Genomic DNA, 288,358 nt, shown 5'->3' with positions numbered 1-288,358 from the left:
ATGTATTTAGTGTGACATACCTTTTTATAGTCTCTCATTTTATGGAGTAGTGTAAAAACTACCCTGATTAAAGTAAAAGGGTATATATTTGTACCTGATCTTTTTAAAGGCAGCAGAAACATCTTTGTTCCGATTGCATGACATTTTTTTATTATTCATTTCCCTACCAAACAGCTACCAAAGATGCCTCCACCTGCATCTACTTAATTCACTAGAAATATAACTTCATTAGTGGCTAAAAATACTAAGAACATCTTCCAGTATTCTTTCTCACAAGGACCTTCAAGAGTGATAGAGACTGTCTCTAAAGAGCATAGCACAGTTCTAGCCTTTGGCAACAAACCTGAAAGATTAGATTGTCAAATAAAATAAATGCACAAAAACGTTGCGGGGGGGGAGGGGGGGAAGTGTTGCTGTTGTTACTACTGACCTGATAGATCCCATGCCTTGGGAAACCAGCTTCGCTCACCTGCTGAACCAAAAGGTTTTTGAAACCCACTAAGGTGAAGGACAAACTCTTTAAAACTTCCCAGCAGAATGTTTGTTCATTCCAAGGCACATAGAGCAGAACAGTCATTAAAAGCAGGATACCTGCTTTTATTCAGATTCATCACATGGAAATCCATGTATCTCAAAACCAAAGTTGGACAAGTACATTTATAAACTAGAGCTTTGCATTAGTGAGGATCAGGACCTAGAAGTTTAGAGTACAAGTCAACATTTAGATTCTGATTTGAAAGAAGGGTAACAGGCTTGCTTGATTCCAAGGAATATTCTGACTTGGCTATCTAGAAGCTCTTCCAGACTAGGAAAATTAAGCAAAACAGGCAATCAAAGCATGTACATACAACGAAGACCACTAGAGCTACATGTGAGACTCTCAGCAGCCTACTGAAGAACATCATCATCTGAATATAATCATGTCACTCATCCAGATTGCATAGCTTTTAAGCATGGAGTAGTTAACCAAGAGCTACCTTTTGGATAGCTATAACATAATACAGCATCCTCAATTTACATTAATAGTGTAGCACACGCATAAAATAAAGATACATTTAAGGAGTAAAAGCCCTGCCTCGTTTCATGTCAGCACAAGAGTAAAGCTTTTATTGTTTAAAGAAGCTATGAAAATACAAAGGAACCAATATAATTACATTACTGTACAGAAGGCACTAAAATTAGCTGAGTCATAATTCAGTATCTGGATTATTTGATCATTGAATCACATGGGGGAATGACAAAAAGTGTAGTTGGAAATCTGAATGAAAATGAAAGAAAATAGGGCTTAAAATAAGCAATGCTAAAATGAAATAGCAGACAATAAACCATTAAAAATTTAGGACCAGAATATCCAGCATATGAATATGTCACTTGGTTGAGATATCTGGGAGGATTTATGGCAGCTAGAGTATACGAAATGGAAGAAAACCAAGGTGGGTCAGTACATCAGAATGCCTGATACTTTTCCCTAGAGATAGTTTGCAGCTCTAAATAATGATTAAAAAAAGCCCTGCAGTTGTACAAAGTCTTTTAAAAGTGTGCTATTTTATGCAAATTCAATGCCCAAATACGTGCTAAGAACAAATAAACTCTCTAAGTACTGAGATTAATTTTGAAGCTATTAAGGATGAGTGTAAGGGAAGAGGAGTAATAAGAAAATGCAGAAAAGCAACATAATCCTGGTTATCTGCAGTGACTGCTACAGGCTTAGTGTCTCTTGCAAGTTCCATCTCATGCTGTCCAGCTTTGTGGCCAAGCAAGGGGGGAAACAAAGGTTTAATACAAAAAATGTCTAAAAGTTTTGAATGTGAATTGTAAACAAATGCAAAACACAGCTTCAACAGAAAAGAGGGATATGCCATATAGGCACCCAGGGTTTTCTGGTCAATACAGCCTAGGAATGAAGAAGGAAAGCATCTTATACTCAATAGGGCAGGACTCCAAAACAATTACAGCTTATTATTTGTACATTTTTCGGACTTCAGGATGTTAAGTACTCCTCATCAATAATAAAACAAGTGCAACCACCTCAGACAAAAGCTTAGGTGGTCTAAGAGACCTCTCATCTTTGTAACTCTACAAACAACACTGTTATCCGTGCCACATTCAGCACAGTAATGACCCAGAGCCATTCCAAAAAAATAGATTTAACTAACTTTTCTCCCAAACCTGAGAATTTCTGGTTTTGTTCAATATGACTCGTGTGTTTAGCAGTTTTCTGCTAAATGCAACTTGCAGAAGCTGATGCTGAAGTGATTAGCACATCGCGATTTCTGGCCTTGCAAATATTTTGCAGAAACTTTTGGCTTTCATTCACATAAAAAACTGCTTATAAGCAAATTCCAATACATGGAGTCCCCAGATGTCAAAGATCAAAGACTCATTAAAATATATTAAATTACAGCTATTAGAATGCTATTTGTGTATGCACAGTGCTGGAAAATGAAGAACACTTTAATGTATCATCTTTCTGATTCTCATTCAGTGAACTCAGCATTTATAAAGCCAAAGAATTCCACATTATCAAAAACCATTAAAGTTCTACCAGGTCTGCCTTAAGGTTAAAAATACACTTGGGGTCACCTACTATGGATCTAAATTGTGGTTTCATGTAATGAACTTTATTTGACTTTGCTACTTTTGCTTATAAAAAGCACTGAAAATGCCAACACTAATTCCCAGTTCTTCTCTCACAGAAAATGTTCTTTTCCTTAAACAGCCAAGCCTCATCTGATCAACTGTTAATTTTCTCCTGATTCACACAAATCATTAATTTCTTATTTACAGTATGAGTAAATTAAAAAATTAAAAGTCCCACTGAACAACATTTCCAGTTGGTGAAAGGTCAAATATAACAGCCATGGCAGTATACCTAATATCCATTTTAAAATGCCATTTTTCAGTCTTACAAAGAACACTGTTTGGATTTCAAAGTGCACATTTGGAAGGAATATATCTGCCCATCTTTTCAGACCCTCAATAAGAACATACATGTTGAACTTAAAAGTCCAGTACAACTTTTCTTATAAAACTAGTGTTAAATATACACGTAAAAGTCTAAATTAATGTCAACAGATCTGCCAAGATGTCATAGGTTTAGGATGGCTTGATAAAATTAAAGAGGTAGGACCCAGGTTTATTGACCAGTAGATGGTCACATAAAATGCAATAAGTTTCATGCTGGTTCCTTCAGTCTCCTTCCATCATCATCTCTCATAAAGGTGTTGCAGGGCAAATCAGGCTCTCAGTTAAGCTTGGAAGTTTGTAATAGCCCTAGATAAGATATTTAGACTTCAAAATAAATGGGCAACCTTGAGCAGCAGATGAGGCAAGAGACAGGAAAATTGTTATAACTGAATAATTCTATTTTGTGTGTTATCATTAGAGGGGTTTGCTTGAGATTTACCATGTGAGGTCAGAAAGTAAAAAACAGCTACATTCAGGACAAGCCCTTAATGGAAAAGCCCTGATTTCATTCCTACCCTAACTTATGGCTCCTTCATATCAGAGACACCTCTTTTGCCCAGTACTCTTGAGATTCAGCCACCAGTGCCTCTTGTCCTTCATCTACATATTCTGGTTTCTGCCTTTTCCCCTACGTTCTGTCTTTCCATCCCACCTTCTAGCTAGAGCTCTTCTCATGTTATCTCTGGCCCTTGTCTTATCCAATAAGTTCTTAAGGATATGTTTCTATTTACTTTCTTTGACTTTGTCTTATATACATTATTTACTAAATCTGGTGAAATACTGGTATAGTAAGTTGCTTTCTTCATGAAAACTTGAAAGCTCTGTGCTTACAGGAGGTAGAGAAAATGGAGATGAAAAATTATTATTACAATATCAGTATGCCCCAGAGGATGCTATGGTTAGCAATAACTCCATCTTCCAACATATTTTATTAACAGGATTTGCAAGGCAAGTAGCAGCGCAGTTCCCACTGCTTCAGAAACCAGGCAGGCCAGCAATGGCTTCCAGCGTTAACTAGCTTTCCAACTGGAGAAATGAAATGCATGTTATTCAATTCTCTTCACCAGTATCTTGGTGAACATTAATTAATATTTTAAGTCTGTTATCACAGCCTGTGCACAATACATGCATTTTCACCTCCACATGTACCTATCTTTCCTTTCAAGGAATATTCCACAATAATGGTATGCTTTGAGTTAGAAACTGGTTTTGTCATTAGTGGCATAGGTCAGTGTGCCACCTGCTCAATGAATATTATTTTGGTTGCCACAAAGTGACTGTCTGCTGCTTAAGCTCTATCACTGTGATAGCCATTTTTCACTGAGTAACTAAGCCTTTGTCTCCAAGCTACTGTAAACTGCTTTCTGATTCAGAAAAAGTGGCTTAAATTATGCTGTGTCCACACAAAATGCACTGTGGCTCATTCAAAACTGGAAACCAGTATTTAAGCTCTTGCTCACTAAAAATACCAGGCCAACGCCTAAAAACAAAACCTTAACACTTCAGATCGCAGATGTAAAAACCAGCAAGGTCTCAAGTACTAATCATGCCTTGCTCATGTAAAAATCAGTCAGGAAAATAGATGCTGTCATTCTATTTCTCACTGACAGACATTATACTGTTTGTAAATGGCAGTCCCCCTGACCCCACAGTCCCACCCTTCCCAGCCTTCTGCTGCATGGATCAGCACAAGCACTGATTTACAATTCTTATACACACTTCCCAAAATCATTCTTCACAACTGGTTCTTCAGACACAGGTAGATAAGTAAAATCACAGAAATAGCACAACTTCACAGCAGTTTCAGAGTACTTTTAAAGGGACCTGTTAGTTTTAAACATTTATATAACTAATACATGTTCAAGGACTGTCAGGCAGGTTTGTCACTAATTTATGGGAGAGACAACAGAAGGATAGAAAAAATATTATTAATATTAGCTTACTATTTCCATCAGGACATGCTAACAAAGAGCAAGACAAAAAAAATTAGCACAGATTACTAAAGCCTGATCCCAGAATCCTGTTCCAGAATCTAAAGGTACATCCACACAGCCAAAAAGGTCTTGAAAACCCTTGAACCTGCCCCCAGAAGTATCTGAAAACACTGATTGCCAACTCCTGAGTAGCTACTTCTCATTTGCACTAACAACAGAGAATGTTGAGTTTATTTCCTTCTATGACAAGGTGGCCCACTTCATGGATGAGTGAAAGGCCGTGGATGTCGTTTACCTGGAATACAGTGTAAGGGTTCAAAATCAAAAAAAGGGGTGTTCAAGCGGTTACCCCCTTCCCCTTTGGCCTTACTTGATATCTGTCAAAGCCCCTTCCCCTCCCCCCAGGTAGTACGCACTCCTGCTCAAAAAGGGAATGAGGCGTAACTCTTACATACAGTAAATCCTTTAATATGATTTCCCACAGCATTCTCTTGGAGAAACTGGCTATTGATGGCTTCGACAGGCATACTCCTTGCTGGGTAAAAACCTGGCTGGAGTTGTGTTTAATGGAGTTAAACCCATCTGCGAGCTCGTCACAAGTGGTGTTCCCCAGGGTTCAGTGTTGAGGCCAGTTCTCTTTAATATCTTTATCAATGATCTGGGCAAGGGGATTGAGTGCACCCTCAGCGAGGTATCTGATTGTTTTGGAAACATATTGGAACACAGCCATATATATGAGGACAGTTGTTGGAGAAATTTAATGGACAAAAGGAAGAAAATTAAACATTATTCAGGAAAAACAAAAACTTCTGAAGGAAAGACATGCAAATGAACAGCATCTGAGCTTCTTTGTGATTATTGTCCCATTCCTCTAAAGGAAATATTCAGGTATTAAAATATAAAGCTGCGCATTGTAAGTATACTTACAGATTAATGTCTAGAAGGTATATTGATGATAAGACACACAGCATAGCTGCTAATTATTTAGTACAACATAAAATTCATCTTTCTGAAAAACTGGATCAACTGATAGAAGTGACTTTAAAAGCAGAAATGTTCATGGATGACACAAAAAAAATGATTGGAAGAAAATGAGTTCTTTCATCAGAGCTTAGCCATTTTGGTCTAAGAGATGCAATTCCAGCTCATGAATCAATCCTGTAAAAATTTGTGGTCTATGATATTGAATTCTACACTGGTTCTGAAAAAAAATTTGAAAGTGTCAATAAGAATGGAGTAGAAATAAATCATAGCTTAGAAGTAAAAACCCTTCAGTATTCTTAAGAACTCCTTACTGTTACATGAAGTCTGAAAAAGTGCAAATAGAGTTATGTTCCATTCAATTTGTTATCAGGCTTACTAGCTTTGAAAAAATATGGAATATTCATGATTGGCTAAGAACCCAACAGAAACTGCATTTTTTTAATGTTTATTACAGTCAACCATGACGGAAAAGACAAAAGTGTCAAATTATGCTCTCTGTGTTTTTAAATTAAAAATTAAATCCAAAAAATTAAGGTGACACTGGGATGGAACACTGGATTGAAACCTTGCAAATGCAAGAAAACAGACAATATCAATTTTACAAATACAGCCAAAAGAGTGTCTTCTTCACACATTTAAAAGAACTTACATAGACTCTGTCTGAATGGATGGGGAGCAAAACCTTAAGGAATACACTAGGCACTATGGAAACTACTCCTGATGAGTGTACCAACATATCTGAAAACAGAAGAGCTGGTTTTGAGCTTATAATAAAGCAGAGGAAGTAATAAATACATCTACAAGGAAATATGATAGGGTAAATCACTATTAATACAAGTTTGCAGCTCTTAAAAACAGGACAGTCAGACAAGTCCCCAAGTAAGCCAGTTCCACTGCATCACTGCTTCCTCATTATTCCCTTCTGTCCTAGTGAACTAATATGAGTAAACAGGGCTCTGGCGTTTTTGACTTGGTGTGAATTTTCCCTGGGTTTTAATCAAGCAAAGAAACAAAGGGAGGTTTTGGAGGTTCTTCTATTTCCTTTAAACCAATAGGCTTGAGAGAGCAAAGTTGTTGGCAGTTACAGCAATAGAGGAAGTGTGACTGAACAGAGACTGAGGCAAAGAAGACAAACTTAGAGAAAGCTGGGAAAAGAATATGAGAAAAGCAGGCTGAGGAACCCCTACAGGGATAACTGGAGTTAGCTACTGAGAAAAACAAAACCAAACCAAACCAAACAAAACAAAACAAAAAAATACTAAAAGCAAAGCTGTGGGCAAAGCACTGGGTCAGCAAACAAGATTAGCTGTAGAAAGAATCTGGGGCTGCTGTCAGGAGAAGAGATGAAATCAAGGATGTAGAAAAGACAGCATTAGCTTAAGTATGCTAAGCAGTCTTGTGCTCAGGAAGCCTGGAGCATGAGAGCAGTAAGACTTGGTGCGGAAGAGAAGGGCTAAACCAATCTCCCCTCCTTGATGGAAACAGATTAGGAGTCCATCTTCTCTAGTGCTCATTCCATTCCCAAACTTGAAGAGAATTTCAAATTCCTGAACTTCACAATTTCTTTGTGGAAATAGTACATTTCTCAGTCTATCCAGTGTGCAGTTTTGCAGCAAATTACAACCTAGTTCTGAGGACCTATCCTAGTGTGATAGCTGTTTAGTAATAATTTAGTAGATTATACAGAACCAACATACTAAATGGACACTCTGCTGCAGAAATTGGAGTACACCACCTAAATTTTCTCTGCCTTCCCATACTCAAAGAACAGACCCCAAGAATTATTATCCACATATTGGCCTATGTCACTGCATATAAAAGTGAAATTAACAGCTAGTTACTACTTAGCTTCATGCCCCCCGATTCAAAATATTGAATTTGTGCCCTTCATACAACCCTTGCTCTGAAATCGGAGTAATTAATTTTTATTTTTATCTGGAACTATAATCATTATTGCACTTGAGCTTCTCACAAATATTAATATTTAAAATACTTGTGAGAGCTAATTAGGTGGATATATTGCAGTTTTACAGTTTGGAAACTGAGGCTAGGAGAGTCAAAATCATGCACTCATTTTTCACTTTTTAAATCATCTTGTGCACACCTTCAGTTCACCTACTTTGGAGGAAATACTATGCACCATTCTAATTTAGAACAAAGCAGACTTGAGAGGAATTCTGTAGAATGCATTTTCATAAATTCTTAGGCAGAATAGAACAAAGTTTTTCAGCCTCTCTGTCTTTACATTACATTCAAGTGATAGAGTGTGAAGATTATGTCACAGAGGTTAGCAAAGGAAGATACAGCAAAGTGCAAGGTGCCACATTTGGCACGTCAAGATAGACTCAGAAAGAAGGATTTTATTGCTTTATGGGCCAGTATAAGGAACAAAGGAAAGAGGAACAGGCAGCAATTCTGCTTCAGCCTTTTTTAACCTTGTCAGAAGCAAATACGTTTCAGGTGAAGATTTGTACACAACAGAACAATAATCCATTAATTCTCTCTGTCTCCTTCAGTAGGATTTTGAACAGGAGCCCAACTCTGCAGGTTTTAAAAAACATCCCTACTTCAAGGGAATTAAAAATATACCACAAACAATTCTATTTCCAAGTCAAAAACAGAACAGTAGGAATCAACAATCCTGTAGAAGCAGACTAGACCTAAATTGAAAAGATAAATTTAAAAAATTGAGGCAGACTTCCATTTATTTCAACAAGCTTTGGGTTTAGATCTTTAAAAACTAGACAATCAAAACTGAAAAAAATAAGTAAAAATTGAGGAACTAAATTCTCAATTTAGGAAGCAAATCTGTGATCATTCTAACTTAGAGCTTAGGTTGAATTATTTTCCACAATGTGTACAAACTGCTTTTATCTGAGTATCTGGTACATTTTGTCAGTGTGTAGATTGAGCATATAATTATTGATTACCCTGCCAGAAAAGTCAATATAATGAAAATTAAAATTATCATATACCAGGCCCATCCAAATTAACGTGTAATGAGCCCAAACATCAAGATCACGGTCTGTAAAAGTCAGAAACTTCCCTTGGAAGTGTCATAAAACAAGTAGCTGCACAGTATAACTCCTGTTCTCTTTTTGAGGTAGAAGTCAAAGGCCAATACTAAAAGACAACAGACATATCTTGAATTCACTTCACTCAGGAACAAGTGCTTAAAAAGCGATGCTATGTGATCCTTTGAGGCAAAAGGTTTATTAACTAGAGAAGATGGCTCCTCTTTTTGTGGCTGAGGTTGAAGAAGTGTCTCTCTCAAGGGTTCCAAATAAAGTGTCAAATCATTATTTCCTTGAAAAAATTCTTTCTGGTAATCAACTCACTATAAAAAATAAACTATCAAAGAAAAATTACTATTTACTTACTTTGAGATGCAGAGAACTACAAAGAACAAATAAAAAGTACATCACTGCTCCCCCTCCCTTTGCAATTATCACTGAATCCAGCAATCATAGTTGTTAGACAGACCAAGACATTTAATTCAGAGAGGAACCAAAGACATATTTGCTGATACATTGTGATAAAAAAAAAAGCAACCCACAGTCATAAAGGGAAAATAAAAATAAGTAAAACACAAAAAATCATCATTTTTTTAATTAACATGATATGCCACCTCTTTGAATCATAGTCACATTTATGCCTCATTGAATAAAGTCTTAATTACTGCCAAATACCAAAATTCTATTAACATGAACATAAGCTGTATCTGGTGCATAATATACAGGGATTTATTGAGATGGTCTCACTCAAAATTTTGCATTTATATTTTTATACTTCTTTTTCATCACGGGTTGAAAAGTAGAAATAAGTATCTTTCCATATAATTTTTATTATTAATCCAAATATTGTAAACTCCTGTGTGAATTAGTTCAGATCTGTAGCAGGAGTGATTTTCAGGGCAATTCTAGTGTTAAGCTGAAAAACTGTGCTGATAAAAGGGACAATAGTATTTTCTTCATTATAACCCAATCTGATAAAACAAAGCCACAGCAAAGTAAAACAAGGTCTTTCCAGGAAGACATTGCAAGAAACATCAATGTTCACATCTTAAAAGCAGTGGGACTGCAGCTTTTACAGCCACAAACTTTCTGTACATCCATACTCACCACATGAGCAAATAACAAAAAATGTATTGTCTAAAAAGGAAAAATGCCTTGGCATGATTAACATTTAATTATTGTACAGCTATTTTGAGTAACTACTTTGTAGTCTGCATAGCTATCTGTGCAGGCATTTGTGGTGACCAAATGTTTTTCAGTATCAGTAACTACTTCTGTATGTGATTACAACACCTTTATAGGCAACAGTGTAGAATAAAGACATAAAAATATAATGAAATCTAGGTTTGGAAGCATTACTGAAGTTTGATATTATCATTAGGGCCTTTTAGCTGTTCAGTCCTTAAAGTTAAAAAGGGAAAAATAAAACTCCACTATTTCCTTTCCTCAGTCAGAAATACTGGTTGCTCACAGCATTTGAGGCACATCTAAATATTCCAGGGCATTTAGCAAACAAGAAAAGTTAATCAATCTAAATTTTGTATTATAGTCAATTGTTTAATCATGGCTAGGGAAGAGTATGAAAATTAGAAGGGTACGTACAGATCTGTCACTATTTATAAGAGATATTGTCACTACTTGGTAACTTGAAGTTATATAAAGTATTATCCAAGTCAGTTCAAAGAGACAGAGATTTTTAACTGCAACATCTGTTGTCTGTATGTAACTTTATTTAATCAGACCTGTAATTAACAAATATAAACTGATAAACAATTGCCCATTTAGGCTAACTGAAATATAACAAATAACAGTTGTAAAGAAAGATTAATGAAGGGAATGTAAATGTTTATCCATGCCACTTATGCACCACAGACACTTTTCATTCAAATATATGTATCTAGTGTCAGATATGGACACAACACGTTTACAGAAGGATGTAATGACCACTTGCATAATAAAATTGTGGATATAGCCCCACAGAAGTCAAGAGCAAATATATCATTGGACCAGAGGGATTTGTCCTTCTGATGGATAGTACCATACTCTGCTGTTAGCAATTCATTTCTAAGCAACTATACACTTAAATAAAAATATAGAATAGAGTACAACAAAATAATTTAGAGAATAAGGCAGGAAATTAGCACTCTGCCAATTACATGAATATACAGACAAGTATATTTCCCCTTACCATTAACCCTTCTATTTTCTTGGGCTTGTATTTCATAAAAGAAGTACATATTTCAAAAAGCAAGATCATCAAATTCTGAAAGTATATATTGGTTATGACTATATACTACTCATTAAAATATCTACTGAAGGTATGTAGAGGGTCACTAATCAAGCTGTTTTCATGATTGGAAGTTTTCCATTCCAGTGCAACCTATCAATTACCCACAGCAACACAATGAAAGGCCTCTTATGTAAGTGCAAGCCCCAGACATTTTTTCCCATATTACAAGTGGATTGATCCATCACAAACTTGAGGAAGGCCATCCATGGGTTTTATACTAAGGCCACCTAAAAGTGCAACTGAAGCCTCGAGGGAAATGTCTTTTCCTTCTCTTCATACATATACTCCTGATTCTAAATGCTATCTTTTTATTTATGCTTTTTTATTTTTTTACTGCATTGTCATTGATGTTATTTTGTTTTAATGCTAAGGAGAAGGCCTACGCTAAATATCAACCATCTTTAACTCCAGAAACCTCCCTTGGGATTGCCACTGATGAAGTCCTTGCACTTCAGAGGTTCTTCAGTAGAATCTTTAGACAACAGCTAAGGCAACAATTGCACATCTTGCTTGGCAGCTGCTTGTTTTCATTATGACAGAACCAATATCCAGTTTGCCACTGGATTTGAAATGAAGAAAATTTGTTGTTGTTCTGGACCTTAAAGAGTTCTAAATAAATCAATAAGTAAATAAATACTTAAAATTTCTAGGCAACATCATTCTTTCTGCAGAGCCTTGCATACTTACAGCAGAGCTCATTAGTGTTCATTCCTGAACAATCTCTCCAGAAGATTGCCACCAACAGGGAGAGGGCTCAAAGTGATAGGTCAAATAAACACCTCAAGAAGCTTCCTGGCTGTACAGCAGGTCAAAGTCCATAAGTACATACTCTTACAGCATAACAGTAAACCTAAGGGCTAAGCTGCACTTTCTAAAGGAATATTCAGAAATGGGAATAGCAGATAAGGGAGAATATAGGTAAAACTGGAGTTCAAACAAATTACTATTAAAATAAATTCCTGTAATGTCTAAGTAATCACTTCAATATGTCTTTTTAAGACTCCATTAAATACACAATGAGAAAATTTTGAAGTTTAATCTTAGCACTGGCTACATTCTTCATCTCCATTTTAAGAATAAACAGAGAAGTACCAAATGAAAATGGGATTAAATTGTTCAAAAATATTTAGGTCCAGACTTTTGAACATTTGGGAACTTTAATGAGCCCTAAAAAATCCAGTGTCTCTGATATCAGTGGGAGAATAGGCTACTTCCTGTATTTCAGTTTGGAATCACAAGGATTTATCAAATGGAATGCAAAGTCACAATTTTATACATCTCATCTAAGCTACACAGTGTGCCTGTATCAGCACATTGCCTCTGTACACCATTATTTATGATTACTTATGCATTGACATATGCCATGTCATTAACCAGACTCAGGCACCATGTCAGCACACAGGGAGACTGACTCAGTATTAACTCAGAAGGGCACATTTCCATCTACCAAATCACCAAAGATCCATTTGCTTGCAAAAGTATAATGACTGCTAGACCGAACTGCTAGTAGAAAGTGGAGATATGTGCTGTTAACACAGTCAGCTATTGATTATTCCAGAAATGCTGCTGGAAAAAAGAAAAGAAATATAAGGAGAAAAAAAAAATAAACAAAACAAACAAACAAAAAAGAAAATTAAAAAAATGTTTTTAGAAGTGACTGAAGTTATAATATGTTTTTATTTAAACTATTGAACTGGAAAATAATGTGATATTTTTCTTCCACCAATAATAGTTTTACTGCCCTTACTACCATACCCATGTCATATATATTTATCATGGCAATGCCATTACAATGACTTACACATAAAAGAGACAAATATATTTTTTCACTCCAGAAAATTATAACTCCTTAAATTATATTTCTCCATATAAATTTACAAAATTAATATGGACTCCTTGACATAAGTATAAAAACTCTGAGGTTACATAGCTTATAGTGTTGCCAACATTTAGCTAATAATTCTTGAAGCACCACTATGCCACCATGTAGTCATTACAGTTTTGTTGGGTTTTTTAAATTATACCTGTATTCAAATAATTTTGTTGCTACATTATTTCTAATGGAATTGGTGTTTTCTCTGTGACCAGGATCTTTAATTTGAGGACACAAGCATCACAGTTCTCCAGGTGAAGCAGGTGTTAATGCTCTTTCTCTTACAGCTTTCAGAGTTCACAATAGTACTATTTTCTTTACATGTAGCTTCCTGTTTCTCTTTTCAAAGAAAAGGTGCCTGACTACCTGAAAAAAAAATAATTTATCTGTGGCTTTTCTTCTTGTGCAGGATGCTTGTCCCTCAATTTTTCCTCACCTTTACTTTCTGCCATCACCTCTAATGAATTCCCTTGGACCAAACAAGAGCAAATAAACTCATGTCTATTCACCTCTGCACTGAACTCCACTCATTACAATTGCCTCTTATCTGCCGCCAGACCCTCTTCTCAACTTGAAGCTGCTGTAGCTTCCTTCACATTTCCTTTCTGCCTCTGGCCTTAGCATCTCCTGCTCCCTTTATGATTTCCTTATTAAAAAAATGACTCAAACAACAGCAGAAGTCATGTAGAAAATGGAAGATGAAAAAGAAATGTCTGGTAGCTGAAGTAAGGTCAGTAGTAATTGCTTTTCTAGTATTTTAATTGGTTCATCCCCCAGCAGACACAAGTCCTCAGTCCTTATCAACACAACAAACAACTGAACTATATGAAAAGGTTTTCTTGGTTTTATCTGTGAAATATTTTAGCTCTCTAAATTACATTTCTGGCTCCTCAGTCTACATCCTGCTTCTCTTACAATAAAACTTGGTACATTGACAACACTAGCACCAGAGCTAGCTGTCAAGATCATTAATGTATGAAGGTAGTTTTACCCCCATTCCTTTGTTGCAGTTGTGTTCTGTGTACTGTTTTTAAAAGCTGTTCCAGGACATAGCATACAAGTGCAAGCACTTGAATAAGCTGTAAAGATGTGTAGATTCATAAATTCCAATTATTTCCTGTAAAATCTGATCTTATGCAGCCACCCTCTGTACCCTGCAAGGCTTCAGTGTGAGGTTTGAATGTCATCCTCTGTTGATTATTTCTATACACATTTCACGTCATAACTTTTAAGCACATTATACAACTATGTGTTCTTCTATAATCCCATAATTAGGGTTAGGTTGGTTTGGGTACAAAAATTACCTTTTCCATTTTAATGATTGCATAAGTCCAAAAAATATCCTGGTTGGGAATTATACCATTTCACACAAAGAGAAATGTATAAGAATATTTATTCTTCTGATTTTTTACCTTAAACAATGAATAATGTGAAATCCACTGTTATCATTTGTTTTGCTATGTGTTTTCTTTAGTCTGCTACACTAAGCCACCACCATATGATGTATATGCAAAAATAAATGCGGTTATTGGAACATGAAAATAAAACATAAATGAAACATAAATTTGCTTTTGCACATACAGTATAGAAGCTATGCAAACTACACAAGCACAGAGCAGGTAAAGAACTACAAAAGAGAAGCCACTGCAGAAACTACTTCAAACTTTGTTCACTTTGTTGTCTCAGTCATACATACCCCAGCTTTCCACATAAGATGAACACAACTAATTAAAACATTGTCTGGTGTAATATTGCTACTAATTTTGGGTTTTGATGATAACTTGACTTCTGTAAAGGTGTAGGTAGGGTCAGTTCCTATTTTGTCTGGAACTACTTGTACTCAGTTGCCAGGCTAAGACACTGATTTTTTTTCTCTTTTGTAGTTTTGAAAACTTATGTTGCCTCAGGAAAAAAAAAGCTACGGGGCCCTGAGTGTCATGGTTGCTCACTTCACTTAACTAACAGCTTGATAAAGCTGCTCTCTCTTCAGGCTTTGTTGTTGCTGTTGCTGAATTCTGCTCCATCGGAATTGCTGAAGTTATGGTCTTCATGTACTTTTTAAAATTCAGAACTTAACTGAAGATTAATTTTTATACCACATCACTGAAACTCTGCATCACTTTTTTGCCTATTTGAAAGGTTCTGAAATCTTCCTTAGCATCACTAACTCTCACTTTATATTTTCAGATTGCAAGAACAAATTTTCTCAACCCCCTCAACTCTTCTACTTTCAAATGAGATTAAACACTACAAATGGTAACATTTTGCCCTTGAATGAACCTGTGATTAATAACACTTATTTCACATGGATGCTCCCAAAGTTAAAATTGCATAGGTTAGATTAAACCTGAAATGGATGTGAAAGGGCAGTACCAGCTTCTTTTGGCATTTTTTTCTAAGTACAGCCAAACCCAGTACTAAGACTCCAGTTCAGTGTTTTGATTAAAGAAGAATGTATGTTTAGGAGCTTAGTGTTTTTTTGTTTGGTTGGTTTTGGTTTTTTTCTTTTTCTGCATTCTTTCTGGTTCTTTCAACTGCAAGCACAAGCACTGTGCAGAGACTTTGACTACAGCCATCACAAAGAGGTATTACTATTACTTTCTTATTAACAAGACAAGAGTACTTAACAGTACTACAGCAACCATTATGGTCACCATGAATTTGTTCTGACTACACGTCCTGTCACCAGAAAAACTACCACTATCACTTCACTTTCACCTCAAAAATAACTCTATTCTATTCCTGTTCTTGTTCCTTTTCCTCTCCTTTTCTTACTACTTTTTTTTTTTTTTTTTTTTTAACGGGAGAAAGGTAGTAGCTTTGTATTGCTTGGTATTTGAGGAAGGTGAAAGACTCTCTCACCTAAAAACAGTACTTCCCTTTCAAAGATGTGATCATCTCTACCACTGGTGCTCTCTTTCCTTTTTTGCTCACTCTGTCCTCATAAAATCAACTTTGCTCCCCACAGACATAATTAACTCTCAGCTATCTCTCAGAACTCACAAAAATCAACACAATGTGCACTGCAAATGTTTCCCAGTTCCTATAACACTACACTCTCAGAAGAATACAACATGAAGTAGTGAATGATCTTTTGCTGTTTGGAACAAAAAAGAAAAGCTTACAGTTATCCAAATATAGTAACTTTTCCCCCGTTCTCTTCTATGATTGCAGATTTTTAGAAGATGAAAATCTTCATTCAAGGCTAAAGTCACTTAAGATTCACCACCATCACACTGATTTTAAATGGACTTCTCAGAAATTATTAGATTTTTCAAAGTGGCTAAGCAAATCAGCTCCATATTAATATTGCTTTTCACTGCTCAAGCGATGGCACCAGATTCAGCTAAAAATGAAAGTTTGTGGAAGAAAGAACTTTTATGTTATCTAACACTCAACTCTTCATTATGTTGACTCCCTCAAAAAGCGAGAGATACTTAAAGGAGTCCATTGATTTAGTCTTTAAACTGTTTGACTTTTCTGTACAAGGATGATGCTTTTCCTGCCACACCTAATTGCACAGAAGAGAACAAGAATATCTATATGCTCTGCATGATCAACAGAAGTCAGTCTTCCTCCTGCATGCGCTGAACTGTAAAACTCAAAGCATCAGTGATATTACCATTACTTTAAAAAGAGATTTCAGTAACAGAACTACAGATTTCAGCATCTCCTAAGGAGAAGAAAAAATATAAAAAACAAACCAAACTTTGAAGTGCTTTGCGAGTAACGAAAACCTTCAGAAGATGATAGAGCAAGGATTCCCCCTAATGGAGAAAAGGTAGACTTGCCACAGACTCCTGTTTTGGCTTTAAACGCAAATCAGTATGATGATGGAATGCTAGTGATACATATTGTGAATAGTTGTGGTCTTAGTGGTCTTGTTAAGGTCTGCTGGAAATAGTAATTACTAAACTCAATGTGGAGTGACTAGAGAGAAAATAAAGCAGAAAAAATAGAATGCTTTAGTTGTCAGAAAGTAAGGCAGAAAAATTAAAAGATGTGGTGTTAAATGAAGAATTGTCCATGGCTAAGTGTTAGACCTCTCTTGGTCTCGTACTTACTTACTGTTACAGTCAGTGGAGAACTTGGTCAAGACCCACTGAAGATGACTTTAGATTTCTTAACCCTTCACTGAGCAAGGTGAGGACTAGTTCACACAGGCAGCATGTTCCGCCATGCAACTTGTTCAGTTTGCTACCATAATTCTATTACCCCTAGTTCTAACTAGCAATCTAGAACCAAGATAAGATCTCTAGAGGTTAAATTCTATATATTATCAAATCTCAAAACTCCTAATTTCTGTGCTTTAATTTCATACTCTGCTTACCTGTGGTTGGGTTTTTTATATCTCTTCTTAGTAACATTGTTGAAAATTTATAGCTAAACCACTGATTGCTTTGAAGTAAAGAACATTTTACACATCATGTTGACAAGCCATTTGCTAAGGTACTTACATAAAATACGTTGTAGATTTTATATGAAAGTTTTTAGCTACATAGACTTTTTTGGAAATAATTCTACCTGCAGAATAATTGCCATTAGTCATATCAGGTTATCCTGCTTCACTGTATACGGTCAAGTCAGATGAGAATGCTAAAAGAACTGCACCTGTCAAGATTGTTAAATTATCACCAGAAGAAAAGTATTTGAGACTTACTACCGTAAATAAAACTGCAAATTTTATGCACTGTTCATCTTTGTCTATCATCTAACACAATCACAGTCCATTAAGATATTGCAAACATTTTTATGAAGAAAAACATTGTCCCAAATATGAAAAAAAAAAAAAGTATTATTGGAGTTAGTAAGGCACCCTTTTTTTTATCTTTATAAGGAAATGACATTTACTAGGCATAGTTGTGTTTTGGGGGTTTTTGTGCCTGTATATGGGGAAAAAAAAAATAAAGTGTGTTTTAATTAAAACCTGTTACTTGAAGGGACTTCTTTTCTTCTCATGAATGAGAAACTTGATTCCTTCAAGTAAGAGAATAAGGGCAATGGAAAGCCAGCTGATGTAATGGCCACATGAGACCCTGTTGGATTCATACTTTATTCAAAAGCACATAAAAGCAATAAAAAAGCTAAGCCTTACTGACCTAAATTTAAAATCTGTAGTTTTAATATCCAGTTACACTGCAAATAAGAAGCTTAATCCTTAAAATGTGATGACTTGACTTTAAGATATGTCTTTTCCGTAGCCATTCCAATTTTAAAATATAAAATAAATGTAAGCTAAATTTTCAAAGGTTCTTATACTTTGCAGTAACATGCTACCCAAGTTGTGTCCTTTCCCAGAATGTAAAAGGCATTTCAAAAGAGTACATACAAATGAACGAAACTCTTAAGTCTATATAACTACAGAAGGACCTGTTTAGTCAGAGATTCTAGGATACACGAATTTATTTGCCTTATTCCCCAGGCACTTGCCTTTGATGCCAAGCCTGGCAGGCAACAGCAGCTATTGAATCCCCCTGACTTTTCCTTATTAACTGTTTCTGAAGAAAACCATACTTTGACATTGCTTCTTCCCAGATCAGTTACAGGGATTTATGTAAATTGCAAAGCCAAACAGGTGCTGCTGCAGTAAAGGCCACTCAGACAAATCACAGTTAGAGGGATAGTCTGATGGACTCCACAGATTTACATTTCACATGCAAAACTCAAACATCTGCAAGCAGATATGTGGAAATGTATCAATAAAGCTCCAAGGAAAAGATAAGATAGTATGAGAAAAAATTACTTTGAAATTTTTAACTCAAGCAGACCTGTAATCTGAAGAATATTTTCATTTGGATTCTGATTCATGGTATGGGCCCAGTTATGATACTATTTTCTTCACAAATTATTATGGAAGGAATGTCTTCTTCTGTTGTTTCCTCTCACTGCAAAAAGTAAGAATCTGATAAACTTTATGTTAAATGGGGAATCTATAAAATTATCAGAAACAAATTTCTATGGTCCTTAAGCTTCTCAATAGTAGGACATGTGGAGGAAGACAAAAATAAACTATCTTTGTCAGCTTCTGATTCTTGGTCATCAAGACTTTTCTTAAAGAATACTTACAAAATAACTTAGCAAAAGCATAAAGAAGAAATGATGCTAAGTGTCTATGCAAGGACAAAGCAGCATTAGAGATACACCAGAAATATCAGAGGAAAATTATTATGCTGTGTTGTTTTGTTCTAATGTCAAAAACTATGCTTAGTAAATTCATTTACTCACCAAAGTGGCGAAGATCATAACATTTGCATCCTTTTCTCATTTAGCCTTGTTATTTTGCAGATAAAGAAGGTTGAAATATTAGAATATTGGAAAGTCAACTTTCTCTGTAAACATGAATTCATCATCCAGCATTATGCTATGGGTTATTATTCAGCTATGTGATTCAAGGCTAAAGTTGATATCAGTTTTCCTTATTACACACTACATAACTTTATTCTGGAAAACTAATTTACCTGAAATTGACTCATTTAATTTGAGGCAAAACAAAAAAGATGAGATCCCTCTGTTGACCTTTGGAGTCCATACTCACAGCATGAGATTGTAGAGGTTAGGGATCAGTTGCATAATCTGGACATCCATAAATCGATGGGTCCGGATGAAATGCATCCAAGGGTGCTGAGGGAGCTGGCGGAGGTCATTGCTAGTCCACTCTCCATCATCTTCGGTAAGTCATGGGTAACAGGAGAGGTGCCTGAGGACTGGAGGATAGCAAATGTCACTCCAGTCTACAAGAAGGGCAAGAAGGAGGACCCGGGTAACTATAGACCGGTCAGCCTCACCTCCATCCCTGGAAAGGTAATGGAACAACTTGTCCTTGGCACTATCTCTAGGCATATCAAGGAGATGGGGGTCATCAAGAGCAGTCAACATGGTTTTACCAAGGGTAAGTCATGTTTGACTAACCTCATAGCCTTCTATGAGGAAATTACTAGGTGGATAGATGATGGTAGAGCGGTAGATGTGGTCTATCTTGATTTCAGTAAAGCATTTGACACCGTCTCCCACAGCATCCTTGTAGATAAGTTGATCAAGTATGGGTTTGATGATCAGGCAGTGAGGTGGATCAAGAACTGGTTGAAAGGAAGAAGTCAGAGAGTTGTAGTCAATGGGGCAGAATCTAGTTGGAGGCCTGTGACTAGTGGAGTCCCTCAGGGGTCGGTACTGGGACCGGTGTTGTTCAATATCTTCATCAACGACCTGGATGAGGGCACAGAATGTACCCTCAGCAAGTTTGCTGATGACACCAAGCTGGGAGGAGTGGCTGACACACCAGAAGGCTGTGCTGCCATTCAGAGAGACTTAGACAGGCTGGAGACTTGGGCGGGGAAAAACCTGATGAAGTTTAACAAGAGCAAGTGTAGAGTTTTGCATTTGGGGAAGAAAAACGCCATGCACCAGTACAGGTTGGGGGCTGACCTGCTGGAGAGCAGTGTAGGTGAAAGGGACCTGGGGGTCATGGTAGACAGGAGGATGACCATGAGTCAGCAGTGTGCCCTTGTGGCTAAGAAGGCCAATGGCATCCTGGGGTGTATTAGAAAGGGTGTGGTTAGTAGGTCAAGAGAGGTTCTCCTCCCCCTCTATTCTGCATTGGTGAGGCCACATCTGGAATATTGTGTCCAGTTCTGGGCCCCTCAGTTCAAGAAGGACAGGGAAGTGCTTGAAAGAGTCCAGCGCAGAGCCACAAGGATGATTAAGGGAGTGGAACATCTCCCTTATGAGGAAAGGCTGAGGGAGCTGGGTCTCTTTAGTTTGGAGAAAAGGAGACTGAGGGGGGACCTCATCAATGTTTACAAATATGTAAAGGGTGAGTGTCAAGACGATGGAGTTAAGCTTTTTTCAGTGAAGACCAGTGATAGGACAAGGAGTAATGGATACAAGTTGGAGCATAGGAGGTTTAAGATGAATATCAGGAAAAATTTTTTTACTGTGAGAGTGACAGAGCACTGGAACAGGCTGCCCAGAAAGGTTGTGGAGTCTCCTTCGCTGGAGACATTCAAAACCCGCCTGGACGCCTTCCTGTGTGATGTACTCTAGGTGACCCTGCTCTGGCAGGGGGGTTGGACTAGATGATCTTTCGAGGTCCCTTCCAACCCCTATGATTCTATGATTCTATGATTCTATGATTCTATGATTCTATGATATCCCACCTGATCTGGCAAGGTGGCCAGAAAAAGCGTTTGCCTCTGTAGCAGTTGATGCTCAAACTCTGAGGCCTTCAGTGTTGTTCTTCTGCTGGTCTCACCTTTTAGTCTTTGAGGTGCTTTTTTTACCCTTTCACATCACTATGATCTGTGGCCTTTTGTACTCTCTCATTCTATCCAGGCTGACTGTTCAGTATTCCTGGTGAGTCAGTTCCAAAACCAATGCAGAAATAACTGCTCCCTTTGTGGTTGCTCTGCAGCCATCTTAACTGCAGTATTGCCACATTATTTACCTTATGGCCTGCTAAACATTAAATCAGCAATTTGCTAAATACACTTATGCTAAATCCATATAACCATAAGGCAGTAATCGAAATACTGATTTAGCAATTCATCTAGTCTTTGTCTTGCCACTAGGAATGCTGAATATATCTGCACAAGGCTACTAATTCAAGCAATTTGTCTCAGCTCAAGAGTCCTTAGCACAGGCACATGACCCCTGCTGCCTTCAGATTTTCCCTTACAAATGCAGAACTTCACAGATATTGAGAACCTGAACCAGAGGCTATCTGAGCATGGCCTCTGTTTGAAGTACTTTCTTGTTCTGTGTGTTTTTTTCCTAACTTATATTTCATAAGAACAGAAACCTGGAAGCCAACACAGACATATGAAGACAGTCAACTTTGCACTGAAGGAGTTTAAATGTTTCTTTCTCACATCCAGTATATACAAGACCACATGCTACATGTACATGCAGTCATTTAAATTCTTCTATATATGAACACAAAAGAAATGGGCAGCTGGTAGGAAGACGTAGAGAAGGAACAGAGCAGGAGCATATTGGGGCAGAGACATCTCAAGTACTACTGCCTGCAGGCAACCAATGCCCAAACAGCTGAAAATGGTTAAGAAGCAAGGATGAGTGGAGGAAAATAAGATGAAAGGAGCACAAGAAAGAAATCATTATATTCACCACAGCATTCTTCAGGGCTCATCACTTCACCAAAGAGATTGGGAAAGACAAAGTGTTAAGTGCTGTGAAAATAAGGAGAGCTGAGAGACTATGAAGGAGAACAAGAGGGGTTAGGCTGACATTGAGTCTGGGAAAGGTGGAGGAAAGATGTTTTCTTAAGTCTTAACTCAGTTGCTTACATCTATTCTTTTTCCTCAATACCTGACTCAGTAATTAGAAGTTTGTGTTAACCGGAAATGAATAAATTAAATAAAATTCCCAAGTCAATACTGCTTTTGCCTGCAACAAGGAGTCAAAGATTTTTTGTGGGGAACACTTCATCTAATGAGGAGAAGCATAATGTCAGAAGTACTTAGAAATTCTAATCACTTAGCTGGCTTCCCCATTCTGAAGTAGACCTTCCTGCCACAATAGCAGCATCAGCTGATTTTCTTTAACTGTTCCATCTGTGGTTTTCCATCTGCACAAGCCTATCATATTTTTCCCCTTCTGTTCTCTTTGGCCTCACATTCCACTGTGGCACTTGAACCTCATTAACAGTTTCAGGTTTGAATTGCCAGTATTATCCACTGCATAAAGTTCCTCCATTGCCTTTACTTATGCTCTGGAGTATATTATTGATATATCAAAATCAGCAACCAGCCCATTAGGTCTTACTTCGCTAATGAACAATTATTTATATTTTTTAATCTACTTTCTACATATGTATTAAAATTGACTGAAATTTTGTGTGCATTCCAATAACTCCTTTTCTGTAGGTCTAAAAAGGCAAAGTACTGAGGCAACACAAAATATTACAGCTAAATATACATTTTAAAATTCTTCTTAGTATAAAGGCAAAATTGATGTAATGTTTGTTGCTTCACAAGCAAGCCCACCATTTAAAATACAATTATATATCCAACAACTGAAGTAATACTATGAAAATAATAATCTCCTGCTATGGACTCCCATTTCTGAGAATATCTGTCGTACCTGCCACTGCAGTAAAAATAGCAAAGACACAGAAATTGTTGAGTATCAGCTGAACTCAACTGGTTGTAAACACCAGCTAGTCTGGCATTCATGGACACTAAGTAAAACAGGTAAGCTTACTGGCAGTCTTGTCCCTGTTTGATAAAAGATATTGTAACATCATGCACTTAACACTTTTTACTTTACTCTGTGTTCCTCAATGTTTCAAATACATTCATTTTAAAAAATACTTTAAAGATTAGAAAAATCTGACCAGACTGACAAAGCAGTGACATATTCGGGTTATGTTTTGTGCTCCTTTTGTAAACAAGTGTTTTGTTTTATCTGGCAATCTGTATTTCAAGCAGTAGAGGGAGTCTTTTATTCACAGGAACCATGTTTTATTACATTCATTTGCTCTCAATCTTGATGTCTGGGAGATAATTGATTTAAAGGTCACGGCCAGCAAACCAAAAAAGGATACCAAGCAGAATGTTTTCTCTTTCTTTTTATTCGAGAGTGATGGAGAGCTAAGATCTTTTGCCGTCTAATTGTCAGTAATGTTTTCTTCCAAAAAAGAAGAAAAATGTTAATCCACTCTTATCTTTCCTAATCTCAGCATTGGTTTGCAAAGGCCTTGAATGTTTTCAACAAGAGGTAGTAATGATTTGGCTGCAGAAGACAGGATTTTTTTTTTTTCAGGACATGAAACAGCAAGTCTTGCAAATAATGGCCATTTCCCCCCAACTCTTTGCACTGTTGCCTGTATCTATGTACTGTTGCCATTAGTATTGAGAGAGCCATTGTTCATTGTAAGAAAATATAAAAGAACATCATTATAAGTTCAGATTTCTACAGTGGCTTTCTGGAGAGGTTTTGATCAATGTAGATGGACTGCCTGAAAAGAGAAACATTTTCCAAGAGAGTGTATTACACAGAAAGAGAATGCCCTGACACTGAAAGAAACTGGGAAAAAAACGTACCTACCAGTAGGGTAGACAAAGGCCACAGGTCAAGGCCTTTTCTTTGAAAGCACTGATTAATGTGAGGTCCTGTTACCTGCTATAATCATCGTTTTGTTCTGAGTGAAAGGTTTCCTACATTCCTAATTTGTCTTAGGGATGGTAAAAGAGAAAAAACTGTCTATGTCAATCCAAGGGTGAGACAGTTTCATTTTGCATCCAGTTCAAAGTGAGGGATACAAAGGATACAGGTTATTGTACAAATGCTAATTGAGTGATTCCCTGGAAAAGCCACCCCTGCAGCTCAAATCTCTCAACTATTTATCTTGACAAGAAGGTGTATTTAGATTGTTTCTTAAATAAAATATTACTGTAGCAAATTCAGCAAGAACTGTAAAATCCTAATAGAGAAAAATCTCAATTTATATGCACATGTGTACTCTTGTATTCAGGAGAGACAGATGCTTGTGCAAATTAAGTCTTTGTGCTTTTTTTTGCTGTGAAATTTAAAACATGCTGGCAATCTCTGCTTCCTTAAAACTGGTAATCTAGGTATATAGGTGTCCTGATGCTGTTTTCACTGAAGCCCATATAAGATGTCCAGTTGATTAAAATGGGACTTAGACATTGGGGAGGGGAAGCAGGGTTGGGGGAGGGGAGCAGAGCAGAGTTCAGCATCTTTCTTTAATGGTGGAATAGCAAATGGGAGCCCTGGACAGACAGGCATCTAGGACTCAGTTAAATGCCTGAACTGATGTAGAATAAATACAGGTTAAGAGTCAGAGGAAAGTAAATTATAGCAAAATACTCCACTAGCTACAACTGTAGACAGAGTAAAATCCATATACATATTTTGCCCATTACAATAGCAAAAAGGAACAGTTAACTACATCTAATACATGGAGTCACTGATACTAAGAATGTGTTCTCTCTAGGGAAACTTCGGAGCTAACACCAACAACATAAAAACATTCCCCATAATCAGCAAACATTCTGCCCCATACTTCAATTTGGTTCAATGAAAGTGTTACGTCCCATGCCACATAATCTTCTAGTTTCTGAGGACCTGGCCCAAAAATGGGAGCTTCGCTCTTTCTATTCTGTCAGAATATTTTACCAACCAACTAAATGCTCTAATTCAGAGATGGCATGAAGTAATTGACTAATTGACTTCTGTGCTGTAGTGATGCATGGAAATGTTATTACTCACAAAGCACGTTCACCATCTACCATCTGATGTAAGCATACAACAAAACCACTACTTTTCTAAAACTTTGGTTTGTGTTTTTCTGCATTTCACATTTGTGATCTCATGTCAGAATATTGCAATTGAATTACTCTTTTTAAAATTAGCTACAGATTTAGAACAGAACTGCAATACGCTAGATGAAGATCGCCTGTGGAAACTGCCATTGCTGACACACATAGGAAATACGATATTTTACTTGATGCATCCTCTGAATTATATATTTTCTGCATTGATTTTAAGTTTGTACATGAATTTTTTATTTGATCAAATACAGCATTTTCTAGTAAGCGCATATGCTACTTCTGGGTAAACCAATTTAAATTTTTTATTTGTATTAATTTGCAATGTGGTATGACATAGAAAAACAGCTATAAATCCCACAAATTACTGTGTCTGTTTTATCCTTGACTAGCCCTGATGTAAGACATTTCCTCAAGATGTGTAGACAGCTCCAGACATTCAAGGGGAAGACACCCTTCAACAAGGCAAGATCGAGTCACAAGAATGTAACTACAGCTATCTGCAAACCTAAATGCCATTTTCTATCCTTTCATTTTCACTGAAGCTTTGAAGTAAATACGAAAGGAGCCAGAACTGAGCAAATTACCCGAGGACTGAAACATTTTTGACATAAGTCTCGAATGCAGTTCAAGTCTTTTATACTTCTTCTTCGTTGTTCTAGTTTTGTTTCATCTCAAAATATGAGTGATGGTAGTGATGATGGAAAGATTGGACAGCTGGCCTCAGTTCCCTATGTTGGATACAGACAGAAACACTGTGAGATGCCCTCTTTCAGGAGCCTCAGAGCCTGTGCAGCAGAAACATTTAACTATTTCTTGCTGAAGGAACTGTGCAACAGGAAGGATCCATTTCATATCCACTACTTCAGCAGGTCCTGTATGCTAAAAGATTTCCTCTTTAAGTAGAAAGGCTGTAATTTCAAACCCATTTGCAGCTAATGTGCTGAATACTGTGCCAGCATGAAAAATTCTCCAATCTCCTTACTGCTATAAGGCCCAGTAAGAAGCTGCTGAGCAATGCTCCACTAAACATGGGAAGAAAGTGTCTAAGTGTTCAAATATAATCAAGTCTAGGACAACAAAATCCACATGAAATCTGACTTAGAAATCAAAGCAGTTGCTTACTCCAAGTATCATCCTCCAGAAGACAGTTTTTAACTAATTCTGTCCCCATGCATAGGCATAATACGGGAAGTACACAAGTTTTAAAGCATATAGGTTTCTAATGGAGGGCTTGTATGCTGAAAAATTTTCATACATTTTTCAAAAAGCTTTGACTCATATACTTATAAGTATATAGTTATATCATATACTCATATCACAGCTTTAAAGTTTTTTTATATCATCTATAAAATGTTAGCAAATATGCAACATTTGAGGGATAGAGGAGTGATTCTACAACACTTTTTCATTAGATGTCCTTCTGGAGTAATAAGATATAATTATTAGATACATTATTGTTCGTCATGATAGACATAGCAAGAATGCAGCCATCCCACAAGGTAAGATCTCCAGAGGTGACACCATGAGAAAGCAGGGCAGTGTCTTCACAGGCAGGGCACATGATCCCAGGACCTGAGCAGGGCAGAGGCAGTAATTGTCAAATACAGGCAAGATGAAAATCACATCTGAGGTCAACCCAAAAAATCCAATCAGGACCAGCAGGGATAGGATAAGACATAGATCTGCCCACAGCTCTGCTCAGGCAAGGGTTGAAGCCCAAGTTCACCTTGAACCCCAGGCCCAGGTTGGGGCTGAGCAGTGCAATTAAGGGCTGTCCCCCCAAAACACCAGTGATGCCAGTTAGAGCACTGTCGGCACTAATACGTAATGCTTCACAGAAGGCCAGAAAAAATCACAGATGGAAATCAAACACAGATAGGAAGACATGTAAAGGTTACTTTAAAAGAAAACAACAAAACATAATAGACTGACAAAATTTTTAAAAAGGACTGTAGGACTATCAAGCCACTACACAGAAGAGACCATAGACACAATGTTAAGTGCAGTCTCCTCCTCCTTTTCTCATTCAAATAATAGTGGATAATAAGACCTCTCCCCCAAAAAAATACATCAGCTGTAATTTACTATGATTCAGACAGAAATGTTAGTAAGTCGTTGTGACATCTTTTTCATCTGCCTCACTTTTCTAATGTTGCTTCTGAAGCCAAAAGGGCAGGCGAATTGTATTCAGCCCCATAGTGTGCTAGCAAAACAAGATGCAAAGCATATGAACAGATACTGTAAGTCAGCATTGACAGACAGTAACTTAAAAGGAGACGGGATAAAAATCATTACTACTCACAGAGGCCTTTTGCACAGTTGGCATCTACAAGCCAGACTCATATGCTTTGATAGAGTGAAGAAAGCAACCTGAATTCTTTCATTTCTCTGTAATGCCAACACCTGACATGGCAGGCTTTCTAAGATTCTGATCAGCTCTTTTCCCCTAGCAGAGTATTAATCATACTTCAAAAAAAAGGTGTGAGTTTTTTTTTAAAAAAAACACATATGCGGGTAATTGAAGACTTACACTCTGATGCAAAATATCAGAAACTTTATGTGGGAAGAATGTATATGCATTGTGTTCTTATTTATTTTGAAATACCATCACATCTGTGAGTTCCTAGAAACCTTTATAACAGCAACAATACAAAAGCAGAAAATTGATAAGCCATGCTCTAAGAAATGTATTGTCTCCAGAAGAGAGTAGGCACAATGGCTGACAGCAGACAGGTAAAGTGCCAGGTTAGAGGACTTCTTTACCCCAGGAACTGAGAGATTTTTATCACTTGGAGAATCACACTAGGAGAGATATAAAGACAGGAAAGGTTACTAACCATATTGGATACCCTGTGACATCTGACTTGCATTATGGGATCTCACTTCTGGTTTACTACTGTAAATCATAACTTTCATTCCATTACAATATTTTCTTAGTCTGTCATTTCTAACTGGTGATTTCATTGCAAAACACCAAAGGATATGATCCATTACCGGCTTTTATTTTCATTTGTAGCTACATAAAATGTCAGAGAACTTTACTGAATTAAGCTTAGTTTACCTGTGAAATCTGAAGCATACAAAGGTTAAATAATTTCCTGCATGTTATACAGTGGACATTAGAAATCAGATTGTCTAATTTAGATATCCTAGGCTTTCACAGTTCAAAAAGAAAGCAACAGACAGAATTTGAAAAAAATTAATAGGACAAATAACTTAAGGTCTCCTGGAGTTTGGACTGAGAATATTGTTCAGGAGACAATATTGGATGCTATTGTCTCCATAGTGGTCACAAAGAATCATGGACAGATATCATGCATTATTTAGTTAGTTATATTTAAAAAAAAAAAAAAAAAAAGTCCTTTTGATTATAATTTTCCATATTTCTTGTAGCAAACAGGGAAAAAAATGTCATATATTCAAGATTACTATTGATGCCTCCATTTCCCACACATTGCATCTCCTTTTCATGTTAAATTTTCAGCAGAAAAGGCAACAGAATCATATCAGATCAAGTTGACTAGAGTAAAATTAACTTTCTAAAAGTGCATGGAAAAATAATCACACAAAAAACCTTTCCAAATACATGAGGGTCTCAGCCACTGGGGGCTAATTTTAATCAATAAATTCCTCTCAAAACCAGGTAGGAATAATATGTTTACAAGAAGCCATACAGGACAGAGGAAAAAGAAAAGGAAGGAAAAGAAAGGACAGAGACTCACTGGTTGTGGGAAGCAGAAATGCTTTGTTGATTTCAGAAAGGCAGGGGGTCAGATTTGGCTAAGTTTGCATTTTTAACTCAAGAATTTTGTTTCATCATTAGATGCCTGGTACACAATGGCTTGTTTTAGAGAGGCACACAAGCAGAAAAGAATGGGTAGTGATTCCCTGACAAGTGCTTTTTGTCACTGTTCAGGATGGAGGGCAAATAAATAACTTAAAAGGGTATAAACAAAGATCTCTTTCCCTTCCATCACCTCCTCCAATGGCTTTGTACCTTCCTGCAAATGCAAACACTCCTACTAAAGAGCACAAAACACCAGTAACAACTGATCCTTTATGGCTTTGCCGTATCTTCTCCATGTCACTGTCTAGGCTCAGAAGAAAGTCACATGAAGACCATAACCCAGGCTCAAAGACAGAAGGAGGAGAAACAAAATACTGTGTATACTTGCTACAGTAGGGCATACATTTAAGACTTTCATAAGAAACTTAAAATAGAAGCTAAACATTGTCATAAGAGTTCCTTTCCATTGTTCACTGGGACAGGTTGCCTTCCCCTGTCCCCTGAGTATGACTGGCTTGGCTGCTTGAAGGCTGCTGCAAACTGTCACTGGGACCCTGGACTCAGGTACGTCCCATCTGCTGTGAGTCCAGTTTGGGACCTTTCTGGTCTGGAAGTAATTCTCAGCTCAGGAGTGTGGATTCCTGGCTCAGAAGATGGTCATGGTCACAACATGGCCAAAAGCCACTGTGAGAAAGAATGTGGGAACTCATACCGAGCTCCCTTGCAAACGTGGTCATGCAGGTTTCCGACTGCAGCAAATGTCTGAGCCTGCCATTTGTACTGGAGGGAGCCAGTCACTGCCTGTGTGTGGTGTGATCAAATAAACAATCTGCTCAGGCACATGGCTGAACTGAGGGAGGAGGTAGAAAGGTTAAGAAGCATCAGAGAATGCGAGAGTGAAATGGATTGGTGGAGCCACGTCCTGAGGCAAAGGCAGCAGGTAGAGTCTGTACAAGAAGTGGAGGATCCCGTCCCCTCCTGTCACCAAGCAGGAGGTGGGGACCTAAGGGACAGGGGGGAATGGAGATAGGTCCCTCCTTGGAGAGGCAAGCAAAACCCCTCCCAGCTCCCCTCACCTTCCCAGTTGCCCTTGCACAATAGATATGGAGCTTTGGAACTTGAGAGCCAGGTGAATGAGGATGGAGATGAAAATCCATCCAGTGAGTTCCCTAGGACTAGTAAGTCACCCTCATACCTCAGGACTTCTTCAACTAAGAAAAAAAGGAGGGCAATTGTAGTAGGTGGCTCCCTTCTGAGGGGAACAGAGGGCCCCATTTGTCAACCTGTCCCATCCCACAGAGAAGTCTGCTGCCTCCCTGGGGCTCAGGTTAGAGATGTTAAAAGGAAGCTCTGGTATGGTGCAGGCCTCTGAATATTACCCTCTGTTGGTTATTCAGGTTGGCAAGGACAAAGTTGCAGAGAGAAGTCCAAAGGCAATTAAAGAGGACTTCAAGGCATTGGGGTGACTGGCTGAAGATCCTGGCTGTGGATGTTGTCTACCTGGACTTTTATAAAGCCTTTGACACTGTCTCCCACAGCATTCTGATAAAGAAAATCGCTGCTCATGGCTTGGATGGCCATATGCTCTGCTGGGTAAGACACTGGCTGGATGGCTGGGTCCAGAGAGTGGTGGTGAATGGATTTAAATCCAGCTGGTGGCCAGTCACAAGTGGGGTTCTTCAGGGCTCAGTGTTGAGACCACTTCTTTTTAACATCTTTATCAATGCTCTTGAGGAGGAGATAGAGTGCACCCTCAGTAAGTTTGCAGATGACACCAAGTTAGGAGGGAATGTTGATCTGCCTGAGGGTAGGGAGGCTCTACAGAGAGACTTGGACATACTAGATCAGTGGGGCAAGGTCAATTCAACAAGGCCAAATGCCGAGTCCTGCACTTGGGCCACAGCAACCCCATGCAAGACTACAGGCTTGGGGAAGAGTGGCTGGAAAGCTGTCCAGCAGAAAGGGACCTGGGGTTTCTGCTCAACAGGTGGCTGAATATGAGCCAGCAGTGTGCACAGGTGACCGAGAAGTCCAATGGCATCCTGGCCTGAATTAGAAATCCTGTGGCCAGCACAACCAGGGAGGTGATTGTCTCTCTGTATTCAGCATTGGTGAGGCCACATCCCAAATACTGTGTCCTGTTTTGGGCACTTCAATACAGGAGGACATCGAGGTGCTGGAGCATGTCAAAAGAAGGGCAGTGAAGCTGGTGAAAGGCCTTAGAACAAGTTTTATCAGAAGCAGCTGAGGGAACTGGGGCTATTTAATCTGAAGAAACAGAGGATGAAGGGAGACCTCGTTGCCCTCTGCAACTTCCTGAAAGGACACTGTAAAGAGGTAGGCACTGGTCTCTTCTCACAAGTAACTGGTGAACATGCTGCCCAGGGAGGTGGTTGAGTCACCATCCTCATTTAGATGTGGAGCTTGGGAATACAGCTTAGTGCTGGACTTGGTAGAGTAGGGTCAATGGTTGGAATTGATGATGAGGTATTTTCCTACCTGAGTGATTCTATGATTCTATTATATTTATATAGAATTCTGTGTAATTCACCACTATTATTATTATTATTATTATTATTATTATTATTATTATTATTATTACTATTACTATTACTATTACTATTACTATTACTATTTATTATTTCATTAAGAAAACCTGTTCTTTTTTTTTTTTTTCCAATCCTAATCCTCTCTCCCTTATTTCCCTTTTTATCTTCCACTAGGAGGGTAGTAGGAGATAACAAAGAGCATCTGTCACCTTGTTATTGGCTAAAACTATGACAGTTACCAAATAGTTTAATGATGGCTTGCAGTAGACGATCACAGAAAATACAGGTTGGCCTTTATTCACTCATTAACAACTCAGAATTTCCTATGGAAGTTATGCCAAATATATAATAGAATCAAAGAATGGTTTGAGTTGGAAGGGACATTAAAGATAATTTCGTTCCAACACCCCTGCATGGGCAGGGGCACCTCCCTCTAGATCAGGTTGCTCAGGGCCCCATCCAACCTGGTCTTGAACACTTCCAGGGATGGGGCTTCCACAACTTCCCCAGGCAACCTGTTCCAGTGTCTTACCACACTCACACTAAGGAATTTCTTCCTAATGTCTAACCTAAATCTCTCCTCCTCCAGTTTTAATCCATTGCCCCTTGTCCTCTCACTGCAAGCCCTTGTAAAAAGTCTCTCCCCAGCTTTCTTGCAGGCCCCCTTCAGACACTGGAAGGCTGCTGTGAGGTCTCCCTGGAAACAAATGGCTAATGATAACTACAAATAAAATTAAAAAAAAAAATAGCAGAGAGAATAGGTTTTTCTCCAAGTTCTCAGTGAATTCTCATTTTTCTCCTCATGCCATAACACTTCTGTTTGTATAGTCCAGCAGACTGTTAAACTGTTGAAGATGGTAGCAGAATAATGTCAAACAATTGTGGCATTTTAGACTGTCAGGAAGTAGTACAATGTACATGATATACTCTGTGTAATCCTTACATTCCTAATTGTATAAGCTGCAACAGAAAAGCTCTATATGATGATGACCACCTAGTTAAGCATGAAATTGGACATAATGCAGGACTAGTGTTCCTCTTTTCTTCCCTCCATAATAATATCCCTTTTTTGAAACTTGATGTTTACTGAATTAACCTTGCAACAATAACAAAAAATAGGTTTCAAACATCCTCTAACTGCAAGTAGGAGGTAACTGGCATGTGAAACTTCAAGCAGGGAGAAGAGCAGGACAGCTAATTTCATTTGAAACCTGAAACAATGTGCCAGCTAAAGCCATATCTCAAGATCCAGATGTACGTGTAAGATTTTAACATCAAGATTAAGCCAATCTTAAGTGCTGACCTCTAAAATTAAGTTACATCCTACCATTTTACACCCATGTCCTGTTGCTTATTGAAACATATTTGGTAATCAGAATTAAAATCTAACTTGGATGATAGCTATTAAAAATTAGCAATGGATTTCCTTAAAAGTGCGAATTAAACTCTTTCCAAAAAATTATGCTTAAATTTAAAATATATAGAAACAAAGCAAGAAAGTATCAGGCTTCTAATGGTTCCTAAAGAAAAAAAATCCAATTTACTTCACTAGCATAAATCATCCTGGTTTTGTCAGGATTTCAACTGTACAACCAGATAAACTATATTCCTTCTTCCACTTTGTTATTTCATGACAACTGACCTCATTCTCTTGTCCTTAAAGTGTGCTGACATTGCTGTTGGTTTCATATACATATGGAACAGGTAGATCACCTACTAACTGCTCCCTTTTGCTTCAACACTTTAATAGGAAGGTGAAATATCAGCTTTTGTCCTTCATGAGGCACCCTAACTCAGCATTTAGACTACTCTAACACTTGGATTAACTCTAAGTAATCTTTAAGGCAGGGGAATTGTAAGTTTTTCAGGTGGAAAAGCTGAAGTCTCTCATTCTCTGTTTCTTTTGTCTTGTTTTGTAGGGTACAGCAGTTATCTGTGTTGCTAAGATAGCAGCTTGGATTACCTGGTCACCAAACAGCACAGTGTAACAGGCAAAAGCATGAAGGGTTCAAACTTAATTCTAGTTAAACAAATACTACTTAAATTTACAATGCCAGCATTACTGAGGATATTTTAGCAGTATTTTTTCCCTTTGCTTCAGTAAAAATGATAATGAAGTCCAGCACATGAAAGAATCTGTCTGAGAAATCAACTGCTATATGTGCAAATAGAACAAAACTGTCAAACTTATAGTCACAAATACATAGGTGTATCTAATAAGGTAAAAAATTTGACTTGTAAATATTATATTTGATAGTCTATAAAGTAAGCTGTAGAAGTACAAAAAATGCTATTGCAGAAGACTAATTTACAGAATTGAAACTTTCACTGAAAGTCTATATGTAGATAAATTAGAACATAGAAAATCCACTGGATAGAAAATGTCTTCTGTTTTGATAAATTCCAAAAGAATGAGAATTTAAAGGTTAAGAGAAGGCAGAAAAAATATCAATGCAATCAGATAAATATCTTTAATACAGTATTGAAAGAAAACAAAAATGCAGTTTATCTGTAAAGTTCTGGCTTTAAATGCTGGAGAGAATTATTTTGTCTTTATGTTGCAACTATTTAGCATTTTGTTAATTTAAGAACTGATTTAACATTGCAGGGAACTATTAACCACTAAAGAGGGATTGAATGTATCTAATAGGTTCATTAAATTTGAAGTGTTGAGACTTGCTATTTCAAAGAATCAACAAAGCAAGGTTCTGAGAAGGAAATTTTGCCAGTAACTGGCCAAACAACACTGCCTGGCATGACAGGAAATCAGCACGTGGCAACAGGCCAACTTCTAAAGCTTTCATCAGCTGTTTTAATCACCAAAGATTATTATTCCAACTTTAAGAAGCTTATGTGATTTATCTTCATGGGTTTGACAAAAGAAAGTCAGCAGTCATTCCGATAGAGGCATTGCTGTTGTGCTCTGTGATATTTTAGACTGTCAGGAAGGAGTACAATGTACATGATACACTCTGTGTAATCCTTACATTCCTGATTGTATAAGCTACAGCAGAAAAGCTCTATATGATGATGACCACCTAGTTAAGTGTGAAATTGGACAAAATGCAGGGCTAGTGTTCCTCTTTTCTTTCCTCCATAATATAATTACATGTTATGAAAATGCAAAAGAATCTACAACTGAAAGTAAAAGATTAATTCTTCCTCTTACGTTACAAGAAAGCCATGCTTTCTCAGTAGAATGTGTATTTTGAAAGGGTTGATGCAAAGAAGAAATTACTTCAGACATTTGTTACACAGAAATAATTGACAGACTTTTGGTACAAAATACATTAGATTTTGTAAAATATATTTATCATGATAGAGACACCACATGTCAACACAGAATAGGTGCTGCACATATCTAAAAATACAGGGTGAACACAGTTCCCTAAATAACTGGATCTAACCCTGCCCTGACAGGCACTCCCAGTTCCATCCTGTGGGGTTCCCAGAGGGATGGGACAGACTTCTCCCGAGGTAGCAAGGCTCCTCCTTGCCCCAGTGAATTGGTACTAAACACAGTGATAAAGCCACTGACTCACAGGACCATGGGAGTAGCCTTTACTTGCTATCACTTCTTTTCTCAAAGCAAGTGGTGATCTCTCAAGTCTATTAGATAATAAATTCCTCAGGAGAGTAAATTTTCCATCATATGCATACTACATTTTCCAAAGTCCAAAGAAGGGAAAAGAAAGTGCCACTTAAAGCCTAATATCCTTATCAGATTCATAGTCTGATAGCACTGAACTTCGTGAAAAAAAAGATCTGTATCAATTTCATGGCAGTCCAGAATTCTCCCTAGAAGATCTCTTTGGGATTCTCTTTCTGAGCTATTAAACCTAACCCCTTAACTTCCAGCAATCTATAGGGTGAACTTGTCCCAGTTCATATGCAAACAATACTATGGATTTAAGAGTGTGGTCTGATGGAGGTTTCAGAGAAACACACTGACCTTGAATAGGACCGTTTCAAGACTTAAGTTCTGGAAAGACTTTTGGGATCCTTGGTAAGATCCTTGGTCTATATCAATGCTAAATACTAGCATAAAAATAATTCTAATGTTGTGGGGTTTTTTAAATAATGGAGTATTTAACACCATCTGATATCTGGTTTGACTTGAAATTTGGAATCATTGCATTCACATTCAAACTGATCCAAGATCTTAAGAAAAAAGAGTGGACAAAATAAGCACTCTTATTCAAGAAGACGCCTTGGCCTTCCATCCTGCTGCCATAAGCTTACTTTTCTTACAGGTATTTTCTGCTATTCTTTAAGTTTCCAGTTTCACACATACAAAAAGAAAGATACCAGGCACAGACCAGTTCTATAAAATAATAAGTTTTATAAAAGAGCCTTTTTCTATCTCTCATTAGACCACAACTGTATTTCTTGTCTGAGTTTACATGCAGACAGCACTGATAATTTTATGCTCAGGACAAGATATATAGATTCTAATGAGACATTTTTTTGAAGTAACAAAGGGTAAAGCCTGAAGAAGCACCATACCGCAGAGTAAAGTTGGTATGGAAATAAGTCTAGAAGAGAGTCTTATGGTCTTTCTGTCCTTTCTCCCTTTTTATAGAATGCATTTTGATAAATGTATGGAACAAAAAACACAGATGCAACTTTCAGGTACTTTGTAAATGTAACTCAGTGACCGTGCAAAGCCATCTGGCCATTCCCACATCCTTTCAGGCCTACCAATAAAAGACTTCAGAAGTAACCTCCCTTAAGATCAAGATCTACCAGCACTGGGAACCCTCCATTCTCCTTCATTGCCCAGAAAACTGACAATTTCTGCATCATGCTCTGCCAGATCAAATAGCCAACTGAACATCAGAGCAAGAGGACCGCACACAAAGATCAGCCTGTCAACATCTTGTTCCTTTTAACCTGAAGTGTCTGTAGATAAAACTCCTCCATCACTCATAACTGAGGAAACAGAAAACAGTAAAAATAATAAATAAATTTTAAAATCACATCAGACCATTGAGACTCAGGCTATTTAAGGGTAACAGCAGGAACAGCTTAACTGGAACTACATACTAGTCAGAGGATGATCTGCAGTCTGGACTGGACTTTCACTCCCACCCCTCCCCCTCTTTAACCATCTCTTGTTTTCAAACTCACTCCACATCTTTTCATCTTCTCCTTTCCTATGCTGTTTCCTTCTATTCCACATTCATTTTTTCCCATTTATTTTACTTCATTACAGTGCTTCTTACCCTCCACAAAAAAAAATTGTGATGCCAAGCTGATGTTTCCTACCCTTGTACTATTCCTTCTGTTCATCCATTACCATGCTTTCTACCTGAGTCTTAAAACTGCATAAATCTCAACAATCTATTTTACAATTTTCTTGAAATTGAGATTGCTTCTACTGTTTTACTTTTGTCAGGTGCCTGTCAGAAAAAGTACAGAAACAATACTAAAACCAGGGCATTATGGACTTACAATTAGTAACAAGCTTTATCTTCAAGAATTACAAAATAAATGTGACAAAACAGTGAGAAAACAGAAAATCTAACACTAAAACACTGGCTTCAAAAATTGATTATTATATGGACCAAAGTATTTTGAGATGCTTCTGTTTCTCAGGTAATAAAGAGGCCTGGTAGCACACAGTGTATATGCCAAGACTCATCCAAGGCATCTGCAAGCACCAATGGCCTGTTCCTGACTGTCTGCCATTGTTGTTACTGGCTTTTTTGGCCATTTTTGGGTGATAATGTTTTGAATTCTGTACATACCACCATTGAGATTGATGGTGACATTATTATACATGCTGCAATTCAAGGATATATCCCACAGGCAATTCATGAAGAAATGTAAATAAATATATATAAAATATAAGTATTCAGAATTACTGTATGCTAAAATAACTGCTACATTTAAAAATTCATAATTGAGGTTCTTCAGTACCTAGACATTTTGCATAGCATGCAACAGGACATTTTGTGGCTCTTACAATTATTTTTTGCATGCAAATATTTATTAGATCTCTCACTAGGGGGGAAAAAAAGGAATGGATTACACTCCCTGCTCTTAAGGAACTGACAACATGGGACTATTGTTACTTAGAAGAAATTATGAAGCATAAAGGATTGTTGAGGGAAACTGTAAGACACTCACATAGTTTTGCAGTAAATATCATCATCATTATTCAATCTGAAACTATAGCATAGTGAGAGCAGGTGGGAACAACATGGATTTAAAATGTTTGAATTTGAAGAACACTGCTGCAATTCATGTAATTTCAGTTCATACCGATTTGCTTTTGTTTGCCTGCCTTTGGGACTGTTGAAATATTTCTTTTCCTCTGTCCATTCTCTCCTCTGATTTAATCCCCTTTCATAAGGTGTTGCAACACTGCTTATACACAAGAAGCCCAGCTCTGTAATGACAGCTGCAAAACTGATAGCTCTTCCATGTTCCACCTGTTTTATACACATGAAAACAACTCCCTTTGCAATAATTGCAGCTAAAATTAATTAGTGTGTAAAAATGTGACCACAACAGGCAGGAACTGAGAAGGTGAGTGTGACAGTTTATTCCAACTTCTTTTTTCAAATTGTTGGCAAGGGTATTGTGAATATTAAAGTCACCTATCGCAGAATCTCTACATATACATCTTAGAAAACATGAAAAAAGAGAACGCAGATTTGTGAATTCTATTTCTAAAACTCTTTGGGTTCAGCCAGTGAAAGAAAAAGCTTTTAATGAGGAGGCACATGCTACTCACAGTTTAATCTGTGTAAATTGCATAAAACCACTGACTTAAATTGTTAAGAATTTACAGAATCTATCATAATCAGCTTTTATTAATTTCCCTGAAAAATCTTCCTGCAGGTTCAAACCAGCTTCAGTTTACAATCAAAAACTGCTGGGAAAAAAATATGTAACTGAGCAAGAATAACCCTTAGTATTTTTCACAGTCATTATAGTTACCATAAAGTTGCAAGACTCATCGACATAGGCAGAGCAAAAAAATGGCAAACCTCCCTACATCGGTGGTGAAAGGCAGGTGCAAAAGGCTTCTGTCTTTGAACTCTTCTAGTATTGCAATTTAGTGTCTAGTTGTTATTCACCATCTCTTTATGTCACCTTGTTCCACTACAAGTGTCTTATTTTTAAATTTTATAAGGTCTAGAAATAAGGAATTAAAATTTGCTAACATGCTGTTAATATCTTCTGTTCAGTAGAATTTACTTGTGATAGTTTGAGCTGAAAAAGCGCAAATTCCCATACAAACAGAATTATCATTAACATTTTTAGTATATTAAAACTTGAAAAGTTTTCTCATATACACCAATGTATGACACATTGTTTTCTCTACTTTTGCATCTGATCTTTAACAACCATAATCATCTAGGATTACCATTAAATATGTACATGTTTTTAAAGGAGGGTAATCTTATTTCATGTTGAAGTAGATAGGGTTAGACATTAAAGTCTGCATGAATAGTCCATTTCCTATTAGGACTCATGCAAGCTACCTCTCCTCTGAGGCTCTGATTTTGCAGCTGTCATCTTTCCCAGCATTTGGGCAATGAAGGAATCTTTTGTTCTGCTGAAAAGTGGTGCATTGTTCCCTGCTCAGGTGTCCAGAACAAAACGTATAAGGCAATACAATGAGCTTCTCTCCAGGCTGGCTTAAGGGGTTTTTGTCTTTATGGAAGATTTTTTACTGAATGAAACCTTCCCTGTGCAGGCTAATAAAAATTGCAACTTTGCATTTCAGATCTTGAGATACCCGTTAAAGATTTCAAAATATTTTTTAATAGCATTCGGTGTCTAAGCCAAATCTAGTCTCTTTACAAACGTAGTTATAACAGTAAATTGAATGGTTTTCTTTTGCTTGAGCTATCTGCATACTTTGTTTATTTTAGCAATAATATCCAGGTTATTTCCAGACATTTCCAAAACACTGTTCAGCTGCTTTTACTTATTCTACTTGCTAATGAGAAATCCTGTGAGCTTCCGTTAGCTTGATCCCACTGAACTGCTAAAGGAAAGTTCTTCAGAGTTATTTTTGCCATTTAATACGCTTTTTTAATCTACGACATTACAGAAAGGAGCTTTCTCATTATCTCTAACTTACACAAAGTTCATAAAACCAAGAAGAATTACAAAGGTTAGTCAATTGGCTATGGAAGAAATTTCCTGTGAAACATTGCACATTGTCTGCTTATTTTTTTATATATTCTCAGATATATATTCAGCTGTCTACAAGATTTCACAAGTTAAGCAGAACCATCTACAAAGAGACAGAGATTTCTCTGCTCCAAGGAGGTACTTTCTTCACTCTCAAGGGAAAGAAAGTGTCAAAGCCTAGGTGTAGTAGGTGAATAAATGAGAGTAAGAGGAAGCAAGAAGCTGTAACTCATGCAAAAACTGATACTGAGTCTGCATTCAAATTTTGTTTGGATTGGGAATGCACAAATCTCCTAATACTGCTCAGTTAACACACTTTCATTTGCACCACAAAGTTGTCCCAGACCACACAAAACTGATCCCTTTAGATGAAACAGGAGCTCAAGATGTGCACCTTGTTAACGCCAATATAAACCTGGGTCAGGATACTGCAGCCACTAATTGGCATGCAGGCCAGTGGACCAGACTAGAGCTAGTCTGAAATAAAATCTCGAAAAAATGCACACATGGGTTCTGGGTCCTCAGAATCAATTTATTTTCTTTGCAGATGTTTACATTCTGGTTCGCTATTTGTCAATAGAGAAACAGACAACAAATAGGCCTTATTAGATCCAGGGAACTCACTGGGCAACAAACAGTGCTGCACAGCATTTGATGGAACTGAAATGCCACCAAACTGACAGAAGCAAAAACTCATCACCTGTCAAAAATAGAGTTATCAGGAGAAGAGTTAAGGATAAGGCACCTTATCACTATATACAGCTGTACTATATACAGCTGTCCCTTTCTACTGAAAGAATCAGCTACTGTTGTCCTCATTTTAACAAAAATTTGCTCCTCTAAAGAGAACTCCGAGGCTTTTAAAATCAGGAACTTGCTATAAAGCAAGGATCTATGCACGCCCACCTCAAAGTCCTGTCTGACCACAAGTCTAATTGCACAAGCATCACTGTGAGGTTGCTGTATCAGCCTGAAACAGGTCTCTTAAAGTCGAGATACATCCATGCTGGATGAATGAAGGCTGAAGGAAAACACAGCAGACAAATGAGAGGTACACCAAGTATGAGCCACTTCAGGTGTTTTTGTAGTCAGACTTCCATTTTGTTGGAACCACATGAGCTAGAAACAGCTTATGATATGACAGTGGAATCAAGCTCTTTATGTCATTTACACCCTACTGAGCTCCCCCACATGCAGGTATGTAGGCTCTGAATTAAAAGGGCATAGCATGCAAAAGCACTTGTGATGTAAATTCTGGTTAAATATAACCCATCAATTGGGGTGAAATAAATCATGTTTAGTTAATATATTCTGAATATAATATTAATCCCTTTATTGGGAGAATACAATGAGATGTTCTTAAAGTTTATTGTATGCATTTCTTAGCTGATCATAAGGTCCTGACCATCACTGCTTTGCCCATTTTGTACCAGAAGATGGTATAATGCATGGTTTGTAAAGCTAGCAGTTTAGAACAGCAGTGTACTCCCCTTGACGTCAATTACATGAAAAACAGAAGGGCAGGTGCACGTCATTAGGTAGTTAAGCCCAGAAGTTACTGCTAGCAGCATTTAGTGTTCAATATATGTTTATCCTGACAAGCTTGACAGGCTATAAAATGTGGTTACCATTAATACAGTTTTGAAAGATGCTTTCTGAATTTATGATAATTAATATTATTGGCCAGCAAACATTCATAAAACTGCAGTTCTGTGAAGCGATAAATGGTTCTTGCATCTGCTATATTGATAAAAATGCTTAGAAAGGCAGTAGTTACTCAAACCCTGATAAGGAGTCCTCTGTGGTACATTTCAATAACATAGAGGCTCAGTGAAGAACCTTCCTGTGTTACCCTACTCTTATCATGCAGTTAGAGGTTTTTCGCTTGCAGGATATCTCTTTTCCATCCTCTTCCTATACTTTTCTACAAAAAAAAAAAAAAAATTACCTGTGCAAACTACTGTATATTTTTCCTCTTTGGCTGCTTGCTCTTTTGCCTCAGCTTGAAAACTGCTACTGTTGGATTCCCACACTTCTGATGTCTGGCCTGCAGGTGCTCAGAAGGTGTGATATATCTATTTATCTTTTAACTCATGCAGTAGTAACATTAACTAACCTTTCCAATCAATTCCTACATTACATATTTCAGCTTATTAGTTTAGTAAGGTTTATTAAAATACTGGAAACATAGATCTTGAAAGATCAGCCACTGTTACACATGGGGACAGCAGGTGGAAAAAATTCTCTTCCAGTTTTGCAAAAACCTGGTCATCTGTTAATAGAATTTAGGAAGAAACTTCCAGGAAGCACAAGTTTTTCCATAATCCTGCTTTGATAGTATTTCGTCATCTACAGTCTGAATGGATGAAACAGCTCTTAATGGAAGAAGTGTCTTTCTCTTTGTACTTGACTGTTACATATCTGCAAAGTGAGAAGCATGCTGCTTAGACTGTCAGTTCTGGAGCACGGTACTTTCACTACAAGTCAGTGAATAAGGTGTAAAAAGATAAATTTGCCTTCTGCTGATTGGGAGCAGCCAGCTTACATCTATGCTCTGAAGACTGCTGAACAAATCAATTCTGTCATGTGAGCTATGAGAAAAGCAATCTTTTTTGTTGTCATTTTGGCTATCACTGAGCACAGTTTCAAACTAGGTGAAATTCAACCTAATGGTCACCAAAGGCAACATCTCTGGTCCTCATTTCTGCTTCCACTTGTGTGCTCTAGTCTGTTTATTTGTATTAACGACTGTGTGGCTTCACAGAGGGTTTCAGCTCAACTGACTGATCTGATAGAAAACTGAACAACCAGAGAAAAAAAAAAATTTGTTTTTTCATCATATTAGCAAACTGAACCAATTCATCCCATGAATACATTACTCCAATAAATTTATTAGTACTAATACAGCCAGCAAACTTCAAAGTTGTGCACTTTTGAAACTTGCAAAGAATGAGGTGGGAACATGTAGCTAGCAATAAGGAAAAGAGAGAAACATTCTGTTTGGAGGATTAGCAGATAATAAATTGACATTGGGAATTATTCAGTGAAAAATTATCATTACAATGAATTTATTCTCTCAATCTGCAAAAAAAAAAAAAAGTAAATAAACCTTCAGCATCTTTATATAGTTGCTTAGATATTGAATTTCAGAATAAATAGCAAGGCAATATAAAAAAAATATTTTCAAACTCCTTGTACTTCAATCAGTGCTGGTTACAACAATTGCTCTTGTAATTTCCTAGGTTGCTTGTAATGTATTTGAATAAGTAAGGCACTGTTGCTTGCAATGTTTGAAAGAAAGCTCTGCTCATCAAACCCATTAATTATTCCATGAAATTTAATGAGTGCACCATACACACAGAAAAGTAGCTGATGTAAAGTTCAGGAAATTACCGCAGTTTATTGTTACAGTGAATGAGGGTGGGTATCTCTTTATTTCTTTCCAACAACTGAATTATCCAAAACAGATTCAACACTTTGCACTTGTAAAACAGAGATGCATTTCCAAACAATTTTTTTTAGTCTGATTTTTATCTCAACATATTGCAATTGCTTTTCAGTGCCATACATTAGTTATTAGTTATTTGCACTAATATTTTGGGGTAAGGATTGAGACATTGCTTTAAATTTAATTCACAATAAGAGAAACTGCTGTTTGTTTGTCTAGCCCCAAAGTACTTTAGCTCTTGTTGTGCAGAGGTTTGTATTTCTAGCATGTGAATAGCTTTGTTCAGGTAGACAGAAATATCAGCTTGCAGTATGAAATCAAGTACAATGGGAATGAGATTATAATTATATAACACATACCAAATCTATATTTAAATTAGTTCTTTTGCCACTAAATTATTGAAAGACAGCTTTTCAAGGACAATTAGTACTCTTTAAGAACACTCATTAGCAAAAGGACCATCACTAGAGCATTTACTAGACTAATTTACTTATTTTAGTGACATACTTCTTAAGCTCACGGATTTCCCACAGAAATGTATTCTTGCCCACTAACATCTGCAAGTCCCACCAGTTCTGGCACTCAGTAACCATTAGATACAGATGTCTATGCAAACATTCATCTACTCAGCTATTTCTCTGCAGTAGTCAAATACATTGGAAAAGTTGCTCTTGTGACAGTCTAGGCAACTGCATTGCTAAAGTCTGTATTTCTTTTAAAAAGCAAACAGATAACAAGAAATGCAAACAGATTAAATGGATTCTCTTTATAACACACAATATGCCGGGAACTAGGCAGCAAGTCAGCCATAAAATTTGTTCCATTACACACATCACAAGCTCCAAACATATTTCCATTATGGCTTGTTCTTCCTTCACCCATCACACTAAAACTCAACATGATGTAATGGAGATTTTAAGCACTCTGAAACTGTGTTTGTGATATCAGTCATTTCAAAATAGTATTTATACAGTCAAAAATGTAAGAGTCTTACTGTTATCTTGATTTTTAACTCACATCTTTTTTGCTTTGCAGAGCACTTTTTCCAGTAACACCCTTTTGTGATTCATCCTTATAGCCTAACATGGCATTCAATGACATTTGATAAGAGAGTTATCAAACACTTAAAGGTCAGGGCTAGGTACTTCACATTATTAACTTCCACTAGAAAATATGCCTATTTTTAGTATTAAAATACATTTTTTTCAACGATTGTTTCTCTCTACTGAGGAAAAATATTTTTAATATATTTATTTATAAAGAAACATAAATCCAAATTTCCACAGAAGTTAGAGCAAATGTCATAATAGGAATACAATTCTATGAATAATCCCCCTGGGGAGGCAGTCACAATTTTAGCTTGCATTATTTTGCCTACAAAGTTCAAACTCATGAAAATCATGATATTTGAACTTGGTTATGTACGCCCTGCAAGAATGCCACTTCCATTAGATTACTGTTATATCCTTAGAATTTCTTAGTTAAAGAATGATCAGGAAAGATATTTATTAGTATGACATTAGTTTAGGGAACTCAAATGTCACATTTCAGCCCAAAAAAGAAGTAAAAGTGAGAGAAAGGCTGGCTTCTGGCTATTTGTATCCTGATAACACTTTCAGTCTTTTATCTCTGATGGTTCATGCTACATCTGTAATTTGAGCATATTCCTGGTTAGAACACCAGTCAAAAGCATGTTCTACTCATCTCTGGCACAGCCACATGAACATTATTCTGTATTTTGCAGTCTTCAGGTGATGCTGTCTGGCCTCCTAGGCCAAAAGGCTCAGGAACCTTCAGAGCTGCATGTCTGTCAGTCTCTGCACCCTGAACTACAGCAAAAGGGGCATTTGCACACTCCATACAGAGAGGACACAAAATACACTGACTGCTTAGCTTCTTCTATTCATTCTATTAACAAACTGAGCTTTTAAATCACATACAATCTTCTGGACTAACCATTCACCTTATTTGTCTCTTCAACTTGCATGAACAATTGCTATTCTACAAGAAGCAGCTTACAAAAAAAGGAAATACTACTGAAATGGTTTTCATTTGGCTAAGCCTTAGGCCACCTTGGTGGGGGTGCCTTCCTGTGAAAAGAAATACACGTAAATCTATTGAAAATTTACAATTGTCAGTGGGAGAGTTTTGAGATTAAGTTTTTCTGTAACCCTATCAACTTGTAATTTGCCAGCATTTCAAATGCTGGCAGGTAAATGTTGTGCATCTCAATAGTTTTGCACCACCAGGGCTTTAGCTTAAGCTGCTGTATTTTCTATCTGGCTAACAGGTCTTCTTTGATCTCTGTGAGGCCCTGTCAGGTAGAAGTTCTGTTAAATCCTTGGGTTTCTTTGGGCTCTGTTTGGCTTCAAAATAACACCCCCAGTAACTGTGCCCATCTATCCCCTACATACTTATATTTTCAGATAAATACTCGGGGAGTTAAAGGTCAAATGTGTGTAGGTAAAAAGGTAACAAAAGAGATAGCATAACCCTACTGTGTAATTTAACACCTGCCACAACAACAAAAAAAAGTTGTCTCATAAAATACAAAGACACAAAAACTGCCTTCACTCACAAACACTTTTTAAAATAGTATCACTTTTATTACTCCAATAATAATATAAAGAGAGAAGGTTTGCTTTATTTTTCTAAGCTTGGGCAAATCTACCAGAGGAACCAACTAAAGTAATCCATTATACTATTTTGGAGATTGTCAGCCTAAGATCCCTTCCTCATTTATTAACCTTAAGATTACAGTTTACAATCTACTGTATTATTGCCATTGAAAACAAACTTTCTCCCCAACCTGTGCAAGCCTTTCTCACTCTCTCCGGGGTTTGGCGATATTTTTACACATGCTATTGCCACATGGATAAGTAGTTTTAGTGAGGTTTATGCAGTATATTTCTGCTTAGCTGGAGATCTTTGCATCATTTTTCCTTTTGTAGTGTCAATGTGGTTTAGTGTTTTCTCACTTTTCCATTAAGCTTCTCCAAGTTCACACAACTTATTGAACAACACTATACAGTAATAGAATCATACAGGGCAGAACGGAGATAGCAGTGTCATCTCTGATTAATTTGAAGATATTTCTCTGCAGTTCTGCTTTCAAAAGACATGGCCACACTGGATCAAACCAGATGAACTATCTAGTCCATGATCCTTTCTAAAAGTGACCAGTGACAGCTGCTTAACAAGAGTACAAGAGTGGACAGTTATACAACAACTTGTGCAGAGAAAATTTCCTCAGCATGACCATAAATATATATTGAAATCTACCTGGAGAAGTCTCTCGTTTACAAATTACCTAATACTGTAGTTTAAAAATAACAGAAAATCTTTTTTCCAGCATCTCAGAGACTTGGCTTCATGTGAATCAACAATACTGTCAGTAACGCTCAAACATAAAATAAAATTACTGTCTGATACATAATTTGTGATCACTCTAGATAGAAGAGTATTTAATTAAGCAGGATCACCTGTTACTTCAAGTTCTACCTTCCATTCTCAATTGCTACATTACAAATACAAAAGCGTCTGTGGATTTGAAATAATTCTCCAGACATCTATGAACACTCCAATTATTTTTTCTGTCTTTCCAAACGTGTCCATAAGGAGTATTTATTGCTTCTTAGCAGATTTTTAATTGTGCAAGACAGGATTTATATAGGAAGTTGAGTCCATCTACAATTGAATTTTCCCTAGGGACTTGGCTGAGGGGTGTACCCTGACTGGCTAGGATGTTAGTTCTCTACATAGGAGCCCATGCAGTGCCATGTTTTTATTGACTATTGTTTCCCACCAAGGATATATTCTGATCATTCAGATCTCTATTAGCTTCAGTTTGCAGCTTGAGGTTTATGAAAAAGACATCATTAAGGGAGTAGACACAAAAATACTACTTCGCCATCAAAGTACATGACTGAGCACAGTTCAGTTAACTTATTCTGACCCCTGATGAAGATATTCCATAAAAGGCAGTGGAAGATAATGCTGATATCCTTGTGAGCTTGAGCTGTCATGCTTTGACAATGGATATTGGCGTATGGTCAAATTTAAAAAAAAAAAAATCGCAATATTAATGCTGCAATAAAAAGAAAAGCTGATTTTTATCAACTAATGGTATTTCTACAGATTTAACATTACAACTTTGTTTTTCTATCTCAGAGAAGCATTCATTAACATAAAACATACAAGAAATGGCTCCAAACTAATTGTCTACATTCAGAGCTGAAATCCAATGCTCATTCAAACAAATTTATTCTGCATTTTCTCCACTCTTGAACCTTATGGACATCTTCACTAATGTTCCCTGCCTAGTTTAGTTCAAAGTACTGGGTTTTATGTGAAATGTTTAACTTCCCCTTCATTTCCTTTGGTTTGCAAATTTGTACAAATTATTTTTTTTAAAAACTGCCTTCGTATTTCACTTACCAAAATCCATGGGAGCTTTCACATAAAAAGGTTGAAGTGAATTGTGATTAATCCATTTCCTGGGCTGATCCTTCATTTCATTAGGAAATTACTAGGGCTTACACAACCTAACAAAAGACAGGTAATGACTGTTATTCCTGTTTAAAGACACAAGGTTTACATTCATTTCCTTTGTTAGTAAAATGATTCGTGCTACTCTGCTATTTTACTGGTATTTACATATAAGCTTTACACACTTAAATGACCATAGTCTCTCTAATAATTGCAAGTTAGAAACTGTTTTGCAAGTTAAGGCTTTAATTGCTCATACAGTGAACACACTCCCTGCCCTTCTCCAGCCCACACTCAGCAGCCAGAGAGCTGAAGGCCACAGAGCTGCTGGTAACCCAGAAGACAGGCAAGTGAGACTCATACCTGCATGCAGCTCTCCTGCTTGTTTAGCTCACTGGGGAGCTGGAGCCAGCTCTGTTAGCACAAACACGTCCAGGGACAGGGGATCTGGGGCCCCTCATGGCACCCGGCTGGCTGGGCAGGACCTCACAGACCCTCAGTGGGACCAAGCCTATCTTGCTGCCCCAGGCAGGAGCAGGGCAGCTGGGGACAAGCCGAGGCCTGGCTGGGATTTCTGCCCACAGTTGCGTCCAACTGAGCAAGGTCCATGGATGGGCAGGACCGGCTGTGGGGAGCTGGAGACAGGGCCCTGACAAAACTGAGACGCTGAAGATCACAGAATCACAAAATCATTCTGATTGGAAAAGACCTTTAAGATCATCGAGTCCAACCATAACGTAATTCCACCAACAGTTAGCCTGACTCTACCAAGTCCAAAGATGTGCTTCTTCACCAAATCCAAATGGCAAAGGAAATTTCCGTGGTACAAAGTTGCAAATCATAGAAGGAAATCCTTGGAAGAGAAGGAGGCCAGCCCAGGCCACCGGGTGTACACACATGGTCGCTCAGGGTGTGCACTGCCTCTGCAGCCAAACCAGAGGGGAGCTGGTATTGAGCCCTCCCTGTGCTCTATCCAGCTAGGAGGGAGCTCTTCCAGCCTGCTGAAGTCAGTTGTTACAGTAAGACAGTAAAATGTTTTCACTTAACAGGGCCTTTTTAAGCTGTTAATCGTATGTATTTCTATTGATTTATCTTAGTGATCCCTCTGCCCAGACCTGACACAAAGGCAGCCTTTGAGGAATTTCCATTCTGTTGAGAGATCCAACTTAGCACTTCATTTGTACCAATATTAATATTTATACATATATTAATTATTTTTTCTAATTTGTCAGTGTGATATGGTCTCATATGTTTCTTTTAGTTACTTAGGGGAAAATGAATACTGAAGAGTTGTCAAAAATACTACATTTTATTCAGTAGTTTCTGTTTGACAGCAAGGGACATTAAATCAATGGCATACCATTCAGTTTTAAAAAGAGTATGGGGACCATGTCAACTGAGTAAACACTGTGTTTAACAGAAGAATAAAATAGAATTATACTTTGTTTCTCTTCAGACAAGCATCATTTGTACTGACTCTATCCCATAGTGTATATTTGACACAGTTTCCTTTTACCAGAGACTGAGCAGCTTCTTCAAGGGTTTTTTTTTTCTTTTGGCAGTCATTCATGTACATAAAATTTAATCCCATCTACAAAAGTAGATTTGTGGCAGCAGTTGATATTTTTATTTTAAAAATGGATTAAACAGTATCTCAGTAAAGAGTTCAGTTATTACAAAGATATAATTAATACAACAGAAGCTGTTTAGTGATTTTTCACAAGCTGTCAGTTACCTCTTGTAAGAAAAATGCTGCAATTCTTTCTATGTCCTCCAGGTGTAGCATTACCACAGTTCATTAGCAGTATCTGGCTGTCACCACTGATCCCTATGCACAAAACTACATATAGTTCAAGATCCGTGCTAACTTGCATCCAAACATTTCCAGTGACTTCAAAATATTTGTACAGGGTTTGTATCAATATGGAATCTGGCTCTACGTCTATAAACAAACCACTAATTTCAGGCCAATTATTCTAGAAACATTGAAATAAAGCCTGTTTGTTTGGTGTCTTTAACTTCAGAAAAATTATCTACTAAAGCAACGCCATCAAAGTACATTCATAGAATTTATATTACTCTTGTGAATATATTACAGCTTCTTATTTCTTAAAAGTAATATTGTAGTGGCTTTCTGAATAATTTATTTAATACTGGTTTTCAAATGTGTAGCATATCCTAACTGAAAACCTAAAAATTCTTCCTGAGTTTTCAGATCTTCATTATACAATATCTTAGGAGCCTGAGGAACAGAATAACCTTTTTTTATTCCAGAAAAAGGAAGTGAATCATATAGGTTAAGGATTATATATTTGCCAGGTGTCCTCTAATTCCATGTGACTGGATGTTTGGGTACCCAAATGAGACCCCTACATAATCTTCTGTTCCAGTAAGTGGATACCTATACACAGAGCACTTCGCTAAATCAGACCTAATAATTCTAACATACATCTTTTAACATGCATTGTTTCCACTTGGGGGGGGAGGTGGCACAGAGGGTTAACCCTCTGTTTTTTCCACTGAAACTCTAGATGGGAACATATAAGCTCTCTGACAGATGTAAAGTTGTTTTTCTCAATTTATTTCATGGTTCCCTATGGTGCAGAATCAACAGTTCAAGAGCTGTGTCAAAAACTCAAGCAACACAATATTTAGCTTTTTAAGGGCTAATAATGGCGCTTTTTTTTTGCTTTTTTTTTTTGCTTTTTTTTTTGTCAGTTATTAGAGATGGCAACCATTAAGAAACATTAAGGGTTTTTTTATGTTGGTCAGTGAAATTAGTGAGAACTATTTTTTTTCATTCCTTAATTTAGTGGACTTAGGTGAAAGATCCTCAGGAATAAATTACTCCTAGCCCATGTGTACTATGTAGCAGACCTTGAGAGAATGTTTCTGTGACGTTTTATGCTAAAATATAATTTCACAGGTGACAGGTGAGGTGACTTCTTGCCCACATACTAGCATTCAGATTTCTGTTTCCCTATTGAGTTTGAATGCTTTTTCAGATCAAACCAGCATCCACTGCTTGTATAGTCAGAATGATCCTTTTATCCTAAGATATGTCATGTGTAATCTTTGTATTTGCCCATGAATATAAAAAAGGACAGATAATCCTAATATAATCACTGATAGAGATGAAACAAAGCTGGATCATAACTGAATTGATAAAATATCCTTGGTCAAATTCTCTTTAAGTTACATTCAGATTCATATAAGAGAGACTAGCCAGAGCTTCCCTATGGAGTTCCCTGTGTGGCTCAGGAGAGTGCTACATAAGCATAAATTTGTCCTCCCACTCTGATCACACCAAAGAACAAACATAATATAATCTATTAGGAGAAAACATAGACTTACAAAGTTATAACAGAGTAATTTTATTATCTTTACTTACGTGCTGAGGCATGCTGCTGTTCATCCTGGAGCTATGATTCCACAAATGTCCAGGTCAGCCACTGTTTAGAATATACTGCAGCTCCTGTCAGTGACCATAGTTGTGTTTTCTTTCATTAAATTCAGAAAATAGGTAGTGTATCTCATCTGAAGTTAAGGTGTGACCACTTTTTGCACAAAAACAATAAAAAAATTAAGTTCTTAGAATTTACCACAGATTAATTTCTAATAGAAGGAAATTCCCACTGTAGCTGTTACATAGAATAAATAATATAATGCCTAATCACAGCAAAACCTTAAAACAAAACAAAATATCCACAATTTTATCCAATTTTTAATTCCCTTTATATCACTATATGCAAAGAATTTTGCTGAAGGAGCACATGACAAAATGTTCCTTGAATGAACATGTTTTCAGTTGGTTTTAAAACATACGGAAAGAGAGTATTAGGTTTGGTCTTCAAGAGCATTCACACTAGACAATACAACATGTATAGAAGTTCTATCCAACCAACCAGACTTTGTTTTCCGTGACCATTTTGTCTCATTATAATGTAAATATTAATGATTTTAATGAATAAATTTAACACATGGAAAGTATCACTGGCTTGAACCTAGTATGCTAATGAAAATACCAAGTTAAAGATGATTGATATATGAAATAACAGGGACTAGGTCAAGAAAATTAAATGCTTTCTCTGAGTGGTACTGGTTTCTAAACAGGTTTGTTATAGTATAACTAGAAAAATATCAAAATCAGTTTTATTAAACTAATACACTTCTGTTTTGAGGCAAGGTCTAGTGTTTTTCTTAAATTCTTTCGGGCTTACTAGGCTGTCTTTTTCTTAATGACCTTAGGATCGATCCAAAAACCAGCAGTGCCACATTATACCATCTCTGGTTTACTTAAAGCTTAAACATTGTGCAGATAGCGGCAGTAATGGCTGCCTCAGCTGACCTACCAGTAACCCCTGTTTTGACCTGCAGGAATCACCCCCTCTTTAGAGGGCAAGAAGTTATTTCAATTATGAGTCTTACCGATTAATCTCTTTCAATGGAAAAGTTTTAGGTAGAAAACATTTCCAAGTCTTGCCTGGGTATTTACAAGCTGAGTTTCTCTGAAGTGTTCATAGCGACACTTAAATAAATAAATAAATAAATAAAACTTGAGAATTTATTTTTTCAACTGTCAGAAGTAGAGGGGGATACAACTGCAATGTTTGTCATATATGCTCACAGAGCCCTGGTTGACCAGCTAAGGAATGCTGTAGTCTGCCATTTGCACCACTGTTCACAGTATTCATTGTCACTATATTACTAATGAACATATAAACACAAAAGTCAGCGGATTCCTTACTGTGTCAAGAAGAACATTCCCATTGCTGCAGTGTCTTTTTAATCAAAATAAAGCCACAGCCAACCAAGAACATCAATATTATTAAGGTAAATATAACCTATAAATATACCTTAACAGGTAAAATTACTAAGATACACCAAAAGTTATCATAGCATTTATTTCCTACTGTCTCCAAAAGTAATTATGTTCCTAAGTACATTTATGGATCTGGCACCAATTGTTTTTCAGGACAATGACAAAGTCTGCCATAAAATACAAACATTTTTCTGGTTGGTTGGTTGGTTTTGGTTAGTTGGGTTTTTTTCCCTAAACATTAAATAACTGTATACAATACTGTGTTTTATAGTATTTTAGGTAGCTTATTTTATACTGAGGAGCATATTATGTGTATCAAGGTTAAGGCATTTTTTATATGTTTATTCATCAGCATATAAAGACGATACTGGAATGTGCCCTACTGTTTAGCAGCTCTGAGTGTCTTACCTACTTACAGTAAAAGTAATATCAGAGATTATCTCTGCTATCCATGGAATTATTCTGGTACTGTAACTGATAAAACCAAAACCTTAAGCGCTCAACTGTGTATGATGCCTTTGTTACCTGCTCTCTCCAGTATAGAAAATAAGAGACCCTAGGTAATTTCAAATACTCTTCAGGGAGCATCATTTTATGTTCATTTGTTCTCAAGTCACCAAGTACAGCTTGCTTTTATCTCTCCAGAGGGTGTTTCTGGAAATTTTGTTCCTTTGGTACCTATGCTTCTGTTTTGTAAGAGGTGCTTGTCTACCACGATCACATTGTTCCATCAACCTAACAAGAAATTAGTTCCAGTTTATTACCATACTGCAAAGTCTTTGTATGACACTGCCCAAATCGCATCAATATACATAAAATTCTCAGATAGCAGTTTAATTAATGAATGGATGATCGGGACCTTCACCATTCCAAACTGATGTATCACAAAGCCTGTGAAATTACTCAGGTACATTGTTACATGTGTGGTATACAGAAACAAAATTTAGAAAGTAGCTTGCCTAGTAAAACAAATTATTACTTTTCTTACAAAAAATACCATAGTAGATATGGTTTAATCTTTTCTAATATAAAACTCTTGAGCTTAATCTCTCTTCCTCTCATGGTTCCGTTGCTGCTTCTGTAGTCTTACTTGGATAGGAAGACTCTGGCTAACAGAACATACCATACCGTTTGTGATTTGAGTAGAAAATCAATGCCAATACACATGGAATTTCATCCAGTAAACGTGACATTCCAGAATGTGAATGTGAACAATATAATTAAATTCCTGCTTTGAAGTGAGTGGTAATCTCCAATAGACCTAAACAGGGGCCACGTTTTACCTGATGAGTTCTACAATCTGTCTCTAAATATGGCTGTAAAATCTGAAAGTAAATCATTGACAAGCCAGGTTAAGATGGAGTGAGAATGCAGAGAAGCCACAAGGAGAGAGCATATATAGTTTCATGGTCTGAAAAAAAAGTCATGCCCTTTTAAACAATAGAAAATGCAGTCCTCAGTCAAGGTTAATCCCTCCCAAACAGTTGGGGTGGTTTTTGTATCTAATGAGTTATTACATCATAACTTGTAAATTGTCAAAAAAAGCAAGATATTCACAGCCTTTCTCACATTCTCATTCTTGTCCTACCTCTCTCTCCACCCCTTCCCAGTTCTGCCCCTCCTTCCAAAACACTCAATGATATTTACCTACAAATGCTTATCTCTATTGTCTGCAGTCATTTACATAGCAAAGCAGGCCAACAAACAAATTGGATGATATTTTAATTTCTTTATGTTATAATTTCATGTGGATATGTAAATCTCACGGAAGTGCCACAAAGAAGTCCCAAGGGGTTTTTTGTGCATATAACAAAAGGGCTGCCAAGAATAATCTGAAGTGATCAACCACAAAAACCACTAGTTAGAAATTAACAAAGTTAAATAGCTTAGGCCTCTGCCTTCAGAACTGAAAATACAAGAACATGGATGCTTACTTTATGTAGAATAAAAAACTAACACTGAAAACTTACTGTATTGGGCCCTACAGGTATCCCACAAATTCAGATTTCAAATTACTATTTTCCCATTCTCATAGCTTTTTCCTCTGTATTTTCCTTCAGATGTTTGAGTGCTTACACTCTACCAGCAGAGATTATTCAGAAAATTCACCATTGAGCTTCATAATAACACCAGTTAAGTAAATTAAAGTGATAACAATATCATAAGGTGATTTTAGGCACTTAGCATTATTTGAACTCAGAACAACTGCGCAGTTCATCCTTGGAAAATAAGTGTGAAAATATTATTACAAACTTTGAAATTCACCACGGATTCTGTGTTGATAGTAATGTGAGAGTTTTCTGTGCTCATTCACCAGGTGCTTTTAGCTGTGCTTACATAGCAAATATTATAATTTAGAGTTGTGTCATTATTATAATTATATAAGTAAAAGATACATAATTTTAGTTTTTTACGAGGAGTGCATATGGATATTTTCCACTCTGGAAAACTCTCATGCCTCTGTAAGGAAACAAATAAATGTTACTGAATTGCAGAACTAGGATGAAATTAGCAGCATAAATTATACCCACATAAATTACTTCTCATATATATATATATATCTCAATATCAGATATCTTACAGATACTGTATATTTTTGTGTGTATACGTGTGTGCTACAGGGTAAGGTATATATCTGATCATTTTGGGAATTTATATACTATGTAATTTCATAGTATTTGGTAAAGAAATTAACGTGTTTTGTAATTGCAAGTACATTTAATATATTTACTATCTAGCTATAGGAAATTTATAAGCAGAAACTGATTATTGATTGAAAGTTATTTGTTTAGCTTTGAGGTTTACTATAAAAACTTAAAACTGGAGGCAGTCCTGTACCACAGAAGTAAACAGAAAGACACCAGTTTGGTTTGGGTCAAAACTTCAACATGCTTTAGAAAAATGTACATATTTAAGGACAGAGAGAGTATCTGTTGGACTGAAATATATGAAAATATTTAAAAGTTATAGGAACCAAAAACTTTTATTATATCACATTATGCCAATATGCACAAATAAAAACTTTTTATCTTAAAGTACATTTAAGTTCCTTGAATTGTGCCATCTTAGCTCTTTGGAAGTTTATTTAAAAGTTTAGGATAAAGTCAAAAGAAAATTCTATTAATCTGGGGTCTATTTAGCTGTTTGCTTGTGTCTCATTGTAGGGCAAATATGCTCCAGGTGCTTCTGTTCTGCTCTCTGTCTACTCTCTGTTCCCAGAATGTGACTGAAGTGGGGAGCAGTATTTAAAGTCTTTAACCTTTGGACAGTCCTAAAAGCATTCCACATCCTCCTGAGCATCATATAAGCCAATGTGGTGTTGTATGCACTGGAACCATAGCCACCTCTGATTCCAAACATGCAAACCCTTACTTGAAGGCTTTGATAGACTGTTAGAAATTACAAGGAAAACAATATAAATGCTGCACATATATTAGCAGATCATTATTAGCCCTTTGCACACTAAAAGCTGAAACCTCCTTGATCCTAGACTATAAAAACCCTTCTGAAGCATTTGGAGCTTCTCTTTGATTCTTGGTTTTAATTTTCTCACAGTGCTGAAGCTCTGGGTTTCATTAGGGATATAATCTCGAATTCCTTTGTGCCTCTACTTGTTTGGAAGTGTTACTTCCACCCTCATCTATGCATGCTTCTCCACCTGTGTCAAAAGTTAACTGATGATTTCAAAATGCTTCAAACAATACTTGCTAATGAACATTGTGTATTTTTTGCATCTAATATTATTTGGTTTTAACACTCCCCTGCAATGTAAAAAAGTATCATCACCTATCTCAAAACAATGGATTTGTTACCATCTTGTTCTCAATTTCTTTCCAAGTATTTATATTTTGCTGTATTTTCAGCAAGTCAGGTTATCTGCAACTAAATATTATGTTTTATTTATGTTGAATGTCAACTCATTTTGTGCAATCAAAACCAGGAACACTTGTACCTTGCAACTGTACCTTGCACCTTCTACTCCAAAATATAATGCATTATACTCTTAGCTTTAAATCAGTGTGAATAACTACATTCAGAGAAAGCATGGTTTGAAAACTGTTGTTTAGCTATTTCTTATAACCACATGATAAGCATATAATAACACTACTGTATATTGAGGGAAGGTCAAAAGTGGCCAAACACCAGAAATTCAAATTTTTAAAGCCCCTTCATATTACCAGTAAAATAATTATGCAAATCCTTTTTTTTTTTTTTTTTTTTTTTTTGGCTTTTGCTCATCAGAACATCTATATGTCTATTAATTGACAGATTTCTGGAAGTGCAGTTTCTGATTATTCTACTACTTATCACATCATCTAATCCTAGATCTTAATTTAAATTAATTAATTAATTAAATACAAATTACTTTTAGTGGTGGAAATTACTAAGCATCTATCCAAGATCTAGAAAGAGGCATGAGAGGAGGGAAAGAAAAAGACAAGAACATCTGAGTCAAAAGCAATAATATAGCGGGGAAAATGCCATTTTTATGCCAAATTTTATTTCAAATTCCAAAGGCAGACAGAAGAGAATAATTTATAGTGATCAGAACAATGGGATGAGACATGAAAAGTTCATTATAATTATAATAATAATGAAATTATTACTTTTTTAAGATAACAGTATTATGGATGTGAGGATTTTGGTGCCATTTAAGCTTAGAAACATGTTTTACTTTATACTGAATTTTTTTCTTTAATTCTTTGACTGCAAAGGTTCACAGCAGTTAAACCGGTTAAAATGTAGTGGTTTGCTATGACCAGGACAGCATATGTAATAGAAAAAAAAAAGAATTATTTTTATAGCCTACTAGTGTCACTAAACTGTAATCTGAAGTATTGCTCACTGTTAGGTTTGGATTTGAAGTTATTTTTATCTTCTGTCAGAGTTTCGTTTGTCTTTCTCTGGATAAACTGTTTGAGGAAGATTTCATCTGCAAGAGCAGCACAACATTCTCCAAGAACAAAATTTTGGCACTTATGACTCTTAAAAATCATTACACTGAGAAGCTTCCTTCTTCAAGAAGCAGAAATCTAAAAATTGTTTAGGCAATGGCCCTGTTGTGAGATGCACCATTTTCTGTCTCTGAAAAATTCTCTTTAAAGACTTCTGTTTGCACATGCTCAGTCAAGGTTTCCATGATTCTACCTGCTCTGAGCACACTGTTGCCCAAAGACACGAGGACAAAATAAGGCTTCGTTATGATTGCTCCAGCTAATTATTAAATTATGTGACACAGGACCCTGGAGCTGAAAGCAAAATGTTGGTTTCTGCTATCCTCAAGTACCTTCCAACTGGCTGCCACAAAGTGCAAAAGAAGAGGAAACTACCTCTCTTGACTGCAGAAATTACAGGCCTGGAGGAGCAGGTTGCAAGTTGGAGAGTAATTGCAGAAAGAGAACATCAAAGAGGCAGTTGCAGGGTTAGGAAAATACAGGGACTATAGAAGGGGATATAGTAAACAAATCTGTGGAGCACAGAAACATGCAGAGGAGCCAGTATGCTGGGAAAGATGCACACAGTGAAGGAACATGGGGGAAAACTAATGTATTTTAGAAATCATTAGAAAGTGTGAACTAAAAGAAGTGTGATTTCAGGAAAAGAAGAGGATTGATGAAGTTGAACCAACGCAGGTTTTCTGTGATGCAGTTACACACTCAGTGAGACAGTCCAATGACACATCTAATATTTGTGAGAAATGTGAAAAGTTAGTGAGCACCGCAGTTGTGTACATATCGCTTTCAAAAAACGAGATGTTCTTTAAAAATAATTATTCATGTCTCAGCTTTGGTACCCAAAAAAAGACTCAGTAAATTTGGCCTTAATCTCTTTGCTTGAGTTTCATAACTGCAAAAATACACAAATAATACACTTTCAAAGGGATAACAAAGATAGGTTTAGGAGCAGCCATGAAATAATTAGGTGGTGTGATAAGGGAACTAGAGAAATTCCCAAGAAAAATTCTGCAGATAGTCAAGATTTTGGGTGATGTAACATAAAGAAGGCCTGAGAGTAAACCACATAGTTAACAGGATGAGAAGAAACGTTGGATAACTATTATTCATTCTATAAGTCAGAGATCTCCTGGAAAAAAACTGTGTGTGATTGTGTAATTAAAGATTATAACACAACAGTTATACACAAGAGGATGAAATAAGTTTGAGAGGGAAATATTAATTCCTATCTGTCTGCCTTTCCTGATTTTTAAAATTTCAGACCTACTATTTCAAATGTCCTGTTAGAATTTGCTTGCAGCCCAGAAAGCCAACTGTGTCCTGGGCTGCATCAAAAGAAGCGTGGCCAGTAAGTCAAGGGAGGTGATTCTCCCCCTTTACTCATCTCTCGTAAGACCCCACCTCTAGTGCTGTATCAAATTCTGGAGCCCCCAACATAAGAAGGACATAGAGCTCAAGGAGAAAGTCCGGAGAATGGCCATGAAGATGATCAGAGGGCTGGAGCACCTCTCCTGCAAGGACAGGCTGAGAGAGTTGGGGCTGTTCAGTCCGGAGAAGAGAAGGCTGTGGGGGCACCTTATTGTGGCCTTCCAGTACCTGAAGGGGCCTGCAGGAAAGCTGGGGAGGGGCTTTTCACAAGGGCTTGTAGTGCTAAGGACAAGGAGGGACAGTTTCAAATGGAAAGAGAGTAGAATCAGATTTGATAATAGAAATAAATTCTTTACTATGAGAGGTGAGACACTGGAACAGGTTGCCCAGGGAAGCTGTGGTAGCCCCATCCCTGGAAGTGTTCAGGGTAAGGTTGAATGGGGCCCTGAGCAACCTCATCTAGCAGGAGGTGTCCTTGCCCATACAGGGGGATTGGAAATAGATAATCTTTAAGGTCCCTTCCAACTTAAACCATTCTATGATTCTATGAATAGAGAAGCATTTCTTAGTTTTGTGTAGGGACAGCAAAGGGAGATAACTTTTTTTAATTACTAACATTAATATTAGCATTGTAAGCAAAAATTGTTTAGTTCTGCAGTTAAAAATGCAAAAAAGTATTATCCCTCAAAAAAACCTCAGCTCAGAACATTCATGTATCACTGAAGTCATCTGCTACTGCATCATTCACATTGTAATCACGTGTTCTTTGTGTCTCTCTCTGCTTGATGTTGGATGGAGGAATTGCAGAACACAGAAGACAGTAAGGCACTGGAAAACCTGCTGCTCACCAGCATACTTAAATAGCTCAAATTTTATCACATCCTCACTATCCTCCATGTTTTCTTACCATTGTGTCTTTGATCTTTGCAGTCCAATGGAACCAAATGAACTTTCTGAGTTTTTTCTTGGCTTTGAAAGATTTTGCCAATGTCATCTCTGTCATAAATATCAGAATATGTACAGGAAGTTCTGGAGTAAATTTTTTTTCAATCCATCTGCATCATTTGATTAGTGGCACTGAAGTAGCTCTCAGGCCAAAACAGATATAATATAAACACATGCTGAATAGCCAAACATAGTTATTTTACTGATGTCAAGAAAACTTCCATAGAATCATAGAATCATCAAGGTTGGAAAGACCTTCAAGATCATAAAATACAACCATCTGCCCTATAACCCCTAACCACTAAAACATCTCCTGAAACACCACATTATCCATTTTTTAACACCTCCAGGAATGGTGCCTCCACCACATTCCTGGGCAGCCTGTTCCAATGCCTCACCACTCTTTCTGTGAATAAAGTTTTCCTAATATGCAATCTGAACCTCCCCTGGCATAATTTGACCCCATTTCATATCTTATCCTATTGCTGGTCACCTCACCACAACCTCCTCTGAGGTAGTTGAAGAGAGCAATGAGGTCTTCCCTCAGCCTTGTCTTCTCCAGGCTGAACAGCCCCAGCTCCCTCAGCCTCTCCTCATGAGACCTGCTCTCCAGACCCCTAATCAGCCTCGCTGCCCTTCTCTGCACCCTCTCCAGCACCTCAATGTCCTTCCTATACCGCGGAGCCCAGAACTGCACTCAGTGCTTGAGGTGCAGTCTCACCAAGGCCAAGTATAGGGGCAGGATCACCTCCTTGGTCCTGCTGGTCACACCATTCCTGATGCAGGCCAGAACGCTTTTGGCCTTTTTGGCCACCTGGGCACACTGCTGGCTCATGTTCAGCCACCTGTCAACCAACACCGCCATGTGCCTCTCTGCTGGGCAGCTCTCCAGCCACTCCTCCCCAGGCCTATAGTGCTACTGGGGGTTGTTGTGGCCAAAGTGCAGCACCCGATATTTGACCTTATTGAAACTCATACAATTGTCCTCAGCCCATCTATCAAGCCTGTCCAGATCTCTCTGCAGAGCCTCTCTACCCTCAAGCAGACTGACACTCCCACCCAACTTAGTGTCATCTGCAAACTTACTGAGGGTGCACTCTATCCCCTCATCCAAGTCACCAATAAAGACGCTAAACAGGAGGGCCCTAGAACTGATCCCTGGGGAACACCACTTGTGACCGGCTGCCAACTGGATTTAACTTCATTCATCACAACTCTTTGGACCCAGCCATCCAACCAGCCAAGTGTGTGCACATCCAAGCCACGAGCAGCCAGCTTCTCTAGGAGAATGCTGTGGGAAACCTTGTCAAAGGCCTTGCTAAAGTCAAGGTAGACAACATCCACAGGCCTTCCCTCATCCAATAAGCATGTCACCCTGTTGTAGAAGGAGAACAAGTTAGTCAAACAGGATCTGCCCTTCATGAACCCATGCCAATTGGGCCTGATCACCCTGTTCTGCATGTACTGCATAATGGTACTCAGGATTATCTGTTCCATCAGCAAGTTTGCTGATGATACCAAGCTGTGTGGTGTGGTTGACACCCAAGAGGGAAGGAAGGCCATCCAGAGGGACCTTGACAGGCTAGAGAGGTGGGCCAATACCAACCTCATGAAGTTCAACAAGGCCAAGTGCAAGGTCCTGCACCTGGGTCAGCAAAACCCCAAACATAAATACAGGCTGGGGGAAGAATGGATTGTGAGCAGTCCCAAGAAGAATGACTTGGGGGTGGTAGCTGATGAGAAGTTCGACATGAGCCGCCAGTGTGTGCTGGAGCCCAGAGAGCCAATTGTGTCCTGGGCTATATCAAAGAAGTGTGGCCAGCAGGGCCAGGGAGGGGATTCTGCCCCTCTACTCTGCTCTGGTGAGACCCCACCTGGAATACTGTGTACAGCTCTGGTGCCCTCAGCACAGGAAAGATATGAACCTGTTGGAGAGGGTCCAGAGAAGGGCCACTGAGATGATCAAAGGTCTGGAGCACCTCTGCTATGAAGACAGGCTGAGAGACTTGGGGCTGTTCAGCCTGGAGAAGAGAAGGCTGCAGGGAAACCTTATAGCGGCCTTCCAGTGCTTGAAGGGGGCCTACAGGAAAGCTGGGGAGGGGCTTTTCATCAGAGAAGATAGTGATAGGACAAGAGATAATGGTTTCAAACTGAGAGAGGGGAGATTTAGGTTAGATATTAAGAATAAATTCTTCACTATAAGGGTGGTGAGGAACTGGAATGAGTTGCCCAGGGAGATTGTTGATGCCCCATCCCTGAAGATTTTTAAGGCCAGGTTGGACGAGGTTTTGTGCAACCTGATCTAGTGGTAGGGTTCCCTGCTCATGGCAGGGGGGTTGGAACTCGATGATCTTTAAGGTCCCTTCCAACCTTAATGATTCTATGATTCTACTGAATTTTATTTATTTGTTTTATTTTTTATTTATTTTAAATCTTAATGTATTTCTTAGTTTTTTCTCAACTTCAACAATTCAGAAAATATTCCTAAATGTTCATGATCAAAAGTGTTTAACAGAATATTTTTAGAACTTTTTTGACCCAAATAATCTGGAAAATAATTAATATTCTATTAGAAATAGACATATTGATGTTTATCAAATTAGAAAACAGGTCTACTCCAACAAGAAGGTAATGCTGTGCTCCCCTTTTGGCACCTCAACTCAGCCTTAATTTTTTTCTAATGCACTTTACTGAAAGTTAATGAAGTCATTCTGTGTCAGTCATGTTCAGACATGAAAGTGATTCAAAGCACAACATTTGCAACTTTCAGTTTAGGTTTCACAGGGCAATAAAACAGTTTGCTAATATAGAACAATTGTTAAACTTGCCTGATTATACGAGGAGAGGGAGGATTCCCAAATGGCCTCCGATGGCAGACATTAAACTGGCAGCTGGTTAGCATTACCAAAGTGAATAATGAAGTACCAGTGACATCTGGATGGGTTCTAGGCAGGCTCTGATGTATCAAGATAATTTCTCTGTTTTAAGGAGTGATCTTTTCAGTGTCATTGACTTAATGATAAAATTCATCTTCACTTAATCTGTGAAGTGTGTTATGAAAACACAGAATTACACTAACTGCTAAAAATATTTAAACAGGGAAATAAATCATAAATATAACTTACTCTCTTTCTGCATCCAAGCCAAGCATTGGCATGATGAGATAATTCAGTAAATATCACAGTAAAATGCAGAAAGTCAAGTTTAACTCCTCTAAGTGCTTTGAGCTTATGACACAGCTGATAACATTTTCTATATACACAGTAACCTTTGTGGTAATGATTTGTCAAGACCACAGAATTATTTTCATGTAGCAAATGCATTGCTTTTTAGATTTCCAGTAAGATATATGACATAGTTTTCAATATGGCTCAGTGACATAGAGAGGAAATTATAGAACATGACCTTGCATAAGACTGTCCTCATGTGTTTTACAGTAACAGTTTAAAGAAAACACAATGACACCTCAAATTTCTGGGCTATTACTGTCAAACGCAGCAGTACTTTTGGAGCATTACCTTTGAATGCGTTTGAAACAGAATTTGGTGAGTTAAAAAGAAGTCAAAACCAGTTGTGTGGAATAGTTCCAAAACCTTGTGCTATATTATTACAGGCATTACTCGAGCATTCAAGATGGGGAATGTACCTGGGTGCTTAAAACAGAATAGCTGGCAGCAAATATCACTATTCTCTTCTTACTGATAAAACATAGGACAGTGTGATTACTGCTTATCACTTTGAAAAACTGTTGGTGTATGTCTAATGTCAAAGTTAATCAGCTATCTGGAAATTACTCAGAAAAAGAGGATTCCCTGGTTATCACAGAGGCTGAATGACATCTTTGCTTGAAGTGTCTGAGGCAAAGTGAACCAGTTCCTCACTTTTCATACTGCTATGTCACCCAGGAGTACCTGAATGCTCTCCTGAAGACCCTTTCCACCAAGCCAATAATTGCAATGCAAATAAGAAATTTTTTATAGAAATGGGTTTGGGAATAAATGGAAAGGATTGTATTTTCTTTTTAATCATTCTAATCATCAGACTAGTCCAAGCAATTTCAGGTAAGTCCCTGAGGGAAAGCAAACATGTCTTAAACTTAGAATAAGTTTCTACCCTGCATGATCTCCATGCAAAATAAAGTAAATCACAAATAATAAGCATATAAGAGACCAGCTGTCCAAAATTAGTTTCACACTCATAATAGGAAGGGATTAAACCAGTGGCTGCATAAGTTTTATAATTATTCAGAATGCCTTCATTGTAATTTGGTTTTCACTTTACAGAAGATAGAGGAGAAAGAGGCAGTGGTAGGCTTCTGAATGTCTTAAGAGTTACTTAGGCAGGAGTAAGAAGTAACTGTGCAGATTCTATTGACGTTGAAAGCATACAACCTCTGCTGGTCTAAAGGAATAAGATCACTTAAATCTGCATATTTATATATAAAATGTATTTGCATAAGTAAGGGTTTTTAAAATTACTTGATCGTTTTATATCTTTCACAGTTTATTTTTAATGCCACATGCATAATTCTATTAAAAATCAAATTTCATCATAAAGCAGAAATATCCTCTATTTTGCCACCATATCTATCACATTTTTCAGCCAATTTTACACATACTTTGTTATAACTTTAGACACGTACAGTAGGCATTAAAAGCATACATTTTATTTGTCACATTTTTGAGATTATTTACCAGTAATTGCAGATTTCATTAATGTCATCTTGCTGTTCTTTACCACTTAGTGACTGTTGTTTTGGAGGGGAAGATCTACAGTAACATAAACTATCAAATTAAAAAACCCTCCACCTCTTAGACCGACAGGCTTAGCTGTGCTTGTCTGTTTAAATTTAAGACCAATAAGAAATAAATTCTGTTTTATCCTATTCAGCCAAAACAACAAAGCAAGAGGGGGGGGGTTTCCTACAGATTGAGTGTAAAAGTCCCCAGATGACAAACACAAAAGCCTAGATATCAAACAGGATGAAAATGCTGATGTTCAACACCTGCACTGCGTGAGGGCCAAGAAGTAAGCTAAAGCCTTTGCTAACTAACACACCTGCTCGATAGTGCATTTTTTTAACCCTTTCCTGTTCCTTCCCTCTTCCTTCTCACATTCCTTACTTAAAATAGGATAGTATTCTACTAGAATGATGCAATCAAAAGAGATGTCAAAGCACAGTTTTAAAACAGAGATACATTCTGCCTTCTTGTCAAAATGTATCAAATTACTCTTTTATTTGTATTAAAAGGCTATTTAGCCTGACAGATTTTAATAGTACTGGAAATTATTATTTATGGCTACAAAACTATGGAACAAAATTATACAGGCTGAGTGGAACTCTCTTCTGTGCCTACCAAAATGTTTGTTCCATCACATTGTTACATCTGACCTGATATACGCTGCTAAAAAGCATGAGTAGTGTAGTTTTTTTCCATGCTTTTCAGAGGCTGCAGTGATATAATTAAAGACCATCCAACCAAAGCTGAGCCCAAGTATCTACTGGGTCTGCTTTTGCAGTCCATACGCACTGAGAATTCCTGTTGAAGTGGAGAGGGCTTATGTGTATGTGTATGTAATGTTACCGACACATGAACAGAGGTGCAGCAGTTCTTACACTATCATTCCTCAGTTCTTCAAAAAGAAGAATATTTGACAGTTTTTCTTTTGCCATAATTAATACTAAAACTGAGAGTCACTTCATGAGGTCCTCAGTCACTTTCACCCTAATCCACACAGGCTAAGTGCCATTGTAGATAAAAGCAATTTGCCTAACTGTGAATACTTGTGCAACTGGCAACTAATATGTAATTTTAAGTTGACATTACTTTCTGCTTCCTTCACCATTCCATGTAGCAAACGTCTCCAGTTTCTTCCATTATTGCTTGGAAAGTTCTAAATAAATTCAACACTCATAATTGTATACTGGAATAAGATGAGATACTGCATATGGGAGATATTTGTGCTTCTTACAGCAGAAAGCAGGGTCAAGGTGGAAAGGGTAGACTTGATTCAGGACAGCTATAGCGGTGCAAACTGTGCTTTTTCCACATCTCCACTATACCAGGGTATGATCACAACAATGAAACAGCAACAGGAGCTGTGATTTTGTTGGAAGGATTAGTAGAAATTGTTCGTGGTTAAAAATAGGTGATTCCACCTAATATCAGAATCTCCACTCGGTTTGAATGTGAGTCTTACTTGCATTGTTTTCAGCTTTGCCTCCATATAAGAAAAAAATAATACAAAACTACTCAGCAAGAGCTCTTAAACTTTCATGCATTCATATGTCACTTCAGTTTGATGAAGAGCTGACTAACTTTTAAGGTAATCTATTTTTCAAGCCTGGACCCCAGAGGGGAATAAATTAAGCAATTAATAGCCCGATGATCAATTTTCATCACTTGCTATGGCTTGGGAAGCAAATCACAGAAAGTCCTAAATACACAGGGTTTCTTAACAGCAATTCAAGAAAGGCTGGGTATTCCAAAAAAGAAGACCTATGAATGAAGAGCAGAGGATTATAGGTTTCATTAGGAACTCTGAACAGGGTTTTAAGAGTGTTCAAAACTGGTAAGGAAACTGGGGCTGGACACCTATGTGGTTGTTATTACATGATCTACCCCTTAGGTTACATTAGCAAAAGGAGCTATGATATAAGATCTTACTGCTTTGCAAGGGCAGCAAAGTTAAGTCCATGTACTTATAAGACCTGCGAGTGTGGTCAAGAATCTAAATGTTCAGAATGGTTAAAAAACACTCAAGGGTAACTCCAGAACAGAGAGTCTGGCACATGAGGACTCAAAGCAGGAATCCTAGTTAAGAGTCACCCCAAATCAGATGGGTTTACCAGGACATCAGCAGTCCAGCTATTATCAAGCAAAACATGGGAAAATGTGGGATTTCAAGAAATCTGTGGAGACTGCTGTTAAGCTCATGTGTCCACCTCTTCTTTCTTCCTGAGTGTATTTGAGGTATTCAAGAGAAACTCCTGGTATGTTTTCAATAGTGAGGAAGCAAAAAAATGTTTTTCATGCTCCAAGATCTCAGAGGCAAGGACATGCAATGTTTTAATGTTTATAACCTGACCAAAGGTTTCAAGTTCTGCTGTGCTTCCCAAGCACACTCTCCCTTGCAAAAGAAAATTATATCCCCAAATATTTGACAATATCTGTGTGGAAAAAAAGAAATGGCAAATAAAATTTCTTTTTACTTGCCACCTCCTTTTGACCATCCTTTTAACCCCCATTTGAACTTTAGCAGTAGTTAAAATGTAGATTGATGCTTTCAACAGAGCTAGAAAGTGCTGACAGTGTTGGAATAAAGGTCTGAACACACTAATAGGTTTTAGTGTCTCAAACTTTTGATAATCTGGCCCTGAGTGTCATGGGTGTCTCTAAGTGGATTCCATCTGTCCCGTAAAGTTATGTATTGAAATGTAACGCAGCCCTTTGATCTTCCCTGTGTGAAGAGCCTCATGTTCCATAAAATCAACAAGATGCTCTGGTTCACTAAAAAGCCAGATCTCAGACTTGGTAATCGGCAAGAATATAGTACTTATTAGTGTGTGTGTGCCTTTTCCTCTTTTGTTTATACCAAGATTCAGTTGCAGGATGACCCCAATAACATCGGTAAAAAATCAAAAGTCTTTATTATTACAACATAGCCAGCTAGCATTTGGCCATGTTAGCATAATACCATCTGAGACTGTAAAATAATTAATGGTCACACTGTGCAGGAAAAAAATACTGTAGTGAATTAATAGACATATCAGCACTGTAGTTTGTTTGTCTTTAATGAAGTGTTTTAACATCTAGAGGTGTTCTTCACAATGAAGCTTGTTATACAAGTGTGACAACTAATAGGGTTTCTTCAGATTAGCATTGCCATAGTAGGAAGCAGACTGAGAATAGGTTGGGTTTTTTTACCCAAGTACAGAATTAGAAATAAAAGCCAGACTGAAAGCCCATTTGCCACTTGTTTGGTTACACAAAATACCCATGCTTAGACCTCCGGCTACTCCTGACAGCCCTGAAAAGTAGCCCAGAGGCACAGGCTCTCTTCACGCCAAGCATACATCTACAGTAAGTCCATAGCACAGTGCACAGAAGACTCGTGTGCCATTCCTTGCTGAGACACACAGTCCTATACCCAAACCTGCCACCAAGCTACTCAGGAGCTCTCTGAGAGCCCCAGGATCGCCAATACAGGGGAAATCCAAAGAGGGCTGAATCCCAGCTGGCCTCCAACAGTCCCAGAAAATGAAATACTACGAGCCCTCTGGGAGTTCCCCTCATCCTGCTGCAGCATCCACATAGCAGCGCTGCTGTCTCTGAGCACTTTTATGCAGACAGATGTAGAGCAGGATTTCCCCTCAGTGCCTTGTCAAGTTCATTCAAGAACTACGCTGCATAACTGCAAACAGAGCCCAGGTGCCTTTGCTCCCTGTCCCTTCATCCCTAAAGCTCATTTAGGTCCTTATACACACTAGTTGGTAAAAATAACCTCTGGCACTGTAAACACTGTGTGTAGGATTCTGTGATAATCCAAAGAAAAATCTATTGTGACAAGAAATGAAATTTCATTTAGTTTATTTTTTGCTTCACGTCTTCCGAGGAAACCTTATTCATTATATTCATATTTTAAAACATAATAATACATAATCAAACATATATTTATTTAAATATCATATGTAAGATGATCTTTTTTCTGGACACTTGCCATACCATCTCTTGATTTTATTGTAATTCTATGAATTAATAAAGGTCATTATTTCATGTTATTTTAAATGCTATTAATATTGAAGTTGTACCCTTATTATACCATCTACTTCCAAAAATAGATAAAACCATGAAAATTTTAATGTAATTTACAGTCTTCTCATTAGATGGCAGTGTAACATTCAAAACAAATGTTTTATTCTTTTATATCTATGTATTTCATATTCACCAAGAAAAGCAGTTGGCTTTATGTTAGGTCATAAATCTAATGTATTTCTAAAGACAAATCAACTTTTACATGTTGGAATGTTCAAATCTAACATCTGGAAGTGTATCTTAAAACTAAATGCTAAGTGTTGATAACTGAACTGATATTTTTCTTCTTGCAAAAAAGTTATAACTTCTAATAAATAAGCTGTTGTTTACTTGTATCATTAACTCCTAGTGTCTAGTCAAGAACTTTGCATTGCAGAAATCAATGTGTTGAAAGGAATTATTGTTTTGAACAATCTTTTCAATCCTTAGGCCAGATGAGAATCAAGTCAGCTCGAGAGAAAAGTTTGGAACTACTTTATTATGTTGTCCCAGAAGAAAGAGCCCTTACAATGCCGAGGATCATTAGAGAATTATTCCTCTCGTATCATAGATACCTATGCTGTCTATTTCCTACACTAAAATCTGACTTGGGCTGCTGCCCAGTGCAAAGACTTGCTATCTTATTTTTCAGAAAATCTTGTTTTTCTAGAACAGAAAGCATATCTAAAAACTTTTTTTCTTTCCTGTTTCCTTTATACTCCTTTCCTCTGTCAAGAAGGAAGAAGCAGCAGTTAAATAGAAAAAAGAACTTCTGCGTTAGGGGACACTAAATCTAAGAAAGATGACAATAAATTAGTTTTCATGACTGATAGTGAATTAAATCAAATATGATGAAAATGTCTAGTTAAGCTTCTTATTCTTCTGTATTGACAACTTTAAGTTTAGTAATGCAGCCAGTCCTGGAATGGGTTTGCAGGAGTGGCCAATGAAAACTTGCTGGTTCTGAAGAAGAATCTTCTATTGAAATTTAATCACTTAATAATACTCACACTAATAAAAAGCACAAGACCTCTCCCCTAGACTACAACTTATTATTTATAGCTTATTCCCAGCATGCTAAGATGCATGTCTTGGACCTTGAAAATTTCATACATCACAAATCATAGCACTGAAAAATGCCCAGACTGCTTCCCTTGAACGCATTGGTTTATTTTGAATTGGTGAAAAAAAAATATAGTCTTGATAGGATGAAAGCCAGCCCTCCATTATAGTCAATTGAGTAACATTATTTTGTATGGGAAAAAGTTATCAAACATAAAAGCCATTTGCAAAGACATGCCGAAGAATTATTTGTTGTTGGTTTTTTTTTACCTACTGACCAGGTAATTGAAATGAAATTTTATATATATATTAAAAAAAAAACACCAACACATGGAAAAAGCTATCTTACAGTATAGCTGACTTTGAACTAGAAATTAAGACAGACAAAAAAGATCCTAGTGCTAGAATAGGTAGTTCTATGAAAATAGAAGTCAGTTCTGTTTTCAGAAACAGTCAAGAAAAAAAAAAAAACAACAACTAAGGAAAATTATAAGGCTTATTTTACAATAATTCATTCTGAGAACACAAAATAAAAAACACCCTGATACTACTGCATACCCGTGATATACCTATATCTTCAATTTAATAGACAATTTCATAATCAATGACAAAAAGAACAAAATGAAATTAGAAGATGGCAATAGGGAGATTCAAAGGTATCCATATGAAGTATCAGTCAAACAGGGAGAGAAAGGGAGAAGGAAAGAGACAAGACAGTTTTCTGCATTGAATGTGTAATTACATTATGGAGGGCATTGACATAGGCAGTTTTAGGTGTTAAAAGTTTATGTGAGCTTGGAGAAATTGAGACAAATTTGTCAAGACAAAGAGCATATAAACACAAACACTTAAATACAAAGGAGTTGGAGGATGGAATAACTGTGCTGGCCAAATAACCCTATATGCTTGTCATGGCCCTGTCTTCTGTCCTTCACAACTGGCATTGGCCATTAGATAGGACTTTGACTAACAGGCCCTTTGGTCTGACCTGGCACCTTTGTTCATAGGCAAAACACCTAATGGAAATCATTCGTGCTATGTATAAGCTTCACCTATGTATAATGTATAATTTTCACCTAGAATGTGTTTTCAGCATTTTGAGTCATTCCATCCATGCAGATCTGTACTTTTATACTTTTTGTGAATCAACTTTTTTATACTTTTTGTTTTCAGTCTTGCTGGAGGAAAATGATGGTAAAGAATGACACTAATTCTTTAGCATTTCTTTATCGTCAGCTTTTCGATAGCAGCAGAACATTTACTGGGGAAAAAAAATCTCAGTTTAAAATGGAGTTTACAGGTCTCTTCACAATATGCATGCCACTGACAAGTTTACTGATGTACTGTTCCTTTCGATTGTAATTTTCAAGGTTACAGAAGAAGTACTGCAGGTGCCTGATAAGAGAGAGCACCCTCCTTAATGTACTGTCCACAATGTACGGAAGTCTCAGGCAGTGTGCTGAAGTGGACTGCTTTTGCCTCCCAATATTCCTTGAAGGATTTCTATTTTTTAAATAATATCTGATGTAATTAGCATTTTAAGAATCTCTGGTTGTTTAAAATTCCATCTATTCTTCTGGAAAGGCATGCTATCCAAATGCCATGTCCTTTACTGGCATTTACCCTGAAGGCTGGGAAAGTATATCTGTGAAAGGTAGAGTTCTGAGGCTACAGAATTACAGTGGATATTTTGCAAAGCTCTGCTTTAGGCTAGTTGTTGTTTTTGCACTCTATCAGAGCTGATTGGACTTTCTCATCTGTGTGAAATTGTCATGTTTAATGTTGTTGTTTTTTTAATTCCCAGTGTTGTACACCAGTAGAAGCGTATCACAGATTCGGCCACAAGTTTGTGTTGCTGATAGAAATGTCTCTTTGGTGCCCTGTCTTGGTTTTTGCTATATTTAAAATGGCATGATTATTTGCCAATCTACTTTTCTTTCCAAACTTCATTCAAAATATAGGATTCTCTTAATTTCATTTTCTGCTTCACTTCATCAGCAAGTTGCTTAATTCCAGGAAATTGGATAGCAGCAAACAGATGTTATCACTGGGCCCTTGGGAGCAGGAAGCCTACACATAATGTGATGAGATAACATAAGTCTACTAAAAATAGAAGGAAAGAACACAGGCGAAATAATAAAATCATTATCTTAGCAATGATAAAATATTTTTTAAATACTGTTTTCCAGTCTTTTTCTGTGTTTTCTCATCTACATGGCTAGAAACTGGTGGGGGTTTTCTATGATAGCTTTAATTTAGCAAGCAGAAATTTAACTTTTAAACTAAGGTTTAGAAATTAAATCCAGGATTGCTAACAATTGTTGTTATTATTTTATTATCATTGCAAAAAGATGTTGCAGATCATGCTTTATGAATTTGTTAAGATGCATTATAAGTGGCTATAGAGTTCCCAGTGAAGCTGAATTACTCATTAACAGTGCTGTAGTATGTGTCTTATCATGCCTTCACATTGAAATACCTTCTGGCAATATTTGTCTTCTCATTGGACAGAATTAGATATTAACTCAGATTTAAAACATAACCTTCTCACATTGATGGTTATTAATATAATAACATTTCAAGTTTGAACCAATTTATTGGAACATAATCTCTTTTCTAATAATAGAAAAACGTTGATGTGCCAGAGAGCACATTAGGAAATTTGAGGAAATTTTAAGTGTATGTTGTAGACATGAAAAACTACTGAGGGAAATATGAGTACATAACTCTAATAATATGGTTTATGAGTTAATATGTCAGACATGGACAGAGTAGGTAGCCTGAAGTCTTTAGATTTTTGTGTCATCTATCGTTGACAAAAAAAGTTACTATCAAATTACAGTTTGGTCAGCATTCCCTATCAGATAAATTCATGCTCCCCATGCAGTTTGTAGAGTGTGATAAATACACTGCTATGTTTGCCAGTAATCACCCTTGTTTGATTATTTGGCTGGCAAATAATATACAGAACGCTTAGGGATATGAAAACCTGTACCACAAGAGGCCTCAGGTGCTACGGTTCAGAGAAAACAGAAAGTGGTGTGTGATTCTATTGAAAGTTTTAAAAGAAAAATGTTTATCCGCCTTTTAGGGACAGCCAGCCAATCAGATTTGCTTCAGACCAGACAGTTTCTGATCCTGCTTCCCAGCTATATAACCGAGGGCTAAATGCTAGCAAAGCAGTTTGATCTCAGACTGGCGGCGCCTCCTTTCCCTGCACACACACCCCTTCTGCTACTCGTACCCATCAGTGCCCCGCTTGATCTCGGGCGCTCATCTGCGCTTCCCAGCCCTGCTCCTCCATCGCTCTCAGCTGCACCTCCTCCTACAGACACACACCGGCTGGAGTGCTGCAGGCTAAGGTGGCCGTGCTGGGTGGAGGATTTAGCATGTCTTGGGAGGCAAAGCGATTATTTCCTTGGGAGTAGTAAGAGATGCCTCTTGTTAAAAGCAGAGGCAGCAGTTCAAAATCCAGAGCTGCTTCTGGCAGTAAACACCAATCAATACAAGCATTTGTGGCAGTCTTAATCAGAAAAGTCCAGTTCTCTCTAGCAAAACATGAGATATGAGTTGAATGTGGCTTGTGAAGGGAAGATAGAAGACTATGCATACAGAAGTGATGAGTGACAGATCAACTTTTGTAGGCAATTAACTGCATGGAGAGCACAGTTTGTGCAAATATTCAGGGACATGGGACTGGGAATTGTTCAGAATATGTTAACCCCATCCTACCACTCTCAGTGCATTGGACCACTGTCTAATTCTGTCTTAGGAAAAGAGATGCAGAAGTGTTAGGCAATTATGATTTGATTTGCCGAGTATTCACATGCATTTCCAACAGACTTAAAATGATTCATTTCCTGCTAAACTGTGTGTATATATATATAAACACTTTCTGGTAGCATTAAAAATAAACGTTGTAACTCATAAGTCACTAGGAAAATATATTACTTTTAATATCATTACACAGTTAGGAGTATTGTATAGAAAAGCAGAACACCAGCCAATTTCCTTCACTTTTTTTCAGCTATGTGAAGGAAAAGCTGAACATAAAAATAAAGTTCAAATAAACCCAAAGATCAAAAATACATCTCTCTGATTATTTTTCCTTTACTATCAGATCTCTTCTGCTGATTTGAATAGGTTACCTAGGAGAAACAAGGTATAAAAGTCTGTCTTCAGATCTCCGATAGGAAATCCCCCACTGCAGCAATAAATATTATGTCTATGGCAGGCAATTGGCAAGCTACCTTCATCATGATAGTCCCTGGCTGACAATCACACAAAAGTGAGACCAGAAAGTATATCTTAAACGTTTCAGCACTTGGATTTTCCTAACTGATCCTTTCAAGCTCTTTATGAACAACTTGTATAGAGATCAAAACCGGCTAATTTCATCATTGCTGGCCAGCATTATAAAAGAATCATATGAAAACATATGGGCACACTCACCAACTTTCTAAGCAACCAAATCTTTCACACAACTACTGAAGTTTCTTCATGAGATAAAAGGGTTTTTCTGTTTTGAAACAATAGTATTTCTTTTTTTGTAATGTGAAAACATATGAGAGTGCTATGTGTTATTCATCATCTGTCACCTTTTCATTTGTCGAGGAGCTGCCTAAATATGTAAAGATAGCAAGGGCTAGTGCACTGGATGGCCAAGATAAGTTTGGGTTTTGACCCTGAATGCACTGTCTAATTTCCCAAAGCAACAAGAAAAAAATATCAAAAAAACATAGCCATACCTGGTTACGACCAGGTACCTTATTCTTGCTCTCTTGCAATGGTCTTTGAAGCAGCATTGGTGAGCTGCAAGTGATCTGTTCTCAGAGATGGTCAGGGACAGGAAGTGCATCCTAATGAATGACCTAATGAAGGTGAGAGGAAGTAAAAGCATTAAGAAAACACAGACTCACCATATGAAAAATTGTCAACAGAGCAGATAGAATGGCTTATGGTAAATGCTGCTGTTAACCTGGTGTCATGACCCGAGTGGGACAACCCAGGGAGATTCAGATCGAACCCCCTTGCCTTCTAAATTCCTCAGAGAGGAGCCTGGGTGCAGCTGGATCCAACCTTAGTCTCAGACCTGGCCCTTCCAGGGGGAGTGATTAAAATGTCAGGGTCCAATGAAATGCTCGATCATCCAATACCCCTTGATCAGATTAAGGTGAAACGACACTCAAGGTCTGTATTTGAATATTAGGTTTACTTAAAGCTATAGAAGGAATACAGATATTTCAATTATTATCTCGGGCTGCACGATCATACAGGCTGACAATTAGATCACAAGAGTACAACACATACCTGTTTAAGCTGTGCAACCTGAGAAAAAATCGTGGTTAGGCCTTGTGTTACTTAATGATGTTAGGAAGATAGAGTAGAAGAAAGGTTTAGGGAGATAACAGAAAGTCACCAGCCCTGGATCCAGTGTTGGGCCAGCCAATGGGGGAGAGTTGGTGTCAGTGAGGCTCCCCAAGCCCACCATTGCAGCCCCCTGTTTTATAGGCAGTTTCCTTGTTTCACAAGGATGAGCAGTGTTTGAGTCACAAGCCTGAGCAGCTGGAGAGGACCTCCGCCCCCTCTGCCCCTCCATCCTTATCTCAATCGCTGTACGTGCAGCCTCAGGCCATGTGCAGACCATCAGTGCAGCCTCCACCCTCTCAGGCAAGCCTTTTGGGATGCAAACGAGACTTTGTCCAGGGGCCACAATGGGGTTTTGACACCAATTCCAGCAAGTATAGGTCCTGAGGGCTGGCCCCTCACACGTGGAATTAGATGAATTGCACTTTTCAAGGAGTATATGTCACAAAATAAACCTACAGAAACATCATCAGACATCATCTACATACTCCTTACTGCTAGCATCATCATCAGAACACTTTACATAGTTAAGATTAGCAGACACATTCCTAGATAAAAGAATTTACCTCCTCATTACTGTAAACCTGAGGAGTTAACTGAGGTTACAAGCCACAAAACCTCAATCACTACACAAATGTGGGTATATTGGACCCAAATTTTAGTAATAAATCAAATGCAATGTGGTGGTTGCAGTGGTTCTTTCATACAGCCGTGGGACATTTCTAATCACATGAGACAAAATCATACTGCACTTTACAGTGTGCAGCAAGAACAAAGCACAAAACACACCTCAGGGAACTTTATTATTTCAGACTAGATACCCATGGCACCATGACCTAAAAGAGAAGAGGTGTGAGTGACTAGGTACTAACTACACTGGGTTTAGGGTTTAATGTTTGGCAGCTTCTAATTTATATGTAAAGATAATAGCATATAATTAAGGGCATTTGCTAAGTAGCTTTGTAGAACCACAACAAAAAGTTTTCTGAACAGGAAAAGCTACCTTCTGACATCTTAAAAATCAAAACTTTTTCTAAATAATATCTGGAGTACAGTAGGCTAAACCATACATCTATATCTTCATGTCAAAAGTTAACAAAAGTGTAGACCACTTTAATAGGCCTATACTGCAGCAGGGTAAATTTATTGGCAGATGTACACAGTTATATATATTGCAGGACTTTTCTGCATTTGTCTAGCTTAATGATTAATTAGAGATATTGTCCCTTATAGGTGGTGAAATGGAGATATGAAGACTTTAATAGATAGTTCCAAGGCTGAATAGCTAGAGGAAAGTGCAGAACAAAAGGCAGAATGCAATTTTGACTTTTCATGCTGTCATTAGATTATCCTACTTCTCAGAAAGAGCGGATGGCCAAAGTGGTGGATTTTCTGGCGGGAGTTCAAGACCTGATAACCCACCTGATCAGCTGGCTCTCTAGTAAGAAAGAACCACCAATTGTGAAAATTATCTCAGAGTTTGCAAAAAGACCTCAGAATATTTTCCTTCCTATCATTTTACCTCCATTGTGTTCATGCCAAGCTCCAGCCAACTGGCTTCCATCCATGCCTCTACTAGCAAAGGAAGTTATATTTTCTGGCTCCAGCAAAATAGGAGACATAGAATTAGCACTATCAAGATATTGATGACTTGGTAGCTAATATTACTTCATGCTCCTACCCAGGAGCTTCAGCACAGTTGGGGCAATTGCTAAAAGCTCTTATGTGTAGGCATAGTTGCCTATCTTCACCTTCTGATATCTCAGCCATGTACAGATAAAACCACCCTAAGGCAAATCCAACCACCTTGAGACCCATGATCATGTCTATGGCACCATATAGCCACTGCATTTAGAGATGGAAGGAAGATGTTGAATGAATAACAAAGAGACGATCATGTTCCCTGAACAGTCAACCTCTGAGACTGTTAGGCCAAGAGCAAAGGAAACACTTGTAACTAATTTGAAAAGGATCTTTCATAAATATATGCTAGTGTAGAGATGTACAGATAGGAGATGACATTTGGGAAGCAAATATGGCTTAACTTGGGCTCTATTCATATATCAAGTAACACTTGTGACTTCAAGATATCCATAAAAGCACTATTATGTGCTTTGTGATATTTTAAGTGTGAATAAAGCATGATTAAATTTTCCTATAATTGCATGCAATATATAAACCAGGACTTTACCACAGTAAAATTTTTATTATGCTCACTCTCAAAAGATGGCCTTTCTAGCACCCTTACTCCTTTCCCTATGAATTGCATTTACTAGAAATTTGCTCTAGTAAGAGAACAATACCAACAGCATTTTGGATATGTTCAAAATACCGAGGGCTACTGTCACCACTGCTTTAATTCAGTATTTTCTCTTTATCCTGAACTTCCAAAGTGGTTCCAGTGTCTGATCATGTTGCAGATGAAATAGTTATTTTGGCAAGCTGCCAACCAATTTCTGTTTGAAACTTAATATCTCTCCAACTGGCAATAGAAGTAACTGTTTGACCTCATCCCTGTTTGTTGTTTTTTTTTCTTCTTCCCATTTGTACACAACATATTCATAAAGATGTCATGGTTAAGTATGTTCCACCTCAGAAGCTTTTATACCTTTCTGATTTTCTGCCCGTGAATCTCTGATTGTAAAGAACCCAAACAGCATTGCCAAAACTTCTGCAAATCTTTGTATCAAAAACTTAGTTGAAACTAATGCCATAAACCAAACTTTCCTGATTAATATTTTGATGGTGTATAACAACTTCAGAATGTTTACCTTCTCTAGCAATATATTTATTGCCTTGTACTGAGGTGAGCCCATGTACATCCAGATGTACACTGACACCAAATCCAAAAACATCAGAGATTTCACCCCAACAGCTGAGTATGCTACTGCAAAGGAAATAATTTCAGGAAAAATGTCTTACAAAGCACAGGTTGATGCAGACCTCCAGGAAGCGTACAATGCCACCACCATGTTCTTCAACATTGTGAAATGTTTAGTTCACTTGTCTGTCTCATAAAAGGAAATTACCCAGAAGATAATTGACTTCAGGTCCTAATCCTAGCTGGGATTCTAAAACGAATTCCCAGAATATATGCCTGTCTTATTCTTACTTTCTTCCCCATGCAGTAGAGACACAGCATGGGCTGATCTCATGCAGCTGTTGTTAGATTCATATAACTTGAATCTTCAAATGGTTGCACTACTCAAAAAAACACAAAATAATTGCAGAGAATTTAACAGCAGTGAAGTCAATAGCTTTTCCTCACATAAAAAGCAAAAGGAGCAAATGCAGGTTATTTCCAAAAGGCTGCCTTCCTGACAGGATCTGCATGCAGTATGGAGCAAGAAAAAAAAACAAGCATTTTACCACAGTGTCCTCAGTATTTATGCCACAGCCTTGGTACAGTACATAAAGGCAATAGTGAAGATGTGTTCATGCCATATAAAACTGCTTTACCTCTGTTCAATTCTTTGTTGTACGGATAATGGTTTGTAATAATAGAACTAGAACCATAGCACAGTGGTATGCATATGATTAAAAAAAAATAAAATAAAATCCATAGCTCATATAACTGGTGGTAAAGACCTCTGTTTAAGTAAAACTTCACAGTTACTGAAGCAAGATTAGAGGGCTATGAAAAAAAGAGTTAACAAAACACGTCAAGAAATGAAAATAGCTATAAATGAAAGCTATTGCAAAAAATAGCTTTTTTTTTTTGCTATACATATACTTGCTAAATGAATCTCACATGTCAAGAAGTAAATTATCACAGCTAGAAGACTACCACAGAAGGCTGTTAAAAATTCTACCTTCTGCATTCTGACCCAGAGCTCAAAGATTATTCAAAGTAAGAATTTCACTTCAAATATGCTCAGAAGTCAAGGTTATTCCTGCATTTCAGAAAATCTTCTGTATGGCTTGTGTATTGTAGCGTGGAAAAGAGAGCAGCAGAAAAGAAAATATGTGAAGAAATACAGAATTGGCATGGAGCACTCCATTTGCATCCAGCTAAGATCAAAGGGCCAAGTTTTACAGCTACTAGGGGAATCAGTGGGAAGCAAAAAGTGGAGTTGTATGTGCTATGCAAACTGTATAACTACCTTGAATGATTCTCCTTTGCTTGGAACAAAAAAGGAAGGCAGAAACAGGGCATCCAATCATGCAGGGATTTATTTCATGATGTGACACTTTCTCTGCCTTCAGAGCTTTTCCCTGAAGTCTGAACAATGTCACCTCCTTAAGATCACCCTCTTCATGCCATTAGAGCAGCCCACAACTTTCAGATTGATAGGGTTACGCAAATGTAAAGAGATATAAACTAGATCATTAATTATACTGGTTAAACAGAACCAACCTCTCCCTCTCTATCCAGCTGGGCTTTCAGAAGGGGTAGCAAAAACCTCAAAAAAAAAAAAAAAACAACAAAAACAAATACTAACAACTAAAACTATCGGTCTAATGACATATGAGAATAGCTATTTTGAGGTGTTGCTTTTGCAACCACCATTTTCCAACTAGAAAAACATTAACTGCATCTGAAGATCATGATGGACAGAAAGTAACAGAGAGGAAGTAAATGGTACAAGCAGAATGAAATGGGAAAACACAATCTCTTTCTTCAGTGGCAGTACACCAGAACTAAAAAAGGAGCTTTTGACAGATTTTCAATGCTCTGGAGGTTTTGTATAGTCATTCATCACCACCGTGCCTGCTCCATTATATTTTGTGCAAGGGTTATTGGCACATATCTATCTTCATCTCTATGTTGTCTAGGTGTTTGAATCCAGAAGTTTCAGCTGATTATTCACCACCTAAAGTTATCCTCAGTTATTGTCCTGGACTGTATCATTATCTGTGAAAATGAGTGCACAATAAGAATACCAAGGAAGATTATAGTCCTTGCCATCCTCAAAGTACTTTTGACGTAGTTGGTTTAACAGTAAACTGCTAATAGAAAAAGAAATAAGTATTGTATTGGTATGATAGAAACACAGAGGGGTTTTGCCAGTAATGCATGTCCTGAGCAGCAGCCACTGTTTTTTTGCACAACTTACATACAATAAATTACTTTTTAACATGCAGAGGATTTTTTTTTTTCCTATTTAAAGCATATACTTTTGTCTTCAGTTATTGAGCTATTACTAATGGGACACAGTGTCACCCATAAAATCTTTATTTTATAGTAAATTGAAGTCCATTACAACACTGTTTTCCTAAACTATATTCAGTGCACTGTAGATCTTCCACTGCCTGTTTTTCAGAAAATTGTAATGAATCCTTTAACCTTAGCAAGTTATATTTTGCTAGGCAAAAAAATGCTGAAATACCTTTTTCTGTATCTCCTTTCAATTTCTATTTGGCAGACAGTAAATTTATTTTGTTCACAGTCCATCAGTCATCTATGCTCATCTGCAGCTTATTATAGTCTGGAGGAAGTTCTGATACAGTATTGACTCTAGCAAGTCTGTTATTAACTGGAAAATGCTTTTTGTTAATACCTTGATTTGACAGAAATTACACACGTGCAGTACTCGAACAATGTATGCTTCCACAAAAATGCATCAAATGAATTATCTTGACGCGGGGCCCACTGGGAGCATTGACACCTGAAACCACCTCTGGTAGAATATAAATATTGCTGCCCTCTCCCGGGCTGCCTCTCCTGTAGTCCTTTTCCTGGTCAGACTTTTCCTATGGAGGTGGCAGTCATCTGACACCAAGCTTCAGCAGGTTTAAGTCTAAATCACATAGGGCCTGTCACGAACCCTTGGTATTCTTAGAGAGCAGAGACTTTCCCTTTAGTCAATATGCTGATGAGTTTGTGCTTCATCAATGACAGTCCTGAATTAGAATTAGTGTAAATTACTGCAATCTACCTGTTGTATAGCTGTAACTAGCATACTGACACAGCTCATCTTTATCCTGATGGTCTTCACATAAAAATTTATGCTGAGATTATTCCCTAAAGGAGGAATTAACATAACAGGTCTCCTTAGGAGACCATAACAGGTCTCCTTAGGCTCCTCTGTACTCAGTGGAGAAACAACCTTCACTCCCAGAAGCTTTTTGCTCAGCTGTATCACAGACTTCTTACTCTGATACTGTTTCCCTTTAAACAAAATTATAGGAAATGTAATTGAAATATCGTATATAGTGATGAGAATCCTATATTAAAATTTTAAGTAATACAGAGAATAGTTATTTGTGTGTAGTAACAGTATTAGGAACTATTTGGCAAAAATCCATCAAGCATGCTGTTATTTGAAACAAGATTTCAAGCGCTAATACTACTTTTTCTTTCAAGGTTACTGTGATAAATTCTTCTCAACTGATGCAGGTTTGAAACCTTATGCATAGTGTTCTAAGAGACTATTTAAAAATGACAATAAACCAAATAAAGTGAATTTTTTTTTAATTCCCTTTTTAAATGTGCATTTGAATTCAATACAGATGTGTAAGGCACTCTCATAGGTTAAAAAAAAATAATAAAATAATTCCAAAATAAGGATAGTCACCACAAGGCAATGGTATGTGCATAAAATATAACCTTATCTGTAGCAGAGAAACAATGAAATATGAATGTTCAGGGTTTGGATGCATTGCAATGTCATGTCATTTCTGTACCATGACATTACACAGAGTAAATATTGGCACTGTAAATTATTTCTTATTGGGGTTAGGGGCTTGTATCCTCTTCATATCCCAGTAAAAAATAAACTCTTTAATAAATAAATATATAAAATAAATATATGCTATCTGGAGATGTATAAATAGGTCCATCCTGAATAAAAGTTCCAGCTCTAACTATGATGCATCAACATCTAATGTCCATCACAATAGTAGAGCCACTAAAACTTCATACACAGTTCTCAGGTTTTATTACTTTTTTACAGTCCATTTCTTTCTATTTCTTCCAGCTGTTGTCTCATCCATATGATGTAGGTAGTCCTTTGCCAATTTATGGACCATAAGTAATCAAGACAAAACTGTCAACAGTTTCTTACTTTTTAAAGTCACACTCCAACTCCCCTCTGGTTATTGGCTACCACACAGTTCAGCAAATTTCAAGGAGACTGGTCCACTCTTGACCTTTAAAGCTTTGTCTCCTAAATCCAAAGGTTAGAAAACTGACGCTTGCCCATCACAAAGTGGCTTCTTCCAACCCAACACCCTAGACCTCTGCAGGTTCCTCATGCTGGTATTGCCATGGAAGTAGGGGCAACAGCTCCACTATGGGTTTTTTTTCCGAAGTTGCCTCCTTCCTCAGCTGTATCCTAACACATCTTTGTACAGTTCTGGAACTCTTTCAGGATCCACAGGCCGGGGCAAGAAATGTGTGAACTTCTGGTGTCTTTTGGACCTTGCCCCATCTCTGGGAGTACCGTCTTTGTTAAGTGCTACAAAGTATCGTCTTCCTGAATCTCCATGTTTGTACACATTGGATGAATAAGTGTTGTACCAGTTTTCTTCAAACTGTTCCCTGAAGATGCATTCAGAAGTTAGTTTCTCCTAGACAAAGAAACAGGGGGGGAAAAAAAAAAAAAAAAAAAAGTCAAGCTGTTGCTAGGTATCTGAACACACATTAAAATTATTATAAAAACAAACAAAACCTTTTAGGCTTTGTGCAGCCTTACTGTTATTTAACTGTCAACAAGTCAAACCCAGGAAGAATATGTAGACCTGATGTGGAGTTCAGAAGCCTATTTAATATTTATTCTTTAGAAAACCAGCCCTTTACATGTATAGTTTTGGATTTGAACTCAAATTAGATAATATTCTCCCTAGGAAGACATTTCTAATTTATCATTTAACTAAAATTCACCTGGCCTACAGGAACTATATTAACAGAGAGCTCTCTCTTGGGGTATCTTTTAGTTCCTGGATAGTATTGGAAAAATCAAATACTATATTTTTATGGTCATATATTGAAGTTGCTCAACAGATATTAATCAACTATAATGAGTAGAATATTATCTTCAGTCCTAAACACAAATATTCCAATTGGGATCTACAGATACTGCCAGTACTTTTGCATCATTCCAAATTTTCAAACAACAGTGGTACCTAACTGTGACATATGGTGTTATCTTATTTTTCCCAGCATTCAGAAGAAGTATTTTATGTTAAGAAGCTGGGACCTGGAAGTAACACCTGCTGATCTGTAAAAGAACATTAGGCTATACCTGAAATAAGTCGGGGTAGTATATTAATTGTTGTTTATTTGTTCCATAACTGTCCTTCTAGCTTTTTTTCCAGTTGCATTCAATGTTTCTGATGACAGAGTATGCACTATAATACATTTGCAGTATCGATAAAAAGAAAATCAGATAGCAGGCAATTTAAATGCTGTTTGGATAGCTAGTTTAGCTAGCTGTTTTTGTCATAATTTAAGAGGAATTATTTATTTCAGTTCTCTTCATCTAGGACAGAAACTTCTCCCATCCCATCTTTAGTATCCAAGGCTATACCATATACTTCAAAAATGTATTCTAGATTTCATCAGGAGAAGATGTCAGTGTTTTGAAAGCTAATAATACCTCAGCTAACTACTTGAAGGCTTTGCATAGTGCTAAGAAGTTAAACAAAACCTCTACGTATGTGAGCTGACATGAAAGGGGTACTTACAGAGCCATAGAGTTCTCCCTTCTCATTCATTCCAAGGTAAAGGCCACTGTCAACACCTCTAATACTGACCAGTCCCACTGCCACACTGATGAATTCAAGGATACCTGAATATATATCCAAAGAAAGACGAAAAAGAAAAAAAGAGACATTGCTTTAACTCAATTTGTAACAAGAATCAGTAAAAACATCCAAAATGTAGGTGAAAGCAAGTGAAAAATGTACACAGTATAGTAAATCTAGTCTACTTTTTTTCCTGAAACTTCAAATATTGCATGGAAATGTACACAACATGCACAGGGAAGCAGTCTGAGAGTCTGAGAAGCCTCATCTAGGAACAAGAATCCTACATCATTTAAGAAACCTTTTTTTTTTTTTATGTTGAATATGAAAGGATTTTATTTGGCGCTGAGGCTAAAGCCTTCAGTACTATGCAGCTGCAATCTAAAATGATTACACACTATTTGCTGAACTGCCTGCTCAAACATTGGAAGATAGGTTTGAATTACTTGAAAATATACTTTACTCTCTCTATAGCATTATCTTAAAAAAACACATCCATTATTAGATCATTTGAATGGAAATCAAAGTACAGATGGGAATTTTATATAACAGAATCTACCCACAGGAGAAAAAAAAAAAAAAAATCTTTGCCAGCCATCTTATCTAGCATATGGGCCCACACCTCTTAATACAACTTACTATCTGCACTGCAGGCTTTGTATGTGCATGAAATATGCTGTTTATTTGCTAATGTTTGCATTACAGCTTTATTTATATTACGTTTGCCCAAAAATGTAATATATAATAATAATATAAAGTATCTGGGAGATGAGGCACTATTTGAAGCCTTTAATTGGCAGGGGTATGCCAACATATTTAACCAATTGATATGCACAGAGTACATATAAAACATGAAAGAAAGGGAATGTGTGAACTGGCTTTTTTGGAAGTTGTTAACAATGTAAACAAAGCCTCAAAAAGTTGCTCTAAAATCATGCCTAAGATTTTGCTGTGCAGCAGCAAAACCACAAAACATTTAAAAAAGATTGGAATTTAAGTCAGTGGTTTTAGACAGTGTATTTGATTTTGATTATGTCTTTTTGTCTGTTTGCTGTATTTATGATCATTCTTTTTCATTCAGGACCATTCTTCACTCTCAGATGGACTGTCTAGACTATACAATACTTTAAAATGTTTTCAGTTTTAATTGAGCTTTGGCAGGTTTCTTATTTGCATTACCAAGCAGCAGAGAAAATAAATCCTTTACAAAGGGTAAGCATTAAAAACTCGATTGCATGTAAATCGTACTAATTTTCCAGTTCCTAAAGCACAAAGTCCCATAAAAAGAGGTGGGGGTATTTTGTCTTTCTGGCATCATTTTCAAAGCCATCCTTTTTCAAAACTAGAATAAACAGGTGTTCCAACCCACAAAGCAACCACATCAGACGCACCTGCCGAGAATAGTGGTAGAATAAAGGAAGAATATTTCTAAAAAGCCTAGCAAGCGTTTGATCTGGGTCTAACTATTTTTTCTTACAAAGCAAAGATTTATTTCATGTTTACACGCTGTAGGAAATCTTCCTTCTGAGGAGAACTGTCGGTTTGACTGTTACTTTTTTACTTCTGAAAATATCCATGTGTTATAAAAGCAATTAAGAGCCATTCCAGCAGATTGTTTTGACTTGGGGGAAGATGATACGAAACTCTTTAATCACCTTTTCACAACTGCTAAATCAATAGACACCAAAACTCACATGTAGTTGACAACAGCAGGTTTGTTCAGATGTCCAGCTCCTACAACTACTATTTAGGATTTACCCTTGTATCCTTGGAAACAGTTACATTTGGGGGTTGCCTTACCTTCTTCTGGTTTACTAACAGAGAAAGTTGACTGGGAAACATTTTAAGTTTTTGAGCAAAGAGGCATTTTAGGCCCCTCTGCTTCAGCTTTCAGTCCTGTAAAAACTAGGCAGCTTAATGCAGCCTAAAGGTCAGCACGCCTGAGTCCATCTGTGTTGTTCTACAAAGACTCGGGATGCTTTGATACAGAGAGTGACTATAGAAAGAATCGGTTTGACTTTTGAACTATCCCCCTAAACCTGTGTACATGTGCTTACAGACACCCAGCACAGGCTGAGCAAGGCATCCATGCCTACGTCCTGGCCTGCACGGGATCTGCAGCCTCCCCTCACTACCTTGCTCGGGTGCAGCCCCCGGGGTCTGACGCCGAAGGGCGAAGCGGGCACTGAGACCTCACCCACCTACCCCAGCATCAGCAGCAGCACAACTCCCTCCCAAGAGTGCGGCTGCTCACGCCCAAGTACACGCGCATGCACTTAGGTACACAGGCACACACACACGTACATGCACGGACACGCACACGCCCATGCCCCGCACACACGCGCAGGCAGCACACGCAGCCGCCCGCGGGCAGAGCGCGGCCGGGCCGCGACGCAGCTGCCTACCGAAGAGGCTGTGGTCCTGGCGGGTGCCGCGCACGCTGCCGTCGGGCAGGATCTGCAGGTGGAAGCCGGTGCGGCAGTAGAGCTGCCGCCGCCGCAGGATGCCCTGCAAGTGCGCTAGGTCCGCTGCTGCCGCCGCCGCTGCCGCCGCAGCCCCGCCGCGGGCCGCCCGCTCTGCCGGCGCCCGGCGGTCCCCGAGAAGCGCCGGACGCTCTCCGGCGGGCGGCAGCAGGAAGTGGGCGCCCACCGGCTGCCCCAGGCCGTCCAGGCCGCCCAGGAAGCCCCCCACCTCGGCCAGCGGAGCCATGGGGGCACGGGGCGAGCGGACTAGGGCGCGGCGGCTGAGAGCGGCTGCCGGCCTCTCCCGGCTGGCATGTGGGGGTGCGCGGCGGGGCCCCAAGCATGGGGAGCCGGCAGGGCCGAGCCGAGCCGAGCCGTGCTGAGGCGAGCCGAGCCGTGCCGGTGTGAGCCAGGCGGTGGGGTGGTGTTTATACGCCCCGCGTGTGTATATATATATACGGCGGTCCCCCTGACATATGCTAATGAAGCCCTCTGCGGGGAGGCTGCGTTTGAAATTGTAAACCGGCTCCCCCTCTCCTCGCACCTTCCTCTGATCTGATCTGAGGACGGGGAGGGAGCTCCGGGCGCGCCTCCCGCGCTGCGCCGCACGCACCGCTCGCTCTCCCAGGGGCGCGCACGGGAGGGGTGCGGGGGGCAGCCCCTGCGCCGAGCGGAGCGGGCAGCGCGGAACGGGCAGCACGGGGCGGGCGGGAGCGGGGCCCGGGCGGGGGCTGCCGGAGCATTACGTGGACAGGTGCAAGGAGAGGCAGGAGGGAAGAAGGAGAAAGGGCGTTACCTGAGGGTTAGACCTGCCCAGACACACATGAAAGACAAAAACTGAAGATCTGACAGTTTTACTCCTTGTTTCTGAAACGCTAATAAAATGTACATGCATTACCCTTTCCTTTTATCACTTCAGCTACAAGGAGGGGAATTTCTAAAGAAATTGGCATAGTCAGGGAGGTGTTTTCCCCTCTGCAAATCCTCCCTTGTATTTAATTTATCATTAACATGACATGAAACTGATCTATAGCATTTGGATATCAATGCAATATCTTGAAAACATAAATGGGCAGGCCCTTGGTTTGGGGTAAATATTTTCAAAACCTGCAGAGAAGAAGAAAGAAAGACTGAGAGATGGCTCACCTAATCAATCTTCTTTGGTGTTTTGGATTGGGCCCATCACCAAAGACTGTGAGTGCCATAAATTAGCAGTAATATCGTCTCTGAAATATCTCAGTTGTGTTTCTACACTGTTTTGAACCAATGTAAGACTTTGCTATCCTGTTCCAGATGAGCATAGGCATTTTTTTAATCCCAAAAGTACAGCAGCTCATGCATGCAAATGTATTGGTGGAATACATGTTCATTATTAGCAAAGGTAGAACACTGGCAGATTAAAACTCAGAGCTTGGCTTTTGCCTTCTTTGCTACTTCTTCTGTTAAAGTCCAGTTAATTTTAGGGCTCCAACTACATGATCCATCTTAGCATGGAAGACACACAATGTAGTTCCTTGCCAATGTTAAAACATGGTAGTAGAGTATAAAATGCAAAGTTCTTTCATAGTTAATTCTTTCAAAATCTTGAGAGAACCACTTGGCAGTTTAAGGTTTCACTTAAACAAAAAAGTTGCAGAGAATCATGAGAGATTAGTTCTCCCATCTTGCTCCATGGTCTTTTCAGTCACAGTCTAAATCTGAGAGATCAAATGGATTTGACAGCTTAGCTTTATTTGCTACGGAGAGTATAGTCTAATTAATTGGCAGGTGCTTTAAAGCAGGTAATGCTACACCTTTTCATCATTGCAGTCCTAAGTACTGCCCCTGTGTGCACCTGAATTATAAAAAGGCTGCTTTAAAGGAAGTGATTTACTGTGGAAGGATTTAAAACTGAAAAAACTAATGCTAAATACAATGATCAGATAAATCACCTCAGAGGAGAGCACAGGCAGACCTGCTCTGAAGGCAGTTACAGATAAATGTTATATTATTTTACCTTTCAGATAACAGGAGTTTGTCATGTGGTGGGACTGAAAAATCCACCATAATCGAGATTTCAAAGCACATCTGTGTAAACATTATCACATCAGTGTAAAACATCAACCAATGAGCTTTCTCTTTGAACCAAATCTTCTTAATTGCAGTGCTAAATCAAAGAAATAGATCAAAGTTGAATAATCTATATGGCACCTATTCCTCAAGTAGCCTGTACTCTGATTACTCAAATATACCTAAAACGTTTGAAACACGCATCAAATATTTTTACTGACATGACTGACAGGTCAAGATCAAACTGTTTACCACAGCTGCTAAGTTACAGGACATGCACTAGGACAGTACAGCTGAATGAAGGAGATATATTCTTCTAAGCTTAAAGATGCTGCAGCAAGGATGGTATCGCCAGTTTCAAGCACGAGTGTCTGAGTCCTATGAACAGCAGAGGGCTCTTCTGGTGAGATGGTACCTCTGTCCCCTGTAGATCAAGGAGGGGGGCCTTATTAAAAAAAATCCTCAGTCATCACACACTGGAAGACCCTTATGGCCAAATATTTCCTGTTATATAATGGAAACATTTAAAGTAGAGCGGAATATGTAACGCCCATCTTTTCCAAGTGGAGTTTTTAATGTTTGGGCAGTAAACCGGATATGCTGTTCTATAAAGTACCAGAAAAGAAACAAAAAGATAAGAATTTTTTTTTGTTTGCACTAGTCATGTGACAGGAAAAGATAACACTACAGATTTTTTTTTGCACCTTCTGAGGCTACCATGGGAAGTTAAATAATTTTGAAGAGTGTTTTTACAAGAGTACATAATTCAACTTAAAGTATACAGTACAATCTAATCAACTTTACGTATACTTCTTAGAGACCGCACTTTCAGTGTCATTGAACAAATACATGTGGTTGAGTTTTTATTTCCATAGCAAGCAGTTTGGGCTTCTATAGACAATATAATTACTGTATGTTTCCTAAAAATACCATATTGTCATAGACAAAACCTGCTGGCTACCAAGGGAGTAGAGAAAGCTATGGACTGAAATCTTTTATAATAGTCTATATACATACATACAGATGCCTATATATAAAGAGGTAGATAGATATACCTCTGCTATGAAGACAGGCTGAGAGAGTTGGGGCTGTTCAGCCTAGAGAAGAGAAGGCTCCGGGGAGACCTTATAGTGGCCTTCCAGTACGTGAAAGGGGCCTACAGGAAAGCTGGGGAGGGGGCTTTTCCTCAGAGAAGACAGTGATAGGACAAGGGGTAATGGTTTTAAACTGAGAGAGGGGAGATTTAGGTTAGATATTAGGAAGAAATTATTAGGTAGTGAGGAACTGGAATACGCTGCCCAGGGAGGCTGTGAAAGCCCCCTCCCTAGAGGTGTTCAAGGCCAGGTTGGACAAGGCTTTGTGCAGCCTGGTCTAGTGTGAGGCATCCCTGCTCATAGCACGGAGGTTGGGACCTGATGGATCTTTAAGGTCCCTTCCAACCTTAATGATTCTATGATTCTGTGATTCTATAAAGAGAGAGAGATCTATATAATCTGCCTATAGCCTACATATGTATTTGTAGAGAGAGAGATGTATGTATATATCAGATCAGGCTGGTGAAAAAAAAAAAAAAAAAAAAAAGTTGTTAGATGTAAAACTTTATGTCCTGCCATTTATTGCACCTTTATTAATTTTAGAACTCTCTTACAGCAGTGCTGTGCCAGCCATAAAATTTTAATGACATCATAAAATACTGGCCAGGAGAACGAAGGGCGGGTTCATGAATCCATGAGAAGACAAACATGGGGTGGAACAAACACAACTGAATAGAACATAAAGGAATATGTCCAGATGGAGATACATGTGTATCATGGTAATTTCCAGATTATTCCTAGATTTGGACAAGAAAACATGGTTGGCTGCGTTCAACAAGATGAGCAGAAGATGCAGATGTTACAGGAAGAGCCTTTCTGAGCACTGCAAGTCTGAGTAAAATGAGGTGTATTCGTGTGCAGGATTCACTAGGAGGAAGAGAATAATTTTCAAGGCTGCATGTACAAATCAGATAATAAATTGATGATCTAAAGCCTTTTCAATGCAATACATACAGACTTTAAAAGCATTCAGAACTTTTCCCTCTGAACACATCCAGTTACAGGTATGTATGCATGTAAGCTTACATGTATATTTAGAAGCATCCACCTATTTTCAAAAACTCGGATGAGGTGAAAGTAATGATGAAAAAAAAAATTTCCTATAGAAAGGAAGTTCTACTTTCATTTTTTGGTATTATTTCTAGAAATGAATACAGAAATTCATAGAGCTTTTTAAGATTAATTTTTTTTTTGTCCATGTTTTTGTGGACACATATGAGTAACTCCTGTATAAGCAGAATGGGACAGAGAAGCTAAGTAGTGAGCCCATACTTACATCCAGTTACATCCAGTGAGAATGGACCTTTTCCACATATATCAACATTCAAATACCTCATTTGGAAGTTTTTTTATTAGTTCTGTAAGTGGATTATTGGATAAAACCCACCTTATTTAAATTACATGGTTTCTGAATCTGCACACATAAGATGTGGAGACAGCTTAGGATTTTTGACTTGCTGCACAAATAAATTGCCCTCTTGTTCCTAAGCAAACACCTCACCAGGGAAGTTTTGACTAATGTACCCCAGGTGTAAGTAGTTACAGATGTGTATTGGATTTTTTTAAGTGAAAAAAAGATTAGCCTAAAGGTGTTATTGAAAAGTCATTAAAATGTGGCTAACCAATTTCAGGGAAACAACGTGAACAGGGAGATAACTCATGGTTCATGTCTACACATTAGGTGACTGATGAGTCATCCAGCAAACAGGTTTACCTTGGGACACTACATAGACAAAAAGTGGTTTCTTTTCCAATCAAATGGAAAAACTAGACTATTTTAAAAAGATAATTGTACTGTCGAATGATGTCTCCTAATGAGTCAGCTAGTACTGACAAGATCCAAGAGCCATGTTCTACAAGATTTTTTTGACTGGATGTTTAGCCATGTAACTGCAAAATAAATACTTGAGTTTCAGTCATGCTAAACATGTGAAACCATTGTCTTGTCATCAAAATATTGCCTTTTTTATTGGACTTTTGTCATTTAGTACAGAGATGTAGCTCACATTTGAAGACTTTCTTGGGAAACATTTATATAGCATATTTACAAATAAAGCAGTACACATTAAAAAATGAACAAGAAAAATGTTAGCTTTTAAACCGATGGGAATAATGAACTCAAGTGAATTACTTGAAGGATGAATCGGCTAACGGTATTCTAGAATAATGAAAGGAATGCAGTAACACTATCATTCGTCCCAGATACCTGCCTTTCCAGACGTAACTGAGATAATTCAACCTTGGTCATGGTTAGGGTTGTATGAGCTGTCAGATTGTCAACTGACCAACATGGCCACAGTTCTCCCTTGACATTATAACCAATGAGAAGTTCCTTAGAAATTAAAAATGCATGAGAGTGTCTTAAAATGAGCTACAATATGTTATTTTCTGAAACCTTGCTCATAATAATATACAAAGTAATAAAAGATTTAGCGGAGAAAAAAACCCAACAAGATTGATTGAAATTTGGGAAGAATGTATATACGTAAAGAAGAAAAACACTGAGGTTGCACCTGATGCCATAAGGTGTGCTGTGCCTTGAAATGTTTGTGTGCAGCTTATGAAGTTTCAAGTTAACATAGGTGGTGATGCAGGTTGTACCATGAATGCCTATTGCCCATCAGCACCAGGTGGGGACGAAAGAACGTGCTCATCTTTAACAACTGGTCTTTATCTAGTGCTTGGTTAGGCTAAGGAGGCTGCCTGCAGCAAAGAATATTTATCAGAGGTGAGGCTGCTTACATGGCAAGTGTCTGTGGTTTCCCAATGAGAAGGACTTGTAACACAAGAATATAAAAGGGTAGGAGATATCATAGTCTGGGGTCATTTTGGAAGGAAAGGAACAGCAAATACTATCAAAATAGGGGCCAGTACAATCTGTCTTCTCTGGGAACCTGAGGTGCAGAGAGAGGTACTGGAGGGAGAGGTCAGACCTGGGAAGCTGGGGAAGGCAGAAGTTTCCAGCCTATTGGTATTTAGGGAATGAAGTATTTAAATTGAGTCTCAACACAGCAACGCAGTCAACAACTACACAGAAGTAAGATTATCTAAATCAGCCTAAGAATGGTAAAGGACAGCATTGCACTCTGTTGTAAGTTGTTTAGCTCCCTGTTTCATTTCTGAAAACTATTCCTCGTGGGACTAAGTCCTACCTATGGACACTTTACAGCACCTTACAAAAAATTATGGAATAGTCGGCGAGACTATTGTCAATTGTCAATAAATTTTTAAATCAACTATTTAATATGCCAAATGTTAGTATCACAGGCACCACTGTTTGATTTCAGTGTACCTAAAACTATCCTCATGCTTTTAGTTTCACGCTGTATATTGAGTATGCACCAAGAGTTATCAAGGCTTTGAAAAGCGGTTGGGACATTAACAGGTTTTACAGGACTGATGGAGTCACAGAAATCTTAATTCCAGTAAAGGTAACTGGGATCAATGGCGCTTCAAATAAAGCCTTAGCAGTAAAAGCGAGCAATCTTCATGCTGCAGCCACCTCCAGCCTGCAGGGTTCCGGGGCAAATGAGGTATGGTTGGAAGCTCTTCCTTCCCCCAAGTTAAAACTCCCAGCCTTCTGCAAAGATGTGCTAGAAGGTGCAGACACACTGCTGGGGAGCAAGACTACGGAATCACGGGGCTAGGGCCTGGAGCACGGTACAGAGCATACACGGCACGCACTCCTCATGCCGAACTGCAGCGAGGCCCACGGACGAGCTCCGTCCCGTCTTGGCAGGTTCCACGCAGCACCCTTGCCAAGCATTTAGTCCTAATCTGCCTGGATCCAGCTCCGTGTCCGTGTATTTGGTCTAACCATCTCGCATCTGCACTGGTTTGCCTGCAGCCCGCCGCAGTCAGACCACATCCCGAGGGCTGGGCGCTGCCGCGGCCGCCCCTCGGGGACACCCGGGGGCCGCCTGACGCACGCAGGGCGGGAGCCGCTGCCTCCAGCCTGGCTGCGAGGAGCGGCGGGGAGGCCGCGGGCCAGGGCGCAGAGCCCCGGCGGCGGGGAGGCCGGGGGGGCGGCGGGGAGGCCGGGGGAGCGGCGGAGAAGTGGCGGGGCCGGCGCGGCGGGGCAGGTGGCGCGGGGCGGGGACTGGAGGGGCCTCTCGCTTCCCACCCCTTCCCCGCTTCTCGCGAGGCTTCTGCCGGCAGCCCCGGGGGCTCCGTCCGTGTCACTGGGGCGGAGCGGCGGCCATGGCCGCCCTGCGCACCCTGCTGCGGTGGCGCCGCCGCTTGGGCCCCGCGCCCAGCGCGCAGCCGGCGCGGCGGCTGTGGGCCGGCGGCGGGGCCGGGGCGGCGGGGCTGAGGCGGTGGCGGCGGGAGCTGGGCTGGGCAGCGGGGGCAGCTACGGCCGGATACGTGGGGTACCGGCTGTCCGAGCGGCGGCGGGAGCCCCCCCGGGAGCCGGCAGCCGCCGAGCCGAACGGGACCCGGCCGCTGCTCCCCATCCCCGTGGCGGCCGCTGCCAAGGAGACGGTAGGTGTGTTGCGTGCCGCGCCCCTCCCGCCTAACGGCCCGGCGGCCTCATGCCCCGCCGCGCTCGGCCGGGAGGCTCGGCGTGCCAGGGGCCCCGGCGGCCGCTGTCAGCTGCCTCGGCAGCCGGCGGGGATGGGGGAGCGTCGCTCCCTGCCCTTTGGCTGTGGAGATGTCTCCGCAAGGCGGCTGCTGGCGGCGGCCGAGGCACTCCCCGCGCTGTCGCGCAGAGGTGACCCTGCGTGGAACCGGCCCCTGGGCTGGGAGGCGAGGCAGTCTGCGCGGGCAGGTCCCCCGGGGACAGGGGCAGAGGCAGGAGCTTGTCACCCGTCCTGCATCAGAAGAGCTGTCACTGAAACGTCGGGGTAGGCAGCGGGCATTTGCAGGCCTTCGCTGCGCCTCAGAGTGTAAACCGTGTAGGTCTTGCTCTGCCTTTCAGCTCCAGAGCTGCCCTAATAATATCTCTCTTAAATAGAAAATACTATTTTGCAAATGGAGCTGCTACTGGTAGTGCAAAACCCGCCTTCTCTAGGGCAATTATCTTTTTAATATAAAATTTTCTGTGGAGTGAAAGGTTTATGCAGAGCTTCCTAAGAAGTGATGGCGTAGCACCTGGTGCTAGTGAGTAACGCTTCAGTTGCGCTAGTTCAGCAAAATGTTGGGTGACTAACTATGGGTAACAAAAAACTGTTGATGTGAACCTGAAAAAGGAAGTTTCCAGTGGTAGGAAGAAACTCCTGCACTGTGCCAATTGTGACATGGTAATGACCTTTTTTTTTTTTTCATTAAAATATTAGGTATTTTTTTAAATGTCAGGAGCCTTGGTTAGGTGGTATGTTAAGATGGTATCTGCTAGGACTGGAAGTCAGTGGTGAGGATGGTCTGCTTTCTGTAGATAAAATTTGTCTTACAGTGTATTTGGGAAGGGGATCTACATTTTTGTAATTAAGGCCTTGGACTTGAGCGTGAATGTTGTTAGCCCTGTTGCCTGTAGTTGTTAGCCAAAAGGCAGATTCCATTGGTGGCATCCCTTATGAAGGGGAGTTGAGCCAGCCATTTTTTATTATTCTTGTACTTGTTATCTTCAGCGTGTTACTGTGACACAGATGACCAAAGGCAGACTCAGTCCTTCATACTGTTTTGATTTGGCAGAACTTTACATTGTTGTATTTATCCCTTCTTTCAAGGGAAATATGGCTGCTGCATCCTTGAATAGTCAGTAAATGTAGTGTGATGTGTAACTGAATTTTCACATACATCACTATAAAAGCTTTGAGGTTATAGTCAGAGTTGAGGTTATATTTGAATAAATATCACATTTTAAAACATATAAAATGTATCATTAATGTATACTATGACTACTTTTCAAAGGCAAACACCAGGATAAAAAAAAAAGGAAAGAAAAAAAACCAGCATGCTTGGTCTCATGCTTCTGAGGAAAAGGGTTCTAATAAATTTGGTTTTCCATTTGCATAGTAGAAAATTGGAAAGATTAACTTGAAATATGTCAGCTCAGACTGATGTCTCAGAATACTAGCTTTATGTTGCATTTTTTAATTTTTGAACAAGTGGTCTCATTGATTTCAAATTGTAGATCTGAGCGCTCAGCATTCATGAAAAAAATATCCTTCCAATTGAAGCCTCCCAAGAATGTAGAATTTTTGGTCTGAGGTCGTGACTTCCTGTTTTGTTTTTCGTTACTGACTATAGTGCAACAGAAGGGCTTGTATGACAACGGAGAGAGACTGTAGTTTGATAGTGGTGAACTACCATGAACTCCATCTGCAACCTGTACTCCACTTATTTTTGCCCTCTAGACCTATGATGAGCACCCACCCTTTTGCTACAGATTTACAAAGGACCTTCAGAGGTGTCTTCCAGGGGAAAAAAATGATGCAAATACTGTGCTGAAACCATACTGAATGGTGTTCTGCAGTGATATTGTATTGTAGTGTCCGTTATTAGAAGGCTAAATTAATGTTGTCTGAGTGCCAATAACTTTTTTAATTCCTAATTTGAAGTACTGAGTTTAACAATCCTAATAGTATTTAACGTCTTAGAAAATGTAACAACTTTTGAAGTAGAAAAGTATGTAATGAAAAGTCATGTAATGAAAAGTGTTCTTAAGATCAAGGTAGGAGCTCTTGAATCTGCTGCAGAATGTGTTTAGAATGGCTGAAGAATGATAACCTGCAATTTCTAGATAGATTAGTTTGATGGAAATATGATGGATGTTTTACAGTTTTGTCATGTACTGACCAACAAGGGTGATGAGGCTCAAGTAGTGTGGGATCTTACCCAGCTACTTTTGGAAGGTCAAGGAGAGGTCAAAGGCATTTTTGTTTTGTTTTGTTTTGTTTTTCTGATGCCCAAAGTCTAACACAGTTTTCTGGGGCTTTCTAGGTTTGTCCTTCCCCTGCTTCCTTAGCTCCATGTTTTGTTTCCAGTGTGAATCTGCTTTTCATTCCATCAAGGCAAATCATTTTTTTTCCTCCTCCCATCCAATCCAGACTTTCCTATTTCATCTTAATATTTCCATTTTCATGCTACTTCTTTAATCTTCCCTCCAGCATGATGCTTTTCCCAGATGCTGTTTTCTTGGATCATTGGAAGCAAGAAGCAGGTGGCATCTCTGCTCTCAGTGTCTTACTGTAGAAATGTACAGCAGCTGGTAGAAGCAGTTACACTGAGTTTTCTTGCATCACCCCTGGGGCTCTAACCTGGAATGACCATTATAGCAGGTTCAGATTCAACTTGGCTGCTGCTGTCAAAGACAATAAAAAATCTTTCTATAAATACGTTAATAACAAGGGAGGATTAGGGAGAATCTCCATCCTTTACTGGATGCAGGGGGAAACAGTGACAAAGGATGAGGAAAAGGTTGAGGTACTAAATGCCTTCTTTGCCTCAGTCTTTAGCAGTCAAACTGGTGGTTCCCTAGACACCCAGTCCCCTCAGCTGGAAAATGGAGAGATGGGACAGAATGAGTTCTTTGTAATCCAAGAGGAAGTGGTCAGTGACCTGCTACACCACCTAGACATCCATTGGTCTATGCGGCTGGCTGGGTTGTGCCCAAAAGTACTGAAGGAGTTGGCGGATGCACTTGCCAAGCTTCTTTCCATCATTTACCAGCAGTCCTGGCTAACTGGGGAGGTCCCAGTGGACTGGAGGGTAGCAAATGTGGTACTCATCAACAAGAAGGGCTGAAAGGAGGATCCAGGGAACTACAGACCTGTCAGTCTAACCTCATTGCCAGGGAAGGTCATGGAGCAGATCATCCTGAGTGTCATTATGCACCATATACAGAACAACCAGGTGATCAGGTCCAGTCAGCACAGGTTTATGAAAGGAAGGTCCCACTTGATGAACCTGATCTCTTTCTGTGATGAGATGACGCGCCTGGTCAATGAGGGAAGGACTGTGCATGTTGCCTACCTGGACTTCTGTAAAGCCTTTGACACTGTCTCCCACAGCATTCTGATGAAAAAACTGGCTGCTCATGGCTTGGACGGGAGTGCTCTCTGCTGGGTAAATCACTGACTGGACGGCCAGGTCCAGAGAGTGGTGGTGAATGGAGTTAAATCCAGCTGGTGGCCAGTCACAGGTGGGGTCCTCAGGGCTCAGTGTTGGGACCACTTCTTTTTAACATCTTTATCAGTAACCTCGATGAGGAGATAGAGTGCACCCTCAGTAAGTTTGCAAATGACACCAAGTTAGGAGGGAGTGTTGATCTGCCTGAGGGTAGGGAGGCTCTACAGAGAGACTTGGACATACTAGATCAATGGAGCAAGGCCAATTCAACAAGGCCAAATGTCGAGTCCTGCACTTGGGCCACAGCAACCCCATGCAAGACTACAGGCTTGGGGAAGAGTGGCTGGAAAGCTGTCCAGCAGAAAGGGACCTGGGGTTTCTGCTCAACAGGTGGCTGAATATGAGCCAGCAGTGTGCACAGGTGACCAAGAAGGTCGATGGCATCCTGGCCTATATTAGAAATACTGTGGTCAGCAGGACCAGGGTGGTGATTGTCCCTCTGTACTCAGCATTGGTGAGGCCACACCCTTGAATACTGTGTCCTGTTTTACGCACTTCAATATAGGAAGGACATTGAGGTGCTGGAGCATGTCCAAAGCAGGGCAGTGAAGCTGGTGAGGGGCCTTGAGAACAAGTCTTATGAGGAAGCAGCTGAGGGAACTGGGGCTATTTAGTCTGAAAGGAAGGCTGAGGAGAGACCTCATCGCCCTCTACAACTACCTGAAAGGACGCTGTAAAGAGGTGTGCACTGGTCTCTCCTCACGAGTAACTGGTAATAGAAGAAGAGAAAATGGCCTCAAGCTGCGCCAGGGGAGGTTTAGACTAGACAATAGGAAGAAATTTTTCACTGAAAGGGTTGTCAGACATTAGAACATGTTGCCCAGGGAGGTGGTTGAGTCACCATCCCTGAATGTGTTTAAAAGTGGTCTAGTTGTGGCACTTGGGAATATGGCTTAATGCTGGACATATGCCCTGTGAAAGTATCTAGAAGTTGTGCTGGGCCCAGTTTACTATCCCTGCAAGTTCCATTTCTTCATATGCTATCACTGAATCCAAGTAAAGCTTGGCAGTAGTGGTGGAATATTTAAGAATATAAAGTTGTCATACATACCTTGATAAGTAGTTGCTTTGTCTTATTGCTGGTATTAGTGTTTACTAATGCTCTAGTATTTATGGAACTAATCTGTTTCCAAAAACTGATGATTACACAGATGTTGATGGGACAATTTCCCATTCTTGACCAGTTCAGAAATTAGGTACATCATTTGAAAGTAACTGAAAAGGACTGTGTTGGAGTTGCTTAGAGAGTGTCAAAATGGTCTGCAGATCTTTCTCCCTGTTCTATGAAACTCTTACAGTAGGAAATCCGATGAGCAACAGATTTTTAAGTTTATGAACAGGTGAATAAGAAGTTGCTCTTTGCTAGAAGTTAAGTACATTATGATATGTATCACCAACATGGGGTCATGGTGTGGCCAAAAAGAATACTTGCTTGACCAACCATACTATTGGAGGTGTGCTGATAGAGAGTAAGACTTGTAACAGAAGTAGCATGAAGCTAAGCTTCCTACAGGATTCCTTTTTCCCAGATGCTTTCTGATAATAATTCCAGCCCTAATGACCAGGGGTTTGTTATATGATTACCTGGAGCAAAATCTTAAACATTATAATAAAGCAACAGTTTTAATTTCAGAGTTGCTGCTGAATAACATTTCAGAACCAAAGTAAAATTCTACACTAGGGGTGCTGTTTTTTTATCTGAAGGTTTTGATGAAGACTGAGAGAGCTCTGCTAACAGACAGCTCCTTTAAAGTCTAGGAGATGCTTGTGCAGAGCAGGAAACTCTTTGAAAGAACTGTAACTTTGATACAGGTTCTCTGACAACTCAGAACAGTATTGACCCAAGATTAGCCTTATCCAGGGTACTTCTCATGAAGTGTTTATCTTGTCCTCATAGGTGTGTATTATGTTTTTTCAGAGAAATGTAACAATTTTAGAAATAAAACCGTAATACGGTGTCAGGTTTCCTAAGAGGAATTATTTGTCTTCTAATTCCTTGCTTCCATGTTCCTTACATCCAAAGCTCCAGTGTCATTTGTAAAGTTTATTGAAATGATCTTGGAAATATCAATGATACCTCTTGGCAACCCAAAGAGATATTTTCTAGAACCATTTTGGTTTTGTGTAAAGGTAGTCAGTTCTGGGTCTCTATTTTTATGAAGTACTCTCTGCAAATCACTTCCTTCAGAGGTGAAGTGGGCACAGGAAGAGACAGACATAGAATATGTACTTTGTCACATGTCTTGAAGGCACACTCATTTCCAGGAGAAAGAAGCTGCATACTTTGGATATTTCCAGAGGGTTTTTTTTCCCCTAAAACCTCAGCAATACTGTCAAACTCTTTGTGAAAATATTCAGAAGGTCAAGTTTATTCGTAGCAGCACATTTCTAAGTGGATTACATCTTGCATTTCCATCTCTGTGAAATGAAGAACAAGCTTTTAACTCCAAAAAGTAAGGAAACTCCCCTAGGGAGGAGACTCTCCTGGTTGCTCATAGAGGATGCCATTCCAAGAGGTGCAGAAAGGAACATTTTTACAAGAACCTCATAAGTATTTTGTGTTTCATGTCATATGTCAATTGCCAAATGCAGGAAGATGGTTTGCTCTTAGGCTGTTGACTCACTGTCATCATCCTGAGAAGGATGCTTGCCAGACAGCTCTAGTGAGAGCCGTGCCGAAGGGAAACTAAGGTTAGTCTCTCAGCATTCATTCTGTGTTCCTCAAGATGTTAAAAAAGGATGATGTGTGTTTGAGACAGACAGATCCAGCTACTGGCATATTTTAGTCTTGCATGCAGTGAATCATATGGGCCTGAACAGCAGGATATACACCCCGACTGAAGCTTGTAGAAGAACTGCTAGAAGTTTAGTAGCTTCCTTGTGAAACTAATGGAAGAAGGACTGTTGGAGCATATTTTAGCAAAATGCTTGATTTGGAGGGTTTCTGGAATAGCTGTGCTTGCAGATAAACATTGTTACCCCAAGGTTTTCCCCTAACAGAATTGTATGTGAACACAGCCCTTTTTACAGCATTTTAAACACATTCAAGCTTCCTATGCTTGCAAGTATTTTAATACAATAATGTCCTTATCTCAGTGAAATGGGATCAACCAACAGAATTGTTGACTGTACTATGTCTAAGTAGTCTGCTAGAAATACAGCTTCAGTAAGCATCAAAACAGTTTTGTCTACTTTGGGATTTTCCCACACTGAGAACTTGATGTTTAACCTTTTGGCCACCCAGCATGAAAACAAAATCGTGCTACTTTTATCTACATGGGAGCATATTAAATAAGCCTGAAGTCAAATATAAACGAAGGAAGTGAGAAACAGCACTGCTTTGAAAACCTTTTTATTTTAATAGTTTGCACAGATTCTCATTGATGGAAAACAGATTACTTTGCAAGCAAAAATTCAAAGCAACTCACTCACTTGAAATAAATTAGTTAAAGATAAAACTACTGTAACAAAACATATTTTTGACTGCAAGCAAAAGGTACTTTTGGTAGTAAATGTTGGCTTCTTTAGCTAAAATAGTCTCACCTTTATCTCAGTTGGAAAAAGCAAGATAACACTGGTTTGACTTGGAACACATGAAAGTTGTGGGATTTTATGTGATACTGTTGGAGCTTTTTGCTTTATATGTGTGCACACACAGCATGTGTGTTTTTAAATATATGTTTTGTAAAATATTTTTTATTGTATGTAGATATCCTTAGAATTTTTGAGTTGGAGTGTTATTCTTAGTTTTGATAATGGACTCTCACAGATTACTTCTGCAGAGCTTTGTGAGCTTGTAGGCATCAGTTTTTCTAATTTTCAAGTGAAAAATCCTGTATGTGGCATTTAAGCTTATCTGTATAGGAAAACTAGATCTTTTGTCACAGAATAAAACTTCTAAGTCACTGACTTAATGTAACACAAGAGTAAAACTAGACAAAGAACATTTCTTTTGTGTTTTTTTTTTTAAATGATGTCATGTTTTGTCTTTGGCACATTACTTTCACTGAACCTGAGCTATATCATTACCATTTATTGATATTTTCAGATAGTTTGGGGTCAAACTACTGCAAAAGGTTAGTTATTTTAGTGTCAGTTTGTGAGCTCACATTCTGTGTTAGATCATCTTATAGCAATGTAGAGTTATTTCATGGATTTCACTGGAAGGCCGTACAGGTTAATTCATGTTATTCAGACAGACTGTATCTCTGAGATAAGAGAGCTGGTAAGACAAACATGGGACCAGAAATGGGGATTGGCCCATGCTTCAAGGAAGTTTGAGTAATACATGGAAACCTTTGGTGAGAACACTACACTTTTGGGATGTCTTGACTTGTTTACTCTGATAGACACAGTATGTGAAGTATGAACCTACAATGGGAATGAGTTTTGGACACTAATTTTACTTGATACGAAACCTAGATTTTCTTCACCTAAGATTTTGCTATGAATAGAGGAAGGAAATACAGAGGGGTATCACTCTAAAAAGAGGTATTACAAGGAATGCTTTCAGAGTTGATTAACTTTAAAAGGTTGAATGTCCATAACTAAGAGCTTCATCTAAAGGAGTACTACACTGTGAGACACATGGTGGTTTTATTGTAGCTTTAGGTGGTCCTCTCTAAATGCAGTACTTCTAGAAAACAGTTTTTAAAGAATTAGATTAAGTGCTTGAAATATGTTAGTGATATGTTCCCATGTTATTTTCATTTCCATCATGAATTTGAAACTTTGGAGGCTTTTTTCCAGATACTTTATGTTGTTTGTAATATGTTCGTAGCATAGATTTACACATGATTGAAATATGATACTCTCCAGTCAGAGGAGTATGCTGCCAAATTACTAGTTGGTCTTCAATTTTATTTTTTCTTACCCTTTCAATAAGCAGTTGTTAAACTGGACTTTCTTATGGGAAATGTTTCCCTCTTTTTCTTTTGACTAGTGGTTCTTGACATATAAGTGCTGGATCCATTTAATAATTTTAGAAAGTGCTTTGAAATACCTCCTCTGTGTGAGAATTAGGTATGTCTATATACATTCCTGTGTCAGGAAATATCAGGAAAATGGGCTAAGGTTATTTTTTTTTCTCCTCAGCTGATATAAACTGAGTTTAGGAGAGCCACACAGTATCTGTTGGTTTTGTACAAAGCAGATGGAAGCCGAGACTGTATAGCAGCATCTGAAAAAGTTGCTGTGTTCCCTCTGCATTGTTTCCGCACAGGTGTGGCATAGGAGGACAGAAGATTGGAGGTGAAATACAGAGCAATAAGGTACCAGAGTTTGAGGGAGGAAGGGCAGAAGGATGATAACCATGAGCTGTTTGATTACAACTAGTAATACTTAGAATTTTTTGAGACTAGGGAAACGTTAATACGTTGCTTGTCAGTGCTGGTGAGCTTTGGTCTTGCCTCTTTTTGTTTACTTTGTGAGTTGTGAAGTTGGAAGGATGGAAATTCTGGCTACTATTTCTAGCTACAAAGAAGCTACCTTCTTGGTTTCAGCAGAGGGGCATTTTTTTACCCTTTGAAGTTCTAGTAGCAAAGTAAGTTGATGTACCAGAACTAACCAGAGCTCACCTGCTATGCCTAAAATTAAGATAATACAGCTTGAAGAAAATGACTGTGTCCAGTTTTTAAAAGGCAGAGAACCATAACATGATACAAGATCATAGTAATTATGAGGCAGGATTGCCAAGAGGATTCATAAAACATTAAAAAAAAGTCTTGTTTGTCAAAGAGATGTACTTTCATTACAATTTTTAAGATTGTTGATAATTACAGAGAATTTTAGTCTGGATAAGCTCTTGAAACTTCAAATAGAAATCTTATTGAATCCTGTTCCTTCCCTGAGGTATTATTCAGCATCTACTTTCTCTGTCTTGTTCTTGCATCCATTGGGTTTTATACTAATCCAGATACAGTAAGATTGCCTAACCTGGACATAAATATGAAATAAACAGAGAGCACTTGATGTCAGTAAGACTCTCATACTTATCCTACTGAATTATGATCTGCTAATCTTGGGGGAAAAAAGGAAACATTTCATAGTTTTGTGCTGAGATTAGTTTCTTAAATGAATGCCTGAAGATGTGCAAATTGAAGTCACACTTTGGAATGGTTTGGCATATTGATTAGTTTCTAATAATTAAAAATTTACGCAAGAGACTTAAAAGTTTCTCTAAGTTAGATGGATTGGTAAGCAGTAATAGAAGAAGTAAGGCTCTAAACAAGAAATTTGGACAAAACTAATGTTCTTCCCAAAGATTTGTTTGTCAGTTTGCTGAGGTGTGTGCTTGGAGTCTTCTGCAGGCAAACCTGGCTTTTATTTAGACATAAAGTGTATGAACCAGTGGTCTAATATACATTAAATCCTGTTTACATTTGTTTGAATTCACATTGGATCAACAGCAGAAACAATTTGTTTTGATTCTTTCATATAAAACCACAAAGTTCAAAGTAAGTGGTACCCGTATTCCTTAGAATAAAATTATGCTTTAGCCTGTGATTTTCCCATCACTTTTAGCTTGAAGTAGATGGAGCTTGCTGCTGGAACAGGTGATATTTTATTGTCTATAACCTTCAGGTTACTGTGCTCTAGGTTTTGAAACAAATGACTGTTCTTATAGGTCGAGGCATTTATCTGGCTTAAAAATAACACCACCAAAGCAAAAAGTTCTCAGTCACAGCAGTTCCCTTATCTAGTTTGACAATTGGAAAAATTAACATAAAGCAAGAGCAAGAATATCCAGAGTATTGAGCCTTTAGGAAGGTACTGCTTTTTTTGCTGGCAGGCTGTATTCATATCAGTTTATGATGACTTTGAGCTAGAGGGTGAAATATTGGCATTGCTATATAGTCAGAGGAAACCATAGGTTGGCTAAAATGAGGTAGAAATTAAGGTTTTGCACACCTTAGTACTGACAGGCATGAGTTAAGTGTGTCTTGAAAATTCCATGTTTGTTGTATTTTATTTCATAATTACAGTAGCACTGAGTAATGAAGATAATGTTGAAGTATGTGTCTGAGAATTTAGCAAATGCTTTTCCAGGTGTCTCAAGTGCAATATTAAGCATTAGTACGTGAGATAGTGTGAACTTCTTGAGAGCAAAGAATCTCAACATGCTCTCCAAATACTAACAGTGATCAAAACTAAGATGATATTTCTTGAGTGATACATTATCTACAGATTATCCTGATGAGGCATGATTTATTATGACTGATTATAATTTATTACACCTACTGCATGTGTAATATGGCCTTGAAGCCCTGTCTTTTCTGAAAAGTTACTTTGCAGAAAGATTGCTTTACTACTCATGCTTGCAACCTGCACATGGTCAAAAGTATGTTTGTTATAATGATTAAATCATATATATATATATATATATATATATATATATATATATATATATATATAAAATATAATAGACTATTAAACTTCAAATACAGAGATAATAAGTTATATCACTACAAGCTCTACCAAAACCATTGAGTTGTGTAAATCCCACATGAAGGCGTTGCTTGAAGGCCACTGGACTGCTGAAGGATCAGTAGGACCATAACACTCAAACAGTAAGATAAGACATAAATACTTCGGCTTGCATATGGGTATATCAGAAGAGAATTCAGCTTTTTCCTGGCACTCTAAGTTGCGGTTGTATGTCTGGCTGTTAGATTTTATTTTTTTTTTTCTCTTCATATATAATTTGGTAACAATTTGAAAATGGAAAAAAAAAAACACAGAGACCAGGTTCAAAGGTACTTATCAGGCAGAAGTACAGAATATTTGTATATAGAACAGTCTTCTGAAAAGTAAATAATTGTATAGGCATCTATCTTATTCTTACTTTCTATGACAGTTTTTTCCATGCTACTCAGTCACTAGTCTTTTTTCCTTCTAGAAGGCTGGTTAAAATGTCCTAGATAAAAGTACTGGAGTACTAAGACTCCCAAATATTAATACATTTTGAGTCTTCTCTTACATTGTGAGTGTACATGGTTTTTTTTTCTTTTTAATCCCAAATAGAAAGAGTTGGACCTCTTCAAACACACTCATTATTGATCTCTCTATTTTAAAAACATAATTTAATCTCTTAGTTAGAACTGAGGCCATAACATTTTATTTTATTGCAGTAGTCTTACTAATATTTTATTTTTCAAGGGCTTTATTTGAAAAGCAGAAGGAAAATGAGCCCAGATTTTCAACTGCTCATTATAAATGTGCCTTTGCTTCTGATTTCTAAAATCTGAAAACTATTCTTACAAAGGTTTTGGAGAACCAATTTCCATTGGTAGTCAAGGACTGTCGTATCTTAGAGGACAGGAACTGCTTACATCTCTCAATCTCTCTGTTTAGATGCCTCTCTGGAAAAACAAAATGTATTTGGCTGTTCTCTTAGTTTTTAAAAGAAAACAGACATTAGTTAAACCATGTGCTACTTGTTGCCTTTCTGTAGTTTGACACCTGAAGAATTTTAGGAATACTGCATGAAATTACAATAATAGTGAGGACAACAGCAGCTTGGGAAATTTCATTTATAAGATGCTGCATTCCTATTTTCACATACTGGGAGAAGTTGGCTGTATCATTGGTCTCCCTTGTATTAAACAGTTTGGGGTTGTTTTTTTTTCCATCTCTGAAAAAAATGTGCAGGATACTTACATTTTCTTCAAAATACTAATTCGACAGAGGAGCTAACGTCATTATGGGCTAAAAAAAGTTTTCAGATAGCAGTAGTGTATTTTCTGTTAAAAGTTTTCACAGTGTAACACAAAGATGTGATAATTTAGAACACTTATATTTTGGTACTACTAAGTTTACATGTAAATCGGCTGGGTGGTAAATATACCAGAAACTCCTGACATCTATAAACTCTCATGAGGTGTGAACTTAGTGCCAAATACTACTGCTGTAACTCTGGAGGAATAATTAAGCTCTTGTCTTCCTCTGTTCCCGTAGGTATGGTAGCTTTAATTGCATTGGATACTTGAAATAGCAGTATCTGTTGAAGATTTACACTGGAGTGTATTATGGAGGTTTCTTGCCTATTATTGTCAACAGTTGCACTCTACACTAAGAAGCAATAACTAAGAAGTGTTATTCCATTCTCTTGTGGAAATGTCAGTCAACTGCAATAATTTTAACAGTGTTGTTTGAAGTCTTAACTGCTGAAGTTACATGGACTTTATCGAGTTAAAGTTGGTCCTTTTTCTAAGGTTAAGGAGCCTAAGTTCACTTTTGTTTTGTTTAGTTGGTTGTTGTTCTTTTTCCTGAGCTTGGGCAGTGTCAATAATTGCAATGCATAAGTATCTATTGCTAATATTATAGAAGACTGAAGAGCATAGTAATGAAATCCTAATTGTAGTTTCAGCTCTTACCATACAAAAATTCTTGGATGCTTTTGAATTTGTGAGTTACCATCTTTACAGTTTATTTATGGTGAATGGCAGTGGCAATTGTAAACCAAAATTTTCATACATTACAATTGTTTCCTTCTGTCTTTGAAGGTTACAGAAAACAGATCAGACCTTGAAGATTTACATCTTTATGCAACTCCTCGGGAGCAACGTTTTCGTAGGTTTGCCAGTTTAGAATTTGAAGGACAGCTATACATGACTCCATATGACTTCATTCAGGCTGTCACAAGCGATGAACCCAAACGTAAGCAGGAGTTCTATATTGATAAAATTGCAATGGAAAATGCCAGTGGTGTGTGCTATTTTCCCATTTGCTTTTGGTTACTACTTCTGTTTCTGATTGTGGTAAAAAAGTACTGCAGAATTTTGTTTTTAATTGTATCCAAGTATACAGTCAGTACCCTGATTGTTATTAAATTGTAAACATCTGTGTACTAGTCATTAGTTAAGTATTCTTATTGCAGAAGTCATGGACACCTCAACAGGCATGGAAGACAAGAAGTTAATTTGTATCATTCGCATTAACAGTTAAATAACAGTTAAAGTTATGGTTTCTTTCTGAGCAAGCCAGTATTACTGGAAAACGTTTACCTTCTCCTCTGTATAGTTTCTGTGTAAATAGGCAGGCAAGATATGAATTCCCTAAATAATTTAGGATAACTAGTTGCAGTTTTTGCCATCTTGTATTGTCATCTGCTGTCATGTTGGGATATTTTTTGCCCTATAGAGATTTTACAACCATATCACAGCTTTCTAAATGACATGCTTTGAGTAGGAATTTCAGTCCCCCAGGGGGTCCACTTTCTACACTTAAAAGTTGCCAGACTTAGCACTATGTGTTAATGAAATTAGTGAAAAATAAGCTATCAACTTTAATTCACTTACTGTCAAATTTTTTCTCTAAGTATCAAAGAGTGAGTAAATAGTAAGATGAGCCATTTCTGATGTAGTTTGATTTCCTGGGCCTCAGGCTTGCAGTGCATTGGTAGAAGCACACAATTTCTGGGGAAAGTGACATGTATAATAACTCACCTTAGGTCTTTCTTCCTTAGGTCTATGCCACAAAGCTAGTATAGAGAACAGTCAAAGCAGCTAAAACAGGCAGAGGAGAGCTTGAAGCTCTGTGCAGATGTTGGCTTTTTCCTCTTTGTTCTCTTAACAGTAGCGAAATAAGAGGAAAGAATTCAGCAATGGCACATCAATGATCAAAACTTCTGTAACTTTTTAATAAAGATATTATCTCATTGCAACAGTGAAGACAGAAGATAGAGCTGAGATCTTGAAAACTTGCAAAACTTTGAAACTCTTACCAAAAAGCAAATCTTCATTCTGTTTTTTTGCCCTGCAGTTAAAAGAGAGGAAGCAGATTCCTTATCACACAAGTTAATAAAAATACACCTCAGCACTCCATACCTGGTTCCTCTGCCCAGATCTCCAAGTCTTCCTTTTCATGTTACTGTGGAATTTGGTTTCACTGTGTATAGTTATGAAGCATTTGTGCCATGTACTGGTTAAACCATCTCATATAAACTATACTATTACTTAAAAAAGGTTGAACCAGATGATCTTTGAGGTCCCTTCCAACCTAGCATTCTATGATTCTAAACATTTTAACTCCATTTTATGACAGTTCATCTGGTTTGACCACACTGTATGTATGGTTTGCTTTTAGGATTTTTCCATGCTGTTGAAATTTATGCTTCCTCCTCTCTCACCACAAGTACTCAGTTTTAAAAGCAAAATAAAACAAAACCAAAAAACATTAAGCTCACAAGGACATTCTGTTCATCTCATGCCAGAGTAGAAGAGGTCTGCAGTTGAACAGTGCTGGCATGCTTCTGAGTTCAGTGTAGCAAACCCCGTTTGTATCAAAATCCTTCCTGTGCATCCAGTTAATCTCTGAGACTTAAAGCAAAACTAACCTGGATGTTTTTTAGTTTTATAGACAAGTATCAGAGATTACATGACAGAGATAATTATTTTAAGGGAGAGTGTAAGAGGCTGTAGCTAAGTTGAAGTGAATGACTTAATTATGGTGGAAGTCATGTTGCCTGGGACAGAAGGCTGACAAATAGGAAGTAAGAGATGAAGTAGGTGACCTGCAGGTATTGCTACTTCCCACTTCTGATCTCTGACTGTTAATTTTAACCTTTGGACTGCAGCTTTATCAAAGTACTGCTTTGTCTGTTTGGGCAAGTCTTAATATTCTGTCTTGCTCCACTGAAGTAGTAAGTTTAACAAAGATATTTTTCAGAATAAAAGAATGCATTATAAACATCTTACTTTGTATTTTTTGATCACTTTTTAAATAAGTTGCAATTTGTAAATAATTGGGTCCATTCAGGCTTACATATTAGACCATCTATATTTTGTAGAATAAAAAAACCCACACACCTGGGTTTTTTTATGAATGGAGACTAGAAAGGTCTTGAGTTTTGGCAAAAAGCAAAAACACCCTTTGAAGAGTAATAATAGTAGCTCTTTATGTCTACTCTATAGAAAAGCTAATAATACTAGACCTGAATGAGATTTGTGATGGACTGAATGCGTCTATTGTGATAGATTTACTTTGGAAATCTTGTAAACCCTACAAAAGTCAAGAGGGTGTTCACTTCCTTTTTTGATTAAACACTAACTAATTTGGTAAGAGTATATTTTCTTTTTACTCCATGCAGTTAATGTAAAAAATATAAATACTAAAATTTACTTGTTGCTCCTTCCTTTATTGTGCAGGCTTTCATTTGGGAAATTTAATTTTCAACAGCCATACTCGATACATTTTTAACATCTAAATGTGTGTTTATATGTTTAGAAAGCCAATTAAGAGAAGAAGAAATACATTTTGTATCCTTTAGCTCTAATTATTGTAATTTTAGCTTAATACTGAGCTGTAAAAAGTATATATACACATAAATCTTGACTTGCTTGTCTAGAAAGAAAATCTGTATCTAGTATAAGAGACTGGGTCATTATCTGATTGGAAATTTAAATACATTTATAGATATAAATATAAATCAGTTTGTATGGCGAATGAGGTTGTTTGGGGGGTGTATTAGTTTTTTTGAAACAAGGCTTTAATTGACATTAAACTGAAAGTTAAATGTATTGTGATAGTTATTTAAGAGTATTGAGTTCATCATGAGAAAGCAATTTCTAATACACACAGAAGGTATGAATTTGACCACATACTATGCTGCTTTTTGTACCATTGAAAATTCTGATATTCACAGTGCTTTATCTTGATACTGCATTTGTGCAAATGTTTGCCTAGAGAGGGTGGTGATGAACCTCAAGATTTGAATTCTTGGATGGTTATGGGTGTCTGTTTGTCGAATGGGAGTATCTTTCTTTGCTTCTGGAGTCTGGCATGTCAGGCATTAGGAAGAAAAGGTCTCCTTGGTCTTGTCGGTTTTCAGTGCTAACAAGCAGTTCAGTTCTGAATTAGAGGCTCTTTTCACCTCCTCCCTTTAAAACTATTTACAAAAAATTGAGCCTGACAGAGGGTGTAAAAGGAAGCATGAGTCCGAGTCAGGAATGGCCAAAGGGAATTTTCACCTAGTGTATTTTCAAGGATTTTCTTCTGTATTTGCTTTAAGTGGTATGACTAATCCCAGAAGCAAGAAACAGAATTGAGGTGTCTCCACAATCTGCATTGTAATACTTCTGTGACTAATAATTTCAGAATATTGATACCACAGATTAGCATGAAAGCACTCTGTTTTCTGTTTTATGTTTAATGGTGCATTTTGGAGATAGAAATTCTTTTCTGTCACTGAAATGGAGTTCGATTAAAAACTATACATCTGTATGGTTCTTTAAAGTTAGGATTTTGAGTATCTGCTAACTTTTTTAATAACAAGTAATAGGTTTTTTTTAAACAAGTTGGAGATGAGTCTCATGAAGTAGGGAAAGTACCTCTTTGGCTAGAAAACATAGCATAGATGCAGTCCATTTTTTATGACACCACATTGATATAACTAAATTCTGTGTATTCATAACCGTATCTTTTTTTGCAGGTGCTAAAAAGTGGCGATCTCTTTCAAAGCAGGTGAGCAATAATTTATGTGCTGTCTTACAAATGTTGATTTTGATACAGTTACGTTCTTTCACAATGTAAACTTAGTCATAAGAGAAATAAGAGAATATTTTAATATTTATTTTTTTTAAAAAAGGGAGATTTTAATTTCTTCATTTTTGTCAGTTCAGACTCAGCTGAATCCAGAATATCAAAAATACTTATGCAGCTGTGCCTGTTATGTTGAATTTACTGACCTTCTCAAGCCTCTGTCTGTTCCTTCCTCAGCCCATATTTGACTGAGTTTCTTTAGTGTCTGAGTGTAACAGATGTCTCAAAAACTGCCTGAAATACTTAGGCCACTCCATCTACCTTTTGTGGTGTTTAAGTGCCTCTTACTTTTTTGTTGTTGTTGTTTTTGTTGCTGCAACTGCAAAACAACTCTGCATCCCTGTATTTTAAGTAAAGTAGATTCATATTTATGGTTCAAGTTTGCTTTAGTTCAGGTTGGGTGTTTCAAATGAGCAGTTGCTTGGAGCTTGTATAAAAACCTTACTGAAATCCTGGGGAGCTTATCCTTTGCTTCAGTGAATATGAGCAGTGGTGAGTAATTTCAGCAACAAATACATTACATGTCTCTTTCCAGCTCTGCAAACACATAGTATTCATGCAGATGAACGATCTTACAATAATCATGTTTGCAAAATTTATATATGTGCTTGAGTACTTCCAAGGTCATTGTGGTAAACTGAAGTTAAATTATCTGATAGATTTGCATGCAGTTCCCTTCCTTTATATTTATAGCGTTTATTGATCATCTGTTAACTGCTTTTTAAAATAAGTTTATTCTTTTTAAACTTTATACTTTTTAAAGTATATACTTTTATCTTTTAAAAATCTTATTTAGGAACTGAATCAGATCCTTATGGAAACACCACCAGTTTGGAAAGGATCATCCAAACTTTTCCGTAATCTTAATGACAAAGGTGAGGGATAAGGATTTATTTTCCTGAACCAAATTGTCATGTATTAATTTATTATGTCTAAAGTGATGTTGTACTTTAATCAGAGTCACATCTTCAAAAAGATAAAAGATGTTTGTTGCTTTCTACATTTTACAGCATGGCAAGTTCTCTTTAGTCTCTACAGTGTTTTAATCATGCCATCTTACAGCTAGCCTCTTTTAAGTGACTTGGTAACTTAGAGTTTGTTGAACAGATGTCTGAATGTTTCATATTCAGTTTATTGTCATGGAGGAAGATCTGTAGACCAATTTTCTGCCAGTGAAATTCTACAAAAGTTGATGGAATTAAGAGAACTCAAAACTGGCTTGATAAGCTGGTAAAATTAGTAATAAACTTTAGCACTTTCGTAGCTTTTCAGCATGCTTTACAAGAAAGTGAGTTCTGTTTTCCCATTTTGTAGGTAATAAAAGAAAATATGATGGTTCTTAAGACTGATAAGGTCATTCAGTATGACAGTGAAAGGAATGGGAATGGAATTCAGGTCTCCTTAATTCTAATTTAGTTTTTATTTAGCACGTGACATGAAAATTCCAAGATTAATTTACTAATTTTCTTTAAAACATACACATTTTAATATAAAGCAAAAGCCTATATCCATTTCTTGTGCCATAGATGCATTTAAATCAGATGAGCCACATAGATCTATGTTAGTTGCCCTTAAGTTTTATTTTTGTGTTTCACCTTTCAGTGACCTCCCTCTGTTCTTTCTGATCCTAGTGTAAGCTTTTCTTTAGGTTCAGTCCTCATTTCAGAGCCTCTCTCCCATAACATTCAGAGCAATCAACCAGAACTGTCTGTCTACAGCTGCAATACACCAGTACAAACAAAAGGAGAGAACACTTTCAAGGCCTTTTGTATTGCTTTCTTCATACCTGTGATGGACTACTTGACAATTGCTCTTTCTTCCTCTGTTTTACAACAAAGAAGGTGTCATCAAACAAACAAAATACATATTTACATTTATTGACTGGCTATTAAAGAACATTTTATATCACTGAATGAGAACCTTTGAGGTGTCTGATTTCTTGATAGCTGCTTGTCCAAACACATTCAAGCAGGCCTTTTAAAACTAATTTCTGCAAGCTGCTGTGTAAAATCAAGAAGATAAAACAGAGCATGCTATTTAATCTTTGCTGATTTTCAGAGCAATGTGTAAACTGAGGAAAAGAGTAGGTAGTGTTAAAAATACTTAGCAGCTTTCCTTACTAGATCTGCTAGCAGTAGTAAAATCTTAGTTACGAAGACTTAAGTTTGCTCTTGGATTAAAAGATGGGAATTTTTTTTTTTTCCCCCATTAATGGAATGGAAGTGGGGAGGGCAGCGTTGCAGCTGCTAAAGTTTGAGTGTTTTTGTGATTCTTCGTATGTGATTTGGTTCCAAAGACCATTTAGTTAATTGTCTGTCTTTTGTATTGCCTTTATATTCCAGACTGTAATATGTGTTGAGATCTCTGTGGTTGGTTATGGGGTTTTTTTATGTTTTAGGATAGGAGACCTGATTCTCTTGAAGGAGCTCCTCTTTCAGAAAGTTGGCTTTTAGGGAGGAGTATCATATGATCTAAGGTTTGGGGAGGCATTTGGGCAAATCCAAGAGATATTAATATCCAAGAAATTTTAATATCTCAGCTATTCAAGAGGACAGAAAGTTCCTCCTAGCATTAGTTCAGGACAGAATTAATTAAAAACTTTTTGTGCTGTAAATATTAGTAGAAGAGGCCAAAGTTTCTTACTTTGGCAGTGTTGGAAGTGCTGATGTTAAATATGTTCACTAATTGTAGAATCCATGTGAACGATACAATCTTTTGGGTTGAAACCATACAGGTTTTTTGGTGGGGAAAAAAAAAATCAGATTACTATTTACATAGTTTTGTCACATATACAGTTAAGTCAGATTTTAAAGATATCTAAACATCCAAAGATATAGCTGTTTGTAGAAAAACTTCTGCACCTGACTTGGACTGAAATCAAGGAGACAGCCAGCAACTCTTGAAAATCCCAGCTGATAGGCGTCTTTATCTCAGGCATCTAAATACATTTTTTGTACTCTTTTGAAATAATCTAATATTGTGTACTGACTTAACACTTTTGATTTTGGAGGACAGACTAAACTGAATGCTTAGAAACCAGGCCTTAAAGATTGTGACAGCTAAGGGCTTTTAGGAGAGCTGTAAGTAGTTGTTTTTGGTTCTTGCTGAACTGTAAGATGCTTCTCTTCATTGGTACTGTTGTCCCAGAGTTAGGGCCCATGTACCTGGACTGCAGTAATCCAGTCCACACACAGAGACAAGATATTTCTTTATTCCAGTTGTGCGTAGAGAGCGGTGCCAGGTGGTAAATCCACAAAGCTAGCACACCTTCCTCATAACACAGGGTTTCTTTTATACACAAGAAAATGCAAAATTACCTTATCTCTGAGTGTACCAATATCATTCATCTACATGATTGGTTAACTACTAGTTCTTTAGTTCCAGCACTTCTACTTTTCACTAGACATGCTGAGAGGGTGAGGGGTTTTTGTGATCAGTCGTCCTTCCAGCCTGAGGGAGGGTATTTTAGTTTGTTATAGAAGTGAGTTCATAGTAAGTTTAATTAATAATTGTTTTCTATTATCTATTTTGCTTAGGGCATAAGACTAAAGGCATAAGCAGTTAGTATCTTCCATTCAACTCTTCTCCATACTAAGAGAAGCTCAGTAAACACTCCCTTCTGTTGGTCATGCTGACCTGTCTTTTTTGACATCAGTACTATGGGCATTCTATAAGGTTATCTTTTTATTCCTGAACTAGTTGAGCAAAAGTACAGCTTATGATGCCAGACAAAATTCACACCTTCATTTAGTAAGTGTTTTAATATGCATTTCAGGTGATGATTATTAAAATGTGCATTTTCAGTTAATATTGGACAAGCACTTACAAAGCATGTAATAAAGTCAGTAAGTGTATTCAAACAGTATGTGTCAGGAGAGAGCACTATTAACGTTCTCAGGGTAAATGTTCTCATACTGTTAGAGAGTGCTGTGAATTACTTCTGGGGTTTTCAGAGAGAAAACTGAGGCAGTTATTTATATTAGCTCCTAAGAGTTTAGCCAGCTTCTGTTCAATGAACCATTCTCCACTGATTGAAGTTGCTTGTTTGACATATTTCATGTATTTCTCTCTTAAAATACTGAAAAAGAAACGCAGACAAAAACCCACCCCATAGGTCAATATATTAAGCAAGTAACTAATTGACTAAGTTGAATACTAACACATGAGCACAAGTATGGATACGCATATGCACAAGTACAAAAATTTTCCTTCTTATACATAGATTTAATATTTTCAAGCTTAGGATATGAAAAGAATGTGAAACTAATATGGCATAACTTTTTATTTTGTCTTCAGGTGTGATATCTTACACAGAATATTTATTCCTCTTATGTATTTTAACAAGTAAGTACTTTTGGAGAAATAAGCCAAAAACTTCTTTACAAATGTCTGAACTCTGAATGCGTTACTATATGTTACAATACCCTTTCTTTTTTTTTTTATTCTCTCCCTTTTCTCCTGTGTATTTCAGTATGGGAAAAAAAAAATCATTCATCTCAACATCTCCTTGTCTTCCTGAAATCTTGTTTAAGTTAATATTTTCATAGATTTGCACTTACTATGTACACAAATGTATTCATTTAAATTAGCTGAGGATATAGCTTTTATATACAGCCACCAAATAGTATCTTAGATTTGTGTATTTGCTTTCTTTCCAAGCAAATAAATAATTAAATGGGGTGGGTTGTTTTGGCAGAGCCACATGCAGGTTTTAGAATCGCTTTCAACATGTTTGATACTGATGGCAATGAGATGGTGGACAAAAAGGAATTCTTGGTGGTAAGTATTTTTTCAGTCTTTGGATACTTTTTTGTAATCTTGACATTCATTTTTTTTGTCTGGGTTGAGACTCATGATGATGTAATCAGTCATGAGAACATGACCTGTTCTTCACTGAATGTAGTTGTTTATTTGCCTTATTTAATGTAAATAGTAAACAGTGTAAATTGTGAATGGTAGCTCCTTGTTACAGTGCACAGGTGTGTTGTTTATGATGATTTTTGAAGTTCAGTTCTAGTTTTTATTCTGGTTCTTTTTAATTGATACTGTGTTCACAGATAATTAGGCTGTTAAAGTTCTGTATCAATCAGCAGCAGAATTATTTAATTGCCATAATAATGGAGGGACTGGCAATAGAATCTGTTCCTGGGCTAACAATTCACTTTTTCATCCATTCTGCTTATAATCCCAGGTGGCATGAAAACGTTGATGTAATGTGACTCTGTCATCTCTTTTACACAAGATTTGTAATTAAATAAAATATACTGCACATGTATCTACTTCAGCCCATGAAAGCCATATGCTGAAGCAATTTCCTAAGCAGAGGTTCAGTGATTTCTTTTTAAGGAGAATATTCCTTATAGCAAAATTGACTTTGAGCTGAATAGTTTTCACATGCTTTGGAACAGTTGGCAGGACATCTGGAACTTGACAGTAGTTTTGTTGCATCCAAGGTTTTGTTGCATTACAAATCTGAATTACAGTATTTGTCAAACTAGAACTTTATTTGTTTTACTGCTTGGAAAAAGCAGACCTGTAAATTCTTCTTACTAATTAAGCAGAGAGTTTACTTTTCTTTTGGCTAGGGACTTAAACAGTTCTAAAAGACACAGGCTTTGAAAGAAAATTAGCTTATTTCACATATCAACCTGAATGGTTCTGTGATTCTATGATTTTGTGGTTAGTGGTTTAGACAAGGTTTCTGAAGACTGCACAAGGCCTGTATTTTTTACTGAACATGTACAGGCAATTAATTAAAAATAAATAAATAAATAAAATTGAATCATGTTTGTACAAAAAGATATTTGCAGAAGACATCAGTTATCTTCATACATTTTTATTGTAGTTGAGTTTATACATAAACACAGTAAATACATATATGAGAAACAGCCAAATGCCTTACTGAAAAATAAAATGATGGTACAAAATATAAAGAATGAAACAGACACATGGAATGGATGTGTCACACCACCGGCTATTTAAAATGAAGACACTCTAATTTCCTGCATGCTGTTTCATAATTATTTTCACGTCAAGTTATAAGACTTGATTCAGGTAAGTTATGCTAACCTAAAGAAAATAGAAAAATGAAAGAAACTGTCCTCAGCGCACTAATTTCCCTCAGTTCTCCTTTCCAAGGAACTGAGATCTGAGATCTGGGGGCTTGTTTTCTGGTGGCATAGCTTATGCAGAACAGGTTTCATTTATTTTGGAAACTGTCACCACTTGCAAATTGTGGCATGCTAATAGTTTTTTGTATTCTAATACTAAATGTACACATCCTTGCAGTCATATTTGCGAATTCCTAATATCCATCTCCTCCAGTTGGGGGAAAAAGCCAGCATTCCATTACTTGGCCAAAGGGAAAACAGAGGAAGAAAAAAATAATCTATCATGATTCAATTGAAATAGAATATGATAGAATAGACTGATAACTTTTTTTAATTTAAAAAAAAAAAAAAAGAGACTTCTGTGACAACTGCTAAGTGGCAGGAAGTTGAAGCAGGAGGCTTTGTCATTTGGAAAATGATGCTGAAAATTAAATCAAAAAAGTGTATAAAATGGGAAGCAAGGACAGCATTAAACTATGGATATTGCATCTTTGTTTTTAACTATGCTTTTACAGTCCTCTTCACATCCTGCTTTTCATTTGTTCTCTGTCATGGTCCTGGATAAAAATTTCTACTTCTTGTTTTCTGTTACCAGACTTGTTGAACAGAAACACACAAAAAGGAGAATTTTAAAACAGTAGATACACCATTCTCTACCTGTTACTTTATCACATTTGTATAGATTAAATCTGACCGTAACTCTTCTTAATCACGTTAGTAACCCTCTAAAAATTAGATCAAAACATGTAAGTCAGAGTTTTAGATCTGAAGTGGAAAAGACCAGGGTAGGTAGGTGTAGGTAGATAAGTAGCTGTACTCACTTTGCTTGGGTATACATCATCTCATCTCCTGTCTGCCTGGAAGCAGGAGACTGAGTGTTGTCATTTCCCAACATTTGCAAAATACTTCTCCATTAATTACAGCCAGCTATCATAAAATTTGAAGTGTAGTTAACACTATTCAGTTTTGCAGATGAAAAGACTTTGAAGAAATTGGTGTGGGGATCACATGTTATGTGATTCTTAAAGAGTACATGTAGCAAGGAGTTGAAAAATACGTATTTTTTCTAATAACAGCTTCAGTGTTTTTGTAAACTAACCCCATGGTGTTTGTGCCTTCCTCTTTGCTTATGTCATAGGGGTGAGGTCAGGGAACAGAAGGATTGTGTAGCCTTGTTATGGGAGATCTTGGTTTAGCTCCTTTCAACAGTCAGTCTCATTATCCTGCTTCAAACAGTGTTCTTATGAAAGTACTCCTAGATCCTTTTGAATTCACTTTTCTACTCACTGGTATCCTATAGCGCTCCTTCTGAACAAAAGATCCATTTCCAGAAGTTTATCAAATGCTTTAATGATGTATGCAACAGAATACTACTCTGCCTCTGTGGCAAGGGAAATACATCTAAGGATGCATTGCTTTTTACTGATTGTTTCTGGTTTTTCGATTACTGCCACTCTTCTCTCCTACTTGATGGCTTGTCACTTCACTTTTTGCAAGGTATTTTCTTTCTACTTCTCTCCATTTACCTTTCTGCTTTCCACAGATTTGGGTTGCAAACTGTGTAATACTCTAGGTCATCCAGCTAAATGTCCTATCACAACTCTTTGTTTCTCAGTATACGTTACAGTAATTCGTGCCTATAGGTTTGCAAAAAATTAGAAAAAAATATACCAAGGTCTGTAAAGCAATTCCATACTCAAAAATAGATACAGTGACACACACAATGTTCTGGTCTGTATTTGTCTTACAGGCAATTCCAGAACACGGTAGTCAATTTTGGGAATTCATAAAATGTTAATTATAAATGCATTTGCTATCTAATCACTAAACAGTGCAGTAATTTATTTCAATGCTGACATACCCCTTCAGCAGACCTTGCTGATCCCTTTCTCTTCATCATTTGCCTTTTCTGAAATACAGTGTTCTGAAATTAAATTTGGAAAATTTGCTTGCAAAATTTGTCAGACACACTTTATCTTTCACATTCCAGTCCCTGGGGAGCTCTGTATGCATTTCATTACAGTATCAGGTTTTTATCAGACTTCTGGTATTTGAAAGGGGCTGCCACAATTGTGTCTGTTTGCCAAGGTGTTTGGTTCTGAAAATACCACATGCTAGACAGGACAAGTTTGTCATCTACTGTGTTTATTATTTTTCCAGTCCACTTTGAGATTTGCGAACGATGCAAGTGACAGCGCAATATTTTCACATACAGGTTTTGAAAAGCTGAAGTTCACTGGTAGATACATAGATGGCATCATAGTTAACACTGATGTCTCTTGCTATGAAGAGTATACACAGAAACTTTTTCTAATGGCTTGGGAATATAAATAATTATTAATATAAATAAATAAAAATACCTAAATAAAACAGATACTTACAAAGAAGAGTAAGTACAGACTAGTTCTTACTCTGAAGACTTTATAGTTTCAAAAAAATAAATACACTCAATAATATGTATGTTTTAATTTGAGGTTTTCTCAGAAGTCATGTTTAAAGCTCTTAATGTACAGAAACTTGTGAAAGGGATATTTTACAAGACTCTAAGGTATTCTTTGAACAGACTTAAAAAAAAAAAAAAAAAAAGGGTACTTGATAAATTATTCTTGAGTGGTAGTTTGTTGCTGCTAAAGGGGAATGTTTCTCCCCCATGATGTGTTTCCACCCCTCCTTTGTGCCAGCAGGAATAAAAACTGATCTGCTTGGAAACTTAACGATATGAAATAAGATTGATCTAGCTGACTGCACAGCCACTCAGGTTCTAATTAGTACCCAAAAAGAAAGGGTGTGCCTAGAGGTGGTGAAAGAGGCTGGGACTCCCCCTTTTTGTATAGGCTGGGTTGGCTAAGATATAAAACTAAATGCGATGTTCTTACTGTTGTGTTCCCAAATAGAATCATTAGCTTTCCTTTGTGGAAAAAATATTTCCATTTTCCTTTCTGTGTGATAGTTAAGATTGTTAAAGGAGAGACTCTTTCCCTCAAGTTTGGCCCTATGTTTCCCAAAGCAGAGTCTCAGGTATCTAATCTTATTAAAAAAATAAGTTAATTCAGGTGGTGAAGCAGAAAAACAGATAGGGCTGGATGTGTTCAGAGAGGGACCCTGACCAAAGAAGTCCCTGGGCAGTTACCCTTACGATTTATGTGCCTGTCCCTCACACACTCTTTACACATTCTTCATGAGCCTTTCTAGACCAGTGTGGTTTCTGGTTTGGGCTCTAACACATTACTGGATTCTTTCTCTGTCTCCATGTAGACCATTAAGTGTTCTTAGTTGATTTCATTTGAAGCTTCTGCTGGCTGCTGTAGCCTCCTTATCTTCTGGTTTGCACTTCTTGTGCACCTGCTAGCTGGCAGAGCATGGGAAACTGAAAAGTCTTAGTCTTAGAATAAGGACTGCTTAGCAACAACCAAAACATCAGTGTATTATCAACATCAGTCTCATACTAAATCCAAAACACACACCAGCTACTAAGAAGAAAATTAACTCCATCCCAGCCAAAAGCATGTCTAGGTGAATATCCGCAGCTTGCAGCCTAAGGTTTCAGCAAATCTAGCTACTAAAGCTAAGTAAATAATGCTAAATAAACAGTATACCAAATCGCACAACATTATGTTGTAGCCCCTCCATCATGATGCTAAATGATTGACTATGAGCAATTAATTCTATTTAAAACTTACTCAAGCTAAATGACTGATAGTTCTTAACCAAGGTCATGGAAGGAACATGAAGGTATGAATATCAACAACAATCATTGAAACATTGATAATTTAGTGAAGAACTACATTTTAATAGTTTGCAGTGTTCCTCACAATGAATTGTTGTTATGCATGTGAAATGGCCTGAAAACTAAATTAGACCAAAATGTTGGGGTTTTTTTTTTAGCTACAAGAGATTTTCAGGAAAAAAAATGAGAAGAGAGAAAGAAAAGGAGATGAAGAAAAGCGTGCAATGCTGGTAAGTAAAATTAGAATAGTTGTAGCTGGTAATTCATTTGTTTTCTTCAATATAGGACTAAATTGTATGTGTATCTATTTCACAAATCACTTTCAATTTTTAAAATAAATATTATTTAAAAGAATATGCAGAACTATATATAGAAAAAAGCAATATTTAGCCTGAACTGCAGTAATTAAAAAAAAATATATAATTAACAATCTATAGAAAGGAAAATCTGGTGTTTAAATACTGTATTACATATGACAGTAGCATTGATTCCATTTGGAGTCTATAAATCTAGAAATCTAAGAAAAAGCATACAGTAATGACCCAGTGTTACTGTCTATAATAGTGAGAGATCTCAGTGGCAAAAATGAACTCTACTCCTGCCTTATAACTAACTGGTACTTGTTATTAACATAGTAGTTTTAAAAATAGCTGATGAAATGTTAAAAGTGAACTTAGATTTTATGTCTAAATGTAGTTATTGTATTAAATACTGCTTATGAAAAATGCAGAATGGTTTTAGCTGTGTATATTATCTGCATAGATTTTTGTGGAGTAATGAATATTCATTCTTGAATACTGTCAAATTTGCATTTATTATGTGCATAAAAAAGGTAAGTCAGAAATAGTGAAACCTGTAGTGGTTTGTCTGGAGGATGGCAGCAGTAGTAGTACTGTTGGAGAAGAAAAATCAGGGACAAGCTTCTGTCAAGCCCACAGCAGAAAAAACACGTTCATTTGCATTTTGCATATTTGACAAAAAATCCTTATCCCAAGAAACATTTTGAGATCTATGCAGAGCTTCTCATAGTGCCCATTATCCTTTTGGGACCATAGATGCTTGATCTCAGATCTTTGTCCCTGAAACCATAGGCAGTTTGAATTTCAAGAAGTAATAGTTTTTAAACCTTCCTTGAGCATAAAAAGGGATCTCTTCTTCTCACCCAGAGAGACCTATCCTTAACTTTTTAACAGTGTAAGTCAGTTGTGAATCTCTCACACAATGTTTATTCTGAACAAAGGAAACTTACATACAAAGGAGGAGCTTTTGGAAGAAGGAAAGATTGCAAAATAGAACATTTCTCCTGAGAGTAACTCTCTGTAACTGTGTTTTGAAAGCTTGAAAAATGAGATTGAAAATAAACCTTTTTTCCTTCACAGTCATTTTAAAAAGCAAACAAACAAACAAACAAACTGATCTAATAATACATAAAATAAATGTTAACTTGTCTTAACCTATTCTGTTGTCTTTTTTATTTTTTCTTCTTTTGGCTTCAATCTGACATGTGATACTTGGCTTGGTCCATTTTTGCTGTATGTCAGCGTCTTCAACTTTATGGATATCATACTTCTACTAACAGTGTATGTACTCTAATTATTTTCAATTTATGCAGTCTTCACCAGTGAGATGAAATTATATGCTATAAGAAAATTTCCTATACGTATCTTTTTCATAAAGTGCATTTCTTCTGCTAATCAGTAAAGAAGTGATGGACAATTGTGCATGCTTTTATTGCACGTGTTTTGAAACAGGCAGGTTTACCAGTAGGAAAGTTAGCTCTCCCTGTTTATGTGAAATGAAGGAAACATATTTGTAAGGGAAGGACAAAAAAAACTTTCAGAAATTACATACTTGTTTTTAATTAATGTGTGTAAATTAAGTCATCCTGCATGATTAATTTGATCTGGGTCTGTCTTGCCTTCTTGTATGTATATATATACTGTATATATGTATACGTATATATATGTATACATATATATACACACACATCAGTATATATATAATGTGAAGTAATAATTAGTCAAATTAATCTTTGTTTCTCCCAAAAAAAAACAGGTACCAGAAGAGAGCTTTTATATTTTTGTGATACAGATACAGAACAAATAAATAAGAACTTTCAGTGCTGAACTAGAATAGGATTTTACAGAAAATAGTCCCTGTATTATGTAGGTGACAGTAAACTTGTTTTCAATCATTTTTGAGGAGTGGGAGAGAGAATCCACAAGAGAGTCTTCATTGTGACCTGATCACAGCAGAAGTAAAGCTATTATAAAAAAAAAAATAAATTAATTTTAAAACAGAAGAATTAATATTTGTTTTGGTATGATTATTGTGATATGCAAAGTGAGGGGAGGGAACCAGTGAGAATTAGATGACTAGTGAAATTGCAGTTTTAAAGGCAGTTTATATAGTCAATTACAGCAATTCAAAGATTTATTTCCTATGAAAGCACATGCAGTTTGGGATATATGCAGGAAGGAAGTCTGTTGAATGAAAAGGTGCAGTGTCATGATGTAGATGCTGCAGTGTAGTGTGAATAAGGCAGTAGGAAATTTGCGGTCTTAGGATTCAACAGGTTTTAGATCAGGCTTTACTGCAGTGAAAGATGCTGCACAGTGGTTGCCATATTCCTGTGTGGCCTCCTATTTTAAACTGAAACCAAGATAGTTAGACTTTTCTACTCCAGCCATGTCCAAACTCTTTTATCAAGTTGATGCCCAGGTGTGCAGTATCCTTTTCTGCCCCACAAACCTGGAGATCTCTATACAAAGGAGACTCCAATAGGAATTCACAGTATCTGACAAATCTCCCACCCCAGAAAGCTGGTCTTTTGGATTTCTCTTTCTTCCACTGAAACAAGACGCATAGCAGCCTTTTCAGTTTCCCCTGATGTCCCGGGGTGTTGAAGATACTCAAGACCAAGGAGGTGGAATCCTAAAGTGTCTGGGATGGTCCAGAGTGCTGTGTTGAGCCCTTCTCCTCACTTCATCTTTCAATTCCAACCTGAGAAGTGTCAAGGTTAATAAGCTGACATTTTAAAGGGGTTAACTGTTTTTTTAATTTAATTTGCATAGGTTAATTTTTTCAGATCATGTTCTGGTGCATACTGCAGTTGTGTGTTAAGGCTAATTCAGCATGTATTGCATGAGTGTTTTCACTAGCCACATGCTGACAGGAACATGATAATTATAATGAGATGCATGGAAGGAAAATAAAGTGTGTATGCCCAGGAATACTAATACAAGTATGAGTAAATACTAAAAGGCTAAAGTAAATCTCCAATAAGAGAAGAAATTAAATGAATACTTAAAATATGCAATTACAGAATTGTATGCATAAAAAAATGAGGTGATGTTCATTCACATGACCCAGTAAACATCAAAGGGATAATAAGTGTCAGAGAGAAGCTGCTAAGGACCTAATCCTGTACACAGTGGAGTAAACCAATTTGTGTGAGATTAGGAATTTAGGCCTGAATGGAGTTACATATGACAATACTGTGGCCTCAGCATAGTTACACTTACTCCAAAATAAGGGAAAGATAAAACCAGAATTTTTCAAACAGGAAACAAAAGTGTAATAAACCTCAAGAATGGGTATAATTCCTGGTAGTTTGTAGTTTTTCTTTGATGACAATTTACAGAAAACGTAAGTTGGATTAGTTAGTGGAGGAAGTACATAGTAGAACTTGTAGAAGCAGTATATGCTGTGTTGACATTATGTAGAATACGTAGTGACAATAAACCCTCGACTTTTATAAAGTATTCTTCATTATTACAATGTGGTTTTTGCACATTGCACAGCAATGTAAATCTTCCGAGAGAAAATTATGTAATTAATAAAAAAAAAAGTTTTCATTTGTAATTAGAAGATTGGAATCATAGAATATCCTGAGTTGCAAGGGACCCATCAGGATCATCAAGTCCAACTCCTGTCCCTGTGTACAGCACCCCAAGAATCACACCATGGGCCTGAGAGCATCGTCCAAACGCTTCTTGAACCCAGGAAGGCTTGGTGCTGTGACCACTTCCCTGGGGAAAGGAAATTAAACTCTTTTAATTAAAGGGGAGTAAACTCATTCTGCCATTGTCTTGCCTGCCCAGATGTATGTGAGTGGGGAGCTGTGAAAGTAGGAGACCTAATTTAGGTTAACTTGTGGGGAGAAAGGGGAAAATTCATTCAGTTGCAATAACCCTAACCAAGTTCAAATAGCTTTCTGCTGTCTTTGGAATCACCTCCCCTAGATTCTTTGTGGGGAAAATAAATAAATAAATAAATAAACAAACAGATGTATTTAATAGATTTTCCAAGACTAGTTGCAAGATAAGGGAAGGCCTCTTTTAATAAGGGAGAATTTTTCAGGATTCCAAAAATGAAACATTTCAGAAAAAAATGTAAGTATAATTTCATTGGAGAAATTAGACACTTATTTTCTTTTTAAACAAGGTAAGTTTGATCATCAGATATACATAGTATTTTCTTGATAAGTATGTTGCAGTTGAGGTTGGATTTAGTAGTCTTGTTTTTTGCATTTATTTATTGGTATAGGATGTCATCCCTAGTGGATTTAATTAATTTTCTGTAACAAGTTGTATGATTATATTTGTATTTTGACCAGTGACACAACAAATTTTGTAAGTACATAAATTATTTTAATTTAAAAAAAAAAAAAAACAGAATTGTTGGAAAAATCAACAGCAAAATACTGAATTTAGATGGACATTTTGTACTTTCAAGAAATATTTTCACCTTACACTTTCTCTAATTGATTTTGGTTGGGAAAGTGGAGTCTGGTGATATGAGGATGATGAAGGTACTTGAACACCTCTCCAAGGAATAAAGTCTGAGAGAACTGGGGCTGTTTAGTCTTGAGAAGGCTGAGAGGGGATCTTATTAATGTCTAGAAATATCTGAGGGGTGGGTGTCAAGGGAAGGAGCCAGTCTCTTTTCAGTGGTGCTCAGTAATAGGACAAGGAACAATGGGTAGAAGCTAGAACACAGGACGTTCCATCTCAACATGAGGAGAAACTTCTTTACTGTGGGGATGACAGAGCACTGGAACAGGCTGCCCAGAGAGGTTGTGGAGTCTCCTTCTCTGGAGACTTTCAAAACCTGGGATTGGACTAGATGATCTCTAGAAGTCTCTTCCAACCCCTAACATTCTGTAATTCTAGGATACTTTTGGCACAGCCAAGTTATGAGTAATAAGCAAATAGCTGTAATAGACCATTGATCCTTTTATTTACAAAGTGTCATGTGACTGGGTAGAAATTTCTCTGTGTAGAAGCAAAAGAATCAAGCCATGCTTTTGAAGATATGTTGAAAAAGTGTGTAAGGAGTTGTTTTATTGTTCTTTGGTTTTCAAACAATTATGCTTCTTGAAACTTCTGCAGGTGCTTAAAACAGAAGGAGACGACCTTGTCCCCAGAAGCTATTGGGATACTTTGAGACGTAGCACAAGCCAAGCACTCTTTTCGGACCTTGCAGAGGTATAAGACAGCCTCTGTCTCTGGTCCATAAACAGACTGCTATTTTATTTATTTATGTTCTGATTATTGTTTTCTGCACTCTTGTTTCTTCACTTCCTTTTAATTACTTTAAAAACAAAAAGAAACAAACAAACAAAAACCAACAACAACAATAACAAAAAAAAACACCTGAAAGTTTTCAGATTAAATGCATTTGGTTCTGTTCGTATGGTATTTGAAAGTTGTCATTTCCAGGTGAAAGCAAAGTTACCTTTTGAAAGAGCTGAAAGATCAAGTCCTCTTTAATTCTTACTGTAAGAAACATTTTTGAACACTAATAGAGACAGTATTTCACAGTTAAAGAATTCAGGAAACCTTTGTCATTTAGGCTTGCTCTAGTGATATGACAAATTTTAATAAGAGTTGCACCCCTTTAAGCTTTTAATCTTAAGGTCCTTAATGTGCTTTTTAGGTATGTTGAGAGCTTATCTTCACAACTGTATCGTAGAAGATTGTTTTAATTGTTGGATCAAACCAGGAAAGGTTTAAGGCAACCACTATGTTAGTCTTCTGTAGTATTACACAATCATTAAGGAGGACTAGCAATATCACTGAGCTGTCAAATTAATTTCCATAGTTCTTTTAATTCTAATAAGATTCTTGTTTCATGCTCTGCTTTCAGATAATTAAGACATTATTTTGTATTGATAATTTAGGAAGCTCAGAAAACTAGATCATTTAGGCGTTTCTGTGCCCCATACAGTGAGGGTGATTGCTCTGCTGGTGGTGGTATTAAAGGACAGACAGCAGCTCCCCACTGACTCTGGTTTCAAGTCCCATGCTTCATAAGCAGGATCATAATGAGAAAAGAACAAGGAACTGAAACGGACCTCCAGGGTAAAACAGTCTTTTTCTTTGCTTCATAAGCAATGTGCGCTCCATATTAAAAGTAATTAGTGTTTTGCCCCTGCTGTTCCTCTGCAGAAGCTATTGAATAACCTGAGGACTTGGACGGACTCTTTCTAATATCTGGGCTAAATTTCCTCATTGTCCCTTTATACCAGTCTGTTGTCCCTTAATTTTCATAGGGCTTTTTCCTCTTTAATTTTAATCTTCTTACATGTGATTGTGTTTATAAACTAAATCATAGCCATCACTTTTAATTAATGTAGGCTAAGTACAACAGGGTTTTTTATTTTTCTCTTAAGGTAAAACCTGTATTTCCCAGGTATCCCAAGTCTTGCCTTTACTTCTCTCAGCTTGAGTTAATTTGGTTTTGAACAAAATAAAACGTAGTGTTACAGAATACATGTTTATACCAATATTTATAGCAACATTCATGTTAATAATATATTCATAATAATCTTGCAGTAAAGCAGTATATCCAGCCTTTTTTTCCAGACTTTTAAATTAATGAGTTCCTAAACTATTAGTCCAGTTATTAGTCCTTGTTTATTCTACCAAATTTTAGAACTCAGAACATCAGTGTTCTTGTCTAGTTGGCTAAAGGAGACATAGAGGGGAGAGAGGACCGTTCTTTTCATTGACTTTTTAAGGAACTTGAGGCACTGAAGTTTCTGAATGAGCTGTCGTCTTAATCTGCAGTTAGCTGGCATGAATTCAGTCCCAAGTGTAAATGGAAGTAAATCTGGTAATCTCTACACACCTTTAATTTGAAAAGAGCATTTATTTACAGCGAATGCTTCAGACTGATGTCTGTAACTACAGTGTAAATGAAGTTTAATAGCACCTATACTTAACATTGATTTGAAGTATGTGTAAAATATATAAAAAGTCACTCTGGTCACTTGTAAATCATTTATGAAGAGAAATCATGTCCTGCATTTGCTCCCCTTAAAATTTCCCACTTCTCACCACAGTAATCTTTATTCTGCTTGTGTTAATTTTGAGCTGGCTGGCTTTCATCCATGTTCTTATGTCTCCTGGGTGCTCTCTTATGTTATAGCCATCTGCACTAAGAAAGTGACATAAACTAGGTGACACTGGAGTCTGTTGTTTCACAGCCTTTTGAGAAGGCCTTGTGTAAGTTGAAATGGAGAGTATTGTTTCTGCAATTCCTAATTTTGCATCCTGCCAGTTATCGCTGATTTCAGTCTGTGGCTTTATTCTTAAATTACTAAATGAAACTGAAAATCAGTGTTTATTTATTACTTTTGAAAAATCAGGGACTTGCAGTAAGAAATCTTTTATTAATTCAAAGTAAAAATGCATTCTTCATTGTCAGAATATGTTTCTAGAAACAGACCATTGCTCATCTGTGTAACTTACATTTAGTCAACCTGCTTTAATCAAAAGCTTGAACTTTGCAGAATATAAACAGATAAACTGTTCTTCAGGTTAGGAAGAGGAGGAGGTGTTGCGAATAATGGGACTGAAATTCTCTCCTCTTTGTATCTGTACCTGCATTTGTATTACATTTAGTGTAAAGGTAAAGAGAAATGAGGCAGGGTTTTATTCTCGTTCCTCAATGACTGCAAAATATATTAGATCAAAATAAAGGCTCATACTTGTTTATGTGCAAGTGGCTTTGGTAATTTCATTTTCACTGATCTAAAATGAAATTCATTTTACTATGAGCAACAGATAATGGTTTTAAATTATTATGGCTTTTGTTCTTATCCTTGCCCCTAAAAAGAGGGAATTTATTTAATGCTATAAATACAGAAAGAGCCCAGGAATAGTTTTCAGATGCCTGCACTTTTGCAGAGGATTTTGTTTAGGGTTTTTTATTTACTGAGTCTGACCAAATGGGAGTTGTGAAAAGACTTCTAGATTATATATTTTTAAATGTTTTTAGATATGGGTGAATTCAGCCGAAGTCTAAGGTTTTTAAATGTTTTTGCAAGATGAAAGGCTGCGGTTTAACATGTGATACCTTTTCAGCGTACTTGAGGGAAATTGTTTGAATGTGCTTAGGGATTTAATTGCTTAAAAGATGTAAGAAATCAGGGTATCTACATTTCAGTATGTTGTGTCCTGTAGTGGAGGACAACAATATTAAAAGACAAATAGTGATTAATTTTCTGAATTAGTTTGCTCACCTGATGAGCAGAGCTGTCTTAATTGAAGAACATGAAATCTCTCTCTACCTAGATATATACTGTGTCATATTATTTCTCCCTGGAGAAAGGTATAAGAATAAAGAGGAAGCTTGATAACATGAAATACAATCTTGAGAATCCTAAATCTACTATACTAAAGTACAGAAAAGTCTCTCATTTCTTTAGTTCTTCGATTTTGAAAAAAAAAAGGATTGTGTTGTTGCTGCCTCATGTTGTTCCTTGTTGATATATAAGTACTCTTAATGGACGTTACATTGTACTTTTTTTTTACATATCGGTATGTAAATTTAGAAATAATGTAGTATATTTCAGAGAATGTAGATATGAAGTAGTTTTTCATGGCACATCATGTATGTAAGGAACATTTTAAAGAGGATTAGTGAAACTATCACTTTATAATTTCAAATTTTCTATTGTTCTAAATATTATTTGGGCAATAAAATCTAAACTGCAGTCATATGCTGCTTGTAGAAAAGAATCCTATAAAGTACACCTGAATGATGTGAGTGGTTTTGGAATATTCTCCCATACTTGATTTTGAAATGTAAAATGAGTATATAAAATAACATCCTTTAATTTCTTTATAGTTGCATAGTAGAAGGGAAAGGAGATTGTGTACAAAGGGAGCTAGTTTTATGGCCTATCTCATCTGACTAGAACTTTTTTTTCCTCAAAAGTTTCTGGTTTTATTTTTCATGGTTTTTTCCCCTTCATTGCAGTTTCCATTATATTATATTGCTGTTTTAAGTGTTTTCTACTAACTGCAATTACCAACCTAGTGCTATTTTGTGTGAAATGGCATGACTAAATGAATTTAATGGATTTTAATACTAAACTCTTTCAGACTCTGAACATAAAACAAGCTCTTAATAGAATGGTCTATCATGATGATAGGCATTATCAGATTATACTTCTTAACTGATCCAGTCATGGCCTTTAATTTTTTTTATTCTAATATTTAAGCGTGCTGATGATTTTTCAAGTTCACTGTCAGATACGACACTGCTTGTACACTTTTTTGGCAAGAAAGGAAAAGCTGAACTCAACTTTGAAGATTTTTATAGGTGAGTCTCCACTTTTATTAACTCCTTGTAAAAAATACTTGCATACTTTTAAAATTTGTATTATATTGCTATACACATAGCTTTTGAAGATGTATATAACTTCTGTGTTCCCTTTGTATGTGTTATATACACAGAAGCAAAATAAAACAGTAAGTGGATGAACAATAAAAAGTCCTGTACTAATACTGCTGCATTTGCATGTTTTGTTTGCACTTGTTTGCATAGTTGGTTTGGGGTGGAGAGGTTATACCCCAGCTCTGTCCCTATTGGTATTTAGGAACTTTTTTCTTGGGTTTGAATTATTTTTATTTTTTTCCCCTCTTTGTCAGTGCTTTAAAAAAAGTTCATGCGCATCTCTGCTCTTAAGGAAATATTTAAAGGTAAAGATTTTTCTGAAGGTACTGTATAGATCAAGCTTCTTCCAGAAAAAGCAAAAACACAGTGGAAGCTATTTGCTTAATTATGCCAGTTAAAATAGAATTTAAAAATATAGGGAGAGTGCCATGAAAACAGAGCCATAAAACGGTATGTTTCTGTGTGACTGAAAGAGATTAAGTGTTAGGGTATTGTTTCCTCAGTAAATACTCACAATTCCTGTTGTATTTATAGTTATTACTTAACTGTGCATTCTAATCAATCAGATGTTTACAAATTATTTAGCCGTAAAATTATGTATGTTATGAAAAGTATTCAGTGTTTCACACGATATAAAAACTGTCATCAAGTGAAGTCATTATGCGAGTTCAAAACAAGAGCCAGAAGAGAAGGTACTTTTTCAAAAGGCATCTAGTTAAAATGTCTATCTGATCCTGTAAGAAAGAAGTCAAAACCCAATAGACATATTCGTGAAAGAGGGATCCATCAAGTCTTACTCAACACTACTTTACCAGCTCAAAAAAAACCTTAAACTGTGGAGTAGTGGGGGGATTACTGTTGTATGTTTACCTTGCAGTTACACAGTTGCCTGGGTATACTCTTGATTTGAGCTCTTGTAGTTCTTGGAAGTCAAGTTATGTATTAGGAAGGAGCGTTGTAATCAACATCTGCAGGATGGGAACTCTTGGGAACCTGTAACAGCGAAATGTTTCAGGTTAGGTTTGACAACCAGATGAACATGGGTTCCCAATATAGTACTGTGTCCATAGGGCTCATTTCATCCTTGGCTGTATAACTAGGACATCAAGCAGAATTAGGGACATTGTATTTTCCTTTCCATTTTACAATTTGTCCAGTGTTGGTGTCCAGAAAATACTAAATGTGATGTTAAAATAGGAAGAGTTTATAGGAGTAACATAAGAATAGTGAAATATTTAAAAAAACCCAAACAAAACCAAAACAAAAAAAAACAAACAAACAAAACAAATGAGCTTACCACAGCTTGTTGAAAAGAGAAAGGTAAGTTTTACTCACAATCTATAAGTAACTATATGGGGAATAAGTTTTGAGAATTTGTTTAGTACTGAGATGGAAGTTTTAGTCTAGTATATAAGAATATCAGTGGCCCACTGAAGAATAAAATTAAGCAAACATAAACTAGAAGTAAATTAGAAATGCAAGTATTGATTCATTTTAATACTTGCTAAAACACTTCATCTTTCAGTAAAGAATGTTGTATTGATTAGACATCAACATAGATAAGGGATTTATCAAATTTTCCATCAGTGCTAGGAAAAGGTAATTTATGTAATGCTTTCTGGCTTCATATTCTGTGAGTCTTTTAAGGACATATATAGTAGAAATATAAAGTATTACTGTTTCTTCATGTTTATATTTGTGCTTTAGGTTTATGGATAACCTACAAACTGAGGTTCTAGAGATAGAATTCCTTTCCTACTCTAACGGGATGAACACCATCAGTGAGGAAGACTTTGCCCATATTCTTTTGAGGTATACAAATGTGGAAAATACATCAAGTTACCTGGAAAATCTGCGCTGCACAATTCCGGAAGAAAAGGTAATTGTTTAGCTAGGGCAGCAGTGGGCCACAGTAGCCAGTCCCACTCTCATCAAGATGAAAATACAGCCTTGTTGGATTAAATGAGATTCCATTACTGAATTAATTAGCACCATGATTTTATTCTGATGTTTAGCTGTGTGTCTTATGTTTTTCAGATTACTTGCTGAATAAAAAGTAGAGGGATTAATAGCATAGAATTCTGTTCAGTAGGATTTAGCCAGTAATATTTTTGAAGTTTAGATAACAAGCTTTATATTACATGACAGTGCAACAGAAATGCTGTAAAGCTCTTTTTGTATGGTTCCCAGATGTTACTTGCTAAGGCTGAAATCAAGGTTTCTATATATGGAAATCTGAAAAATTATCCATTTGGACTTGTATACCAACGATACAAGTATCACGTGGGTAACTGAAAAATATTGACAGTTGAGGGTATAAGAAAATACTACTTTGAATGGCAAAGGTGAAGTTGATTAAGTAAATACAAATAAAGACACATCCTTTAAAACACAAGGAAGTATTCTTCAAAGTTCATCTCTAAGTCTTCCAGTGCCACTGTTCTGATAGCAAGACTTCCACAGCAGTTTCCTCTTCTCAGTCTCTGGTGGGTGACCATCAACTAAGGAAAACTTTTACATAGGAAGGTGTGTCACTCAGTTATTAGTTTGCTTAAGCTGTGCCCTGGGAATATCCTGGCACTTGACCAGTGCCTTATATCTGTATGTCATACCCTATACCATCATTCAGTAAAACAAGACATTGCCATTTTCCATAGCTCCGTATCACTGGCTTGGCAAATGTGCTGTCAGTACAATGGAAAAAGTAAATGCCTGTGACATCTCTTGTGCTGGCCACAGGTTTCTGAGAATGGGACTTTGCCTCTTATTGCCGTGGAGGCTATGTTCATGTATTTGCACTTTTTTACACTTTGTAATAACATATTTTAAAAAAATACAAAATGTTCTATCTGTTTTATTACAGTACTGATGTACTGGAGGCACATTAAAATGTTCAGCTGACACACTGCCTGCACACAAGATATTTTCCTCCTTTTACTAACTACACATCAAGCAGTGTTTCACTTAAGCTGCCATCTTGAATTACTACAAATATCATATCTTAAAGAAAGTTTATGCATTTTTAACAGCACTTCTGCATTAATATAACTGTTTTCTTTGCTGTAGAAAAATACGTTTTGTCCAAATAAATAAAAAAATAGCTTCCTTTTACATAGGAAATAAATAGTTTCCAGTACGGAAATTCTGGGATATTTATGCACAGATAACTTCCCATGTCAAAATGCAAAATGTATGCAAATATGAAATGTTACTGTAGTTACCAGTTGAACAAACTGTGGTCCTAGGAAGGGAGACAGTAGAATGCTGTATGCCCAATTCTCTTTGAGTGCCATTTTGCCTGCCCTTCTGCCTCTTTCATATCCTTTGCTGTTTTTCCTTGAGAATAAATAAACATGTATGATTGCAGATGATTTCATCAGAAATTGTAGAACTCTTAAATGAAGCCAGATATTCTTCTCATTGCTCGAATGTTATGGAGTATTTACAGCTTAGCTGTGGACTGTGAATTTAGCTTCTTTATCTCTCTCCTTCACCTACAATGGCATCTCATGGCAGCAGTTTTCATCACACAGAAGTTGCAAGTTTGTAGACCAGCAGTTCTCAGCCTTTCCTATGCAAGGGCTATTTTCCATCCAGACTGATAATCTCCTGTCTAGTTACATGGAAAGAGCTAGGATTTTTGCAGTAGTAGTAGCCTGGCCTCTTAAATTATCTCCCACATCAGAATCTTTAGAGACAAATTGGTGCAAATTAAATATTTTTTAAAATATTTGTGAACCTAAAGATGTCAGCTCAAGACTTTGATGGCCATTTCCTATTGTTGCTATTTTGCCATATTACCTGAGAGTCCTAGTTGGGGGCTAGGTATTTCACAGATACGTGACAAAATCAGTCCAGCCCAAGAGAGCTTTCAGTTTAAACAGAGTGCAAGAAACAGAACTTGGACATAAACTACTAGATGTCAAATGCAACAAAACAAGATGACAATGCTGTTTAGTATTAGTAAATTAAGCTTCTAAGGTAAAAATTGAAAGGAGAATAAGGACGTAGTTCTGCTTGCATCTATAAGAGTTTCCTCCCAGTCGCAGAGGATGAAACAGAAAACAAATATGCTTGTTGAAAAGAGCGATTTGGGATGGAAAGAGGTCAGGCTCTCCAATCTCCACGGTACTTGCTCTCTCTCATATGGGTTTATGCCCAATCTCTGCCACTTTCTCCTCTGCCACAAACTTACTTGATTATGTTTTCTTTGTTTCACCATACCATATTGACTGTGTATCTTTGAAGAGAGACATAAGTCAAGATTTTAGTTTGAACAGAAAGGCTTACAGGTCTTTCTGTTGTCTTCAAGTTAATTTTCAAAGAGGCAGTTAAAGAGAATAAAAGGATAAAAGCAGACAGAAGAATAGCCAGGAATGATAGTTAATGGAGGCGAGGGAGATCAAGGTTTGATGAAAAATACCATCCCATGTTCAGAATGGCTGACAGACCATGGAGAATTAGATACAGGCAAAGGTCCTGGCTTAATTTGAAGTCTGTTTAAGGTTCAAAATGGGTTTAGAGGTAGTTTATCTGGTCTTTGGATTTGTAGCTAAGATGAGAGAAAAGCAGAACAAATATAAGGAAAGAAGAAAAAAAAAAGCTGTTTTAACAACAGCGCTTTCAGAGAAACTGTCACACAAGATATTCTGAAGTCTAGTCAAAATGCAAAAGTGTTTGGTTTTTTTTTAAACCCTGCAATACTTGATACTTGGAGTGTCAACTGAAGAGACTTAGGTGTCTACATCTGGATATGTAAAAACTTCACGTTTAAGTACAGAGCTTAAGTAAGATCATACCGTGTATTTATGAATTATTTATGTGAGCAATCACACTCATATATGTATAATACTGGTTTGCAGGTTTTCAGTTGTAAACATATTCCAATATTCATACAAACATAGACTCTTATTGTCAATATTAAGTGCCATATCGTAATAATCCTGGAATTATCAAAGATTGCCTTAAGCAAGGGAAAATAATGTTTGGCTGCTTTTTGGGTGAGAATTGCTATCGGTTGCAGTGGCAAAGAGAAAGGGCATCTTACATTCCTCAAGAGGCTACAGTTTTTTGCTGGCTTTCAGTACAAATCTATTCTTTTCAATCAGTGTAGTAGCTATTCTTAAATGAAGTAGGCACATGTCACTGCAAGGTTTATTTATTCAGTTTCCATCACTACTTGCAGTTCTTATGGTGTGTATTCTTCTCTTTTCTAGGGTATCACATTTGATGAGTTTAGATCATTTTTCCAATTCTTGAACAACCTAGAAGACTTTGCAATTGCAATGCAAATGTATAATTTTGCAAGTCGTTCCATAGGCCAAGGTAAGTAAGTATATTTTTATAAAAATCTGTTGATACAAAACTGTGGACAAAAATTTTTTGTAATTCCTAGTTTGTGTGTGAGTTTTCTCAGGTAGAAAGCTAAAAAGACTCAGACTCCAGCTTTGAGAGGAGAAGGCTCAGTCAAATCATAAGAGATATGATAAAGCTTTATGAAGTCATGTAAGCTGTGGATAAGCTGAATACAGAAAAGTTGGTTACCAAATCCTACAAGAGTTAAGAGGCACCTGATTACACCAATAAAAGATGAGTTTAAAGGAAACAAAAGCATTTATTTACACAGTGGACATCTGGAATGTTGCCTTCTGCAAAGGTTGTAGAAGGAAACTGTGTCAGAAGGTCCAGAGAGGGATTAGACAGATTTTTTAACAAATTAGTTAAGTGGGTACTGAAATAACTAGGCAAATATGTACTGATGAAAATCCTTAACAGTTGAGGTACTTTGGGAGTGCCAGGTGAATCAGACACAGAAGTCATGCATGTGTGCTCTCCTCAAGTACCATTTTCATGGGTCTGACTCAATAACACCAACACAGTCCTGCTTCATGTGACCTTAGCAAAGGTGCATACTGTTTTCACTGTGCTTGGTTTCTTAGGTTCTATTTTGTGACAATTAAGTAGATGCTATTGGTATGTATGTAACACAGGTTTAATTATAGTACAATTTTCTAATTTTCTAATACAATTTTCTAATTTTGTTATTCCACATAGTATAGTATATGGAGTGTTATATTTTGTGTGAAATAATCTATACCAATTAAGCAGTATTGTTTTATATCAGTTGAAATTTATTTGGTTTAGAACTGTGAAATTAATTCCTAATTTTCACATTTTCATATCTTTTCATATTTTTTTGGTGCTTAAAAGTCCAGTTAAAAGTGTACCTGTACTTTGAAATATGTTACCACAGTGGATTAATATATTTTATTTTTTCTTCTAATGTTCTCTTTATGCAGATGAATTCAAGCGTGCTGTGTATGTAGCCACAGGTGTGAAGCTTTCATCACATTTGGTGAACACAGTGTTCAAGATTTTTGATGTTGACAGAGATGACCAGTTGAGTTACAAAGAATTTATCGGCATTATGAAAGACAGACTCAGTCGAGGGTTTAGGGTAAGGATTCTAATTTTTGTAGTTCTTTTAGTTCACTTTACTACTTACTGCAACTTCCTTTTAACATCTCTAGCACCAGCAGGTTGCAAACCAACAGTACATATGTTTAAAGAAATATGTTTTATAGAAATCCTGAAGTAGTCTATAAAATAAATTCCTGCTTAAATTCTTGATTTATTTTTTTTTTAATTAGAAAGCAACAGATAGAGGACATAATGTACCTTTAAAGTACACAAACCAAATTGGAGATGAGAAATCCTCTGCATGCTGTCATTTTTTCTGTGTTGAGTGATTGATAGATTGGCGTTAAGAATTTTAACAAGGGTAGCAATTAGTCTGGGTTGTTTGCAAGGAAAAAGAAGGTTTGTCTCTCTCAAACTCAGGCAGTTTAGTTAAATGTCAACCATGGGCTTTTCTAAAACATTGTTTAAAATACCAAGGTTAGACAAGGACTGTTGGAAAGACTTGCAGCAGAAGGTAGTTTAATTTTCAAGTAAAGAATTAGTGAAGTGGTACTGAACAATGCAGTATTCTAGTTCAAAGTTGCTTTTGATAATTTAACCCTGTAACTAATATATTAAATTACAAGAAGCTAGAGAGCAGGAAATTACTTGCAGAAAAATTCATATGGAACAAGCTTGCAAATCATGCTTTGTCTTTTAGGTAAATATATAGGTCTTGCTGCCCTCTTCAGGTTCTGCATAGTACAGGGGAATTTAATAGTAGCATACAACTTTGTATTTAGAGTATGATCAATAAAAGTCACATTTTTTTCTTCGTATGACAGGTGTTAACACGTAAACTAAATATAGAATGATGTTCTACTGACAACCTAATCCCTTAGACATAAAACGTAAACTGTGTTATGGTTCCTAAATTCACATTTCAGTATGTTGTTTCTGTAATAACATTTTAGGAATTTTTAGTTAGTTTCCTAAACTTTCTGTGAAGTGGTGTTGAGTCTAATAGTTTGTTATTTTTGTAATACTATGATTGAATGTAAAATGTGGCTAACAACCTCTGCGTTTGTAACTAACTTCTTTGTTGGTCCTCAATTCTTTTTATTACAATGTGGGAATGATGATTGTTTCAAAACCATGTCAAGATGTTCAGCTTATATGTTTTTATTGTCTCCAAATTGTAAGTGTGCAGTGTATGTTAATTTAACCAGAAAACAGTCTGCTTACTAAGTAATTCTTGTAAATGCATTACATGTTTCTATTTCACAAAATGCATGACAGAATTCACATACAAACTTTTAAGAATCTGTATCATCCAGCACTAATCAGTCTTATGCATGAGTCTTTCTTTTGCTTAGGCCACTGTAGAATATTCCAGTGGACTCTAAAAACTATAAAGAATAGCCACAGATGTTCAGAAGAATAGCACAGTCTTTCATAAATTGTGACTTAGTTTAATTAGATATGAGGTGTCTCCTGAATTTCATCGGAGATAATAAGTGTTTGGTCCTATAATTCACTTATATCAGACATGCTTACACGCAGGCTTGTTAGGTTATGCAGAAAAATGCATTCTTTTTACTAATCAGTAGTATTCAAGAGAGTTATAGTACCAAATTTAGGAATTACAATTTCCTGGAAGTTTTTGTACATGTCACACAAGCCTGATTTTTCCAAGAGTGGGTAGCAGTAAAAACTGAATATTGCCTTTTAATTTTATTTCATATTCTCCACCCACTCCAATCTCAGTTTAGAATGAAAAGAAGAAAACACTTAAGAACCACTTGCCCAGAACAAATTGGTGGAAAGTCTCCTGAATTACTTCCTATTGTTGGTACACGAAAATTACACAGTATTTAGTCTGGCCAAAACAAGTAAAAGTTACCCTCTTGCTCTTCCTACAGTGGGTAGGGCTGAAATGTTGTGTGCTAAATCAAAACTAACAAATCACAGAATCTTAGGGGTTGGAAGGGACCTCGAAAGATCATCTAGTCCAACCCCCCTGCCAGAGCAGGATCACCCAGAGCACATCACACAGGAACGCGTCCAGGTGGGTTTTGAATGTCTCCAGTGAAGGAGACTCCACCTGGGCAGCCTGTTCCAGTGCTCTGTCACTCTCACAGGAAAGAAGTTTTTTCTGGTGTTTACATGGAACCTCCTGTGTGCCAGTTTGCACCCATTGCCCCTTGTCCTGTCACTGGACATCACTGAAAAAAGCCTGGCTCCATGGTCCTGACACTTGCACTTAACATATTTGTAAACATGGATGAGATTGGCCCTCAGTCTTCTCCAAGCTAAAGAGACCCAGCTCCCTCAGCCTCTCGTCATAAGGGAGGAAAATCACTCACCTATCCTTTGTTAATAACTGTTTTGAATCCATATTTAGATTTCATCAGCTCTGTTATACAGACATTATAGCTTGTACTTATGCAGTATTTTGTAGCAACATGGAAGTTTTTGCCATGACAAATCTGAACCTGTTTATAAAATGTAAATGCCTAATTTTAATGTTAAGTATCCTACAATTAATGCCTGCCCAAATCAATGTAATCTCTGATTATCACTCTAAAACATTTGGAAATAATGGTTTAAAATAGGCTTGTGATTTGAAGTACAATTTTACAATAGATATATTTAGTAATTTGACTTTTTAAAAAAGTTGTTTTACTAAAATATTTGCCCAGAACCTTGAGGGCATCAGAGAGCTTGGTACTTGTACTGTGTGTTTTAGAAAAGGGCTTTTTGTAGTTATATAGTCTGACTAAAGCAAACATATTTAAGAGCGAAGAGTTATACAACTCTGATGAAACTGGAGTTCTGAAATATCAGTAAGTACCTACTAACTTTGTCCAATTTAAAAGCTTAGCCATAGGCTTACAAACTTGAGGAAGGTCAGATACTATACCTTTTAGGAACATAATAAATATTCATTTTGACATCTATTTTAGATACATTTTTGGAGAAGCAAATGTCTAAAAAAATTTATCAAATTAAATTTCTCTCTTTCAGGAATACAGAGTTACAATCCAAAACCTTGTTTTGGTTCTAGTAGTTTGAAACAAACTAGTATATTAAGCTGCCATCAAGTGGTCAGTCAGAGTATTGCCATAAACTTATTAAAACGTGCAAACATGAAAAAGCTTTATTTTTGTTAGCTATTTGATTTAAAATAGTTGTTTCCCTTCTTTTTTTATTTAAAATATATAAGAAGATTCCCTTTCGTTTATAAATTCCACTTTTAGACTGAAAGATTTGGAACTTGATGACCTAGCACATAGTATACTGTATCTTCTGGCTATTTGTCACTTAAAGCCATTTTTTTGTATTTTCATGATCCCGTTGTCTTATGCTTACCTCTGGCTGCCTTCACATGTTGTCTGCATCTGCACACTTCTCCATCTTCTGCTCCACAGGGCTACAAACCTGTACAGAGGTACACTACTTTCAAATCCTGCGTGAGGAAGGAGCTCTATAGCAGATGAATGACGGTATGTGTTAGCTGCCCAGTCTGAGTGTGCTGGCATGCTTGCAGGAATGGCTGAATGTTTAATTGTCACTGCTTTGTTTCCTGTTCCAAAATTCAGAAGTAAGGTATCTGACTGTAAGCAATGTAGTAGCTCAAAGTGTCATGTTGTGATTTTGGCTGAAGCAATAGAATTTTATTCTGGAGGCCACAATGGCTGACTCACACTGTCACTGTTCTGTAAGCCAGCTGCGATTTTGTACTATGTTTCAAATAAGGAAAAGTATTCTTTTGTAGTTTCTGTTGCTGTTTTCTGTCTGTCCTGTCACCACTTCTCAAGTAATTTCTCAGGTGCCTGTGGCTAATCAAGTATTTACCAATGACAATTGTAGAGGCAGATTTGTTGTTGTTGTTGGTAACGATTCTGCTTTCAGTGACACTTTAGAAAACACTAATGTGGTTTTGGCTCAATTAATGCTATACCAGTAATTTTCAAAAATCAGCGCTGTGCCCACATATGACCACCATGACTGTTTCTGCATATCCACTACATGAATATACATTCTTAAAATTACATAGTGGGTTTCAGTGTAAAAACAAAGGCTGTTAATAGTTAATGTATGTCCCAGATTTATTTTTTTTCAGTGGGGAGAAACAAAAGAGATGTATGATATGACAAATAAGACCCTGTGTAGCCAGTGGTCTGGTGTTAGTGGACCCCATAAAGTACCCAGCACATACTGTGCTCCTGAGTCAGGAGGGTTTGACTGTCATTCCTCCTCCTCTGTTTTGAATTCTGGGGGACAATGTTAGGCTGAGATTTTTCATCAAATAACAGTCTTCAGATGCCTCCATATATCAGCATATTGGCACCCTTTCCTGTCATATGCCTCTGAGTACTTGTATGCCGGTGAGTGTGCTGGGTGGCTGGTCTCGGTCTTTCTTCCCTAACCGTGAAACAGCATGGCAGGAAAGGAATGTCAGTATGGTAAGCAGAAGTTTCTTGGATCCTGTTTATTTGAGGTGATGTTTGGCTTCTGGCGCAGACAAAAATGTAAGTATGTGAGTATGGAAAGTGGGTCTGTTTCCTCAGACTGGTAGCCCACCAGTTCACCAGTCCCCACTGATCTTTTTTGTTTGTAGACCTCTGTGCAATTTCAGTAAGGTAGAGGGAATATATCTAAAGTATTGACCTATTCCTGTCGCACAGCATGTCATGTATCCTAAGTTGTGGTCTTTGGGACTCTTCATACCATTTTTTTTTTTTTTCAGTGAAGCCTCACATCTTTTGAACAGGCTGATTTTTTGAAATTCAGCAATAAAGATAGCTTGGGGCATGTCCAGGCTTACACATCTGATTTGTCCTTCCAGAGAGAAGATCAAAAAGATCTTCTTATGCTCTTCCCTTCTAAAATGTAGCATCCATATGACTATTTTTTTATTCTCTTGATTAAATATTAACATTTCTTAAAAGTTATACTTCCCCCTTTTGGGTATAACCCACATACTGAAGCATTGTTCTGATATGTGAGGCAGAGAAAAGGAAATTGGATTTTAACAAAGCACCTGGTTTCTCCACCTGATTAGTGGGAAGTGTAAATGACTAATGAAATAGTTAAAACATTTTTAGTAATCCAGCTCGCCAGTCACATAAAGAGAAATTAATGGCTTTAGATTAATTTTATGTAATTTCATCTCTTTGAAACTTTTGGCTCTTCCTTTCTCTCCCATGTCTTTTTAAAAATCATCCTTTTAGAAGTACTTTATCTTTTTGTCCTTACCCGTTCTGCCACAGACTACATTGTAACTGCATATCAAGTATTGTTTAAACTGTAAACTTTTCAAGATAGGGAACAGATTTTATGGGAAAACTGGCAAAATGTTACACGGTCACAATGCTTTCCCAATAATTTCAATGCAGGGTATGTGACCAACTGCAACAAAATGCAGTGTAACACAAAAGAATCTTATGTCTAATAATCAAGGCAAATAAAATCAGCTTGGTGATAAAAGATACTGTGGTAAAAACATTAAGCGTATATATCTGGACACCTGGACAGAGATCTGAGCTCGGGCAACAAATTGATTCATTCATCTGTTGACAAGGATTACACCGGGGGAGAAAAAACAGTGGAGATTTTAAAAAGGGATATTTTTGTTCGCTCTGTGATTCTCATGAAAAAAAACCACATTAAAATTGACTAATGGTGTATCTCCACTACACCCTGGGAGACAGTAGAGAGAAACTAGTCAGTTGTTAATTGTCAATGCAGTGACCTGCCTGCAGGCAGCATTGCTGACATAGTGTAGAGGTTGCTCCCTGCAGCCTGGCTCGGCATTGGCAGTTCCTCCTTTGTGTGTGCTGTGGGGAGAGCAAAAACACATGGTAAAGGGGAACTGCCAAACAGCTGACAGGAGAGCTCCAAATGCGAATGCCTTGTGGAAGGGTTATCTAGGAAATGTCTAACGAAATCCTTCAAGAGGTTCTTTCCAAAGAAGGACGCTAGAGGCCAACTTCAGGAGGGATTCAAGTCCATCTGAAAGTATTGTTCATTACACTGCATTCTCAGAACCTGTAAGAGATACTTAAGCTGTAATTCCAATTTTGTTCACTTCTAAAGTATTAAAAATAAGTACTGTATGTCACAATTTTGAATCTAGAAAATAAGCTGTAAGTCCCAGTAATTTATTTAATATCTTATTATTTTTGCATTAAAAGAACTGTTTACTAGATGTTCTGAATGTTGTGGAGCTTCTATATTTCTGATCAAAAGTTTTTAGGAAGTAATAGTTAATAGTTGCAAGCAGAGTCCTGGAACTGACAAGGGAAGGAAATTTAATTTTGATAAAGAGATTAAAGACTAAAGCATGGATTTGGAACCTCATTGGTAGTCATGTTTCAAGAGTATAATAAATACTTCATTCAGTCAAGCAACTTCCTTCAAAATATGTCACATAGTTAATATTTTGAAAGCTTTTAATATCCATACTTGCCTAATGTACAGCAGTTGAACACATCTATTGTAAGAGGTATTTTTAAAAAACACTGTTGCTTACTACTTGAAGAGCCTGTTGCTTACTAGTTGAAGAGTGTTGCTTAACTCTTCTCTAAAGCAAATAAAGTAAATAAGGAGGGAAATGTATGATAGGCACACCTGACTCATCTTACAAAACTGACTGAAAATTACAGAATCCAGACTTTTGATCCTAAAACTGATGAGAATCTTAAAAACATACGTGGATACAGCCGGAGGAAAATGTTCCAGTGAAATGTGAAAGCATTGCAGAGTACAAGGACAAAATGTTCTTTATATGGATTTGGTACACTGAGAGTAGATACAACAACAATGCATACATTAGAAATAAGTAGATGAACAGTTAAAGAATGGTTAATCAATTAACATCCTTGTCTTAAATAATGCAATGCATTTTGCAAGTAATAATTTTATTTTTCGTAAGATTGACCATAAATCTCAACTAAATTATGCATTCATGTAAGTATTGTTTCTAATATTTCATTTAAAGTCTGGATTATATGTTGCTGGGCATTAGCTTTTTTCTGAATATTTAAAACTTTTGCATAACGTTCTGTAGTTTTTAATTATACAAGATGAGTAGTATGAATAAAATAAATGTAGGCTTTGCTCTCTGATGGTTGGTTTTAGTACACTGCGATGTCGCAAAATGTTTAACTGCTTCAAGCAGTTCAACCAAAACAATCAGACAGTATCTCACCTTGACACTGTAAACATTCACCTCCAGATACTGGACTTAATTTCTAAGATAGATTACAATTTAAAGTTACTTGTAAATGCTTCTGACTTATCTACAATTACAGTTTCTGTTCCTTATTTAGCCACTTTCCCCAGCTGAATTAGCCCCTCTCTGTCTTTCTGTATTTACTATCAAAATAGAGTTACGAAGCTAGAATAGCAGAAGAAATAATGAAATGCAGTGATAACTACAGGAAGCATAGTGTCTAGTGGGCCTCCCAGGCAAGCCCTTAGTTGACGTTTGTCTCCATTCAGTGGGCTCATTCAGGTCAGTGAACTACAGTGCAGTTCAGGATTAAGTTAGCCTAGTATAAAGAAGCTTTCCTATCATCTGCCTGTTTTATATTTGGCTTTTGCTAATGCCTCAGTTTAATGAAGATCAGTAATTCTCTGTGCTTTTTATTTGGTGTTAGAGGTGAGTTTTTAAGTACAGTGAAGGCATGAAGAAGCCCAACACAAAACTAGAGAGAGAGCAGAACATACCTGAGTGAACAGGAAATCCTTTCTGACAGCTTTTAATATACATAGGCTATTTGTTGAATTATAACTGTGTGCTGTGAAGTGAGGATGCGTTTTGAATAGTTAACTTGTGTATAGATTTATAACCTTTATTATAGAGAAGAACTTCTGAACCATAGAAGTATTTGATCTTTAATGATTTTAATACTAAAACATAAATATAGTGTCTGAGTAAAATTTCATGTAGTATTAAGGAATTTAGTGAATGGCATCCTTTTCCAATTGTATGTTTTCACTTTTCACAGGAGACTCCAAAGTATGGTTGGAAAGAGTATTACTCTTGTGTGATGACTGTAACCAGTGAACATCTCAGAGATCTATGGAAGCAATTTCGGAGGCGAGATACACTGAGATAAAGGAAGGCAGAAGGATTATCTGCACTGGCTGGAACTATTTATTCCTGTGAATTTTTATGAAGAACAAACTAACCCAGGTGAATTGTGAATCTTCCAGCTGCAGTAGAAAATACAGGAGTTCTTTTTCACCTAATGTAGTGATCATCAACTCTTTAACAACCGCTTTTAAGTATGTATTTTATTTAAATTACAAACTGTCACCTGACTGGCAGAAGGCTTTTTTTAAGAATACATTTTGAATATTATATTTTATTATTCTAAAATACATTTGTCATTCAAGAGAAAACAAAAATAAGTTTTACATCTGGGTAGGCAAACATTTTGGCAATGAAGAAAAACTGCCCCACATCAGCTTAGACTGTGAATTTGCTTTCAGAACAGCACTACTAAAAGCTGGTGCTAAACTGGGAATGAGAATACACTAAGTAGCATAACAATTAGAGTTGAATGTACAGATTGAATTCTTAGAAGCTAACAAAGCTGTTACTTTTAAAAAGAGTAAAGCTGTTATGGTTGTAATGTGAATGAAAGGTACTGTATGGACTATAATGTTCAGAATCTCCCAAGTCTTACTGTTATGTTTATTAATTTATCCTTTAAAATTTTTTAAGATGTCTTATGAGCAGGATGTTGAAGTAAAGTAAAAATGTTCAAATTCATGTTAATTAACACACACTTTGTATTATTTATTATAAAATTTATTGACATACATATACATTCACTAATATATTTCTGGTAGAGTAAAACTTCATGTGTTTCTTGTGAATAGTGCACTTTTATATGAAGTAAGTTGTGGCACTGAATAGAAATTATAGTTGTTTCCTTTGCTACTTGGGAATGCAGTCTCTGACAAATAGATATATAATTTGTGTTTGTGTCAAAGAAAAAGGCAAAGCAAAACATGAATGCATGCAGCAGTACAGAGCAACACTCACTAAATAATATTATTTAATAGTATTAGACATAAATTAGGCCTTACACAGCAACTAAAGGCAGTCAGTACCTGCTGTGCCCTTTTATGCCCTGTGGGTTTAAATGTTACTGAAACAGTGATCAGGATACTATTACATTTGGTTTTCATATTCTCTACACTTTTTCTTTGCTATTCAGCAACAGCATTTTCCTCACTCCTTTCATAATGATTGTTAGGTAGTGTGAATTAAACCCAAACAAAGACGAACACATACGTCTATGTCCATGGATGTTAAATAAGTCTGTATGTTTTTAGGAACAAACTGTGCCTTGAAATATTTCTAGCTGAATACACACACACAAAAACTTACGTCAATAAATTATCGGTAAAGCAAATAATTAAAATAGAACAAAAGTAATGGTTTTTAATCCTTTATTACTCAAAATACCTGTAAGCAAACTTCTCAAAATAGTATTTAGTGCACATGTTGCTCAAATACTGTTTTACATCACACGTGAAAAGATTTATAGTATCTGTGTAAGTAGACAAAAGTTTAGAAATATTTAATTTACAATAAGACTGATCTCTGAAAAAAAAAAATCAAAACAAAATGAAAAGGAAGATGCATATTAAGAAATCCCACTCGGGTAATTTTAGGGAAAAATTGTGCTAGATGTGGCTTTTATCTGAGAAAAAGCCAGTTCAGAAATCTTTTGAAGGATAGTAACTTAGTTAATACTTCAATATAAGTACTTAGCAAATTTCCACCTTGGTGTCCTTGCACTACCAACAACAAGAAAAATCAAATAAATTGGAGTAAAGACAGAACAGAACATGGATAAGCTGCAATTCCTGTGTGATCATTTAGGGAATTAATTGTATTCAATGTATCATCTTGGTACACGGAACTGTCTCACTGCTTCTTGTCAGCATATGCAAAACCCAATTTGCTACTTCAGTGATGAGGGACAAAAAATGGGAAGAAAGGTCAGGGAGTTATTGAAGGGGTTCCCCTCCTTCCTCTTCATTCACTACTGCCCACTCACAGTGGTCCCCCCCTTTGAGGGAGCAGCAGCACCATCACCATCTTGCTCCTCCGCTGCCCTAAGCAATAGTGCACTTTGCTTTTATGGCTGGCTTGAGACAATTTTATTGTTTTTCTATATATTTGCTAACTATAGTCACTTAATAAAAAATAGAATGTGAAAGTGTCAGATTAGTTTTTAAGAGTATTTTTCTCATATTTAATAAGCTATTTAATATGAATATATGCATATAATATTCATGTTTATTTCAAAATAAATGCACCTGGAACTAATTTTCTTTGCAGTGTGTATCATTCAGATTCTTTTATCACAAAAAAAATCTTGTTTTGCATTACAGATATGTACGAGTGTTTTGAATTGGAGCATCTCATCATCACCAAAAATGTACTTTTTTCCTTCTTTAGATAATTTCTTTAATGAGCTTTGTTTTTCTGCCACAGAATTCTGTATAAAAGAGCAGGACATACAAAGACAGGTGAAAACAAGGCAGCATAGTGGGCCCTGCCATCTGCTATAGAGGCACCCCTTGGATAGGCAGCAGCCACTGTGCTCAATAAAACATTACTCAAAAGCCATCAGATTTCTGGCAGCAGAAACAATGTGTATGCTGCACCTAAATTATGTGGCAGTTGTGTAAATGAAGGCTTTTTGCAAAACCAGCTCTTCTTCTCTTCTGTAAGTTAAGAAAACTGTAATAATTTAAACAGATAATCAGTGGATGCTTAGGAACTGCCCACTGACATCCAGACCAGCTGTAAATTCTGATAAAATGGTTTAAATCTGCAGCTTTGGATAGCTCTGTGATACTTCTGTCTGAACTCTGATGTTTAAAATCTTACTGGCAGTTCCCTCCTTGCACTTTCTGACAGTAAGTCGATACAAATTACTTCCACTGCAAACGCATGTGTATGCCACAGAAGAAAGCTACCAGCCTGAAGAAATACTATTTAGCAGTGACCTGGAATATACTGTTAGTCAAACTGCCTGGTTTTCAATAGCTATATCCTCTTTTCCACCTAAATATCAGGACCAGGATGCTTTGAAACAAAACGAGGAAAAAACAAGAGGAATTTCTCACTTTGCTTTGATTCAACATTCTGTACTATTCTTTATATGTCTTGCTCTTTTGCCACACTGGGGACATTTTCAAAACAGTTTCTGGCAAAAGAGCTATAGACTTAATACTTGCAGAGGGAAAAGAATCAGACCAAAAGCTCACTATTCAAAAAATGAATCTCGAAGAAAACTGATCTGTTGTAATACCAGGTCTGGGCTCCCCTTAAAATCAAGCCAAAAGTATTACTAATATTTTCATATATGTGAGGTCTGAGTGTACAGTATTTTTCCCCATAGCTGAAAATCCATGAAAGCATTTGGCACCTTGAATCTGTCAGCAGATGGTGCCCTTGGATATATTGTGTTCTTTTTCTTACACACACAATTAAATGCATGGAGGAATGTTTTAATCTTGAATGGGTCATGTTGATTTTTACTGCTAGTTTGACTTAAAAATTCCTCCCACAGAAGAACATTATTAGCTAGGAGAGTTCCATAAAAATCATAATATGAATCTTAATATAAAACATCTAAATTTTTATATGTAAACATGCAAGAAACAGCAACATACTAAACATATATGTTTTAGTAATATGTTTCTGCTTATTCAATGTAAGCAAATAAACTGTTACTCCTGTGGTGTGGGCTATTTTTTTAAACTACAAAGAGCTGAGTTACCTATTTATATGTCCATCTTAGCTTAAAATGATACTAAATTAAATCAATATATTTGCACAGGAACTTTTCCAGCTCCTGTTTCATAGCTATCCATTGCAAGTAACTTCTTATTTACAGTTTTCTTCTGACAATAAATTTACAATCATTCTCCTTTTTAAGCAGCCATACCCATAAGCCATGCGTTTTTAATAAGAGGTTTTATTATTAGGTGATTTTAGGTGATTTACCTGAGATTGTAAGTTCAGGTTTAAACAATGAACTCACTTTAACCCTGATTCAGAGGCTACAACCTAGGTTCAAAAGAGCGTAGTGCTGTAATAATAAACTTCCAGGTATTCAAATCTCTGCAGTAAAATACCGAGCCTTAAGTTAGTCAGCCAGGCTCCCTAACAAATGTGTGCAGAGAATTGCGGGGGATACAGAAATACGACAGACTGTTTAAAATCGGCAAACTAGCTGAACTAGTTAACCAGGCAGTAGTGAGTATTGGGACATAGTAAGGTGTTGCTCCTGGGAGCTGTGCATTTGTGCATTCTCATGCATGCACTTCCATGGCCAGCAGCACATGTGTGATGGGGGGCGAGAGGAGAGGGGGGGAAGATGTCTCAGTTAGAAGTTACCACAGCCAAAAAGAGCTCCCCATTGCAAACTGGTGCTGGGGACAGCATATGAGAGGGGGTGGAACGTATTGCCTGAAGCAGAGACGAAGGCCAGGATAAAGGTAGTCTAAATTCGGGGAGACTTGAGCTGCTCTGGTGTTTGCTATCAAATTATGCTTCCTGCCTGGGATAACATAACTTGTAAAGAGAGTATGTCCTTGCACTTGGAAACTGCTTGACAAAACCTAGTACAAGGAGCAGGGCCTGGAGTCTAGAAGTTCCTGTTTTGGGAAGATGCCACTCTAGGGGACATGATTTTTGCTTAAGTAGAAATATGTACAGTAGAACTGGTTTAAATTTTTCCCACCTAAAGTGGCAAAAGCAGCATCAGGGAAATGAAAAACTCCAAGAGTAATACATCTGGGAAAAAAACAGTATAATTAAAAAAATGACTGCTGCAAGTGACAGAAGAATGGGTGGATAATAAGCCCAAATATGACTTTAAACAACTTCCCTGGAGGCAGACTCTGACAAATACGTTATTGTATCAGTCCAGAGGTAGCAATCAAGAAATTCCAGGAAGGATTTTGTTATTTGAAAAGGAGCTAGAAGTGAAAGAAAAAAATTAAAATAGCATGGCAACAGTTAGGTTTGGGCATCCAAACAGTTGCAAACAATTAAGTACCTAGCTAGGATGAAGGGAGAGCAACCATTTACTTGAATGAATACACCTGAGCCAGCCCTTCAATTCAAATACATCTGACAGCTAGGCTGAGACTGGGAAGGTTACTAAGCTGCTTGTTTTCATGTAACTGGGAGCCAGAAGTGTACACAGATGGTACTTGACTCCAGCTGGGATGCAACATACATTTTCTAAGTGATATCTTATGCCAGAGACATTGCAGAGATTTTTTTTTTTCTATGTGTGGTAAGTATGGTCCAACAGCCAAACATTCTGGAGAGAAGCAACAGTCAATGTCATGAAGGTCAGAAAGCATACCTGTAGGGCCATTGGCTCCCCTATGAGCACTGTGTGCCTGAATATCTGTGTTTACATGTATTGCTGCTTCTAGCTGCTGATTTGTGCATTGTACTTGGGTGAAGGCCAAAATTTAAACTCTTGTCCAATTGTTTCTCCTCCTTTTGCTGTTCCACTGAATGTGTGACACATATGGTGAGGGGGAAAATATTCCATCAGATTGCTTACATAGAGGAGGAGATGTTCAGAGTCTATGAACGATACATTCCCTGTCAAATTCTCTGAAAAATAATTATTAAATTAAGAACATTTTGTATGTGTTGTTGTGGGGTTTTTCATTCACTGTATTGTGCACATATTTAGCTTGGGATTTTTTTAATTGACCAAATAATGAAGGAAATACTGTGCTTAAAATAATCAGAAAGTTTCTACGAGATTATAAAACGAGTCATGCTTTACATTTTCAAGCTGTTCTAGCACAGTAAATCTGTGACATCTTAAAATTATCTAAAAACATGAAGTCTTATTTTTCCACACTCAACTGTAGTAATGACAATCTTAAGAGTTCAGTGTAATTCTATAACTGAAATGTAATGAGCTAGATACACATGTGGTATTTCCAGCTACTCATCATAACCTAGGAATGAACAGTAAATGTGAACGTCTACAGCCAGCCTTGGATATTAAATCTCCAGGAGGCTAAATAAAGGCTAAATTAATTCTTTGACAAATGCTCTCTTATTTCAGTACTGTGGTATTCAAATAGAGTATATGTTAAGAACACTTACTTAACATAATCACTGCTGAGTTTTTCTGTGGCTCATTTTACTTTTTTATTCTTTTTTTTTAATTTTATGACCTTTCAAATTGATGGAAAACTGAGCTTTGAAGAGACTGTATGCTAAACTACTGAAAACATGAGCCTGCTAAGAACAAATCACATGATTTATGACCCAGTCCCACCTCATCAATAGGTATAAAATTAGCTTTTAGAATTCGTTTTGTTTTGTTTGTTTTAGGAAGAGAATTCCAGCTATCCCAGATGGGTCTGAATCTTCTCTTCCTCCCGAAACAGGGACATCTCTTTGGTAAGATTGTGCCTCTGGTTCTGTCGGAAATGTATCCCAGAATTACTAACTCGAGCTCAATTTTTTGCAGTAAGTGTACTTATCAATGGCAATTCCAGACTTGTTATATCTGTTGCCTTAACTGACTATACTTTCAACTTTGCAAAACCATCTCAGTGCAAGTCCATGGGTGGAGCTCTGAAATAGGCAAACATTGACTCTAATATGTGGCTGCTGATAATCCTTTAGACATAAACTGTTGACCAAATGTGGGACTGGGCTTGGATCTAGCTGCACCTAGACTCCTCCCTGAGCAGTTCAGGAAGAAAGGGGGTCCATTCTGGACCTCGTGACTCAACAGGAGGGCCTTCCTCAGCCACCTTGCAGACTTACACCCTTTACTTGACAATAAGAAAATTCTGATTATTGTGAAATCTGAGCAGTGCAAAGAGGGTGGTAGTGGCCACAGAAAGCTGCACTACAGAAGCTCGTTTCTGTGAAGGGGTAATAAAAAGCCTCTGAGCAGTTGTATGATATAATTTGAGGCCTTTGTAATACACCATCTTTTGTTCCCCCACATATCTGGCAATTTGCCATGTCTCTAAACACTATTTTATATAACTATTATATCAAATAATCAATTACTACATTTAAAAAGTCTTCTCTACTGTTTACCATCCTTCCCTGGCATTTGGTTTTATTAATAAGCCCCATATCACATAGAGCATTTTAAAATGGTTTCTAGGAGAAAGCTTTTCACAGCCCCCAAGTACGAGACAAAAACTAATTCACCCTTATGCATATAGTTCCCAGCTGCTGACTTCTTGTGGTGCAGCCATGTGTCCCCAGAAACACACAGTACAGGAGATGCATGATTCTCTACCTGAGAGATGTGTCAGGTCTTTCCAAGTAAGTGCAAAAAACCATCAAATAAATTGAATTGCCTTTATTTTAACTTTTGCCCATGAAACATGGGGTATGCCTTCAAGTGGTGGTAATTTTGCTCCTTCTAAAATCCGTTTTAGTGATGGATGTTTTAATGAAACATACTGAAGTAAAATTCTTCCAAAGTTCTGTTAAAATGTTGGCCTCAGAGATTACTTGCATAATTAATTACAGGTAAAATAAAGTGGTTTTATTGTCTATGTCATGTTGGTTTTGGTCCCTTTCCTCATGTTTTCTGAAATACAGTAGGTAGGAATATAAATTCCAGTTTTTCAGTACCAATCACTATATCTCTGCCTTTGTAATGTATAATACATAATTCACCATTATACAGAAATCTTTCTTATTGTATTGTAATCTTTCAGTGGCATCATATCTTGTTCACTTCTGTTCTGTAAATACTATATATTGCAGAGATGGTTTCACTGAGCTGTTCACAATGAGATATGAGTCTTTTTTCTTAAATAGGCAAAGCTAATTTACTGCCATGGGACATGTAATTTTCCTCTCAATGCATGATTCTGTATTGCTCACTCACCTAGTTCACTGTGGCTAAATGAGGTTGCTCAGCTTCATCTTACAGTAATGAGGGGCACATGATTTTGCATTACATAAAACCACTGTGGCTATATGGTAAAAAAAATAAAATAATCTAGTTCCTCAATACACACGCTAACAACTCCTCCGTTCTATGCTCTGGAGCCCAACAGTACACCTACTATTGTTTTTGGCATGTTTTCTGGTTTTATTTTCTCTCTCGCCGCCTGTTTCCTAATCAATGGCAGCTGTATGCCTTCCAGGTTGTGATTACTTAGCTCCGTGCTTAGTCTCCCCTGTGAGACATTGTACGCGGCTTTTTTCCAAGTCCAAACACATTTTAATCAACCAGCCCTTTCCTACCCGCTGTGCTGCCGCTGCTCGGAGAGACTCGAGCAGATTGCAGAAGTACTACGGGCCGTGCCTGGCGTTTCTAATTCTGGAACAATAATTCAGCCACAACTCGGGTGCACACACTGCAACGCAGTCTGGGTTTATTTACTACGTTTCACTAGTGCTTCAGTACGATGGCTTTAATGTAAAAGCCTTTCTCGGGAGCGAGTGAGTCCGCACGGCCCGAGCCCACCTCGTCCTGGCCCCAGAGCCGCCCCGGGCAGGAGCGGCCGCCGCGGCCCCTCTCGCGGTGGCACGTCCCGCCGGCACCTTGTTGGCACGTGAGGCGGCACTTTTCCCAAGTGTTTTCAAGTACTTCCAAGGGCGGTCAGGCACCACCACCCCTGTTACAGGGACAGAAGAGGAGGCTGGGCACCGGGAATTCAAGGGGAGGAGGCGTGATGGGCTCCTGCAGCCGCCGAGCGCCCGGAGGCTCCTGCCCGCGCCAGGTGCCCGAGCAACGCGACTCGTTTTGCCACGAGCTGAGCTGCCCTAGGGCCCGGCCCCAAACTTTAAGCCGGTGCTTCCCCTCAGCGCCCACGGGAGGCGGCGGAAACGGCTCGGGCCGCCCGGCCGGCGTGCCCGGAGCCAGCCAGAGCCCGGCGGGAGGCCGCGCCGCCTGCCCCGGCCCTGCCGGCGAGAGCGGCGGGCGGGCGGTGGGAGGAGCGGCGCTGCCGGAGAGCCCTGTCAGCGCGGGAGGGAGGGCGCGGGGCGGGCTCCGGCGGGGTGCGCGGCCGGGCCCCGGGGCCCCGGAGCGAGCGGCCGGGATGCGGTGCGGGAAGATGGCGGCACCGCCGCCAGCCGGGGCGGCGGGCACCTGGGGCGGCGTGCGGCGGCGCTGCCAGCGGCTGCTCTACTGGGTGCCGGTGCTCTTCATCTCCAGCATCCTCTGTTGGTCCTACTACGCCTATGTCACCCAGCTCTGCCTCCGTGAGTGCCGCCGCGGCGGGTGGCGGGCGCCGACGGGCTCCCGCGGGACGGGGATGGGCGCGGGCGCCGACGCCCCTGCCGGGCCCGCGCAGTGCGGGACGGGGCCGTCGGGGCGGGCGGTGTCGGCGTTCTCTGCTGGTTGTCGGAGCCGGGGCCGCCCCTGGGCCGCCACCGCCACGCCCGCGGGCTGGGCTGGGGCTGGGGCCGGGGCTGCGCCGCTGGGGCCGGTCGGCAACGGGCCGGGCCGGGCCGGGCGGGCTGGCGGATCGGGCCCTTCGCAGCCCGGGCTGCCCAGAGGGCTGGGGTCTCGCCGGGCCTCCGCGCTGCTTTGTCCCCACCCACGCACCCCTTCCCCCGCGACCTGGTCACGCGTAGTTTCCCCTTCCACGCGAGGAGGGAGCCGGTCGCAGGGGGCTTTTCGCGGGCGGGAGTTTTCCTGCGTGGCACAGCCTGTGGCACCCCCGCCCTCACGGGGCTGCAGGCGCCTTGAGCGGACAGCGTCAGCCAAGTTCGGGCTCCCTTTGTTTCCTTCCCGCTGCATGGCAGCACGTCTATATAAAAACAGGGTCTTCTGTCAGGCAGCCTGGAAGTGGGAACTGGTGACAGGAAATCTACAAGTCTTCCTGTGCCACTTTCCAGTTCTCTAGAAAATGCCTGCCTGTCACAGAATCTTAGAAAGGTTTCGTTTGGAGAAGGTCTTGGAGATCGAGTCCACCACCGAATGGTGTCCCTGAGCACCCCATCTGCATGTCTTCTAAAAATGCCTCCAGGGGTGGTGGCTCCACCACTTCTCTGGGCAGCCTGTTGAGTTCCTGACAACCCTTCAGGTGAAGAAATTTTTCCCAACAGCCAAGCTAAACCTCCCCAGGCACAACTTGAGGCCATTTCCTCTGTCACAAGTTCTTGATCCGCCATTGGCATCGGCAGCCTGCAATTAATTCAGAAGTCATCCTGACCATGTACCTTGGCTCTTCCTTAGTGTTAGTCAAGTAGTTAATTACGTACTGGTGATGGGGTGTGTTCTGAGTATTTGAGTTGTCAAGCCAGAAGGATTTATTAAATTACCAACTCAATGGGCTCCCTTGAATTACTTTAAGTTTCTTTTGCAGTCTACCTTGTAGAAAACAATATAACAGTTTAATATTAGAGGCTAATGTATGGCATACTGATGTTTCATGAACAGTATTGTAAAAATGGCATCAAGGAATACAGATTGTCTCCCTTTTCTGCTCTACTGTAGGTGAGGTTCACAGTGACTGTTGGTCATTTAGCATCTGTTTAAGGAACTGGTGAGGGGAAGATACCCAAGCTGAGTGCATTTGTATGCTTCTATAACTTTGCCAGACTTCAGCTGTTCATGTTGTAAATCTCAGCAGTCTGGTACCTAATTTTGGATAATTTTTTTACTACTTTTTTTTTTTTCTTTAAAACCAAAGACTGTGATAATTTTTTGTCCTACAGAGGCTTGGCTGAGCAGTTGAGACATTACGCAAAAAATTATTGCCAGGCCTAGCACCTCTGCTCTTGAAGGAGCTATCAGGGCTTGATGTGTATTGGAGTTGGGCTTTTTACAGCTTTTTTTCACTAACAGTGTTCAAATCTGCTAGTTTGAAATCATAGAATCATAAAATGGTTTGAGTTGGAAGGGACCTTAAAGAACATCTAGTTCCAACTCCCCTGCATGGGCAGGGACACCTCCTGCTAGATCAGGTTGCTTAAAGCCTGTCTAGCCTGGAGAGCACTTCCAGGAATGTGGCTTCCACAGCTTCCCTGGGCAACCTGTTCTAGTGTCTTACCACACTCACACTAAGGAATTTGTTCCTAATGTCTAACCTAAATCTCCCCTTCTCCAATTTTAATCCATTACCCCTTGTCCTTTCACCACAAGTCCTTGTAAACAGTCCTCCCCAGCTTTACTGTAGCCCCCTCAGATACTGGAAGGCCACTATAAGGAGTCCCTGGAGCCTTCTCTTCTCCAGGCTGAATGCTGGAGAATGCTTCTTTTTAACTAGAAACTGGGACTTAAGTTGCTGTGCCTTCACAAGACGAAGGCTGAAGTGTCTACTTCCAGTGCAAGGAATCAAATCGTGTGGAAGGTTGTGGGAGAAGTAAAATGAGTGAGCTTGGAAAGGGGACCTGTCAGGTGATGCAAGGAGGGCAAGGATGTTTTGTGGGAAGGTGACTCTATAGTTAATGTCTGTCCTCACGTACACAACTCTGTGTTGCTTACACAGTACAGTAGGCTCGATTTGGTGATCTACTGTGTTTTTTCTTCTGTACAACAGATGAGGTTTTAGCTTACCTGAAAGCAGGTACCTCTTGAGGAAAAAGCATGCTTGAAACTTGCTTCAGACCATAAAATATGAAACCATAATTCCTTGAGAACCACTCAAAGCAAAAGGCCTATGATGGGAAGGGAGAAAGTGGGAATCCAGGAGTTCTGCTAAAACATGTTTTACTGAACTCCTTTCTTATGGACAAAGGTGATTCTTGTTTCCCCCAACATCCCTTCCCCGTTCTGCCTGGCTCACCATATTTTGAATTTAGCATAATATTTGTCCATGAGTTCCTCTCATTCCATCTCTTATCTGTATCTGGATGTTTTCCCTCTTTTTTGGCATAATAAGATAAACTTATGTCTTGTCTTACTAATGAACATTTAGTGTAAACAACAGAAGGAATAGCTAACAACTCTGAGAATGAAAGCCAACAGCAGGAATAGACTAAGCATTTCAGCACTTCGAAGCCAGCCTGTCTACCCAGTGCATATTTTATTCCTGCAGGACTGACTGCTAAAAGGGATGTATATTATTTAATTCAGCTTACTGTTGTTGATGCTGATGGCAATGTGCAGGCAACAGTGTTAACCATTGGGCAATAGGACTTAGCAAGGACTTTGCACAGTTGCAAGTGCTTTATTTGACCTTTTAATAATGAGAAAGTGTTTCAGTTGTAGTATTTTGAACATTTTTTGCAGTTTCAACAGTGTAGAGGCACCTTTTTTTTTTTTTAAAGAAAGAAAAGTAGTCTGCTAAGTTCATCCCTTTCATCCCTAAATCTGAGTAGTTACGTTGTATTGAGTATTGAGTAGCATTTTGCAAACGAGGGTTTTGGCAACAGGAAAAGTAATCCACAACTTTTTAACTGTAGTATTACCATGTCTAGAGTTCCATCTCTTTTTTTAGTGGATTCAGTTAAGTGCTGGTGCTGCTTTCACCTTTAGGGAAAAGGAGAAAAGTATTGAACACTACCAAACAACTATCTTCTTCTTCCTGGTTATAGAATACTGTAATGAAATGTGTGAATTAATTGGTTTTAAAACACCTAATCAAAACTTGCTTCTCTCTAATCCCCATTCCGTTCTCTTAATTTTGCTAGTATTGTCATCTCACAACCTGTCTGGCAGTAGAAGTTGTCTTTTTAACCCATATCACTTATTTTGTGTTTAAAATTAATAAGCTGTAAAGTATTACTTCCCTTCAAAAAAAATTGAGTGTGTTTTTGAAAACCTGGGGGTTACAGATTTATTGGTCTTCCTCTAAAGCTGAGGAAATACTGATGATGTACAATGAGTACACTGAACTTTGATAGCTGAAGCTACTGAAATTTCAACCTAGGGTATGTAGAACAACAGTAACATGAAGTGCAAACAGAATTCTCTCCCCTGGCTTTTGCATCCATGTGTCTGTACTCAGAAAATACAGATTGGATTCAGTAAACTCCATGCAAAGAAAATAACTATTCTTAAGTCTTCCTTAGTTTTATCTCTAAATCCGGTTAGTAGAACTATAAGGGACTTAAGAGTAGTTAATCCACTCCATGCTTTGAGTAAGGCAGAACCAGTAGGTATTTTGCAGTCTCTGACAGTAGTTTGTCAGAAATGTTCTTGACAAACTCAGATGTTGAGTTCTTTTTTTGGGGGTTGTTTTGTTTTCCTGCCAGTTTATAATTTGGAGTTGCATATAAGAATAAAATGTGAAAATACCGACTGTGCTGATAAAAGGGTTATCCAATAAATAGAAGTTGGTTGCATATGTTCAGTTTAGATCCATTTTTATGTGTCACTGATTTTAATTCTAAGCATAATGCTTTTGCTCAGGGATCCCTGTCCAAAAATGCAGTCTGAATTTGTAATTTTGAAGAAGGAAAATAGATGTGCTGTGAACATAGGAAAGAGCAATTGTCCTTACTACTTCAGTGAAGGGAAAGGGAGGAAATATTGCCACGTGGTGAGTGATTTGCCTGATTCAGAAAAGAATAATAGGTGACAGCACAATTGAAGAGGGCAATGACAAGACATTCACGGTACAGTCATGGGAATTCATAAGCCTCATCTTTGTTCTTGGAGTGGAATATGTGTCCAGGATCTGTCTACAACTACTTTAAGTGTGGAATGACATCCAGCTATTAAAGATTTTAATGATCATGAAAGATTTTTCCTGGAGGATCAGATTGATTAGTGCTGAGTTGTTTTTGACTCTGTGTAACATCAGTTGAATGGAATTATAGCAGGATAAAAGGCTGCTTAATTCATCACAATTTAGAGACAGAATTAATGCATGCCCTGTAGGCATGGCACAGTGTCATCAGGGGATCAGAAGCAGCAGAAATATGGAGAGAGAAGCACATAGAGGGGAAAAAAAAAAGGGGGGGATGAGGGCGGGGAGCTGAGGCCCAAGATTTCATCAGCTGAATTTGAGCTCTTTGCTCAGTATGTTCTCCAAATGGATCAAAAGATTTATGGTACTTGCTGCTTATGTCTTGTAATATTTTACAGCCTACCTTTGGCTATAGAAATACAAGTACATTGTAACAGTTGCAGCTGGCTGTTGTCAAATACCAGTTAAATACCCCACCTGTACATTGGCTGCTAAGGTGGCAAAGGACTTTGTTCAAAGCAAATTAGTATTTTCATACCATATTTTTCAAGTACCACGTTTTTTCCTGTTCTGAAATCCCTGGTTACTTTCAGAAAAATGTAAAAACTGGCAACTAGAGTAAAATTGGATTCTAAATTTTAGCCAATAGCACTCCTGTGCATTTCTCTAATTCATTTTGTTTTCTTTCTCAGGCTTTCAGAGGCAGCTGTCATTCTCCTATTCTGAAATTGAAGTCTGTGTTAAGTATGACTGGTTATCTCTCCATGTAGTGCCTGGTGTACTACCTATAGATTTTGTGCTTTGACATTTAAACCATGACTTTAAGTTGAGTATAAAAGGTCTATGGTGAAGATAATATTATATATAAGATTGTGTTTTCAGATGAAGATTTAACAGTGCTTGATACATAGCAACTTGAATAAATGTTCTTGTCGGGGTGTACTCTTTCTTTGCTACAAAGGCTCTGGTCATACAGGTTCTCCAGAAGTGGTCTTCGCTCTTCAGTTAGTCCATGTGACTTGGAAAGTAAATGGGAAGTTTGTAAAGAAGAAATACAGATCAATGCTTAGTCATACTCAATTCAAAAGCAGTTATTTTCTGACCTTGCCTAGAAAGGTACCAAATAGCAACTTGCTGCTGGATTGGTAGGAGTGATGTAGCTTGATGGGGACAGGGTTAAAATAAATGTACCAAAGCATACATAAATCCAGATGTATGGGTTACCGATGACTACTTATGCCAACCTTAAATGTCCCAGAACTACTTCTGTTTCGTTTGTCCTGTAGTGAAGCACTGGTTGCAAAGTCTCCACCTTGTTGCTCTGAATCAATGCAAATCACTGTTCTGTCTAGCAAAAAGGTAGTTTTTATTGCAAGCACTGATGTTTTTCTAAAGGATCATTGCAAACAAGGGTAGAAGACTTGTCACAACTATAAACCGCTTATGTATACAGAGAGCTGAGTTAAACTGCCTGTATAGATCAGTGTTTTACAGCTTTGAGTATGCTATAAAGATAAAATACATACGTAGTTTTGTGAATCAGATCCAAGATGTTAAACTGTATAAAAGTTTAAGAGAAGCAGCTATTTATAGATGTGGCTGCAGAGTCTCTCAATCACATGTCTTATTTTCCCATTCCAAAGTTTTAAATATTTAAAAAATGTACATAAAAAATTGAAGCAAGATTTTATATACCCACTTCAATCAAAGCTTTAAAATATTAATTGCTTTCTCCAGTTGTTGGTTTTTTTTTATTTTTTAAATCTAACCATTCCATTTATTGTTTAGGAACTTTGATTTTGGGTTTAAAAGTCAAGTAAATTTAATGTTCAAAAACCAGTGCAAATGTTTTACATTAATTTTAGCTTCCATAATCTTTTGGGCTTTGTGGTAGCAATTTGTCTTGCCATGTCTATTGCTTCGTGGAGACAGATGCCTACTTAATTTTTCCATGGTTGAGTGAAAATAAAGATTTTTAGAGAAAATAAGTTGTAATTCAATAAATGGGAAATCTTTTCTATCGCTGAATTAAGGTCTGACCCAGTGCAAGATACATAGCAATGCCTAGCCTTCTCTTATCAAACTAATTTGTGATGGAGTTGTAGTGGTCAGTTTTGACATACTGTGGTATCTCTGCTTGCCAAGGCAGCATTCCTAAGGCTACATGGCTTTCTCCCAGTGAGGAAGACTCCCAGCAAGTGTGGGATGGATTCCTTGGGCTTCTTGGGGTGTCCTTTCCATCCTGTTCTTTTGCCTGTCTTTTTTAAAAACTTTCTGCCCTCAGTCACTGCTGGTTTTTGCAAGCATAAGGCTGTTTAGCAGCACTTGCTACTGAATATGCTGTTCCTGTTCCTGGCTGCCTGTGGCTCAGGGCAAGCAGGGACTAATGTTTCTGGCTCAGGTAATAGGTATCTGCATTGATAGAAGTCCTGCATATGTCCCAGCCTGAGCCCTGATTCTGATGAGCTGTGCAATGAAACAGGATCTAATGCTAGTGTTTTACTCTGCTAGTACTGAACTGTAAATGGCATCCTGACACTTCAGCAGTGGAAGGCTAATTGTTAATGAAATTGGCCCCTGCAGTATCTTGGGCAAACAGAGCTGTACCTTTTTAGTGATTTCTTGAAGACAGGTCATGGTTTTTTAATTATCTCTGTCTCTGAATATACAGGGGTATTATTCCATTCCTTTCTGCAAGGGTTTTATCCTGTTTTCTCCCAGATTGTAGAAGTTGCTTAACTGTTGGGATTGACATACCCTTGGCATTAATTTTAATCATTGTGGATAGACATAAATGCTTTTTACCGTTATTATTCCTATGCTATTTGGCTACCAGTAAGTGAATTTGCAGCATGTAAGATGATATTTATTAATGGCAGAATGTACAGTCTGACCCACTTTTCTGTGCACTAACAGCACTGAGTACAACCCCTTGGAACAGAAATGAGAAAACTGCCAGAAAGACTGGTATAAATGACTCACTGAAGGCTGTGTGATCAAATACTATTGAATGATATAGCAAAGCTGTATCACTGAATCTGCTGAAAAACATAGAATTTGTTTTAGTAAATGTATTGTATGCTGTTCAGAAAGTGGAGGAAATAGCAGACGTTTCTTTGATCAAATCCAAATTTAGAGGAATATTTTTTCTGTTACAAAATTGTTTACCATGCACTTAAATAGTGTGGTTTTTAGAGTTAAATGTGTCTTGTGGTTACCGTGATAAGCCTTTGTATCATGGTCATTCTACAAATAGAGAAAGTTTAATTTTTAAGATAAATTTATGGGGGAGTTTGATTTTTAAGACAAAAAAAATACACCCCTTTTATTTTCTTTGGACTCAAGGTATTGCAGATGTTTGTCCATTATGTTCCCACACATTATACTTCCTCCAGGGAGCCTTCAATTTAAAAAGGCATCACTTTGTGAAAAGCGGCAGGTTATTGGATAACCTGTGTCTTCCTCTGTGTTACCATCTGAGATCGTGTTTTGTCAAGCAGTGCAGCCAGTCTCATTGTAAATGCCAGTTGCAGTAAGTGTGGAGAAAACAGATGGTAAGACTGAAGATACCAGCACCTCTCTTCAGCCTTACCTCATCTACTTTAGCCTTTTAACAGTGGTTGCAGCTCAGGAGCACATGAAATAACTCTGAGTTACACTCAGGTCGTAAAAGAGATTAAACTGACAGGATATATTAACAAAAACCCCCACAACAAACAAACAAACCAACCCAAAAAACCAGTTCTCAGTCTGCTGGGATTAACTGGACATCTTTGAGCACTTATGTCTTAGCCTTCATGGTGTGCAGCTCTGGACTGCCAGGAACATTTGGCTTCTAAACTGGATACCATAAAAGCTGAAAAGATGGTCTTTGAAGCAAGTGCAGATTCTGAAGAGTGCATTTCATCCTGGAGGTGGACAGAAGTTGAAAGTCTCCAACACATTTAATTAATACGTTTTATCCAAGGTTAAGGGGGAGATTGAGGGAGGGCATGGAAGATGACAACTGCTTTCACAGCAGTGTTCTATGCCATTCCCTTGTTAGAGGAAGAAAATACCACAAATCATTTTGAAAGGTTGGTTAAAAAGATTTCAGTTTGAAACTGGTGATTCTGCAATCTGTGCTTGGCTGTGACTTTTTAATTAGCAGAAGTAGTTATTCCAAGAAGACTGGCAAAATTTCTGCACACCTTGCTGACCATATCAAGTCGACAAAGAAAATAGTAATTTGAGTAGTGGTTAGTTCGATCTAATCTTCGTGGTCAAGCACTTTTAAATTACACATCAGCTCTAAATATGTTTTGTTTTTTGTTTTTTCCTGGTGGATGACTCTTTACTTAAAATTTTACAGTTCTTGTGCATCATTGTACTGCAGCATCTCTGCTTCTCAGAGTCAAATGTGTGTATGTGTTCCCTCAGCTTCTCTCTAGCAGTTGTCTAGATGGATATTTAGCATATCAGGCTATAAAGATTTCTCTTAGCTTGGAAAGCTCCACAGATGGAGTCTGTACAGCATGTCTGGGCAACTTCCTCCACTGGTGGACTGTTCTGATGGTGGAAGAGGTTTCCTTGTATCAAATCTGATCTTGTAATTTCAACAAATACCAACCTGTCTCATCCTCCTACCCTGTGCCATTATGAGGAGCCCAGCTCCAGCTTCTCATTGCCTCACTGGAGATGCTGTTAGACCCTCCCAAAGCCTTGTCTTTGTTCAGCCTAGGCTGAACAAGCTCTGGCCATGCACCCTTGGCTCAGATGATTAGTGATTGAGTCCCTGCCAGTTTGGTCTCTCTCTCCGGGACTTGTTTCTTTGTAGATTTGGGGGGCCCAATGTTCTGGATGTGGTGTAATGAGCGCTGCATGTAGGGGGACAATCCCTTCCCTTGACCGACTGGCCATGCCCCGCTAGCGCCACCCACTTGGCTGGTGGCCCCCTCTGCTGCCCAGCTGCTGCTGGCTCATGTTCGGCTCACTGCCTGCCAGCACCCCCATGGCCTCTGCCATAGAGCTGCTCCAGCCCAGCACCCCCAAGCTGTATCATTGCAGGGGTCGTTTCTTTACAGGTGCAGAACTTGGCCTTTGCCCTCCCTGAATTTCATGTTAGCCCGTTCCCTGTTTGGGTCCCTCTGGATGGCAGCCCTGCACATGAGCACACCAGCTGGTGTCCCCAGGGTGGTCTCATCTGTAAACTCTTCCAGAGCATTACTTAAGGTGTTGAGCAGCACTGGTCCCACAGTACATCCTTGCATTGTGCAAGCTATATTCAAATAATGACTTTCACTCTTATAAAAAAAACTGAGTTTAATACATCAAAGTAGGATGGCATGGCTGTTTGGCCTTTCAGTAGGAGTTGCCTTGTGCTTGCTGTTTGAAGACCAGCCTAATGCAGCCATTTTTGTTAGGAAAACAAGAGCAGATGAGAAATCCACACAGCTGCTGTCTTCTTGCTTGCAATTTGAAGTGCCAGTATATTAGTTTGTTGGCTGCTTTGATTAGGAGGGATAAATGTGTGGTGGAGTGGTGTCAGTCGAAAGAGAGCACCATGGGGTTTTGGTCACTGGGGAGTTTCTGATCTCTCTGAGATATTTGTTGTGGGGTGTTGGTCGGTTGGTTGTTTTTTAAATGATGTGACCAAAAGTGGAATACAGGTGTGAGAAAAAGATTTATTCTCTTTCGTAACTGCAGTAAGTGTACTTGTGTACTCCACTCCATTGCCTCTCACACTTGCGCCTTTTTCACTTTCTTACTATCCTCTAATCCATGGACAGGTCCTTAAAGGAAATGCAACTTTGTTTACTTTTGATTTTTATACCTTGGAGATGTAAGGTATCACTGAGTATTGCTGGCAAAACCAGTTCTGGAGTCTGACACTGCTGCCTCAAGAACAGAACATAAATACAAACAAACCTGTACAAGCACAGATAAAGAAATAGCTGTTCTTCAGAGGTGGCTTTTCTTGTGTTAAACTTAGGCAACTGTAGATAAGTGTTGGTGCTAGTTCTCAGGAACTGAGCCTGGGAATGGGAGCCCAAAAACCTTATAAGCAATCGATGTTGTCTACCTAATCTTGTGATGAATGTACACAGCATAAAAGCTTGATAGTGTGTGGCCTTAAGCTTGTGTTGTCTGATCGTTACTCTTCCTTCTTTGGCTGAAAAACAAAAGTTTAAAGCACTCAGTTACATCATTTGCTATTTAAACATCATTTTTACTCTTTCCTTTTTTCTTATTTTTCAGTGACAATGACAAATATTGGAGAAAAAGGTAAGATTTTTTTATTAGCTGTTTATAAGTTAAATTCATATGTCAGGGTAGATGAGTAGTTTACTAGTAGAATTGAAGTACAGATCTAACCTGTTTTAAGTAGGTGTATTTGTGTTCCTCAGCTCCTTTTACTATCCTACAGTTCCTGATTGTTGCTTTAGCGTTCCAAATAGAGATGAGAAAAATTAGAACTTTTTACTCTTCTTAGTGACTTTCTAAAGTGTCAACTAAAATAAACCTTATAGTATATTTCTAAGAAATTTCGTTCATATTAAGGAAAGCTCTTGTAAAACCAGGACTTCTAAAGATCAGCAAAGTATTTGAGCAGAGTGTGACATACTTAAGCGGGAGATAAATTTTTTCTGCAGTTTGTTTTTAGCGAGTGTCTTTGAAGAAACAGAATCCTTCAGATACTTAACCTTTTCAGAAGATTAATAAAATTGCCTGACTAGCTGTCATGAGAGTTCCAACCACAAGGCTGCAGCATGTTTAGGTTGCTTTTCCAGGTGCTATTTTAGTACTAAAGCACAACATGGCAGTGTAAAGTGTGGGCCTGCAGAGCTTTTGGAGGAAGGTTTTTGGGTTAGGAGACAAACTCTATGCTTTTGTGTTTGTGTAATTCTAGCAGGTCTTATTAAGTCATTACCAACTCCCTTACTTAGAATAAGTGTTTGCCAATCAATAAACATTTATTGAAGATCTTTTTTCAGTTCGGTAATCTGCCCCCCCATGGGAGTGCATAAGTGTATCTGCAAACTTCCAGCACCTGCAGACTTTGAAATAATTCCAGCTACTTGCAGCTCCATACTGTGTCTGTGTGTGTGTGTAGCACTCACAAAGGCATTGCTCACAAAGCACATTAGAATGATCACCAAAATGCATTGAGGAACATTACATTTCCTTATTTTTATCTGTTTAAAGCCTTGGTGAGCTTCGGCCAGTCAGGTTGTACTTCTGTACAATTGAGGTTCTTATGTTGGACTCTGAACACCCACAGCCCCAGTGGAGCAGCTGGGTAGCCCAGAGTCTCCTTTGTGGTGCAGGGAAACTGGTGGGTAGGTGACTAGGAAGAAGGGACTGGTCAAGAGCTGGGCCAGGTTGAAGAACTGAGGTGCGAGAGAAAACAAGAACTTAAGTCTTATGCAGGCTTTAAAGGGGAAATATGGAATAATGTCTTTAGGCTAAAATTGTTTTCTTCCAGTATTCTTTTTTTTTAATGTATGAAAAAGGAATTTTCTTAGAATCACAGTTACCATTATTCTCACAACAATAAAATATAGATGCAGATTAGTAAACACACTGTATATAATGGACTTAACTTGCCCTGTCTTGACCTAGTTTATGCTACAAATATGCTGTTGTTCAAAAAACTAGTGATTTTGCTGGAGTAAAATAGGGTTTTTTTGAGTTGATAGAAATGTTAAGATAAAAATGTGGACTGTTCCTTCCAGATGCTTGTGCAATAACAACATAATCCTTGTGCTTGATGTGGAGTGGAGTTCTATCACTTTTATTCATGACATTTTTTTCAGTTTATAGACATGGCATATGGCTCTTTTTCCCTGTCATCCCAAAAGCTTTGTACAGTGTTGCTCCTCAGATTTTGTTACCTTTTGTTTATTTTTTTTAATTGCCTAGTGAATAAGAGTAAATATTTACTGTGTTGCTTTTTTGAGTAAACAAACTTCAATACCAGAAACATTTATTCAGTGTTACTTTTAAGGCAAAATTACAAAAACCAAGAACATGCTGAGCTACTGTTCCTGCATTTCTACACACCATCATGTATGTATTATGGAAAATTCTCTAGCACTGAATGGCATCACATACATAAAAACATGGGCTAACTACGCAAGGGCAGTATTTCAGATTGCTTAGTGAAAGCACACATTTCCCTTTATGATGTTTTTTTTATGATTTTAGGAATTTATAGAAGTTGTATGAAGACTATTTGACCATATAGCTTCCATAAAACCTTGAGCTCTCTATGATCTGAGTTCATCTATACAGCAAGGAAGTATTTTTCACCATTGCTGTCCTAGCTGTCCTTTATTTGCTGGTTCTCTGCTCAAGGAAGAAAAATCCAAGGAAATACTGTTTCTTGTGCATTAGAGCAAATTAATCAGGTGATACAAGTTTTGGATTTAGTATCTACTGTAGTAAATTGCATAGTACAGTGAGTGCTTTTAAATTGAAATACCTATCTATTTATCCATGCCAGGCTCTTTGGAAAAGTTAGTGTTAGCTTCTGGATACTACTAAAACAACTCGGCATGGTAAATGTTAACTGGCATTTATTTAAAAAAATCTAAGAATAAATCACTGGCTGTGAAGAACATAAAGTAGTGAATGAACATTCGAATTTAAAGAACCTGCAGGTTTTTTAAAACCACCCTACTGTCCTCCCTCCTAAAAATCTAGCAAAACAAATTAACTGGATGTGGTTACTGCTCAGGTATCATATGCATATCCCCTCAAAGACTCCCCTCACTCTAGTTGTTTCAGCTTCCTTAGGGGAAGTTTGCAGTATTGCGTTTTTGTTTGGGGTTTGTTTGGGTTTTTTTGCGTGGCTAGCAGCCTTCATACGTGGTTTATAAAGCTAAAAAGCAGAGACGTATTAGTTAAATACGATTTAACAAATGTATAAAGGGAGGGTGCTTGCTAAATAATTACGCACTCTAATAAGCTATTAACCATTCCCCTCAAACTTTTGTAACACACGTAGCCCGTGTCATGACTTTCCCCCCACGGTCTGTATTTGTCTCATGTAAAATTGTAGCACAATATTTTATTGCAAAGCTTTTGCAGGGACTCTGTATTTATTTCTGTTAGAGTAACTATCTATGATATGTACAGCATCCGCTTTTAAGTACTATAATATTACTGGTCTGTTTGTATTAATTCTGTTCCTTTTTGATTTTAGTTGTGTGCCTGGTTGCTTACCACATATTTTTCATGCTGTTCGTCTGGTCATATTGGAAAACAATCTTTACTCTACCAATGAATCCTTCAAAAGAAGTAAGATAAACTTAACTTTTGTTTCTGAAATAGCCTAGTTAAATGCCTAATGTGGTAGTATTAGAATAACTTAGACTCTGATCTCATGTAGTTTTACACCATGTAGAAAAATCAAAATGGCACAGGTACTTAAAGGAGCAAGTCAGATTGCAAACAGTGACTAAGACAAAAAAAATTACACCTTCTCTAAGTTTGAAGTGTTTTGAAATAGATTTTTTAAATTAGATAATATGTATGATATTAAGAATAAAAAAACCTCTCCATTTGAAAAATAATGTGTTGTTTAAACTAGCAGAATAAATCTTTGCACGCAAATATAATACTTTTATGTGAGCAAAATATTTATTTCCCTGTGCTTAAGACTTACATTGCCTGCCGACATCTGTCTGTTGTCTTCTGAATTCAGGCTTCTTTCCCCTTTTTGTTTTGGTTATGAAGGAACTTGGGGGTGGTGGCATGGGGGCATAACAGGTAAGCTGATGCTGGGAAGCCACAGCTGGCCAAGCAGGAACAGAGCTAGTATAGAAGAGCTGCATGGAAGGGAGTTTTGGGTAAATGTGTACCCTGTTGCCCTTGAGAATACTGAGATACAAAACCATATTCAGCATGATGTGGCCTTAAGATAATTGCTTTTAGTACAGTACTGGGTTTTTTTTAATTATTATTTTAATTGTAATTTCAAATTCTTTCTAATATTTAAAAATAAAGATAAAGCTGCAAATAGCCTTGATGAATGTCCTCCAAATGCAGTTATAACGGACACATTTTTTTCACCTCTTCCATGCTGTCTTTGTCCAGAAACCCCATGGTCCTCTGTAGGTGCTGTGTCACACAACCTCTGAGGTCAGGAGGAATCATGGTGTGGCTGGTATGGAGTTGGAAATACCCACAAAGCCAGTACTTACTTTGGCATGGACTCATACCTTTAGCTTGTATAATTACCATGCCAACACAAAATAAATAGCTTCTGATTTCAGCTGTGTTGTGTCGAGGTTCTTTTCTGATTAGTTTTACTTCACTAATAAGATACGCAATTGTGCAAACAAGTAGATAATTCCAAGTAATTCGCATCTTCCTTGTATTTCACACTGCAGCCTTTTCTACAGCTTGGCGTGGAGAGGAGTGAAATAAATTAAGAACCTATTTCATTTGGTAATTACATGGCAAATATATGCATGTAATATGATGACTGTAGCAATAATTAGAAGGGTTTTCAAATGACAGGGCTGATGCCAATAAAAGGCTTCCAAAACATTTTGACAAATCCTTAGTAATTATTCTGGGATTCCAAAGCCATCAAACAATCCTGTTGGAGAACTTCAAATGAGATATTAGAAGCATTGAAGGAGGATAATAGTAAGCAATGTGTGTTGTTTCTGTGTCCTTTGAATTTACACAGTGTTGCTGGCAGTAAGTGACATCTTTGTTGTTCCATGTATTTTTTCCTAATCCACTAGAGCAGTATTTTAAAAATTTAATTAGATCATTTTGTACTGTTACATTACTACTTAGCTTCCAGTTTCTAGGATAAAGTCTGCAAATGTAAAAGGATATATTTTCAACATAACTGAACTGACTTACCAACTGTAGAAAATAGTTGTTGAAAATGCAGAAACAGATGAAGCTTTTGTGTTTTGTTTTCATGAATACTGCAGCTGGTGTAAACCACACAGCCTGTATATTTCCTTTTCATCTTATTTAAACTTTTTACACCTGTGAAAAACACTAAAGTTCTGGCTGCAGTTTCTCTGTGAAAGACTTTGAGGGACATCACTTTAGTGTGTGCCATTCTGTACCTGTGTGTACCAGCTATATACAAGCATTGCGTGAAGGTGGGAGAGAAGGTGGTTTCCCAGGCAGGATTGTTTTGTAGACTTAGGACTACTCTGAGAACCAATATGAAATGATGAAGCAGTAGTTCTCTGTACATCAAATGGGAAGCATTTAAAAAAAAGAAAATGAAAGGGGTATTCTGAACCAAGTTTCAGAGTTTCTGTGGTGATAAATCCTGTGTATTCCAGTATAAATCAATTTAAGTGTTTGCAAGGGTGTATTCTTCTGGTGGAAGATTGTGAGCTTTGCCAGGAAGGTAGAGTGGTGGCTTCTCTGTGGAAGTAAGAATAGGCTCCTAATTGTATGTTTCTGTCTGCTTTCTTAGTTTTACATGCATCACTTTGATTTAGGAAAAAAAAATAAATTATTGTAATGACTAGCCTTTCTGTAGACATAAATGGTATGCAGAGGGCTTCTTTTTCTAGTACAGGTTAGAGACAGCTACTCATCCTGCCAAATACAGACTTCAGAGGTGGTTTTTTGTCCTATTTCTTTGATAGAGGTACCGAAGACCTTGGCATCTGCCCATTTCTAGAAGCTACATCAACATAGTTGACTGCATTGCTGGGTTGCAAAGGAGTTTAGGGGAGAAGAAATTTGGACTACTTAATGTATACTGTGCATCTCTTTCAGTAATTTTTACCCTCTCACCTCTTGCTAGGGCAATTTTTGTTATTGGCATTTTGGGCAGTGACAGAAGTTCTCCTTTTGTGCAGAAGGATGTTAAGATGTGGTTATTCTGTCATACAGGACACCCACCTCTTCCTTCTGCTGGTCATTCTCTGAAGTAAAAACACATCCTAACACTTGCGTGAACAGATCAGCAACTCTTCAGTGGCAAAAAATAAAATGGGAGATGCCTGACACCAGAAGGGAAATAGAGTTATCTGTTCTGTTCTTACTAGTAGTGTATTTTCTTTCAGTAGAAGGCTGACATCCCTAGTTTCTATTCACTAGCTAATACTTAGTATTACAGAAGTAATTTAACTGACCTTTCGAGGGAATTACAAGCTCTTGATCCTCCTTTTGAAGAATGTCACTCCTTCTGGAGACATTCAGCTCTGCATCAATATTAAATCAGAAATAATTTTAATTTTCTCTTCCGGTGCCATAAACTAAATTAGTGGTCTTAGGAACACTGGGTTATTTTCTGTAATACCTTGTACATTCTGATAATCCATCTTTACATAATGAATATTTATTTTTCTTTGCATCTCTACAGATACTTATTCAATTTGAAGTTTACTAACATAACTTTTGATTTTAAAAATTATTCCAGTTTCATCTATCATATTCAGACAAGGAATCCCTTGAGAGGGAGCCTAGAGGTGAATCCCAGCAAGAAGTCTTAAGACGGGCAGCCAAGGATCTTCCTATCTATACACGGACAATGTCTGGAGGTAAATAGGTGTTCAGGAGACTACCAAAGGCAGGTGTCTGCAGGTACTACTTCAACTAACTAGAAAAAAAAAAAAAGTCAAAGTTTTGGATTGTAGGGAAGAACTGCTTTTCATACTTCCTAAGATAACAAAGTGACCCAGTAATTTAATTTGAATGTAGCTTTGAATGTATTCAGTGGAAAAAGTGTTGTAAATTGCTGCAAACAATGTAGGATTTTAGAGTGGATGGACAGTACCTTGCTAAATGTGTTCAAACTGACATTAAAAAATACTTCTAACAGCAGAAGTGGCTGTAGCAGTCTTTAACTGCACAGATTTCTTCTTTCATAGGCTGAAAAAAATTGGACAATTGCAAATTAATCACTATCTACATGTCACATATATCTAGATAGATCCCAGTAAGACACTGTTACTGTTTTGCTTTCTGATTGTTCAGTTGCAAGCACAAAAGTTCTTCCGAACTAAGAATTTGTGAATGCTGGCTAGCTGAGCAAATCCAAGTGATAACCTCATATAGTAAATTAAAGCTGTTAGAATAATTGCTTAAAATAGCTCTATTGTTAAACAGTCTTTAAAGGTTTTCCAGTCTAGTGAGGGTTTTGTGGGTTTTGTTGGTTCATTGGTTGTTTTCTAGAGCTGAGGGGTTTGGAAGAAAAACCCCTGATTAGCATTATTAGCAGAGATTGCAAAAACTGAGTTTTTTAGGTTCACTCTGCTAGATTCAGCATTCCAAGTACTGAAACAATGCTTCAGTATTTGTGTCTGCTTCTGATCATGCTGAAATGGGGGTTCTGCTGTTGTGCAGACTTCAGGAGCCAAAATGTGTAACGTACATTGAGATTTAACCTTGGAACTTTTTTCTTTAGCAATCAGATACTGTGACAGATGCCATCTTGTAAAACCAGATCGTTGCCATCACTGTTCTGTATGCGACAAGTAAGAAAATATTTTAAGTTCTGATGGGTTTTTTTATCTTGACACATAAGCTTTTATTTTCTATGTGTAGATTTATCAGAGAACCCTTTTTTATTCCTTAGATTTTTTTTCAGGTTTACTTTTTATTAATTTATTTATTTCTAAGGAAGCCTGTAACTTACTCTAACTCATTTGATGGCTTTCTTGATACCAATATGGATTATGTGGTCTTACACAATCTTTATGTAATGACTAAAAATTATTAATATTAATAAAGAACTTTCCTTAAGAATGTAACCAAAAATAGCTGATAAACAAAAATTTGCTTCTCTTGTTAGAATCTGATTAAAGATCACTACCCATCTCAATCTAATAATGATGCCACTTACATCTTATCAGAGGTAATAAACTTAATATGCTATTTTTCATTGGATAACTTGCAGGTTATTTTAAATTAAAGAAAAAAACAACCAAGTATCCCACATTTCTAATGAAGCCATAAACTAAAGGGGTTTTTTGTCTAACACAAAATGAACTTCACCCCCATGTTCCCCAGGAGTCTGTTTTCTAATTTAATCTTTCTTTTGCCTGTTCTTGTCTCTGACCTTTCTCCAGTTAGCTTGGATGTCTGTGTGTTGCTCTGCTCTTGCCCCTAGTGATTTAAATTTCTAACTTTAAGGGGCTTCCTCAAAGCTTGATTTATTCTTATCTTTAAGGCTGTTCCAAACACTCTTCAGCTGATAATGCATCAAACTTTCCAGCATAATTGTGAGGCAGAGAAGACTTTCCATTTTGTCCAGCAAAATGGCAAAGGCACTGAAAGAGTAACTGGATTGAGTGAGAAAGAGGATTTTGGTTGCAATGTAAGAAAGGAACATTCTCGTATCTGAGCAGGGTTGAGAAAAAGGGTGACCTGTGTTATCCTATGAAATGTGAGTGAAATTTGCAGAATGCCATTAGTCTTTGCAGACTACCTTACGTTTATCCTTACCTTGTCAAAATTCAGTTGCTTCAATTGTATCCAATTTTCTTGTGCATGTTTTATTGTGGAGAATGATTAACTGCAAAAATATTTGGTATTTTTCTTGCAAGGTAAGTTCTTAGAAACCTCCTGTGCTTCTGCATATTTTTAATATAGAAGTAAATAATGTACTTGAAAAGAAGTTTAGTTGCATCACTAAGTGTATAATAATTGAATTATCCCAGTTTCTAAGGCTCTCCTAGAGAGTAAACGATAGTGGAAAAACTATTCAGAATGAGAACCACATCCTAAAGCTGAAGTTATAGATGGTGTTTTCTAAAAGCACTGAGCTTTTGACAGAACAAACATTTTGAGTTGGGAGTTTACTTGTAGGTAACCTGTATTATGCAAATTTAAATGGATATCTTTGTTAAATTGATTAGGTAAGCAGTAGTATATATGGGTAATTCTTAATCTGTATGTGAAAAATTTAAATCTGACACCTAACTGGGCTTCTGACTTTTGTTCTTTTTTTGCCTTTTGTGATGCTTGGAACTCTGTTTGGTTTTTTGAAGATGCATTTTGAAAATGGACCATCATTGCCCTTGGTGAGTGTACTATCGCCTTTCTTTTTTAATTTTCTGATTTGGTAAAAAAACCTTTGGAATGGCCTGTTATGAAGGTAATGCTTTACTATTCCTAGAGTTAGTTTCTCATGTGAAGTTACTGGTTTTGCAGGACCATTGGAATTATTTACTGTTTGGCCTATTTTCCTTTTTGTGAGATGTGGAAAGAAATTCATTTATTGGTTTTCTTAGACTTTTGAGTTAGGTAACTCCATGTGTTTACAGGTAGGATGAGGTAGACTTCTGATCAGTAAGACAAGTTCTTGAGAATCGTATCTTTTCTTCATGGACTTGGAGTTTGACTATTACAGTAGCTTTACTGTACTGAATGATGAAATATTGAACCTCCTAGGACAGCTTTGGTGACATTCCTGGAAACAGCAAGTTAACTCTTTTGGTTTTATGGATTCTTTTTTTTCTTGCATTTTTTTCTCCCCTCTCCCTCCCTTCTTTTGCTGCTGTGCAGCCTGCACAGTGGTTTTGTTTCCCATCTTTTTTCAGCAGCCCTTGGAACCAGTTGGTAGACAGGATGTATAATTAATTTTGTGTCAGTTTGGCAGGTATCTCATAGAAGTAATTAAAGATAACAGTTTTATAAGGTCCCAGTTAAGAGGATTGAGTGGTAGATGGCAGATCTTCACCACATGAGACTGATCAGAAAGAAGAATTTCCTGCATTGGGCAAACTGAATGATAGATAGTTCTAAGCAGCTGGTTTGACCTTCTTAGATCAAATTCCTTGGCAGAGAAAACTTCATCCTGGGGGAGAAAGGGGTGCTTACCCTTTTTGTCTTGGTCCTGACTATATCCTCTGACATGGTGCAGTTTAAGAATCTCCCTTTATTTTGCAGCTTCATGGTAGATACAATTGAAATAAATATTTAATAAGTTAGTTCCTATATATTGTTTTGCTGTAGGGATGTCGGCATGTGAAACTTGATGCTTAAGTGTTAGTAGTGTGCTTCTTAAAAAAAACCAAACAAAACCAAAACCCACAAACAGATAACATTGTTGAATAATGAACAAATTTCTTCTAAGAAAAAAGGCTGCATCCTTTTCCAGCCTTCTTATCGCCATATTGTAGAAAGCTGTAAGAAAAATAGCTGTCAGGCTGTTTCTGACAAAATATGAGTGAAAAGTTCCATTATTGCTGTTATTTTTCAGTATTATACAAGCTTCTCATAAGCTTTCTGATATGTTTGGGATTTTTTGAGTTGTCTTGACATGAAAATGTCCTTCCTGTAAACTTAAATTTAAGAATAAAAATCCATTACATCATATAAAAAATCATAAACTGAGCACTTAAGTGTTGTGTAAAGGGGCAGTGTAGTGGTATTTTGCTAGTGCACAGACTTCTAGAAAAACAAACTCCATTTTCCTCTCAGTAGCATTTGCTTATTTTACCTGTTTGCAGACTCTTCCTATCCAAACAACATAAACATACCCAGTTTGAGAGTGTTTACATTGCTCATTGTTTTTAATGGAAAAACAAGGGGTTCAGAAAGAAAAAATAGAAATGGAGAAGGTACATGAAAGATGTGTAACACTTCTTGATGGAGGATTGTTCCTTTTGTGCTCCAAGTAACGGAAGTGCACTAGAAAAAGAGGTATTACCTTGTTTTATTTTTCATAAGTTGAGTGAATGTCCACAGCTCTTGCTCACTCTGAAAAAAAATAACTATGTGGGAGTGATAAGAGAGTTCTGAAATATTCCAGAGTGCTGATCAAACTTCATAGCTTCCTTTAAGGGAAATATCACATGGCTATTTTACCAACAAAAGTAAGGGTGCAAATCAGTATAATGAGTGGGTTTTAGTCCCCCTGAAAATACTGCTTTTCATGTTGAGGTTTTTGGTGGGAGCTAAGTTTGGTGGGAAGGAAGAACTGGTGTCCTGCTTAGGGAGATCAGGGAAACAGTAATGGGAATTACTAATTAATATGCTGCTAGAAGAAGGATTTCTGGACAGAGGACAGGTAAAAAATAACCTGGGGGAAAGGAAGATGAAGCATTTGGAAGGCAGAAGCAGTAAGATGGTAGTCATGCCCTATTCCAGGTCAGCTGTTTTCTGCTTTTTGAAAGGCTTTATTTTGGCTATCATTCCTGTGCTAATGGAAGTGCTGTGATAAATGAAACATTTAATGCTAATTGTCCTCTAACTACTCCAGAAGGTTTAAGAGATGCAGAAATAAGATGCATTAGTGACTTCTATGCTAGTGCTCCTGCTACTTAGACTCCAGATGGAGCTGAAGGCAGAAGACAATGTCTCGAGGCACCAAATATATTATTTGTATGTAACAATTCTAATATTAATAAGGTGCATTAGCAACATCTTAGGAAGCATTTGAAACATCTCTCTTTTGTCTTTTGAGTAATCTGAAAATAATTTAGAATCTCCTTAATTTTGTGATGCTTTTTGTTAACTGAGCTGCATCACATTCAATGCCTTGCAAGTTTTTTGTTTGTTTTTTTTTTTTTTGCCTGGCATTTTCAATAAACAAACTCTCGAAAGAGAAAGAATAGCTCATATTTTTGCACTTCAAAATTTATTTTAAATGTTATCTGTAATCTAAATTTTATCCTGGAGTGCTCTTTTGTATGACTGTTTCACTGCAGAAGCACATCATTATTTAGCAAGTTGTCTGTACACTTACAGCTTTACTCTTCCTCAAAATGTTAAGACTTTCATTCTAACCACCATTCTCAAGCCTTATGATTTGATACTACATGTTCAGATAGCATAATTACAAAACCTTGGTGTTTACTTCTTCTTTAATCTTTCAATGAACTATTCCAGTAAAAACTCATCAGTCTGGGGCCTTGGCAGAACTGGGGGGGGTGGGATAATTTATGGAAGTAATGCAAAAGAACAACGAGAAATAAATCTGTCTTTAAGTCAAGGAATTTAATCTCTGGTGAATAAAAATTTGCTGGATATTTCTCTTCTTGCTAAACTATGTCATAAAGTAAAAACAGTCATAAAAGAAATACCATTAAAGTAAAGTAGACTTATAATTAAAACCTTGCATCTGAATTGCTTGTAGTTTATCATGGAATTGTTGACTTTCACACATTAATGAAGAAGCAATATAAATTAAAGAAGGTATATAGATTTTTTTTTTTTAATTCATGGAAAAGTTACATCAAAGTTAGCAGTGCAGTGATAATTTGGGTCAGCTTCTTAATGTAACCAACTGAAAGACAAAAGAAGCTGCTTACTAATAATCAGTCCATGGGCAACACTCAAATATGTTTAATTTTAAATTGGATTAAAGCAAAGAACATAACTTTCTTTACATTCCATTTTTATTTTTACTTTTTTTTTTTATCAGGGTGAACAACTGTGTAGGATTCTCCAATTACAAATTTTTTCTCCTCTTCTTGGCTTACTCTCTACTGTATTGCCTTTTCATTGCTGCAACGGATTTACAGTATTTTATCAGGTTTTGGACAGTAAGTACTCTACATACTGTCTTTAGGTATATGAAGTTACTACTGTGCAAGAAGTCTAAGATTGAAGGCTTTATGTAGTTATCTAGTATTTCCTAATTATAGGGTACAAAAGTTCTTCCAATAATCGTAGCCCTCTTTATTGTTTCTGTTTATCATAAGTTATGAAATTTCACTTATTCCCACATTATTTTGAAGCTGTGTAGAACAAGCACACAATTATTCAGAAAGTTTTTCAAGGGAAATTAAATTATAGATAGATTTTGTTACCTTTCTTTAATGCTATGCTATGGTATGAAAAAGCTTTAGAGAGATTTTCTAGTATTTTAATATTATCATCTCTGTTCACAACTTAGTATATTACTTTCTTAGATGTGCATTATTTATGCTATTATATGACTGTTCTGAAAAGGCTAATTAAACAGTACCTTCTTATGTAAAGATTAATTATTCTTTTTTAAAAGACTGTCTGAAGTTTACATCCAAATTGCAGGTTCTTGATGTCAGTATTTATACTTTCTCAAGCAAGGGCCTGTTTCTTTAATGTAGATGCTGTCAACAACCTACTTGCATGGTCATTTGTACATAGAGGGTACAGACCCTTGCATGGTACATTTGTGTCTGCACTGAACTTGATGTGACTATTCTGAACAGAGCATTATTTACAATCAAATTAAACAGCTATTTCCCCAATTCTAACAGCATGATTTTTTATTTTATTTTCAGAATGGCCTTCCTGATACTCAAGCCAAGTTCCACATCATGTTTTTATTCTTTGCTGCAGCTATGTTTTCTGTCAGTCTGTCTTCTCTCTTTGGGTATCACTGTTGGCTTGTCAGCAAGAATAAGTCTACATTAGGTAAGTAGTTTTCCTGCTTCTGTGTTCAAGAGCAACAGATAAATAATAGATGTGTATTATAGGTATGAGGGTAATGGAGAAAGTGTGCAGTCTTAGAGGTTCCTTGGATCCTGGTAGAGGTGTTTGGGTCTGGCAATGTTGAGTACTGACCCCACACTTCTGCTGCTCCCTAGAATTCTGACTCTTTTTCTCCTGCCCAGAGTGGCCAAGCTGTTCATGAACTTACCCTCTTTCTTCCCATCCACAGCTTATTAATAGAAACTGAATAAATTTTTAAAAAATAAAAAGAAAATTGAGATTACTTTGTAATAAATGTTAGATGCACCAGCTGGTGCTTGCACAAGCAGGTGTGAAGTCTGCCCCCGGTCAGAGTTCTCTGATGGGGTTTCCCAGTCAGGGCAGTGGCTTTGTGCTTTGCTCCCACCCTTGCTTCCTGCAGCACCCAAATCCCTCTGTTCAGCTTGGCTAGAATTTAATTTAAAAGCTCTGAAAGGCATAGTTATTGAATCTAAAACTTAGCCTGTACTGGAGGCAAGGAGAGGAAAAAAAATATCTGGAAGGCAGGCTGGTTTGTGGGTGTTGTTAGTTTTGATAAACATGAATGAGCACAAAGAGCCCATGCCAAAAAATTTATCTGATACAGAAGAACAGACTTTTAAGGCAGTACTCCTAGATTTAATAGTAAATGAATGCAGAGATCTGAAAGGTGGTTTCACAGTTGTGATTCCTATCTGCCACATAATCACAGATGCAGAAAAAGGACTCCGTGTTATGAGTTGATTTTTGAAAACCTCTTTAAGAACATGGGCTGTGCCTCTACTATGAGTGTATAGATAACACCATTGAATATCAGTGTTAAACCAGGACTCCCCCTCTCTTGGATACATGTTTGGTTACAAAACTTCATAAATAAGTAAATACATGAAGGCACAGAAAATTTGCATGCCTGTTCTATACTATATCCTGGACAATAATAATACTAAGTCTCAATATATTAACTGAAGTTTCCAAATCTCTAAAAGCTTTTCTGTTGATACAAGCTGAATTACAGTAAGGCAATTAATTGATCTGGTTTTTCCAGTTCTCTTGGGAGTTACTATGATGTAGATGATGAGTGGAAAACTTCAAATAAATATTATTTGAAGAAAGCCTGTCTGCTTCAAGATTTCTCTACAGTTTGTTCGTTTCTTCAGTATGCTGAAAAATCATCAACTTAGAAATTAGTATTGGAAAAAAATTGTTCAATCTAGTTGAGAAAAGTTTTACTAGTGATACTTAAATGAACAGAAATAATTTAAATATTCTGTTTATAAACTGTTCTTATAATTTTAGTGTAAAAAAAAATTGTTCAAAAATAACCATAATGCAGTACACTTGTAATTCGACGTTTATTGGTTTTAAACCAAATTGAATTCCATGCAGGTAACATGCAGTATTTTCTGTACACTTAAGCTACTCAAAAAGATCTGTTTGACTCTTCTTCCCATTTTACTTTGGGCGATTGTTTATTATGTGAAACCTTGAACATGAAGTAGTTAGATAATGAAGCCATAGAAGTTTTCAGTGTGACTGTACTTATCTGAATCATCCTGGGAGCTCATCTTCTAGCCTAACATGAATATCTAAAAGAGCATCTGTTTTTCTTTCTCTCATCTTTAAGACTTTGTAACTAACACATACTACATGTTGAAGGTCATTTGCAGCATTTCATAGTTAAGAATTTGCTGCAGAAGGACAATCTCTGCATGGTTCCAGCATGGTTTGTGTGACCTGTACTGTCAGGACATCAGGACATGGTTTGCCTACTATATATAGCCAATTAAGGGAATAAAATGGCTGTCACTTGTGGGAAGTGCATGTGTTTTCTGCTTCAGGCACTTGGTAACCCTTGAAGCTATATTTAGTTATCAAAAATTAGGTTGGAAATCCATGGGGAGTGATTTGGGTCTCTACAAGTAAAGCACTTTCTTCTTGCAGCTGTAAAAACACACAGTAATTTCATACCCCAGGATGTGAAAAGCAAGTCTTACTCCTAAAGTGGGTTAAGCTGTTCTTCTTTTCCATTACTCTTTCTGTAGTAAACCCTTCATTAGGCTTTTCTTTCTTGAACACTCTTTCTGGTATAGTCACTTGCTGAAATCTTCATACAGCATAACTCTTCTCCTTAAAAAGTTAATATCCTCACTCTTCCTTGCCTTGATTAGGAAGGAGGGTGGAGGAGACTTCCACCTTTCCTCAGCCACAGGACTTCTCTGCACACACAGGGACTGTGTAGGACTGACTGTGGCTTTGAGGAGTGGCTTCCTCAGGCACTGGGCAGTACAGCCCTTCCTCTTGGATGATGGGATCATCAGTGCAATTGCCTAAATAGCAAAACTTGTGAAACTTGAACCTGCTATCTTGTGAAGAACTATTTTTTTTTTCTTTTAAGAGGTATTCAGAGCTCCCATATTTCGTCATAGAACAGACAAGAATGGCTTTAGCTTGGGCTTCAGCAAAAACCTAAGGCAGGTGTTTGGTGATGAGAAGAAATACTGGTTGCTGCCTGTGTTCTCAAGGTATGCTCAATTTTTAACATTTTGTTTGCTGAAACTGTTGTATTATCAGGATCTACACAGTTTGAGTGTCTGGGTTTGCTGGGGTTTTATTTTTTATTTTCTAAAAATAGATTATAACACTCACTTCAGAAAAAAAACAGTTCTTAAAAGCATTTTTTTTTGTAAGTGTGACACTAATTATGCATTTTTCAGTCTAGGGGATGGTTGCTCCTTCCCAACTTGCCTTGTTAATCAGGATCCTGAGCAAGCTTCCACACCTGGTGGTCTTAATTCAACATCCAAAAAGTAATCTCCTTTTTGTTACGTTTCAATTAGCCAATATTCTATTTTTTCCTGTGTTCAGTTAAAGAGAACCATGTAGAAGATACTTAAAAGTGGTAAGCAAATGAGGAATATCCTATTAAGAGATTTTAATCAGCTAAGTTGTAATTCAGCCAATCCTCAGACTTCTGTTTAAATTTATGGAAGTAAGTTTGGGATCCCCTCCCTCCCACGTGCTTTGTCTCAGTTCAGTGGCATCTGAGGACCTGGATTTTCCATGCCTGCCTAAACAGTATCAGTAACTTTGTTTTCTACATACATACGAGGCTGTGGGTCGGCCTGCAGGACAGATGCATTACCTTGCAAGGCTTTTGTGGGAGGCCTTGAGTATCGGGTGAAAGGTACTTCACACAAGGGAATCCCAGGTCTCAGCACTTGTGCCAAAGAACAGGAAGGTGAATGTTAAATGCTTGTGTTTTGCTTCTGCTGATAATAGAAGACATTTTCATAATCCTTATCCTTCACTGCTATGGCGTCTTGGAAGTGTGAAAAGTATGTAGATGTCCCTTAGACTAAATACAGTAGCTTAGAATTTCATATTGTAACTTTTGGCAACATTTATGTAATGAAGTGCAGCAGGTCTGGGGAGCTTCTCCTCCCCCTCTATACTCTGCCCTGATTAGACTGGAATACTGTATCCAGTTTTGGGCTCCCCAATTCAAGAGACAGGGATCTACTGGAGAGAGTCCAACAGAGCTACAAGGATGATGAAGGGACTTGAACACCTCTCCTAGGAATAAAGTCTGAGAGAACTGGGGCTGTTTAGTCTTGAAAAGGCTGAGAGGGGATCTTATTAATGTCTAGAAATATCTGAGGGGTGGGTGTCAAGGGGAAGGAGCCAGTCTCTTTTCAGTGGTGCCCAGTAATAGGACAAGGAACAATGGGTATAAGCTAGAACACAGGAAGTTCCACCTCAACATGAGGAAAAACTTTTCTGTGAGGGTGACAGAGCCCTGGAACAGGCTGCCCAGAGAGGTTGTGGAGTCTCCTTCTCTGGAGACATTCAAAACCTGCCTGGATGTGGTTCTGTGTGGCCTGCCCTAGGTGGTCTTGCACTGGCAGCGGGTTGGACTAGATCTCTAGAGGTCCCTTCCAACCCCTATGATTCTGTGATACTTTTGGTTCAGTACACTCGAATATGTGACTAAGAAATTATAGTGGAATCTTACTGGCAACCTTTTATTCATAAAAGAAACACATTTCAGATAGCTGTTTATTGATATTTTAGATCTTATTCTACTGATCCAAAGCTTATATTAGGCAAGAGATTTTGGAGATGTTCTCTCCACTATTTGTCATGTCAGGTTTGTTTTAGTGGGAGTGAATATGGATAGGGTGCATTTGGAACTCGAGTATGTGTATTAATATATAATAGCTGTCAAAGAAAAATACCAGAATGTTTCCCTGTTCTGAGCTAGGGAGTTGTTTTTAGATTGTACTTCCATCTGTAACAACTACAGTGTAATGACAAAAGTGTAGTGATTCATCAGAAAAGCAGCAAGGCAAGGTAGGGAAAATACGGTGTAGGACAAACTGTGTGCAGTGTGTGGTGGGAACATAAAAATGACTGCAGTTTACTACAATGTTGTTTTTATTGGCATTACAGTGAGAACCACCTGTTCCCTGCAAAGCCGTTACGCGATTCCCAGAGCCACCTTCTTACGGATACACCGTCTTGGTCAGAAAGTGCAAAGGCTGAAAAGGGGAAAATAGGTAAGGAATTGATTTATGCTGCAGTGACTCATTTTGTAATAAACAAGTTTTGGAGGATGTAGCATAAAAATCACCAGGGCCACTTGGTTTGTGTTAATGAACCAAAATTTTAAAAACATGTTTGTAGGAAGTTCCATGTCTCAAGCTGCTGTGCCCTTCCCAGTTAAACCTGGCCAAGTTATACTGAGAACACCACCACCAGTAGGTGCTCTTTGTCTTTTTGGCTGAGCCTGGTAATTCTTTTGGTGACAAACTGCTTATACCAGAATACGATGACACCTTATGGTAACTTGGGAAAAGCCATGTAATGGACACAGGACAGGAATAAACTTGGTAATTATGGAATGAAATGATGATGGATTGATAATTAAAGGTTGTATTATTTGCTGAAATAGACAAGAGACCTTTTCCTGTGGAAATGTAACTTTTTGTCTTTAAAGGTATGAGCAATCCTGCATTAACCATGGAAAATGAAACCTAATTTCCCTTCAGAGAAACACCTGAATATATAAGGAAAGGTATGTTAATATTCTCTGTAATTAATGTTAATCCGTTATTCTTTACCACTTGAAGAATGCACAAAAGAAAATTACTAAAGCAATTCCTACCTGTTCTCTTATCTTTGATTTTTTTACCATGAAGTAGTAGCACATTAATTCATAGCTTTAAAGTTAAACCTCCTATTTCTTGATATGTCACGTTTGCAAAATAGTTTACTCTTTATATCCATTACTTTTAGGTAATATTCCAAAATTTTATTAGTATTGTTCCCTTTCTTTAGAAAGATAATGAAATTTTGACTATTCAAGCTGTCCAGCAAATATTTGTAAAGTTTGAAAATAAAGTTAGTTCTTAATGCTGAGCACAAAGATCATAGCTTGGTCTGCTAAAGCAGGTAAACATCTATCAGATTATGAAGGAAAAAATAAATTATTCTAATATGTAAGCTATTAGCAGTTTGTTCTGTGTCAGGTACTGACCTGCATCCTATTTAGTAACAAAAAAGTGCTGCCTGCTGAAGACAAAAGGTGTCGATATGACTTCCTGAGTATTTAGTCAATTGTCGAAGAGTTGAGGGTTTTTTTGTTTCTTGCTTTGGTATCTTGGAACATAGGCTTCTCAGAAGGCATGTTTAAGAATCAGCTAGTAAATTCTGTTATGTACATAAGAGGAGACCTTAATTATTGGGTTGGGGAGAATAAACACTATCAATCATCATATTCACTTCAGTATTTGAAGATTTCCAACTCCATTAAAGCTTACGGAAATCAGCTATTTCTTATATAAAGCTGGATTAAAAAAATGGCACCAACCTGAGAATTTCAGCATACCAGATAGTTTACAGTTTTCCAACAACATTGGAGGAGCTTTTTCAGCAAAGAAATTTCTATCTCTGCTATTGGAAGCACCCTTTCAGTCATCCCGAAGACATGTCTCAAGTGGTTATCTTTCATTTGTGTGTGATGTGCCTCCTGGACATGCTGTCCCAGCTCTCAGGTTGCTCTCAGTTACTCCTGAAGGAAGTGGAAGGCCTGGAAAGCCATCAGAGACATGTAGTGATTGTTACTAGATCCATCAGGCATGGCATTGCACTGTCAAAGCAGATGATAAAAATGGTGAGTGTGCAGATACAATAGGTAGCTTGTAGCTTATGCCAGAAAGGTCCCAGAAGTTCAGTTGGATCCATCAGAGAAACTAGAAAATTATTGACCGTTACATTCTGGTTTTGTGTGAAGTGGTGAATGAAGACACAGATGCTTCCAGACACAGGTACATGTAAACTTGATGATGGTGTGAAGTGTTAAAGTGTTGAAAATGTGGGTGTCAAGAGTTGGAGATGAGAAAATGGAACTTGGCCCATGTCTGCCGTTTTGACTGCTCTGTGTTAGTTCTTCTTTAATAGAATCTAAAAATCTAACCCTAACCCTTCGTTCAAAATCTAAAATGACATGCTTTTGCCCTGTTTTATCCATCAGTTGTTTCAACAAAACAGCAGCTTCCAGAAAAGAAGAAATTATTCAACTTCAGTTAGTTCAAAGTCCAACGCCATCACTACTCAAGAGTAAAGCATTAGAGACAGGCTTTAAAGAAACAATTTTTATTATGTTGCAGAAATATAATTATTTGCAACTAGTTTTGTCCAGTTGGAGTTCTACTTCGAAAAGTCCCAATGCTCTATTTACTTAATTAATAACTTTTAAACTTTTAGTCTTTCTTTGAATGGTGTGTACATTTTATTGGAACCTGGTCATTCAGATGGTTCTGAAGGTCAAACATGGTCTGTGATTGTTCTCAAAATGCTGGAAGTGTGGGTTTTTTTTCAAGTTGTTAAGCTTGATGAATGTCTCATACTCTTTTTTGGTTGATACTTTTTTCTTAGTTCAGGCAGGGAAAGTTACATTTAGATTTGTGTTGCTACAGACTGATAGTTTCTGTGGCATGAGCCTAAGTGCCAGTTTAGTTTTACTCTTTGCTCTGAGGTGTTTCTGTGTGGCACTTAAAGAGTTTCTGGAGATGTAACAAAAAAAAGCCACGCTACTCTGTGTGTGTGTGTGTGTGTATGTGTGCATATATATGTATACACACCTGGCATACAGTTGCTGGAATAAGAGCCCCTATATTTAAAATGTTATTATTTTGTAACTACTTTGCATTTAATTTTTTTTTTTTGGTCAGTATTTGAGTTTTATTTGTTCCTAGAGAGTGAATAAAGATGCTGAAGTCATTACAACAAAACCAACTAATTTCAACTTTGACATGAAAAACAGAGCCCAGAGCCCTTGTCAGTATGTTAGTAATTTGAATTTCTGTCCCGAGTAAGGTTATGGTCAATATCCTGTATCCTGTAATCCTTTGTAGTTAATTAAGAGGACTAATTACTGAGAGTGACAGATATGATGTGGGAAACTGTTCTTTTCTTCCCCACATAAGTCTAAACAAACTGTATGGTTTACAGTATTGTAATAGAAAATTGCTTTTTACTGATGTAGGTACCTGAAAGTACTGTAAAAATAGCTCACTTCATTTTAGAAACTGGTGGCCTGATGGCTGTGTAGTCAGTATTTAATCACTATCATCCTAATGGACTACTAACATAAGTGTGATCAGTCTTCCTGTATCCTTCTTCAGGGTGGGATTTTCATTCAGCTGTTGCTCACTTTCCTCTTTGAGTTGATGAAACCTGTTGCAATAACTTGATTTTTAAGTATTCCTAAATTCTAATGATGTAGTTTGTGATGTATGTTCCATTCCAGTTCAAGAAAAAAACTATTGTTGGAAGGAAGATGTATTCTTCCAAATATCAGCCCAGTTGGCCAGCTGCTCCTGTCTGCTCCTGTGTGGATGTGCTCAGAAAACAAACTGACAGATGATTAGCTGTCTCCATGTCACTGCTTAAAACATGAAACTAAACATACTACTTTTGAACCATATAAAGAATGTTTCAACTTAAAATTACTGGTTTTGAATGGTGAATGATGATTCTGAATATTAGGAAATGGAAAAAAAAATCGGGGAGTCTGAGTTTACTGTTGTAAAAATTCAATGGCTGGTTTTACTTCTGTATTCAGTACAAGAAAAATGTGACCTCCTTATGGATAAGTCCATATTCTTGCCTTGGTTTTGGAAAAACTACCCTTTAATTCAAATTGCTGTAAGTAGTTGACTTTAAAAAAAAAAAAATCACATTTTTCCACTACTAGCTTTATAAATCGGGAGAACAGCTAGTGTTGCTTACAAATAATTTAGTGGCTTGGTGGGCTATATTTTCTTTTGAGCGCTTGGTAAGCAGTCTTTGAAGATAAGGAGACCCAAGTGAAGTGTCTGAAGTGTTGTTGCAAAAGCTCCAGTTTCCTTCAGATGTGCATTACCAGTAGTTTGGAAAGATATGGGGAGGAAATAAACCTACTTTGGTAAGTGGAGCGATAAAAAGCCTGCATTCAGATGGGTAATACAAAAATGAAGCTGACCAGCTGGGGATGGTGACGGGAGTGGCACAGGACACTGCTATGCAGGGGGGATTGTATTGTCCAGTTTGGAGCTGTTATCCCCTTCAGAAAACAACTGTTAGCACTTCACTGATCCAAAAGGCTTTTCACCAACCTGTGTTCCTGAGGCTCACAGTCTTAAAAAAAATCCTAGTTTCTTCTTAATCAATAGTTGTCTCAGATTTCTGTTTTTACTTGTTCTTTAAGACACTGCCTTCCTTACTGCATAACCAAAAAGCCAAGCTGCTGCACATAGGGGACCCCCTTTGATATAGGAGCTAGCAGCTTGCTTAGGATCAAAGTTTTCCAGCCAAATAATACAAGATGCATCATCAACTTTCAAAGTCAAGGAAGTTTCAGCAACACAGATCGAATTGTCTTGTGCCTTTTGTATACACTACATATATGTATCAGTGTTTACATTTAAATGCAAATTGTTATTCTGAAAACAACTTTAGCAGGAACTCAGTTATGCTTTCTAGGTGGCTAGATAAAAAGTCTAGTCCAAAAAAATAAAAGTGAAAACCTCTCAGACTAAGCTCAGTTCAGCTAAAGCAGAAAAGGACACCTGTTACTGAACCTGAGTCACTTAGCAGGTTGGTTCACAGTGTAAAGGTTCCAGTTGTTTGTTTAGAAAATTGGCAGCAGGACTAAGCAGTGGGTTTCTAAAAGCAAAAATCTTCTAAGTTACTCTTCTACAGGAAGGTAACTTTAAAATTAGTCTTTCCTAGGTTTACAACTTAAGTGGTAGCTGTTGGAGCACAAATTGGGGGGGGTGGATTTTTTGGGGTCTTTTTTCTAATGAGGAAATATTTATTTTTTTTTTCTTCATCTCAAAATTTTACCAGCCTGGAAAAATAATCTGTTTCTTGCCAGAAGTGCCAGAGTATGGGTCCCTTGATGTAGAACAACTTTTTTAAACTAGCATGAAGGTAGCATACAGTTTACATGATGCCTGCAGACATCTACCAACCAAAAGTTTTTCACAGCTATTTATTCAGTGTTCTTCTGTCAGCTTACCTTGTATTAGTGTTTGTTTAACAGCTAACTTGTCAAGGGGTAAGTGGGAGAGGGGAAAAATATATTTTTAACACTTCAGGTTCTCTATCTGTATAGTATTGTTTTTTACAAAGTTTAGTCACAGGGTGGTTTGTCATGGAGCATGTGTTTGAAAATACTGAGTGAAAAGCTGGAAATTCAGCTTCAGTGTAACTTGCTCCGTATTTTTATGTAAAGAAAAAAAGTACAGCTTTCTTCCCCAGCAAACTCATAATTGCTCTCCCTGACTGTCCAGGGCTCTGCAAACTCTCAGCAAGATCTTGGGGATCAATGTAGTGAAAGGACAGGAATAAGGGGTCAAGAAATGCCTGGCTTCTCCATGTCAGAAGTCACACTTAGCAAGCACAATAGCCCTAAATAATCTGCAGCTTTGATGCGGCCAGAGACTGTCCAGCAGCAAACCAGCAGAGGCACAGCAAACCTATGGTGATGGAGGGAGGAGAGCAGAAAGAGAACTGAGGGTAGCTCAGAGGTAAATGATCAGCAGATCTAAGCCAGGGGGATATAGCAACACCTGCTCCCATGGATGGGTATGAGCTGTGCCTCTCTGAAGAGCACTGGCAGCAGGCTCGTTAGTGTTCCTGGCAGTTCTCACTAGCATGGACAAAAGTGAGCTAATCATGCTCCAAAGTATAAATTCTGATACACCTGTATTCTTGGCTTTAAGCTCCTAATACTTTCAACAGCAAAGTGGAAAATGGTCTTTTGACATATTGTCATTGATGACGTTGCAATGCACATGGGAAACTTCACGAAGAGGTAAGGGGAACAAAGACAGTGTTTTTTGTCTGCTTGCACTGATTCTCCTGTTCTTTATATTCTTGCTAGGCACTTTACTACAGCCTTTTGTGTAGTTTGTCATTTTTTTTAAAGACTGCTTTTTACCTACTGTATAGTTACTAATCTACTTTTTTGCTAAAAGAATAACAGCCCTGATACTTGTCTAGCAGTATAAAATGCATCTCAAGCATCAGTGGAAGTTGGATAAGTTCTACTGACTCTGTAGATGGGCCTGAGTCCCCAAAGATAACAGAGTTCAATTTATTTTGTGTACACATATACTCTCATACAAATCATAGTCCCCCACATGTATGTAACAAGCTTCCTTAATTTGTAGCTTACAACAAAAGCAGTATGTGTCTGCAGCAGAAGTGGTCCACACATTCTCCATCAGTTGATCTATTGCTGATAGAGTGCTCAAAGTCTTCAATGGAACACCTAGATGTTGGTGAGCACCTCCCACTGAGCAGCTAGATACAGCTGCTGCTATGCACTTTAACTCTTTAACTTGGGACAAAAAACACTGTACAGTATAAGTCACAGATCAAAAGCTCTTTAGTAACCTACAGGTTAGCTGTGAGCAGGTCATGAAACCAGTATTTTTAACTGTTTGTGTACTTAAAATTTCAGTCTTCAGGCAAGACTTCAACATAGTTGGTTGCAGGAAGCAAATTTGTTATAGTGCATGGTGTGCTGTAGATGTTGTTAATCCCACATTTGGATTGAAAGAGTTCTTGCCCCAATTCAGTTGAGTGGTATGGTGGATGGAGGGTGGGAAACAACGTTTCTACATAAACTTAGTGTTTAACTTTGCTATTTGTTAATGTATTGCTCATATAAATAAATGCTTCATGTTCAGCAAGTCCTGCACAGAGTAGTCATTGACACGCTACCTTCAGTTTTACCAACAGTGTACCTGAACAGCAGAACAGCTGTTATCACTTCTGTGGCTTCATTAACAACCTACCTGCTGTAAATGTCCCCCTTCGCCAGAGATCTTGACTTTTTCAGGTAAGCTTTCCCTCCCTAGTTTAATTGTTAGATCTGTAGCACCTCACAAAGTACCTACACTGTGAAACAGCATCAGAAGGTACCAAATCCTTTTTGGTCTTTCAGGGTGAAACACTCCATGTGTTCATACTGGCAGAGCAGACACAGCTGTGCTCTTTTGGATACTGTTGAAGGTATAAAAGGTGGAATTTTGTCCTAAAGAGAGGGTTCTTAGACCCTCTTGACCTCATAGATCTGAGGAGTCAAGTACAAGAAGTACTCGGTGAAGTTGTCATCCACAGCCACTATGCTTCATGAGGGCTCTTCAGTTGCTCCCATGTCTGATTTTTCTGATCTGACTTTCCACTCTGCACTTTGCTAAGTCTCCCCTAGGAAAGTGTTGGACCACCACTGGTGCATTCCCTCAAAACATGCAGGAAGAATTACAGAAAGATCACATAATCATGGAATGGTTTGGATTGGAAGGGACCTTACAGATCATCTAGTTCCAACCTCCCTGCATGGGCAGGAACACCTCCCACTAGACCAGGTTGCTTCAAGCCCCATCCAGCCTTCCCTTGAACCCTTCCAGGGAGGGGGCAGCCACAGATGAAAGCAGCGTTCACCTCATCCAGTTCAGACATAACCTGCAGTACATGCTCTGAGCTTTTCCCATTTTTTGTTTAAAATCTTTCTATAAAAAAATTGTACTAAGCCATATATAAATATTCTCATCCAAAACAACATGATCAAAAAAATTACATGCTGCTAGCTGTATGGGTGATGGGTTGTCTTTGTTACCACTTGCAGCTATCACTTTTCCATCAGTGACGTGATAAAAGGACAGGAAAAGCAGCAGCCTTCTAGGTGAAATTCAGAGCAAGTAGCATCTGATGTAGCCTTGCCTACTTTCCCATCACATTTTATTTGTTCCCTTTTAAAATATTTGCTCTCCTCTGCTTCCCTTCCCTCCCACAGCAATCCAGACGGGAAAGTCATTCGTTTGACATTTCTACCAAGATCTACATCCTCTTTATCCCTCTTCTTTCCAAGGTTTGTTTTAGATTGGTAATTCATTCATTTCTCCAAGTTTTCCTAATGGCACCTGTGGCACGAGAAGCCCCCTACCCCACAGTGGCACAGTACTGGGGCTGTGGTGCCTGGCTTGGCAGGAAGGATGTGTGCTGTCAGTCACCTACACAGAGCACCCTCAGTCATGTACCCAAGACATCTCAGCCCACCAAAGCCCACTTTAGCCAATAAGCCCACCTAGGAGACCCCACAACCAAGAGATGACCACAGTTCAGATGTGACCCAGGTTATAAAATGGGGCCCCTGCCAGAGACTTCCCTTGAGTGGTTCTCCTTGGAGCAGCAGGTCTGTCATCAGAAGCCCTCCCTTTAGATCGGGACACATCCAAAGTAACCTCCCTGGGACTGAGCATCCTCCGCCTCACAGGTGAGCACTATGCACGTTTGAAGTCATCATTCTAAGCTTATTAACATACCAGGTACTATTAGTTCCCAACTGACATCCTGAACCTGTAAGTTGTGTCTCCCAAAGCATTTATAAGATCCCTGTTCAATTTGACCATTCTACATTTTTTCTAACACCATTAAGCAGATTTTTAAAACATCTATCTTGTCAGTCAGACATTTCTGTGACAGCACCCATCACTGAAATCCAGTAACTCGGTCATCCCCAAATCTGGCTGTGTAGTCTCCAGTATTTGGGGCAGTGATTACATGCTTCAGCCTAGATGACTAATCTTCTCAAGCAGATGGGCCCAACAGTTTGATTGCAGCAGTCGGAAGAGCATGCTGTAGCCCATGTCCCTTTTCCCACCTCCTGCATGCTCACAGTTTAACTGATTGGCATAACTGGAACAGACCCAACACTTCCTGACAGTCAGAATTTTATGAAGTAATTTTCCTTTTTTTCCTTCTTAACAGCAGAATAATTATCAGTTCGCCTAAGAAGCAGCCCCAGTTATACAAACAAAATACACTATGTATACAAACTGTGTTACAGTCTGAAAAACAGGAACCTATTTCCAGTTATTTTCTCTATCATAGCCAAGATTAAACTGGCCAGCAGCTCAGACATTCACAACAGAAAATCAGTAGCTTAGTGATGATATAAGTATACTAGCAATTAACCTTCGTATGAACAACCACCGTAAATACTACCAATACACTCCAGAGCATGCAGAGGAACAAGAATGAAGGAAAACAGGGAGCCTGCAGAGCTCAGCTATTATGTGATGAAAGGTCAATAGAAAATACTGCCAAATGCAACCATGGCTCTGATGTGCTACCCTACAAAAGATACACCATGTTCTCTTTCATGCAGCTCAAAAAGTTGAGCTGTTGCCAATTTCTAACTCTTGCACAGAGAGGGACAATCTTCCCTTCCCTCCACCTCTTTCTCTTGCACTATCCAACACAGTTAACTACAGCAAGTATCTCATAAGCACAGGAAAGAGCACATGGAGACAAGAGGCTTCTCCCACTTTAGCAGACAAAAAAATCACATCTGTGCCAGCAGGAAAAGGATGAGACAAGCAGAAACCAGATCTTCACATTTGGCGTCAACAAGCACATTCCATTCCCACCCCAAGACTCCTAAAATAACACTGGAGAATCCTCTTCATTTCTCCAACACACCTAGTTAGACAAGAGGGAAGAAAACACCTAAACAATAGCCTATAAACCAACCAAGGTACACTGAAGTTCAGATATACCAGAAAAAACTTCATGGTATGAAGCATGCTGTTCCTTTGTGGCAACTGAGATCATCCAGTGGCACAATGGTGAGCATGCCACAGACTGATAAAGGGAATAATGTGATTCAACTGTATATACAATTGCTATATTGTGTTTCTGTTGCAATTTCATTATATTGCTGTATCACTTTTCTAAATCAAAATCCCACATAAAACCAAGTATCTTCAACTCAGTAAGGTCAGTACTAAAGCACTTAGTTCTCCCTATGTGGACAGACTATCTAGGAGAACCAGGTCAGAGAGTAATTGGACTAACTCGCTCACTTTTGTGCTAGCTGATTTAACCCTTCACCTATTTTTCTGACTGCAAAAGACAGATTACACAGAAGAGTTTTACAGAGCTGAACATGTACTACCACTTAAGAAGATTCAGACATGATTAAATGCAAGACTTCTTAAGCACTAATACTTACAAATGATAAAATTCTACTTGGAACTATTAAGTGAAAATATTATACATTTATACTATCTGCCATGTGAGGTTCTATGACAAGGACATCTCAAAAGGCAGGTTTGATTTTGCAACTTCAGTTCTGAAGTACACCCTGTTCTAAAGGCAGTGTTTAAGGTTACTTCCCGAGCATGAAAGTTAATACCATCAGAGTTGTGCAATTAACAAACACAATTTGCAAAGCAGCAGAAATAATTCTCAACTGGATTTAAGTACAGCTAAACGCACTTGTTATCAACCAGCTTACTGTGACTAATCACCCTCTTAAGACATTACTCAGACCTACAGTTAGCTCTCTGCCATTGTTTACACTCCCACATTTCAAGCACTACAAGTGGAATTCACTTTGATACAGTAACTTATAAACTAAAGAAAACCAGAGGAACACTAACTGATTCCTCAAGGCACACTGGCTTCTTTTGCTTCAAAAACTTAAAACCCCGTAGCGTGAAAGTGGAACCAACTACATCTGTTCTTTCAGCAGAAGTAGGCAAAGTACAGACCTTATCCAAACAAGCTGTCTGCATGAATTATGTCTTTCAGACCATGCTATACAACATGGAGTAACCAATCAGTCTTCACAGCATGGACTGTCCTCTTGATGACCAATATGCATATGTACCTTGTGGGCGAACACAAAAGAAAGAGAATTCTTGTCTCTGAACAAAAAGGTGCATGTCTAGACAGCTGGAACTGTGCCTGTATATTTATTTTTGCAAAAGCAATTAAACCTGTCCACTTTGGAAACAGATTCAGATTTCAGGCTCTGCAGTTTGCTAGTAAGAGTTGCACACATTAAGACAAAATTACTTTTTCCTAATCTCTACAATTCTCCATTTATTAAATAACTCCTTAATGGAAACTAAATCTAATTTGGACACAGAAACTAAATGATGCACAGATGTCTCCTCAGCTCTAATCAAGTCTCAGAGACATCACATAGATCAGACCAAGAGTTCTCACATAGAATAAAGCAATCTTAATTTCAAGCTGATCAGTGGCTTCTGAAAAAAAGCTTTTCTTCCAGGAAGAAAACTAAATGGTAGAATTGCTTCAAGTCAATACTTCATGAGAATTTTAGGCTAGGGCTTACACAAACTCAGCCTGCTCCTGCAGACTGCATGCTCACTAGCAGCTGGGACACAAGATACACCCATCATGCACCTTTGGGTTTAGGTTCTTCTAACAGCAGTCCAAGCTCTGGCAGGCTCATGATGGGAACCAAGCAAAACATGGCACAGATTGAAGCTACTGCTGAGCATCACACAAAAGTGCATCCAGAACCTGAACTAAAACTTTTACTGCAGGCAGTTCTTTAGAAACCTCAAAAAATGTCCTTTGATCCATACCTAAAAAGTTCCTTCAAAACAAAAACCCATCAAAGCTCTTTTAACAGTCATTCCCTTCAAAAGTTAACCACAGATAGCTGTACCAGTATGCTTTAGGCAAAGCTGCAAACCTTAAAAGCAAATGCATCAAACTTCAGGGGTTTTTCATTCGATATGTATGCAAATGTAGCATGTAAGCCTACAGTTCAAATGTGAAAAGATGTAGAAACTGATGTAACAGTAAGAATCCATCCCATTTTCCTCTTAGACAGTCCAGATGTCATTAAAGCCAAAGACAATCAAAGCTAAAACAAGTCACCATCATCTAATACATAATGGTATTAAAATAAATTACTAATGGGATATGGATGCCTCAGCAGTAAACTGTAACCACCACCCTTACAGTTCAGGTCAGTATAAAGGAACCAATTGGAAACACACAAACAGAATTCTGCTCTGAGAAGGCAACTGGGAAGCAGTGAATTAGATCATTTTATAAACACATGGAAGAAAACTATCATGCCTAAACAACACAGGATACAGAACTGAACTAACACATTCCAAGAAAAATTTTGCAACAAAACCACCAGTCTGTTGTTATGTAAGAAAACATTTCTTAGGCCTTTATTTACAAAAGCTTTAAAAACAAATACCCTCTGTTATGCAAATTATTCATTGTTTAAAAAGGACCACCCAGTTACATCATTGTAATGCAATGAAAAAAGGTGTTTGATTTTTTTAAGTACAAGGTAAAACAGAATAATTTGGTGAACATGTTGAGGTTTCTCTAGTATTGATTTCTGTGCTGAACACACACACATATGCACACAGGCACACGCTGTCGCACATTCCATCATTCCAGGCTAGTATTTAGCTATTCAGTACCAAAAATCCTTCCTGCACAACTGCTCTGTACACGTCATGCAGAGTTAAGAACGTACTTTAGGGTCCTTTAAAACAATATATCTAAAATATATTGCTAAGATATACTCAAAAATAAACTAGCATTACACTCCTCAGGTAACTTTATTAGCTATAAGTTATTTATATTTTGTTGTTTTACAACAAGTATCTGCAACATCTGTCTCTGTAGCAACTAAAAAAAGCACGATTTAATTGTCCTTGTAATTCAATAATTCAATTAAATAGTATTTTTTCAGATCTTTGGGTTTTACCTTCAACTAAACTGACTTTCAAAAATCACCGAATCAAGTACATAATAAATATGACTTCATAAAAATATTTGAGGTGTACATTACCAGAATAAAAGCTAGGCAGTTAATTGAGGGAAGTGTGCCAGTCTAAAACTCCTTCTATTTCAATATCCTTCAACTCAGCTTAGTGTCAAAAAATGCTGAAGTCATAGCTGTTCTTTTCCTGAAGGGTGTAAAGCTGTTTTTTCAAGCTGCTTTCCCCATCACAGAGCAGTTTTAAAGCAGCAGGCCAACCAGTAGTTGACATGTGCAGGATGCATCTGAAAATGACTGCATACTAGTAAAATAACAGCAATTACTAGGATTTCAGTAGTTTGTTTTGCTTGAACAAAGAGAGGTTATGCAGCAAATAAGTCATGTTCTATGGGTTGAGATACCAAGGAAATAATAGTGTGAAGCTGCTGAACGTAGCAGATGCTTGTTTTGTAGCTGAGGGCAAAATTTAAAAAAAAAAAAACAAACAGAACTTCAAATAAAACACAGAATCTGAGTCAGAGTAGCTCTCTAAAGTGCAAATTTGATGGTCCACAATCTTGAATAGCTAAAACGCCTGCAAACTGGAAGGAACAGACATGAATGGGGAAGTTAATCACAATCAGTGCCAGTTAATTTGGACTAGGGAGGGGAAAGACAAAAAACTAGAAGATCAATATAGGTAAGTTTACCAGACTGTTCATGATGATTTAACTTTCCCCTTCTCTCTGCCACACTGATCCTACACATGCTTCTTTACAAATGGGCTAGATGTGAGGCCAAAATGTAACCCAGAAAATTTTATATATCAATATTAAGATCAAAATCTGTGATAGGAACAGTCAAGTTTTGTACATAGAAAGGCAGAAAAGAAAGTGTGCTGAGAAAGGAGGGAAAAAAGCCTTATTGTCCAAGGGGTTCAACAAGAGATAAAACCTATATACAAGCATGTGGAGGTCAAAAAGGTGGCCTTTCATTTCATGTCATGACTGTTTGTTGGCTTCTTCTTCATATGCATTTCCTGTGCCATTTTGTACGTAAGATGACCCCGAACCAAGGCCATATAAGTGGCCACAATATTTAGCATCGTCAATGTGATCTTCAAAGAACATCTGAAGAGTTAAAGGAGAGACACAAATTATTGCCAAAGGAAAGGCTCAGTTTAAACAGAACTATAGAAAGGCTTTAAAATGTTACTTTTTTTAACATATCAAATCCTAAGGCGAAAAAGATGATATAATACATGTGATAACACAAACTCGACACATTATGAAAATGTGCTAGATGACATGCTAAAAAAAAAAAATACAAATTCCACTACCACCACCCTCCCCGCAAAAAAGACACAAAAACACTCAAGAAGTCTTTATCCTAAAAACTTCCCAGCAACCCTGCACATCCCAGTTGTTGGCACTTTGAGACAACATCTGAAAACTAAAGCAGCCAGAAGCATGCAGGAGCAGGGGCGACAATACACAATCTAAATGCAGAGGACTGCATACACCAACACAGGCTGAAAGCTTCTCCCTTAGCAGCACAGTGTGTACAGAAAGCTCTCTACTGCAGGAATTGAAGACCTCAGTTCAAAGTTTTGAAGTCCCAACAGTTTTTCAAGAAATAAGCAGGTAGGAAAACCCCAAAATAACAACTCTACTGTTGTAGCATTAGTATGTAAGTATTTTTGATGGGAAGAAACAGATCAATAACTTTTTGGCTAGGACTCAAAATCCAAGCAAGTTGCAAGTCCTTCACAACAATTAGGAACACAGCAATAACACATTTATTAATAAATTTTGCACCACTAAAAGCAATGAAAAAGTTTTTCACTCAAATACATTGTTATACCATGAACTCTACTGAAAAGGCCTTAAAACACACATGAAATATATTTCTATCCGCTGACTACTGTGCCCTTACTTAGAAATACTGCATTTGAAAAGAATCTGAAATTCTTTTAAAAAATCATCATTGCTGCGTTATATTAGAGAAGCAATCATGGGTCTGAACCTTTTACTCTAGAAAAATAACTTGAAAGGCAGTATCTTGGGCATAACTATCATCTACTCCTCTTTCCCTTTATTTGCTTTGGATTTTGTTTCAAATTGGAGATTAATGACACCAGGCACACAGCAGGTAGTAGCACTGGGCTTGGACTGTACCAGAAACACAATCCTCTATTGGATCTGTAGCCCGTGACTTGCTTGACAACTGCCAGCAGCTCCAATGGAGGCAGATACGAGAAGCAAACCAGCTTAAAACACATTTGTTTTTTACCTGCTGACTCACTAGTATTTGTCAGAAACTCATGGTCATTTTCTCCTTTACACAAAAGGCTGGGTTACAGAAAGTAGACACCTCAGAACACAACACCAAACCTCATTAAAAGATGAGGTTGGCTAATGCCTTCTGTTTTGACATGGTAAATGACACTGACTAGCTGGCAGAATGCCATGTTCAGACACACTGGCATTTGACCAGTGCACCTGCTTTCCAGAAGAGATCCCTTCAATATCTGTATGCTCTGCTAATACAACCTACAAATATAAAATTTAAAATATCCTAAAATCTTTCAACTGTACACAGACAACCAGCAAGGATACATGACGTTTGCAAGACCTAGTTTCCCTTGCTGCAAACCTTTCATTAATTGACTGATACATCTTTTAGAACCTGAATTAACCTGTGCTGTAATTGATGATAAAAACAAATACATGGACATTCTGCACAATGGCCTGAAAGTCATTATGCAATACACCTGTAGCCTCCAAGTTTAGCTAGAAGTGACTAGTCCAGATACTCTTACCCCCTTGCCCTGTCCTGACACGAGCAGCAGTGCACACTAGCTGGGTATTACACTGAGCCAAAGCTCAAAAACTATTGGTTTCAGCACAGTCATCCAGAAAGGAGTTTGGCTCCAGCAGCTAACTCACTGCAGTAGCCACCTCAAAATGCACCCTGTAAAACAGAGAAAGAAAAATTCCCCAAACCAAAAATCCACAAAAAAATCCAAAAACTGGGAACATGCTGGAAACAGGAAGCAACAGTCACTCATAGCAGCTAAGCAGGGAATCAGTAGGCTGGTTCACACTTACTCTGGGGAAAATACAGGTGGTCTTATTTTTGTCAAGAAAGGAGTGACCCCTGAAGCCATTCAGAGACCTCCTTAAAATATAGCAGACTTATCAGAATCAGCAATTCTGTGTATCACAGCACATTACTACTATGGAAATAAAGCCAATACATCCACCTACTTCTCTCATTTTGAAAAAGGCCATTCCCGTGAGCAAAGAATCAGATCCTGCCTGATGCTGTGGTCCTATCCTTTCCAGCTCTAACTGCTCAGCCACTTCCTGCAATCCACCCTGAAAAATAAAACGTTGTTAATGGCTGAAAAAAACCACAAACAAACACCACATCAGAAAGCTGAACAGCTATATTTGGGTAAATCCAGTACACAAATCACATAACCTCAGGTATATTTTAACATTTGTACAGTAGCTGAAACAGTCATGCTAGATAAATACACACCTGGAGAATCAAACTTCCAGTATCAATAGCATCATTAGAATTTTGTGCCAGTACTAATTAAATAAAGTATATATGACCAACAAAACTACTACTTCATGTTACGAGCTTCTCCAGTATCCATGTCATTATTTAAAATGATTGTCAAGATGTTGAAAGGACTGGCAATGTTGAAGAAACTCAGGTGTTCTTGTACTCCTCTTATTTGAATGAAAGTTTAAAAGGTAAAAACACTGTTCTACAAATGCAAGAATTCAAGTGATTACAAATTTTACTGCCCATATGCCTCCGTGTGTTCAAGTATCTAGGCTTCCTTTGAAACAGACCTCCTTCTTTTCACTCACCTTTCAACAATTAAGTTGAGTTTTTCCACTTCCTTTCACAAAAACTGAGAGTATCCTTAAGCATCTACAACATTACAGGGAGTCCAGGAAAACGTCACACAGCAGGCATTTAGAAACCAGGTTGTAAAGTAAAAAAAAGGAGAAAAGTGCCCACCCCATCTCTACAAGTAGACATTCTACCCTTCTTCAAGTTTGTTTCATAAGCTGCCCTAACAGGATAGGGGAAAAAAAATAGCAAAAAAATCCATCCTCTCACAAATGGTTTTCTAACATACTGAAATCCAATGGCATAGATCGTTTTTCTGTCAGAGATGTATATTTAACAGTCACACATGTAATGAAACGCGCTTCTTAAAAAAGTATATAAACATCTCACATACAAAAAGGGAACAATTTAAAACAGTAATTGTCTGCTTTGAATTTTGATACAAGGTTTAAAAGGGTAGACTGCGAAGCTGTAGACATCACTCCAAAGCTGCAAATCCATCTGCTCTGAAAGGTAAAACTACTCCAGTTTTGAAGCAAATTTTCTTCCCAGTAAGCTTATGTGAAAAACTTACCCCTTAAGTGCAGAGTGACTGAATAAACCTCTTTTAAGTGCCCCGCCCCCCCCCCCCCCAACATTATTAATCGCTACATGTGTAAGCAAGCCCATCAGAAGCCAGTTAGGCTTTACATAAATAACACAAATTGGCTGAAGGAAAAACATATTCTACCATACGTGCAATCTTTTAATGCTGTAAGCTACACTGTGAGCATAGAATGTTGTACATATATTTTTTTTTCAATTATTTAACCATAAAGCTACCAGAAATAGACTAAAGCATGTATACATTCTTCAAGGTCTAAAAAGACAAAAAAAAAAAAAGACAAAAACCCCTTACTGCTGCCATAAGCTTTGCAAGGCAGAAATGCTGCAGAGGCAATGCTCTTAAAGGAAAGACTGCCCAATATCTGAGTTCACTTTCTTCATGCTCTTAGGTCCTTTCAAGCATGGGAAGGGAAACAATGAGAAGCAAAAGCATTAACAGACAATGTTAACAGAGCAACAAAGTCTGACCTAAAATCAGATCAAGCATTATGAAAATTCCTATTAATCTTATGGTGACAGTTTGAGTCCAGGTTTTTCTTTTGTCTAAAAAGATGGAAGCTTCAGTAATAACATTGCCAAGTAACACCTACAAACCAACGTGAAAACCTAGTGCTGATATGGCTAGTTTTATTCCAGCTTGAGCAGCAGGAATACAGTTTACAGAAGTTTAAGATAAGAGTAGTTTCATACACTGTACAGTTAAGGACTGACACTAGCTTGTTTTCTTTACGTGCTTGAAGACAACATGTGATCACTACAAATGCGCTCAGTTAACTTACACTGTCAAAAACATCCTGAGGGTTGGTGGGAAGGGGAAAAAAGTGCATCTCAGATACAAGGGTGTTCCCGGCTTTCTAACTACAATAATGATCTGTTAAGAGTTAGCAACAGCAATTAGACTCACACTCTTTCAAGGCACCATTTTCTGCTCCTAAAACCCTCTACATCCTCAGGCTCTGGAGGAACACACAACTTTTGCAGGGAACTTCTTGGACTGCAACGATTACAGAATAAAACCTGGCTGTCTCTGAAAATTTAAAAGGCTACTGAGATTCTCTTTCAGGCAAGATTTCCGCATGCTGGATAACAATATTTTCTTCTTGGAGAAGAACAAAATATTTCCAAATTTTCAGAGCACTGGTCTTTCAAGAAAGAGGCCACAGGTCGATTTACAAACTCAGATTTCATGGCACTGGTACCAGAGGTCACTGGTCTGTACAACCCCCCCATTAAAAGCAGTTTTCAAACAAGGTCTATAAATCCACATAACTTAAGTGTTGCTGTTACTATAAAAAAGGCCTGCAATTCTCTACATGAAAAAAAATTTAGAAAACAAGCAATAGTTTAACCTATTCTACATTAATATCTCAAGTTAACTCCCAATCTGCATGCCAGTGAAGTCCACTCATGCCCATTTAAGGTAAGGGAACATACTGTAAATTCAGAGTACTTAGTTCCACAAAAAAGCATCAGCTTCCAAATACTGAGGTGTCTCTCTCTTATTAATGCCAAAAATTATTTTTTGGGTTCATGGGGGCAGGGAGTTAGGGACCTACAGCAAATCAGTGACATTCACATTCAAAGCTACTTAAAACAAGTCAACAAAAGGACAACTGCACAGCAGTTCAATTCACTGCAATTTAATGGAGACTGAAAGTGACAGACATTAGGAGACAGTGCATGCATTTTGAGAGTCACAACACTGAATGTTTAACAACTTGCTTCAGACAGCTGCTCTCAGTAAAAGTCCACCATCACTTCATCACTACTAAATATGGAGGGGCAGGATTGTCCACATCCCTTCCCCTCTTTACCAGTCTGCAGGTTAGGTGACAGGAACAAGATTTACTGCAGGAAAGCTGACCTACAGCTCCGAAAAAAAAAATTTAAATATCACTTTTTTCTTAAGCTTGCTGATATAAGACTTGTGAAGGTTTTTCTTCTCTTCCAACACCATTAATATTTCTAAACAATGCAGGTTACACACAACTATGTCTTAATAAAATAAATACAACCACATCCTCCCCAAACTCACTGGGCATAGTGACACAGAACATCATTCTGTCACCTTTCCTACATCACTGAAGTTGAATTACACTTTGTTTTTTGTAAACGTGTTGCCACCACTAAGACACCAAATGCTTTGCTTCCTTGGGATTGAGAAAGGGTTTATTTTTGTGTGTGTTTTCCCCTCATCCCTCCTTTAAGACTCCTGAAGTTTATGAACATCATTTGTAGTTCCAGCCTCTGTGGAGAAAAACTGTTTCTTGTCTTTTAAGATTCTGCTGTTTGCCCAGATGATTACACCAATAACAACTCTAAGTGAACACAGGTAGATACACTCTTTGTACTAACTAGGTGGTCTTAATTTTCAACATTAACTCGATTAACAGAAGGATTTACACACTTAATTACCATAGAAGTAGGCTACTACTTAAAAGTGACACGTTCTTACTAGTTTATCAGAGTATAAACCCCATGCAGATCACTAGTTGAGCACGGTGAAGTGGCAAGCCATTCCTTAGTTAGGATTTGGTTGTACTACAGTCAGCATTCTCCTTTTCCTGCAGGTTCTCATAAAGAAAGCCTAGAGAATCAAGTTACTTTCCGTAAAGCAGCAAGTCATTGATTGCCTCAGATGAGCGATGCACCTCATTCCAGCAGCAGTCTGGACTCTCACAGTTCTTAGGCAAAGCTGTTAACAATTTCTGTAGTATCTTTCTTTCACTTGCTCTTTTCCCCTTCACATACTTAGTTCCAGTTTCCATTCTCCAGTCCAATAAAGTATCCAAATTTTATGCCTGATAGAGTAAGCCAATTAGTAACCCCACTGGCCTGACATGAGAGATTAGCTTCTACTACTGTATTTTATTTCTAGAAGTCACACGTTGTCCCTGAACATGTGCTGTTGTTTAATCTTTCCTTATGGGGCCATCTGAAACATTCTTCATTCCATTCCTCTTCCCAAGACACTTCCACAGCATCGTCGTCACAATTACCTTTGCCAAGACAACTGCAGTCCTTTAGTGGACTGCACAATGAGGAAATAAGAGTATATGAAACCCATCAATTCTCACAGCTCAAGATCAATTCCAAACATGGGTTTATCATCTATCAACAAAGACTGGGCACTATAAATACAGTATGAATAAGCTATTTTTAAATAGCTTGTTATTGTGTAAGTGGTTATAAAAGTGTGTGCTCCTGGCTGCCTCTATCAATAGCCTTTAATATTAAACATATTTATGTTTGAGACAACAAGGCTGTTTCATGAGTATTATATAAGCAAAACCAGAATATTTTTAGCAGAAAACACTGTTTCTCCAAAACCAATTTTTTTTGAGTCATGAACTTACCTTCAGATTTTTGCAACTCTTCATGAGATACTTTACATCATAGATAACAGGAAAGAACAATCGCAGTATTTCAAAGAAGTCCAGCTCTTCTTCAGGTAAATTAGAGTTTGTCAGGATTTTGATTAGATAGCCAAAGTCATAGCCACTGCAAATTAATAACAAAAACAATATAAGCAAAGAGAGGCATCTTTCTCACTTCCAACATCAAGACTTAATTACATATTAACACAACATTTTGCTTAATTTCAATGCAATTAAGACTGACTCTTAACAAAAAAGTAAGTCTCAGTATAAATGGACCCACTGCAGCTTTCAGGGAAACATTTTAATTTAGCCTCAATGAGACCAAGTGAAGGAGAGAGAAAAAAAATATTTTAAAAAAATCTGCTTAGAGTAGCTTCTCCAAATCCTGCAACAAGGTAGCTGTTCTGGGACTTTACCCGATAGCAAGAATTTAGAACAGAAAGGCTCCTAGCTGGTTCCTTTCACAGAGAATGGAATTTCTCACTAGAAACTGCAATAGAGACATATCCACATTCCAAAGGATTCAAGAGTTTCCAGACTCAACACAGGTTTATGCCTGAAGGACATTTTCACCCTCAACATTGAAGAAGAGCAGATTGTTTTTCTTCTATCCCGATTAAATCAGTACACAGACAACTGAAAAACGTATTTTCTAAACCACGCAATTGTCAGAGTTGGAAGGGTCCTGTGGAGATCACCTAGTCCAACTCTCCCGCTAAAGCAGGATTGCCCAGAGCACATTACTCGGGACTGCATCCAGACAGGTCTTGAATATCTCCAGAAAAGGGGACTCCACAACCTACGACTTATTTTGTAGACTACTGCTCCTTTTGGAGTCAAGGAGAGAATGCATTGGAAAATTTTTTTGTATGTACATGTAAGTCAGCAGGAGGCAGCAAGATAACTGAGCAATACAAGCTTGGCAGAAGAAACTGAGGCACTATATACAGTGTGCTTGAAGTGGAGAGAAGAGTTTGGGAAGACTTCCTCCTCAGTAGCTTGACTGAAGAAAGCAGACATAGGAAGGAGGCATGGAAGTAAAAGGGGAAATAATGTACTTTCACACAGGGTGTTGAAATGAAGCAGGGTTTGAAGCATAGGAAAGACAGATGTCCAGTATTAAGTAAGACTGAACAGCACAACAAAAAGCAGTGATGACTAGTTATCTTCTTCTCTAGGAAGGCAGAGATTGCAAGCCACATTATTCACAATCTCATCTTGAATCTGATCCATTCTGATCCCTTGTACTTGTAGGATTGTTCATACACTAAACTAGATGGGGGACTGATCTGTTATCTTTCAGCTTTCCATCAAATCAATTCCTACACTGTGTTGATATGCAATTTTTAAAGTGTCTGTACTAACAAAGAAGATGAAAATGCATCAGGGCTGCCTCTACTGAAGGCTGCATCGTTTTGCTGCTTAAGGAGCATTACCATATAGCTGAGAGACAATTCAAGTGAATGGGTGGCAACCACAGACTCCAAATTCCCAGTTTAAGACTATGTTTGTTCTTGTTTATGTGAGGATCACTCTCAAAACCAGTAATTTTGGAACTTGGTAAATCTTGAATGAGATCTTTAACTGTGAGATGAACAATACAGAAGACAAATCAATTAAGTGACTGTACTACTGATCCTGTAGATACTCAGCACTCACAAAGACTGGTGACTTCTGATGCAGGCTCAAGGCTTGAGCTTGCTCAATCGAAGCAAAGAGGATAGCTTTTTGTACCTTTTGTATATGACGGGATTATCTAAATCATATTTATCTTACGACTTTCTAGACAGCAGGTAGAAAAATCTTGAACATACTGGGAATGAAGGATTGTTTGCTAAAAGTCCATTAATGCAGGATATACAAAACATATGGGCTACTGCAGCTCTCCCATGGGGGTTTTCCAGGGCTGGGAAGAGGAATTTCATGTTGAATGAATCCTGCACTGCATCTGGTGCTTTGAAGCTGCGCTGGCAGCACTCCAGACTCCACAGTAGCAGCCACTGGCCAGAGAGCAAAGGAGCCAAAGATGAAGAACGTTAGCAGTCTTACAAAGTAAAAACCTGTAGTATGCTTGGCAAAACGGTAGCTTGGAAGCTTCATTTTATTAGATCACCTATGAGGGGAGAAAAATAAACTGTGGGGAAGCCTGTAGCAGCATAAAACCCTCAGTAGAAAAAGAAAATAAAAAAGCCACATTAGCAAAAAAGACTGTTAGGGATTAAAAAGATTTACTCCCCTGGAGATTAGAGATCTTACTAATTCACTGAATTCCTGACATCTGTCATCTCTGTGGCTCAAATGTAACATTTGTATTAAAACTTCTGAAGAAAATATTTGTATTCCTCTTCTTCCAAAAAAGAGAAGATGGTTTTACTCCTCTTTTCTCAAGAAAATGTATGTGAGTGACTGAATTAATAGAAAACAGATGCTCTCAAACACTTCCAATATCTATTAAGGATGTACTGCAAGAAAAGAGAAGTCAAAAGTAATTTACTATTTGCATTGAAAAGGAAGCAGGCAATCATAAGTCTGCAATATTGATTAAGAATTAATATAATTTTTTCTGCTGGAGATCGTAGCAGATTCTTTCATTCTAAGATTCTCATGCAGAAAAGAGCAACAGTAGACTTTACAGGTATGATGACTCTTCCACTGCATGACAGCATTCAGTCAAATATATATCTTTTTGGATCCTAAGCATGGGTTAGCTTTACCCAGCTCAACCAAATCATGTCTTACATTCCTTAAGTTCCAGCTGCTTATTTAGTCCCACTGTGCCCGTAACAATAATCACAAACCACACTTCACTAATCACAAACCAGTATCAATGCATTTACACTGTCTTTTTAGTATACTTTTCAGGGGTAATATGCTTCAGTCATCCAAGTGTAGAGAGACCTCTTACTCTGATTCACAACTAAGATGCATCTAGTTCAAAAATTTGAGTGACCACTGCTGAATGCTAACACAAGGATAAGAAAGTCCACAGTGACCAATTAACCAATCACTGCTCATTAAAGACATTTTCTTCTAATCCTCTAACAGGCAATTAGAGGTTGGTTTATACCCAAAGCACACGGACTTCCTTTCCTTAAAAAGCTTTCACCATTTCCAGTATAATCACCTAAAGTTACTTAGTGCAGCTAGCCACAATCCCTGGAGCTATACAGCAATGTAAGCACTCTTATAACCACTTTATTATTTTTATTTCTTTCATGAAACACTGACAACCGTAGGCAACAAGACCACAAAAAAGATCAAACATGTCTGTGTTTCTTTCCCTTGTTATGCAGAAAGAGCTCAGATAGCCATTTAACAATGAATTCTACTAAAGTACCAACTGTCTCTGAAATAAATCAAAACCTAACAGAGCCAATAAAGCTTTTCCTCATTTTGTAACTGGTATCAGAAATGAGCCAGCAGATTACATTTTACTGAAATTAGTTAGACACAGATGATTATTGAAATACAATAGCCTGGAACTTCCCAGGTTCCCAAAAACATCTGAGTTAAGAGGCATGTTTGCACAGAGCCTCCAAAAGGTAGATTCAGGAGGCTGCACACAGGTGGACACTCAGCTTCTGCAGATCAGTGAAACATTGACAAACAGGTTTTGAGCTGTTCTGTTTTATAACTACCAAGCACTCACAGCTCCCTCGACTTGTCACAAGAACCAGAAATTCAAGGCTTCCCCCTCCTCTCGAATCAAATACATTTTATCACGCAACAGATTTGAAGGAGCTGCTTATGAAACTGCAGTATACAGCAACCAGTGACAGTGCAAATATTTCTTTGCTCATGCCTGGCAGAACTGCAGATCCACACAGACTTGCCAACAGGTCAGGATGCCAAGGCAGCTACATGAAATGTAGAGATAAAAAGCACAAAAAGAAAACTGAGAAGCTAAGAGCTTAGAAATAAACTATGTAAGAATTCCAGGAAATCAGAGTGCAAAATGAAACAAAACATAACCTCACACACTGAGAAAGGAGTAATCCCCCCCTGCCAACTTCCTAAAAGACTCATCAATTTTGAAGGTTAGTAGTAACTAAAGCATTTTAAGGGATCAGAAGCAATAGTACAGTCAGCAAGCAAAGAACTACTGCATAGAGAGCGTACATGAATCAAATTTTCAACTGAGCTGTCCCCCTGTTTAAGTTTCCACTGATAGAACAATCATAATCAACCTAAGACATGTCTATAAACTGTTGTTTACTGTTCTTTATGGAACATTTTATGTGACTCATGCTCATTTATAGCTTTATGCAGTCTTGGCTTCCTCAGAACTTAACCCAACACTCCAGGGTTTTGTTCTTGAGGTAACATCAACATGCTTTGTCAAGCACAAAAGCTTTTGAACAGTCTTAGACTTCAGAATTGTCTGTCAAACACTGATTATCTACATTTGCTGGAACAGCTGGCCAGAGGATTTCTGAAGACCTTTTCAGTAAAGATCACAACAAACTCATTTTGGCACAGATGAAACTGGATTTTAATGAAGTCATTCCCAAAACCCCTCATGAGCTGCACTAGTGAGAATGGCATTATTGCACATAGTTTGGACTACACTTTGACCAGCATACTAGTCAGGAATCGCATACAATCAACATAATTATGCTTTAAAAAAGAATCTAGTGTAGAAATGCCTCAGTTATTGTTTCACTAGGATAGCCTATGCTGGGCCCTTAAAGTTAATATACAATATTGGAAAAACACTGATTTGTAGCTGTAGCTGCTTCTACATGGCAGTGTTTGCTGATGAACAAGCAACATGCTCAATATGCTTCCCCTTCTCCTGAACCATCCAAATTATTTTATTGTAGTGAAACGTAAATCACATATTAATGTGTTTAAGAAACTGAAAGTAACCTCATGCACTAATTCAGCCTTTGTAGTTATTTTGTCACAGTTCACGGCCATCTTATTCCCATATTTTTTCTGAAGGTGCTAAAATTATTTAAGTTATTTTGGAGTTACATTGAGAACCAAGACAACTGCAAGTAAAAGATGTAGGCAAGTTAGGTGACAAGCATACTCAAAGAGGATCCTCCTTTTTTTGTTAATTGTCTTATTTACCTCCTCCTTTTAGAAAGTCAGTTTGATGCTTTCTACAAAGCAAGTCAAAAAAAGTAATTCTCCAACAGGCTGTTATATGCACCTTTGTTTTACTCTCCTTGCTGAAGCAATCATTATTTTTCAGATGGTTAATAAGGTAAATACTTCTAATTCCATGTAACTTTCTCTCCTCCAGCCTTCCCTCCAAGATTCAATATTTAAGGATGAAGAATTTTTTTTTCTGGTTTTGTCATTTACATATAACCACCCACCTACATAGCACGAGTGATAAACGAGATTAAGCCTGTAAGGAAACTACTAATCTCAGCTAAAATATTTGCTTTACCTTTGTTGACTCGCTTAGCAGCCAGCACTTAATATGTCAACTTGAGAGCATTACATAGCAATAAGCCTTTAAAGTCATTATTGCTTGCAAGAAGAGCAAATTATCTCTACAACACAGGTGACTGACTATACAATGCTTAGCACGTGTTAGAACTTATTAACACCTAAAGATCTTTATCTTGACAGATTCCTAAAGATTTAGCATTCATATACCTATTTTTACTTGGAAAATGAGTTCCTGTGATGGAATAAGTGGTAAATTATATTCATTACTGCAACTAGCATTAAGGCATATCAGGGCTGTCCTGTCAAGCTGAGTAATTTCAGCTCTCTAGATTGCTGGGAGATATAAAACAAATTTAGAAGTGCTTTTTGAAACTCTTCACTGATAATTCTGTGGTCTCTCCCATGAGACAAACAGTATTTGCTCAAGAATTGCTTAGGAATCATTTGCTTTTATCATTGTGACTGTTAACATTTGCATGTGTGATATTAAAAGATACAATGCCACCTGCTGGCTTAGGAGTTCCCAATTTTTCTGGCTTACAGCTTTCTGGTTACAGTGTAAGCACCAGAAACAAAACACCAGTGCCACCTTTTACACTCTTCTAATACAGAATAGCACTACAGGCATTACAGCAAAAATACTTTTCTAAGTTTTACCAACCAAGACAGGTGCAACATACACAGATGCATACCACTTAATATGAGATGTGAAATACAAGCTCTAGAATTCAACACTCAATATTGAAAACTCAAAATACTTAACACGCAGAAGTTACCTATGAAAGGAAAGCCATTTGACGCCTTCACACAGTACAACTCCTGATGTCATAAGCAGTTCTGCAAAGTACTGTGTCTCAATTCCTTCTTCCTCATGCTTTTTAAACTGGATACCAGATGTCGTCAACAGTTCAATAGAGTCCTGGGCATACATATCTTCTCTAAAAACAGAGAGGGATTAAGTTTATTTTTAAAATGTACAAGCCTCAGTGATTACAAAGCTTTTTTGCTATTCATTCCACAGACTTCACTAGTGTAAGAGCAGGAGCAACTTGACTTTGTTCCACATTAATTACAAAATCAATCATTTTTCATGGGTTTTGCTGGGTTTTTTTAACCTTCACTAGCATTTAATCGTTCCCATTCTCACCTCCTCCATAAAAACTAGTTCCTACTCCTCTTCTGGTTACCTAAAACTCCCCTTTTGCAAATCTACACAGGAAAGTGAATGTATGAATACAGATATTTTACCAGGATTCATTATTTGAACTGGGACAAATTAAATATAACAGTTGAAGCACTAATATGTCACACTGTAGAACCATGAACACTACACTCTAGATCCCAGTGCTCTATTAGTTCTGTGGATATTTCTCACACATTTATTGTGATTTAAGCTTATGTGAATATTTAGACACATGCTCATCAAAACTTCCTTCTCACTGCCACTGGATATTAAGTACTTGCTCCATGTAGTCAATCCTTAAAATTCAAGTAGCCCAATGTTTTCTTTCTAAACAAAAAAACTGCAACTTTAATAGCCATATTTTGGACTCCAAATTAAACAGGATGAAAACATTTCTCTAGGCCTTGTTTGATCCCCTCTTATCCCTGTATTTATTCCCTTTACCACTAACGTTTTTGTAAAGACTTAAGGATTTTGTGATTATATGCATGTTTTGGTTTTTTCCCCTAATGTTTAATCTACATCAACACAACAAAGACACAGAATGGTTAATTGGAAAAAAAAAAAGCAAGCATACGTGGCTCTACTTAGAAGTTTATATTCATATTGCTATTCACAACCTACTATTCTATGAAGTCTCTTTAGTATAGTTTTCAATAAAACAAAAAAAACCCAAACAAAACAAAAAAATAACAGACAACCAGTACCTCAAACCTGACTATCAGATTCAGTCATAGACTTATATTCCTTATTCCCAATAGCAAGTCAACATTCATCAGAACACAGATACATTCTCAACATGTGTTGTATCTTTTTTCCTCCCTCCCACACAGCTGCTTATTAGATCTCCAGCTCTAAGGCACGACCTCTCTAACACCTGTCCATCTCCATAACACATTAAAGAAGCCATCCAAAACAAACACGGCCATTTCACAAAAAGAAGTTTTAATTCTAGTTTGTTGCTCTGCACTAATCAGGGGGATAGCCAGAAAAATATTCATGCTCTTTAAAAAGACCACTTCAACAAGACCTGGCTGGAACCGCACACACAAAAAATTACCTTCTAGGAACAGCCAACAGCTGTTTTGCTTTAGGAGCAGAACACCTGGCTTAGTGCCACTTCCCAAAAGGAAGTTTAGAAACAGACAAAAGTAAGTAATCTCCCATGTAAAAACAAACAAACACACACACCACAATAGGTTTCACACAGCACTTACCTACCTGACCTTTTTCTATAAAGTCTTTCCAGTGAACTAATAACAATTTAGTTACTATAGTTACTACCTATACCTTGCCTTACTAAGCTGTCTTATCTGTTCAGCATCCGCACAAATAGATGGAAAACTGTTTTTGTTTTCAGTTGCTTGACCTTTGAAGCTCAGAAGATAAATAAAAGACAACACAGTCTCTTCTTTCCAGATCACAGTTTTAAAGTTACCAATTCATTCCTCCTCTTTTTTCCACACTTAGCAGGATTAGTATATTCTTCTATTAAGACAACAGGTAGCTTCCATCTAGCATTTATATGGCCAGGTAAGTTTAGAAGTAATCTCAAATCTGCACTGCCTTTTAAGAGATGCTTCAAACAAAATTAAAAGAGCATATCATTCCTTAGACCAACTGATTTGTGACAAGTCACAAGACTACTTGTTTAGAAAAGTAGAAAGATCAAGAGACACAGCAACAGGTTTTTTTTCTTTGCAAGAACCCCAATTACTTTGAAAACAGTTTTTATCTGCAGGAAAAATAATTCTGTTTCTAAACCTCCTTTGTAGCCTTCAGTTTTAACTCAAGTGTATCAAACTGTCCAGGGATCAGGTTGTAATATAACTGTCAAAAAACCCCAAGCCTTCAAGATATTTGAGAAGTGTTTGCAGACTCAACTCAGGCCATACGAAAACCTATCATACCAATTATGTTTACTTCAGGAAAAGATTCAAGATACTAGTATCCTTGTCAACAGCCTGCTGAATATATAACTAGAACTTTGCAAAGTGTCTCATGCCACTGGAAAAGTTAGATTTACATTTTAAGGTTCATTAGTGTTAAAACTACTGTGAAATAAAGTTCACAATGCAATTTAGCAGACAGTAAAATTCACCTTGCTTTTAAACCAACTCTTAACATAAAACAATCCAGGACAAAAATCTCCACAGTAGTTATGCTGTAGAATCAATAATCCCTTTCAACCTACTATGGAATAAAAATAAAATACAGTAGCTTAATAGAGTAAGTTGCTCTGAAAACACAAGAATAGCTGCTGCGTTATTAAAAAGTTGACAATATTTTACCTAGAATATTATCTAGAGCTTGTGAGTCTTTTAATAAGAACAGCGTTATTTTAAAGAGGATAGAGTACACTTGCTGATAACATTTGTCATACTTCTGGTTTTACTCAGTTCAGTAACTTTTTTTTTTTTCTTCACATGTTGGTATTCTTCACTTCAAAATATGCAAAGAAACAACATGGGACTTCTATGACAACTAGAAAGAGTTAAACTAAGTTAAGGTAGAAGCACTCTGAAATTCTGAATATGAAAATGCACAGTAACTCTTGCACTAAACAGAAACGCTTCTTTTTAAACCTTCTGTTCAAATTGCCTAGCATTTTTTACCAAATTACCAACAGTAAGACAGACTACACAGAAACTAGGGAAGAAAGTAAGTGTTTGGCTGACAAAACTTATTCCCATAAAACATGTATTGTATTCCAATCATATATATAAAAAGAATTACTATACCTTTCACAATCTTCAATATATTTTCAAGAAGTCAGAAACATGCATTCAACAGCACTTACGTTAAATTAAATTTAAAATTAAACTGCCAAGTTGAAGTTCCTGGGGGATATTCTCCTTGCTCATTCATAAATGTAAGTCCTAGTTGAATTATTTTTAGCAGGTCTACATTGCAACGTAGTAATTGGTACTGATAGTCTGCATTGCTTCGGAATTCTCCAATAGGTCTTGCAACTACTCCTGGAAATTCTGTATCCTGTAAGAACAGAATTAAAACTTCAATACAAGACACTCATAAAAATCTACATTGCTCATTTTGAATAAAACATATTTTAAGCATCTAACATTTTCAAAGGCCAGGAGTAGCATGAGTAAGTTTAGCTTTTAAAAAGGTCATAGATCAGGATCCTTACGTTCGTACAGCGTTAATTGAACATTCAGAATCCTTTCTTCTTTCAAAGAAAATGGATGAAGAAGTTCATAGCCTTAACTTACTAGCATCAAACAAAGTAATCACGTTTTCTGTAGTAGCTTGCAAGATAAACATCAAGTGCCCACTTACCATAGCCACGTAATTATACTTTCGTATAACCTGACGAATTTTCTTCATCTCTTCATCCAAGTTACAAGCCCAAACTTCACAGATTCTTTGGCTATGGTCTACAGTAGCTGCTGGCATAGTGGGGGGCTTTAGAGACCATACATCAAAAGTTACGCTTGACTGAGGATCAGTTTCATAAAGAGAACTTCAATATTATTTTTTTTAACCTAAGAGATAAAGAAAGCAAAATAAAAAAGGTTGAGTTGTTTGGGTTTTTTCCTTCATTTATCTGAAAAAGCATTTAAGCACCAGGATCAAACTTAAATCTTCATCATTTCATAAAAGCAGCACAACGTGGCCACGTGAATTTCAGCTACATGAGTTCTGTTTCCCATCCAAAACCAAAACCCTACGGCTTTGCTAGCAGTTTTGTTTCTCGCGCGGAGTTAAGCAAACCGGCAAGGCACACTGGTTCAACAGGTAAAAGAGACCCCCGAGTCCGACAGCGCCGTTCGCCCGCAGGTTAGAGGCGCACATCCCTGGTGATCCCCCTCGCCGCGCGGGAGAGGGACCGAAGCGCCCCGGTGACTCGTCGGCGTTACGCCGAACCCCGGGACACCGCAGACGAACCAACAGCCGCCCAGACCGCGGCCCCCCGCCCAGGAGAGGCTCTCCCAGCTCGCACGGGCCGCGCCAAACGGGAGACTGGCGCCAGGGACCGAAGCACGGCCCGACAGACCGGGCGTCGCGCCCGGCGGGAGCTCCCAGGCGCCTCCGTTGGCGGGCGAGGCCTTCGGAGCGCCCCGAGGACCCGCGGAGCCCGCCCTGCGCGGCGGGAGCGCCCGGCACCGAGCTGCGACCGGGAAGGGGCCGCCGCGCCTCGAGGTTCCGCTCCCGAGCCCGCCGCCGGCCCGCGGAAACACCCCCCGCCCGCAGCGGGCCGCCGCGGCTGCCGGGGGGCGGCAGGGCCTCCGCGGGGCACGGAAGAGCACCGGACCGCGCTCGGCGCCTGCTCCCGCCCGGCTCCCCGCGGCCGCCGCCACGGCCCGCCCCCCGCTCACCCGCGCGCTCGGGCTGGCCGGGCCGGGCCGCGGCGGGTCCGGCGGGTCTGGCGGGGCCCCCCGAGCCCCCGGCTGCCGCGCGAGACGCAGGAAGGGCCGCCCCCGCCGCCCCGCCACACAAAGCCATTGCGTCACGGCCGCGCGCCGCGGCCTTTCCCCCCTCACCTCTGACCGGCGGCGGGAGCGCCAATCACCGCCCGCGCCAATCACCGCCCGCGCCAATCACCGCCCGCGCCAATCACCGCCCGCGCCAATCACCGCCCGCGCCAATCACCGCCCGCGCCAATCACCGCCCGCGCCAATCACCGCCCGCGCCAATCACCGCCCGCGCCCGCCCTCGCTCCGCCCCACCCCCCGCGGCCGCCGGGTCACGGGCGCGCGGCGCTGACGCGACCCGCGCGGCGCCGCGAGCGGCGGGGCGGGGCGGAAGGGGGCGCGCGCCGCCGGGGCGCGCAGGCGCGAGGAGCCGGGCCGGGCCGCGGTGCCGCCGCGCCCGCCGGGGCTGCCGCGGGGAGGATGAACTGGCTGTTCCCCCTCGCCAAGGGCGGCGGCTCCTCCTCGCCCGCCGCGCCGCTGCCCGCCCTCACCAGCCTCCAGCAGCAGAAGCAGCGGCAGATCGAGTCCCTGCGCGGTGCCCACGCCTCGTAAGTGGCCGCGGCCGGGCCGTGGGGCGGGGCGGGGCGCGGGGGGGCGGCCGGTGCCGTCCGGCCTGGGCCCGGCGCCGCTTGGGACCCCCGAGGGGCCGCGCTGGAGGGGACGTTGCGTGTCCCCAGGCGCGTTTCCCGGAAGGTGGCTGCGCCCCGTCCGCTCCCGGGGAGGCCTGGCTGGCTCCCGCCGGCCCGTCCCAGCGGGTAAACAGGAAACCGGCGCCGCCGCCCGGGCCGGCCCAGCCGTGCGGTGCTTCGGGGCCGGGGGAGGCGTGCCGCGGGGTCCCGGCGGCGCCGGAGGACATGGGGAAGAGCCTGGGTGGGAGGGAGCTTGTCTTGGGAAAACGGGAGCGGGGTTTGGTTTCTGGGGCGGTGGGAAGGGGGGCGGGGTCCGTCCCCCAGGGCTCCGGGTGTGTCGGTGTGGCTGGGCCGGGTGCTCGGGCTGAGCGTCGTGCCCGGCGCCACCGGACGCCGGCCGGGAAGTCAGCTGAAGTGTTTGGTAGGTTTTAAAGTCTGCAAAGAGGTACAGATTGCGTGTGTTGGAATAAAGCCCTCTTTCTGGAGAGTGGTTGGAGGTGCGTAGTTCGTTGAAAGTAAAGAATAAAGCATATAACGGGATGGAGCTGTGCTTCGCAAAGGCCTTACCAGCAGTGGCATAGCAGCCCTCCTGGCTCTGCGAGCTGTTTTTCTGTTGTACAGTCCTAACTTGTTTGTAACAGACAGTTCTTTGGTAACTTGCTTTATTTAGATGTTCACCAGTGGCAGGTGTTTTTTTCCTCTTCGACAGCCATACATCTCACAGCAAAACACCTTCCTTTACCCTGAGATAGTCCAGCTTGTCAGTATGCTGATCACTTTTCCCAAAATTGTAGTCTTTTGAAAGTGTTTTGTCTTTTATAAGGAGGCCCACACTGCATGTATTTGAAGTTACATTTTCAGTGAGCATGTAAGCATTCATCATGCTTCCTAGGATGTCTGTTGAAGTGGGATGATAGGTGCCTCCAAAAAAAAAAAGGAAGGAGAATGTTTTCTGTTATGTCAGAGACCAGGGGTGTAAGAGATATGTGTTATGTTTCCAACTTTAATAATTGCAGATCGCTCATTACCCTCGTGCTTTGAAATATCACACAGGAAACATAAGTATGACAGTATTGCTAACTGTTGTTGCTTGCTTAAGCTTAAACTTGTTCAGAGCCAGTTTCACAAATACTTTTGAGAGGCAGTTTGCTTTTCTTAGGATATGCAGCAGCTTGCCTACTTAGGAATTTTTGTTGGACTAGCCTTACTTAGCCCTTTTTTTCTACCCTTTTTTTTCCTACTGGGGAGATGAGCTCACTCCAGGATAAGATGTCAAAACAATCGATCAGTTTTTGTCAAAATTGGCTTGCTGGACTGGTTTACTAGCTGTTTGTGCAGGCACCAGTTCAACCTTAGGCAGAGAGGGAATGGACCTTGCAGCCAGGAACAGAGATGCTGGGTAGGGAGATTTTAGCTGCTTAAATGTGACTTCACAGCCATGTAAACTAGCCTACCTGGTTAATGTTTACAAATACGTAAAGGGCAAAGAGGATGGTCCAATGATAGGACAAGGGGCAACAGGTACAAGCTGTAGCACAGGAGGTTCCACATAAACATCAGAAAAAACTTTTTTACTGTGAGTGACAGAGCACTGGAACAGGATGCCCAGGGAAGTTGTTGAGTCTCCTTTGCTGGAGACATTAAAAACCTGCTGGGACACGTTCCTGTGAGATGTGCTCTAGGTGATCCTGCTCTGGCAGGGGGGTTGGACTAGATGATCTTTCTTTCGAGGTCCCTTCCAACCCCTAAGATTCTGTGATTCCGTGACCTCTCATGACAATAGCTGTTAAAAAAACGCAACAATTGGGCAATCAGATGAGTACATTCTGGCAAAGTGTACAGTTTTCATAAGAGATACTTATTTCTAAATAAATCTGAGTAGCAGTGCCTCAAATTCTGTGCTTTTAAAAAGGTATGTGTACTTGTGCAAGCTTTCAAGAGTGCAAAGGTTTTTTTTGAGTGGGACCAAAGTGTGTGCTTATGGACTTCATAGCACCACAGATCTATAGGACAGGAATATGCATTAAGCATTGCAACAGCATTGTTTCCTAAACAATTATTAAATACTGTATATTTTGTCATTAATTTATGTCTATCCCAGCTGCTCCTTGCTGAAATGTTCAAAATAAAATTCTTGGCACAGTGTAGTTACCTAAGTTAGGTAAGTTTGGTTTCTGTTGTCTTAGGTTGTAAAAGCCCAAGTATATGTGATCTTAGTTTCATTAAAATAGCTAGTCTTCCCTTCAGGATCCCTCATAGGTTGGGAGCTTGAAATACATTTTTTGTGCTTAAAAATAGTTTTTGTACATTTGCTGTTTTAGCCAAAGTTGAGAATGTGTCGTTTTTCCAGTGTATCCATTCCCACTTGGGGAGGGGACAAAGAAGTTTATCAGTTCAAGGTTTTAGGAGGTTCTAACAGTTTTGACAGCTCAGTGAAAGTATGGATATCTCACCTCTCCCTCCCTCTCCTGTTCTTCTTCCCCATTTCCTGTAAGTTGTGCATGTGAGCGGAGCATAATTATATACCCTTCTCAAAAAGGATTCTGTAGCATGCTATTAAAATGCATGACAGGGCAGGGATGTGCATGAGAGATTCCAGGAATAATCCTTCAGTTAAGAATAAAAGGTTATTATTTTGGTGTGTGTTGTATCACAGTAGAGCCCTAAACTCTGATTTGAATTCTGTTGTGCTGAAGATCCCTGATAAGTTTTTTCAAACAGCATGTGATTTCACAGGGAAAGAGCAGGTACTGAGTTGTCTGAGAGAGTAATCAGGTCGGGCTGTGGAAAGCAAGGTCTATAGCTATGTTTGTGTCTTACTCCACGTATTCCCAAAGCTCTGAATTTTATGTGCAAGTAAGACTTTGGAGGGGTACTAAACCTAGCACTACACTTTAACACACATTTGCAGATATGTTTTGGGGGGTTTTTAGTAAGTAATTGTATGGAGCGTACCTCGTGGTGGATGGAGGGGCATTTTTGAAGCTGAATACAAAGATGTTTTCTGGGAAAACCCAGCTGCCACTATTCCTAATTGAAGCTGTATTCCTTCCCTTTATAAGGTAGCCTTAGAGATGTGAGGGAGAAGAATATTATTAGCCAAGTGCAGGCAGGAAAAATACATGAAAGAGGAATTATTCTGCTTTTTAAGTTTGTTTTGATTGAGGCATTATATGATAATTTTCTGCCTGCCTTTCTCTTCCAGTCCCAACTTAGGTATGTTCATATTGTCAAGAAGTTTTGCTTCCGTGCTAAGTCATCTGTCTCCTCCTCATCCACATTCTTTGGGTTGCCATCTTTCAAGACAGTCTTGCTGCACATACAAATTGTAGAGTGCTTTGAGTATTGAAATCAACTTCCTACTAAAGCAGCTGATTTGAAGTTTTTCTCAGTAACTTACCTGTTACAGGAGAAGTAAATGTTGGTCTTAACAGATTTCTTAAGATACATGTCTCTTCACTCAGTGCTTTCAGGGGTGTCTGTGTCTTGAGTGTCACTGGGTTACGGAGTTTTACATTCTTGCAAGTAGCTTTTCTCCAGATAGTTCTCAAAAATATCTGTGCAAGTGCACAGAACTTGTTGCATGTGGAAAAAATACTATTAAATAGTTAGCTAATTATTAAGGAAGAAGGCCTAGCGTAATGTATGTTATCAATACTGATCTGTAGGCAGTGTTGCAGAGCAATACTAAGCTGTGAACCAAGTGTAATGCCTTGACAAAGTAAATGTTTTATCAGATAAAATTAAGTATATTAAAAAACCCCAATAATTGATGTGAAGTCTTAAATTATGACAATAAGTGGAGAAGTTGAGGATGTTGTCAGATCACTAAGCAGTATAATTTCTCCAACTGTGTTTCCATTCCTTGTGATCATATAGCATATTGCTTTAGTTTTAATATTTAGTACAGCATTCTGAAACCTATTAACTTATTCCACCATTTTCAATTTTATTCTCACAAGGCTTTTCAAAACTCAATTAAATAAAAGGTCAGAGATCATATCTTTTTTAAGACTTTTGGCTGTTATATTGACCATTCATTGGATGCTAACAGTTTCTTCTTTGACAGCATTGCAGAAATTCAGAAAGATGTGGAATATCGACTGCCATTCACTGTAAACAACTTGACAATTAATATTAACATGTAAGTAGAGTGAGATATATCTATGCACATCTCGAAAAATTAAAAATAGTCTCAAAAAAAAAGCAGTGATAGAACATAAATTGCTCCCCTCTCGTAACTAATTTCAGGAACTATAACCTGGATTTCCATTAGTAGTTGCAGTGTTATTAATGAAACTAGTTCTGTACAAGATGCAGAGGCGCAGCTAAAAGCAAAACCATATTTTACTGTGCTCAGTTCCTAAGATACCCACGTGTTTTTAGTTGAAGTAGGAGAGAACACTTAAGGGCTTCTGATGACCTTGAATCCCCTACAACTGAAAAGAAACCTAATGCGTAATTTGCTGATCTGCTGTAATTCCTAAATTTTACCCCAGTGAAGCTTCCAGATCATAACTTAAGTGATGTATTGTAACCTTTATGAATTTACTTTGGTGGGTGCTTTTGCTCTGGCAAATATTGATGGTATCTATTCACAAGTGGTTTATTACATAATCCTGATAACTTGCCTAACATTCTTGCAGGTTACACTGCATTGTCTCTGTAGTAATAAAATTTGTATTAGAAAATACTCGTGTTATGCTTTTTCTTTGTCCATGGACATAATTGCTTCATTGTTACACTGCAGTTTTGCCCAGTAAATTCTCTCTTTAATTCTGTGGAAGTCTTAATCTGTCTGATTTGTAATTTTGTCACCGAATAATCCTTTTGTGTGCTTCTTTCCCTTTCTATTTCTCTGTATCTCTTATCGTAGAAAAGTAAGTTTATGTAATTAATAGTACTTGTTCTTGGCAAAAAAATCCTTCTTATGCAAACTTTATCATGGGATGTAGCTGTAGTAATGATTATTCTTGTATTTGCAGCTTACTTCCACCTCAGTTTCCTCAGGAAAAACCAGTCATCAGTGTTTTCCCACCTGTGAGACATCATTTAATGGACAAGCAGGGAGTATATGTGACCGGTCCATTAATAAGTAATGTATGTCTAATTTGTAGCTTCACATACATCTACTTTTAATAGCAATTTTAATACGTCACACTAGATTATTCCTAATACCTCTGGGATAAAAAAGCTAGTACAGAGCCTAATTCCTCTCCAATTTTATTTTGAGTGGTCTGAAAACAAAAAAATCAGTAGTGTTCAGTATAGTATTCTTTTACTGCTGCCATTACTGAGTTGAGTATTCCATATATGTAAAACTATTTTAAGTTATGATGGTTTAGAAAATTCCTATAACTTTTCTTCTTAGTACCAATAGGAGCATTCTTGTTTCTCTACAGTGTATTCCAAATACGGGACAAGGGTGCTGTAAGACTGTTTTGTAACATAGTTGTTTGTAGCCTAATCCTATTAGAAAGATGCTAGAGTTTTAGCTCTAATATTCAGGAGTTTGATATGCTGTTCTGTTTTTTTATTTCCCTTTTTTCTACCAACTAGGATGTGGTAATATTTTTGGGTGGGGATAGGGGAGAAGTTATGACTCTTTCGGAATGCGATTAATGCTTTTTGTCTCAAATCTTTATTACTTTTTCCAAGTGTAACTTGGTAACTAAGGTGGGGTTTTGATCATCAGAAATGTTGTACTTGATTGATTCTCCATTGATAATGAAATATATAAAAGTCTTTTAGTTTCTTTTCCATTTATGTGGCTTTGTCACTTTATTTGGAGCTTATATATAGACAGTGTATGTTACCTGATATGTCTTTGAGATAGTTTCCAGCACTGCTGTGTGGATATAATAAATGGCCAAGTTAAGGAAATTTTGGAACTGTTTGATTCCAGGCATAATTTTTCTCCTCCATTGCATTTTGTTTGTTGTTTTTACCAGTTCACCATGCACTCAGATCTTGGAAAAATTATTCAGAGTTTACTGGATGAGTTTTGGAAGAATCCGCCAGTTCTGGCTCCTAGCTCAACATCATTTCCATAGTAAGTATTTATCAACATGATGAATGGAACATGTGTACTATCTTACACTTTTTTAAAAAGAGCTAATACCAAGTAGTATAGGGCAGGGAACAGAAATAATACAGTGGATGTTTTGGGAGACATAGATTCCCTGCCCTTGCACGTGTGTGCATGATGGCATGATTGTTTTGAGAAGAAACACTAGATTTCCTGAGAGTTACTGTATCAACATGTTGATTCAACTTTGTGTTTCTGTTTTCTTGAAAGAGAATAAACATTTACATTATCAGATCAAACCTTGATCAAGATCTGAGCAGTTGTTTCTTCATAATCTGTTCATAATCTCCCAAGCTGAGAGACAGCTTCTGTTACACAATTGTGCAATAGGAAGTGTGCAGTTTAAGTAATTGTATTAAATATGCAAAAATGGTCTGAGACATTATGGCTTTATCAGTACAACTGTGGTTCTCATGGCTGACAGTGATACAGGGTTTAAATGCAGCAGTAGTTGTGAATTAAAAAGAACAAAACATTCCTGTTATTTAGAAGTAGTTATATGTGTGTTGCCCAAGTTGTTAAATGCTATACTGTAGATAAGAACTAATGTACACACAGATGCATTTCTTAGGACTTAGATTGAAACAATTTAAATTCACACACTCATTTTTGAGAAGTCATTTTATTATAAACAAGAAGAGTAAGTGTGTACTTGGCTGCTCTACAATAATATAGTTTAATGGAGTTGTATATTATGTTACATTGTAAGACAAAGAAGACTTAATACAGTGGAAGCAACTGATAATAGAAAATACAAAGTTTATGGCCATTTAAAAATTCAATCTTATGTCTTGCATGTGGTCTAGTAATTATAATTCAGTTGGTAAGAAATGAGCTGGAAGCAGTTGGTTGCTCATGGTTGTGGGTTTTTGTTTGTTTTTAGCCTATTCAACAAGCCATCTGGAATGCCTCCTTATGCTCCTCAGGGGTTTCCATTTCTTCCTCCATACCCACCTCAAGAAACAAATAGAACGATGGCAGCCGTGCCAGTTGCTGAATCAGTTTCTTCAAACTACACTACAGACAAGCCTGCTGCTCCCTCTTATGGCTTGATTACTGATCTGCCACTACCTGTCCCAACAGCAGAAGCAGTGCTTCAGGTCTGTGCGCTGAGTTTTGCTGCTTAAGCTATCAGTGGGTATAAGCTCCCTCAAGGGCTCACAGGCCATTGCTGCAAAAGTCAAAGGAACAACCTGAGTGACTGCACTTCATTGTTTTGCTGGTGCTAGGAAAATGAAACTGTCATTCTGGCTTTGATGAAAAGTTTTTTAGAACAAACTTGAAGTCAGAGCAAGAAGTTTGTCTCAGTTTCAGTGAAGCCAAAGTTATGCTAAATATCTTTGAATATACTTTTTTTTTTTTGAAGCTGCACTTGCCCATAGTGCAGCTGTGACTGTTTCTCCAGCCACAGAAAGTGAGATCCTTTTCTCTATATGGGATTTCCTGCCCAGAACCAATCAGGTGAGAACGATGTGCAGTCTCAAGCCTTTGTGTAGAGTATTTATTTCTCATTTTCATGCTTAAAATAGCTTCTCTTCACAGATCTCGCATGTGTGTACTCACAAACTCTCTCTCACTGATACTTTCTGGAAGGATTTTTTTTAGCATCCTCCAGAAACTTTATATCTAAATGTTTAGTCTTTCATCAAATCTTGTCTTTAGAAACAAAAGCTTTCTTCATCTTGGAAGATACTTCTATGGCTTTGTAGAATATAAAATTTCTACGTTCTGTTAAGACAGACTTTTTTTCCTTGTCTAAAAATTTTTTCCCTGAGGGATTATAGCTTTAAAAAACACATGAAACAGATAAAAATGTCAAGCTCTTTCTCTCTTCTCACTTGCCTGAGTTATACTACTCTTTTGTGTTTCCTGGGTCATCCAACTGTTAAGTGGAGGACATAGCAAGACAGAATTATTTTCCTCCCAAATTGACTCATGTTTTATGACATGTTACCCCAAACATCCCCAAGTATTTTGTTTCAATGGTTGAGTTGTCTTCCATTCAGAGATTAGTGCTACTGCTTACTTACTTCCTATTCTTATTGCTGGCAAATATTAATCTCCAGTTCTGGATTAATCAGACTACTAAGCACTGCTAAACTTCTGTTTAGGTTGGCCAGAATGGATTTACTTACAAGATGCCTGATGTTCCTGATACATTTCCAGAACTCTCAGAACTGAGGTAAATTTTCAGAAGGTAGCAAAAAAAGCAGTTGCTGCTGGTCTGTATCTGATTTTTGTGAAAAGTGTATACCTCACTGAAAGGTTTTCATAGAAATTATAAATAGGAGATACACGACTTAGCAAAATTGTGGAGTCAGAAAGTAAGCTAGTCTTGTTTTCAAATGTGCTATTTGTTTAGTGTTTTCTCAGCAGGAACAATTCAGGATTCAACACCAGGAAAAAGACTGAAAGTTAGGAAAAGTAAAAATACACAATGTTCTGCTGTCTTCTAGGGCCTTGCCAGGAACTTTATTTCTACTAATAGAATAACTTTGAAGGAGGAAATGAGACAGGAAAATGGACTTGACACTGGTTCACAAATTACATTCTCTGAAATTTGAGGGGACTGTAGTGCAGGGTAAACAATGGATTACTTTGTGAGCAGCTCAGCCTGTGCAAGCAAGTTGAGTTAGATAAATCCAGGTGATAAGTGTGCCAGCTGTCCCATTGCAAATCAGTTCCACATCTACATGCTTCATGCATATAATGCACAAAGATTTTCATCAAAAGCATGTCTTCACAATTCAAAAAATAGTTATTGTTCCCAGCAGTTTGCACTGATCTACTAAGACGGCCTCATGGATCAGTTATCTGGGAATGAATAGATTACAAATTAGCTGTTAGTTCAGAAAGGGTCTTAGGAGACTGCTTTCTGATCTCACATCTTTATGTTTATGTCATAGTTTGGTGATGGAAACTGTCCTTTCCAAAAGAAAAAGACCTTTGACAAGAATGACTTATAGGTTGTTTTTTCTTTATCCTTGACACCTTTGTAAGAGTCTGTTTAATTGAGTTAAATCAGCTGTAAGTTCTAGCAGCATCCTTACTATGTAGTAGAAAATTAGGCATTTTGGGAGGAAGTGTAATTTCTTTGTTAAAACATTCTAATCCAGTTTGGTCCTTCCAAGAAGATTGGATTAGAATTCTATAATTCTTCTGGTGGTAGTTTAGTTAAATCACAAATGGTATTGCCACTGTTCTGAGTAGCTCTGTTGCATGTAGGTGGCAAGGTTTTGGTAGTTTTGGAAAAGGCCATAGTAGAACAGGTATTTCCCTTAGCCAATGCAGAGGACTCTGCTGAAGCAGATATTCACACCGCAGTCCATGGAGGGCACCATATTGGAACAGGCAGATATACCCTGAAGGAAACCACAGCCATGGTGAGCCCACACTAGAGCAGGCTCTCCTGCCAGGAACTGCAGCCTGTGGAGAGGGACCCATGTTGGAGCAGGGGAAAAGTGTGAGAAGCAGCAGAGATGAACTGTTATGGACGGACTGCAACACCTGCAGTTTTAGTTTATAGGAAGTAAGTCTTGAAATGAGAGATGCTTTTTTTTAAGTTCACTACTGCAGATAGTAGAGCCCACAATCCAGGAGAAAGGAGAAAAATAAGTTGTGGTCAAGTGTTTTGTATCTTTAAAGTCCCAGTAAAGACCTCAAATTTTTTGCAGAAATGCATAACTCTACATGTAATGTTTGCTGTTAGATTTAAATCTGCTGTCTTTCTGTTTGAATGTAGTATATCGCAGCTGACTAATATGAATGAGCAAGAAGAAGTATTACTGGAACAGTTTGTGACCCTACCACAACTGAAGCAAGTCATTTCTGATAGAGATGAGTTAGTGAAAAGCATTGAAGAGCTGGCAAGTAAGATGTCAAAACATTAGCATCTGTGGCTGTGTTCTGCAAACTGAATCCTTTAAAAAAAGTGGTAATAGTGACTTTATTTTACAGAAAAAAACTTGTTGCTGGAGCCTAGTCTCGAGGCAAAAAGACAAACTGTGTTGGATAAAGTAAGTGAACAATAAGATCCTTTTCAGAAATATTAATTGCAATAGTCTGTTTTTTTCGGGGAGAAAACTTTATTTTTCTTCTTCCTTCCAGTATGAGCAACTCACACAGATGAAAGCAGCCTTTGAAAAAAAGATGCAAAGACAGCATGAACTTAGTGAGGTATAATTTCTGTTATATTATCCTTTAAGAATACTTAAATTAAACTGAAGTTTTGATTTCTCTGGGTTTACCAAACAGTTTGAAAGCAAAAGAGTGTTTTGTTTTGTTTTTTTAGCTGGTTGGTGTGGGGTTTTTTAACACTCCAATAGATGCAAGTTGGTAGAAAGGAGTGTGATGAGCATTTGTAGCTGTTTTTAAGTACAATCTTGGGTCAAACCAGTTTTAGGAATAGAGTGATGTTTAAAGAAGGCTTGTTTCATTAATGGTGCCCATTTAACATAACTGGCTGATAAAACTGTACCAGATGAAAATTATTCTAGCCATTGCTTTAGAAACTTAAATTCTGTGATTTACTGTGTATTCTTATTTTGGGCAACATCATATGTGCTGTCAAACATTGCACATTCTGAAGTACACACAGGGTAGAGTCATCACTTGAGAAAGCATTTTGGAGAAGGAGAATAATTTCTTAATATGCTTAACAGGATATACATTAGAAGGTGTAACTTCTCATAAAACAATTTCTTTACTGAACTCTTCGTTATTTGCAAGACTTAACACCTGAGAATACAATAGTCCATCAAAATAGCATGTATAGTAGCTGAATTGCAAAATGTCCTCAAAATAACAAAATATTAAATAACAAGCAAAAAGTTATGTGACAGCAAGCTGAATTATTTCATAGGTGAACTAAATTATTTAAATGTTTCCTCACTTGAAAATTGAAAGTGTGACTCCTAATGCCTCCCTTCTTTGTGATGTAAGTTGGCCTTGAAGTTGAGAAACTATTTCTGTAAGAAACCACTTAAGAACTGGATGTAATACCCTATTACCATATTACCTTTTCTTTTTTCTAAGTTAGATTTGCTGATTCAATTTAATGACGATTAGGAGGCAGAGTTGGACAGTGGCAGCTGGGGTTTTTTTCCACATATGCTGTATCTTTCATGTATTGATGTGCACTGTACACTACTTCGTATCTCCTGTTCTCTCTCCTTCAAAGTTCCAGACAAGTATTTTCACTTGTACTGTGGCTGAATGTTAGGCATCTTTTATTGGAACAAACTCTCCTTATTTTGCACAAGATTAATTTAACAGGTAATTTCTGATTACATTACAATTTTACAGTACATAAATAACACATTTTTCGTGGGGTAGAAGAAGGGTAGTCTAAGCATCTAAAATCTATATATATTTTAATTTTGCAGTTTTGGCTCTGTAAAACTCCTACTGAAGACATGAATCATGTTCTGATTTAACTGTCCAAACATATCAGAAGAAAAATTATTAACAGAAATTAAACGGAAATAAGGTTTGAGGTTTATAAGAACAGAAGAATGAGTATACTGGTATAGATTAGCAGCCCATCTACTTCTTAAATAGGTATTTTTTCTTTTCCTGACTTCCTCTCCACAGTCATTTCAAGGGTATTTAAAAGTTGAACAGTTAGTGCATTTTTACCGTTTTGTAATTCGCAGGTTCACTATTGAATTTCAGAAGTAGACCCTATTTATTGAAGACACTTGAAATGCTAGTTCTACTCAGAAATAAATCATGCACTCGAGAACCTGTCAGATTTCCAAGTTGGATGCTTTGTACAGTGTAAAGGTTGAAAAGCTTTATACATTTGTGAGAATGTTTGTGAGTCAAGACCTAAACTAGCAGTGCTTTTCTTACATCAAATTCTTTCTAGTTTAATGAGCTGTGCGGTTTCTTGGAAATGAAGCTTCATCTGGTCACTTGGGCATTTATATAATAATAATGCTCTGTTCACATATCCTGTATTTATGTAGTAGTTTATCTTTATTCTTGGAAATGCAGGTTTTGATGGACAGTTTAATATTACATAGGAGTTTTTATTTTCTTAGAGTTGCAGTCCAAGTGCTCTGCAAGCCAGACTTAAAGTAGCTGCTCATGAAGCTGAAGAGGAATCTGACACTATTGCAGAAGACTTCTTGGAAGGCAAAACAGAAATAGATGACTTTCTTAGTAGTTTCATGGAAAAGAGAACGGTATGTAAATATACAAATATTTCTATTTTGAGAGATAAACATAGTGAATAAATTTAAGACTTAGAATTTGAGCAGTCCTGTGATACAGAACAGTGTTTTAGTAAGCTCCAACAAAGGCAAAATATATCCCTAAGTGGCTTCAGTCTATTTAAAGTATAATCTGCATTCTGAAGGGATGTGTTTTTAAGGCAGAAGTGCAAAGATCTCCTGCATTAGACCCCAGTAATTTAGGATATTTTTTTTTTTTTTGCCACGTTCTTCTATATCCTGAATATAGATGTAGAGAAGATAGCCACATAAACAATTTTAAGTTTGGTAATGACATGTTGCATTAAGCGACTGTAATGCTTAATTTATTAAGCTTCTTAAAGTAATTATTATGTTGATGGCTATCACCAAATAAGTAACTGAGATTCAAAAACCACTGTTCTAGCTCATGCTGTGACAAAATAAACTTAGGTAGTGTACCTTTCTTTAAAGATGGCTAATAAATGCATTTCATAACATAGGAAGCAATTCTTTTATAAGCAGTTTTGGATAGAATAATGTTATCAAGATAAACAGTTGTTTAGCCAGCAGCTTGGAAGGGAGGTGGTTCACAGGGCTTTCCTTTATTAAAGAGCATACAAAGTAGCTAAATAATTAAAGATTAACTGTAGTACATATTATAAAAAAAATCTTTTCACAGTGCACTTTTCTTATGTCTTATTTTGTAGCTCTGCCACTGTAGACGAGCCAAAGAGGAAAAACTTCAACAGGCAATAGCAATGCACAGCCAATTTCATGCTCCACTATAGGTAAACTCCTGTTCTAATATTGGTGGTGAGCTACAAATGGATTTGTTAAAATGCTTAGTGTTCTAATAATGCTTTCTGTGGAAATCAAGTATGTACTGCATCTGTGATTAGTTGTATTTAAAATACAACTTTTGGAGGAGTTAAAATATCTAATTATGGAAATTTGTTTTTACAGACTTCCTGCAAACTACACCTGTCAAGAGAATGAGTGAAAAACCCAATAAAGCACACTTTTTAGTAACTATTATTTGCAAATAAGCATTTCATCTTATATGGCTGTATTTATAGAAGAGATTGTATATGGAGTTGGGATAGTTTTTGTACAAATTAGAATGTCCCTTTTCTACTCTCATTGTACTCAAGAATCCTTCTATTGCAATCTTTGCACTAATTTCTTGTATTTATTGTTGATAGTTCTTATTTACGTTCCTGCTGCTATACTCCATTCTTCAGAGATCACATCTAAACATGGAATTTTGACTAGCTTTTTACATTTTTATAAAAAACATAATTCATATCTTTTGTATTTTGAACTTTAAGCATAGATTTTGCTTGATCTGTGGAAAAGTTTGAAATAAATGGTGATAGGACTTTGGAAACTGAAGAAGTTCATAATTTGAAGTTGTCAGTGGATTCAGAAGCTGTCTTTGCTTGAAGCCAAAATGTTTAAGAACGAATTTTTAAATTTAAATTAATAATGCAAAAATGAGTATAGCTTGTATTCTGTTTTGGATAAGTAGATTTGGATTAAGCAAAGGATGTGTTGGAACAAGTTATATTGGAATTGAAATAGAATAAATGATCTCTGCTTAGATTGGGTATGTTGCTTAGTAGCACTGATGCACTTGATTTCAGGAGTGGCTTGGTACCTTCCGCTGTAATTAAACAGAATTTTCATCTAACAATTTCATTCTCATAATTTTTTTTTTTTTACTTAAAGAAAAAATAATGAGGTCACCCCCCAGTTTCTGTTTTATGCAATATGTTCCTCATAGGAGGAAGTCAAAAGCACTTCACAAAACTGAGTTCTGAAGTTCTTTGTGAGATTTCAGGGCTTTTTCCTGATTTTAAGGAATGAAGAAACTAATTTGGCTGGAGTTGCATGGTGTGTTAAGGCCAGTGATAAAATTTGGAAGTGAAATTTAATTCTGCCTTTTAATCACTGAACCTTGCCTCTGGTGAGTTGACTTTTTTTAGGATGGGAATATATCTGGTGAGAATGGGTAGGATGCAGCACAGTATTCCACAGGAGAAAATACAACCCCTAAATACATGCCTGGGTGTTTGTTCTCTCTTGCTCTTGTAAAAAGACATACTTTTTCTTAACCTTGTCAGGTTGCATTAGGTTTTCATGGAGACAGTGAAGTTCCAAAATAACAGAAGGAATTGTACAGTTCTGAGAGACAGAAAAGACAAATTATTGGTTAAGTAATGTGTCAGGAATCCTGCTTCTTTCTTGTTGGGAAGCAGTTTGGAGATAAACCTCTTAGTTATGCCACTGCCTCTGTGTTACCTACATAGGGTCACTAAACATCACAGATTCTTGTCTCAAAATCATATCCGTCCAAGCAGGTATGTTTCTGTATCACTAATCTTCAGTCAGTCCTAAACTCTCTGCTCTTCTAGCAAAATGCAATAAGGTATTTCTTCTGAATTTGAGGAGAGTAAATTTGAAAAATCACGTAAGTTCAAGAAGCCTGTTCCACAGGCTAGTGAATCTTGAAATGGGGCTTTAGTCTCAGCCCTGCCATACTTTACAGTACTGTGGGTGTCTGTCTTCAGCTACTGCCTTTCAGGGTAAGTAAACCGGTATTTGATGGGGTATTTGTTTGTAAAGCTAGTTCAAATTCTGAGATTAGATTTCCCAAGATAATAGAACTATGGTACAAATCAAAGAAGATACTTAGGTGCCTGGAAAAATAAACAGGTTGTAAGTGCCACGATTAAGCAATAATTTTAGAGTATATTCTCCAAAAAAACATTTCTACTGACTGTGCATAATAATACTTCTATATTGACATAGTAACGAAAGCCCTAATAAAAAGTGAGATCACGTAGGCTTTCAAGTGGTTCTGGACTTCGCTTTCTGAATAGTGTGATTTCTGCAGCTCTGGAGAAGAAAGGGATTTCAGTGCTACCTTCTTGACAAACAGTATTTTTGTGCTGAGTGTATAAGTTGTTTTGGATCTTTTTCTGAGTATCTAGCTAACAATCTTAAAAGACTAGGCACAATTCTGTACAGGGCTGCTTTTTTTGTTGTTTCTTCATTGTAAGAGAGGAAGGAACAGCTAAGCAAACATCTGGTGCTCTTCCTGAGTTGGGCTCGCATCTTTTTCATTTTATAATGGCATGGAATGACAGACTTCTGTCCTCATCTGCCTCCTCTTGTTGAATGTTATGTGGTGCATTATGGTGCTCTATTGTAACTGAAGTCTAGCCAGATCACCTTCAGGGTACTTGCTTCCCAAACTAGTACAAGTTCTCAACACTTCAGCTTTTCCTCTTGTTACTTTTGTGAGTAAATTTAGAAATTCAGGATTTCTCCATGAAGTCTTTCTGAGGGTAGTGGAGGATAGCCTAGAAGAAAATGTTACTGTTTAATGCAAGTTCTTAGTACAGTGCGTCTTGTTCAGGGATATGAAAGTTTAAAGTCTTTTTTCTCCCTTTCTAATCTCTCATACTGTTGTTCCTGTTCTTAGGATTTCCCCCTGCTCCCATCTCAGCCCCATCAGCAGTCACAAGTACATCCTATAGAAAAGCACAGAAGACTTGTATTCAACAGTGGTGTCATGGGTTAGCTACAGGTATCCTGTCACATGCAGAAATGGCCAGCCTATTTCTGGCCTTTAAAGGACAAGTGAGACTACTGCTGGTTTCTTACGTTTTTTTCTTTTCTTTTAGTCCTACACTGGTTGTCCCAATGGGAACATTTTTCTATATAGGTCATCTTCATACTTCCTGCAGAAGACTTAGTAGAACACTGATAACAGTCTGTCAAGAGTTAGGTTTTTTGCTTCTAGCAAGCTGATTAAGCATATTCCTTTTCCTATTTTGCTTAAATGTGGTGTGTAGTTGTAAATCCAGCTTTAAACAATTCCCTATGACATGTAAGAGAATGGCAGCTGCTGTTAGATGCATATTAAATGTGTAAAGTGTACTCTTAAGCAATCTGAAACAGTAGTCTACTGGGACTTGTTTTTGGAGAGAAACTTGCACTATGTCATGCTCAAGCCAAGGCGTTCTGCCAAGTGGAAAAATGAAATAAATGAGTAAGAAATAAAAGATTAAGGAAGGGCCTTGTCCTTGGGGTTGCAGCAGTTTGGAGTGGGGGTGAGGGTACAATCTGTATTGTAACTGCTAATTGAGTGTGGGTTTTGCCTACTTGTAATACCTGATTTTATTGCTAAATGTTTTCCATATCTGAGTTTAGGCCTCTTGTTCCTTCCAGAGTCCAGTGACTACTTAAATCCAGAACTTTATCCAGAACTGAATTCTCCCTGTAACATTTGTAACTGATGGTATTGCAAACAAGAGAAACTATAAAATATATCTGAAATCAAGTAGGTCTCATTTTACAGTGATCTTGTATGCAGCTGGTGTTGATGGTACATTCTGCTGGGGCTTGTAGAACAAAGTTTCTGTAGGTTTCACCATTTATTTGACATGTCAACCTTTCTGAAAGATAGGGATTGTCAGGTACATACAGCTGTACTAGCCACCACTACAAGCAAGAGACTGTAATTAAGTTAGTTCTAAGCAGTATCTCATATTCTATAATTCTGTTGTTTGCTCTGTACAAACTCCTGCAGCTTTGCCACTTTGGACTTTGACCAAATGCAGAAGTTAAAAATCTTATAGTCTTATTTCTGTCCAAGTTCTTACTGCTCCCTTCAAAGACTAGGATAAATCTTTCTAAGCAAGAGATTTAAGAGACCTTCAGGTAAAAGATAACTAAAACTCTGGCAACAAAGTTAAGTCAGTTATCACAGTCTTATTGTGTACATTATTCTGAACATTAAATACTGTAATGTGTTAAACTTACAAATAAAGGCTTTGGGATTTTTAATACATCTTGTAGTTGTCTAACTTAAAATTGAGTTGGGCATTGCAGGACTTGATGGGTGGATACAGAACTGCACTGGAAACATGCAGCAAGCTACTCAAGGATAAATTTTTAATCCATGTGTAGCGATTTGAGCTTTTTTTGATTAACCCTTTCAACAGCAGTATTTCCTGGAGCCACCTTCACTAAAATGGGCTTTCCAAAGCCATACTATATCTCTGGCTACTGCTTTTGCAAATGCCTTGTTTTAGTCTGATACCTTGAGCAGCAGTACTACTTTATATGTAGTAATAAGCTATAAAGAAATCTTGTATATCAATAATAAGGGAATACTTTAATATAAAACAATGTTCTTTTAATCTTTGAAAATAAATTAATCTGAATAACCCTGGAAACCAGAAGACTTAAGAATGTATCCTTGCCTTATTTCTGTCACAATGATTCTGGTGAACCTATAAGGTTTCATTAGCTTATTTCCAGAATAATTTATATTAAAAGACCACTGAATTTTAAGACTTAACATGATTTGATTTGCTGGCTCCAGGTGCTTTACTGACAATTTAAATAATAAAAGTTGAATGCTTATTTTACCTTTCCTTCTCATCACCCAACTGTCTGGCAATGTTTTTGGCCTCTCTGAATTCAGGGTTTGGTGTACCTCTGGCTCTAGATCTTTGGCAGATTTTTCACTGTCTTAGTACTGTGATAAGTTGACCTACTTTTAAGTTTCACCCCACAATGTTCCTCCCCTCCCAAATGAATACCTGTCTGTCGAGGATGTTTCAGTCACTGTGGTGTTCATCTGTCTGCACTGCAGAGTGTAAGGGTGACCAGCCAACCCGAAAACTTCACTCAACCTGCAGCCCTCACACAGAAGCAGTCTATTACCCCAACTATGATGTCTGTAGTAAACTTGAGGACTCTGTGCAGATCAGGGCCGCATACACATAAAAGCATCTAGTTAGCTGGTCAACAGTGACAGAATGCTTATCTTCATTGCAAAGGCCACTTCCTTGCTGTTGCTGGAATTTGTTACTAGTTTGTATTATCAAACATCTCTCATGCTGTGTGAACTGGTGCTCTGGCTTGCCCATCTTCAAGTAAGTGTGGTTCCCTGCCTTACTGCTAATTTTATAAAGAGCTTTCCCCTTCACTGCCTCCTTCCCTTTACTTTTTTTTCTTCCTTCTTTCCTTTTTATGATATCCTTCAGTCCGAGTTGTGCCCTCCATCTTTTAATTTCTCAGCTTTTCAGAATCCATCACCAGTTTACCACCTATGTCTGTATCCTGTATAGAGCAACCAATAAAAGCAGCTAGTGAATACATTTTCTTTCTGTTCTTTATATGGTGTTACTGTTTAGAGACAGCTTCAGCTGTTTGATTCCATTGCCTTCAATGTCCTTTAGATACACATTTTCATACTGAAGAACAGCCTGAACTTAGTGAAGCTAAAATTACAGCCCAGAAATCTGTAATGCTCTTCTTTCTTTCAGCACTTCCTTACATCCATGTGTGTCCTATTTCAAATTGCAGTGGGCTTACAGCAGAGTTTCAAGGATTTGCAGGAGACGGAAGATCCCCACAAGACTACAAGAAATTAGTGTAGTTCATAGTGTGGTTTTCTCATCCTTTTTGTTTCACATTCCCTTAAAAAAATTAAAATAAAGGAGTGTAGTACATTCCCATATAATTAACTATTGAGAGGAGCCTCATTTTCTTCATTATTAGTTGTAGATTCCTTCCACAGCTTCAACTACTGGATTAAAGTACCAAAGTAGGAAACATATAAAAATCCCTTGATCTCAATGACGAAGTGCCTCTTGAGTAAATTAAGAACTGTATTACAAAAACTGGGAAAGGAAACCTTTGTTTCAGTCACTGCCATGAAAGAACGTAACACTAAATGACCTGTTTATTTGGAGGTGTTTCTCAGCACGCTAATAATGCCACAAATACATTACAATGAAAACAGTAGTAGCTAATGCAAAATTCCAAGGGCTGCAAGACACATCACAGAGGGCTGCTAAGTAAAGGCTTAATAGAAAATGTTACTATGTTGATAATTGAGTTGTAAAGCTAGTTACAATGAGTTGTATAAGTGACATGAAGACAATGCTTTGAATTTGCATATATTCCTCTTCTTCATTAATTTCTAGACATTTCTAGACATATCTAATAGGATAGAATACAGAATATACATAATTTTACATTTAAAGATGTGCAATATTATTACACCACTTTTTCAATCTCAGGCAGAATATTTGTGTTTTGTTTTCATTGCAGACTTTGCAGTCTGTTTCTGTACTTTGAGAAAACCCATTCAAAATCTCCTTATACCGTAAATCTTACAGGCTATGTTCAAAATATGAAACATTTTTAAAGTGCAATTAAAATCAGGGTTTTCACGTATTAACAAAGATCAGAAAACAGAAGGCTAGATTCTCAACAGCATAAATTATAGTTGTATTTATTTCAGTTGAGCTACAGTGATTTATCAAATTGAGGATCCAGACTTTCCAGTATAACATTAAGATAAATCTCACTGTTAGGAATTTAATTATTTGTTTAAAGACAGCAGCTCTCTTAAGAGGATATTAATAATACTGAAGTTTGCCTACTCACTTTTAATAACATGAGTTTGTAGAACAGCATGAAAAAACATGCCATAAAAGCAGTTTGAATTATAAAATCTAAAGCTTCTAAATTGATGTTTATTTATATAATGTAATTGTACCTGTAAGTCTGTATTTGAAGGAGTATGAAATGCAATCAAAGCAAACTTGTATCACTACTGCTTTGCTTTACTAGAGTTCAATACCACATTGTCTCCAAGCAAGTAAGAGTAGCCATATGAATTATATTTTTAAGTGCTTGCTCTAATTTAGGAAAAACAAAATAAAAACAAGCCACCAAAAAAAACACACACCAAAAAAACTCAAACAAACAAAAACAAACAAACAAAACACACCACAAAAACAAACCAAGTAGGAGGAACTACATCCTGATGTGCAAGTCTTCTTAGCAAGTTTCAAAACATCCAATATTTTAAACATTTATTTTTCAGTGGTTCACTTCTATAGCTATGTTTATGGAAAGCTATTACTCCTCCTCCTAAATGCTATGAAAATTCTTAAACCAAACAGGATTAAACTTTCTGTTGTAGTAATCAGTCTTTTTCTTAACTTAGCACTGCTGTGCCATGTTCAGGTTGCCAAATATTAAAAGGAAAATTTTGTGTGGGGATAAAAATACTGTGGTTAATTTATTTTGAACAATAATATTTGGAAGAAATACTCTATAACAGTTCCTATATGGACTTACCCTTCCTTTAATTCTGAATTTGGAGTGATGCTTTCTGAAGTGATTTTTGTAAGTGATTTTGTATTTCCTGTTCTCTCTACTCTGTGCACGTACCTCACTCTCACTGAAAAAAACACTGACAAGTAGCAAACAATAAAACTTGAGAACAAAACATGAAGAGGCCAGAGTATACTGCCTTGCATACCTTTCGTTTATGAAGGCTGTGTAAATATTGTTACATTCCTTGAAGTTTTGCTCACAGAAATTACTGAATTCCAGTACTGGTTCAGCATTGAGTACAAATAGGATGCATTAACATGCAGCATCAGGAGCTGCTTACTAAAGGATATTTTTGCAGGATCAAATCTTCATTTGTCCCCTAAGCAAATACGTCCATTTGTTAGTTTTGCTTTGCCTTAAAGGATTCTAGTAGGAGAACATGCAAAAAAAATTGTTGAATTCAAAATATAACACCTTCCATAAAAATAAAAGAATATACAAAGAGACCTGAAGGCAAAGGAGCTCTACAACACTAAGTTTTGACTGATTCACCAGTAAGGCTAACACTAATGTATCTTCAACCTTGTCCCTGTGTGTAAGAGAGTACTTTGGAATTTCACATCTTTGGAGAAGAACTATTAATGTGTACAATAAATAATTATGGAAATGTACAAAATAAGGAATAATTATGTACAGCATTGATAAAACAAACACCACATTGGCATAACTAAATATAACAGAAGATACAACCTTTCTTTAGCATTATGTCTGAAAACTAATAATGGCTTGTTCTGCTTAGATCTTTACTTACACAATTGCACAGTTCCCTTTCTTTGGATTATTTCTTCAGGTCACAGACCAGTGCCATTCTTCATCTGACAAAAAGATGCTGTTCCAGACTGTGAAAGACAACTTCATCCAGATCCTTGCTGTTGTGAAGGTCTTTCAGACTGTCAGAAATACAGCCTCATCTGAATCCTTGCCACTGTCTTCACTAGGCAAGCAACCACCCCCACTTGGGGACCTACAGCTTAAGTCCTCCACACCAGACTCCTGATCACTGTTAGCTGAGAGGTCAAGATCAGAACTTTTCAGGTTGTCTTGTGTCAAAATCAGGGCTGAATCTTCTTCATCCCCTTGTGAAGGGCTCCGGGATGGGAATGATTTCAGATCATTGCTATACTCCTGGGGAGTGTTAGCTAAGCTGTTGTTGGAAGTAGAAAGCCCTAACTGTTTGCTTCGGTCTTGTTGCTTAGTCTTCTTGACTTTATTATAATTTAATTGTGATTTCTGAAGATTCACCAATCTCTGAAATAAAGGAAACAGTATTTATTACATGGACACATCTAGGGCCCAGTAATGCTTTTACATGTCTTTGCCTCTAAAAAAAAACAAACAACAAAAAAACTTGAGTTCAGGGCCCTAGCCCAACTGGCACCCTTTAAAATTGCCTATTTGCATTTCTGGAGTATGAGAAGTGCAAAATTTATCACAAACTAATGCTGAATTACAGCACCTTTCTGAGTTACAACTCCTGAGTTACAGAAGGATATAAAATTCCTTTCAGGGGACATCTTGTGCATCAACACAGGTGAAATTTGATCACTAAAGAAAAGAAGTCCTCTCTTTTGTCTTAAGTGCAAAACATTCCTAGGAATTTATGTGAGAACAAAGATGACAGCTGAACACCCTCATTTCGGAAAAGGACGCAGTGTGCAGGTGACTTTGCAGTGTATGGAGTTGGGTTTCATTTAACCATCAGTTAAGTCTGGTGCATCAAGAACAAGTGTCCATTACCTCTCTTAAGACCTCAAGCTCTTCTTCCAGCTGCTGAGTTTCTTCCTTCACTGCCATCAGATAATCAGTTACTGACTGTCGAGGATGAAGCCCCTTTTCAAAGCGGTTGTACATACCACTCCAGAACCTGGAATTGATGGGAAAGTCAGCAATTTTCTCATTTGACGAGGTGGCCTCAGAAGAGTTAAATACACAGTTGGGTTCTTTTCAGACACATGTTGTCCTAAATGATCCATGAATGAATTATCCATCATTAGAGTGCTTACCTGTAAGTTCACCACATATTTGTTAAGTTTCGTGTTTTCTGCATCGGTTCAGTCCTGAAGGTGCAAGTCTGCGGACATAAACGGCTTGAACCAAATTCTGATACACGACAGAACTGTTTGACTTGAATCACATGGCTGAGGGTGGTTCACTGAAGGCAAACTTTTGCTGTATTATTTTCTTGTTCTATACTATGGCCTTTAGAGCCATGGTACCTATAAAACAACTAAAGTTTCAATCCTAGTTCCCAACCATCATTTAACTTCCCATGAAGTCAGCTTTGAAATTCTGTATGCTTGGTTCTGTCTGGGGCTGGGAGAGGGGTGAGGTGCAGCTAGTTAACAGGTTGGTTTTGTTTTTTTTAATGGGACTTAAAGCTCAGGAGTAAAAAACAGTAAAATGTAAACTTGCTTACGGAAATTGCATGAAGCATATACATTGGCAAGTTCTCTTTCTGGTCTATGGAATTACTTGACAAACAGTTAAACAGCTGAGTTGATTTTTCATTTTCAGGAGAAAAGGACTTGAACTGTAAGTCTGTAGCTTACTCTGCCACTCATCCTCCTGCTTCTGTCTTCCTGGCAATCCATGGCTACAGCCAGACTGAGTACGTAACTAGTTCACCAGACAGGTTAAGTAACCCAGAGACTTGCCCTTAGCTGCAGCTGTCCAACCAAGTAGCTGACAGATATTTTAGGAGCATGTGCATGCTCCTTGGTGGTTTATTACTCCTAACTCAGTAGTATACTATTTAAGTTTATCATCTGATAGCTCATGCTTGGAAATCCTTATGCACCCAAGTAATTCCATTAAAATCAACAGGATTACTCGTCTGATGGAGGATCTGCAGTATCAGCACTTCTTTTATAAACACTACTATCCTAAGAATGACTATTTTTAAATTGTTTTAAAGTGGATGTGACCTGGAATAGTAGACATGAAAGAATTAACTTTCTGTCATTTACGATATTTATTGACTTTTTAACTGGAGCTTTTACTTGCAATTGGAAGACAAACTGGTCAATGTTACTTAAATCGCAGTTTTCATGAATTTCTAATAAAGTTGTCCTTAAGTTTGTTAAGATTAATGGCACAATTAATTACTCAGGTCAAAATGTCAATGATAACATTTCTAAAATTATGTTATTTTGTTACATTTGTTACAAAAATCCTAAATATCAAGTAAAACTTACTGTGGATACTTCAAGGTATAACAACAACATGAGGAAGTCTGTTTTAGCAATGATCTCTTGAAATGTAGATATTTTTTTTTACACCAGTTGATCCAAATATTCACCACAAAATGTTGAATGAAAGATGTTTAAGCAACTTAAATTTAGAATCCACAGATAGGAACAGAACTGACAGGGCCATTTCTCAGCAGAAGAAGTGAGTAACCATGAAATTAGGACACACAACTATCAATATAACTTTAATCTTAAGCTTCTTTTCAGACTAATACTCTGTTGTGGACTGGTGCAGAGGTGTTGGCTGACTATGCACACACAAGGAAAGAACGCATCACATCTGAGACTGAATTTACTCTATAAGCTGCCTTACAGAATGAGAAATACTTAAATACCTAAAGCATCCTACAGTTCTTAGTAGCAAGTGATATTACCTACTTGTACAAGAAGTTGCATGGAGCTGTCTGCGGGCACAGGGTCCCTTGGGTTTGACTGTTTTCTGATCTATACAAAGGATTCAGGTAATCAGCACGATTTTTCCACAAGTAAGCCCACAGTGAGTAGGTTCGTTCTTGGATTCTGAAAAAAAAACAACAAAATAAACAAAAAGAGAATTAAGTCTCTGCTGCAATTAAGGTATAGCTAAAGCTCAGATGTGACATTCTTGTGCTTTACACTACTTGTTTACAATCAGCTTTATAATTCCTTAACAGAAAGACTTAAGTTATAAATAGAGAAAAAGAGAGATCCATATTCCTTTGCTGGTGACTAAAGGCAAAATCCAACCCATTTCCCATAAAGCCAGAACAGCAGGAGAGATGGATTTCTTCACAAGACAGAGAGGATCTCTTCCATAAAATCAGTTTTCAGATTGATCTGTATATCAGCAGGATCCCCACATTTAAAAGCACTCCTACACCACTGAGCTGCAATTTCTCCTGCAGTTAGGTGTTGGGAGATGATGACCTGTGAAGGTTTTGATTTTAAATGGACTGTGGCACTGAGGCTGCTCTGCATTTTAGCAGTGAAAGGGATCAAATGGCAGCAGAAGCCGGAACTCCCATCTTCCTCTCACTGCTGCTGACACAATCCAGACGCATGAGAAAAGTGGTGGATATCCTACCTGAGGAGCCAGGGCCCCAGGAAGCAGTTACAACCATCAGAACTGCAAGGAATTATATTACTGTCTCTCTTTGGGCCTGAGGGCAGGTAGATTGACCCATAATTGCTTAGGGCCAAACAGCACACAGACAGTTTGCTGACTCAGTCCTAGGGAGAGCTTACAGGCAAAAAGGCTGTTCGTAAGAAAGTATCTGAGAGGTCAGGACTAAAGTGTTCTGACATGAAATCTAAAGACAGGTTAAAACATAGAAGAGCTGTAACCCTTAAACTGAGAACTTAACCAGGGTTATCATAATCTTGTATTAAAGCTGCAGTGACAGTTTGCCTTTTAAGTTGTTAATGCTTCAACATAGGTAGGGCCACATATCTGAAGAGCTAATGCTCTTGTCAGTTTTCACTAATCCCTGTCATGCACTCCATGGATTATACTCCCAGAAGAACCACATTGCAGAGGATCAACTTTTTTCAGTATTAATCTGTGTTGCCAGAAGACAATAGCCAAGTGTACACCACACCTTACAAAAGCACATATAAGGGAGACTGGCAAATGTCTGAATCCTCAGTGCAACACCCAGAGACCCCACAGGTAAACGTAAAGGCTTTCATACTTGAGCTCTCGTCTCTCCTTCTGGCTGTTACACAGGAAATTCCCAAACTGGCAAGAGTAGACATGATGCTGAATGTGGATAAGGAATCTCTCATTGAATTCAAAGGCACAAGGAAACTGTTCCGTTAACTGCCAAACACACTCGATGAACTGGTCAATAACAGGGGATATCTCCTTCGGATCTCCATCTAAATTGCCATACCTGAAACAAGCCAAGATACATTCAATTATGACCCAAAATTCTCTAGGAAAACTGAATTAACACTAATGAAAACAAACCACTCGCTTTGAGTGTGCAAGTTACATCATAGGCATTCATTTCTAAAAATCTCAACTACTAGTATATTTTTTTACTTACAAAAATAATGCAAGATCCATGGAGTAAAATGAAGGCAGAATTTTTCAGATACAAAGAAAAAACATTTACACTTTTTGCCTCACAGCTACTAACAGCAGGCTGTTGCTTAGCCATGTTTTAATGCTATTAATATAAGGTTATTCCACAGTAGTATGTCATCATAAGAATGACTAAAATGACTTAATGACAAACACATCTGTTAGACAGTTGTTCAATGGCCGACTATTCCCAAAACTGGAAAACTGAGCAGCAGAGCAACAGAATAACCATGGCAGAGAAGATTTAAAGCTGCCCTCTTTTGGTGAAATTTTAAAAAAGTGGGAGATGTTTACATGCTACTCTATCTGTCAAGTGAACATGAGACTTTATATCTCTAAAAATGTCTTTTGGAACCACTTGCAATGAGGGACCTTGAAGAACAGGAGCCTGAAAATATAAAACACATAGAACTATAAAATATTTTAGAAGTGCCCCTAATGGGAAGAATGATTTTCAATTGATTATTCTGTTTGTCTAGTGTATAGCTTGTATGTGTGTGTGTATCTTGCATATGTATATTCCAACAGAGTGGCACTCCATAAACATCTAAAATGGAAACCTTTTAATTTTACTATTTATTATATCTCAAAGAGAGTAATGCAATATAGTACTGCAAACCACTCCTGTCAGTGGTGATTACTTTTCAGAGTATCTTCCATCATTGAAAATAATAGATATCTGATGGTATCATATTAAATGTAATTCCTGCTGGAATTTCACAGGTGGTGTGGAGCTGCACAGATCTGCTGAAAGGGAATCTTGGCACTACTGAAAGATCTGCTAGAGTCCAAAGGGTTTTGTAAGCCACATACATACTATTTTTCTCTCACATGGATCTCTCAACACTCGTAGCAACTCAGGATTCAGGATTCCAAATAGCACTCCTGGGGAGCATTATATAAAGACTGATATGAAAATATTTTACTTGGATTTTTCCAGGCAACTAAATTATATAGTAGAAAAGAAGGGTATGGAAGTTTCCTGAGCACGTTCTGTTCAGATGCTTTGAAATAAAAGTGGGATGGCAGAAGTTACTACATAAATATGTATATATGGGAAAACCATAGCATTGCCTTACCTGTGGTTAAATTTATGACCAAAGGAAACCCAGTCTTTTTCAATTAACACCTAAAATGAGAATATTGCATTCAGTGCTGTGGAGCAGAGCTGCCACGTGCTGAAGCAGGCGGAAGAGTGGTGTAAACAACCAGCATTGGAATCCCAGTCAATTCTTAGAATAAGCAGAAAAGTTACAAGCAAGGACAGTGTAGGCAAGCAGTATTAGAATCCCAGATAACTTTCAGAATAAGCAGAAAAAATAATGACAGATGAACAGCATTGTGAAATCGAGAGAAAGCAGCACTCTTCACTGATGCAGGTAGGGTGCCAATAGATCAACACAACTTCAACTAGCTTGACTTATCATTTTCTAAAATAGAACCTAAAAATGTTTCAAACTTCTTTCAAGGATGTGTGACCAGTAACTTGATAAGCATTCCTAGGTGCTTTGCCAGTGCTGGTTTGCTTGGAAAAGGAACAGATTTTCCAACATAGCTGCTCATTGCAACCTAATGACTAGGGAGCACACACTTCTGACACACTTTTGAATACAAACTCTTGCTTGCACAAAAGCTTCTTGGGCTCTTAGAAAGCTCCTTGGTCAAGCTTAGGTAAAAAAAATAAAGGGTTCCCAACAGTTCTCCTCCTTTCATAACATTTCATATAGAAACTGAGAGTCTGTAATTTGGACAGATAAAAACCTTCCTTCCTATTCGAAAAAAAGGCATATTTAAGGAAGGCTTATTTTCCATTTAAACCAAAGATACTAATCTTAAATTATCCCATAATTTTTTTGTTTATTCTGTGAAAAAGAACCTGCTTACCATGAATCCCTTCATAGTCCTGTAATATGGATCCAATAGAAGGCTTGCTACAGAGCAAACCTGGGCTGTCCTATCCCAGCCATCAGAGCAGTGAACAAGCACACTCACACCTTCCTCAGCCACAGCCTAAGGATACAGAAAAAGTCAGAAATTTCACAAGGAGGGGAAAAGGCAACGGTAAGCAAGGAACAGTGAGACAGTGCAATATAGACAGTATTAATCTGGAAACTGGGAAACCTTGTTCATGACTTTACTTCTGCCACAGAGTTCTTGCATTATATTGAGTGTTATTTTTTCCATTTGAAAAGTCTATTCTCATCCCATCCCATGCCATATGGTGGATGCAGCATCACCTGTTTATGCTCTGCTACAGGAGAATGTGGGATCTGTTTCAATTAAAATACATCCATCTGCCAGAGCAGACAACTACTTAGAGCAGATTCAGATGCTGCTGCTGCTTTAACTCACATACCAGCAACAGAGCAGCTTTATTTTCTATACTGCTCTCAGTTCCTCTTCTTGAGGGTCATGTCAGTAATGGCAATGTCTGTTTCTGATGCCAGTGTTGGTATGGATATCATTACAGCACACTGCACTGCACACTGATGATGTACTTCTGGAGGTTTGTGCTAGTGATAAACTTCCATATCTAATAAGCAATATTGTATCTTCAATGTAAATAACAGGGTAGGGGGATCCCATTTTATTCATAAACACACAAGGAAGAGATCATACTCAGCAACATGTGGTGTTGCATTATTTTTGGAACTTAAGTGGTTTTTTTAAACTCAGGTTTTTGGCCTTTGTCATTGCTAAATAAAACTAAATTTAGGAATAGAGAAATAAAATAGGCTAGGAAAGACACTGCTTAGAAAAATAAACATTTAAATTAAGTTTGGGCTTAATGGGGAATGAGGAATAATAATAAATTATTTATGCTTATCTCAAGAGACAAGTAAATTCTACCAAAATAGAACCCCTGTGGGCAGGAGACCAATAACTGAGAACTGGGAACAGTACAAATAAGAACAGGTCAAAAAGTACATCTGAGGAGGCATGAAGCTAACAAGCACATGAACAGAGGATAGATTTATTTTGGACAGTATTTTAAGACCAGCCACTGGGGAAAAGTTCACAAGAACTAATGTAAATGACCTGCTTTCTATAAGCTAATGACAGCTGGTAAGGCTGGCAGTGACAGTAACATGGGCATTTATCTGGCAGCAGCTGTTCAGGTAAGAAACTATAGTTGCCTGCTGAGCAGGAAAAAGCAAGGCAAGAAAAACAGAGTTACTGAAAAGGGAAACCTATATCAGGTCATGTGAATAAAAAGGCCTAAAAGAAATTGTTATCACAATCTTAAAAAAAACAAAACAATAAAAGGCAGAGCAAAAGGAATGAGGTAATAAAATTGAAGCTATTTTTGGTAGATGTCAAATATCTGCATTACTTTGGATGGGATTAGGAGAAATAGTTTCTTATCAAAACCAACAAATATTTTCTGAAACAGTTTCCAAGCGTGTAACACTAGAAGCTGGTAGAGAGTGTGGCCAGAGTGAAATACAGGAGTTTATTTAGGAGGTGAAGTTAGTTGGTTACGAGGTAACTCGGAGGGGATAATGTAGTAGCTAATATTCCTATATTACAGCTACCATCAAAGAAGTAGTCCTCTGACAGAAATCTTCAAGAAAGAAAACATCCAGAAATCAGTGAAGGAGGCAGAAGGAGAAACAGGAAAAGAAACAGCGACAATCACTGTTGGGGAGTAAAGTAAGGACATTCAGATACCTGACATAACAAGATACAGGCTAGTGGAGGCTTTGGTACATTTGAATTATTTAGTGAAGAACACAAACTTTTTAAACCATATTAACAAAATATCCACACAGCAGCACCTAAGAATCATCTGTCCTCATAGATGCAGCATTGCAAGATGTTTGGGGTTTTTTTCATATGCAGCCTCACTGAAGATAACAGAAGTTACCCACAAGAAGATAATTTGGTCCTCACTTCCTGTATCTGGTTAGTCCAAGTTTTGTTCTCATTTTACACACTTTACCTTTGCAATAAAAATGCCAGCATCCATAATAGCTTTGATATGCTTCAGCCAGCCAGAATTTTCTAGGCCCCACAGAAAGTCACTCATTGAAGGCGATTTCAGCTCACAAACTGCAAAATAAGCTACAACTTAAATGCACAGTAATTATAGACCCTCAAGCTTTCACTGACTGTTCAAACTACAAGTTACGTCTTCAGATAAGCCCCATGTGAAACACTCGTCTTTTGAAAAGAATGACTACTTCACAGTCAAACTTTGCCATTCAAAAAAGCATATATTTAAGAAATGGGGCAGACTCAAATATCACCCAACACGTTAAGTCAAAAAGGAAAGCTGTTACAAAGCCTGTTGCAAACAGTTTACCAACTACATCCTCCTATACATCACTGATTTTCCAAAATTGTGTTAGAAACAAAGTTTTCATCCCCCTGGGAGGGGATGATATATTTAATTATAAGGACATAGAAACAGAAAGCATAATATTTCTGCTTGCAGACAGGCACCTAAATAGTGCCACAGCCTACCATTTCCAGTCACATTTGCTGATGAAGCCCTGTAAGGGCAGGCCCACCAAACCCAGCCTTTGTCACAGGTGATGGTGTTTGAGATAATGCAATCCACTCAACAGTTCTCCATCCCTGTATGAAACCTTAGTAAAACTTTGCTTGTAGCCAGAAAGTATTCTGATGGGGAGAAAAAACCTTAATTCATCAAGGAAAATATTTTTCTGAAATCTTTACAAGCTTTATGCCACATTTAGAGAAAAAAGGAATAATCTTTAATTTTTACAACGTTAAGTTTCTATCATGCTGTATCCAAATGTCTGTTTTTCAATATTAAAGAGTTTGTGACATCAGAAGAAAAAAAGGGAAATAATGATTTAATTCAGATACCTCAATCCAGCAGCAAACAAATGCTCAACAATATTTGGTGTAATCTGCTTTCAACTGTGAGATACTAAATTCACCCCACAATTTACATATTTATTTTGATCCATATAGACTTATACTGCTATTTTTGAGGAAAAAGCTATTAACCAGTGAAACACCTTTAAGGAATATAGTGAAAAATGTCATGATTTTCACTGAGTTAATGTAATGCTTTAGTAGGTCTCTTGTCCTCTGGAAATATTCTAAAAGACTCAGTTATTTATGGCCATTATGACAACTGGCAAAACTTTGGTTTCCTTCAAAATAATTGGAATTTAATTTTACAAGGCAAAGTCAGAGTTTATACCACATCTGAATGTGTCTGACTGTCTTAACTCCATTTAATTCACAGGCAAAATAGCTTAATGTGTCCCTACAATGTCTTGCAGTCTTTGTATGCAGGGCCTCTTCCAGATGGTTATTTTAAAAGTAGTTTTTGAAGGATATTTATAAAAATGCATAGGTAGCAGCACTGAAAGCAAACAACTTTTCACATGATTAATGCTCTTGCGCAGATGGAAGCATGACCAATTAGTTGATGAATTCTGGCTGAAGCTGCTGTCTCTGTTTACAAAAGCCCAAGGCAAGGCTGAAATAGTGCTCTGGTCATTCCTACTACCAAATTAGAGTCAATATTTACTGACCACTTCACTGAGCAAAGTTCAGACTGTCCTAAAGGCATACACCCTATATTTCACGTGATTTTGGCTACTGATACAGACATTAATACCAAATTCAATTATGAGGCTTATCCTAAGGGCAAAAGGTCTTTCCATCTCAGCAGAAAAGGTACCAAAATCTTGAAGAAATAAGACCTGCTACACCTGCTGTGTGGGCACAAGAAAATAAAGGTGTTCTGGGCAGAGCTTATAACAAATTATCAGTGCTTCCATCCCCAGGAGGGGAGGAAGAAACAGGATACATGGTAGAAACTGCCTCTTCCACCAGCAAAAGTACCAGAGAGGGAGGCTGGATCAGTCGCCCCATTTCTAGCAGAAGAAGGAGTAAATGCTGTGAAGCAAAACTTCAGGCTCTCTGCCTGTCTTCTCTGTTGCTGAAGTCCAAGGATCAGAGAGCTGTTATTACATCAGCAGCTACTGCTATGGGTAGGAGGGGAAGACAAGCTCATAATGGCTGTTTAGATACAGACAGGGAGCATGTGCGGTCACCACCTCAATGCACAACAAACAGGGGTGAAGTCTTGGTTGGCCTCTAGATGTACAGCACAGCTGAACCCATCACAAATCCAAACAGCAGGCTCAGTCAGCCCTTGAATCTCTCCTGAGTAAGTCTGTGTACAACATGTCCTTCTAATATTATTAATTATTTCAAGGAGGTCCTGCACAAGATCATAATTATCACAGGGACTTTACAAGGGTATGTAGTGGTAGGGTGAGGGGTAACAGTTTTAAGCTGAGAGAGAGTAAATTTAGGTTAGACATTAAGAATAAATTCTTTCCTGTGAGGATGGTGAGACACCGGCACAGGTTCCCCAGGATGGTTGTTGATGCCCATCCCCAGAAGTGTTCATGGCCAGGTTGGATGGTGCTTTGAGCAACCTGGTCAAGCCGGAGGTGTCCCTGCCCATGCAGGGAGGTTGGAACTTCATGATCTTTAAGGTCACTTCCAACCCAAACCATTCTATGAGCCTATGATATTTTGCCAAACATTAACATTATACAAAAGTAAATACATGTTAAATTTAAGATGAGTAAAATTACAAAGCTGAAACTTTTTTTACCTACTCAAATAAATTATTGATATTATTATAAATTAATTTCTTCGCTTTTTCCTAAAGGAACATGTTGAAATGAACACATTCCTAATATAGGTGAATTTTCCAATGGAAATCTGAATAATCAATTTTTTTGTTCAAATTTCCTCAGCATTAGAAGTTATTTAAAATCGTAAATTGAAAGTAAACTGCAGTCTCTAATGTAGAAAAGATCTGCCAACCTTCACTTCTGATTAGTTCCACTAAGTTAAATAAAATTGCCCTTGCACGTCAGACCCATTATGTCTTGATGTCCTCTTTTCCACGCTCTAGACTTCCAAACAACAATACAGCGTGCATTAAACTAAAATCAGTTTTCATCAGCCTCATTTGTCTTTTCAAAGGTTTTCATGTACCGTATACATCTTACCACAGCTCATGAGCAGCAGGCACACTTTCTAATGTTAGCAGTGTAATGTGATGTTTTACATTAGAGATACACAAAGGTATGTTTAAGTATTCCTTGATAAAAATGTAAAGCCATTTAAAGGTATGTTATCATCAACCTGGACAACCTTTTTGGCTCTGGTTCCCTTTGTATGCACAAGTCAGGTAATAAATACTCTTTTAAAGGCCACCAGAGAAACAGATGAAGGGACACTGACACAAATGGAAAAAAACTGTGCAGCACCTTACATGAGACATTCCCCTCTCAGACACTGAAAGTCATTGGGCTGTACAAAAAACAAAGAAGTACTTGAAAGCCTCAGGTACCTGAAACTGCAGATTTAACTTCTCTAATCTCTAACCTTATCAGCCATGTTACTAAATACAAGATTTCAACATAGCAAATATAAAACCTATGAAAAAAACCAGATGTTTTGAGCATATGGCTCATTTAAAAAATAAATACTAAGAATTTATGACCCCCAAGCAGCCTGAAGCTTTAAATGCATTAGAAATTGCCTTGTTACATGTCAGTTTGAGCCATCAGTCTGTCTCATACACTTTTGGCTCAAAAATAATATGCAGCACTGTCCCGTGCAGCCAGGCTGGTTATTTACTGTTTTAAAATTTTATGGTCTTATGCTGAACAAATAAAGGGACAGGTTAATTCACCCAGCCTCTGACTAAAAATCCTTCTGTTTGCCTTCCTGAGACCCTTAGGCCAAGGAATTAAGTAAAAGTATGTCATGAAGAGAGGCACCCTTTTACCTGTATCACACTTTGCTGCTGATTTTCATAAACTGCTCTTATTAAAAACAGAGCACAGCTCTCCTGTCATGGAAAGCATAAACCCTTCTTAGATCTAAAATTCACAGACAATGAGAGACAGGTTAGGAATAAAAGAGCACGGGCAGAGCGTCAAGAATTAGCTCAATCAAGCTCACCAGGAGGTGCCAGAAGGTGTTGATGATACACATGAAGTAAATACTAAGACTCTGGAGTGGAGTGAGCACTACTCAGTATTTGCTTGTTAAAAATCAACAAGCCATTGAGGGTCAAGGATGGCTTATTTATTCTTACCCTTTTCCGAGAAGGCCTCTGAAGAGTAATGTAATCCAAATATAACATTACAGTACAGATGTGCTCATTTATTCACTGATAAGTATTAATAAAGCAATTATTAATTTTCATGGTATTATGAAGGTGCTGAATGGTTACACCCAGTGACTGTGAGTTTCATAAATAACCTGATGTGACATACTCTACAGAGGGCATAAGTTTCTATTAAAATTCAGTCTAAAATGCATTACTGCCTTATTGACCACCCACAAAAATTAAACCATAGGTTTCTGAGCTTCAGAAAAAAAAAAAAAAATCCCGCATTTTCCACTAGCAAGAAAGTCAGCCATAAGTTATTTTTTTCATTATGCCAACAAACTGTAAAATGCAAAAGAAGATGTAGTAGTAATAAGGTGTATTGAAGCCAAATTAATTTTGTCATCAGAGAAAATTATTTTTGGATTTCACCCATGAAAAAAAAAAAAGGTGCTTGCACAATTAGGAAATCCCCACCAGTTATGATGATGTTCCTTTGCACAAGTCCCATTAGCCAGCAGGCACCTGCATGCAGCTGCAACAGACAAAGGTCTCTTTTCACACCCATTTTCACTTCTGCTGATTTCAGAGGAGTTCTCCTAATTTGTGTGACAGAAAGATTAAGTCTTTCCTCTAGTTTTCAATGCAGAAGAGTATTACCTTCAAGCATTTTCTGCAGACTGTTTCTCATGACATGAATGTTCTCAATGCCTATGAATTGAAACTTGATGTTGGAGTAGTTGTCTTCATTTTCATATCCCTTCCCTGCTGCTCTGTTTGCCATTGCATTAAGCTGTAAAAAATACGGAAAATGGGATGAAAACCAGGAGCAAACAGATTCTTCTCAAAACAAAGCTTGTGGTCTGCTGCAATAAATCACAGTGATTTAGATCAGGCACAAACAGAAAACATTTATCACAGTGTCAACACAAAGGGTTAGGAATAAGGGATCTCTTTACAGCCTACTGCAGAGCGCTGGGTCACTAAGACTTTCACCTCTATTTCACACACTTTGAGAGAAACTTCATCAGTGAGGTAAGATACAAAAAAATGCAACTTATGTGGGGATCCTCTGCAAGAGCATAAAGGTTTTAATTTGTTTTTAAAAGGCTAGCTGTTCTGATTTAATTTTTTATCAGCATTATGTTTACTAGCAGAATATACCCAGGAGGTGGCAGTGTTTTTATCTGCCATCCCACTGTTTCATAGCATGTGTACACTGTAACATTGCCCAAATTACTGTGTTTTACTGCTCAAATCGTCCAGGAGTCAATACAGCTTCCTTCTTTGAAGCTTGGCATAATTAAATGAGAGTTGGTGTCATTTTTCCTGAGTTTATAGTATCTTGACTCTACTTATGTGAGACCATAAAAGTTTCAAATGAACAACATTACCACAAATATTCTCGTCTATAATGCAGTGCTACCAAGTATTTTGCAGTACTTCAGCAAAAAATACATTCAGCTGGAAGCCGTAGTTTTGTTTCTGAATCTGTTACTTGCTTCCTGGCATAGGAAAGTCACTAAACTCTTCTTTAGTTCAGTTTTCCCAAAGCATAAAACTAGGGTTTTTTTTAATGCTTATTTCCCCCCTTTTGAGGTTCTCGGGAGAAAACTATCTGCCAAACCCCTTATGCTAAATTTTGATATCTGGGCTGAAAACTAGAGCTGATAGAAATTAATTAACTACTTTCAGTTTATTACTTTTCTTTTATTATTATTTCCTATAGCAAAATCTCACTGTCCAGCAGAAAGAAATGGTCTTTTCGCATAAAGTCTCTGTTCTCCTAAGAAATGCATGTTGTAAGACTGGGAAGCCTTGGAACTTTCAAAGAAAGGTGAAAGCTGCAGGAGTAACAAAGCATCCCATGTGGCAAGACCTCCATGCATCCAAGCACAACTGACAGCTGCGACCAAGGAAAGATTTAATAGTTCAGTAACAATGGATATTGCACATCCAGACTGCAGGGCACTAACAAAGCTTTTGGAGAGACCTTATGAGGTATCAGTAGGACAAAAAGTTTCATGTCTGCACTGGAGTGAGAGCCCATGCTCATGAAATATCAAAACAAAGTGTCTCTTAGGCATTGTCTAGGGGATAAAAAGCTAATAACTCCATTTCCAGTTGATTTCCCAGTATCACAGGCAGTGCTATTGATTTGTTTCTGCAGTCACTTCTGAAACAAACAATAATATACTTCAGTACTCAGCTAAAGCTATCATGGGATATATGAGAATGTGTTTCTTCCTGAGCTTTTCCACCCCAAACACAAACAATTCTGATACTCAATTTTGATTTGGAGCCAAATGCATGTCATTGAGCAGGACTGATGTCTGCTACCAACGTATCTCCAACAAAGGTGAACAAGTCTAGCTTTTTTATGTCATACATCATAGGTCATATGTCATAGGTTTCCATAGGCCAAATTTGTCTCCTTTACTTTCAAAGGAAACAGCTAAAGACTAAAAACTTTCTATGCCATTACCATTTCCTTTTAGATGCCTAAGAGGGCAGACAAGTGAAGCTGCTTTTCAGTTCTTGTATTCTGTCCAATTGAATATGTGAATATAAGGATTGTTTCCCATCTTCACACTTTCTAGTGCATCCATTCCCATAAGCAGAACTTGGCAATAGGAATCCACAGTCATATTTGTTGACCACCATTAGGAATTGAAACACTGCCTGATCTTCATGATACAACAGAAGGAACCATACTCTAAGATAGGAACCTAGGCAAAACCCCAGAATTTTTAATTTGCTCAAGTCTTGTGTGAAACTTCTTTTATCTTGTATATCATTCAGGAGTCTGCTGATGTTTTGACTATTCATGAACAATCAAAAACTACACAGCCTGTGAACAGCATGTCCTTTAAGGAAAGAGTCCTCAGTGTGACTTGCTAGAAAGATGAAAATTATCTGCTGAATCCTAATCTTCCTCTTTTGAAATAGATATCAGTGCTTGAATATAAACAAATTGAAACAGTTTCTCTCTGCAATAGCTTATAGCTTCAGGAAGAAAGATCTGTATGCATGAGTTGAAGCCACTGTGAATTCCCGAAGCCCTAAATGAAAAACATCTAGCCCCTAACTGACCTCAGCCCCAGTACAATAAAGACTATTAACTGTCTCTGCCACTGAGCAATTTTCTCACTGAAATCCTTTAAGACAGCCTGCAATAGCCCTCTTTAAAAGCAAATAAATATAATGTTAAGTTTGCAAGGCTTTCTGACACTCATTTATTTTAAATATTGTCAGTGGCCAAACTTTGCAGCTGACACAATATTTACTATCAAGTTTTCCACATCACCTACCAAAATTCCATCTGTTGCTTTTAAAGCAGTTGTTGCAAAGCTCTCTAAATTGTGCCTGTCCTTGCTCTATCTCAGGGAATATGAGAAAAGCTCTAAAGGGAACAGACCGCACTTGGCAGATTTCCTGGCATCTTCTTCAATGCGGAAGATAACTGAGTGATCTCTTCTTATAAAGGGTTATAGCATGAATTTGTTTTACTTTTAAGCAGTAAGTTTACATCAGCTTCTTCTGTAAACACACAGAAGAAGGAGAAAATAAAGAAAGACAGTAGCCTAAGTAAAGCTCTGCCTCTGGTCATAGAATCATAGAATGGTCAACATTGGAAGGGACCTTAAAGACCTGGTTCCCACCTCCCTGCCATGAGCAGGGACACCTCACACTAGACCAGGCTACACAAAGCCTCATGTAACTTGGCCTTAAACACCTCCAGGGAGGGGACTTCCACAACCTATTCCAGCACCTTACTACCCTCATGGCGAAGAATTTCTTCCTGATGTCTAACCTAAATCTACCCTCTTTCAGTTTAAAACCATCACCCCTTGTCCTATCACCACCCTCTCTGGTGAAAAGTCCCTCCCCAGCTTTCCTGAATGCCCCCTGCAGGTACCTGAAGGTACTGGAAGGTCACTGTAAGGTCTCCCAGGAGCTTTCTCTTCTCCAGGCTGAACAGCCCCAACTCTCTCAGCCTGTCTTTGTTGCAGAGGTGCTCCAGCCTTTTGACCATCTTGATGGCCCTTCTCTGGTCCGTCTCCAACAGGTCTATATCTTTCTTGTGCTAAGGGCACCAGAGCTGTACACAGTATTCCAGGTGGGATCTCACCAGAGCAGAGTAGAGGGGCAGAATCACCTCCTTGGCCCTGCTGGCCACACTTCTTTTGATGCAGCCCAGGATGCAGTTGGCTCTCTGGGCTGCGAGTGCACACTGGCTGCTCAGGTCAAGCTTCTCATCTACTACCACCCCTAAGTCCTTCTCCTCAGGACTGCTCTCTAGCCATTCTCCCTTCGGCTTGTGTTTGTGCCTGGGTTTGTGCCAACCCAGGTGCAGGACCTTGCACTTGGCCTTGTTGAACTGGTCACCCTGGTAAATTTAAATGAAGTGGAAACAAAGTTTCTTCCACAGCCAAAGCTTTCTTTCTGAAGATTATTAAGCACAATGAGACACAATAAGCAAGAAGAGCACTTGGGAATGCTGAATTCACTGGCCTAACAGTATTTGTCATCTTTGCAAGGAACCAGTTCTGGTAACAGAAGAAGCAGGTGATTTTTTGGCTTTCTAGAGTAATGGGAAACATTGCACCAGACACAATAACTTACCTTTACATTTGTTAGAGGTTCCCTGAGGAATGCCAAGAACAGCTTGTATTAATATCTATCACTTCCTACATGCTCTAGATTTATACATGCATTAGGAATTGCAAAATTAATTGTAACAACTGTAACAAGGCTGTGTTTGGCACATGGGATCCCAGGAGCCTTAGAAAATAAGCCCATTATTGCAGCAGAGAGAGATAAGTAGGAACTTGTGCATACAAAATTATTTACATCAAAACATATTTTTTTTTCCTGAGAGAAATTAAATGAAAGCAGATAGTTTTCATCTGCTGACTGGCTCCTGAAGAAGCCAGCATTGCTGGAAATATGCTGTTGTACAGGCATATAAAATATGCCTTAAGTACAGGCTTTTTTCACTGAAGATGGGAGGTGTCTCACCAAAGTCATATACCAGGAAAGTTTACAGAAAGGCACCTTCCTGTTACTACCTTTCAAAACATCATTAATAGCCAAGTCAGTAAGTGTTTAGTAATAAATCAAATCTCCTTAATTAGGGAAGAGTACCAATATAGTCAGTGAGGAAATGCTAAGCTATAAATACTATCAATAAAGAAAAGCGTTAAACAAACATTATTTAGGAAGCCAGGTCTGTGCTTCCTATCCAAAGTCTGCTCTGAACACAGGTGTACCAATCCTTTCCTAGTGCTCATCATGACTCACTTTCTTCAGGACCACAAGTAAGGTGGTTCCTTCCTCATCTTCCCAAGAAAAACGAGGGAACTGAGGGTCAAAGTAGTCACCAAATTACAAAGTGCAATGAGATAACTCAAGGTCCTGATTTTCTGGCTACTACTTCCCATTGCAGCTCAGCACTTACCCACCAGCCCTCAGGTCTTCAGTCAACAGCCAACCAGTCAGGTTCCTCATCTCTGCTCCAGTTCTGCCAGGTTTGCTCTTCCTGGCTCCATTCCTCATGTTTCTCAGTTTTAGACAACTTGCCTTTTCAGACTCCATCTCCTGATCTCAGGATGCTGAAACAGCTTCCTTGCTCCTTTTCTTCAAGCCTTTGCTCTCACTTTTCCCCTTCCTCTGCTACAGCTCATCCCTTATCAACTATAAATTTTGTGGAGATTTGCCCCTTTGGTTTCTTCAGGTGCTTCGGCAGCTTCAGCAGGGAAGGACATTTGCTAGCATGCCAAATTTGGAAACAGGGCTTTTTTACCTTCCAACCTCTTCTAGACCATCACTTAGCTTCTGTGTTTCTACACAGAATAATTTTTTTTCTAAAGCTTTTATCTTGGCCAAAGTTCTTAGTCAATTATAGAGATAAGGCATCTGAGACCACTAGGTACCATGTTTCAGATTCCCTCTCAAAGCCAGAAAAGTGCTGGAAGTATTCAATACTATTAAGAGTTATTCACTTTACTATATCTTAACCTTTTGTTAAGAACAAAAAAAAGAAAAGGGTTAGAAAAGTTTTTTTGTCTTTAAAGATAAAAATGTGGGCAAGGTTGCTAGTTAAGATTCCCCCGGTAAATCCTGATTTGCCTGTGGAGTTACACAGGTGCAACTAACAAGATCAGAAGTATGGTCAATCATTTGTACATCTTCCCTAATGTGTTCAGCCCACGTTCAGTCTTATTAAATGCAAGAAATGTAATGTACTTACTTTGGGCCGAGTGTCAACAACGTATAGGAAATCACTTCCTGGATTTGCTTTTCTGATGGCCTGGAGCATCTGTTCATCCTCAAGGCATCGAGCACTAAAGCCAGATAAAGGCTGGCTGCTCCTACATATGGATGCCTGCAGAAAAACAGACAAGCAAACAAACAAAAATTAAGCAGAAATTATTTAGCATCCAGATGCATATAAAAAAACCAGCTCATTAGATGTTTCTATAGGTGTGCAATTACACGGAAAGGGCAGAATAGTAACATTCATTCCATGTTAATAAAGACATTCATTTTTTAAAGGCAAAAAATATTAAAACTATATGACCCCATTGGCCCAGGTCTAGTCCTGAATCCATGTTTTAGAGCTATTTTAAATATAATGTTGCCCTAAAGCAGAGTAACTCCTGAAAGGTGGTCTCTAGAGGATGTGGCGTACAACACTGCAGCCACAAGAACACTGATACAGCATGAAGAATGGGTCCTTTTGCACTGTCACTCACACTCACCAGTTATGATCCTGATTACACCCAACTTACACTAATGGATGATTCATCAAACAGCCTGAAACACCGTAAGTTCAGGAAACAAAAATGCATAACATGCAGCTAGATCACTGATGGTAGTGGTTTTTTTAGCATGGCCCAGGCTCTTTCCGGTGGTGCCCAGTAATAGTACAAGGAACAATGGGTATAAGCTAGAACACAGGAAGTTCCACCTCAACGTGAGGAGAAACTTCTTTACTGTGAGGGTGACAGAGCACTGGAACAGGCTGCCCAGAGAGGCTGTGGAGTCTCCTTCTCTGGAGACTTTCAGAACCTGCCTGGATGGGTTCCTGTGTGGCCTGCCCTAGGTGATCCATCTCTGTTTTTGGGATTGGAGTAGATGATCTCTAGAGATCACTTCCAGCCCCTAACAATCTATAATTCTATGGTTCTGTGTCTACAATATGTCATTTTAATAGAAGGAAGACATTTCTCTCTCATCCATTGTGCACCATACACACAAGGCAGATATGTCCATCAAGGTTATGGTAAACGTTAGGGTTGTGGATGAAGGTTAGGATTTAGGAAAGTATGGGCTGGAGTCCATTACATTATAGCACCCTGAGGGCCCAAGGGCTAGGGGATGTGCAGGCATCAGTATAAGAGAATGGCTTGTCTGTCAAGTTAGGCTTGGTGTTAAGACGATGTTTACTGTCAGTGCTGCAAAACTAGGAAGATAAGCTGATCTTGTGACCATAAGATACCATAAGCAGGAATCATTACCCGCAATATCCATGAGAAGATCACCTCCTGCTGACCCTGGCCAACTGCTTAGGATGAACACATATGTCTATAAAATCTATTGGGCTGTGTTTAAGAGTAGGGCAAGAGATGAGGTCATGTTTTGGTATTGCACAGACCCAACAGATACTTCCAGAGTTAGATCTTATCATATTCACATGGATCCTGTGAGACACAGAGTAAGATCATCACTGAATTTGCTGATACCAAAGAGCTATGGGAAGGTTCTGGGTATGAAAGACTGAACAAGTGGCACCCCATCTCCCTTGCTTGCAGCAGACCTCTTCCCAACCTGCTGCTGCCATGGCTGCTCAATGTCCACTGTCACAAATCTTACCCCACACCCACCCATTACTCTATTAGCTAGCAACTCATGCCAGCCTCCAAACTCACAAGGAGGTATTTTCTCCAACATTCCCAACCCTCTTCCTAGCCCTTTGAATAATGAAGGATCCAGGACTAAACATAATCCCTCAGACACTGGAGGTCTGAACCTTAACCTGAACTCCAACCACAACAGGGAAAACATTCAGGCTGAAACCATGAAACTCATCCAAAACTGGATCATTATAAAGTGGAATCTAGCTGATGCCTGAGACCTTTTATTTCACTGAGATTTGAAAATGTCCACGTTTTGAATCCTAGATATCTATATTTGGAATTAGTTGACTATGCAAAGTGATTGATTTTGAAAATATTTGCCCTAATGGAATACTAGAGATACCATGCAATTTATGCAGAGACTGTATTTATTATTCAAATCTTCATATCCTCCTGTTTCATTGTAAAATTCATAGATCTTTATAGAATCAGAATTCTGCTCTTTTCTTGAGAGGCTACTCTTGATTCTCTAGTTGCTCCAAGTATAGTTTTTGTACTCCTTGAGTTGCTGTAAATATGGCTACCAGATCAGATGGTGAGACACTAGACAGGTTGCCCAGGGAGGTTGTGGATGCCCCATCCCTGGAAGTATTCAAGGCCAGGTTGGACAGGGCTTTGAGCAACCTGGTCTAGTGGAAGGTGTCTCTGCCCATGCAGGGGGGGTGGAACTAGATGATCTTAAAGGTGCCTTCCAACCCAAACCATTCTATGATTCTATGAAATTGCTCTGTTCTCCCCCCAGTTACCCTCTACGCTGCCTGCTACTGGCCTTCACTCTTCTGCCAGCCGTGTTTCAGGACCTCTTAAACTACTTCACTTCCTTGTGATACAGAGATCACATTTTTTAAAGTGGGTGGATGATGAAGCTGGGTTTAAATGACTGCATTAAATGCCTAATAATGGGCTAACCATAACTCCAATGTGTGCCCATATGGACAAATGACACTAATCAGTCTACACCAACCATCTTTTCATTTTTTTTTCAGTAAACACTGATTTCTTCTTGTGAAATCTTACTAGAAGAGTCATAAAAGCAAGGCTAAAATAAGCAAATACTTCAAAGCTACAAATGCACACTTACATTGTTGTCCTTGCAGTAGTAGGAAAGAGCTGGGAAACGCCTTCGACTCCGAAATTTAGAGCTCCCCACTATGATGTGTGCAGTCGCAGACTTTGGTACATACACTTCTGTAGGATAGGAGTCACAAACCTGTGAAAGGACACACTGCTTATTTGGTCTACAAAATACAAGTAACATTAGACACCTTCACAAAAAAGGGAAAAAAAAAAAAAGCCAAGGAACTAATCTCTGGGAATATTCTGTGTACACACATCACCTGCATTTCTCAAAACAGTCTTTCAAAGCTGAAAAGTATTAATTCTAACTTACAGATAGTAAAACTGAAGCAGAACAGTCAAAGGGCTGTACTTCCAAATGTTACTTCATACCTTGTTGAAAACAGACAGGTATAACATACATTCCTAACAGCAAAGACAATATGTACAGAAAGGTTGTATTTACAACTGCAGTTTCCTCTGTAGCAGAATTTGAAAGTAAGGATGGGAGCGGATGAAGATCTCAAACACCTCTCTGTTATAATGGGAGGGGACTATAGAGCCAAACTTTCCAGCAACTCTGATAATTAAAAAAAATGAAAATAAATTAGTCCATATGAAATGAGGATACCAAACAGAAAGCAGCCCTGGCAATGCCTACCACTACTGAAAGGAACCCAATGAGCCTGAAAAAAAGCCTAGAAGTTTTTTTCGAGACAAGTAGGACCACAAATGGGATCCCTGTCTAACTTCACTTTCCTTATACTGCCTGTGGCATTCTGGCTGGGCTCAAAAGCATATCCAGTAGCTCCCTGCGACTTTCTGAGATGACCATAGGAATTAGGACACCCAAGAAGAAATTATGTTCTGAGAGAACCAGAGATATGTAATGATGGAGAAAGAAAAGAAAGGGCTTGTGGTTACAGATGCTGCTGTGGTGAACTGGGTTTTATTCATGATGCTGTTTTTCCTACACTTTATCTTAAAAGAGGTCAAATATTTTTTCTATTTGTTTTAAGAAAAAGAAAACAAACCCTGACAGCATATTCAGTCTTCTCTGAGAACTTCACAGGCCTTCGTTAACATGGATATGATCCAGCAACAGAGTCAATAGAGTGCACAAACTTCCTTAAAAAATACTTTGGTTATAATTTCTCACAGTTAATTAATATTCTAGGGACTTCAATTGCACAAGACTGAACTAGGCAGGACAGCAGGCAGCTAGGAAGACATATGACCTGTCAGATGACTTACACTAACAGTCAATCACAGATGCTTCAAAAGGATTTTGAGGATAGCAAATAAGAAAAAAAAATTGCCAAATTCACTACTTCCAGTAATTTTTTTTTTCTTAAAATGACAATTTAGTAATTTTAGATAATTCCAGGAAAACACTCATTCAGACATGTAACATTAGGTATGATTTAAACTCCTCCCCAGGCAGCCAAGTGCCAACGCTTAAAATTTCCTGTGTACAGCTTTTCAGTGCTTAATTTCTACATGAAACAGACACATCCTTTCTATGTGCCTTTTTATGTGAAAAAGTAGGAGAAGGGCACCTTACTACAGGTGTGGACAGCAGAGCTGTAGCAGGATCCCTGTTACCTGCAGGGATCCTGAATGTAAGCACTTCTGGAGTCCACAGTCAGACTGCTGATCCACTTTACACCCTCTGTAACACAAACATCACAACTCACTCCATAGTCTCTGTTTACGTCACTGATCTGCCAATAGTTGTTCGGAATACCCATCCGGTTGTATTCTTCATTGAGGTCCACAAGCTTCCAGCCTTGTTCTCGCTCTTCTTTATCTAATTTTGGGTTGAATGAGAAACAATACAGCTCTTCGTATTTCACTGAAAAACACCAAGCAAACAAACAAACAAAACAGGTAAAAAACTTCAGATTTCTCATTCTGAAATGACACTTCAAAACAAAATTTGGTTTCTGTCCTTTCTATAGTTAAAACAGAATGCTTTGCTAGGCAAAAGCACATCTCCTGGCTTATAACTATTTTCAAATGTATTTTGCAAGTACTGTGCTCTTTTGTTACTTGTATGACTTGCAATATATGTGCCTTATTAGTAATGTTACTTAAAATATGCTGTTCTACTAGACCTTTTCTCTACTGAATTGTGAAAGCCTCCCACAGCCAAAAGGCAGGATCATAGAATCATAGAATCATAGAATCATAGAATCATAGAATCATAGGGGTTGGAAGCGACCTCAAAAGATCATCTAGTCCAACCCCCCTGCCAGAGCAGGGTCATCTAGAGCACATCGCACAGGAACGCATCCAGGTGGGTTTTGAATGTCTCCAGAGAAGGAGACTCCACGACCTCTCTGGGCAGCCTGTTCCAGTGCTCTGTCACTCTCACAGTAAAAAAAATTTTTTGAATATTCACCTTGAACTTCCTATGCTCCAATTTGTATCCATTACCCCTTGTCCTATCACTGGTCAACACTGAGAAAAGCCTAACTCCATCTCCCTGACACTCACCCCTTACATATTTGTAAACATTGATGAGGTCACCCCTCAGTCTCCTTTTCTCCAAACTAAAGAGACCCAGCTCCCTCAGCCTGTCCTCATAAGGGAGATGATCCACTCATGTCAGTGATAATATGCTTTCATCCAAAGAAAAGTCAGTGCCAGAATAAGAACTTTTCCTGCAAAAGAATTTGCTGGCCAGAGGTAGGCTGGAAGTCCCTTTCTTAAAGCAACATCTGTCCTGTGGTAAAGACAAACTCTCTGAACAATGGACTACGCAGCACAATATTCCAAAAATTAACTCAGAAGTCTTTGTCCCTAAATAGGGAAGTCTGTAATAGATTAAATGAAATTTTTGTCTTGTGGACTGCAAAATTCTGTTTTTCAATTATTAACAAAGGCATTCATGCTACAGGTGGTGTAATAACATAAAAATAGTATATGCTACATCAACAATTTCATCATGACCACAAACTCATTTAAGTAGCTATGCTATCTGGCAACCTTAGTCAAGGGCCATATAATGAACTTTGCTGGTGCTTGTAACTTTTTTTTTAGGAGTGTATCTGTATTTATGCTACTGGGTGTGTCAGTCTTGGTGACCAATGGAAGCCAGACACACTTGCAATTAAATGCCAACTGTCTCTGATATGAATAACTGTTCAGCATATAGCTTAAAATTAAAGTTCTCATTGGAATTTTAGATAGTGTTATGTCACAAGGGGATGTTTCAACCAGTTCCTCTAAGTTCCTTAAAACTTTCTGACCAACAGGATTTTTACTTTAGAACTGAAGTGAATTACAAGCTGAGTGCTCTCCAGTTTGATAGTTCTCCAATGATACACTTGTTCCACAATATCACAAAATCGGTAAACTTAAATACTACACTTTATTTTCCAATAATATATACCTAATAAGCATTATCTTAAGATACTACAGCATGCAGTAAAGAACTTATAGCTATATAATAGCAACAAAACCAACCACAATATTAATAAGGCTTCCATATTTTTCTAAGAAAGTTTTTACTTCTATTCTGATTATGTCTTTAAAAGGTTTCATTTAAGTTATGCTTTGCTTTTGTAATTTTCATTAAATTGATTGCAACCACATAAACAAAAAAATATGAACATAAGGAAAGAAAACTTCATGTGAACTCCATTAGGAGAGTACTGAAAGTCAACAAAGCAATGAGTAAGCAGAAAGGGAATTAATTGCCATTGTCTGACAGTTTAAACTCTTTCTGTATTCTCTGCTTTGAAACTTCTGTCATGGCACAGACTAGGAAGACTAGTTTATTTCTCATCTGTTAACATGAAATTTTAGCATAATCCATAAATCCAATCTGAGCTCTTTTTATTAAAGCAATTTGAGTTCCTGTTTTTACTGCTTGGTTGTCAGAAGCATCTGATTTTGTTTTGAATTGGATCTACTGTTCACAGGCACACAGAAAGCCTTTAAAAATACACCTACTAAAATATATCCAGGTTATTTATAACTCAAGTCTGATTCAACAAGTATTATTACATGATGGTACCTATAGGTGGTAACAAAAATGTTCATGTATTTATAATCAGTGCCTTAAAACTCAGTTATCACCTCTCCAGCTCTTATAGTACCTTCCTTAATCTTTCACAGTCATTTTGCCATAAGCATCTGCAAATCCTGCTAATACAACTGTAATAACTATTATCATCAGTTTGTTTCCCAAAACAACTTAACTAAGCAAAAAGGCCAAACTCAGGTGGCAGCTTGACCTTATTAAAATACCAACTAATAACAGCTGGTAAGAATGAAATCAAACACATATTTGCTCCTCTAGAGTAACTAGGACATCAGATAACACAGGGTATATATTAAGCCAGTACACAAGATGAGCTTCCCTCAGGTTCAGCTACGGTGGAATGAAAAAACAGGAACAGGCAGAAACTGGAAAATTGAGCCTCAACAAGTCAAAATTTCTCCTCATGTAGTAAAGTGTACCTTATAAAGAAAGTATAGTCTTGGGCCTAAACATAAAGATACATCAGACCACCGTCAGGGTGCATTCGGCCCAACTAGCAATCAGAGCCTTCTAATTTTAAGTAAGCAAGATTTTAATCCTGCCTCACATGAAGATCAGATATTTTCCTAGAGAGGGAAAACCACTGTGCAGATGAACAAAGAGCTAATTCTGTGGTGCTCTTATTACATCTTCTTCAAGCCTTCTTCTCTGCTGCAGTCTGCCACTGAACATGTATTCAAAGTCCACAGCCAGTCAGTATGCCTGTATCAGTGTCCTGTTCTGGCGCACAGCAGTAAGTAAGCACACCTCCTCCTGGCTACAGGGAAAGAGCATTACAGAATCACATTCCTTCCAGCACACGCATACACATACTTGCAGCTGAGGTCCATCAAATTAATCCAGATATACATAGGCAGAACCATTGACAAAATTTCTCCCGTTGTTTTTAAATTTCTCTGATTACTTCCATCTTGTGTCACCTAACATATCAAGTTATGTGTAAATATTACTACTACTACTATCCTAATTATAGAAGGTACTTTATGAGTTCAGTAGCTGTGATGGCTGACTATGCAAATTTTCCCCCTCTACACTCTAGATAAAATCAGTGTTTTCCTAGCAAGACACAAATTAAAGCCAATGTTGTCAGTTTTTTACAGACTGTGGTGGACATTTTCTTTACATTGTTAAATAATGGTAAACACAGAGGTTGGTGTTGTGTTTCTGCAGTTCTCATTTAAAAAAAACACAATCCAGAAGCCTTGTCAGCTGGTTCTTAAGAAAGCAGCTATAATGCAGAGGATCATGTTGGATTTGGCTGCAACATTTGAATTTTCACTGCAAAGAGGAACGGTTTCAAAAGAAACTCAATCCAAATTTAGAAATTCAAAAAGGACACATTCAAAACCTAAATAATAGGCCAAAACACAGCCAGTCTAGTGGAATAAATGAACTACTTGCTGCAAAACATTCTACTGATATTAAGAAATTTATGCACAGCACAGAAAGGGAACATTCAGACCTCAGCATGACCACTAAATATATTGCAAGTTTTTTGTCACAACGGGAACATGAAAGATCCCCGGTTTCAGAGACATGTCAGTATTTTCCCAATTACACAAGGCATCCAGTAAACAAGTTACACATAAAACAACATTATAATGTATTTTATGGCCAGTGATCCCCTAGAGTATCATTTTCAACAAAAGTTCATGACTTTATGGAATGAACTACTTGTTATAATGTGCCTTCTTCATTTCTCCATAAGTGATTATTTTAATATGTTTGTCTGCTCAAAGATCTTTTCTTGTATAACACATCTCTAAAGAAGTCTTTTTCTTAAACTGCAAGGGACAAAGATGCATTGCCACATTTTTTCCACTATATTCTCCCTCTTCAGCATGAGGATTCACTTCTGTGCCAAGCTTCTTTCCCATACCTGGTCGTGCCAGACGTATCAGAGATATGTAAACATCATGGCAGTCTCGTTCCTGAGGGATGACCAGCTGGATGACCTGGAAGTTCTTGCAGCGGATCAGCAACGGGCAACCACTGGCAGTGGTGGCCTGCTTCTCAATAGAGGAAATTTGGCTGTGAAGAACCTGTGTTGGAATTGAAAATGGTTATGCCAAGGAATTCAAACCTTTAGGAAGAAAAATAATGATTTACAATGATGTTCCAGGGCATGAACAGTAGCTTCCACTACTGCTTCAGAAAATCCCCACACTGCTCCTCTTGTAGTTTTGTTCCTATTTCCAGCTTCAGTCTCTAGCAGCACCTGATACATCACCTACAGACAAATAAGTGCTTCTGGAGTGCTTCAGCAGCTCAAACATTAGACTGGTCATGCTATCCAAAGCTTTTTCTTTGTTTGCTTAAGTCCAAGCTAGCAGTTGTCAGAAAAAGAGCTCTTTTCATCTATCTGCACAGTGAAAAGATGAACGAGCATCAGTTAGATAAGGCTAAAATGCTGGACCTCCTTGTTGGCAGAATGGTATCATTTTATATATTGCATCAGATGAGATGAACCATTACAATAAACAGGAGGGGAACAGTGGGAGCAAAAGAGGATGGAGTTAATGATCAGTAAAAAATGGACAAAATACTATTTTATTATATTATTATCATAATTAAGCTACACTGACTGACTCAAATGGTATGACATGAGAGCTATATTTGTACATATATACATGCAACTTATATGTTACCAATCCATCAAAACAGATAACTCAAAACACTGCATTATGAAAAAAAAAAAAGAAAAAAAAAAGCAACAAAATCACTGATCCAGCACATGCAATCAGGGAGTGAGGTAAGAGCCAAGATAGTAATTCACATTCAAAGTATTCCTCCTCAGTTCTTTCTGGATGACAGAGGTAACACTAGTTTAGAGCAGCTGTTCCTCAGTCAGTCACATCTGACATTTGTACACTGATGGTCCTTCTGGTCCTCTTACTGTGTTGCAATATCCAGAATACATTGAAAATTTTCAAAAATCACCAGGCTGGAATTTCACACATTCTGAATTTATAAAAGTATCCATATTAACTAATTTACTACATTTAAAGTGTTTTGCAAGTTATTTTCAAACCACCATTAATTAAGTGCCACACATTCTCAGCTAACTGAAAAAAACAACAAATCATACCCAGGTTTCTTTACGAGTTTCAGAACCATTCTCCACAAATATGACATGGGTAGCTGTTAAATACAAGGTTCCCAGTGCAGCTTTTCTTGAAGACAGACGATCGAGTAACCGAACATTTTCCACCTAAGCAAAGAAATGACAGAGAAAAAAAAATTAGACTATGACATAGCCTGCCATAGTGAGATCTCAACATCCACTTTTTGTCCATTACAAAGTAAGTTCTTTTCAGTACCTTAAGAAATTACTATCAGAAGAGCTAACTATATGAGAAAAATATTATTGTAGCATGTGACCTATTTCCAGATCTACGTTAATCTGGAATCTTTCCCTGTTGTGGTACATCTGCATCCAAAATGTGTAGCAAAGGATTCCAAAAACAATTTCTCACTTGAGCTCTTTCCTGTTATCTCACCTTACCAAAACCCTGTGATAGCAAGGCAGAGCCTGGCCTTCAGCTAAACTTTCTCTATGTTGTCCATTCAAGCCATTCCAGATTTATCTGTGATAAATAGGAAGCTAAATTCTAAAAAGTACTAGTAAGCAGGAGGTGAGAGTGGTAGAGTGTCTTTCTTCAGCGGGCCTTGCTCAGGCTCCCAGGGAAGTCTCTGTTGATCAAAAAAATGTTTTAGTGTTTGTCCCCTTCTATTGGGGCTGAGAGCAGTGGTCACACCATAAATTTTTGCCTTTAGTCAATTTTCAATGGGAATCAAGGCCTTCACATCCACTGCTCTGCCTCAATGGACAGAAAATGGATGTTGTCTCTTTGCTACAACCTGACAACAGGGGAGTCCATAATGCATTATTAATTCTCATATCACCAGCTTGTGGCTTGTACACCATAAATATTTTGTGTATGGCATGTGTCATAGGCATTTATCTACTGTTACATGGCATTTATAGTAACAACAGACAAGGAGAAAGCTGAGATTCCCAAATTTTTGCCTCATTCTTCACTGGTGACTCCTCTCCCAACAGCCTTCATGCTGATGGCCCACAGCACAGAGACAAGGGAGACGAAGTCCCTCCCACTATAAGCGAAGACAAGGTTCGTGACCATCTGAGGAACCTGAACATGCACAAGTCCAAAGGACCTGATGAGATGCATCCCAGAATCCTGAAGGAATTGGCTGATGTAGTTGCCAAGCCACTCTGTATGATATTTGAAAAGTCATGGACCCCTGAGTGACAACCACTCATCACCATTTTCCACCTGGACATCAAGCCACTGACCAATGGTCAGTATGCTAGAGGGACAGGATGCCATCCGGAGGGACTAGAACCAGCTGGAGAAGTGGGCCCAAGCGAACCTCATGAAGTTCAACAAGGCCAAGTGCAGGGTCCTGCACCTGGGCTGGGGCAACCAGAGATACCAATAAAGGCTGGGAGAAGACATGCTAGAGAGCAGCCCTGTGGAAAAAGACCTGGGGGCACTAGTGGATCAAAAGCTGGGCATGAGCCACCAATGTGCAGTTGCAGCCCAGAAGGCCAACCATATCCTGGGCTGCATCAAAAGAAGCGTGGCCAGCCGATCGAGGGAGGTGATTCTGCCACTCTACTCTGCCCTGGTGAGACCTCACCTGGGGTACTGCATCCAGCTCTGGAGCCCCCAACACAAGAAGGATGTGTACTGTTTGAGCACGTCCAGAGGAGGGCTACAAAAAAGATCAGAGGGCTGGAGCACCTCTCTTATGAAGATAGGCTGAAGGAGTTGGGGTTGTTCAGCCTGAAGAAGAGACGACTCTGGTGGGACCTTATAGTGACATTCCAATACCTAAAAGAGGCCTGTGAGAAGGCTGGGAAAGCCCTGTTCACTACGGCATGTAACAACAGGACAAGGGGTAATGCTTTCAAGGTAGAGAGGGTAGATTTAGGTTGGACATTAGGAAAAAGTTCTTTAATATGAGGGGGGTGGATCACTGGAACAGGTTGCCTAGGGAGGCAGTGGGGGCCCCATCTCTGGAGACATTCAAGGTCAGGCTTGATGGGGCTCTGAGCAATCTGGTCTAGTTGGAGATGTCCCTGCTTATTGTAGGGGGGTTGGACTAGATGACCTTTTTAGGTCCCTTCCAACCCAAGACATTCTATGATTCCATGATTTCTGAATGAGAATCTAGAACAACATTTTAAAAAATCAAGGTAGATAATAAATGGGATAAAGACTGCCTAAAACAGTTAACAGCTTGCTACCATGATTTTAATGAGTTTCTTATTACGACATTTTTAAAACGAAAATTGGACTTCTTCTGAGAAAACATACCTACTTCAAACAAGTGAAATGAATGCTTATAGTTAATATCATACAGCTTGTAGTAAATTATCAAAATGGTCTTTTCTGGTTTTATAACTTTTATATATATATATAACTTTTTGGTTTTATATTCTGTTTGGAATTGTAGCAGAGCACATGCTTTTCGTGCAAGCAGCAGCACAGGTCTATGCAGCCTGTCTATTACTGCAAATAACCTTCAATACACTGGTTAATCTTCTCTATATACACTTTTCAACTTTTCACTCAAGACTTACAATGCCTTTTAGTACTCAGTTACTTTCAGGACTTGGAGCTGATAACTGTTGAAGAGATACATCCCCATCAAAAATCAAAAGCGACTAGTCTTGTATTTGAATTGCAGACATTGACTTAAATGTTGCTCTGAGAAAATGGAAGAGGGGAAAATGGAAAATAATAAAAAAAACACACACAAAAAAAAACCCCACAAAAAAGTTAAAGAAGACCTTATCACTTTTGCATTGAAATCAATGTAATTTTGCATCCATTTCTGAAAATCAGAGTTGGATCCAACAAAGAAAGAATCAGAGAATCAGCAAAATCAGTGTGATTTGTTGATGACACAAAGATTCCATATTAGATTGACAGAAGCTTTGTAAAATGCTCTCAGAGATGGGATGTAGCCATGTATTCTCAAAATTTTGCAGAAATAATTCCAGTGATATCATACCAGATACAGAATGCTGCCAGTTCCTAAAAGTTGCATGTTTACAATGTGTATTCTGAATACATTGCACTATCTTAAAAATAGGAATAAAGAAATCCTTAAAACAAAAATATGCCAGCTTAGTAGCAAAATGCATAAAATAAAAAAATTATTAAAACCAAATCTCCCTCAAGGCCTTTTATAATCTGCTTTAAACAAAAATAAAACATCTAGAAAGCATGAATTAAGTCTTTTCCCAGGACCATCTACTTCAGAGGTCACATATCGGGGTGAGGAGGAATGGAAGAAACAGCATTAACCCAGTAAGGATTCTGTTGTGAGCAAAAGAGGAGATATAATTGAGCAGGGATGAGACAAATGAAAAATATAAGCAGTGCCCCTCTAAAAGGAACCCGCAGAAAACAATCAAAATAAGGTTTGTCTGGACAAAAAAGGTACCTACACCACAGTCCAGCCAAGGAGGAGACCACTGAACAGGCACTGATCTGGCACAAGGCATCCACAACCCCACCCTACAGACTGGGGTTGTTTAGGACATGAAATACAAGCAAAGCAGACATCCACACAGCCGGGTAGGGGCTGAGGGGTGAATCTCCAGACCTCCTAGTCACATCATCTCCCCAGCCATTGATTCAGAGCCCCATGACTGAATAATGCCGAAACAAACAAAAAGGCTCTTGTTGGGTTGGGTTTTTTCAATAGTTACAAACAAAATTAAGGTTGCATTTGAATAGACAGGAACAGCTGCAATAAGCACAATGCAGTAGGTTACATTTCATTAAAACAAATACAGTGGCTGCACTGGATGAGACCAGAGGCTCAACTAGCCCTCCGGTTTATCTCTCAGAGTGGACAACTGCAGCTGCTTAGGGAGGAGGATAAGGGGCAAGTGTGTGCTGATGGTCCTCCAGGACATTATCCCAGCTTCTAGAAAGCAGCAGCTCCACGGACTTCTTAAGCTGAGGTCACAGCTTTTAATAGCCCTAAACACATTTTGACACCCTGAATTTTGTCAAACAACATTTTGAATCCCTGTAAACTACTGGCACCCACAACACTCTGGGAGTGAACTTCACATTTCAGCTCTGTTTCGTCCCTTCCTCTTGATTGCTTTGGCACTGCCCCCAGTAGCAGGTGCAGGCTGCATTTGGTGAACAATTCTGTAAACAGGGAATGTCATTCCTCATCTACTTTCTCTGTGCCAGATATGCTATTACAGATCCTTCCCTCCATCTTCTTGTTCCCAGACTGAAGACCCCAACTTTTTGCAGTGGTGACCTTTATGGAAGCTATTCCAGATATGCTATTCCACACTTCTGATTATCCTACAAGAGGTCTATTTCTTAAGAAGAGGCCAAGAATGCAAACAGAATTTGGGTGTACGACAGATTTTTTAGCAAAACCGTGATGTTTGATGTTTTGTTTTCTATTCAGTTTTTACAAGTTTTCAAACATGGCTTGATTTTTTGTCCTCTGATGAACACAGTGGGGTTGTTTGGCTTCTTTTAAGCAAAAGCAATTGTAACTCCAAGTCATGTCTGCATACATAACTTAAGACCTAGCCCCCACATGTATTAGCTTACATTTATCAGTGATTAATTTTGTCCATCAGTGTCTGAGACACTGCTGCAAAGCCCTACAGAAATCTTTCATTTCTCCTACCCTGAATAATGTCAGTACTATCACTGAAGTTTGTTACCTCTGGCATCTCCCTCCCTGTATCTTTCAAAACATTTGTAAGCTGAACAACACAGACCCTTCCAGATTCTTCGCATCTCTAGTGATAAACTCCCTCCATTGCTAAAATGGACAATATATTCTTAGAATTTTTTTATCTTTAAACTAGTTATTACTGAGAGGTCTGTATCCCATATCATACTTACAAAATTTTAGATATTCTGCATTCCTCTACCAAAGCTAGGCTTATTCTTCCCCTTTTCATCATACTTATCTATAAATCTAATTATTTAGAAGGGGGCCCAGGGAGTATTGCAGCTCCTACTGATTTTCTCAGATTAGGTGTCATATTTAGCACCTCCATTTTTTTCAGACAGGGAAACTTCTAAGCATCAGACCATTGTTACTAGCTTGACAGTTTTGTGTTGTATTTCTTTTAACTTGCATGGATACCATCTAGTCCTGGTAATTTTTTACTGTTAGTTCTTGCCAGTTTCTTCTGACATCTCTTCTTATAATGCTTTTATTGGTGTTAAATCTTCTGATATGTTCTTGACAGAGAAATATGCCAGAATGGGCACGTCCTTAAATACCTTCCCTACTTTGACAATTTATCGGTCCTGCAGATTTTCTGCCATGATTTTACCTATTTAAAGACAGCTTGAAAATAGCCTTTCTACTATTTTTTACCAAGTCATTCAAAATCTGTTCTGGCTTGCCTTCTTTTGGTTATATATTTAACTTGTTTATGCTATATTTTCCTCATTTAGGTACAACTTCAACTTGAAGAAAGCCCTTTCACTTCCAATAAAAGAAGTCCTTTTAATAAGAGACATCCTCTTACTTTTACACCCTCCTGTTTAGCTATACAAACCTTGTTTCTGTCTTTTAAAGCCTTTTGCTGGAAGTCAGCTTGCAGTGAGCTCCTATATTCAAACAATACTTATGACTCCTATAAACATCTTAATTTTGGGGTCTCTTTCTTTTTAAACATTTTCCACATTTTTATGTAGTTTCCTCTTTGAAGTTAAACATTGCCATGAGAGATTCTTTCCCCCTTTTTTGCTATTTTAAGAATACTGCATCATTAGTACATTAGTTGCTGTCCCACGGAGGTTCCAGCTGTATTTTGAACCATGTCTTTCTGTGGCTACCTAAGACCAGGTCCTAGAATTATTTAGAATTACTTAGAATTACTTTATTTCTTTACAAGATAGCCAAATAGCCTCCATATAAGCCATTAAAAAACCTAACATTTTACTCAGGATCACCCCCCTCCCCAGCCCATTCATCCAATCTAAAACCGGTAAATTATGCCTCCCACTGTTATTGCATTTCCCACTTCCATGCCAGGTTCTCACAGGCAATGCCATCATTTAGGGAAGAAATTTGGTACTACAGTCCTAATACTGTACCGCAGTCCTGTGGTGCTTCAACCCTGCTTTCCCTATTTAATCTTGTAAATTCAATTTGTAGGTTTGGTGGTTTTTTTGGTAGTGGGGAAAGGGCCACATGAGCGTCTCCCATAAGAAGCTGAGAAGATCCCCCTGCCCCAAAACCCAGCCAAAGAGCCATCAGAGAGACAACAGATGCACCTCAGCGATTAAGATATGAAAGAACTAATATAACACCTGAGCAGAGAAGGAGGGGGAGAAGAGCTGTGCAGGAGGAGAGGAGCAGTGCTGGGGAAGGAGAGCGGTGCTGGTGGTTGGTGCGAAGGGGAACAAGGTGCCCAAGCAGAAGTTTCCCTGCAACCCATGGCAAGATGGCAGGCTGTCCCTCTGCACTCATGGAGGAACATGGTAGAATATTCCCTGAAGGTGCCAGGAGGGGAGAACTTGGCCACTGGATTTTGTGGCCAGAGGATTTGCTGACAGTGGAACTCTGATTACACAGCTTTGGAAGACCCCGGCGCCAGGGGAGTTGGCTGTTCCCAAAGCAGTCTGTAACTCTGTGGGAAGCCCACACTGGAGCAGCTCCGGACCTTGTGGGAAGGACTCATGAAGGAGAGATTCATGGAGGACTTTCTCCCATGGGAAGGACCCCGTGGGGAAACAGGAAGACTGTAAGGAATCCTTCTTCCTGAGGAGGAAGGAGCAGCAGGAACCACCAACCTGTGAACTGACTCTAAGCCCCATCCCCTGTCCCTCTGCGCTGCTGGGCGGAAGGAGGGAGATAAACTGGGAACAAAGTGATTTGGGCCCGGGAAGAAGGGAGGGGTGGGGGTAACATATGCAAGCCCTCTTCTTTGTGTTGTCTGTGTCCTGTGTGTGTTTGATTAGTGTGAAATCAAATTATTATTTTTTCCCCAAGTTGAGTCTGTTTTGCCCAGGACCTTAATCGGTGAAGAACCCTCCTTGTCTTTGGTCTCAACCGTTGAGCTCTGTCCTCCTCATCCCAGAGTGCGTGGCAGAGGGGGGGCTGAGTGAGTGGCCGTGGGGCTGTTCCTTTTGTTGTGTTGGGCCCAAACCACAACAGTAGGGCCTCTTTGCTTTCATAATGTAGTACATGTATGAGATTTTACTCTATTTTTTTCAAGACAGAAAAAATCTGCTCTTTGACAGGTACAACTATGCCTGTCTTTCCTTTGTAATTTGTCACTGATATTAGTCTGCCACGTTGATTATTTTTCTTCCACTGTTTGTAACATACTTATTACATCAACTTTCTCATTTATAACTTTAGATTTAAGTTGTTGGTTTTTTTCCCCAAACTTTTAAGATTTGTACAGAAGCACAGATATATTTAGTCCAATTACCTATATTTCTTTGCTCTGGTTAAGTGGAATTTTTAGCTATCCCTTATTCCTGCTGACCTCATTGAGGACAGTAAGAGTCAGTTAAATTTAATGAGAACCTCAACATTTGGCTCAATAAAAACTAATATAAATTATCTGTTGATTAACCTTGTGTAGCTCTCACATGATGTATGTCAATATGTGATTGTAGTATGAGAAAAATCAAGCAAGTTTACTAATAGCTTGCCTCAGAACCACTATATCATATCTAACAACATTTCCAAAAAGTAAGTGAACTGCTTAAGTCTAAACTCTACCTGGATTCAAATCCACAGTTCTCATTGACAGAGAGTAAGTGGCATGAAGTGCCTTCAGGAGCAGTAGGGGTATCTAAATTCTCAGGAGTGTGTTCTAAAAACTCTGCGTAACATCCTGCATGGATATACATGGTTTTCATCTGAGCTCCATCTGTGTTTCTTCTGCCTAGTTTCCAGTTACTCAGACTTCCTGAAAAAGCAATATATTTCACCCATGGACAGGAGGGAAAAAAAGAAAATAGAAAAAAAAAGAAAAGAAAAAAAAAAAGTAGCACTAGCCTCAATCTTAGATTTCATTCTGCTGATGAAAGTACTCAGAGGAGGAGCCCTCTTACATCTTCTCTACCCTTCCAATCAGGAAAAGAAAGCCAGGTTAAACAGTGTCTTTAAAAGGTCTAGAGGGAACAGGGATATGTTCATTTCCCCAAGAGAGGAACACACATTGCAAGAGTGCTTTAGAAGAAGCTGACTTTTTCTATCTAAGAAGGAGCAGCATGCTGAGAAATCAGCATTAATAGCAAAAAAAATTAAATTTAATATCAGAAAGAGAGACTGTAGTAATTAGTCTCCTACTTTTTGTCTCAAAAAAGGGTTTTTTCACCTAAACTACTGCAGGCTTTATTGGAGAATCATGTATGTACTGACACACATCAAAAAAAAGCTTATATACCACCCACACCTGCTTTGCCTCAAATGAACAGCTGGTGGGAGCAGCCAGATTAGAAAATACCAGGTAAAGAATAAAAAAGAGCAAAACTAGCCAATAAAGCATTAGACAAGCCAGTCTGGAGAGTGGCACCTAAGTAAAAACTTCAATGATTTATTTGAAGCTGTTGCCCCTGTCATTTATTTTTGCCTGATGACTGTGGTTGTCTAGGCTTAAAGAAAAAATTGCCAAGAGATTTATTTCAATGATTACAACCCCCTAAATGGGGATAGATAAAGTTGGCCAGAAACTCTATTTTCAATGCAACACAGATGACAGAAAAAAGAATGCAAAAATAGAAGTTAAAGGGAACACAGACTAAGAACAGATGGAAGGCACTTTTTACTCAGAAAATAAATATCAAAAATGACTTATGAACAAGGTTGCCAGGAGGTCATTCAAGAAAAATATGTCATATTAGGGAAAAGCATGGGTCAAAGCTTTATTCAGGCACAACTTCCACCAGTTCCAATGCTGCTCCTACCTAATGAAGAATGGCAATGATATGACCCTGAAAGTGTTCAGAAAAGTGGTGTACCAAAATGTTTTTCCTAAAAATATCCATGTACCCTAATTTGTTTTCATTTCTAGTCTAGATTACTTCTTGAATAAGCTCTGACTGCAGGTCTTATTTTTAAATGCTTCTTGAATAGGCTACCTTCGTTCTCACTTCTGAGATGTAGCAGTATCTCCACACACATGGCAGCATCATAAAAAAAATGCAGAAGTTATGCTACTGTTTCATGCAGTTTATAACTGCACACAGAAAAGTTTCTTCTGATGCAGGATCAGTTTTGACTGTGAACTCAGACTCTAGAAGGGAAAGGAGAGAGAAGCAAAGCCCTAGAGCAGATTGATCAGGCCAGAGTGAAACCTCAGTCCCATACCTCTCCACATCCCTTTGCTTCCTGACTCAACAACATTCATGGCAGTAGGAAGACACTATCTGACATAAAACAGTCTCTACTGTAGGTTTTTCAAAGAAATCCAAGTCTTGAATCAGGAAAAAAAACATCTCAAGGACTTTTATTCTCACTAGGCAGATATTCAGTCTGTGTGTTTGCTTCCCATCTATTAGCTAAACCCGAAGTAAAAGATACTTGAACTGTCTGTTCTGCCATGGTACTGGTAAAGCTGCCCACTACAATCATTACCGTGCATCTGGAAGGAGAAAGGAAGCACGAAAATGTACTTGGCATCCAAGAAAATGATGGCTCTGCTCCCATGTGTCACCAAGTGATCCTGGCTCCTTTAAGGGGAGTCATTACTAATTCCTCTAATCCCTTATCACAAAAAGGGAAGAAAGGCCAGAAAACCCTCCCAGGCAGGACAAAGCTGCTAATTAAAGGTAAGCAAGGAATGTCCTAGCTCAGGCCACATCCTCATGAGCTTCTCTGTTGTTTAGCCAGTTAAAATTAACTGCTCTATAAAAAAAGCCTGTCAAAACCAAGTTCCAGATAAAAGCATATCAAGTCTTGGCATTTGGCTGTACAAAGGAGTTTCAATTATTCTTCAAGGGTAAAGAAAGACCACTTTCACAACCATCTATGCTGCTGAAAAGGTTGACCCAAAACCAAGGAACAGTGTTGGACCCCATAATATTAGTGGCACACATAGCCCAAGAAATCCTTCTTCTTGTCTGTCCAGGTCTTCATCTTCTCTTGGGCTCCTGTACTTCATGGGAATTTCAGCCACCATCCCTACTCACCTTGTGATGTTACACACACAACTAAAAGCAAGAAGAAGAAACTGAATCCTGGGAACTGGTGACAGGACTCTGACTAGCTTCAGCACTGCAGGCACACAAAAGCTAAGGGAAGAGCCTGTGCAAGCCGAAAGCCGGAGCCTAATGAGAAAAAAGAAGCACAGCTGGTATGGTTTGAGGCCAAGTGGAATATTTGAGCCTTCCTCACCCTAGCTGACCTCAACTATCCATGTGTTTAGCATAATTCCTGAGAGTGAAAAAATATAACATGCAAAAGACCAAATGCTATTATAATTTTTTTCACACAAAGATAGCAGAGTGTTGTAGTCATTCAACAAAATATACAGTAAGTGATCTTTCTGCATAATCTTGGAACAAGAATAAAGGAAAACTAAACTGCTAATTGATGCTTCCATTTAATGTGGTTTCTGTTCTATTTCATAAGAATCATTAAAACTGTAGTTGATCCATGTAACGTTTTTGTCTATTTCCATCTCTGAAAAGATTTCCCAAGTGCAGTAAAATAATGCACAATCAATCTGTAACACAGAGTTGGATGATTGCATATGTCAAAAGAATCAACCAAAGCCAAAAGTACAAAAATACTTACATTTAAGTAAAGACACCTTTAGCTCTGCACTGTCATATGCTTCCTCAGGGCAAACCTGACAGGATAGGGGAAAATAGTTTTTAAAAATCTAAGCAAGCCTAATTTAATAAAGGACTAAAGTGAAGTCGAAATACTGGAAAAGAGCTGAAAATATTACAAGGAGTTATTTGTATGTTAAGAAGACAGCAAACAAATTACCTAGTAACTATATAAAGTGGGAGGTCAGTACCCTGTTATCAGATGCAACTGAGCAGCAGTTGTATAACGTATGCAGTGAACTGTAACCTATTACAAGTGTATATGGTGTCAACATTGCAACACACATCTCTTCCATAATGTCTTTCCTCTTTCAGTCCATAAGAGATCCCATTTATCTAGAAAAAGGGAAAGAGCCAACTGAGGAACTTCCCAAGTTTTCTGTGTGTTCTATTAAAAATCATACCAAACAGCTTTAATTTAGGAAAAAATAGTGCTTCCTCAAGTTAGTAAATCTTACTAGATTTGCCAAAATTGTTTAGATCTGAAAAAATATACAGAAAAATATTGTATTACTCACAGCAGTTAGCTGGAGTAGGGAGAAATAATTTTGCATACAGCCAAGGGACACTGAAAAGAAATGCAAGTTTAAATTCCTCTATCTGATACAGGCTGCTCCACTGGTTGTTGAACATTATGCCCTGTTCAGCAGACCGCTTTAGGGCAGCCCATTTGAGTTGTGCAGGACACAAAAGGTTTGCATTAAAGATGGCATTGTAGGACTCCCTTTTCTCATGGTAGGGATCTGGCTTTCTCAGCAGAGTACACCTGCACTCCAGGAAACATCAGTGTGTTTTCTGTTGCAAACAGGCCTTTTCTTCAGCTTAGAGACACTGACAGATCAAATACCACCCACTGGAGTCCATTCACAGCAGGCTTAAGAGATTCCAACCCTGACCACTCCAAAGCCAAACTTCCCAAATCCCCTGCTCCAACCTCAGTCTCCTACTATGCATAAACAGAAATCAAAGAGTACCCTGCAGACATGCTGTCTTAATGATTTTCAGTACTGTTTTTAAGTGTAATAAGTTTTAGAGTTACTGGTTTAGACACGGATACCAAGACAGCCAATTAAAGAATGTGGCTATCCATGTTTTTAGAGCTTTTTTTATTAATTTATCCAGCTGCCTTTTTATTGAGGGTCATATTGTTGAAAATATGAGTCTGGCACAGAAAATCCAAAGGTTTGCCAATTCCAGGATTAGGAAAACATTTATGTTATTATAGTCTTAACAGAGCAATCTAAACCTAAAACGAATAGACACAAAACTAGAAAGCTAAAGACAAACTACCTTTCAAATTAATACAATGAGTCATTATATAGATGTAATGAGGGAGAAAGTGCCTTCCCACTCCCATGATGTGGGAAAATCAAGGTATTCACATAAAGACTGGATTTAAAGAACAAGCAAACAATCAAACAACACACCCCAAAAAAACCCCCAACAAATAACAAACCCAAAACAAAACAAACAAACAAACAAAAAAAAACAACATTGCAACCAAAACAGAAACAAAGTGCATATTTGAAACAGGCATACATATGAAAAACAAGTTTCAAAAGTGAAAAAGCATTCAGAATAGAAGAGCCCTAATGCCAAAGGGAATGCAAAATAAAGAAAACCAAGTGAAAATAGAACTAAAACCATAAAAGACAACAGTGAACAGAGACTGTGAATCTAGTCTAACGGGATTCTGAAAATTCCTTTGACTATTTCCATAGTCTGGAGCCTCTGTTTTTAAATTACACACCTAATACTAAATAGTAAAAATCTCATAGAATGACAGGATGGTAGGGGTTGGAAGGGACCTCCAAAGGTCATCCAGTCCAACACCCCTGCTAAAGCAGTATCACCTACAGTAGATCACACAGGAAACATGTCCAGAAGGGTTTTGAATGTTTTCAGAGATGGAGACTCCCCAGTCTCTCTCAACAGCCTGTTCCAGTGCTCTGTTACCTCTCTCCTATAAGTAGTGATGTCCAAAAGAATAAAACAAACAGGAGGAAAAACCATACAAGATTTAAAAAAAAAAAAAGAAAAAAAAAGAAAAAAAGAAAAGTGACATTTCAGCTGAAACTGCACCCCTGAGTTTGAGCTTCAGTCTTCTGTAACAAACAAATAACGTAAAAAACACAGTGACACACTATCATTTAGGTAATATTTCATTAAGTTGCTAATTAAAAATTGCAATCTACTTCAACAAAATAGGATTTTTATGGATCATGTATGCCACCTACTCCAAGCTCAAATAAAAGGGACAAAAGTGTGATTATTTTGTGATATTTTGAAATTCCAGCAACCAGACATAGAGTTTTGTCAGCTGTGATGCCAGAATAACAGTGTTTAGCCAAACACATCTATAATAAAAATAAATTTTGCATAGATAAAAGAATTCATGGCTGTGGTGTACCCCTGAGCTGAATCTTCTGAGGTTGGTTTGGCTCCTTGACCATGTACATCTAGTGCTTGTGAGGCAATGCCTTGGATCACCCTGGCTTAGTGTCTTCCTACCCCTGCAGAATGTCCCCGTTGATGCAATATGAGGCCAAATCTGGTAAGTTAAATCTAAAATCTACCTATGTGGGAGGCATTTTTAGGGCAGTCACAATGAATGAAATATTCTATTTATTAAAATTCCAGTGAAGTCAAAGATGGGCGGTCACCAACCATACAGTTTAACAAGGACATGGGCCAGATTCTGCACCTGGGATGGGGCAACCCTGGTGGTAAATACAGACTAGGGAATGAGTGGCTGGAGAGCAGTGCAGTGGAGAGGGACCTGGGGGTTCTGGTTGATGGCAAACTGAGTATGAGCCAGCAGTGTGTCCTGGCAGCCAGGAGAGCCAGCCGTGTCCTGAGGTGCATCAAGCACAGCGTTGCCAGCTGTTCAAGGGAGATGATTGTCCCACTCTACTCTGCACTGGTGCAGCCTCACCTTGAGTACTGCATGCAATTTTGGGCACCACAATATAAACAGGACATCAAGCTATTGGAGAGTGTCCAAAGGAGAGCCATGAGGATGGTGAAGGGTCTAAATGGGATGACTTATGAGGAGCAGCTAAGGACACTTGGATTGTTCAGCCTGGAGAAGAGAAGGTTGAGGGGTGACCTCATTGCAATCTATGGTTTCCTCATGAGGGGAAGAGGTGAGGCAAGTACTGATCTCTTCACTCCTGTGACCTATGACAGGACTTGGGGAAATGGCAGGAAGCTGAATCAGGGGAGGTTTAGGTTAGATATCAGGAAAAGGTTTTTCACCCAGAGGGCAGGCGAGCACTGGAACAAGGTCCCCAGGGAAGTGGTCACAGCACCAAGCCTGCCTGAGTTCAAGAAGCATTTGGATGATGCTCTCAGGCACGTGGTTTGATTCTTGGGGTGCCCCACACAGGGACAGCAGTTGGGCTTGATGATCCTGATGGGTTCCTTCCAACTCCTAATATTCTGCAATTCTATTGGTGCAACTAATGGAAAATAAAGTAACTGATGATGAAAATGTCTGTATCAGTAAGAAAAATTAAGCCTTTTAATTTTTTTCATTTTGGAAGATTTTTTGACTACTTAAAAATAGCAACACTTCATTTTGAAAGCTTCAGTGCAACACTTCACATTTTGAAATTTCATCTGCTCACCCCTTCTTAGATAGACTCCCATCCCTTTCACAGCCCTGCCAGAGAGCTGGCACCCTGAAAACCCTGAGCACCCTGAAGCTCAGAAGTGAGACTTCCAATTCCAAGCTCTAGAAAGGGAAATGGGGGGGGGTGGGAAGAGAAAGGCTTCAGCTTGTTTCAGCTCTACCACATGGAGACTAAATTAGTGTTCTAACAGGGAACAAGCCTGAATGACCAAGTTTCCAAGTTCCTGGTTTCATGGAGTGTTAAGTCCATGGCGAAATGCAATTCTCCCAGACATTTGGGATGTACCGGCTCAGTGCGGGCTGTGAGAGCTGCAGGACATTGACTGTGGCCCCAGGAATTAAGACCTAGCTATGGTTAGGTCTCCATATGGAAGAAATGACCTAGGACTATGGAGCTCAGAAATCCCAAAGTCTCAAATTTCACTGCTGACTTTAAGGAAGGACAGTGCTTAGATCCCCAGTAATGTCCTGGGTGGAAATTGTCAGGAAAACAGGCAAATTTTCATCAGAACCCTGCTGATGCTTTCACAGAACTTTAGCAACAACAGGTCTTCTGTGACTATTTTTGGTCTGCTAAATAAGAACATGTCGATTTAAAAATATGTAATTGAAAAGTTCCTGGCAAGGAAAAATAAAATTACAAGAGATGAAGAATGGAAAGAAAAAGAAGTCCAACAGAAACACGGCAAAAGAAGGAAAACAGTGGCCCTATAACCTGACAAACCTGGGAGAAAGAAATAAAACATCCAAATCAATGAACAAGAAAAAGGAAATACTGCTAAGGGAACAAAACAGTAGACAAAATCTTCCAATATAACAAGACAAAGTCTGGTATTCACATATACACAGTGAGAATGAGCCAGGATGTGCGGGAGGAGGAAATCCAAGACCTGAAGAGCAATTCTGTGTATGTAATTCACTGAAATCACACTGCAGTATTTCTTTTTAGTAGGAGTTTAATTTCATTAATAATGAAATTCTCTTGAAACTCACCCAAGTCAAAGACAGTTCTGCATCTCCTCCAGTCCCCAAAACATATATTAAGTATCTTAAATTATAAAAATTATGAGAAAACTGAGGCTGAGATTGGCAATATCCAGCTGGATTGTAGGCCAGTCAGGTTAGCTATGAAAACATGATTGGTAAGTGAGGTAAACCGCAAATATAATTTGGATCAAATCTGTGGTCCATATGGTAATCAAGCTGTGGTTCTGACATACAGTCAAACATATCTATAGTTTACAAGTCCACAATTCTCTGAGGTGGATTAAAAAAAAAAAAAAGCAAAAAAAAAAGAAAAAGAAAAAGCACACCTTTCAGTTGGAATTTAATTAAGCAGATATCATGAATGCATGATAACTATAGTTTGCATGACCTTTTCAGCATTTTCTCACTCAATCTTTTGAAAATAATGGCTTTTATAAGATTTTGTTTAACTCCAAACTGACACTAATAAGCAGGTCTCTTGATTACTCTAATTCAAAACAATTATTTTAGGAGCAAATTCCAAACTGAGATTTTAAATCCAGTCCCACGTTACCTAGACATTCTCTGCAATTCCTATTTTCATTTTGTCCACCTCCAAACCACAGAATGGCTTACAATGTAGCCTATTACAAAGCCCATTTAATTTATAATTCATGCTCAAGAGTTCCACAGCACAAAGATGGAATAAATGGATCCCAAAGAAAACTAAACTGCATTCTAAATAGGGAAGATTTGTTAACAAGAAAAAAAAAATCTATTATGCAAAAAATCAGATTTAAAAGTGTCCAGAATTAGTATAGATGTTTTAATGCATCACTTTCAGTATAAACAATGAAGTAGAATTACATGTTTTAAGTCAATAAACTTGTTTGGCCCCAGAGTAGGTTAAACATTTCCTAACTATGATGTAAAGTGAGAAAACAGTTATGGAATCAGAAAGCACTAGCTGAGCTGTAAGGTGCACTGGTCTAAGCTGTATGCTTAAAAGAAAGAACAGAAAAGTTAATATTGTCCACTTTTACACAACACTTGAAAAGCAGAAAACCAACTTGGCACTTAAAAGACATTGCAGTAAAGCTGATGACCCAGAACACCAATAAAAGGCAAGGACCATGACAGCCTCACATCCTCTACCTTTCCCAAGTAGCAAACTAAATAAAAGTACAGCCAAGAGCTAGAACCATTATGGCAAAGTGCCCCTGGCACTCCATTCCCTGGCTAGTAGGGAAAACAGCCAGCCCACATCCCCATATCGTTCTTGATATTGCCTCAGGACTGCTGCCACCTTCCTATATCACTGCAGTGAAATCAAACTTCTCCAAAAAGAATGGTAGCCTGAATATAGAGAACATAACTATAATATCACCTCTATCTCAAATGAAGGCACTCAGAGAGCAATTGTAGATATGCCAGTTTAGTGTTAAAAGGTGGAGATCCAGCAACCCAGAACCCAGTGTAGCTGGAAAGTAAATATTAGGTGTGCTGGGTTCAGTTTTGCCAGTGACCTAAATGAGCAGCCAAATATTTTGCCATTTACATATGTCGTATATAAAGTGGATGTAAAGGATACGTGTCTCCTGATGGAGACTTTGGGAAAATTGACATGTATTATAAATATTGTTTTTAATTAAAAGTAAGAACTATGGAAAATAAAATATATTAAAATGAAAAGGAAACACAACTCATTCACACATGCTGGAAATTTGTTTTGGAAAGTAATATATCTAGTAAAAAGATTTGTCATTAACAAATGAGAAATGGCAGTGTATTTTAAATTCTGCCTGAGAAAAGGATCCTTGAAAGGAAACACCTTATCATAACATCAGAAAAATGAACTCAAGTCATCCAAAGTATTGTGTTAACAAGAGATACTGAGCCAAATTAATTTCTGGGCCAACTCCACTGAAGACAGCTGTAACACCAGGGATAAATCTGATGTATTCTTTATTATAAGAAGGCTATTTGCTAGGCCTGCTGCCAATAAAGACAAATGATATGGAACCATGGCAAATAAAATCAAGTAACTGATTAGCAACAGTGCAAGTTCCCCTGTGAAGGGAGCTCTCTTCAAAGCTCTTTATCTGTCAGCCTCTCCACGGCCAGATGTATCTTTACACATGTGAACAAGATGTGCTTCTAGTCTAAGCAGAAGTATTGCTTATGAATTTTTAATGACTGAGCAGTTTGTCATATTTGGGGTTTTGAGAGTTACTATGAACTACCTTGCTGCTCAATCCATACTCATGGCAGACAGTGGTTTTGCTAATTTTTACTGTGTTTTAAAAGATTACTGGAGTTATATATAATTCTATTCAGCAATGAGTGTCTGCTAGCAACTCCAATATGTCTTCAAATTACAGCTTTCATACATAGGATAGCTTTCACTCTGTGAAAATACCTTTACTGCACACATATGTATAATCACACACCATGAGTGGACTCTGTGTTCTAATGACAGTAGAATAATAGAACTATACAGTTCAGTACATAAAGTAGTGTGTTAAAGACTTGGCTATCCAGAAGGTCCAGGGAAGGTCCAGGGAAGGTCCAGAAGGTCTAGGAATACAATTTCAAAAATAACAAAGAAAAGCAGTTTTGTCTAACAGACAGCAGCAGTCAAGAGACCTGGTTTCTATTTCTGCTGTTCACTTGCTGCTTGTACTTGCAAAGGAGATAAATCTCGGCAGTTAAAATTCTTCAGAACTAGACTTAGAGGTATCATGTTTTTTGGTGAAAGTCTAGACGATGTATCATTAGCAAAATTACATAGTTATTGCAACAACATATGAAAGAACAGGACTGTTGACCAGGCGAACACACACAGTCTGCTCAGAAAGAACTAGAAGGGCTTTTGTAGCCGAAGTCCTGCTGAAGTCCTGTGATGCTGCCATGAAGCACATGGGTATGACCCATAAGACATAATATATTTAGCATTCCAAACAAGCTTTTGACTGTTGAAGGTTATTAGAAAAACTAAGTTGCCATGGTACTGGAGGAAAGATCCCTGGCTAAAAGAACATGAAGCACAGACTTAATGATCTGGAGAAGAGTCATCAGTTAAGTCCTACACAGTCCCAATCTGGTGTTGGGACTGGTTTTATTCAGCTTTCTCAGTAGCTGAAGAAATCTGCAAGTTTGTGGATGTTCATAAGCTGTCTCATATAGCCAAATGCTTTAACTTTGACACAAACACTCCAGAAGGGTATGCAAAACAGTGTGTGGGCAAAAGAGACACAGAAGAGCTTCAACACAGACATAAAGTAAGCATACCAGATAGAAGAAAACTACTTTTTGGTACAGTCGTGATCTTCTAGAACTTGCTTCCATGCAGACTGTGGAGGCAGAGGTGTCAGCCTGTTCAGAAGAGGCTTTGGCAAACTCACACACTGACAGATGTCCATAAATGGACACTGATCAAACCAGGAATGGCTGGACCTTACTACAACAACCATAGATGCTGAGAGGGTGCAGAATGTTGCCAGGTTCACATGTTCTCCCTCTGCCACTGCCAGACACAAAGTGGTGGCCTAAATGAACTACTGGTCCAACTAGAATGAAACCTCTTTCAGGTTTTTTTTTATGACAGTTATATCAGACTTATTTTAATATTTATGAATCATCACTCACAATTACCATTATATTTCAATTAAAATAAAAAAACAATTGCCAACTGCTAAGGGACATCTTGTGATATAGACCCTTTTTTTAAAGCCTTTTGAAGGAAAGGATTTTATTTGGGGCAGGATTTTTGTTTTCCAGTATTAGTAAGTTTGTTAATTTTCTAAACATGGGATTTATCTTAATTTTCTATTTGGCTGGGTTTGAGAATCTAGGAAAGTGTCATTATTCTGATAGTAATACCTTTACAGAGTAGGGCAGTGGCTTGTCAAATTTCTCTTGGGACAAAATTGGATGGAGTCAGGAAATGTGATACCACAGGCTATTGCATGATACAGTGAGAATATACTTATAACAACATAGCTTTCTCCTATTTCTTTTTTACATTGCTGGCATCAGAAGTAATTTAACAGGAAATTTCAAACTATCAGAGACAAATTCACTAAAAAAGAAAACCAGAACAACCCAGCATTGTTCTGGTGGCTGACTTTAAGCTGAGGTTTTTTTGGCAAGTAAAAGTTATCAGTTCAGCTAGGTAACTGTAGGTATATTGTCAGTGTATTTAGAAGTAACTGAAGAGATTAAGTACATCAATACCTAACCATGTTGAAATTCTTGGCTTTTATTAATTTAAAAGGATTTTTAAAGGATTTTTCTGTAATTTGTAGCTTTAAATCATGCCTTCTGAACTCCCTTATTGTATCAGATAACTCTTAGCATAGCTATCGTGTAAGGGAATGCCAGAAACCAAGACTGCAGAATCACCTCTCACTGAGTAAGATCTTCAGCATCTTGAGTCACCAGTACAGTGCCTTCTCACAGCTGTTGGGTACAGAAATGGCTTTTACCTCTGCATAGTAACATTTTAAGGACTTGCTTGTAGAAAAGCTAACAGACAAGCTTCCATTGCCTGTAACAGGGACTTGTCTAGGTCTTCAATTCACAGCAAATATTTTTTCTAACTTCTTTTTAGACTTGTTTTCTAACCTTATTGTTTTCACTATTTTCCTCATTCCTGCTTTCAACATTCTACAGCTGATGGTCAGAAACAACTGTTCAGACAACTTTCACTGATCATTTCCTACCTGCAGTAGGATACATTCTTACTGTTATGATACTCTTCCTTCCCGCAAAGGCAGGTAGTAGATCATGAAATAAGATGAACAAAAAGCAGTTGTTATAAATGCCTACCTTCTTAATATATTTGCAGCTTAACAACCTAAAGGTCAAAAAAATCCAGATGGAGATTGAAGAGACCCTAATCTAAAACTCCTGTCATCACACTAGATAACAACAATAAACAAATAGGCACAAAGCAAACACAAATAACTTCTTAATTGCAGGGGTTTGGGCACATAAATAAATAAATGATGTGAAAATTATATACCATCCCCCACTTCAAATTAACATATTGCTCAGGTTCATTTGAAATTATTATTATTAGTCTAAAATTTCTGTGTGTCAAAACTGTATCTTCTTTTTGAGAGCAAGATGGCAATTTCGTTAACAAATACAGGCCTCATGCTTAGAAAGCTAGACGAAAAGCATGACTGCCCTGATTAAATGTCGGGATACAAACGCTAAACAAATTCATCACCAGGTCTGAAATACCATGGTAAAGTAATGCGAAAAGCTGATAACGCACCTCTCGTTTCGGATACCCACAACTCATGGACGGTGTCTGCTTCAACAGGAGGGACTGAATAAAAAGCAGCTGACATGCCCGACAGATCCTCAGCCCACATGGCGAGGCACCGCGTCCACCCCTCGGCGGATCCGAGAGGACTTCGCAGCGAACCCGCCGCAGCCCCGAAGCACGCCCAGGAGGGCCGTGCCCAGCCCGGGGCCCGCTGCGGCCACAGCCCCCGCGCAGCGGGGCCAGGAGCTGCCGGCAACGCTGCTGGGCCGGGACCGAGCGGCCTGGCCCGGCCCGCCTCTCCCCGGCAGCCCCTCCCGCCGGCCCGGCCCGGCCCGGCCCGGCCCGGCCCGGCCGCCCTTCGGGACCCACCTTGGGCGTGCGGATGTGCTCCATGGCGGCGGCGCCCGGCCCAGCTCCTCACGCACCTCCCGCCGCCGGCAAAGAGGCGGCCGCTCGCACCTGGCCTCGCTGCGGCTCTCTCCTGCCAGCTCTGCTCCGACGTAAACACACAGATGGATTTAAAATACATGCATTTATCTTATTTTTCCTGGCGCTTTCCGGCGCAGGTAGGAAGGAAAAAGGGGAGGATTTATTCCAAGCAGATAACGTGCCCGCAGTTGGGTGCGGGCAAGCCAGGGGCTGGCTCCACCTCCCCGGCAGCCGCCGCGCTGCCCGCCGGCGGGGATGCTCCGTCCGGCGGCGGGGCCCGGGCCCGGCTGCGGCTGCCCCCGGGCACCCAGGGGCGCAGCCTCTTCGGCGGCGGGCTGGGTTATCCCGGACTGCATCGCTCTGTCCTTCCCTTCAGGAAAGATAAGATCAGGAACGCAAAAGGCAGCTCCGTCTGAGATCACCTCCCCCTGTTTGTTTTGGTTTTTGTTCTCTGACCCAGCGTGTGCGACATCTCGGAGACAAAAGCGGCACTGACTGAGACAGAAGCACTGGATGTTATCTATCTCAAGCTCTGCGTGTCTGATTTTCTATCATTAATGACTTTGCTGCATCTTCAGATTTGCACAAGGGGAGATTTTTTTGTGATACAAAATTTTCAGTCTTATGCCTGAAATTTCTTTTCCCATCTTTTTATCTCACCTGGTCCAAAAGATGTGACACCTCTTGGAGCAAAAGGAAATGCTAAAAAGCTAATATCCCCAGTTTACCTGAGCAAAGATTAAGAACAGAAATCTCTAAGTGTCTTTAAATCACTATCATATTATAAGAAGAAAAAAAAAAGATAAACTTTCCAGTGTTCCTCCCAATGTGCAAATGACTAAGGGTGCTAACATATTGTTTCTGGTTATTCATATTATTTATTGGAGGCTTGCAGTATGCCCAGGTATTCTATATTGGTGAATGTATTCTGGAGATTCTTTAGAAATAGGGGCATAAAGAACAAAGCATGCTTATTCTATTTTGTGAAATATAAAATATGGGCTGAAAATAACATGAGGCTACAAAAAAAAAAAAAAAAAAAAAAAAAAAAGAGAGAGAGAGAATGCATTTTACCCTAAGGAAAAGAGAACAACGGCTATAGCTGCACTGGCTCCAGTCCTGCCAATGTTTCTCCAGTCCTACCACTTCCTGGCTAAAACACAGCTAGATCATTCAGCATTATGAGTTTTTTTACACCAACTCTGGTTAGAGGAAACAGAAGCTGTACTACCATGTGTGGGAATATAAGTAATCAAGTAATCTCTGGATTTGACCATTCTGCCTCCTGCCTCACTCCCTGCCCTGCTTTGACCCATTTCTGCCTTCCTTTCTTTCATATTTTAACAGCTGTTACTGCTCAGGAGTGACTGGTTCAACCATGATCTGAGGCACCATCAGCTGGATGAAAACTCTTCTCTTCTTGGAGTTGTTAATTGTTCCATTTCAATCTACTCACTCCGATCTGAAATTAGGCTTGGAAATACCATGGTCTCTTTGAAAAGTCACTGGATGGCTTCCATAAAAAGTGCATGAATTGCATAAAGCATGGACTTCACAAGACTCTTGATCAGTGGCATATTTTGCTCACTACTTTAAGCCAGAATTCTCAGGATCAATTAAGAATTAACCAACCATGAAGTATGATTCCTTTGTAGTTATGGCTGGTGTGATTCACTGCATCCATTATCATCTTTTGGCATGTGTTACCACCAGTGAGTAACTAAAGTTGGAAAAAAGCAGTTATCCTTTCAGTCCCCAGAGGTGTTTAGTTTTCCTCTGGTACATCTTGTGACTTATTACAGCCAAGTTCAAGTTCTCCTGTTCATGGCAAGAAGACTTTCAGACTGAAGTGAGAATACGTTTTGTCTCTGCTTCACATTCATCAACAGCTGCAAAACTAAGGCATTGCTCAGAGGAGACTGTGTAGCAATCAGTTGCTCAACATCCTGCAAGAGTTTTTAACCTGTCTTGGGCTGGTAAAATAATTAGTGGGTGATGCAGCTATAAACAGATCTTGGTTTTAGATAAAATTTACACCTGCCACAATTGTCACGGAAAGCTGCAGCAAGCACAACCTTCCTAAAATTAGCTAATATTTTTCGTTTGGATTTCACACTCATGGAAACTGCTGTGTTAACAATTCTGGAAATTAAATCCTCTGTCCACAGTAGAGTAACAGCAGAAACTAATATTCCATAGTGTACTGCTCTGACTCAACTAAGATGCAGGGGCAGGAAAATCAGATTGCCATGCCTACATAGGTTTTGACGTATCTGCTGCCACTGCCAACAACGTTCTCAATTAATGTCACCTGAGAAAGGCCACTCACTGAGGGCTAGAATGATACAATTTATTTTCCATATCCATAAACAGTAAAGCCAGCTTTCAGCTTCATCCAGTAAAAACTGAAAGCACGTTTAACTTCCAATATGTTAAGATTTCTGTTGCATTCAATGGAGTTGCCTGAATGCTCAGACATTTTGCATCTGTTATTACCTACCAGGCCTGGACTTGAATCATCATGTTAGATACAAAAGTCTCTATAGATTTATTTGTGTTTTACAATCATGATTTACTAGTTTCAAGGTGGTTTCCTGTAGGCTCCATTTTAATATAATACAAATGCAAATAATCAATGTATGTACTTGTATTAACTCTTATTTTCAAGGGTAGTCTAGAGATGGTCAT

General features: G+C 38.2%; 6 protein-coding genes across 16 annotated transcripts; 3 read left to right on the top strand and 3 right to left on the bottom strand.

Moving 5' to 3' along the window:
- Positions 1-82,205: 82,205 nt before the first annotated feature.
- On the bottom strand, positions 82,206-86,507 carry FGF20 (fibroblast growth factor 20). Its single transcript, XM_051617514.1, has 3 exons — positions 86,204-86,507; positions 83,739-83,842; positions 82,206-82,622 (listed from the first exon to the last, which is right to left on the bottom strand). The coding sequence occupies exons 1-3, from the start codon at positions 86,505-86,507 to the stop codon at positions 82,377-82,379; spliced, it is 654 nt and encodes a 217-aa protein (XP_051473474.1). The 3' UTR covers positions 82,206-82,376.
- A 7,062-nt stretch (positions 86,508-93,569) lies between these two features.
- Positions 93,570-147,298, top strand: MICU3 (mitochondrial calcium uptake family member 3). Of its 6 annotated transcripts, XM_051617501.1 has the most exons (15): positions 93,570-93,885; positions 106,977-107,130; positions 110,903-110,934; positions 111,809-111,887; positions 115,309-115,356; positions 115,709-115,791; positions 121,008-121,079; positions 122,391-122,429; positions 126,243-126,338; positions 130,364-130,464; positions 132,247-132,418; positions 135,756-135,864; positions 136,839-136,996; positions 140,370-140,444; positions 144,957-145,054. In XM_051617501.1, the coding sequence occupies exons 1-14, from the start codon at positions 93,604-93,606 to the stop codon at positions 140,436-140,438; spliced, it is 1,494 nt and encodes a 497-aa protein (XP_051473461.1). In that variant the 5' UTR covers positions 93,570-93,603; the 3' UTR covers positions 140,439-140,444; positions 144,957-145,054. The 6 variants fall into 6 exon arrangements, with proteins under 6 accessions (XP_051473461.1, XP_051473460.1, XP_051473465.1 ...); XM_051617500.1 differs by lacking the exon at positions 140,370-140,444 and having other exon boundaries at positions 144,957-147,298; XM_051617505.1 differs by lacking the exon at positions 126,243-126,338.
- A 6,334-nt stretch (positions 147,299-153,632) lies between these two features.
- On the top strand, positions 153,633-189,191 carry ZDHHC2 (zinc finger DHHC-type palmitoyltransferase 2). 3 transcript variants are annotated; one of them, XM_051617511.1, is made up of 13 exons: positions 153,633-153,729; positions 164,827-164,853; positions 167,777-167,871; positions 170,984-171,104; positions 171,971-172,040; positions 173,556-173,588; positions 176,936-177,056; positions 177,780-177,912; positions 180,344-180,470; positions 180,663-180,755; positions 182,398-182,504; positions 182,945-183,022; positions 185,759-189,191. In XM_051617511.1, exons 2-12 carry the CDS (start codon positions 164,832-164,834, stop codon positions 182,983-182,985), a joined length of 963 nt encoding a protein of 320 aa, XP_051473471.1. In that variant the 5' UTR covers positions 153,633-153,729; positions 164,827-164,831; the 3' UTR covers positions 182,986-183,022; positions 185,759-189,191. The 3 variants fall into 3 exon arrangements, with proteins under 3 accessions (XP_051473471.1, XP_051473470.1, XP_051473469.1); XM_051617509.1 differs by lacking the exon at positions 153,633-153,729 and adding an exon at positions 153,994-154,210; XM_051617510.1 differs by lacking the exons at positions 153,633-153,729; positions 180,663-180,755 and adding an exon at positions 153,990-154,210.
- Positions 189,192-194,477: 5,286 nt separating this feature from the next.
- On the bottom strand, positions 194,478-213,971 carry CNOT7 (CCR4-NOT transcription complex subunit 7). Its single transcript, XM_051617513.1, has 7 exons — positions 213,841-213,971; positions 212,801-213,006; positions 212,301-212,494; positions 209,094-209,255; positions 202,888-203,032; positions 198,322-198,432; positions 194,478-196,182 (listed from the first exon to the last, which is right to left on the bottom strand). The coding sequence occupies exons 2-7, from the start codon at positions 212,915-212,917 to the stop codon at positions 196,054-196,056; spliced, it is 858 nt and encodes a 285-aa protein (XP_051473473.1). The 5' UTR covers positions 212,918-213,006; positions 213,841-213,971; the 3' UTR covers positions 194,478-196,053.
- A 284-nt stretch (positions 213,972-214,255) lies between these two features.
- VPS37A (VPS37A subunit of ESCRT-I) lies at positions 214,256-231,708 on the top strand. Of its 2 annotated transcripts, none has more exons than XM_051617507.1 (12): positions 214,256-214,484; positions 218,635-218,709; positions 219,551-219,665; positions 220,517-220,617; positions 221,537-221,753; positions 222,765-222,835; positions 224,396-224,523; positions 224,611-224,669; positions 224,761-224,829; positions 226,698-226,841; positions 227,558-227,638; positions 227,814-231,708. In XM_051617507.1, the coding sequence occupies exons 1-11, from the start codon at positions 214,357-214,359 to the stop codon at positions 227,636-227,638; spliced, it is 1,188 nt and encodes a 395-aa protein (XP_051473467.1). In that variant the 5' UTR covers positions 214,256-214,356; the 3' UTR covers positions 227,814-231,708. The 2 variants fall into 2 exon arrangements, with proteins under 2 accessions (XP_051473467.1, XP_051473468.1); XM_051617508.1 differs by lacking the exon at positions 214,256-214,484 and adding an exon at positions 214,592-214,691.
- A 1,887-nt stretch (positions 231,709-233,595) lies between these two features.
- On the bottom strand, positions 233,596-285,728 carry MTMR7 (myotubularin related protein 7). Of its 3 annotated transcripts, none has more exons than XM_051617498.1 (14): positions 285,611-285,728; positions 264,620-264,742; positions 263,411-263,573; positions 259,178-259,335; positions 257,506-257,634; positions 254,756-254,890; positions 249,163-249,295; positions 244,318-244,427; positions 242,259-242,384; positions 241,454-241,503; positions 239,980-240,180; positions 238,688-238,828; positions 236,799-236,925; positions 233,596-236,309 (listed from the first exon to the last, which is right to left on the bottom strand). In XM_051617498.1, the coding sequence occupies exons 1-14, from the start codon at positions 285,632-285,634 to the stop codon at positions 235,947-235,949; spliced, it is 1,983 nt and encodes a 660-aa protein (XP_051473458.1). In that variant the 5' UTR covers positions 285,635-285,728; the 3' UTR covers positions 233,596-235,946. The 3 variants fall into 3 exon arrangements, with proteins under 3 accessions (XP_051473458.1, XP_051473457.1, XP_051473459.1); XM_051617497.1 differs by lacking the exon at positions 285,611-285,728 and adding an exon at positions 285,248-285,485; XM_051617499.1 differs by lacking the exons at positions 242,259-242,384; positions 285,611-285,728 and adding an exon at positions 285,248-285,505.
- Positions 285,729-288,358: the final 2,630 nt, after the last annotated feature.

This window comes from Apus apus, chromosome 4 (assembly GCF_020740795.1).
Source record: "Apus apus isolate bApuApu2 chromosome 4, bApuApu2.pri.cur, whole genome shotgun sequence".
Classification (NCBI taxonomy): Eukaryota; Metazoa; Chordata; class Aves; order Apodiformes; family Apodidae; genus Apus; species Apus apus.
This window is presented reverse-complemented; position numbering and strand designations above follow the sequence as displayed.

Coding starts and splice junctions, on each gene's coding strand:
- FGF20 (XM_051617514.1), bottom strand. CDS start 86,507: ATGGCTCCGCTGGCCGAGGTGGGGGGCTTCCTGGGCGGCCTGGACGGC. Junction 83,843..86,203: donor CCAGGACCACAGCCTCTTCG/GTAGGCAGCTGC, acceptor ATATATATTCAG/GTATCCTTGAATTCATCAGT. Junction 82,623..83,738: donor AGGGAGAACTCTATGGCTCT/GTAAGTACCCCT, acceptor TTCTTTGTCTAG/GAGAAACTAACTTCTGAATG.
- MICU3 (XM_051617500.1), top strand. CDS start 93,604: ATGGCCGCCCTGCGCACCCTGCTGCGGTGGCGCCGCCGCTTGGGCCCC. Junction 107,131..110,902: donor CACAAGCGATGAACCCAAAC/GTAAGCAGGAGT, acceptor CTTTTTTTGCAG/GTGCTAAAAAGTGGCGATCT. Junction 121,080..122,390: donor AAGAAAAGCGTGCAATGCTG/GTAAGTAAAATT, acceptor GCTGTATGTCAG/CGTCTTCAACTTTATGGATA.
- VPS37A (XM_051617507.1), top strand. CDS start 214,357: ATGAACTGGCTGTTCCCCCTCGCCAAGGGCGGCGGCTCCTCCTCGCCC. Junction 214,485..218,634: donor CTGCGCGGTGCCCACGCCTC/GTAAGTGGCCGC, acceptor CTTCTTTGACAG/CATTGCAGAAATTCAGAAAG. Junction 224,524..224,610: donor AAGCATTGAAGAGCTGGCAA/GTAAGATGTCAA, acceptor TTTATTTTACAG/AAAAAAACTTGTTGCTGGAG.
- CNOT7 (XM_051617513.1), bottom strand. CDS start 212,917: ATGCCAGCAGCTACTGTAGACCATAGCCAAAGAATCTGTGAAGTTTGG. Junction 203,033..209,093: donor AAATGGCTTTCCTTTCATAG/GTAACTTCTGCG, acceptor ATTAATTTGCAG/TGGCTATGACTTTGGCTATC. Junction 196,183..198,321: donor CCTTTTTCAAAATGAGAGAA/GTAGGTGGATGT, acceptor TTAACTCTTCAG/ATGTTCTTTGAAGATCACAT.
- ZDHHC2 (XM_051617509.1), top strand. CDS start 154,048: ATGCGGTGCGGGAAGATGGCGGCACCGCCGCCAGCCGGGGCGGCGGGC. Junction 167,872..170,983: donor CAATGAATCCTTCAAAAGAA/GTAAGATAAACT, acceptor AAATTATTCCAG/TTTCATCTATCATATTCAGA. Junction 177,057..177,779: donor ATTTTATCAGGTTTTGGACA/GTAAGTACTCTA, acceptor TTTTATTTTCAG/AATGGCCTTCCTGATACTCA.
- MTMR7 (XM_051617497.1), bottom strand. CDS start 285,274: ATGAGTTGTGGGTATCCGAAACGAGAG. Junction 264,743..285,247: donor GTGGGTATCCGAAACGAGAG/GTGCGTTATCAG, acceptor TTCTTTGCTTAG/GTGGAAAATGTTCGGTTACT. Junction 263,574..264,619: donor AAACTCGTAAAGAAACCTGG/GTATGATTTGTT, acceptor ATTCCAACACAG/GTTCTTCACAGCCAAATTTC.